This window comes from Polypterus senegalus, chromosome 9, assembly GCF_016835505.1.
Source record: "Polypterus senegalus isolate Bchr_013 chromosome 9, ASM1683550v1, whole genome shotgun sequence".
NCBI classification, from domain to species: domain Eukaryota; kingdom Metazoa; phylum Chordata; class Cladistia; order Polypteriformes; family Polypteridae; genus Polypterus; species Polypterus senegalus.
Genome location: NC_053162.1, coordinates 37,899,847 through 38,156,206, shown reverse-complemented (window position 1 = coordinate 38,156,206; position 256,360 = coordinate 37,899,847). Strand labels below are relative to the sequence as shown.

The window sequence follows — 256,360 nt, the reverse complement described above, 5'->3', positions numbered from 1 at the left end:
GCACTTGGACCCAGGACTACCGTCCACTAATATACTGTCTAGTTCCTTCAGATTTCACCCAGGTATAAGTCTTATTGTGGCCTTCCTGTTTGGATTTTTTTATATCCCCTGATTGATCTGGCTGAGAAAGGTGCCCTAGGATGCCCTATAATATCTTATGATGGGGCTATCATATGATCAGAAACACTTCTATCATGTAAGAAGTTTTGGTTGGCTGTCTTGTAATGTGAGCAGTCTCACAAGCAGATGTTATGATGTCATTAACTTTCCTTAAATTTGTACAGCAATCGCAATGGACATGGCACAGAGAGAATGCATTGTGAGGAGTGGGACCATGGAGGCCAGGTTAACCAAGGTCTGACAGCAAAACACATGCCAATATGACGTGTTTTCTTTATTATGCCATGACCAGCAGGAATGGGAGAAATTTTAGCAGGAACCTTAGGAAGAAGCCAAAATAAAAGCAACAACAGTAAATTACATAGATTATGTAAGTCCAATTCTCTTTGTAAAATAGGCTGACCATGTTGTCTATGCCATCTCTGCCATCCTCCTGTGCAGTCACCTCTTTTTCTTTCTTTGCAGTTTCAAAATACAATACAGCAAGAATCAGCAATGTCGATCTTTTTCTTTGTTGACATTTTGAGAAGCCTGTCACCATATTCTTTTTTGAATGGATAAAACTTTATTGCAAAATGTCAATGGGAAATTCTGTCTTCTGGGGCCATGTACATGTATAATCTGAGCACCCACGTTGTGGCATGTCAATTGGACTGAACATGCTTGTACAGTTTGAGCACATATATGACTGTCAACTCTATCATGCAGTGTGAATAGTCACTTGACCACAATTTCTAAAAATTGAGTAAAATCAGGCTTTACTTATTAGATTTCCTACTTAAACCGTTCACCACAGTATTCATGTAATTATTAAGAAAACACAAACGCATTAACAGACAAGGTACAATTGTCAAGTAACAAGCTGTTTTAGCATAGAAACAAATAAAGTGTCCTTGTAAAGGTCAATTTTTTAAACATTACTGGAAAAATTCTGCTCCTTATTTCTGCAGGAGGTCAGAGGAAAATAGCATATGGATGCAAACAATTTCTACAATTAAAGGAAGACATTTTAGCCCCCTAATCTTGTTTACTAGGTAGTTTTCCCTGGAACTGGAATATCTGTATCTCAGAGATACTTCAGTTCATTTATAGACCAGACTCAGATGAAACAGGAATAGACACATACAGCCGAAAACTTAGGGGCTTGTGGCTGCCAAGCTTCGGCTGTGTATAACATTAAATGGATCCTGGGTGTGTTCAGGATTAAGTAAATGTCTGGTTGCCTTTGACATCTTATAATAAGTTTTGTTAGTGTACATGCTAAAAATGTATGTGCACAATGGAGATGGCATGTCAAAAAAGTAGAGATTTGAAGGCAATTAGCTACCAGAAATAAACAAAGCAGATGACACACTGATAATAATTGCACTTTTTTGTCATGGGTCCGTTTATGTTCTTTTCTACATGTTCTTTAGCAATTAAGATGATTGGATAGAAAGGGATATATTCAACTATGTTTCTTGAGATTAATGTAAGCATGTCTTTCAGGTTTGGTTACTTTCTTTTTCTTTTGTTTTGTTCAATCATCATATACTGTAACATGCAAAAATAAGGAATTATGGTTTTTAATTGTTGCATAGTCTGTAGAAATGGTAACTAACATTGATTTAAAAGATTCATATAACGCTATCCTTGGTATTACCCTGTTTTACAAGTCTTACTTTTTTGCCAGGCAAAAAGAATCTAAAAATGACTTGTAACCTGCAAACGAGACCCCGTAGAAGAAGGGATGTTATAGCCATTGGCTTTGTTTTGAGAAGTATATACACTTAGTTCACCCCACTGACAGATGGAGACATCCTGGTTCCCAAATATTAAACTTCCTTTAAAATGTGCATAACAAATGACAGGTAAAGAAGGCTCTCAGTACTGTAAACTAATTTAGAGAGAGTAGGAACAGAACAGAAACCTGAGAGAATAGTAGCAGCACTATTTGGAGTCAGTACAAAGAGTACAGCTAGAACCACCAGTTATACAACTGGATTTGGGTATTAATACAATAAATGTAAGACTATTTTATGAGACTGTGGTGGGCTGGCGCTTTGCCCGGGGTTTGTTTCCTGCCTTGCACCCTGTGTTGGCTGGGATTGTCTCCAGGAGACCCCTGTGACCCTGTAGTTAGGATATAGCAGGTTGGATAATGGATCCAAGGAAAGTCAGAAGTGTAGCTAAAGACTGCTAAACAGGAATTTGTTACATCTTTTAACACAAAAACTAATCAGAATTGCAGATCAAAGCAAAACAAAAATGGTAACCATAATTGTTTACTTAATAAAGTTTTTCTTTTATGTTGCTCGTGTACAAGCCTCTCATGAGTCTTCTCTCAAATGGTCTTAAAGTTCAGATGCTTGCTTACTACAAGTATGTATGCTGTGATACTGAGAATTAAAGGTAAGCAAAAAACCAGAAGAACACCTTTCCAACTCAAACCCTTAAAAATGTAATTTAAATGTAGTAATTAAATGAAGATTTCGGAATTTCAAAGCTAACTTTACAAAATAAAAAATAAAAAACTTCAAAAAGGAAAGAAAGGAACAAAAGTACAAAAATTAAATAACAATAACTAAAATGACTGACTGACTAACTAAAATGGATCCAAATATCTAGAAATATCGAGAAAGATTTTAAAGGGTATATGGAAGCCAAAAACACTGTTGCAGATAAGTAACACGGTAGCAAAGGGGCTGTGGCAGCAGGTGTACTTATATAGCCTTAAGGTAGATGCAATCTTAATATCCATAGTACCTGAGGGAATTAATTATTTAAAAAGCCTGCTGAGGAAATGAGAAGTAAGAGATCAATGATAAATTAAAAATATAAAAACAAAGCACAAGGATGGGTGATGGCAAAAATAAATAAAACCAACAAAAATTAGAAATAAAAAAAGAAACAGCAGAAACTCAGACAATGTAACATGGCTGCCATTATATCATCGGTCAGGTGGTACATGAGCACATGTTTTTATTTTACTTTTTAATATTTATTCCAAACTAGCTGTCCCCTGCAGCTTCACCCATGTAGTAGTGAAACAGGGCAAACTTTAAAAATCCAAAAAAAACATAATTTCTGGTCAAGCGGAAGGTAGATACGCTGCATCGTCAAACATTGGCATTGTATCTGATCGCGTTCAGCACTGACAGGGGAACGTCCCCCACGTGGGGAGAAAAACACACATAGCTGGGATCTCTCTCTCAAAAATGTCAAACATTACTCTTCAACAATCTCTAGATGATTATGTCTGCTAAACAAACAGGTATTGTTAGCTAAACGGAGGCAAGGTATGCTCTAACATGAGGGGAGAGGGAGAGCGAGGCTGGCAGAGGCTGGCGTGTGGTCCCGCCCCCGCCTACCCACAACTCACAGCCAGTGTCTCTGATTCGTGCAGATAAATTGGTGCCACAACTGAATTGTAATACTTAGTGCAATGAGAAAGGTCGCAAAATCATTCAAAATGTTCAAGCGAATTATAGAAAAAAACTTCGTTAAGTGTCTGCCTGCTTATGAAGTGGTGTTCTTTATCTGATCTTGGTCTGTGCTCTTGTCGTTGCTGTTGTACATTTATTTGCCCACTCAAATTCCTCAACAGCATCCATTTTACAGTATATGGCCTACCATGAATAGTCATCATTGGAGCTAACCTTCTGCACATGTGGAAGTAGCTTTAGCTAGAGACTTTCAAACTACCTCTTGTTAGATTATACAGAACATCCATAGATTAAATTTTGGCAATTGTTATAAGATAATGCACACCCTAATACATAATATTGTTAGGAATATGTTGATATTTGTATAATTATTTGGTTTAAACCATTTTTCTTGTTTCTTGTGTTGTTTGTACTTTTATAATTTTTTTGTGACATCATCACAGTGTTGTTTTATTTGCTGTTTTTTTTGTAGCTACCATCATTTTGTGTGTGGATTTCATTTTCCCTAACCTATGTTAAAGTTACTACCCAATAAAAGCCAAAAAAGGAGAGGAACTGTCAAAAACCTTGGACACACAAACAAGACATTCAATCTACTCTATATATAAAATCCTAAAGCTAATGGTGCAATGGTGACGTTTTTATGTCACGTTTTTTGTCACACTTTAAATCAGCCTATTTTAAAACCTACATATATATGTTTGGTATCATTCTTTCCAGAATTTATCAAACTTTAATGTGATGTTGTTCGTTTTTCAGATTCTTAGTCTGTTATTAAATTATAAACTAAAAAATATCAAGAACTCACGTCTTGTGAGACAGTATTTTGTGCCAAAAGATTTAACCACGCTCAGTGCTGGAAATAAAACACAAAGAGTAGGATGGCTGCTGCGCAAGCTTTTAAATGTTCGAAGAGCCACGTGAGATGCAGATCATGCAGCATAGCAGCAGCAGCAAGTCAGCAGGAGGTAAAAAAACACTATTTGTTTCCCATTGTATCACCATTTAAGATAGATAGATAGATAGATAGATAGATAGATAGATAGATAGATAGATAGATAGATACTTTATCTATCTTAAATGGTGATACAATGGGAAATAAATATTAAGAGGGGATTTCGTAGGAGCGACCGCGTCTCCTTGGGGTGCGTTCAGCCCCCCTCTTCGTGGTAGAGACACGAAGTGGCTGATGAGCAAAGCGAGCAGAGGGGAATAAATAATATATTAATTAGTCAAAGAAAGAGTTAAGCAAAGAAATTCAAAAAAGAAACAAGAATTCCATAAGTTCAAAACTTAATAAAAAATCAAAGATTCAAACAATAAGAGTCAAAGAATACAAAATTTAGAAATAAAAAAGATTCTAGAAACAAAGGAATAAACAGCCAGGAGATCAAAGTCAAAATTGAATTATTATAAAGGATGAAATCCAAAAAGTAACCAAACCTGAAAGACAAATGTTTTAGAACTTCCCTCAGTAAAAAAAAAAAAAAAGCAAAACCAACTTTTCAAGGTACGATGGTTGTACTCAATAATCATTGCACTTTTATGGAAGGATTATTTTGATCATTTTTGGTCCTCTTCTGGGGTGCATATCTACAAACATGCACTCATTACCAAGGTTTTTACATAAAAAATATTTTTTTTATATTAGAATTAAATTCCTCTGCTTTGTTTTGATTTTGTAATTTTATTTTGATCCTTTTCCGATGCTGTTTTGTTTGTGGCAGGTATCAGTACTTTGTCTCCCTGGCACTAGGGACTGAAAACAAATTTGTGCCTGGTTAAAATGTCACTTGATGCAGCTCTCCGCTGTAAGAGTTTACAGATAAACTATTACATGTCTAATGTCTCAAAACAGAGAGTGTAAGAGATGTGAATGCTGGAGGGACCAGTAGAAACACAAGATAAAAAAGCAGAGTTCAAAACCAGAAATCAAGAATTGATTGTCAAAACTTGTAGCACAAAACCAAAATTCAAAGTCTTATTTCAAGCAGAGATCAATTGCCAAAATAAAAAAGAATCATACGTAATTGCCAGTAAGTTTATCCAGTCTCGAATAGTTTGAGGCTTATAAGAAGTGACCTTTGTATTTTCACTCTTGGTGATGTCATCTTATACTATCTTATACTAGAGCATGATGGGAGGATTACAGAGGCAACAGGCAACACAAGGCTCCCATTACCAAAACAAAATGCCCTTGAAAATAATGGTATTAAATTAACAACTAGAAAATGAAGTCCTGACACAATAAATAAATTAAAAAATTGATTATTTCGGTAAGAAAACCCCAGAATGATTTTTTCAGCTTAAGGAAAGCTCAAGACAAATAAATTAAAAACATTAATCACACCAATGTGGCTTTGTTTTAAAATAGTTATTCTTTCTTTGTACTTTTGGTTAAGTACAGTAAAGTCCGATATTTGCCTAATGTGTTGGTTTTGTTACCTGTGCTAAAGGTCTTTTCTCTTGATCAGCCTCATTAAAATCATTCTGCTCACTAAAAGCAGAGCAGGCATGGCAGAATCTTGATTAGTAAGCACAAGTACGAATTTCATTGTTATCTGTACACATGACAAACTATGACCCAGCAATACTATAAAAGACCCCAAATGAATTAACAAAAATAGGGGTCTAGGTTTTTGTCTTGGTTTTGGTGAAAAGTTGTTAGATGTACCTTTTATGTCTGAGATCTGAAACCCAAATAATTACTGCACCACTCCATTCTTTTACAAGTCTGTTTGGATCTGTTTCTGCCCAAAACAGATTTAATATACAACCACGATGGTGGCGAGTATAGACTCAGAGGCTCCTCCTGGTCCAAAAAATAGGTCCAGTGCGTTACATGTTTGTGCTGTGTATATTAACTAGAATCCCTGCTGTCACTATACACTGCTTTACATCAACAAATACTGCTCAGCTTACATTACGCCAGCATTAAGGGACCAGATGAGTAGCCTTAGCATTCTGCAAAGTGAGAACATGGCTTTGCAAGAATTGGAACTTTGAGGAAAGATCTGCTGCCTCCGGAAAACATGTGAACAAAAACAGAAGCAAGGTAAACAAGCTGGTGTCCACATCAGATTGGAGAAAAATCCAATCAGACTGGTATTCCCTATCTTGCTGTCAAATGTCTTCTCACTCACTAAATGAGAGACTGTTCCATTTTTATCTTCACCGATATGTGGCTACTTAATAACATTCCTGACACAGATATTCAGCTAGATGGACAGATCGTGCCACTGCTGTCTTTTGCTAGACTGTCTGATTGCAAAGTGCCATTCTTCTTACCTGCCATGGAAGAATCTACTCTACATATTGTGGAGGTTCAGCCCTGAACACAGACAGACAAACACCACATGTCCAAGAAACACACACATTTAATATTTTTTCAGTGTATACAGCACATCACAATGCCCTTCTCTACACACTCAGTCCCTTTTTTTCTCTTTCTTCTTCTCATCTATCGCCCTCACGCCTCCTCACACAAGCTCCGTCTTCTTCCTCCCATCTCTGGCTCCACTAGGAGAGTGAAGCAGCCTCTTTTATAACACCCCAGATGTGCTCCAGGTGCTTCACAATGATCTTCCGGCGGCACTCCCTGGTGTGGCGGAAGTGCCGCATGAGCACCCGGAAGCACTAATTTCTTCCAGCAGCACTTCCAGTTGTGGCAGATGTGATACAGTCCAGAGCTCCATTATTCTCCAGGCGGCCCCTGGCGGTGGCCATGGGCTACAACAGGGTTGAGCTTCTAAGCTTTGAACCCGTGGCCCTGATGCAGACCAGGGTGGCTACCCTCTCGTGGTCCAGGAGAGGTATTATCCCTCCTGATTCTTCCAGGTGTCCCAGTTAGGCAGGATACCCAGCTGTCTGTCACAATATATAAAAAAATAGCCGAATAGTGCAGAATTTTCATATGATATTTTCATGAAATGCTCATTTTTCTTTGAAACCGTATATCATATAGTATACAATGATACTCTCATATCAATGCAACAATACATCCACTCCACTAAGAACAGTAGTAATTCATTTGTGTGTTAGCAGTCAACAAATAAAACCTATGTAATGGTACACGCTTACAAATTGTAAAATGGCATAAACTTTCAACTGCCAACAAAATCGTGACTGGTGATCATGCAGGAGAAGTTGTAATCCTTCCACGTATTAAGTTAGATACTGGCAATACCTCAGCAAGTATATAACTTTCATCTTGCGTAGAAGAGAATTTCCAATAGTTTTAGCATTTGCTACAACTATAAATAAATCTCAGGACCAGAGTTTTGACCATCTTGGAATATACATTGCATATGTAGTGACTGATAGTTATACGTATTGTTATGAAGATGTTAATCAAAATTTGGTATTGAAATTCAAAGTGAGAAAGGTGTTAAAAATATTGTTTTGAAAAGAAATTTTGTAAAAAAATTTTTTGATTTTTTTTTTTTAATTTAACAAAAAGTACAATGCTATTAATGCTATAATTTATCTGGCCATTTAGATCCCTCTGTGAGTTAATCCTAAAGAACTGATGAGCATACTCTGCATAACTATTACAGAGCCACAAACTGTGGATCCCAGAGCTTTAATCATTGAGGAGATTTTAATCACTTTTTCCCCAGCTTTTACCAACATGTGAACTTTCCAGCAAGTGGTGAGAACAAACTGGACCTTGTGTTTACAAACGCTTACAAGGCCATACCTGCCCACACTTTGATTTTTCTGTTCTGCTATTGTCTGCATACAGAACTCTCCTTAAACACTCCAGACCTGTTCTCAAAGAGATCAGGATGTAGCCAGAGGGAGCTGTGTCAGCTCTGCAGACTGTTTTGATCACACAGACTATGCCATGTTTAAAGTTGTTGCCACCTATTGCTATCAGATAAACTTAGAGGACCATGCATCATCAGTCATTGGCTATATTAACAAGTGTAAAGGTGACGTGACTATCTCAATGAACATTGTTGAATTAGAAAATCAGAAACCATGGGTGACATTAGAGGTGCATACTAATACATAATGCTGCCTTTAGATCAGGTGGCAAGGTAGCCATCAGGACAGCAAGGGAAAACCTACTGTATTTTGGTACAGCAAAATGAGAGCATGGCAAGAAAATTCACTGCCACTTTTAGGACACCAGAGACACACGGCACATGTGGGCAGGGATTCTGGTTCGTCACAGACCATAAGACCATACCACTTCTGCGCAATAGTGATGCCTTCTTTTTTAGATATCTTAAATAACTTTTATTCATGGTTTGATGTATTGAATGATATACTGTACTTCCTAGAAAGTCCATCTCTCCTCATGTGGAATAACTACTGTGTTTGTCCACAGCTGATCTGAAAAGAACTTTGTTCACACAATGTAAACCCTCACAAAGCTGTTGGACCAGACAGCATACCTGGATGAGTGCTTGGAGAATGTATGAACCAACTGATGTATATCTTTACAGACATTTTCAACATTTTCCCGATTATGCAATCATCCCCAAGTGCTTCAAAACCGCCATCATCATATCAAAGAAGTCTTCTGTCTCTTGCCTCAATGCCTATTCACCTATAGAACTCACACAGCTCATCATGAAGTGCTTTGAGAGGCTAGTTTTGAGCCACGTAACATTATTCTGTCCAGTTTGCCTATCATACAAACTTTGCAACTTGAAGATTCCTTATTATCTACTCTTCATCTTGTCTTGACCCATTTGGACAAAAAAAATACTTCTGCTAGAATGCTGTTGATAAACTTGAGTTCAACATTCAATACCATTAGTGATGAACGAGCACCTAAGTGTTCGGGTGTTCGGTCCGAACACATCGCGATGTTCGTGTGCTCTACCGAGCACCCGAGTATAATGTAAGTCAATGGGAGACAACCAGGCACCCCCTGCTCTGAAGAGGGGAGGGTGCCTGGTCCATTGGAAAATGTCAGAAAGTGACAGAAACACCACCCAAATGGACCGGGAACAGCATGGGGACGATGTTTGGATGCATCATGGACTCCCAAGTTAACCCAAGGGAACCAGTTTGTCCGAGTTGTACGCCACTTTTACAGACTGACAAAAACACACCCAAAACCCCCCCAAAAAATCAATTTTATAGGAAAAACGATGCTCTAAAACATTATATGCCAGTGCCTGCAGGTGAGCTGACGCTCTAATACATTGTCGGGCAACTAATTTTCTGGGGGCGCCGCGAAAACTTTTGTAAAATATTTAAAACTGCTAGTGTTTTTGAAATTTTGGGTTGATTAAAAAGATAATGTTTAAAAAAAAATTATGTTGGAAAAACAGATAACGGAACACTTACGGAAATGAAGTCTTAGAAACGCGAGAGACTTCAAATGATTGACAAGGAAATGCGCGTCTGTCTTTCGAAAATTGATCCTCGCATCAATCTCATATGTGCTAAAAAACAATCTCAACGTTCACATTAATTAAATTTAAGATTTATCATTTCATTCCTTTATTAATAAAATGTCTTTCAAACTCAAAAAATTAACTGTTTTTATTGGTGATTGTCCATAGATTGTGTCGTCACAACTTTATTTATGGGCAGTCCCTCAGGTGCGACGTGAAAGAAAAGTTTTGAACATAATGCGCCGCAACTCAAAAAAGGTTGCCTTTCACTCCTTCACTCCTCTAAAACATGATATGGGAGTGCCTGCAGGTGAGCTGACGCTCTAAAACATGATATGCGAGTGCATGCTGTTTAGCACCCGATGACGTGTTCCAGCCAGCCAATCACTGTAATGCCAGCACCTGACATGGCTACTGGCATTAAAGTGAGGGCAGTACTTACCTGCCCCTTGATTGGCTGTCTCCAACCCGCGAAACGTGTGGGGCGGAGACTCAAGCATGGCACACGAGCACATGTGGTGCTCGTTCGAGTAGCGCCATGCTCCGAGCATAGCGATGCTCGAGCCGAACATATCTTTATTAATTAAAGAAAGAAACTTATCCTCTAACAAGACAAGTTAGATAACCTTTAGTCAGTAATCAAGCAGGAGAAAAGCTTGTCCATCTGTGTCTTATATTACTTTTCAGCTTATGCTTGAACAGGAGGCTTTCTTTCACGGCATGATCAGAATGGCCAGATAAACATAGGATACAGGTTCATTTTATTAACTACTAGCAGGAGTACCCGGCGTTGCCCAGGAATCTATAATCGGTGAATTTCCTAAATGAAAGAAACAGAACATAGAAATAGAACAAACAGTTTTCTAAATGACATTTTATTGTAAGTTCCTTCACTCTGGATTCTGTCTGCTGTGGCGTTTCAGACGCCCTTGAAATAGACTTTCTTTTGGCATCTGAAGTGGACCTTCCAATTCTACATCTTTTTTTCGGTGGCATGGGTATATTAGTGAAAAGTAGGACAATTATAATGTGTTACATGGTATTATGTACGGAATAAGCACCACAGTGAGATGAATTTACGTTATTTACAATACGTCAGAAAGTGAACAAATAGCACCAGTCAGTCAGAAAGAGCAACACTGAAATCGTACTGTGAGTCGGAAAGCGAGCAAATAGCACCACAAATACGGAAAGCCAGTGAGAAAGAGTAGCATTAAAACCGTACTGGGAAAAATGGCGGGGAGGAGTGCTCTGTTTGTAAGGAGTGTATGTGTTGAACCATGATACCATTTAACGGGTGTTGGCGATGGTAACTACAGAGAGAAGTGACAAACAACCGGTGCTGCATTTGGGGAAAATGGTGGGGGAAGGATGCTGTCTTTTTAAGGTGAGTCTCTGTTCAAACGTGCTTGCATATAACGGACGTTGGTGAATGAAATACTGCACTTTCAGTGCGTGTGGGAGTGTGACGTGCGGAAACACAGGTGTGTCAGCCGGTCACGCGCACTGGGTCATTCATGTTTTATATCCATACGGCAGTTCCCCTTCACCTGATCAAAGCAATCAGCCTTTTCATACTTGGACACTTGGGTAAAGAGCGATGCACAGAAACCAAAGCAGCTGCTAGATGGCGCCGCTATGAATGTCTGTTGCAACGTGCGGCCATCTTGTTGATGATAAGTACAGGGACGTGTGCCAAATGTTGTGTTGGTGAAAAGGTGCCCTGCACTTCACCACAAACATTTTTCCCAACCAAACATACCCCATGACCTTCTCGTGGTCACAAAGGAGCCCCATCCCCAGTTTGTTGGAAATCGGACGCCTGGTGCAGATTTGTATGCTGGACAAACAAACATACACACACACATACATACATCGACTCTGCTTTATATATTAAGACTAGCAAAATACCCGCGCTTTGCAGCCGAGAAGTAGTGTGTTAAAGAAGTTATGAAAAAAAGGTAACATTTTAAAAATAACGTAACGTGATTGTCAATGTAATTGTCGTAGACTTATTTTAGTATTGAGAATGATAAGTATGATTGTAAATGTTGTGTATGAGAAATACACATTTTTAGGATGTAAGGATCTCTTTTATAAACAATGCTTGCAGTTCTGCCCTCAGGCTGTATAATGTCTGCTGAGCTTACTCTTGAGCATGCAATGTACAGTTGGCCATGTGAGAAGCAATCCTGTGTCGAGTCAATGCCGACCTTTTTTAGAGTCTGGCCCTGTGAGACCCTTACTGGAAATTGGAGGCTTTTGAACTGGAATGGAAGCTCAGAGGGTATGAGAGGGATGCGAGGAATAAATACAGTCTTCTCTGAGCCTGTTTCAGTGAAGACAGTTGCCTCAATGAGGTTCTTGTGCAGAGATTTGATCTAAAGCCTGGTGCCATTACAAAGTTTTGGTGGTTGTAAGTTTCGTAGTAAAGCGGTGGAGTAAATGAAAAGGCAGGAGTCACCAGCAGGAAGACGTGAAGCAAGGCGAACAATAACAGGCTTGAAGCGGTGGAGTAAAGAAGAAGGGAGCAGTGAGCATGAACAGCTGAGGACAGTAAGGAAGCGAGTGAGGAGGCACATGAGCACGGGATGTTGTTAATGTATATAGGCAGGGAGTCAACCACGTGGTAGGTGTGTGGACAGCGGCCGTGTGGCAAAAAGAAGGGGGACAGGGGGTGGCACTTGTGAATGAAATAAATCCTCTTTTGATGGAAATAAGGAATGAAACCACCAAAAGGAGAGCTCAGTTCCTAAACTTCCTTATGGCGTAATGGTGAGAACCGCCAAAAAGAAGACGTTATTTCCAAAAGTTCATTACTGGGCACCTCACGAAATGAAACATACTTAACATTTGTAAGTACAGTGTAAAGGATGAGCATGGGAAAATTGGAAGTAGCAGAAATAGTAAGGAGGGGTTTCCCCTATCTATATATACAGTTTAGTGGGTACACCTGTTTCCCCCCCTTGGGTGTTGTAATAAGACATGAAACAAACCTAACTTTTATAAGTACACTGCAAGGAATGAGCACGCAAAATTTCAGCTTCCCACATATATGGAAAGTGGGAGAATTAGTGATGAGTCAGTGAGGGCTTTGCCTTTTATATGTGTAGATAGCAAAATCCCCGCGCTTTGCAGCGGAGAAGTTGTGTGTTAAAGAAGTTATGAAAAAGAAAAAGGAAACATTTTAAAAATAACATAACCAGCAGTAAAGCAAGGAAGACTCCGTAATAAGGATGATTGGGTGCTCGTAGAAGGGGTGCCTGCTAACCTAAAAGGGATATTCGGAGCTGATGGCTTTACTTGTCTGTTGTGGAGCGGTCGTCAGCTATGGATGGACACTAACGCTGAGTCACCCGGGTGAGACGGACTTCATTCTTCAATAAAGGAACTGTCGCCGAGCCGGTGAGACCGCTTCTTTACATGTAAATTAAGTAAACGTGTCCGCGGCGCACATCAGGATTGGTCGCTGGATTCACTGCAGACTTCCCAGGCCGTGTGATTATAAACTTTTAAAAGAAAGTTCAGATAAAGGACTGGGGAACGTGTGGGGATTGTGTGTGTCTGGGTGTCTAATTTATATGTGTATATAGTTGTAATATAGGTTAAGTACATGTGAATATATTTGCGCCGTTTATAAATAAGTGATTAGTGCTGCTGACGGATGGCCTTATATGGGCAGGCAGTGATGGGGGATGCAACTCCGCCTCACATAGCGACCGAGCTGCAGGCTATGACCGTATATATGTACGTAAGTAGTATTCAGTTTTGACCGTTGCATGTAGAATTTCGAAATGAAACCTGCTTAACTTTTGTAAGTAACCTGTAAGGAATGAGCCTGCCAAATTTCAGCTTTCTACCTACATGGGAAGTTGGAGAATTAGTGATGAGTGGGTGAGTGAGTGAGTGAGTGAGTGAGGGCTTTGCCTTTTATTAGTATAGATTGAACTTACATACAGTGTCAATCAATGCATACATTTACTCTGGTTGGCTCATTGGTTTACACCCAAATGATCTATAAAAATGAAAGTCTATTTTACTATATGATTATTATTCTTCTATCCTTTAGATTTAGTCACCACCCTAGAAATGTCTAAAATTATTCTCCACAATGATCAAGATGAAAGAGATGATTACTGACTTCAGGAAGGCCCATGCTGTACGTCTGTGGTGGAATTGATCAGAAGCACCAAATTCCTTGGTGGGCACTTGGCAGCTGACCTTGGCTGGGCAATTAACAACACCTCCACAGCCAAGAAGGTGCAGCAGCTTCTCCACTTGCTTTTTTGGCTTTGGAAGGCAAGCCTATCATCAAATTCCCAAAAACAAAAAACATTCTCACCACATTCTACAAGGGTACCATGTTTTGAGACTGCAGTGTCTCTGACCGCAAAGTCCTACAACGGATAGTGCATGCAACAGAAAAGGTCATTGGGAGCTCTGTACCCTCCATTAAAAACACCTATTCGCAAAGCCTAAGACATTGTGAAAGACTGCTCCCACCCCTCCCACAGTCTTCTTCTCCTGCTTCCATCTGGCAAAAGACACCATAGCATTCAAGCCATTTCTGTCAGGTTCTGCAACAGCTTCTACCACTTGGCTGTCCAGACTCTGTGCTGCCCCCCTCCATTCAGATCTGTTTCATGCCACTGTATACTTGTGTTCTTGTGCCACTGTACAACATAGTGTATGGATGGTATGACAATAAAGCTACTTGACTTAATTTTATTTTTCTACCAAATCATATGTCAGCATTCTTCCATTTTAACAGTTACAATATGAAGATGGCAAAATTATAATAATACAAAAAAAAACAGCGATAAATAACAAGTAACAGTAACTTTTGATACTAGATTTATTAACTGTTCCATGCTGGGTTGTGAATCATTTTGGTTGGTTGTGGTTGTTGGTTGTGGTTGTGCCCCTATGACTCATAAAATAAAAAAAGAATAAAAACAGCTCAACAATGGAGGGTACAACTACAAAAACAATAGGAGAAAGTCCAGACTGCACTGGTTTTTCTAACTTATTTCTGGGTGTCCCCTTACCTTGCTGCTGCATGTGACCTCCACAGCTTCACATTTGCAGTCCCACAATCCTTTTAGATCATTAACGCTGGTCTAGTCAAATTGTGGCCAGAATATGTGGATTTCTTTTTCTCTTGCTGTCATGGCAGTCCTGGATTACCTTGTATATTTTAATTGATCAAACTAATATATGAAAGTGACACTTGAGTGGCTGAGCTGCCCTTGGCTCTACTTTAAGCTGGCTATGATGGAACTTGCTGTGGTGCTGTTTAACATTGAGAATACTGCCTCTTAACAGGCCCCAGCTGTTAGCCCCATTTTATAGTATTTTTTTATGTAGTGACTTGTAAAATGCCTCAATATTTAAACATTTTGCATGGGCCAGAAATATTGTTTAAGTAGTATTAATAAAAGTTTGAAAACCGCACAAAATGTCATGGCAAGTACTTTACAAACACGCAGCGTGTCTTAGCCACAAGATTGTGTGATAACTAATCAATATTATATGTACTTGGAAAAACAAGCACTGCAGAATGCGTCTCCTACAATCAGTGGGCCTCTTGAAGTTGTGAGTTACTGAAATTAAATTGAGCAATCCACTGGCCAGAAACCCCCCTTTGAATTAGAGATAAGAGCATCAGCTAAACGTTAATTAAAAGGTTAATACCAGGCAATGAAATCAAATGGAGAATTAACATGTGAGAGCTGTTTGTCTTACCAGAAGGATAGCCGCATCCTTCTTATTAACATCAAAACCTGGGTTTGGAACATGCGGCTTTGATAGCAGCAGAAATATTTAAAACAAACCCCCAAGGCAGAGATAATGGATGCCATTCTGAGAACAAAATCACATTATCTGCTAACCTTTGCCAGTTAACATGAGCTTGTCGTTTTAAACGCAATGCAAATGTCCATGGCCCAATCAAAAGTGCATTTTGTAACAATTATCCTTTCTAGGGCCAGTGAGCTATTATACAACGAGGGGCTCAGACCAGCTTGCACTGCAAGGCTACTTGAAATATTTCCTGATGGGTACTGAAAGAAACATCCAGTTAAGTCTTTTAGTTTGCCAAAGCATGTAATTCTTATTGGCTGACTGAAATAATAGCAATGAAAAAGATGGAGAAAGTAATGTTTCTAATCTGTTAAACAGAGATGTGATGTTTCTGAATAGCAGGCAGCCATTTTCCAGTCTGCCTGACACTAGGGATATCCTCCACTGCTGGACAGTAGGACATTTTTTTAATTTTTGCTAAACTGATCAATAAAGTTATCACTAACATCCATTCTGGTTGTAGCAGATTAGCCTCTGTAGCATTTAATTTTTTGTGATTTTCAAGCATTGATTGGTTTCTGTTAGTAAAGTTAAAATTCCTGGTTATAATATTTGCTAGTTCTTGGATGATCAATGCTGATTCACTGATGGGATGACACTTGCAGACTCACAAATGTCTCCCAGGCTGCATTCAATTAACTAAAGAGTTATCTGCATCACTTAATCTGTGTATGGCGTGGCATAATGGTGTACTGCTTAGTGCTGCCGCTCTCAACTCCTAGAGCCACCTGGGTAGTTTGAATTATTATTACTAATTATTTGACTGATGCCTTTATCCAAGGCAACTTACAACATTTAAGATGATAATTGGTTACGTGTATCCACTGATCCCTCTCCCACTTGGACAGAGGCAGTGGTGCTGTAAGAATTACAGTTGGTACGGAAAGTATTCAGACCCCCTTCAATTTCTCACTCTTTGTTATATTGCAGCCATTTGCTAAAATCATTTAAATTAATTTTTTTCCTCATTAATGTACACACAGCACCCCATATTGAGAGACAAAAAAAGAATTTTTGAAATTGTTGCAGATTTATTAAAAAAGAAAAACTGAAATATCACATGGCCCTAAGTATTCAGACCCTTTGCTCAGTATTTAGTAGAAGCAGCCTTTTGAGCTAATACAGCCATGAGTCTTCTTGGGAAAGATGCAACAAGTTTTTCACACCTGGATTTGGGGATCCTCTGCCATTCCTCCTTGCAGATCCTCTCCAGTTCTGTCAGGTTGGATGGTAAATGTTGGTGGACAGCCATTTTTAGGTCTTTCCAGAGATGCTCAATTGGGTTTAAGTCAGGGCTCTGGCTGGGCCATTCAAGAACAGTCACAGAGTTGTTGCGAAGCCACTTCTCTCGTTATTTTAGCTGTGAGTCCTTCAGGTGTCTTTTAGCAAACAGCATGCGGGCTGTCATGTGTCTTGCCTCTCCTCAGTTTGTGGAGACAACCAGGCACTGCTCATCACTTGTCCAATACAGTCCCCACAGTGAAGCATGGCGGTGGGGGTGTTTTTCAGCTGCAGGGACAGGACGACTGGTTGCAATCGAGGGAAAGATGAATGCGGCCAACCAAGTACAGGGATATCCTGGACAAAAACCTTCTCCAGAGTGCTAAGGACCTCAGACTGGGCCGAAGGTTTACCTTCCAACAAGACAATGACCCTAAGCACACAGCTAAAATAACGAAGGAGTGGCTGCACAACAACTCTGTGACTGTTCTTGAATGGCCCAGCCAGAGCTCTGACTTAAACCCAATTGAGCATCTCTGGAGAGACCTAAAAATGGCTGTCCACCAACGTTTACCATCTAACCTGACAGAACTGGAGAGGATCTGCAAGGAGGAATGGCAGAGGATCCCCAAATCCAGGTGTGAAAAACTTGTTGCATCTTTCCCAAGAAGACTCATGGCTGTATTAGCTCAAAAGGGTGCTTCTACTAAATACTGAGCAAAGGGTCTGAATACTTAGGGCCATGTGATATTTCAGTTTTTCTTTTTTAATAAATCTGCAACAATTTCAAAAATTATTTTTTTTTGTCTCTCAATATGGGGTGCTGTGTGTACATTAATGAGGGAAAGAATTAATTTAAATGATTTTAGTAAATGGCTGCAATATAACAAAGAGTGAAAAATTGAAGGGGGTCTGAATGCTTTCCGTACCCACTGTATATTTCTGGCAGTGGCGTAGCATGGGTGTCAGCCGCCTGGGGCGGAGGAAAATTTCGACGCCCCCTTATTTAGGTATTTCAATTTAAAAGACTAAAATATACAGTAATTCTTTGCCGCCCCCTATAAGTGCCACCCGGGGTGGGCCGCCCCTGCTGCCCCCACTACGCTACGCCACTGGTTGCTGGACTTCTCTAGCGCCTTCAACACCATCCAACCTCTGCTCCTTAAAGACAAGCTGGCAGAGATGGGAGTAGATACATACCTGTTGGCTTGGATTGTGGACTATCTTACAGACAGACCTCTATCTATCTATCTATCTATCTATCTATCTATCTATCTATCTATCTATCTATCTATCTATCTATCTATCTATCTATCTATCTATCTATCTATCTATCTCAAATTGAAGCACAGGGAGGTGAAATGACTTGCTTTAGAACTGAAATTTGTACCCAAAACCTTAAAGGCTTGAAGTTCAAAGCCTTAACCATATTGCCACACTGCCTGCCTAAAGGTCGTGTTTGTCAGAAGTGAGATTTAAACCCATGCCTCAAGGGGAGAGTACGACCTGAACACAGCAACATAGACAGCTCAGCCATCCTGAAATGACACTGAAGAGGCCTGCCACTAATGAGTGTAGATCTCAACGTTCCTGCCTTGACTCTGATGTTGCTGGGATAGGTTCAAGCAGCCCTAAACTGGACTTAGTGGATTTTATAATGAATGCACATATTAATGTTATTTTGCATGTAACTAAAGCATGTATGCCAGATTGTTAAACAACGACCACATTCCTTGTTACCTCACATGCCTTCAGCATTTAGCTTTGAGCTAAATTTGTGACCTTTAATTTGGATTATTGTAGCTGCAGAAATGTCAGTCAGTCAATCATCGTCCAACACGCTATATCCTACACAGGGTCACGGGGGTCTGCTGGAGCCAATCCCAGCTAGCACAGGGCAGGAACAAACCCCGGGCAGGGCGCCAGCCCACCGCAGGGCACACACACATCCACACACCAAGCACACACTAGGGACAATTTAGGAACGCCAATTCACCTAACCTGCATGTCTTTGGACTGTGGGAGGAAATCCACGCAGACATGGGGAGAACATGCAAACTCCACGCAGGGAGGACCCAGGAAACAAACTCGGCTCTCCTTACTGCGAGGCAGCAGCGCTACCCACTGCGTCACAGTGCCACCCCTGCAGAAATGTGTGATGTATTTAATACAGTATATAAAATGAAATCTCACATAAAATGGGCTTTTTTGGGAGCAACTTTTAATTTAACCTTGCTTAAGTATACCCTTTGGTACAAACGCAATTAAAAATTCTTTGGAGAATTGATAAAGGACGTGATAAGTGGTACGATGAGAACATACGTCAAAAGAGAGAACATCTTTACTTAAGCATTGATTAAGGAAGCCGTATTGATAGTGCCCTGTCCTGGATGTCCTATTGATTATCAGTCTTACAGCTCCAAATATACCAGCTCTTGATGCTTTCTATTTTAATTTACATTTTTTTCTGGTTTTGTTGGGCACCTTGTCGTCTTGTTGCAAGCAAAAGTAAATCATTCAGCAGAGGTGTGTTTTTTTGAATTGCTGGGGGGTGTATGACATCCCTCAGCCAAAACATCCATCCATCTTTCTGATCTTCTTATCGACGGCAAAGTTGCAGGGCAGTTGGAACCAATTCCAGCAATCACAGTGCGCAAATCAGGAAAAACATCTAGACAGGATCAGATAGGGTGCCTGCTCATCAGATAGGGTGCCTGCTCATCGCAGGGTAAACACACAAACTCTCACGCAGACAAGGACCAGTTTAGCAACACCAGAGAACCTGGGATGTGAACCCAGGATGTGAACCCAGGTCTCTTCACTGCCAGGCAGACAGCAGTACTGCCCCGTGAAGCACCCAACCAAAACAATGGGGAGTAAACTAGCAAGAAAAACAGGGTTTAACAAAAATATTTACAACTGTAGATGACAGAAGCACAGGTACAGGTGATAACAACAAACACCAAGTGCCCCCAAAACCTGTGTTATGATCTGAGACATCTTCATTTTTTTCCTTTTTTTCTCTTGCTTTATTGTACAGTAGTTTCTTTCAGGCTTCAAATATGAAGCAATTTTGATAAATTGGCATCTTCTTTAAATTATTTATCTGAAATAGTGTTTTATTATTGTTATTATTTATTTTTTTTGTTGCAATATCACAATTTTTATTTTAGCTGTGTTGTCAAGATAGATTGCACCATTATTATGGGCTTAAATCCCAAATGAGCCAATGTACCATATAACTGATGCTACACTTTGTAACCCCACATTGCATTCAGTCCACTAATCTGAGTTCATGGATCTAATCTTAAATCGATTTTAGTGTGTGCTCGCAGTGGTTAACTTCTCTTGACAATCAGCTTACAGCAATTCCCATTTTTGAGCCCCATTAATGGTTTTGCGTCTAGTGACTGTGCATCTTTTGATTACTGATTTTTGGCAGATTCCCTTTTGACTTTGTTGGCACTTCTTTGTCTAGGTTTTGGGACCAGTATGCGTTTTGATGATTGACTTGTGGTAGTCCTTTCATCTTTATTGGCAGGTCTGTATCTAGGTTTTAATCTTAGATAAGATAACCAGTGTGTATATGTGTGTAAGTAAATGTCCTATTTTTTGGCAAATGTCAGCTACTAAAAATTGCCATCAAGCCACGATATAAAAGAAAGCACCTACTGGTTTGACATCGATTTATTTTCAGCTCTAAAAGAAACAAATGTGAGGCAGAAAACAATCAAAATGGAGGAATGAATTATGATATGATATGAAAAGGTAAGTTCTGAAGACAAACTGAAAATGAAGGATTGAGCAACACCAGTTGCAAAATGACAATGCAAGTGGACCGAGCTTGCTTCATTATTCTGCATTTTTTATGGAATGTCTTAGTTGGCTTAAGAAAAATGGACTCTAAATTACACAGACAGCTGTGTCCTTGGTATACTGAGGCAACACTTGATGTTTTGAACACAGATTTGAATTATTCAGGTTGTATATTTTCTTACACCTTTAACTAATATTTAATGCCTGGTTTCTCTGCAAATAAACATAAGTAATGTTTAAGTTAAAGTTTGAATATTTCCTCACTGAAACTTGCCTTGTTTATTGATATTATCTGCCCCGAGTGTACTTGTTTGAGTGATACGTAATTTGTTTAGCTCTTTAGCGATCTGACCATGTTGGATCAGGAGTGAGCCGTGTTAGTTCTGCTAGAATTGTGAACTCTCAATTTAGCATCCCGTGTTCTCATACAGCACCTCTGAGAGTTTCTGTTCAGGTGTATTTCTTGAAGACTGGCACTCACTGAAGGGGGACACTGGTGGCAACACAAACCCCTCCCCACAGATGTAACTACTAAGAGCCAGACTTTCTGTCCTTTCCAGAATACCTGTGGAGCTATGCTATACTGCCCTCTACTGGCTTGGGAAAGTGAGACCACATTAATAGGATTTCTGGCAATTAAATTAAAGTCTTGTGTGATCCAGCTTTTGACACTTGTTATACCCAATTTAAAAGTGTGAAATGGTATAAGCAAGGTGAACTGTTCTAGTTTGGAGAAATCAGTTGGTGTTTTAATGCCATCCTTTTGGGTCTCCTGTGACATATTTTATCAATCTAGTGCCATTGTAAAGTCATATATAAAGTCATATTGTGAATTTCCCCTTGGGATTAATAAAGTATCTATCTATCTATCTATCTATCTATCTATCTATCTATCTATCTATCTATCTATCTGTCTGTCTGTCTGTCTGTCTGTCTGTCTATCTATCTATATCCTTTTTCAAATCTGACATTTGTAAATGCACTTCTCTTGTTTTTTACATATGTTAAGTTTTTTTTCCTGAACATGTGGAGAGATACCCTGCTTTGGTTCAGATATTAGAACTCTGGTCAGACTTGTCTGCTCTTCCAACATTTAGCATACAAAGCCACTCAGCTAATATTTGAGGTCCTACCTTGAGGTTTACTGTTTGTTATACGCTGAAAGTCAGAACAATCTAAACATTTAACTTTAACTGCATATTATTAACTTTCCAATTACTATTTTCATTCACCTAAACCAGCACCATGGTATTAAACTTCATTGTTATGCTGATGACACACAGCTAAATCTATCCACTAAATGCACTTCTGTTTTTCCTCCAGACACTCTTATGGCATGTCTCCAAGACATAAAGTCATGGATGACTCTCAATTATCTCCAACTAAACAGCAATAAAACTGAGGTGCTCGTCATTGGTTCTAAATCCATACTTCCTAAGGTTAACCATTCTTTTATTTTAATTAACAATCTTAACACAAACATCTCTACTCAGGTGAAGAGCATGGGCACCATTCTAGACAGCACTCTCTTTTTCTTCCCATATAAGTAACATTTCTTGGACTGCCTTCTTCCATCTCCAAAACTTTTATAGACTTCATTCTGTTTTTACACAACACAGTACTGAAGTATTGGTTAATGCCCGAGTCACCTCACGTATAGATTACTGTAATGCTATTCTATCTGGCATCCCCTAATAACTTATCCATCGCTTACAACTTCTTCAAAATTCTGCTGCCAGGATCATAACCTGCTGTTGTAAATCCACTGAACATACTACACCTATTGTCTCTCAACTTCACTGGCTCCCTGTTCACTACAGAATACAATACTAAATACCGCTCTTAACATTGGAAGCTCTCCACAACCTCACTGATCTCCTACAGACTTGCACTCGTCTCACTCACTCAGATCCTCATCTGCAGCTTGACTTTCTGTACCACACATCAGACTCTGTGCTATGGGAGCTCGAGCGTCTCTCATAGTGTGCCTCAACTCAGGAATTCTCTTCCCTCTTATATACGTCAGCTCGATTAAATAACACATTTTAGAACTGCCCTCAAAACTTATCTTTTCAAACTGGCATATCAATTGTGAATTTTGCACAGTTATTGCCAGTTATCTTTGTTTGTTTGCTATTGCTTTTTGATTGATCATTCTCTTTGTTTTTATTTTACTAATGTTAATTTCATTATAAGGTGACCTTGAGTGTTAAGAAAGGTACCTATTACATAAAATGTATTATTATTATTATTGTTATTCTGGAATCTTTTAAGTGTTTGTGACAATCACCCAAAGAATTCAACCACAATGTTTATTTTTTGATTTAGGACTTCCTTGAATAATTTTAATATTTTAGCATGCTTCCACAAATTTTATTTTCCGCACGGACACTGCCATTTTTTAGAAATAGCGTTAATGGTTTCCATGGAGATGTTTCCCAGAATGCTCTGGGACAGCATAGCTCACAACATCATCTTTACAACCATATAAGTCACAAACATTTCCGCAGTATTCCAAGATCAGGTGAAAAATTGTGTTCATTAGATATTCTTTCTTTGGTGTATTTCTGATTATAGCAATCAAATTATTCTGGCCTTTTGGATTTAATGTTTTGATGACAGATAGGTTTTAGATAGTTAACAAACTTTAACACGGCTTTGTTTATGTCTCTTCTCTTGCTCCTTTCACTAAAAATACCTTGTTAAGGCAGTAGAATAGAGTTTATGGAGTTTAATCATAACTAGAGATTCAACAGAGGAAACAATTTAAAAAATTATAAATTTGCCCAGCTTATATGGCACATCAATGACTCTGTTATTCAACAAGCCATCCATTTTCTTAATATGGGATTAAACATCTAATTATGAAAGAACACTAAAGCGGGAAATACAAAGAAGTAGCACTCATGGTTCAAACCCTTCAAAGAGTTACTGTAATTATGAAATCCTACCATACAAAAAGAAATTCTCAACTCATGAGAGCATAGATATCAATAGAGAGAGAGAGTATAGATGACTGATGGGAAAGCCAGCAATGACAAAAAGGGTCAATATTTTGATAAGGCTGGGTTGCAGATTTGCACAAGAGACAGGAAGGTGAGATGGTTTCCATGGGAAAATCACTTTATTGTTGAACAGGCAGGAACAGGTTTAAGGCTTCATTCAAAATAGGAACTTTGACTTCAGCACACAAAATACGCGGGCAGTCGTCCTGCTTTAGTTCCTTTCTCCAGATTAGCAGAACACAAAGCCTTTTACTTCAAGCAGGTTCAGCGGCTGAGAAACATTGGTGGGGCAGTGGAGAGGAAAAGAAGAGAGGAAAGCAGAGTGAGCAAAAGGGCAGGTCAGAGTTCAGTTTTAAATGTTCTAAACATTGTGTGACAAGCACATTACACGGTAAGCATGCAGCTGAGCTGTTGAGGGCAATTAAGAGTGTGCATGTTTCCCATTGAAATGCTACTGTCTAAGAGTGAGTTTTCAAAGAGCAATTGTGTTCGTTTACCATTGGTTTACTGTTTAACAGAGCGTCAGCATGCAGCTGCTGGTGGCAGCTGGGAGGAATGCTCAGCAGACCACCTACTGAGTGAGCTGTCTTTGTACAGCTGCTGCCACCATCAGAGACGGCGAATAGGCAGCGACAGCGGTCACAATTTAAAAACTCATAAATATTTGCTTTCTTACTTTAATCCATGAATAAAATATACCCAGGCAGTGCCAGGTACTTTGGCTAGTGGACCTTTGAAGTAAGTTGATGATCTTTACTAGTATTGTGTATAAGCTGCAGGTGGTGTGGTGGTAGGGTGCTCATCAGAAACTTTCACATAATAGATTATAAATCTGTGCAAGCACACAAACATTGTACTTTCCACCCTTCTGCTGTAGACAATAATCACGTTTGAAAGCATCTAAGCTAAAAGGCCAGACCTCCAAAGCTTAAACTGACAAGTGGCAAAGTCAGAAGTGTGAAACAGTTGTACAGGCCTCTCCAGTCATCTGTCCCCTGCCAATCACATTCTCCAGAATAAGAAAGTGGGCTCAGAATGATGTTTGTTCTGTTGCTAAGTTGCAACAGTTGTGATGGTTTATTTACCCAGGATTTGAAATCAGCTGACCATCAGCCCATTTTGTGAACTTTCTTAATATGTCACTGGGTGGCAGGAGGCAGAGTTTATTCCAAAAGCAAGGGCCACAAGGCAAAAACTAACCATGACCTGGGTGCTTGTGTTTCACAAGATAGGTTCACTCAGACATTTACACTCATTCTTATTGGAGCAACGTAGAGTCCAAACATACATGTCTGATGGACGAGGGAGAAAACCTGAGGACCAGGAGGTGAATCAGAAGGAGCAGATGATTGCATCGCACATGTGAAGGTATAAAAGCCGTCACGTAATGATAAGCGTCATCTAAGATTTGTGGTTATTCAATTTCCTCTTGGGATAAAGTATCTATCATCTAAGATTTGTGGTTATTCAATTTCCTCTTGGGATTAATAAAGTATCTATCTATCTATCTATCTATCTATCTATCTATCTATCTATCTATCTATCTATCTATCTAAAGTGGCTATCTATCTATCTATCTATCTATCTATCTATCTATCTATTATATAGTGCCTTTCCTATCTATCTATCTATCTATCTATCTATCTATCTATCTATCTATCTATCTATCTATCTATCTATTCAAGAGTGTTGATGTTAATGTGAGTTAATGGTATTTTTAGTTTGGAAAGTTTTAGCTTTATGACTTTGAGCCTGCTAGCGTCCAGACCTTGATGGTAATTACTTTGACTTCCACTTTTGACTCTTTTCTGACTAGTTAGAGGTACCATGCATCTTCTCATCTGCTTAATAAATCAGTCCTTCTCAGTTCTCAGTGACACAACACAGAGGTGTTTCTGCTTTGAGGCGATTTTTATTACTTATCCAGGGTGCTAGGTGACTTTTTTCTTCTCGTAGTTTTTGAACACTTATGTATTGTGATTTTAAAAGCAACCAACATCCATCAATCTGTTTTTAAGAACACTTATTTGAATTTTAAATATGTATTGGGCTTGTCATATGTGCTACGTGAAGTTTAGTGTTGGAACTTTCACAGGCGTTCCCTAAACCGATGGCACGGCTGAACTTCAGGGTTTGGCAGGAAAGGTTAATTCGGCCGTTCTAGCTGCCCCCTAGTTTGGTGCTTGTGTGTACAGCACACTTCACCTCCCCAGTAAAAATGGTGAACATCTCCCATTTGATCCTCAATACCAGCGGTCTAAACGTAGACAAAACAGGTGAAAACATTCATTTGGACATTTTACCATAGTATTTGCTATTAAGCCTGACATTTTGTTTTTCTCATTCTTACATTTTTATATAACATTTTAGAAATAACTGTCCTTTAGTTTTTTTGCTTTCTTTTTGTAAGTGACTTTAGCTATGATTATTATAAAGTATTTTGAGCAACATTTCTTTGGAAAAAAAAATTCCTGGAAAGAGTAACCTCGAGTTACAGACTTTGCACTTTCACAAAATGTCGTCAATTTGTTTTAGCCCTCAGAATCCAGCTTGTGCAATGAGGCGTTTCAACTTGACAAACAGAAGAAAGCTCAATAGAAGCATTTTTACCCTGCAAGGTCCTGTTGGTACAAAATCTCATCAGGTCACCTTTTAAAAGGTTTTGAACACAAGACTAAGGTCACACATAGTTTTCAGCAAGGGACAGTATAGGCAGATATGGCGATTGCCACCATTACCAAACTCTGTACATGAAGCTGCTCCAGTGTTTCCATGTGTCAGCAGACTGCCACCCAACATCAGGCTGATTAGTTCAGAACATGATTGATACATCAGACTTGTCCTCTTAAAATGTCATTTCAGATCTGACATCCGTACTGCAGTTGAAACTACTGGCAGACAAAATGTCCAGATTGGTGATAGGACAGTGAGGGACAGGCACCATGCTGCTGACCCTTGAACATGGTGATGTTTACAGCAGGGGTGTCGAACTCCAGTCCTGGAGGGCCGCAGAGGCTGCAGGTTTTCCATTCTAACCATCTTCTTAATTAGTGACCAGTTTTTGATGCTAATTAACTTCTTTAGCCTTAGCTTTAATTAGCTTGACTCAGGCCCCTTAGTCGTTTTTTCCTTAATTAGCAGCCGGACAGTAATGAGACATAAAACAAGCAGGACATGACCAGCTCACCTGCACCCATCAAACAAAATCTGAAAATAAAGATGAAGGTCTCAGTAAGGTTGATCCCTCAGGTTACCAAAACATTTTAGGAGTTCTTAGAATAAAACAGAATATCAACAGTTTTGGAAATGCCTGCTGTGGCAAAAAGAGAGCAGCAACAAGCCATGGAATTGAATAACGGGTTTAATTAACAGCAAGAATCAGCTTCTCATTAAGGAACTGGTTGGAGTTTGAAGCCCCAATTTAGTTGGTCATTTGTTGGCTCGTTTGATGTCTCATTTCTGTTTGGCTGTCATTTAATGAAGAAAAGAATTAATTCAGAGGACTTAATCCTTAAAAACAGGGCTATTAAAATGGGGGGAAAAGAAGTTAATTAGCAGTGAAAACTGGACACTGATTAGGAAAAGGGTTTGAAAGAAAACCTGCGCCCAGTGCGGCCCTCCAGGCCTGGAGTTTGACACCCGTGCTTTAGATGTTTGTCCCAATAGCAAGATAATGCCAAGCCACACATACCCGTCCTGAGAAAAAAAATCTGGTGTGTACATTCTCTCCTGACCTTACTTTAACAGGTGTCTCAAGCGGCTGGGGGCCAGACCCAGCCAGGACACCTGGAAGGACCGGGAGGTGGTGTGTATGTCCTCCGGGCCACAAGGGCAAAACCACCCTGGATCTGGACAGGACCACGGGAGAGGAGCAAGGAGGCTCAAGTCCACTGGGGTCCGTGGCCACCGCCAGGGGGCGCCCCGAGCCGCAGAAAGGCCAGTAAATATTTACTTCCGCCACACCTGGGAAGATGAAGGATGATCCTTCCAGGGACACCCGGAATGCTTCCGGGTGCAAGGGCAGCACTTCCGCCACACCAGGAAGTGCTACTGGAAGAACATCGTCAAGCACCTGGAGCACATCCGGGTGCGGATAAAAGGGGCTGCCTCCCTACAATCAGAGAGCTAGAGTCGGGAGTGGGAGCAGGATGAAGCTCCCGTGAAGAGAGGAAAGGCGGCCCATGGACAGTGAGAGATAAACCCGGAGAACGGGTGGTTGGTGTTGGGAACACAGGGTGCTGTGTGGGACTGTGGTATTTGTGCTTAAATAAACGTGTGCCTTTTGAGAAAGATGTGGTCTCAGTCTGATGGTGTCTGGGCATATCTCACACAGGGTACCTTGGGAATGCCCAGTATCATAACATGTAACCCTAGGCCTGACAATGGCCACCCATGTTGTTTGATAACATCTCAACACTTCAGATTCAGAGGTTCATTAACTTTGGCCACCAGAGGTGTCAAGCGGTGGACTGCTGCACGTCTTATTATTAATGTTTACAGTTATTGTTTTCCAGTTGTTTTTGTTGTTCTTTAATTTTTTTTCTGCTATTTCCATTTGTTTCCTGTAATTTTAGCAATGAAGGCTGAAGTTTCAGTTCAATAGTGGAGTCAATCAGTATGTACTTAGGGTAATGGGAAATGTGTGCGGGCTTATTGAAGCAAGAGAACACTGGGGATGTGTTTTGTATTTTCTAAAGGATTTAATGTGACTTATTTTCAAAACACAGTGCCACAGTGTCTCTTCACTTTTTACACCTTTTGTAATATTTCAGTTTATGCTAAAATCATTTAAACAAATTCTTCCCTCATTTAGCAACACTCATTACACCAGAATGACAAAGCAAAAAGAGGTTTTTGAAATTTTTAAAAGTTTGTTAAAAATAACCCATTGATACAAGTATGCCCTTTGCTTATGACACTCGAAATTCAGCTCAGGTGCTTCCAGTTCTATTGTTGAGATTTTTCTGCACCATGTGCGGAGTTCACCTGTAGTCAGTTCAATCGATGGGCCATGACTAGAAAAGACTCACATCTGTGCATGTGTAGTAGAGCAAAAACCAAGCCATGAGCTTGAAGGACTTGTATGAAGAGCTTAGAGACAGGATTGTGATGAAGCATGAATCTGGGGAAGGGTAAATAAAATGTCTGCAGCATTGAAGGGTCTCAAAAGCACAGTGGCCTTCATAATTCCTAAATGGAAGAAGTATGGAACAGCCATGACTATTTGTAGGGCTGGCCACCTGGCTAACTGGAGCAACTGGGGGAGAAAGGGCTTGGCAAGCAAAATGACCAAAAATTTGCTCTGGCTGAGCTCTAGAGAACCTGTGCAGAGATGGGAGAAGGTTCAAGACAGACAACCATCACTTTAACACTCCACTAATCGGGCTTTATGGCAGAGTGGCCAGATGACACATGAAGCCTGCTTGAAGTTTACAAAAAGGTACCTAAAGGACACTCAAGACTGTATGAAACAAAATTCTTTGGAGTAAATGAAACCAAGATTGAACTGTTTGGCCTCAGTTCTAAACATCACGTCTGGAGGAAATCAAGCACCACTCATCACCTGCTCAATATCATTCCAGTAGTCATGCTGGTAGAAGCATCATGTTCTCTGTGATGGGGGCTGGACAATTAGACAGGGTCAAGGGAAAGCTGAGAGGAGCAAAGTACAGAGATATCTATAATGAAAACCTTCTACAGAGTGCTCTGGGCCAAAGGACGACCTTCCAATGACACCAACCATAAGACAACAATAGGACAGACTATGTGAGTGGCCATAAGTGGCCAATTCAGAGTCTAGACTTGAACCCAATCAAACATCTCAGGAGAGACATGAAAATAGCTGTCCACTGACTGTCTTAATCCAACCTGACAAGGCTGAGTGCATCTACAGAAAAAAATCCCCAGATTCAGGTGTGCTGAGTTTGTTGGGATGGACCAAAGAAGACTCTGGATCAGAATTCAATGAAGGCAGATTTTATTTTTAATAAATTTGTATAAAATCCTATTTTCACTTTGTCATTCTGGGGTATTGAGTGTTACTTGATGTGTAAAATCACTTCAATGATTTTAGTTCAAGGCTGCAGCTTAGCAAAATGTGAAAAACATGAAGGGGTCCGAATATCTTCTGAAGGCACAGTATGAAAAGAATTGTCATAGGTACTAAGTATGGGAAAGGGAACTATTTCTGAAATTTATTTTATCATTTGTATGTGTACTTCTAGTAATGGCAAGTTTTCAAACCAAATCTCTATAGAAGGAGATCTCTTTTGTATACAGGGCAAAAATCCTGTTTTCTGTTTCACACTCTAGCCACTTTTGTTAATTAAACGCATTCAGTTCATTTAAAATCCTGGTGTCTCTGCTGGCTATGATGGACAGTAAAACACCACGCACATTCTCATTATCTTGTGGTTTTTCTTGATTTGCTGTTTTATGCTCAGCCTGCAACATCTAACTTTTCTAAAAATGACATTGACTAAATAAGCAGGACGCCAGTACCTATACCTAAACTACTCTGATCAAGTCTGTTTTCTTGTGATTACATTTTCGTTCTTGAGAGACATACAGTAGCTGTTGAACATTCAGTAAATTATATGCAGAACATGCATTCGTTTAGCCATGGAGAGCCTACTACCATTGAATTTTTCCAAAAATACATTTTGTAAATGTTAGCATTGGCACCCTAAAGATGTTTCTAACTGGCAAATTCAGAAGTGAACAGTAGGAAGTCTGAATAGCAAACTCCTCTGTATCCATGAAAATTTCACATTGTTCTACTTCATCCACTTAGCAACTTTGAGCCGCTACATGTGTTCAGGTTCAAACATGATAAACCAGTTTTGTGTTAAACAATACATACAGCAGGGTCTATGACAAACTTTACAGCAGACATACAGTGGGATTATATTTTATTATTCATTTTCTTATATAGTGTACAGATTTCACTATTCAATACTTTTCATTCACCTTGACAGGACTGTTTTACATTTGTTGGTAACATCCTTATTTACACCACACAAAATGACAGAACAAAACAGTTAACAACATGAAAGACAAACTTTACACTGACATACCTTATAAACAATTTGATAAATACAAGGTTATATATAACAAGATACGTATAACATACATGTGCTGTCTTGAGTCTTAACTCATGATGAACATTTTAAAGGTGGTCCTGAGGTTAAAAAAGAGAGAAGAGCTTTAAATTTAAACTAATAAGCAGATTTGGGTCATTTTTCCCTGGGCAAAAAAGTGGGGACTTTTCCAATGACAATAGTTTGTACTTCTAATGGCAATGGCACTCTTAATGTGTACATAGCACCTGCAAGGTTTTTGATTTAAAGGCCCTTTTCATAGCAAGGTTGTAAGCTGCAGGTCAGTATGAGATCTGGTCATATTTAGGACTTGGTTTTTACAGGATATGCAGATTTATTTTATTTTTAAATGAACTAAATTTAGCCAAAGGTATATCATTCTTAAGATAATGTGATGAGCAGCTGAAATTTCTAAGACAGCAATCATAAACATTGTAGGATAGATTTTACAAAGTCAAATGATGTTATCTTTTGTGTGGCTGTATCTGTCTCTACCATCTAATGACGGATCAGACAAAATTCTTGTTTATTTTACTTGATCAATAGTAATAAATGAGACCACTGCAAGGTATATTTATATATTGCACCTAAGCAATAAAAAATTTTATGAATACAGAAAAATATGGTAAACCCTGTTCTGCATGGTGCTGGGACACCCTTGTGTTTACACCAACTTAGGAACATTTGTGAAGGAGATGGAAAACAGTTAATGCCTTTCTGGGTAACTGGAATCATATTTGGAAAGTGCAGACCCCTCAGTCAGATGCAGGACTTTTTCCTGTCTGGAGTGGAGTTTGAATATAAGAACCCAAACACATACCACCAATATATACATTAAATAAATAAATAAATAAATATATCTGAAATATGAACTCTCCTGGGTATATAGTACTTCTAAATATATTCAAAGTACTTGCAACTCGCTAATTTATTTAAGCTCCTGATCAAAAAATTAAGAATAACTAGCAAAGCATTGCATAGCAAACATCATTCTGCTTGAGAAACTGGACCACAATGATCATTTCAATGCATCTTACTCTTCTACTTTTTCTTTTTTTGTACAGTAGTAACGTGATGCTCCAGAGTGTTGGGCCTGCTCACTGTCTATGTGCAGTTCTCCCAGTGTCGCATGTGGTTTTTCAGGGAATGTCTTTTAGGCCAACTGGCAACTCTAAATTGGCCATATTTGCACAAATGTGCCTTGTGTGGATTAATGTCCACCTAAGCTTGGTTCCCTCATTGTGTTTAATGCTGAGATTGGTTCCAGCCCGAGTGAGTTCTTTAAAGTAATCACATAGGTAATTTTCTAAAACCTGCTAATTTTTATATAGCAGTACACAAGACAGGGGCCAACTACAAAAGTACCAGGTTCAAGTGCTGAATCAATCGTGGACAAAGTGCTGCCCCCAACACAAGGCACATAATGCACACAACCTAGTAAGTTAACTTAGCATCAATAAACTATATCTTTCAGACGTAAGGTCCATTATAATTGCAAGGAATAAACTCTACTAGACTGCGGTGGGTTGGCACCCTGCCCTTGATTGGTTCCTGCCTTGTGCCCTGTGTTGGCTGGGATTGGCTCCAGCAGATCCCACGTGACCCTGTGTTCGGATTCAGCGGGTTGGAAAATGGATGGATGGAAACTCTACTAGATTTTAACTTAAACTGGTGAGGTGGATCCTTTGTAGTATGCTTTCGAGTATATGCCAAAGTGACAAACAGAATACATACTGGGGTTTTTTTCAGCTCATTCTATTCCTTTGTCTAAACTGATTTGGAGGATAAAGGAAGTCTGTAGCCAGTTTTCCCGAAGAATTTGTTTAAGTATACTATTGTGAGTAGTTTGTTAATCTAATGAAAATGTAACCAAAACAATAATAAAAGTCTGAATTAGTGCAAGCTGCCCAAAATGCAGGTTGTTTATAGGAAATGAAATGATTTACTTCATGAGGCCGAAGTACATAATAAACAAGAGTACCTGCATCAAATATCTGAAATATTAAAATGTGTGTCTCAGTTGAAATGTTTAAAGTCTAAATATTCTTGATTGTAAAATAAATGAATCATTTTTCATGCTCTGACAGAGGTCAATAGAGGGCAAGATCTCTAGTAAAGAATCAAAATTCAAAAATAGCATATTCATAATTACTGACCTTGAAATAAATCTGACATTTTTAATCTTCTGGGAGTGGCTCTTAGTGGGATTTGACCACTAATGAAATCAAATATCAAAAATGTCATATTCATGAGCAGCAACCTTGAAATACCATAACACACCACATGTCACGTTACCAAACCCAATTTTATTTTATTTTTTAAGTTTTTTGAAAAGCTGTAACTTTGACCCAATGTATCTCATTAGATGGTGAACCCCTGGGGTTGTATGGTGTGACATGCACAACTTGAACTCCTTCTGATTAGTCTTAAGACACCTATTGGTTTAGTTTTTATCATAAGAGTGTAATTTCCTGCACAAAACATGCTTCAGAATGGCCTACAATTGAGGATGGTTTGGGTCTGCAGGGCCTAAAATGGGGAGGATGCACCCCAATAGGCTTGATGTATGCATAACTAGAAATCAAGACAAACTGAATGATCTATCATATGTGGAGGGTTTCTCATACCGGTGAGTTAGGAGGCGCTGGACAAAAAAGACGGAAGTGATTTTAAGGCGTCTGTAGGTAATTGTTTTGAGCGCAGTTAAAACTCCTCTGTCTTAATAAAAAGAACATTAGAAAAAAAAATGCAGGCTCTAGAAACAACAGTACAGTCTTTGATATCATTGATGTTACAGAATCATAGTTAAGGGATTGAGAAAATGTAATGATGATGCGTCTTTCAAAAATACAGACCATTTAAGAGAGACAGCAAGACACCATATGTCAGGCTCAAAAGCAAAACACTGAAGAAGAAAACATTTTTGAAGATATTTCAAGTGCTGTTAGGCAGACTGGATGCATTTTCATGATATAATTTTTTTTTGGTTTAAAATTCCCAAGACACAAGCCATTAAGTTTGACTGTCAAAGCTAAATTGCCCTTGAAGTTCCATCTTGTGTATGCTGTTTAAAAGAGAGTCTTTGGATCCCCATGATCCCCAGAATATAATGGGTGATGAATCTAACACTTGTACTAAAAGAATGTGAAATGAATTCACATTACATTGTCAAAACAGATAAGAAAATATTTAAGTCTTTAAATGGAAAAAGTCATGTATTCCAAGTCATGTAGCAAACATTTCCTCAAAAAGAAGTTTCTTCTTAATTGATGAGGGGTTATGATGGATTCCAAGGACAGCACTGAGTTAGAGTTTCACCTACTCCATGGTTCACTCCAAATTTCAAAGACACCAGTGTTCATTCTCCTATGGACAACCAGTGTTTTAACTGCAGACACAAGCAAAAAACAGAGAGCATAACAAGTTAGATTAGATGGGTCTGAATATGCTGTTATGGTTGCCTTACAGCAGGGATATGTTCATGTCAACACTTACACTAAAACATTTCAAAATATTCACAAAAAAAAGCTAACAAATAATAAAAGTGAAGGAAAATTCAAAAACAAATTATGCCCATGCTTTTTTGTAGATATATCATATTTGGCATTCAATTTAAACAAATATCTTTTCATCCCTGACCGCAATATTTATGGCTGTAGTATGCTTCTCCAGTTTTCTTACTTCTTCTTCTTCATTCAGCTACTCCCATTAGGGGTCACCACAGTGGATCATCTTCTTCCATATCTTGTTCTGTTACACATTTTCTTACATTTTTAGTTAACATCCAGTTCCAATAGTGTCTTGGAGTCAAGTCTTATATATTATACAGTATATATTATACTATGCATTTAATGGGAAGCTTTATGCACCAATAATTTAAAGAGTTTAAAATGAGGACACAATCAGATTAAAACTCACCTCAACCATGGGCTTAATGTATTTCCATGAAGTACAGTAACTTATGTTACTTTTTTATAAATAGTCAACAAAATGTGAGTTAGGTTTGTGTAATTTATAAAGTTCTAACACTATAAATGCTGGGTAGAGTATAAACAGATACAATTCTTATTTTAATTAGTTGGTTATTCTAAAATATATATTGTATAAGTATATTATTTTTAATATTTATGTTTTAAAGTTGGCCAGGCTTCATTTTTCCAATGCTTCATGTTCCTGTTCTTGACATTCACATCCCCTTTGTAGGTGCTTTCAGCAGTGGACCGGAGTTAGCATGGACATTCTGACCAGATTGCAGCTATGCAACAATCTGCAATGCACTGTGTGTTCTGACACTTTTCTCCATGGCCAACATTATGTTTCTCAGCAATTTGTGGAACAGTAAATCTTATCCAAGTGCATCAATGAGCCTCAGGCATCCATCACCTTATCATCGGTTCACTGGTTATCCTTCCTGGACCACAATTGGTAAGTGTAACCACTGCATACCCAGAACACCCCACAAGAGCTGCTGTTTTGGAGATGCCCTGACCCAGCCATCTAGTCATATGAAAAAGTTTGGGAACCCCTCTCAGCTTGCATAATAATTTACTCTACTTTCAACAAAAAAGATAACAGTGGTATGTCTTTCATTTCCTAGGAACATCTGAGTACTGGGGTGTTTTCCTAACAAAGATTTTTAGTGAAGCAGTAATTAGTTGTTTGAAATTAAATCAAATGTGAAAAACTGGATGTGCAAAAATTTAGGTACCCTTGTAATTGTGCTGATTTGAATGCATGTCACTGCTCAATACTGATTTCCTACAACACCAAATTGGTTGGATTAGCTCGTTAAGCCTTGAACTTCATAGACAGGTGTGTCCATTCATAAGAAAAGGTATTTAAGGTGGTCAATTGCAAGTTTTGCTTCCCTTTGACTTTCCTCTGAAGAGTGACAGCATGGGATCATCAAAGCAACTCTCAAAAGATCTGAAAACAAAGATTGTTCAGTATCATGGTTTAGGGGAAGGCTACAAAAAGCTATCTCAGAAGTTTAAACTGTCTGTTTCAACTGTAAGGAATGTAATCAGGAAATGGAAGGCCACAGGCACAGTTACTGTTAAACCCAGATCTGGCAAGCCAAGAAAAGTACAGGAGCGGCATATGCGTAGGATTGTGAGAATGGTTACAGACAACCTACAGATCACCTCCAAAGACTTGCAAGAACATCTTGCTGCAGATGGTGTATCTGTACATCATTCTACAATTCAGTGCAATTTGCACAAAGAACATAGGTATGGCAGGGTGATGAGAAAGAAGTCCTTTCTGCACTCATGCCATAAAATAGAGTTGTTTGTTGTATGCAAATGCTCATTTAGACCAGCCAGATTAATTTTGGAACAAAGTGCTTTGGACTGATGAGACAAAAATTGAGTTATTTGGTCATAACAAAAAGCGCTTTGCATGGCGGAAGAAGAACACCGCATTCCAAGAAAAACACCTTCTATCTACTGTCAAATTTGGTGGAGGTTCCATCATGCTGTGGGGCTGTGTGGCTAGTTCAGGGACTGGGGCCCTTGTTAAAGACGAGGGTCGGATTAATTCAACCCAGTATTAATAAATTCTTCAGGATAATGTTCGAGCATCAGTCACAAAGTTGAAGTTATGCAGGGGTTGGATATTCCAACAAGACAATGGCCCAAAACACAGTTCGAAATCTACAAAGGCATTCATGCAGAGAGAGAAGTACAATGGCCGTCACAGTCCCCTGACTTGAATATAATCGAAAATCTATGGGATGATTTGAAGTAGGCTGTCCATGCTCGGTAGTGAACTGAAGTGGAGAAATTTTGTATGGAAGAATGGTCAAAAATACCTCCATCCAGAATTCAGACACACATCAAAGGCTATAGGAGGCATCTAGAGGCTGTTATATTTGCAAAAAGAGGCTCAACTAAGTATTGATGTAATATCTCTGTTGGGGTGCCCAAATTTATGCACCTGTCTAATTTTGTTATGATGAATATTGCATATTTTCTTTTAATCCAATAAACTTAATGTCACTGCTGAAATACTACTGTTTCCATAAGGCATGTCATATATTAAAAGGAAGTTGCTACTTTGAAAGCTCAGTCAATGACAAACAAAAATCCAAAGAATTAAGAGGAGTTCCCAAACTTTTTTAAATGACTGTAGCCATGATAATTTGGCCATTGTCAAAGTCACTTACATCTTTACGCTTGCCCATTCCTGCTTTCAACACATCACCTTCAAGAACTGATTGTTAACTTGCTACCTAATATATCACTTGACAAGTGCCATTGTAACAAGATAACTGATGTTATTCACTTCACCTGTCAGTGTCTTTAATGTTTTGGCTAATCAGTGTATATTGGCTTAGGATTCAATAATAAATGCTGGCCAGTGAAATATGCAGATTCTCAAAAAAAAAGAGGAAAAAGTAAAGCACAAGTAATATGCTATTTTTAATGCATTACATTTTATAATAAGTAGCTATATAACATATTTCGTTACCTTTTTTTGCAAGCAATAAGTAATGCAACTAAGTTACTTTAAAAGTAATGTTCCCCAGTGCTGCTGGCACATGACAGGCTGTAATAGTTTGTCATACTTTGTAATACTTTGAGTGTGATCGCAGTAATGTTACTCAAACAAAGCAAGAACCTACTTTGTCAGTTTCGCCTTTATGTAAAGTGCTCTTATGGCAAAAACACCTTCCACATTAGCTCCAGAACTGTCAAGTAAACATCATTTATTGAGTTTCTAGCATTTCTGATTTGTGTAAACTTTCCTTTACCCAATATAATTTTTAAGCTTTTCTTCAATTCTTGTCATTTAAAGGAATACTACCACCAAAAGTGACATTTTTTAAAAATGTTACTTACATCATGTCATTTGTAGTGATGGCCAAGAAAAAGTTTTAATCTCCTGTTTTTATGAATTTTAAGAATGAGACAAAACAGTTTGGTCTATTGGAAGTTGCTATGAGCCTGGGATTCTGGTCTTAGTATGTATTTATGGTAAGAAGACTAACTTTTTAGTTTAGTGCTGTTGCAGTGTGCCTCAGAACTGTGGACTAGCAGCGGACTAAGACTAAGACTGAGTGCAGGTGATGTATGCTTCTTGGAGTTGGAGAAGGGGAACAAAGGTTTGTACTAACCTAGACCACCTTGTGAAAAGGTTTAATTAACTCAATGCGGTAGGTGACATTACAAAATAAATTTTACATGCATCAGATGGACTTTTATAAACATGAAAAAGCATGTTTATAAAAAAAAAAAGCAAAAAAATAAAAAGCACAAAGGGAGTGAAACCTTCTGAAATTCACAGTGATGTTTGCTCTATACATAAATGAAAATAGCATGACTCAATGAAAAGTTTATGTATTTGTAAAAAGAAGCTCCATCTGGTCAACTATAAACATTGTGCATACAAGGATTATGTTTTCCACTGTTGCTGAACATTTGTATATCAACTATGGATTTGCAGATGCCATGGGGCATGATGACTTTGGGGCACAGTAGTTTTCACAAGATTGTACAAACCAACATCCATCAGTGAATTTCAGCAGGTTTACTTCCCTCTGCCCAAAGAAATCTCACTATGGCACATTGTTCAACAATACTGAAATCTAACATCTTTGCATCCATGCTTATTTGGCCTTGGTTTAAATTAAACTAAAGGCAGAACACTGCGTTGTGCATGTTCAAAGTACTTGTAAGTCATCGCGAACATGTTGTGTTGCTACAGCTTCTATCTGTTGCAGTTATCATGTAATTTTTCAAATTGCCTTTACTTTTTGATTTACCTTTGTATATAGAAGACAACAACAAACAACACAAAACTTTAAACTATGAAAGCTTAGTAGTCAATTTCTCTCCTATAGAAAAAGACACATAACATAAGACACATAAGAATTCTATCTCTTAGCTTACTGACAAGTTTTATTGGCTAACTGAGCAGATTACAATATGCACACTTTTGAGGCAGTTCAGGCCCCTTCTTCAGGGAGAGCTTTAAGTTCTTCAAAGTACTACAATGTGTTAAACTGCTTGCCAGCTTATTTTATTTATTCATCAATACCTTTTAACCAATTTTGTTCTATTTTGGGGTCTTGTTCAGAAAGCGGACGCCACTTAATACGGTTTTCCCCTCGCCCAAACACTAACCTTAAGGTCAATAAAATAGGTCCCTGATGTTAAGTCACTATTTTAGGGCTAAAATGATAACAGAAATGTGAAACCTACTTATGTACCTAATCTTAATTATTGTGAAACAACCAAGTGGCGTCCGCTTCCTGAACAAGAGCCCTATTTGGTTATTAAAGAACTAAAGTATTGTTTGTGTAAAATGAAACAAAACAATTAGTTCAGTCTTTCCTCACAAATCATTCCCCACAGTCCGATTCATCAGTGTAGTAGCTTATCTCTGGTCTCTCTGTTGCACTGATATCTTTTTTGTAATTTGGTGTTCAAAACTGCACAAATTATTCAATTCTAATGTCCTTCCCATGAAACCAGGACAGAGTTTAAGATTATTTTTTCTCTTCAATGCTATGATTTCATATTATCCATCCATCCATTATCCAACTCGCTATATTCTAATTACAGGGTCACGGAGGTCTGCTGGAGCCAATCCCAGCCAACACAGGACGCAAGGCAGGAAACAAACCCTGGGCAGGGCGCCAGCCCACCACAGGATTTCATATTATGTTTTTATTTATGTTTTATATGTATTTATTTTAATCTACAAAAACCTTTAAGACAACTGAGTAGGTTTCAGTTTCAACTAATCTCTTGTTTTCTAGGAGGTGGTTCCATAGTTTTCTCTGTTAAGGTGAAAGGATAATTCTTTCCATGTAGATAGCCATAACAGAGCTTGGTCAAGAATAAAAATTTGCAAAGTGAAATGCCTGTGCCAACAAAGCAATTGTTATTTATTTGTATTATGGCAGTGGCTAAGAAAAATGACTGCTTATTTGTTAAGTGCATGTACTGTAAATCTCCTTTTGGTAAGGAGGATTTTTGACAACATATACTCAGATGAAATAAGCATTTTAAATGTGCCCTTTGCTTGAAGGAATAGGTTCTAGCTTCCCCATGACCCTGCTCAGAATAAACCGGGTTTAGAAGATTGATGAATGGAAGTATGTCATCAAGTTGCTTAGTAAATCATAATATGATTATTAGGTCATATTCGGAGTTTTTTATTTTAACTTATGTTTTGCTTCATTTTATCTTTATATTTTCTCAACTTTATTCACTGTTGAATTATATAAATAATAGCTAATCACAGCAACAATCAGAGCAGGAAGCAACGTAAAACAGAATACTACAACATCCTACATCACCCCTGATTAATAATATCATTCTTCTTTTGCTGACTGTCATGCCAGAAGAAAAGTAATGCCTTCTAAGGCTTCTCTTGACAAAAAAACAGCAACCATCTCTGGTGCTGTTTCCCTTAAAAGACTGTCCGATACGTCAAAGACAGCCAAAACTAAGAGAATGCATTTTCAACTATGAACAGGGTGAATGACACAAAGTAAAAGAAAACTAAGGAAGTAGGCTGGAACTCAAGCCAATTGAATTAAAGGTAACAATAGCTATCTACAGCAAGTTTTATTAGGATTCACAAGTAGAAGGTAGAAAATTTATAGACAAGCTACAGTCAAAGCCTCTGGAAAGTTGGCATACTGTGGAGCATGAGAAGAAATACGAATGCTGGGAAAATCAAGGTAAAGAAGAAGAGTGGGGTGGAGAATGTGATTTTAAACAAAAAAAAAAGAAATTCCATCTGAAGAGATGGTACACAATCTCAGTGGTGGAAATGCTTGAAGTGAAACTCACTGGTTTATCAGAATCAGTCTGTGAAAAAACAGTTTAAAAAATAACTGTCTCAGTTCTCTAGCAAACTGAAACACTGGTAGACTTTGTCTCAGAGTAAATAACCAGAGCCATTATAAGTGCAACATGAGACTCTTAATATATTACTGCCCATTGATTGATTGGTATACCTCCCAGAACTCATTGCTAACTCATTTTTGCTGTTTCAGAGGTAAGCTCTGGCTTTGTTTTGGAGACAGTTGTTACCAAAAATAAATAGATCAATAATAGATCAATATATTACATCTGTACACTTAGTGGGCATTGCTCTCTTTTCTTTTCTTTTGGGAAAAAATGCATAGACAAGGCATTCCAGAATGAATGTTAAGACTAATCTTACAAACCATTGCAAAAGAATAAATATGTAGCGAAACTGCTTAAATAAAGAATGTTAAAACAATTTGTATAATATCTGACAATCTTTTGTTTATAATTTAAGAAATGCTTCAGCGTGTTGTTTTTGTTTTTATTTTTATAGTCATGAAATATAACTGTATCGTTCTTCAGCTTCTAAATGCTTTAAGTCAAGTCTAAAACTAAAATGTTCCTAGAAAGTGTACACATGGTCTTAAACTATTTTCAAACAACACTTGCATACTTATCTTTTATTAGTTTAATAGAAATAAGCAAAATGTCTGTCTTTAGGCTTTTCTTAATGGTGACATGTTTCTGAACCAATGTTTATTTTATATAGCGCTACTCACAGATATGATATGGGATGCAAAAGTTTGGGCAACCTTATTAATAGTCATTATTTTCCCTGTATAAATCGTTGGTTGTTACGAAAAAAAATGTCAGTTAAATATATCATATAGGAGACACACACAGTGATATTTGAGAAGTGAAATTAAGTTTATTGGATTTACAGAAAGTGTGCAATAATTGTTCAAACAAAATCAGGCAGGTGCATAAATTTGGGCACCACAAAAAAGAAATGAAATCAATATTTAGTAGATCCGCCTTTTTCAGAAATTACAGCCTCTAAACGCTTCCTGTAGGTTCTAATGAGAGTCTGGATTGTGGTTGAAGGTATTTTGGACCATTCCTCTTTACAAAACATCTCTAGTTCATTCAGGTTTGATGGCTTCCGAGCATAGACAGCTCTCTTTAACTCACACCACAGATTTTCAATTATATTCAGGTCTGGGGACTGAGATGGCCATTCCAGAACGTTGTACTTGTTCCTCTGCATGAATGCCTTAGTGGATTTTGAGCAGTGTTTGGGTCGTTGTCTTGTTGAAAGATCCAGCCCCGGCACAGCTTCAGCTTTGTCACTGATTCCTGGACATTGGTCTCCAGAATCTGCTGATACTGAGTGGAATCCATGCGTCCCTCAACTTTGACAAGATTCCCAGTCCCTGCACTGGCCACACAGCCCACAGCATGATGGAACCACCACCATATTTTACTGTAGGTAGCAGGTGTTTTTCTTGGAATGCTGTGTTCTTTTTTCTCCATGCATAACGCCCTTGTTATGCCCAAATAACTCAATTTTAGTTTCATCAGTCCACAGCACCTTATTCCAAAATGAAGCTGGCTTGTCCAAATGTGCTTGAGCAGACCTCAAGCGGCTCTGTTTGTGCTGTGGGCGGAGAAAAGGCTTCCTCTGCATCACTCTCGCATACAGCATCTCCTTGTGTAAAGTCGCCGAATGGTTGAACGATGCACAGTGACTCCATCTGCTGCAAGATGATGTTGTAGGTCTTTGGTGCTGGTCTGTGGGTTGACTCTGACTGTTCTCACCATTCGCCGCTTCTGTCTATCCGAAATCTTTCTTGGTCTGCCACTTCGAGCCTTAACTTGAACTGAGCCTGTAGTCTTCCATTTCCTCAATATGTTCCTAACTGTGGAAACAGACAGCTTAAATCTCTGGGACAGCTTTCTGGATCCTTCCCCTAAACCATGATGGTGAACAATCTTTGTCTTCAGGTCATTTGAGAGTTGTTTTGTGACCCCCATGTTGCTACTCTTCAGAGAAAATTAAAGGAGGAGGGAAACTTACAATTGACCCCCTTAAATACTCTCTCATTATAGGATTCACCTGTGTATGTAGGTCAGGGGTCACTGAGCTTACCAAGCCAATTTGAGTTCCAATAATTAGTTCTAAAAGTTTTGGAATCAATAAAATGACAACGGTGCCCAAATTTATGCACCTGCCTGATTTTATTTGAACAATTATTGCACACTTTCTGTAAATCCAATAAACTTCATTTCACTTCTCAAATATCATTGTTTGTGTCTCCTATATGATATATTTAACGGACATTTTTTATCGTAACAACCAACGATTTATACAGGAAAATAATGACTATTAACAAGGTTGCCCAAACTTTTGCATCCCACTGTATACACCTTCAAAATTCACTTTACACAGCAAAAAGGATGTAACACCAAACATCTAGGGACATTACTAAAAAAAACAGTAAGCTATTTCAGAAGGCATCTCTATAAACAACTTCCACTTGTTGACATTAGCAAATGCTCTCGCTTGAACCCTTATTCTTCAACATGAGTAAAAGATGAGCAGTTCCTTAGAAAATTAATTTCTACTGTTCTTTTTAATTTTTAAGATTACAAATCATTATTTTAAAACCCACTGTTTGTACAGTCTGAGAACTCAGATATTATTTTAGTAGTAACACTACATGTACTGTATATACAGAATAATAATAAAAGCGGAGTGTTGGAAAGTAAGAAAGTAAAGAAATTTGACAAATGAAAGAAGATCACTCATTTCATCAAGTTCACAAATTGATAAATCATTTTGTCCTTCATAAAATACTTGATGTCTGAAGAAGGTAAAAAAGCCAGAAGTAGAGGAAACAGAAAATAATAGATGAAAATGATTAGAATATATGGGGAAAAAATACAAATCAAATCCCCCATTACTCTGTTATATGTAGGGCTGCGGTGATTTTTTTCTCTATTTTTTCAGTAGTAGGTTAGTACACATATATTAGGTCTTACACAGACTGACAACTGAGCAATACATTGGCATTTCTAACTAACCTTAAATTGTCTGATTTCTCCTTCTGCTACAAGATGATGCTCTTTTTCAGGAGTGATGCAGTAAGCCAGTCTCTGAAATGAGATTTGCAAATCTTTTAATTGAAATGTAAAATTAGTATTAAGATCTTTGGTTGTGGTAATATACAGTATACCACAATGCTATTAGCATAGCAGAATATTAAACAAATATAAATTTCAAAGTACAGTATAATTCTGCATAAAACTCTGAAGTATTAATCTTAACTATATTATGCCAGCTTGCAAATAAGCAGTTTTGCTCATAATATTATTGAACTCTGCTAATTATTTATACTTGTTAATATTGTAAACAACCACACTTACTTGTTTAAATGTTCCAGGAATGCACAGAAATTTGTAAATGGCATAAGCTGGAACAAAGATCATTGAAGACAATGCTATTCCCCATCCTACCAGGTTGGCCCATGTAGGATATATGTATTCCTCATATTCTAGCCTATTTGGATTCACAATGCTAGCAACTACAACAAACTGGAAAAGAAGAAAACACAAAACCAAGGTAAAAATATTTTAATAAATCTACATACCATGGGCAATACCAGATACCAGCAGAGTATGTACATTAATGAGAAAATTGTCGGTTCATTGAATTGTTATGACAAGTATGGTGGTGGTGGTGAGCTTGCCTGCTCACAGGTTTACATTTTATCCAATACATTTACTTTTAGGGTTACAGCTGAACTTTAATAAGTGAACTAAAATGTTTTCTTGTATTATAAAGTATACTGTAAGTCACTTCAGTATTAAAAGTGTTTTAATCTCAAGTTTAATTCAGTTGTGTGACTTTAATTATTGAAAATCAAATGCACATTTCATTTCTTAATGTTAACAATAACAAATACATAGGAAAATAAAAAGGCATACCTAACACTATATGTCATACTATAGAACTAAAGCCATATGTAAAAGTACCTTCTGTTAAAATAAAAGCTTCCTTTGTCTATAGGTCTCTTTTGTAACTGTTTAATAACGGAAATACGTGTTACTTCGCACTTGAAAATGTGCTAGTTTTACAAAGGTTAGTTATTGTTCTCCAGATAAGACAAGAGTAATACTTTCATCAGGTAATAAGTCAGAATGCAGCATGGCCCCTTTATATTACCATTTAGTTGTTTTTCTTTTTTTCCTACAGCTTCTTTTACAAAAAAATATTATTCAAACAAATGAACTATATAGTATAAAAATTGCATCCCTAATTGGTGTCATTTTTGTCCTTTTGAAAATGTATCATGAATAATTATATAAGTGGCAGGGTTTTTTATATCACCGATACCAGGCTACATTGCAATGTTTCAGCTAGACTTGACTGAAAAATGAAAGTGCCATAGTTGTTCTTATGTTAAAAATGCCAGATAAATATGTGATGTTATGCCATCTGACTGGCTAAATGTGATCATTAAGGTATCCTTCTTTGTACCTTTGCTAGACTGAACTACACCAGCAAAGGAGCTTCTTACTGCTTCTTACAGAACTCAGAGAACTGTTTAAATTCACCCATTAGTGAAATTTTACCATTTGCACATGCATCTGTTGTGAAATGTTGGTAAATTATTCCAGGCAATAAGGTATAAATGGATAAGCAAGTTAATATACAGTATTTCAGTAGACTGATATATGGCAGTAAAATCCAAGATTAGGGATTTGCCTAGACATTACTGACATGCAAGCAAAAACCATTCTTATTGGCCATACTGCCACAGGTTTATTCCAACCAGATCTTTAACACCACTTTCTAAAGCCTCACAATTCTGTCTTAATTTTTGTGTATGTCAAATCAGTTAATTACAACATTTAACAATACCTCACTGCTACTTCTCATACTTGCCTCAACTTTTACATCTGCTGAATTAATATTTTTTTCAGGTATGTCTCACGGACAGTAATTTGCAGTCAAATTTTGTTGTACTATCACTCACCTGTCTCTTGATTGTAAAGAATTAAGCTCCTCTAGACTGTATCAGAAACAAGACTAATACAAACATTTGTTTCTTGTGAAAAGTTACGTATTTTGCTGTTTAAGTAAACTGTAGTGGGTATTATTAATTAAACAAACAGGACTGGAAGATGGTTTTGTTCTAATTAATTATAAAAAGGTATTTATTTTCTATTAAGTGCTCTTCTCCATTGGTGATTTTTTATCCATCATTCCATTATCTAGCCCGCTATATCCTAACTACAGGGTCACGGGGGTCTGCTGGAGCCAATCCCAGCCAACACAAGGCACAAGGCAGAAACAAATCCCTGGGCCGGGCTCCAGCCCACCGCAGGTGATTTTTTATTTTTAATCTAAAAAATGATTAAACAAGTATTGATGTCTTGTTCACATAACCATATATGTTCTCTTTTATGCTTAAGGCTAACGTTCAGTGTAGTTTCAAGGAAGCTTATTGATTTCTTATTATGCAGCCCACTTAGCTTGTTGACAAATAGAGCTACAGCCCTCAGTCAAAAAATACTGAGATCCACTCATCTTAACAGCAATCTGAAAGTGTTATTACATATGACTTTAGACAGAACTACCACTCATTCATGACATTAGGTACAAGGGTCCATCTAAAAAGCACCCGAATGCATGAACTGGAAATGAATGTCAACTATTAATGAGTTGTTTGTACCTAACTTGGTGCGACTACCTAAAAAGTATTTTCTCTTTAAACAACAAGGCAATATGTTGAGTTTATCATGCCAGTAAAAAATATGATTCTCAACCTTTTGTATATGATAACAGATACACACTTTTAAACAATGTAATGATTATTTATTTGTTATTTTTATGAGTTTCTATTGTTAAAAATGAAATTAACAAATAAAAAGCTATACATGTAATACATACAATACATGTAAGAGAAAGCTTAATGTCTTAATGTAACACCAATCAAGCTCTCTGCTACCAATAAATATAGTACTTTAAAATACTCATCATTGAATTTGACACAAAACCTCAATAGAAAACATTTGATTTGATAGACCAAAAGAAATCAACAGAACATTTTATAATATGAGAAAATAAAAGTATATATATTTCTATATATTGCATACCAATAAAAACATTGGGCTCACAAACTTCCAACACAGCCTCCAGTAGAGTCCAGGTCTAAAACCCATCATGCGCTCAATGTCTTCACTGAATCGGTCCACTCCTGAATGACACATAAAAGAGATGAAATCACCATATACGAAGGTCCTGTAGTGTTATCCTCCTTGCTATTTACATATCTTTGAAGTATGTAATATGTCTTACTATTTAAAGCTAACTTAGAGGACTGTTTTTTCCAAAGTATTTGATCAGTAATAGGCCTATATGAATATCTTATCTGTTTATGTTTTATTGTACTTCCATATATTTTCATTTACTCTTAATGAGTTTAACAGCCTGTATATCTCTTTCCCTGTATATCTTCCTAGATTTATTTTAATCCAATGTACTTTATTCCATTATTTACACAACATTCTTGCATTACTGTGTATCAATTCAGCTAAAATGTTTTACACATAAAAGAAAAATAACTTAGTTTAAGAATCTGACTTTAAACAAAATTAATTATAAACAATCACAATAAAATAAAATAATATAACTTCATACACAGTGATGTCAACACTGTTACATTGTACATTGCACTGACCACAATATATCATTATGAAGACAATTATCCTTATTATAATATAACAAGCACATATTACTAAAAACAGATAAAACCATTTATTTGATTTTCTCCATAACTGGGGAAGCATACATTTGAAAATGCAGTTCAGTAATATATTTCATTGCAAATTACTTCAGGTAAACAAGATGTCATTAATGGCTACAGAGTCTTCTAATATCTGTTTCAAGAGAACACTTATTGACTTTATTATAATAAACATCCGTAATATTTTAATAGTTTATTATATAATACTTTATTATAATAAAAATTGACATCCGTGGCAGAGCAATGGGCGCTGAGCAGGCTCCTGTCAATCATGGAAAATCCGCTGCCTCCACTAAACAGTATCATCTCCAGACAGAGGAGCAGCTTCAGCGACAGACTGCTGTCACTGTCCTGCAATATGTAGTGAACAGACAGACTGAGGAGATCGTTCTTCCCCCACACTATGAGACTCTTCAATTCCACCCGAGGGGGTAAATGTTAACATTATACAAAGTTATTTTCTGTTATACCTGCATTTTTATTACTCTTTAATATTATTTTTTATCAGTATGCTGCTGCTTGAGTACAGTGATCCCTCGCTATATCACGCTTCGACTTTCACAGCTTTACTCTATCGCAGATTTTAAATGTAAGCATATCTAAATATATATCACAGATTTTTCGCTGGTTGGCGGATTTCTGCGGACAATGGATCTTTTAATTTATGGTACATGCTTCCTCAGTTGCTTTGCCCAGTTGATTTCATACAAGGGACGCTATTGGCAGATGGCTGAGAAGCTACCCAATCAAAGCGCGTATTACATATTAAATAAAGTTCCTCAATGATATACGATGTGCTTCCCGCACAGTGCTTCACATACTTGAAAGCCCGAACAGCACATATTGATTTTTGATTGTTTGCTTTTTCTCTCTCCCTCTCACTCTCTCTGACATTTTCTGCTTCTGACAGAGGGGGTTTGAGCAGAGGGGCTGTTTGGACACTGGCCTAGAGGATACAAACGCTCCTCTAAAAAATGCTGAAAGACTAGCTACAAATTGCTCCCTTCCTTGCAGCTGCTTTCTCCGGCGGTGCTTCGCATACTTAAAAGTCCGAAAAGCCCTATTGATTTTTGATTGTTTGCTTTTCGCTCTCTGTCTCTCTCTCTCTCTCGCCGACATTCTCTGCTCCTGATGCGCACTCCTTTGAAGAGGAAGATATGTTTGCATTCTTTTAATTGTGAGACGGAACTGTCATCTCTGTCTTGTCATGGAGCACAGTTTAAACTTTTGACTAAAGTGTGTTATTTCATGTCTAGAGGGCTCTAATAATGTTAAAAAACGTATTTAGAAGGTCGTAAACAGGTTTTCTATGCTCTAACTGCGAAAATATTCGATTTATAAATAAAGAATCCTACTTTGTGGAAATTCATTTATCACAGTAGAGTCTGGAACGGATTAACCACGATAAACGAGGGTTTACTGTATGTGAATTTCCCCTTGGGATTAATAAAGTATCTATCTTTATCTATATATCTAAATGATTAAGAAGTGCATGGTCCTTTGTAATTTCTAATTGGGGCTCTCAACTTTTTGTATTATTCAAAAATGTAATAGTCAAATTTAATAGTTTATTTTACACTACATACTACTGCTTATTCAAATGCTGTAATGCACTAATGAAATTACCCTTGCAGTCAATGTGTACATCTAGGTCCCACAATACAAAAGTATATATAGTATAAACTTAGCATCATCAGATAGTTTACAGATACGAGCAGGCAACTGCATCCCTGGACTTCATAAATGATTTGTCTTGTTCTGACACTGGTAGGGAACCGAACTGCCACAGTCTTTGGGAGAAAAAGCAATTGGACACCTAATACAGTGCGGCACAACTGAGATCACGGTTGTGTATCATCTGACCTCCGGAACTGCACAGTGAGAGTTGCATCTGGATTTTTTACATTACACACAATGAATTTAAAATGGCAATAGTATTCTGACAATGTTGTGTGCTGTGTTCCATCTTTTTTATGATGTTTCAAGGACACGCCGTAGCCGCAAAAGAAGTCCTAGCAGGGGCCTATGGTGGGTAGTAAGCCATATATCAGTTTCTGATGTCCTGGAAGAGCAATTAACAGGAGCACCACTCAGGAAAGAAAATGTCTTACACTTCTGAGTAACTGGGCAGCTGAGAGGCTACTGGTTCAGGGCAGGGTTAAGACCCACTGGAAATTAAGCCTTCAGGACAGAAATAGAGAGATTCATGCCAGTATAATAACAAAGGGAAGCTATACAGAGGTCCACTCATTATATGCCAGGCAGGGGCAGCAGCACAAAAGGAGAGAGAGCTGCAGTCTAAAGGGAAACATGCAATGTATTTCTATGAAAAGAAAGTACGGCGCCACCTATTAACAGTGATATCTGTCCCTTCACTAAAAAGATGAAAAGCCAGAGTGGGCAAAAACTCCATAACTCTACAGGGCACATAGTCCAAGAAGTGAGTGCATATAAATCAATTTAGTAAAGAAGGCAGCTGGAATGAAATAAATACGAAACACAGTAGATCATGGAGACTGCTTGCTACAAGAGAAAGTTCTAGATCGGCACACCTTGAGCACATGCATGTTTGTCTCTGGATCCAGAAGTGGGCGAGCCACCCCATTGTTTTTTTTTCCTGTGTATTGCTACTTTCCATTTTATGTACATGTTTCTTATTTTTTTGTTTAAGATGTGCTAGTTTTTGTTCTGGTTATGAAAGGCTTTCATGATTGTCCTCTCCTATCAGCATACTTTATGGCTCAATTGAATGAATGACTTATAAGGAACAAAAACAAATTAAGAAGTCATAAAAAACTGACAAAAACTATCTTGTAACACCCTTGTATACTCCATTTCTCCTTAATATTGCAATCTTACTTAAAACTACTAGACATGTCTGCCAAGTGCAGAATTTAAAAATGCACAAATTCTTAATATCATGTTTACAAGTGATAAACTGATTAACTGACACATTTGATGTTTACTCATTTTTCAATCAGTTTGACTTTGTGATTTTTTAATTAAATTAAAAAATGCAGGGATGAGCATAAACAGAGCTGTGCATATTGCATGTGTGTGGGATCCCACAGTAATTATTTATACTGCAAAACCCACTACAGCTCTTAGCCTTTGCTTGGGCAAATTCCAACTGGTATTAAATTAACTAGGATTACTTTTAAAAGCTGCTTTTAATATTGGTCCCTGTTTTAATTTGTCAACCTTTTATATGATATATTGTTTATACCAAAGATGAAACTAGACTTAATTTATTAATAATAATAATAATAATAATAATACTACATTGCAGTGCAGTTTTTAGATTTTACTTTTCATTTTATTTAGTAGAAAACCAGCTACTACCCCTTCTACTTTTTGGCATAGAGGTGGTGGTGCAAAAGCATACATCTGGTTTTTCCCTTTATTAAATTGAAGACAACTGAGGGGTTACTATACATCAGGGTTAGGAGGGTCACTGTCGACCACATGAAACATCTAAACAAAACATTCTGCCTAGAAGCAAGTTAGAAATGGTTATATAATCACAACAAATTAGTCTGCAAGTTGCCTCCAGCAAAACAAATTTTTCTCTTTGTCCCTGCTTTCAAATCACATGTTTGGCACCTTGGCAGGGTCAATATGAATTTAAGGATAAAAGGTGCATTACATTGTTTTAATGCCCCAATAAATGTGGCATAGAGCAGCTTTATGTCAGTATTTATACCCTTGTTTTTGCAAAGACAAAGGTATGATCATCTTTAAAACTGTAATGACCAACTTTGTCTTATTCACCTTATTTCAAATTAAAACAATATTCATCCGAACCCAGGAACAGTTGTGAAAGAGTGCCTCGGAAGTATTTCTGAAGCAAGATGGGTGTTAATTAAAGCTGAAATAAGAAAAGTTCTCACCCTAAATATTAGAGAGAAACATAAGTCATTGATCCTGCTTTATTGTATTTCAAATCTAGATAGTTTATGTTGCTTCTTAAAGGAAACTTAACCACACTTCCTACTTTGATACCTATCCTCTGACAAAATTTGAAGAATTTGTTGAGAACCTGGAAGAATTTACTTCAGTCATGGACAATGCGATCATAAACTGGGTGACCCATCTCACAGAATCCAATTCCCAGATGAAAAGATATTTTTGGCATTCACTATGTACTGCTTTACTGTTGAGAATCAAAATTGTAAGCTCTACTGTGTTATAAATGCACAGTTGGTGGCATATTTTGCTACAACCAAAGAGCAGGAACTGGGTTTCACTGTTGTCATACAGTTTGCTTTTTCACCTTAAGCTTTAGGGCAGATCCTGAAAGGCCACACTGACTACAGATATTTGTTTCAGCCATTTTCTTAATTAGATGCTTACTAGCAGCAGCACCAAACATTGCCCGGGTAAGTAAGCTTAAGAGAGCAATTACCTAACTGCTATAAACGGTCTTTCTTAAAGTGTACACTACTAGAGACAAAGTAAATGCATATATTTCAGGGCTTAAAATCTGGGAAAAAGCAACGATTGTTAGGAGGATTCATACTGGCCCAGTCCAAGCACCAGTTTTCTCCCCATAAATGTATTGTAGTGATGTTGTTGTTGGTAGAGAAAAGAAGACCTGAGTGTCTGAAATGTAAACAATGAACTCAAGAACTTTTTATGAAAGTGAGGTTTAAACAGGAGAGAAGTAAAGATTATACAGAAGAGAACAGATAAAAACAACTACAGCATACATTCAGTTGTCCACCTCTCTTTTGGTCATGTGGGATGCGTTAACTAAACTATACTATTATTTAAAATGATGCAGTCGCTATATGCTTGTGGTTGACGTGAGGAAACCACTACTGTGCTGTATTTCTCCCTTGTTCCCTGGCAACCAGACTTGAGCGCTGTTGCTAAACATGTCTTACTTGAGCTTTACCGAACCTTTCTTCTTTTACTTCACTACTCACACCATATATCATCTTGTCCACTGTTTGAAGTGAAACCATAAATTAGGTACTTTGTGTTGTTGATGTCTTGTTCTTTCTCGCAATACTTTAAAAATTTGATATGACATTTTAGTCTAGCAGCTCTCTTGGAGATCAGAGTGCTTTTCATTTAATATATGATGTTAGACAAAGGGGCTGCTTAAGGGGGCTCACTCTTGGAGATCAGATTGTGTTTATTTTAGTTCATAATATTGAAGAGTTGGGTGGGTGGGCTTTAGATCGGAGCATGTTGTCACTAGTAAATGATATTGAAAAGCCCCTCAGGCACTGATCCTCTCTCTTTTTCCCCATGTAGAACACTTCATCTTCTTCACTCACTCCACCCTATTGCTTGTGTTGCTCTTCAGCCAGCAGCCATCATTTGCAAACACAGTAAGCTCACTAACTCTGCAATCACTTCTCAGTACTGTGCTGAGAAAAGGACGTGTTTTGTTAGAATAGCCCTCTTGCTACAACATTATTACTTTTATTAGAAGTATAGTCAAATACAAAAACATGTGTTGGCTAATTTACTTTTTTTTGTTATAAATTCACCAAATATTTAAGATTTTATGGTATTTAATTTTTCTTTTCTCTCACTATTTGTGTGTGTGTGTGTGGGGGATGGAGGGGTTGGATTACCCCTAAATACTGCTACTGTATATCGAAATGTCCTTTCTTAGAAGATACCTGCTGACCTAGATATACCATCCTGCCAAATTTCAGCTTTTTAATAAAACAGGAAATAGTGTTTTTGTTGATGAGTGAGTGAATGAGTCAGTCAACTTTGTATTATGTAAATAAATTACCACTACAACAGACTATCTTAATTATAATTGACTTTCTTTTCATGTAAATGCCTCTATTTTAAAGGAAAAAAGTGAAGCTCTAAGAAACATTGATCTGTGTTGGTCCTCAAAATATATTGTTGATGCTCTCAGCAAAAAGAAAAAAACATCAACAATTTTGTGGCAAAAAAGCCATAAAATTAAGTAATGAGTCTCATTACAGCAAACATTGTTTTTCGATTGATTGTAGTGAAAATGGTGGGTTTCCTGGAAATGAGTCTGAGACCCCCTGGTTATCTGCGCATCTACTGGCTCACTTTGCAGCTCATTTTAGCTTGGCTTCTAGTTAGTAAAGTAAAAACAATTAAGGATTTTTGAATATTAGAAGGTACATCAATTAAAGTAAATGTAAAAGTCTGTTCCATTAGCAACAAGAGTTGGCTACTAATGAAGAAAGTGGCAATAATGAAAACCTGCAACATAGGGTCCTCCAGGGTATGAGTTTGACACCCCTGCTCAAGGGGCACAATGTGGACCATTAAAAAGGAGATAGGAGAATTCTGGATGCATCAGATACTGCTCTTGTTGCGGGTATGAACCAGGAGTTTGAGTAGCAGGACACAACCAGGACAGGTAACCAGAAATGGAGGAACTGCATAAGAACACTACAAGGGAAGAATGAGGACTACCCTCTACTTGCTACACCCACTTCAGAATCTGTAAAAGCAGAAGAATAGAAACCAAGAGAAGTTCACCTGTCTTCTAATCCAGCTGCACAAAACATAAAATGCATAGACATTTTTTTTCAAACACAAAATTAGAACATGAAATTTTGTACACAGCTACAGTCTAATGTTAACTCTTTTAAGAAAGGAAGCAATAAACAATTTTTGTTTGCCTGAGAGAAACAAGAGAACAAGAGTCAGAAACAAACTGTTGACAAGACATGACAGAAAGATATAGTACATACATTGTATCAATCTCTAAATAATACATAACCAAGAATCTTTAAACAGACTTATTTGTAAATTTTATGTTATTTCATGAAGGTTAACTAATTGGAACTTAAGTCATAAATAAAAATTCTATAAGCTTTAATCCTCCATTATTAGAAGAAATTAAACATCTCTGAAAAGACTAATACAAGTCTATTTTAAAATAGTTCAAATTATTTATCTTTAAACAATAGGTGCAGTATTCCATTATTTTATATACATAACAAAAAGAGCAACCAAACATAATTTAAACCCGTCTCCTCTATGTTTTAAATGTTAGGTGTGTCCTCAGGGTACAATAATCTAGCCAGTTACAGTCACAGTGCAAGCAAAGCCATGTTGCTGTCAGCACAAGAAACAACATTTGTGAAAGATGGGGCAGACAGCAAGTTTAAACAATGCCAGAAGCAAGAATACATTAACTATAAAGTTGTAAGGTCACATAAGCAAATTCATGTTCCAGGTCATAAGTAAGTTAACTTTATTAAGCAACAAAAACCAAGAGAAAAGCATTCTTTTTTAAAAATAGCACCTCAGTTTAGGGACCACCAATAAAGCCATGAAAGTTGCACCATTTATTTGGCATAGAGATTATCATTATGGTATCACTGTGGTTACAGTAAAGAGAATCATGCATATACTGTGTAGAAATCTGTTGAGAAGTGTAAGCAAAATCGTGAAAACAAGACAAGACATTTTTAAAGAGGCCTACATTAGTTGTGCTCTGAGGTTTCATACAGCTTGCTCTATAAAATGTATGTCACTTTTCTGATATTTTTAATAATAAAAGAACGCACTTAAGTAAATGATCAGGCTGTTAACTATGACAAATTTAAATTTGTGTATTGCATATTGTGCCATCTTACATTCCTTTTTTGTATGCATGCATGTATGCATGTGAAAGCCCTGGATAATAATAATAATAAGAAGAAGAATAATATCAAAATATTATTGGATATAAAAAAATAAAAATATATTTTCATTAATCTTGTCAAAATATATCTTTATGGGCAGTATTTGGAAATATGCTGTTTCAGCAGAAAGTTTTAATTAAAAGCATAATAAGAGATGTCAGCACATTTAATGAGCAAAGAGATGAGATACTCTATAAACTAATAAAGAAAAGCAGTGACTTAGTATGTGAAAAGATATACAGTAATAGCACCAGCTGTGCATCTTGCTGATTTTAAAGGATACAATTTATTAAGAGTTACATTTTATCTTGCAGCTGGGGATTTGAGAGTTACAGCTAATTATCAATTTAGTAGAATTGGCTAGATTCCTCTCTTTGGATTGTATATTTATATCTCCGATATTATGAATAGAAAAAAAACCTTTTTGTTAAACAATTATTTCTATATACTTTGAAAATATTCCTTGTCTGCCTTATCTTACACATCCATTGGGAAATCCTACCTAGTTATGAATTAAGGAAAACTTTATAGTAATTTTGAAATATATTTTGCTGTCCATAGACTATACAATCACTACATTAAAATAATAGACTGTTTTAATATGTTGTAATATTTAAAAATGTAACGTTCAAAGTAACAGTTTATTTGTTTACAATGTTTGCCTCTCTCTGTGAGTTAAAATCCCATTTATCATATACACAAACTAAAATATTGAAATCCAACAATTATAAATTGCCTTACTGTCTAATTATATTTGGTCCTGCTAGAGTATGTGTTTCTATCCATGATGTTATTTATTTTGACACTGTAGTAGCCATACGCACTCTCTCTCTCTTTCTTACATGAGCCCTGGGTCATCATGTTATTTCTGTCATATATACCTAAATTAATACTATTGTGATGGATAAACTGGTTAACAACAAAGAGCAGAAGCAGGGCTTACCAAGTGAAGCGAGCTGTGGCAGGGAAGACACAATTGCAGGAGAAAGTGCTTTGTGAGTGAGTATATTACTATATAAGAAGCTCTGGAATAATTGTTAGGGGCACATCATATGCAGATGAGAGGGACAGAGATGGTTGTGGCCTGAATGGGGGCATACAATATTCAGCAAGTAGGCTGAAGGTCAGCATACATTCAAAGGCAGAGGACACATTGTCATTGTGAGAGATTTAGATATGTAGAGGGAGTTCTATTCTTGTATCCCAGCTATGAAGGCAAAATAGTTCCATGCCTGTAAATGAACCTATGAAAAGATTTTAAAAGTCACCCCAAACCTAAAGGCTACAGGAGTTCTGAGTCAAATGAGTTGGAGCAAACAACTAACTGATGGAAGAAGAAAGACACAGAGAGAAAGACTTTAGGCTGATGGGGGCCTTGGGACCTGGAGGGCAAATGGTGCGCCAGACCATCAGACAGACAAGACTCTAAACATCTGAAAGTCCAGAGAGACATTGGGGCTTTTTGTACTTTATTTTGTACATTGTATCCTCCTATTGCTCATTCTTTTGTGTAGTGTATTTTTATTAAAATGTCATTTTTATACTTTGGCCTCTTTGACATTATTATGGTTGATAGATGTTTACTCATAAATAAAAACTTAAGGAAATGGCATCCATCCATCCATCCAGTATCCAACCCGCTGAATCCAAACACAGGGTCACGGGGGTCTGCTGGAACCAATCCCAGCCAACACAGGGCACAAGGCAGGAACCAATCCTGGGCAGGGTGCCAACCCAACGCAGAGGAAATGGCATGCAATAGTAAATTGATGGACATTTGAGAGGAAAAAAATATATGGCTAGAACATTTAATAACGACTATATGAGTCAAGGGCAGCACAGATGACTACTGAAGCTATCCCCAGTGAGATACAGTATTAGATGAATGGCTACCACAAGATGATAGAGCAGACTTGTAAAGAAAAATATGGCTTGCATATTAAAACAGGGCTATATTACTCCAGAAAGATCGTAGTGAGTAACAAGTAACTTTTTGATGCACATATGTAATGTAAAAGCTGCTTTTTCATGCTTTTTCTGAAACACCTCTTAAACAGCCACTTTACAAGTGAGCATTATGTACTACTTTGTTAACCCATACTCCAAAGTCACCTTAAAAAAGCATCATATTTTAGCTGAAAAGCAGTTTATAATTTCATTACAAGTTGCCACTCTAGTCCTCTGGCAGAATGAAAAAGAGTGAAAAATAATATGAGTAACAGAAGAACATGATAAATTAATAACATAATACGACAACAAGTATAAATAAGCACAAACTCAGACACGTATTGCATCTGAAACATGCAAAAGAAATGACAGACGCAAGTCATAATAGAAAATCACACTTCTAAAGAATAGACCGTTCTTCTTTTAGATGACAGCAGTGTCATTGTTTACTAACGCACTGAACAGCCTTTCCAACAGGGAGAAAAATAAAAGTGAGATGATATAAGGAGAATGGGCTTAAGTCACAGGCGCTCCCTGCATACAGGTTGCATGTTCTACCCATGCAAGTGTGGGTTTCGTCAAGTGTCCTGATTTCCTCCCATAGTTTGAAGACATGCAGGTTATGTGAATTGGCATTGTTAAATTGATCTGGTGTGTGTATATTCATCTTGCGATGGGCTTACACCCTCTCCAGGCATTATTCCTGCCTTGTGTCTGATGCATACTGGAATAGACTTGAGCTTCCCCACAACCCTTCTCTGGATAAGCTAGTTAAGAAAATAAATGGATGGATGTAGATGATATAATGAAGAAAATGAAGCTGTCCATCATAACCTAATTTACTTTTCAGACACACTGATACCACCTGGATCGCCTGGATGCAATTTGTAAATTGTTTGTGCATCCTTAAATGAAGTTAATAAATTCCGTTTAGTATTAAAACGATGTGGTGCACCTCGTAAGAACAGAGAAAACCCCAAATATAATGTAATGCAAATAAATTACAGTTTATGAAGACAGTGGAAGCATTTTTTCCACATTCAAGACCTATGCCTATACCTCGTTCCATCATGGTGCAGGTTGAGATGGGTCTGATTGCAGATTGCAGTACCTATGATGTCAGTCACGTAATACCCCCCAAATTACAGCACGCTTACAACATCAGTAACAAAACACCCTCTGATGTCAGTTCTGTTGTGCCAGATTTCTGACGTGCTGTATTGTTTTGTTCTTTGACTGCTGTTTGAGAGTTGTTTATAGGTGTCAATAAGTATACACAGAAGCAAACCTGTCCACCAATAAACGTGTCATTTCTTGCCTTAACTCACTGTCAGATTGGCTCAGATGAAGACATTATGAGTACCCATAAAAAGTCCTTAGTGACTGTAAATGTCCTATATGTTTAACATTTACAACAGGTGTAATAAGGTCCCATGAAGCTGGGTGTATGAATGGGTATCAGCTACAGTCTACTGGTTTATATTAAATAACGTGTAAGCAATTTGTTAATTGTCAGTGACACAGACAAATGATTCATTAGATGTTCTTCTGAATAGGTTTTCTTTATTTATTATTAATATAATATTTAGTTATTATTTGACTGATTAAAACATTTGAGATAAAATTGGTCACACTGTGTCAGTAAGAGGATTTCAACCCACAACCTCACCGCTTGCCATCATTAATTTACGAGTATCTCAAACCCCATCATAGCTAAGGTAGCATGTTAAATCATTTGTAATCTACATCCTTGTGAACTCACTCATTAATAATTAAGTGCTACTTAAATGGCCTTCCATTATTTATTGCAGAAATGCTTTTTCTGTCCAATATCAACAATTCATCTATAAAATGTAAAACTATAAATGCTTTAATGTATTTCAACATGTAAATTTCATAATGTAAAGTATAAATCTTAGTATTGTAAATGTTCAGAAAGCTGACATAATGTGAATTTAACACATTAAGTGTGGTGATCGCTGCCTATGCATACGGTCAGCAAAAGAGGAAGCCCGTTTAAGAAGCACTTAATGATTGATGAGTGGGTCGACAAGCACATAGATTTCAAACTATTTAGTGTGCTACTTCAATTGTGATGGGTTTTGAGAAACGTTTATAAATTGACGATCGTTCCTAGATGGAATTTACTCCATTCTTAGAATTACAATACTTTTGGAAAACTCAGCCCAGTTGTGGTAGATTTAAAGGGAATTTGAACTAATCATATGGAAAACACAGGCACATAGTTAGTGCATTGTTTAGGAAAACAAAATAGCAAAAGATTAAATTGGAGAAGTACACAATAGTATACACACCATGAAAATATATAAAAATTGATACAGTGTTAGACAACTAGTGAATGAAAAATATTCTGAAAATGTGCCACAAAAAATTAATAAATGGCCTGAGAAGATCTCTGGATGTTTACTATCATAAAAACTACTACTGGTCTAGTAATAATGACCTTATTTTGAAATAATTCATATCATGGCAAATCAAAATTTATATTTCATAATGTTTCTCACAATACTTATTTTTTTAACTGCTCTTAAATTTACATAATGACAATAAAAACAAATTCATAGAATTTTCAAATTCACAGAAAGTTCACTATGCAAATGCCTGATCTGCGCTCTCAGAAAAACACATTTATCTTTTTGCTGTTCATACAGGCCTGGCAAAACTGCCTAAAGACTTTATGCTTCTTCATTTGCTGGTTTGCTACATTACATCTACACATGATACAGCATATTTACTTTGTAAAGATTGCCTCTTATGCAGTATTTTACACATTTCTAGACATACATTACTTTTACAGTTTTCTGTGGGAATTATGTTTGTAAAATTTATGTGAAATGTATGTGAAATTATCTCTAAACCAGCATCCATTGATTCTCATCTGCCCTTATTTAAAAAAACAGTTTTAAGTAATAGCTGGCAACAAATTATGTTCACAGTGCTGGCTACTTCCTTGATGGCGTCTTTGTGTTTATGTCATTCATTCCTTCTTCATAAATCACTTTTTCAAACAAGGGATAAAACAGAAAGATATTCTCTGAAGTGTTTGTAACATTTTTCCTTTGTTACACAAGTCAAAATTACACAAAACATTCCAGGTATAACTATATGTTAAGCTCAACTCTGTAAAGTTGCTTTCAACACTCACAGATATTCAAAACCTCCTTCTAATTTACTTTTTAAATTGTGCCTTAACATCACAAGATTAGACAAGATGGTGTTGGTGAGTGTGGTTGCCATTCTAATGGCTCTGATCAGACTTTACTATGTATTATCTTTTGTTTTAATATTTTTCCCGCACTTTGGATTTTATGAGTTATGATTGCTAGACATAGGACATGAACATAGGATTGTGGGTCACATAGCTTTCTGACTCCATGTTTGCTGACTTGGCTTGGCCAAGTGTGACCCTTCAGAAAAACAGAGACTGAAACAGCAGACACCCTCGAAAAAAGCACAAAGGGAAACACTCCGTAGTATGCAACATGATGAGGGGTTGAGCACACCGACCACTGTTACCCAGTGTCCTATTAAGCAATGTCCAATCTTTGGTGAATAAGCTGGATGACATTGGGGCAAGGATAAAGTTCCCGCAAGATATTTGGGAATGCAACACCTTTTGTCTCTCAGAGACATGGCTGACTCTGATGGGAGTGGATCATGTGATTCGGACGGCTGAATCTCTCTTTATCATACGGACAGAACAGAGGATTCCAGCAAATTGAAAGGTGGAGGCGTATATCTCATGGTCAGCAACAACTGGTTCAACAGTAGGAATATAAGTGTTTTATTACACTACTGCTCGCCTGATCTGGAGCTCCTAACGATTATCAACACTGTCCAGATGGAACTATATGAGAAACTCGGCAGCCACCAGAATGAAAACCTGGATATTACCATCAATGTGGCTGGAAATTTCAGCAACGCTAGTCTGAAAAGGAAATGGTGAACATTATCAGCTTATACATTTTCTACCAGAGTGGACAGGGCATTGTGTCATTACTATACTCTATGTGAGGGCGATAAAGTATAAAGCCTTCAGGTAATTCCATCATGTTTCTATCTTTCTTATGCCCAAATACAAACAAAAGGTAAAGCGAGAAGCTCCATTTATTCGTGATGTTATGCACTGATGCAGTGTTGCTAACTGGGATATGTTCAGGCACAGCTCTAATATTGACAACAATGTGTGTACAAAAGCTATGTCTTCCTATATAGGATTTCTCATAAATGAAACAGCACCAAAAGTTGTTATCAGGACTTAACCAAAACCAGAAATCATGGGTAGATAAAACCATTTGTGATGCATCAATCATGAACAGTGCTGCGTATATCTCTGGGTAATTACAAAGCCATCTCGTACAATCTGAGGAGAGCCGTAAAAGGTGACGACACAGGGAGAAAGTGAAAGGGCAATCTGTACAGTCTAATTTTAGGCACATTTGGCACAATAGACAATAACAGACTATAAATCAACTACTCCCACCACAGTCTGTGCTGATGCCTCTCTGGCAGACATGGTTAATTACTTCTATACGAACATTGATGTGAATGCCACTAATGCGAGCCACAAATACAACTCATCTGCACTAGCATAACCACTTAGTAAGGAAACCGTTCACTTTGCCAGTGTACAACGTTAAGGAGAACTTTTAGAAAAGTGAACACCAGGAAGGCAGCAGATCCAGATAGTATTCCATAACATGCTTTTAAGATCTGTGCTGATTAGCTTGCACCAGTGTTCACGGTAATATGTAATCGCTCCTCAACTCAATCTGTCATACCAACATGCTTTAAAAAAATCAGATTTTGCTGTATTTAAGAAACCAAATCCAGCCTGTCTGAATGGCTAATGTCCTGTTTCACTAATGACTATAGCAAAGAATTTTATCAAGTGCTAGGTAAATATCACATATGCTCCTCTCTGATAAAACAACTGGATCCATTACACTGTTTCCATGTTGCACATCGCACCAGTAGATCCACAGTGAATGTCATCACCTTGATCCGTCAAACAGTACTGGCCCACCTGGACAACAAGAGAGGGATTTATGTGTGAATTCTAGTTATAGACTATAATTCTGCATTTAAAATAATAACCCCCTCTATGTTCATCACCAAACTTGTGAACCTTTGTCTAAGCACTTCACTGTCCAGCTGGATTTTTAACTTCCTGACAGGCAGACCCCAGGTGGTTCAAGTGGGTGGCCACACTTCATCATCATCCAGTTTCAACACAGGGGTTCCACAGGGCTGTGTTCTGAGTTCCGTCTACACATATGACTGCATAGCTGTACATGACTGTAACATCATTGTCACGTTTGCTGTGGTAAGACTGATCTCTAACAAAAAAGAACTGACTTACCTGGATGAAGTGGAGAGTCTGTCACACTAGTGTCAGGACAACAGCCTACTCTTGACTGCCAGCAAGGCAAAGAGGCTGATTGTAGACTTTAGGAGAAAACAGAAGAAGCGCTACCATCTTCTCTGTATTAACAACAATCAAGTGGAGAAGGCGGATAGTCTCAAATACCTCAGTGTGCACATCACAGAGGACTTAACCTGGTCCAAACACACTGGAACCTTGGTAAAGAAGGCACAACAATGTCTACCACCTCAGACAACTCAGGGATTTCAGACTGCCCTCCCAGTTACTAAAGAACTTCTATAAATTCACCATCAAAAGAATCTCTATTGTTAACACTCCTACCTGATGTCATTTAAGTAATTAAGTCATTTATTTATTTATTATTTATCACATATGTAAATTTCTATTAATGATTTTTGATATATATATTGCCACACATGTGAGCATGGGAGGCAGCTAAAGGGCTTGAGTAAGGACAGTTGCGAGTCATACCGAGTGCACTGACTCTTTTTCTCCCTTTCCTGTAGACCATTTACGGGAGATTCCACCTGGCCCTCTTGATGTCATTTTCGGAGCCTATGAAAGGAGACCTTTCCGGCACCGGCCCCTGTGATGTCACATCTGTGCTTGAACCAATGGCTGAAGACCTTCATGAGCCCAACCCCTTAGATCTCACTTCTTGACTTCCCCTTTAAAAGCCTCCACATTTTCCCTTTTCCTTCAGTTCTGTTTTGGGCTCGGTTTTGTGCACATCAGTGCTGTATCTACCTACCGACTTTGCAGCCAGGAAATCAATTATACAGGTGGCTGCCCCAAACCTTTCTATGACTCTGAGTCGAGTTTGTGACAATATCTAAAGTCATGTATAATTGTTGTACTTTTCTTCCTAAAGGCACAGTCAGTGAAGATGAGCAGCTAAGTACTTCACTTCAAATTGTACAGTATATATAATTTGTTTATGACAAATAAAATGTCATTGTACAAATGACTCCCATTGTATTTATCATATAGTGTATAGTCAATATTTTTCTAATACTTTCATGTAATATATGTGGAACATGGTTTTGGGCCTGAATCTACCCCAGCAGTAATGGGCAATCTTAAGTCATTTAAGCATGTAATAAACAAGTTATTTATAAAGCTGCAGCAATGTCAAATTTGAGCAGTTTTGGCAAACTATAACTACCTGACTTCAGTAATGCAGTCCTTGGGTTAAAAGAAGAATGCCTCTATTAATTCCAATTATGAATAGGTAATTATCAAGGATATATTTATGCTTATACAAGTACTAAATCAAATACTTACCATAGAACCACGATATGCCAATAGCTTCTATCAATACAGCAAATAAAATAGCTGTTCCTGCTGCAAAACGATCCAGGAGATTGAAAACATATATCCCACCCTATAATTAAAGAAAAATTGGACTTCATATATCTACCCAGACTATTAAATAGCAGGTTTGTATAACAATGAGTACATTTTAAATCAGTAAGACATACTGTACCACATTTCATTAATATCAGATGTAGACACCAATTACCATGGCTATGGCCATGTAGACAGCAGATATAGAAAATAATTTAATATGAAATAATTACTCAAAGATACTGAAAATATCCTTTAGGTCCAGCAGTAGTTCAGATGGCTTAATTATTCACATTAATAAATGCCTTCTAGATTCTAAAGACATTTCAAACTGTTAAGTTAATGTGATTTTTCCTAATTTTAGGAAATGTAATAAACAAGTTTTTATATACATTTATTTATTTTTATTACTCTTTTCCTAATTTTAAGAAAAATATCAATTTCAAATTTTGGTATAGTAGGCAGAAGGCTATGATTCTACCATTTGAGTAAGGTAAAAAAAAAAACATGTTATCAGTGCAGTGTAAGTTGGAGCAATACACATTAACTTGATATTGTTAAAATAAATGTTTTCTTTACAATTCTTTACATAGAAGGATGCTACATGTTACAAAAGTTCAAGTGCTACAATTCTGGCAAAAACAATGTTGAAGACTTCATTAATTAATATAAATAATACTATGCTGTCCCTTTTGTCAAGTTAAATGAGAATATTTCCTTTATTATTGCTCAGTATATCACTTGACAATACAGATGTAAGATGGATGCATTAAATAACTGATAATGGACGAGGAATATTATGTACACTTTGAATGCATAAATATAATTTATAATATAACAGGGAACCAAAATACCTACCATGTGAAAATAGAATCATTCTTGGCTTTAATAATTATTTCTAGTTTAATGAACATTGATGTCCAAGAAATTTACATGAAGCAATGTGGAACACTTCCCCCCCAAAATTACTGTATCTTATGACAACAATTAAGCTGTATTCCTTGGGCTATTATTTTGTTGAAAAAGATGCAAGAGTAACATAAGTAAGGAATGAACAAAACAATGTAAGAAATGTAGACTGAGTCAGTCAAATGGCTGACGCTTCTATCCAAGACGACTTACAACATTTGGTTACATTTCTTTATTCTTTTGCAATTGGAGCACGGGCAGGTGAGGTGACTTGATCACAATCACACAGTGTCAGTAGCAGGATTTCAACCCACAACCTTAGGGTTTGAAATCCAAAGCCTTAACTACTACACCACACATGCTGCATGCATCTACAATAGGTAAAGGTTATTTCCATGCTGAAATATTAATTGCCTAGCCTTCATCCAGTGTGGGGCTGAAAAAGAAATTACAGTTATGACCAAGCTACAAGGTGGGAGGTGGGTTCATCAAATCATAGCATTTTACGTAAAATGTATCCTATTAAACTAACACCAGCAAAATTTAAGTATGATCAAGATGAACTTTGCACATTTTGTGCTATTGGAAAATAAACCATTTTACATTTATTTGCTGCCTATATTTAAATACAATCTTTTTAGGTAAAAATTCAAATTACATGTCTGGGACTCTTATGATTAATGTTAACATTGAAAGAAGATGACTGCATATTGTGTTACGGAGGAATAAATTAAATTAAATTTTGTCACATACAAATTATACAAATATGTATGATGCGTAGTGAAAAGCTTCGGTTGCTCAATTTGACTGTGCCTTTAAGAAGATTATAAAGAACAATAACAATAATACATGACTTTATAAGAGCAAAAATCATTAATTGTGGATTTCTAAATTTGTGGTAAATAATATCTAAATAAATAACTTAGATAACTTCATGTAATAGGGCATCCTGTAGTTCTAGACACTTTCCTTTTTCAACATGCGGATGGATTGTTGGGAAAAGCTCCTCCTCAGTCTTTGAACTGGACTTTAGGCAGGAGTAGCATTTACTATAGCTATCCGCAGCACAGATAAGAAGCCATTGTTGGGATGGCAGGGGTCACAGATCATTTTCTTTTCCCTGATCAGACATCACTTGGTGTAGATGTCCTTGAAGTTATGGAGTGCACACTTAGTAGGGCATTCAATTGACCATACCACTTTCTGTAGAGGTTTGCGGTCCTGGGGCCTCATGTATAAAGCCGTGCGTAGAACTCACACAAAAAAATCCAGATGCAGGAATCTGTGCGTACTCCAACTTCCACGTTCTTCCGCTACATAAATCCCGATCAGCGGGAAAAGTAACGCTCGTGCACGCGCTTTATGTAACGCCCCAACTCCTCCCAGAATTACGCCTCTTTGAAAATGCAAATGAATATAAATCGCCCTTAAGCTCAGCCTTCTGTGAAAAGACAATGGAAAAAGCACGGGGGAAAATATAAGAATTTCAGCGAATACCAAGTGGAGGCAAAGGAAAAACATACTATTTGTTCAAATAAACCGTGGTATAATCAACAAAAGGAAGTTGATCAAATGACATAGCGTGTTGGAGAAACTTGAAAGCTCACGTTCACAAAATTGCACAGTGCCGGAAATAAAAAAGAAGTCACATATCAAAGTCGCGGTGAAAAGGTCAGTTGTAGCCCACTGTCTGAGTGTCATATGAAAGCTTATTAGGGTACAGAGAAAAAAGGCACACAGTGGGGAAAAAGCACGAAATGTCAACTTCAATCTCGGCATTTCCACTTTAATCACGTAGTTTATTTTGTCATTAAAGTAGATCATAAACTTCATCTTAAAATCGTTTAATTAACCAGTTTCTCAAATCACATCGTAATTAAAGTAGCACGTTAAATGCTTTGTTTTGTATTTGATCTTTTATGTGCTCTATGTGTGTGAATCATTACTTGCTTCTTAAACCAGCTCTCTTCATCCAACTGGACACAGAATCCATTACATTCGTGATATTACAGTTCTCTGAATAACTAAAATACTGAGATGTATACGTGATATCATGTTCATGATGATAGGAGTTAAAGCACGTTATTAAACATGTGTTTCACGGCGCAGTGACTGTGTGCGACCTTTGATGAAATAATTTATTGCAGCAGTACTCTGGGGCGGCTCTAGGCTTGTGGTGGCACTGGGCAGAGGAAGAATCGGTGGTTCCTTCACCCGCCAATGTCAGTAAGGTAGCTAATGCACGGTGGATGGCCACGTCCGTTGCAGACACTGCATAGCCGCCTCGTGCTCATGACACAAGCATTTAACTTTTACCGAAATTTGTTGCTACGTTTTTAGATGTGTTGTTATTTTCTCTTTCTGTTTTATATTCAATATATATTGGCATAGCCGCCACTGCAGTCCTTGCTTTTCTTTCCCCAAATACCCAATCCTCACACAATCAGCTCTGTAATAGACATTAAGCCATCTGTAAAACATTTAAGGAACATTGAACTATCTTTATAGTACATATTTAATTATTTTATCCTTCACGACACTCCCAGTGAAGAATATAGATTATTTAAATGCAGTTAAAGTTTTATCTGTATAATATAATAAACATATTTTCCTGCATTTCACCTTAAAATGATATCGTCATCATATGTAAATACGCGCTTTATAAAGTGGCCCAGGTTGTGCGATATTATAACTGTAGTGCAAGTTTACAGTGGGGTGATTGTACTTATAAGTACAAACAGTTCTACAAGGAGCAATTGATTGAGTGCGTTTATAGTTCTTGGGATGAAACTGTTTCTGAACCGCGAGGTCCGTACAAGAAAGACTTTGAAACGTTTTGCAGTGGCTGAGACAGCGTGTACTTGGAGCTGTATACCGATAATTCTCTTTCCGATCAACTGCTGCTGTGATTCACACTCAGATACAGTGATATAAATACTCAGAGTGGTGCAGTGAGAGTAATATGGAAAAAGATGATCCGCTGTGGAAACTCCTAATGGGAGCAGCTGAAAGAAGAAGGTGCAGTTACAGTAACAACGCTAAAGCAGTTATGGTATTTGGAATACTATGGCTATTCCCTGGACCATTATATTGTTACAAGTTAATTACAATCAGATGTGTTACACTAATAAACAATATGCGGTTAGTTTCAGTGTATTTATAAAGCCGCATCAGGAAAATAAGGTGTAACCACACAGGAACAGTAGCACTGCTTTGACGCTGGGTGCCGCCAGTCTGCAAAACCGAGCGGAGAACTTGCGGACGACAAGGTATGAGGTACCGTGGAAAAGTGCGTGGCTTTATGCCAAGTGTAGGTTTTATACATCGCGATTTGAACGTGGAAACGTTCTTACGCACCATTTCTGTGAGTACGCACCGTTTATACATGAGGCCCCTGGTGTGTGCTGTTTCCAAACTCAGCAGTAATGCTTCCTTGTCACTTGATGGTGAATTTATAGAAGTTCTGCAATAATTGGAAGGGCAGCCTGAAATCCCTGAGGTGCCTGAGGTGGTAAAGACATTGTTTTTATCTTCTTTACCAAGGTGTCAGTGTGTTTGGACCGGGGTAGGTCCTATATGATATGGACACGTAGGTATCTAAAACTGTCCTTCTGAGTGTTGTTAATACTGTGGGGGTGGTAGTGCCTCTTCTGTTTTCTCACAGAGTCCACAATCAGTTGCTTTCCCGTGCTGACATTTAGGAGTTGTCTTCTGCACAGACACAATGTGACATGCTCTACATTTCATCCAGATAAGCCTGCACAATTTTATTAGGGATAAAGCTTACCATAGCTGTGTTATCAGCAAATTTAACAATGATTTTACTGTTACATGCAGCCACGCTGTCATTTGTGTAGGGGAATACATCAGAGGGTTCACAGCACAGCCCTGTGAAGTGCGTTTTTTAGAGTAAGGGATGATGAAGTGTGGCCACCCACACAAAACAGCTTTGGTCTATCTCTCGGGAAGTTAAAAATCCAGTTGCACAAAGAAGTGCTCAGATGCAGGTCCCTGAGCTTGGTGAGGAGTAAAGAGGGGATTATTGTGTTAAATGAAGAACCATAGTTTATAAATTGCATCCACACAAAATTCTCTCTTGTTGTCCAGTTGGTCCAGTACTGTATGAAGGATCAAGGTGATGGCATTCTCTGTGGATGTACTTGAGCAGCATGTAATGGATAAAGAAAGTTTGGCAGAGAAGAGCATATATAATTCTTGACTAGCTTCTCAAAACACTTCATTATTATAGGCAACTGGACAATAGTTATTCAGGCAGGTTGTATGTCATTTCTTAGGTACAAGGATAGTGGTAGATCTTCTAAAGCATTTTGGTATGATAGGCTGGGTTAAGGAGAGATTAGATATTACCTTTGACACTGGTGCAAGCTGATCAGCACAGATCTTAAAACATATCCTGAAATGCCAGTTACCATACAGTAAACTAACAGAGATTCAGCAGGGCGAATTGTACGATCCAGTACCACTATAGTCAGCCATGTCTCTGTAAGAAAAAAAATGTTGCAGTCCCTTATGTCTCGTTGGACCTTTATCATTGCTCTGATGTCATCCAGCTTTTTCTCAAGTGACTGGATATTGGCTAATAGGACACTGGGCCTTGGGGGTCAGTGTGTTTGAGCCTATTACACACTCTATTGCATTTCCCTGTGTGTTTCTGTTGAGTGTACAGTGTAATAAAACACAAATTCCTGCTGTCGCTCCAGTTGTTATTGTTGACCATGAGACATACACCTCCACCCTTCAATTAGCTGGAATCCTCTGTTCTATCCATATGATAAACTCAGAGATTCAGCAAGCTGAATTACATGATCCAGTACCATCAGTGTCAGCCATGTCTCTGTGAGACAAAAGATGTGGCATTCCAAAATGTTTTGCTGAAACGTTATCCTTCCCCCCAGTGTCATCCAGTTTTTTCACCAGTGAATGGACATTATGTAAAAATTTTCAGTGTGCTCAATCCCTCAACCTATTGCATATTCCTGCAGTGTTTCCCTTTGTGTTTTTGGGGGTGTCTGCTGTTGTTGTTGCGGTTTTCCTGAAGAATCTCACTCGACCAGCCCAAGTCAGTGAATATGGAATCAGAAAACTAGTGAGTGACTTGTAATCCTATATTAATGAGTGTCTGGCAATCTTAACTCATGAAATCTCAAGAAGTGGATGTAAAAAAAAAAAGTAAATAAAATAACACATAATACAAAGTAAAAACACTGTTGGACTGAAGCTGGCAGAAAGTCAATCATACTCAGTGGTGCCATCTTGCAATATAACACATCTAAAGAAAATATACATTACTAGCAGAATACCCGCGCTTCGCAACAGAGAAGTAGTGTGTTAAAGAAGGTACGAAAAAGAAAAGGAAAAATTTTAAAAATAACGTAACATGATTGTTAATGTAATTGTTTTGTCATTGATATGAGTGTTGTTCTCATATCTATCTATATATATATATCTCTATCTATCTATCTATCTATATATATATATATATATAATATATATATAATATAAAATATATATATATAATATATATATATAATATATATATATAAAATATATATATAATATATATATATATAGATATATATATATATATATATAGCATAGCAAAATACCCGTGCTTGGCAGCGGAGAAGTAGTGTGTTAAAGAAGGAAAGAGAAAGAAAAGGAAACATTTTGAAAATAACGTAACATGATTGTCAATGTAATTGTTTTGTCACTGTTATGAGTGTCGCTGTGATATATATATATAGCAAAATACCGATGTCATGTGTTAAAGAAGTTATGAAAAACAAAAGGAATCATTTTAAAAATAATGTAACACGATTGTCAAAGTAATTGTTTTGTGTATTTGGTGGCAGCATCACAAAGTTATTTTCGTCTAGCTGCATCAGAAAATGTACCACACGCCTGACACGCCTCCTTTTTACTATTTTCTCACAGCTTGGATTGCTGCTGTCATATATACACACACACACAAACACACACACACACACACACACACACACACATACATACATACATACTGTATATATATATATATACATATATATATACACATACATATCTACATATCTATATACATATCTACATATACACATATATATATATATATATATATACATACATACCTATCTACATCATATATACACACACATACATACACACACACACAATTATATATATGTATGTATGTATGTGTGTGTGTGTGTGTGTGTGTATATATATATATATATATATATATAATCTAGATAGTGTGTGTGTATATATATATATATATACACATACATATATATATACACATACATATACTTGTGTGTATGTTTGTATGTGTCTATATGTGTGTGTATAGCTTTGGTCACTGAGTGCAAGGGAAAAATAATAAAATATAGTCTATAAGTTATTAAACAGTAAAACATTAAATTTTAAGAAGTACAGGTACATTGAGCACTACTGGAGTGGTTATGGTAAACTACATTTTAAAGACTGTGTAACACAACAGGTAAGTAACTAACAGCAGCTAAAATGTATATGGATCATCTCTCGGTAGTAGATCCCTTTTGAAAGGCGCTACACGACGGCTGTGGTATAGAAATTACATTTTCTATGTGAACGCTCAAATTTGTGCCTCTGGTAATGTGCCTTACCGCAATTAAAGAAAATTAGTTTTGTGTCCTCTGCAGTGTTAAGAGAGAAAGGCTTTGGTTTGGGATAAAAGGAAAAAGGTGTAAAGAAAGGAAAGTTGCCTTTTTCTTTTATATAGTATAGAGAGATGTGTTCGCTGACGCTATGATCGCCTTTTGGGACAGCATGTGGGTCTTGTGTAGACTGGTGAGACGCCCCGCCATTAATCGGCTGTGATGGCACTGTCAGTCCTCCACTCGTGCGCGTGTCTTCATAATCCGAGCTGAGGACCTCATAATCGATACGCAAAAGAAAGTGTGAATCGCCTTAATATTATTTTGCCGTGGTGTAGAAAAGGGGTCCCGTGGTTTGCACTTGTCTGGGCTATAGCGCAGGGGGAGGATGAAAAAAATTAAAAGTGCTCACTTTGACTTAAGGCAGAAGCGCAGTCAGCGCCTCAAAGGCCGGCACAGCTATGCACGCGCGCTGGCTGCTCGACTTTTGCTGGGCAGGAGACCCCTTTTGTACACACGTTCATGATATCAAAAGTCTCAGCTTTTGGAGGTAATTCATATATTATATATATAGCAAAATACCCCGCCGCAGCGGAGAAGTAGTGTGTTAAAGAAGTAATGAAAAGAAAAGGAAACATTTTAATAATAACGTAACATGATTGACATTGTCATGAGTGTTGCTGTCATATATATGCCTGCCTAAATAAGTCACCCTCGCTTGCTCTTACTTTTTACCGCTCATTTAATCATGGCTAGTGGCGGAAAAATTATAAAATGGAAGGAGGATGGCTTTACCAAAACAATTATTGATGGCTTAATCGATTATTCATAAAGCTTGAATTGGTGATCTGTTTTTCTGTGTTAACCTCATATTTTTCATACTTCTTCTCAAACTAAGGTGGTGCGAGGGTAAAATGAATCGGGATGCGCTTGATCAATGTAATCGTGTACCAGGAAATCATGCATTGACAAAAGCTCCCTTTGCTTGTAATGCAAAGTGTGATTAAATGCATTATTTTTAACGCTATGGAGCACATGCATCAAGCTTCTCAGCTGTGCTTGTGCTAAGAAAAGGAAAGATTTTAAAAATAACGTAACACGATTGTCAATGTAACCTTTTGTAAGTAGTGCCTGGAGGATTCAGTGTGGAGAAACTCTAGAGACAGCGTGTGTATTAACTTGTGGATTTTTCTGTGAGTATTTGGTGGCAGTGTGACGAAGTTGCTTCGAAGACGGCGTAGCGCAGAGCTCAGCTCAGAGCGAAATGAGGTAAATGGGAGGGAGATGATGACGTGACTCCCCAACCCGCCTTTAACTGTCAATCCCCACAAACACAGTCTCGAATTTGCATAAGCACACCCCTTCACCTACAATTTTAACTTAGTTACAAAGTGATCAAAACTCTCGCTTATATCCCGCGCCCTCTCATTAAACTTGTATCCCGCATTACCTGTGGGCATGTGAAACGCCAGTGGTAGCCTGTCTATGAACTTAATTTAAAGTTTAGGTTTACACCTTGCTTTCTTTCCGAGGTAGCAGCACTCATGAATATGGTAGTATATGTCACTCGCTCGCTTCTTATTGTTTCGCTGCCTTCTCAATTATATAATGCATGTTTTCTTAAGCGCTTTTGGAGGTCTTCCTGGTTTTCTACGCACTGCGCTGACAGTCAGTTCACGGATTACGTGGGAGGCGTGATGATGTCACACTAAACTCCCCCACGCCTTTCCAGCTCAACTCCATTACAGTTAATGGAGAAAAATACCTTCCAGTTATGACCATTAGGCATAGAATTTGGAAATGAAACCCGCCCAACTTTTGTAAGTAAGCTGTAAGGAACGAGCCTGCCAAATTTCAGCCTTCTACCTACACGGGAAGTTGGAGAATTAGTGATGAGTCAGTGAGTGAGTGAGTGAGTGAGTGAGTGAGGGCTTTGCCTTTTATTAGTATAGATTAATTTGGTATTATTGATTGCAAGATTTCATATAAACAAAGTAAAATGGGCTAACAGTCTTCCACTGTTTATTATGTTTAAAATTTAATTCAAGTAGTATTTAAATTCATTAAGTAAGCAGAAAAACAATAAAGCTAAGAGGACAATTGAAATATGTAAAAACATTATTTAATGTAACATGGATATCTCTGGCAGCTGATGGACTGTATTGTACATTATCTTACGATTATATGTTTTGAGTAACCAAAAAAAAGAAAACCGACCAATGTGGCAATGATAAAGGAATGTGAAATGGTCCATAGTAGCCTTAGTGATCTTGACAGCTTGAATATTCTCCTTGAAATCATCTATAAACTATCTTCCTGTTTCATCACTGCAGGTGCTAAAATGAGGTCTAGGTATTCCAACATTACTATCAGAATGGTGTAAGAGTGTCCTTTTCCTCTTATATAGACTTTAAAGCTGACCTGCTGATGCCTGTGTTGGTACTGTCTCCTGCACCAGAAGTCAGCTTCAGAATATGCATTAACCACTATTACAGATTCATCCCATCTCATAAGTTCACAATCGATGCATTTTCCACTAACATTATTTCTCAAAGTGAATCTCTTTATTTACTTCCCAGGATGTTCATTACTGACACACAAAGTTATCTTACAGTAAAAAATGTTTCCTTTGTCGCATGCAGCTGGGGGTGGAGCCTAGCCGGGACGCCCAGGAGGACCAGACCACGAGGGGGCAGCGCCCCTGTGCCTGAAGAACCCTGGACCTCAGCATTTCTGCCACACCAGGAAGTGCTGGAGACACCCGGAGGGCTTCAGGGTGTGCAGCTGGCACTTCCGCCATACAGGGGTGTGTCCGCGGAGGATTGCCGGGAAAGCAGCTCGAGCCCATCTGGGTTGCCATTTAAGGGGCCGCCTCCCTTCCGTCATCAGCAAGAGTTGGGTGGAAGTGGACGGAGCTCGAGAGTGGAGTGGAGGCGGCCAGAAGGAAAGGCATTTGGTGACTGTGAGGCCTGGACTTTGGGGGATTGGTGCTGGTGGCACTGGGACGTGCACTGAACTCATTTGTAAATATTTGTGTAAATAAACGTGTGTTGGGTGAACTAACAATGTCTGTCTGTCTGTTTCCGTGGCCAGTTCCACAACTTTTTTGACAATTTCTCAGACTCCACTGCCTCTGCAGTGATGAATCAGGGCTTTAAAACAAAGCAATCAGAATGTGTGTAAACTGAAAAGAGAGATCACAGTCAAGACAAGAACAGGCTCTACATTATTCACCAGAAGTAGAAAACTTGTATCTTGCTTATTCTCATCTTACAACAGATTATTATATACAATTTCTTCACTTATCTTTCCTCTGGAGCCTTTTATTCCTAACCCACACATGATCCAGTGGTTTTGTCCACAGCTCTCTCCCTCAGAGGTAGAGCCATTTTCCCAAGCAGGCACTTCCTGTTGTAACAGGAGTTAATGCATCAGTTCTAATTATGTCCCCAATACTACAGATACATTTGTAAAATTCACTATCACACATACCCTGCTTATATTGAAGACCTAAAAACTGGACTTTCTATTGAAAGTGTTCAGCTGTTTACACCTGTAATGCAGGGAAGATAGCTTGCTGATTTTTGAGAACATGTTTAAGCTGTAAAGATAAAAGGCCTAATTAAGCCTATGCTGAAAAATGTTACATTTCTTGATTACGGCCACAATGATTTTTTCATATGTGATTTCTCACTGAGTTTTAAAAGCACTTTTCAAATAAGACACGAGAAATGAAGCTGAAATTTAAATAACACATACATCTAGCACCGAATGACCGACTTACCTTTAATGTCTATCTTCATCTTTTCTAGTGGCTGCTTTTTGCACTCGTCTGATATTCCTTTCATCCTTTTGATTTTACTCTCCCCTCCCACACTTAACTTATATATCATGTATCCTTTTTCTTTGTAGGTGCATACCTAATGAAGGCATAGCTGAAGCATGGTACCTCTAACTTTTAAAAAAAATCAGTGTGATTGTTTTTTCCTTAACAAGTATAAAATCTATTGAAAATTTTTAAATCAAACCATACACTTGTACATTTTATTACTGCATCACCTAACAGCCACATCTGGATTAAAAATGTAGCACCCACAGAAAAATGTACACAGAAAAAATGAAATATTTCTTAAAAATAAAATGAATCAGTTTCACATCAGTAGATTTTTATAGAAAATTATTGTAAATCTTTAGTAATTTTCAGTAGTTTATTATTTTTAATGTAAAAACAATTACAATGGCTTAGTTGGCCGATGCATTTATATAAGGCAACTTACACCATTTATGATACAATTGGTTACATTTCTTTTAGTTTTCCAATTGGAACACAAACAGGTTAAGTGACTTGCTCATGGTCACAAAGAGTCAGTAGCTGGATTTGAACCCACAACTTCAAGGTTAAAAGTCCAAAGCCCCACTATACCACACTGCAATTACAATTTAAACAACTGAATAAAAAAAAAGTTTTTAATGTTAATGCATATCAATTTATTTAAAAAGTGGTGTTAAACAAGGGTATTATTTTTCTGATTATATAAAACAAAGGGCAGTTTCATCCCCTCTGAATAATGAGGTAGTTCACTGTTTTATTTATTAAATATATTTTGATTTTCAGTCCATGACTTTCTTTCTGTTTTACTGCATGGCACAAACTAATAATTACACCATCACTGACAGATGACCAATTTTACAATACAGGTAGTCCATTCACATACCTGGATATACTTAAACCACAAGAGAAAACCAAAATCATCAAGTAAAATGATCTTTTAAGTTGAACAAAGAACCTAAGTGTTTCAAGATTCTCATTAAAGTATGTACAGCACCACTTTAAAATTCTATAACCCTTAATATGTGAACATTTTAATGTATACACAGAATCTTGTCAGCTCCAAGGAAAGACAACTGCATCTTTTTTGTAATTGAAGGCAAGGATGCAGTCAACAAGCGGGGGTTTTGGTACAAATTCTTGCTGTCATGGGCAGCTGGGCACACACCAAGAATGGCATGATAGTATATCCACCACCGACTGTAAATTAGCATAATGGCAAGTGTATGTATTTTCCCAATCAGGATATTCCTTGAATTTTGTACAAGTACCCGAGGATAGAATTTAGATCCCCACAACCCTGAAACCCTAACCCTAACCAGATTTTGTAAAGGAATGTAGAAATTGATACGATATTGGCTCTAACATAGCATGACTAATATTCGCAGTGTGCAGAAGAGTGGTGAAGCAGCTACCAAGGAGACAAAGCTGTTTATCTTTTGAAATCCATTTATAATCAGGCCCATGAAAGTCTCTGCAATAATTCTTGGTGGTGAAAAATAAAGACATTATAAGCCGCCTGCTTTTCACTAGTAAAACCCTATAGCTGGTTAAGTATCATATGAGACGACTACCATTACAATGCATGGCTAAAAATGTCTCTCTCTTAGCGCAGATTGCTAAGATTATAATAGCAACAGCCAGCTCTTGATTAGGATCCAGTCTATCTTTTAGCAAACTTGTTTACATGCAAACACTAAGTCATACATAGACCATTTAGATTTGCTAATCAATCTGAAATGTACAGTACATCGCAGGGATTTGAGAAAAAAACGAGAGCTCCCAGAAAAACAAGAAAAAAATGCAGACAGTGTATAATTTATGAATTCAATGTGGAACCACATATAAATGCATCTTTCCATCCATTTTCTAATACACCTGTCTAGTTTACAGTCTCAGTGGACCAGTGGCTAACCTGGCAACATTAGGTGCAAGGTAGGAATCATTCCTGGAAGGGACATTAGACCAGCACAAAGTAGTGAAAAACCCATACGCACAAAGTGAAAATGTGAAAACTCCACATAGGCAGTGCCCAGGCTAAAATTTAAACCCATGACTCTAAAGCTGTGAAGTAGCAACACTGTCCACTGTCCTCGCACAATTAAGCATAGTAAAGTACTAATTCCATTCTTAGGTTAATGTTAATTAAATATTCAATATCTCTAACATGTGTATTTAACATAACTGACTAATCAGTTAATCATGAATTTATTTTCAGTTTTCGCCCTAAAGGTGGCTACTGATATAACATAAAACTGATATAAGTTTATTCACTAAAGTATCATGAATTAATAATATTAGGCACAGTGTAATAATTTTTCCTGTTGATATGTCATTAAGAAGACAGACACCTGTTTCTTGTAGCTACTAGATATTTGACAATTGACATTTATTACTATAAACATACTTTATGGTCCTTCCAAACCTCAATCTTTATCTGAAGAATAGTCTGGTACAGAAACACTTGATTACATTGCAGTACAGTAAATAAATAACTTCACATCTTGTATATCCACAAAAACTATTTCACCAAGCAATTACAGTACAATAATCTAACAGAATGTTAGATTGTTTCAAGCAATTCTACAGAAAGAGGAGGTTCCATAGGTTGCCCCATTGATCATGATAAAAACAAAACTTTGCAAATAAAATATTGTAAAATGATTTCAGGAAAATTATATGCCATGTTTCTACTCATCTGTGTTTTACAAGTGGTTGTATATTGGCAATGCTCTAGATAAAGATGTGTATGGGCTGCAAAATGATCTTATTTAATTAGTATTAAAAAGAATTGCAAAATTCCTACAGAGAGTAATGTACTGCTTATAAACATACAATAGTCTGCACATGAACTGAGGAGGAGGTAACAAGTAACAGACAGTAATTAACTGCAGATGTTTTAATTGTTTAAGATTGGCCACAAGTATAAGAAATATATCTTACTTTTAACCCTTTGACCGTTCTTTCACACGCAGGAATCATTATGTTTGATTGTATTAGCCTAGGAAAAGAACGTCCAACAAGTACAAACAGCGTAGCTTAACATTTTAAAAAGCATACATATCATTCTCAAGCTCATCTCATTTAATTCAGGGTCTCATGGGACCAGATCCTATCCTAGGAGTCATGCAGTAACAAGCCCTCAACTGTGCAGAAGCTCATCACATGGCTTACCGATGCATATAACCACACCGACATGGCGGCAATTTAGTATTTTCACTTAACCCAACTCCTTGCTACATTTTGGGTATACCCAGAGAAAAACGCATACCAACGTGGATAGAAGGTACAAACTCAATATACAGAGTGACCAGTGGAACCAGGACACAGATTTCACTGTTTCTTTTTTCAAAATCAGCAGACATTTTTTCACTTTCCATTCTTTGTCAGCTAGAGCTATTTTTAAATGATGAACTATTTACACAGGCATAGGTTCAAACAAAAATAAAAGTTACTCACACTTGTAATGCACAGCATAGCCACCAGGAAAGTTAATAAAGTTGTGGCAAAAGTGAACAGCTTCCGGTTTCTTTTCAATATTTGGAAGTCATCTGACAGTCCTGTGATGACAGCCTCCATGCCTCCCATCTACCAGGGGTAAGAAGGAAATGTATCAAAGACAGTACATTAATATATAAATTTTCTTTTCTGTTTACTTTAACATGAATGTAAAACTACAGTGTGCTCTTGCATTGTTTAATGGAAGCGTTTTAACACATTTAATAGGAGAATGTTCTGTCAAGTAATCACTACAAAGGTAATGATTCAAAATAGTTTCTGTTAGCACTGTCAGATAAAATTCCAAAATTCACATTCAAATTCAAGGTTCCATTACATGTCCATCATGTAAACGGAAGTGCTAATAACACTAACAGGCCTGATGGAGAAGCACCTCTTTATTTACTTTAAGGAAGGCATGGGCTCATTTACTGCTGACACTAAAGTTTATGTACTTCCTTTATGTTGTATTGTAAATTACTGTTCTAATATGGAGGAAAAGTTTGGACAAAAATAACTATATATGCAAATAAGTACATGTATTGTTAGAAGTTTCAATGAGTAAATACAAACACAATGATGAGTGAGCATAAGTAATTTTTATATTTCATGAAATATATTTTTTATTGCTTATTTCTTTATGTATTTATTTCTTCATTTATTTATTTCAATGACACTACATGCAACATGAAATACAGCTTTAAATGAAAACTGTCATTATCACCTTTGAATGTTGAGAAGGTGGACTCTAATGAGTACAGTTTTTTGGTTGATCAATCATTGATAGAAAGCACTTAAATCTTTAATTCTGGCCAACTTTTCTTGTACAGTACTTGTATCTGCCACAGATGCACACAATTCAAATATTAGTATACTTGCCTTAGAAATCCTGTGCCTGACGGGCATGTGAAACTCTGCAATATTTGATTGTTCCCCACTACTGACAATTCACCAAACAAAAAACAGTACTGGTTACAGCCCACCCTCTCAGTTTTGACAGGTAAAGATGACAGTTTTCATTTCAAGCTAAAACAAACAAATTACCATAAGTCATTAAATAAATACATAAAAAATAATCAACAAAAACATTTCATGACACATTTAATTATTTATGCTCATATAATCAGTGTGTATCTATCTATTTATTGTCACATTTCACAATATATTTATTTGTGTATTTATTAATTTAATTTTGTTTGAAATATTCCTTCATATGCTGAAATTATGCAGATATCCCACATATATGTAAGATTTCTGAACTCTTTATCTCACTCATCTAATTTTGGTCAATCCCAAGCCAGGTTTCATAAAGTATCATCAAGTTTCATCACTAAGTATAAGTCAGGAACTAAGGCTGGCTGTGATATCAGGAAATTCCAATACATAAACTGGAGAAACAAATTATTAAATTGAGCTTCACATTGTTTTTGGTTTGTGGAAAGGAACATAAGTTCTTGCAAGAAACATGTGGAAACAAGTGAAGAATAAAGAAACTACAATGATGCAAGGAAAGAATTTAATTAACAAGTATTAATCACATTACATTAAAATGCTAAGGTAGTAAGTTCTACTGCCTTTTTAATATATACTAGTCAACCCGCGGCGTACCATACGCCGCATAATCAGGCCGGTTTTTTAATGATTTTTAAGCACAGGGAGAAAATTAACATTTGAAAAATCGGTAATGTAATAAATCAGCAAGAAAAGCAACATTGTAACAATGCACGGAACGAACCAACACACAATCGTCCGTGACTGAAAACTGGCGGACCGCAATCGTGCCTTCTCTTGCCAGACAGAGGGATGGGGGTGCACGGCGCGGAGTGTGGAACGGGAGGAGAGGAGAAGGACGTCCATTCAGCTCCCTCCGTCATTCTAGTCTGCTGAATTCTCGTTCAGTATGTACTGCTCGCTCATGTGCCCACCTCCAACTCGTCACTTAAGTTGTTGGCTGCCTTTCTATATATAATCCACCAAGACACCTGACCACAGTAGTAGCGAGGTGGGAGGGGGGTGTGCACAAAGGGTAGGGACGCAACCAGTGGGAGCGTATGAGTCGCACTTAGTGGGAATTCCACGGTTTGCAGCCCAAATGGGGTTCAACGGCTTACCCACACCTCTCTGCGCCGGGTAGACACACGTTCAATCTCATGCATAATTATTTATTGAATGCTAAACACTTCTGGAAAGACACGGTTGTCTAAAACGGGTTGGTGTGAGAATACAACAGTAAGTGAATGAAAAGATGGAACTCTGGAGAGAGCAAAATACAACACAATAGTGAACCCGCAGCATAACAAACGCCGCATAATTATTTATTGATGGTTGAACACTTCTGGAAAGACACAGTTGTCTAAAAAGGGAGGGTTTGAGGATACAACAGAAAGTGAATGAAAAGATGGAACTCTGGAGAGAGCAACATATACTAATTGTCCGTGAGTGAAGAAGACGCATGTTTGTCGCGGATGCGAATTCCTGTATGTAGCGTGTAAAACAGTTTGCTATGGTGCACGCGGTCGTGCGTCGTAACCAAAAACTCAGTTTTTAAAGACTGCTTACTTCATTGTGTTTTAACCTCAGTTGTAAAGGATTGTTTTAAGGATCTCATAGGATACCCCTCGCAAACTGTTTTTCACGCTGCATATGGCGACTCACCTCCGCGAGAAACATGCCTCTATGAACAGTCAAGGTGGCTCGGAGGTACATGAGGCCTCTACGACAGATGAATATAAATGACGCCGTTCTTTCTGTGTCGTCGCGCTCAAGTTTGTGTTGGCGTGGCTCTGCGAGTTGTCGTTGTATCCAATGGTCTTGGAGTTGGTGGGCGTGGCTCCTCCCTGCGTGCGCCATAGGTATCTTGTCGGTGGCTTAGTGAATCCACGCCCCTTCCGGCATGCTTTCCATGGGTGTCTTGCCTTTTCATGGGTGTCTTGCCTTAGTGAATTATATATATATAGATAGATAGATTTTAACAGTGCCAAAAAAATGTGCCAGTACAAAGGATTTACTTACAGAGCTGTCTATCCCAAGTGTAAACAACATGATGAAAAAGACAACAGCCCAGAATGATGAACCAGGCAACTTAGAAATAGCTTCTGGATACACGATGAACACTAAGCCAGGCCCTAAAAATCATGGAACCCAAAAAAAAGAAAAATAACATCCATAAAATGTATTATTCACTTAGGAGGCAATACTTAATTTCACATGACGATGCCAAAATGCTTATAACACAACATATGAACTTTGCAATGTATGGTTATACAAGATTTGTGAACAGGATTACAGTATAGCATGTTACCTCAATATTTTTCCAGAGAAACCATCAGGCCAAGATTAGTAACAAAGCTGATATTTCAGGAAATCAGGTAACTAATAGTGATTTAGTGCAAAAGGTTGGCTGAGCCACTTTTTGTCAGAGACAGAATCTTCATAAACAATGTTATGCAGTCATATTAAAAATATATTATGCAATGCTAATCAACCAAATCTATAGTTAGAATATGAATGGTCTACAGAAAACACACATTTAGAGCACTTTTTTCTTATAGATCAGGGGTCCTCAATCACAGTCCTGAAGGGCCGCAGTAGCTGCAGGGTTTTGTTCTAACCCGGTTGCTTAATTAGAAAGCAATTCTTGATAATAATTTAATTTCATGGCTTGTTAGTGCTTTAACTCTGCTATATCAGGTAATTCTCATATCCTAGATTTTGTTCCCCTTTCTATGGATATTATCCAAATGATTTGATGGCTAAAATGGATGAGTAATTCTCTCTTTTGTCATTTGCATGTTATTGCTAATTAGGAGCAATACTAAAAACCAAGAATACAACTGTTTAAGACTAATATAAGCAATAATGGTTCAAAATCTTAACAAGCGAGACAACTAAAGTGAAGCAGAAGAGTTCCTTGAGCAATAAGTGCTTGTTATTAAGCTATTGGGTTGGAGCAAAAACCTGCAGCTAATGCGGCCCTCCAGGACCATGATTGAGGACCCCTGTTATAGATAATGACAAAGAAGGAGGTACTCATCATGGAACCATTAAAATAAGTATTCAAATAAGTGATAGAGACCCAATTTGGTAAAATATGTTCGTTGCCAAGAACCCACAAATGGTTTTTTAACTTTGTGGACTTAACACTTTCAATGATATCACCAATTTCAAAATGGGAATCTGACAGGGACCAGGTTGTAACACCTGGGAAAAGGTATGGATTGTGTGTGTTGGAGTTAAGGACAACTGACACAAAATATGGTACAAAATGAAGAGGGAGAGTCTGCAAGTTATTTTGGATGCAAGGGAGTATATAGAAAGCCATTTTAGCATTTAATGACACTTTTTGGAGAAAAAAATTCAAAGTGGCAATATCTGTTAACTTTATATTTCATACTAGCAAAATACCCGCGCTTCGCAGTGGCGAAGTACTGCCTTAAAATTTTTATTAAGAAGAAGGAGTAAACCTTTTTAAACTGAGGAAAAATATACCAATAATTATTTGTTAAGGATCTCTTTGTATACCACATTGTCAGTTCCGCCCTCCGGTTGTAATATGACCAAGCTGTGCGCTGAACTTACTCTTGAGCATGCAACGTACAATTGGCCATGTGAAAAGCAATCTTGCCTCAAATCTCACAGCTTGGATTGCTGCTGTCATAATTGGTTTCAGTTTCATGGTTTGTTTCAATTACGACAGTATTTGCAGGACTTGTTGTGTTGAAGTGAAATTCGCATCTGTCAAGCGTTGTAAGCATACAAACGGTTTCTTCGATAACTTCACATCCAGCTTTTGAGAGTTTAAACATTCATAAACATCAAAGTGTCCACTACTGAAATCGTCACCTGTTAATCTAAGATGTTTAAGAGGCATTGGCGGTTGTCGAAAGGTGTAAAATATTTGGCCATTTCGGTACACTTGAAAGCGACAACCGAACAATTCAACCGGCAGCCATCAACTGACATGCAGATGCATAGGTGAAGGGCTTAAGCATTTCACTCTTCTAGTGCTCCTGTGTAGAATAATTATCTCCTGTACCGTCATCAGTCCACACCTTGAACCTGTCCCAGTCATTCAATACATAAGACACAATGTTCCTCTGGATATCTAGAGTGAATCTGATATGGCAGTGCAATATATAACAAAGAGAATGGAAAATGTAGGTGCCATCTCCGGGCATGGAAACCACTCGGTAAGTGACAGTTCTTTGATCGATGGTGATCACCTCGATAGACATGTTAATGGGGGTACGGTTGGAATGATAAAGGAAATGGATACCTGAACAATGTAAAGTAAGTCTAAAATACCTACACAATAACTATAATCGTAATAAATGAACAATAAAACAGCAGAGAAGCCGTGGATTAAATAAAAAGTCTGTAGTTATCAGCAGGGAGACGTGAATCCCGTGGCGAAGCAAGGAAGGGAATGTAGAGACTGGAGCGACAGATGGCCTTATATAGGCAGGCAGCCAACAACGTGGGAAGCATTGGGATGGGGGACCCAACGCCACCTCACACGGTGACCGAGCTGCAGGCTATGGACGTATATATGTACGTAAGTAGGATTCAGTTAGTGTTGGAAACCCACGTAACAAATTTCTTGAAGATGGGCCCATAAGTAACAAAGACCGTTGAAAAGTTCAATATGGCGGCCCACAGTGGCATCATACCACCGATATAAGTACCAAATTTCAGCCTTCTACCTACACGGGAAGTTGGAGAATTAGTGACGTTGGAAATTTCAATATGGCGGCTGACAGTGGAGTCATACCACCAAAATAAGTACGTACATTGGTTTCGGTTAGCGCAGGGAAGCTGCCTACCAAATTTCGTGAAGATGGGGCCATGAATAAGAAAGTTCAACATGGCGGATGTTGTTGACCGTTACGCGTAGAATTTCGAAATGAAACCTGCTTAACTTTTGTAAGTAAGCTGTAAGGAATGATCCTGCCAAATTTCAGCCTTCTACCTACACGGAAAGTTGGAGAATTAGTGACGTTGGAAAGTTCAATATGGTGGCTGACAGTGGCGTCATACCACCAAAATAAGTACGTACATTGGTTTCGGTTAGCGCAGGGAAGCCGCCTACCAAATTTCGTGAAAATGGGGCCATGAATAAGAAAGTTCAACATGGCGGTTGTTGTTGACCGTTATGACCGTTACGCGTAGAATTTCGAAATGAAACCTGCTTAACTTTTGTAAGTAAGCTGTAAGGAATGAGCCTGCCAAATTTCCGCCTTCTACCTACACGGGAAGTTGGAGAATTAGTGACATTGGAAACTTCAATATGGCGGCAGACAGTGGCGTCATACCACCAAAATAAGTGTATATCGGTTTTGGTTAGCGCAGGGAAGCTACCTACCAAATTTCGTGACGATGGGGTCAGCCTTCTACCTACATGGGAAGTTGGAAAATTAGTGACGTTGGAAAGTTCAATATGGCGGCCGCCAGTGGCGTCGTACCATCGAAATAAGTACGTACATCGGTTTCGATTAGCGCAGGGAAGCCACCTACCAAATTTTGTGAAGATGGGGCTATAAATAAGAAAGTTCAACACGTTGTCGACGTTGTTGACCGTTATCAACCATTATGACCGTTACGTGTAGAATTTCGAAATGAAACCTGCTTAACTTTTGTAAGTAAGCTGTAAGGAATACGCCTGCCAAATTTCAGCCTTCTACCTACACGGGAAGTTGGAGAATTAGTGATGAGTGAGTGCTTTGCCTTTTATTAGTATAGACTAGACATTAAGCCCGTTACAATAACGGGCGCTAGAACAGTAGTGCATAAACATTAGTAGGAACAGTCTATATTAAATGGCAAGGGACCTTGTATGTAGCTGTAATATGTGTCACTGTATTGTGTGCCTTTAATTTTCTCTCTCAGTAATACTGGTTTGTATATCCGTAAAATGCCTGTAATTTTGTCAGACAGTAATACAGTGGAACCTTGGTGGAACCAAAGTAATTTCCCCCATAGGATTGTATGTAAATACAATTAATCCGTTCCAGACCGTATGAATTGTATGTAAATATATATATTTTTTATGATTTTAAGCACAAATATAGTTAATTATACCATTGAATGCACAGCGTAATAGTAAACTAAATGTAAAAACATTGAATAACACTAAGAAAACCTTGAACAACAGAGAAAACTAACACTGCAAGAGTTTTTGCTATAGCCTTACGACCCGCTCGCTAAAAACACCTTTTTTAATGAGTTTTAAGCACAGGGAAAAAAATTAACATTTTAAAAATCCGTAATCTAATAAACAACCAAGAAAAGTAACATTGCAACAATGCACACGTGCGCCTGTGTGCATGTGGTCGGGTGGGCATGCGTGTCTGTCTCTGTGGTGGGCCTGCGTGCATGTGTGTGTGTGTGTGTGTGTACGTGCATGCGTGTCTCTGTCGCGGGCCTACGTGCGTGTCTGTCTCTGTCGCGGGCCTGCGTGCGTGTGTGTGCGAGTGTGTGCGAGTGTGTGTGAGTGTGTTTCTCGCGCGGGCCTGCCTGCGTGCGTGCGTGCGTGCGTGCGTGCGTGCGTGTTTGCGTGCGTACGTGCCTGCGTGTGTGTCTGTCTGTCTCTCGGGTGGGCGGGCGTGCGTGTCTGTCTCTTGGGCGGGCCTGCGTGTCTGTCTGTCTCTCGTGCGCACACACCTCTGTGTGTGTCCCTCTCTCTCTCTGCACACACAGGGAATGCACAGGAAGAGACTGAACACGTGCCATGTGGCCCCGCGCATGCGCACTTCACCAGAAGACACACACACGGACACCTGGACGCACACAGAGGTTTTATTAAAGAGGATGATAATCACTTGCACATTTGTTAAGAGTTTTTGGAAATTTAATAGCATTTTTTCAATGTCCGATATCAATATTTTGCATATTGACATTGAGGGGGTCAAAATTTGATATCTAAAAATTAATACAAACATTTTAAAATTTGATATTGACTTCTTAATATTGGATATCATTACTTAGAAAATTGATATTGAGTAGTAATTAAAATCAGAATATTTGAATCATTCAACAGGTTTTAAGGTGCAGAGTTCATTATTCACATTTTTTATTTCAATACCAGGATACTCAAATTTAATATAAAGGTTTTTAATATTTGATGTCAAGTTTTGAAAAACTGATAAAGTTTTAAAATTTCTATCATGGTCTTAAAATTTGATATTGATAGTAATAATGTTGATATCAAAATTTAAAGTTTGATAGCAAAGGTTGCAACTTTGATTTTGGACAAAAACTTAGCATTCAGTTTACTCCATATATCCCTCCCCCTACCATTCTTATATGCAGCAGTACTACAGAAAATGTTTTCTCAATCTGGCATTCTTCTTTTTTCCCCAAAACAGGTATTTCATTCACAGGGGAATAAGCAAGAATGTTTTGGGGGGCTATATCAAAACTAGTTAACAACAATTTTAAGGAAGTTCCAACTTTAAATTATGTTCATGTTTAGTGCTAAGAACACTGATGCAATTTAAATTAGCTAAAAACAGTGGCTTGCTAGAATCAGAAAAAAAACAATGTCATAAAAACTTGAATGACTTCAGCTAAATAGCTTAGTTTTTGATATTTTACAGTGATCTGATCATATTTCATATAGTTGGGCATGCACAGCATTCCCAAAGTTATTCTGAGTGTCTGTATTCCAACAGAATTAGTGGTAGCATAAAAGTACTTATAAAAAAAAGTATTTATATTAAAAGCTGATGTACAACCAACTGCTGAAACACTACAAAGTAAAGTTGTTTTGAATGATATTCCCATGATTAACGTGAAATTCCAGTGTAAGATTTATTCTTTTTCCATGACAGGCTCCTTAACTACGTAAAGGTGATTTAGAATTTACATGACAGCATTGATTCTCAAGTTCTTTTCCAAAAACCTACTGTAAATACAGGTATTCACTCCAACCCATTCTGGTTTTAATTTAAGTTGCTCTGATTTTTTCTTATCTTACTCTATATTCAGAAAGACACTGCAGTGAGTACCAATTGACAGTTACAACAGATCACAGCAGACAGAAGTATAAATGTCAGTGAATGGTTGGTGTCAGTGAAAGAAACGCAGCTAATAAATATCAGCTTCATACACCAATTATGTGCTCAATAGCAAGCAACAGTTAAAATGATCAGACCATTAAATTAAATATGAAAAGAAAGTATCTACAGTATCTATCTATCTATCTATCTATCTATCTATCTATCTATCTATCTATCTATCTATCTATCTATCATAGCATGAACAACCCTTTTTAGGAATTCCTTGATAAAATAAAGTTAGAAATTTGGAAATAGTAGCAGGAGGACTTCAGTGAAAAGCATAAAGTGTCTGAAATGAAAACCTGCAGATTATGTTGTCAGAGTATAAGTAAATATGGCTGTGTGAATGATTACGCCCTGTAGTGTATTGGCACTTGCATCCATTCCTGCCTTTACCCAGTTTCTTCAGGATTAGCACAAGCTACACATGGCAGTAGGCTGAGTTGATCAGATGCAGAAAATAATCTGAAACTAAAGTGTTACTCCAAGTAAAAATTTGAGAATAACTGCATTAGTGTACATGCCATGAAACTGCAAAATTAACAGTCAGTTGAAAAAAACAAAAAATAAGAACAGATGTATCAACTTTAATTACCTTCAGTTGCTACCTTCTCAATTTCCACATGATATTCTTCAGCCATATAGCCAAGTACAGAGAAGATAGCAAATCCTGAGAAAAAGCTAGTCACACAGTTTGCGGTGCTGGTGAGGAGGGCATCTCTGTAACAAACATAAATAAATAAATGTGCATGCTTATGTTGTGATGCAACAGCTTTCATAGAAAATAAATCAACTAGTTGCAGGATGACAACCAGTGTCTAGGATCAAAGTATGTTTTGTATCAACGCACCATAGGATGCACTGATCTTAAGTGTAAAATACATCACTTTTTACAGTTTTAGAAACTCCAAAGCTAGTGTCAGTGAAAGAGCTATTAAAATAGTGGAGGTTCTTCTGGCTTCTGTAGTTATGAAAGCAGCAGTTCAGGCTCTACAATGAATGGCAAAGTCCAGTACTTAGGAAATGCAGAACCCCCATCAAAATATGACTACTGCCATTTTACGAGTTACTTTCTGTGGAAACATCCATGGTAAAATTATACCACAAATGTATATTGTAATACACTGATGAGAACAAGATCATGTCTGTTACTGAAAACAAATGCATTTTATTGTGTCCCAATCTCTTATTAATACATATTCGGTACGTGTGTCCCGATGAAGGTAATTCAAATAGAAATCCCAGTCAAACACTGTAAATTGAGTTTCTGAATATACACAACACATACTGTGCAAGTCTTCTAAGTTTCTGAAAAGTATTAATTATCTCTCTATAAAGAGCTGATTTCATTGCCTCAAGTAGAAAAAATGTCTCACGTTAGTGCAAGTTCCGCCACAACCTAAATGTTCTTAAATTTTCCTTCTCTCCTACGCAATCCTGCAGTTGATGCAGTCCCTACCACTTACAAAAACAGAGCTTGTGCAGTAGGTTTATGTAACTGAAATGTCAACACTCAGTGAAATTCTGCAATGTAGTACAGAACTAACTCTATCAATGCAACCTTTGCAGTGAGTTCATTAAGAGAACAGTTTTTTACAGAAAGCTCACAGTTGTTAGCCAGACTGTAACTGCAACTTAAAATACATTCAGAATGATATGGAAACAGAGAAAGTTTAAATTTATAGAACAGGAACATATCCAATATACATTAAACTTGTTAAAAATAAAGTAACTGGCATGAACATGGTCCAGTGTAGTAGTGAAGCTTTAAATAAATTGTGAAGAATATCTGAAGTTCTAATTTACTTCAACTATACTGTGTGGTTTCTAGCAAGCTTTTAAAACATTTTCAATGTCATTATTATCTCACACTCACAGAACTTATAACAAAAAATAAAAACTGAGAATTCAATAATATGCATGGGCTATCACAATGATGTACAGGTTAGCATTGTTGCTTCACAGTTTCAGAAGTCCAGATTCAAATTGTAGTGTGGACTAAGCCTGTAGGAAATAGGCACAATCGTTTCATGTCTGCATAGGTTTATCTCTGGATGCTAGCATATTCGTCTCACATCTCAGATGTATGTGTATTAGACTAAAAGGAAACACTAACACTTACTTGTGTAAGTAAGTATAAGTGTGCTTTTGAGTGTGCCCTATAATGGATGGGGGCTTCATCTAGATCTGTCTTACTGCTGATGCTACTAAGATGTTCCAGAATCACGCGTCACTAAAACAGATAAAAAGGTTTCAGGAATAAATAAATTAACTGAGATGTGTGGGTTTGATACTACAGTAAAGATGCACCAAAAATAAACTAATAAAGCAATCAAAGATATTGCACATGGCACCCTTCATAAGTCACTGTTACCTAATGAGCTTAATGTGCTTATATGGCTGCATCCTGAATTAAATACTATAAGGATACCTGTGTTAACAAAAGCTTTGAATAAATAAATACACTCTTTATAGCCTTTAAATAACAGGAATACTTCATTCCATTTAGTTAACTGTTAAATGTACCATCCTGGTATGACCTGCAGAAGGTAAAATGACAGAGAAGAGTTTGATACCATTTATGAAACAGCTAGCAGGGCCTATAAAGAGAGTTACATTAAAATATTACTTCCAGATGAGCAAGGCACATTTTACTTCTATTTTGAAGCTAAAAACTAAGTCTTTCATTAAGGCATCTAGTAAAGTAGGAGGGTTTAGGCTACAACTCTGTGAATATAAAGTACATTAAATCATTTACAAAAGGAAAATCTGGAAGGCATCTGTTCCAGCTAGCATTTTACCCTGAATATTAAAAAATGTAGATCAGTTAACCACTGTTTTCACTGACATTTTCATCCTCATTCCTGTGTGCTATATATGCACACAGATAAGTGGCCTAGGCCAGTTTATATAAAAGGGAAACTGGCAGTGTCTTAGCAGCACCAAAAAATACATAGGTACAAGAAACAAAAATTATATTAATGGTTATTTGTTTGATCAATCCATAAAAGAACACATTGCTTTGCTTATTTCAGGGCAAAAATGTGTTTCCTGTCATTGATGATGGCTGGAAGTGCATACTTCTCTACATTCTCTTTGATTCTGTCTGTCTGTGTTTGTACGGACGGTTTGAACATTTTCTCCACAATTGCAGCACCAATTTCCATATTGTCTGTAAGAGAGAGATATTACAATGCTAAGTGCTAGTAGGCTCCACTAGCTGAAGGTGATGGTGAAGTCAATACGCATTGTAGCTCCACCTTTGAAAGTAAGTCTGTCTATTTTTCATTGGACAGACGGCTATACAACGTAGGTTGGCTCATACATATGCTAATTTACTCCAAAGCTGTGGTAGATCACTATTCTGAATAGCTTTTGTCTTCTTATTCCAAAGATCCTTGATTAAGATGAAATCTGTAGACTGGGGAGTCTACCAAATAAAGATTAATTCAATGTCTTATTCCTGCAACCATTGTAGAACTCTTAGTCTGGCACAACTTAGTATTATTTTGCTGAAAACGTCTACTGACAGTATATTATGACACTGCTCTGTTTATGCAAATGGATATACTGTATGCCATGAAAAGTTATTCCATACTCTTAAACTGCCATACCAATCTAAACTGCTGCGTCCAATGAATTTCTAGGTTTGTATCATATTCTCATTCTTCATTCAGCATTATAAGAAGAACTATGGTTAATCAGCCCGGGCAATTTTTTTCCAGTCCTTCAGTCCCAATGTTTGTGTTTTTTAGCCTATGGACTTCAGCTACATCTCCATCTATTCTGATGACAAGAGTGGAAGTCTTGGGTTATCACCTGCTATACTCCCATCATTTCCAACATAAAACGAGTCGTGTGCTCTGAAAGATGTATCTAACACTAGTATTATACTCGGCTATTAGATGACTGACAGTATTACATCTGTTATTCTTTATTATTTATGTAATTGTTTTGTGGCTATTGTATTAACAGAAGTGACAATTGCTGATTGGATATTATTTGAGTTATGCTCCATTTTTGATACATCTGTGACAGCATGAACACCTCGGTAGGCTACTGTTCCTCATACACTCATAACAGTACATCTATATTTTCAAAGCTTTGTAAACTGCAAATAAAAGATTTGTCTATGTACTGTTTGTTTGTATAACATTGTCTTTACATATGATGCTGTTATTCAACAGTCAATCAAGTGGTAAAGATAGGTGGATCAGATAATGTGGCCAATGAGTTTAGTGTAGATGGTGTATTATATGTGCAGGAGACACTGAAAATTCTTGGAAAAGAAATTAAGATATGAAATTTTCATCTGGGAATTTGATATTTCTTATGCTTTTCCTCCTAGCAAGAGACATCATGAAAATGGCTACAGTTATTTGGACTGTCTGAAAAATTTTGTCTTTGCAGGTCTTTGCTGACATTTTATAAATATAAAAATAGTAATTTCAAATGTATTATGTATTTTCACAGAACTGACAAACAAGCTATAACAAGCACAGTAACTGCACTATGTGCTTTCTTAAAAGACACTAATATTTTAGTATTACATGTAAACTTTGATGTAGATGTTGGTTTTCCATCTACAATTATAACTTGGCTAGTTGCCATAGCAATGGCATGTGAAACCACAAAATTGTTTGTTCAGTATTCTTCAATGGTTTCCGTGATTTGACTTTAGCAAGCCACTTCTCCTTTTGTTATTGTAGAAACAGTGGCGCAGCGTAGTGCGGGCGGCAGGGGCGGTCTGCCCCGGGCGGCACTTTTAGGGAGCGGCAAAGAATTACTGTATATTTTAGTCTTTTAAACTGAAATACCTAAATAAGGGGGCGGCGAAATTTTCCTCCGCCCCGGGCGGCTGACACCCATGCTACGCCACTGTGTAGAAATATACTGTATAAACATGTATTGTGATAAGCTAAACAGTTCAAATAAAACTGTCAGGTAAAAATTGAATGCACTGATTCAATCCAGTGTAATAATTATTTTTACCAACAGCTAAAATTTTAACTCCAAACTACACTGTTACCTGGACAGTATACTCATAATTCCTCCACAAGTGGAAATGGAATGAGTAAAACTGCATGAAAACTAAATGTTTGTGAAGAACATGTTTTCCCTTTTATTTAGTTGTGTGATTTGTGATTTAATTAAGCTAAGCTAGAAAACTCTTTTTAGACAATGCATTCTAATATGGGGCCTTTGGGCAATCCTAGAAGATTCTGTTTTTTACAGACTAAGACCATACACAATTGCAGCATTTGCTAAAATGCTGCCTTGTAAACAACCTAATGAAAATTTAACAATATTATCTGTTCTAATTTAGACATACCATGTTACTTTATAAAAAGATAAGGAAAAATAAGAGACATAAACACAATAATATAGATTCTTGGAATAGAGACAAAAAAAAAGCTTAAAACATTCTCTAAGAAGTGCCTAAGGTGAAAGTGAATCTAATACTATTAAGACTTCAGCTAGGAGGCAATCCATCTCCATTTTCTTGCTTCATATTTCACTTGATCTGTATCTACCTCAAGGCAATACATAGCCAATGAGTCTTGACATACTAGGGAAAAAAGCATGAAAGGAGGTTTTCTTTCTTTTATAAATTAATGTATTAATTACAAAAATACAGTGAAAAATTAAAACAACAAATTCATTCATCAAGCAGGAAAGGACTGAAGCATACAGATTTGCCAGAAAGTTTTCAAAAATAATATCATTAGATATTATATGTATGCTGGTATATGTGATTAACTGTGATTAACTGTGAAAATGGAATACTATTTCAGAAATAACTAAACTGATTTAATCAAAACATTGCCTTTTATATGTTTACAGAAACAAATATTTATGAGGCAAAATTATTCCCTTATACTCAGAAAATATTTTTGATTTAGTAGGGTTAATTTCAAACACTTCATCATATATACTTCGTTACATTTTCCTTCATTTCATATACTTCCTTACATTTTCCAACATTACATTTATTACATTTTTTTTCAGAAAGAAAAAAACACTTAAAGAGAATTTTTAAAAATAAAACCTAATGCCTTTATTGTTTACTTTATGCACATAAATAAGCATGTTGTTGATAAGCACTGCATTAACCATAAATTTTAATACAACAGCCAGGTGCGAAATTTGTGTACTTTCATAACTTATATCTAGCAGCTGCACATAACAGCGTATATGTATTACACATACACCTCTTTGGATAGATAGGCAGATAGTGAACCAGATTTAACTGTTAACAATATATCATTGATTTGCCTGTCACAACACTGTAAAAAAAAAGTAGAAGTATAGATCAAAACCCTTAATACAACAACCCATAAATTTAATTTGCTTCAAAAGATTCACTATCTGACACAAATCACAACATAAACTGTCAGACAAATCTGAATAAAATCTTAATTTATATTATTTGGAAAACACCCTTACCTGTAACAGTTATTGTCAAACTTATTATAGCTGGCAAAGGCGATTAAAACTCCAAATCCAGCACCAAGTGAATAAAAGATTTGTGTTGCTGCATCGATCCAGACCTTAAAAGGCAGACACAGATTATTTTAAAAATTTGACAACTTTGTAGAAAAATATTCATACAAATTCTAAGGATCTAAACATTTATAAAAACTTTTAGATCTGTGGCTGGCATAGTGGCACAGTGGATAGCACTGCTGCCTCACAGATCCAACACACCTGGTCTGAACTCCACATGAAAATGATGGAATTTGTCTATGTGGAAGTTGCATGTTCTTCCTAAGTCTGTGTTGGTTTTCCTGTGATTAGTTTGAATGTCCTCCAACATTCCAAAGATATGTATTAGTTAATTCTTGATTCCAAACTTGTCCTGTGGGAATGTGGGCATTGTGTGTTTTCACATTGGAACTTCCGTATTCCTAACCTCCATATAAAAGGCAAGAGCAAGCTAGGTATTTTTTAATTTATAAAAAGCTTACTTTAGAATACAACTTCATGTAACAAATTACCATATACCATGATTATGAAAAAATAACTTTGACTTAGGAAATATCAAATTTTCTAATTATTCATGATCAATTAAAGGCTTTTTTACAGGAAGAAGATAATAACACCTAATAGAACAAGTGATAACTGAATAATTATTTTTCCTTACGTGGTTCATAAAAAGCAACAACTTTTTCACCTGCAGGTTAATTTAAATAAAATGAAGATGAACCCTTTATGAGTTTACTATGATGACTAATAATTTATAACAGCTAAAGTTTTAGCTTGTTTACAGAGCCCTATATCATCTAGCAATTTATCTATATAGTTAGATGCCATCTAAAAGAAACAGTTTCTACTTGCACTCTGTGCTATGGAATATGCCTGTATTTAGTCAATATAAACTGATAGGAAAACTTAAAACAATGAAAGACGGGAAACTGTGTGCTTGCTGGCTACATTGATCATGTACAGAGGGACTATGATAAACTTCTGGAATGATCCTTTCTACAACTGTTGGTATCCCATGATGCTTTCACATACAGTACAGTATAAAAGGAAGATATAGTAGGAAGTAATGGACAATGAGGTAAAAAGAACAAGTGCACACTGCTATTGGTAAATAGGAATTAAGCCACAACTTTGAATAATTTGAAAGTCAGATGAAATGCTTTTGTATTTGTTGTTTTAGAGGAGGTAATCATGGCTCTGACAATTGTAAGGATCACATAGAATTTGAGACTTTGGGGGACAGCCTGTTAAAAAAAAGGCAAATACACCCAAAGATTAAAAAAAAACAAACTAATATTCTCCCACCTCATATATACACATGCAGGTATTATGCATATACATATCCACGTATGCAGTCTCTGGGAAAGGAGTAGTTCCATTTCAATTATGTCACATTTTTCTATGATGCAATTGAAAAACCACTGAATGTATACAGAGGAAAGAATTTTTGTCACCATTCATTTAATCTTTTTTTTTAAATCTTGGATTGGATATACAGTACAGATAATGAACCACAGTTAATCGTCTACACATCCCTACTGAAAGTTTCCAATTATTAAAAAACAGTAACGGTGGACTGCACGATAACATGCAGTGAATACACTTGACTTGAGTATTCATAGTTTTCATACTCTTTCTCTGTACATTTAGTATTTGTTTTCTCAGAGGTTGATGCGCTTGCTGCTTCCTGAGCAGTTCTTCTTTTCTCCACCTTAGCCGCCTGCTTCTTCTCTTCTTTTGTCGGCATCTTTTCACGTTAAAACTGATTTAAGTCAGTGTTTGTGTTGCAATTACTTAGTATGTTTTCTTTAATTTTTCACTTAAGCTGACACTTAAGTCTTCAATCTGCCTCAAGAATGTTTTAAGATATGAAGAGGTAGGGGAAGTGACAGCGAACGTGGTAGGGACGAGAACAGTGCCCATACACGTGCGCTGTATGGCTGCCTTGCTGGCCGCTGCCAAGAGATGATTCTACAATAAAATAAAATAAAAATAAAAAGAGGAATAACCTTGGAGGTCAATCATCACCCCGGAAGCGGATAGTAGATATCACATAGTATGTGTACCAAATTTCAGGTCAATAGCTCAAACGGTTTGTGAGCAAAAGGTGATTTAAAATCTTGGACAGACAAATTGACAGCCATGGTAGAGTAATACTGTATATACAGTATAAAGATACTCTGGTTGCCCTATATAGTTCATGGAAGCATGTTGTGCTTTGACTGTTGCTGTAGTTGTGCTTGGATAAGTCTTCACTGTTATTCCAATATTCTTTAGAGAAGTGTTCAGTCTAGTCAAAATGCAAAGAATTTGTCTTTGCTCAGCACTCTTTAAGAAAGTCTACAGATATTATATAAGATTTAGATTCAAACTCTAAAATGGCCTTTCAGGACACTGATATTCCTTTTGTAAGTCATTTCTTGGTTGTGTTGTCCCTTCATTTTTTGCTGTGTTGAAAAGTGAAACTCATTTTTAAATTTAGATTTCTGGCAGAGGGCATTGGGACTTGCGTCAAAGTAACTTGATTATAGGTATTCATTTCCTGACTGCAGCTAAAGTGTAGTAGCCCTATCTGCCATTACCATGCTTGACAGCAAATACAGAACAGTGTTTTTTAGGTGATGACCTTTGCTGGCTTTGCACCAAACATATCTATGAATTAAGGCAAAAAAATCTGCCATGGTATGTTCAGACTGTAACACATTTCCTAAAATGGTTCTTTCTTGCAAAATGTGTATGTGTATCTGTATAAGAAGTGGCTTTTGACTTGACAACTAGCCGTAATGCTCAATCAAATGTTTATTATTTGCATGGAGGTGACTAGTTACATCCATAAATTCTTGTAGTTTTTTTAAAGATGTCATTGGCCTGTTGGTGGTATATGTGATTAATTTTCCTTGGTTATCAGTTTTGAATAAATGTACTGATTGATGTAATACTGTATCTTGAATGTGCCATATTTTTCCACTTCTTAATAAACAAACTTTACAATGTTATATGAGGCACCACTCACACTTTTATAATTGTCTTTATTTTTAACTATTTTTTTCCTAAAATGATCCATTTATTATTTACTGACACATGGTTGGTTGTGACATTTTACCAAAGGTGAAACATATTTTTGTCTGGTAAATCTGAAATGTAATAAGGATGTGTAGACTTGTGATATTCACTGTAAAAGGATATCCTCAAAAGTAGCAATTTCAAAACAAATGTTTATTACACATCTGTAAAAATTATTTGTTTATTGAAATACAACTCATTCCCAAGTTATAAAAGGAGATAACCTTTTGTCATTCATCACCATAGTGGCAAAGGCCAAAAAAAAGAAAGAAAAACAAAAGGTTGTTAATCTTTACAATGTAGAAAAAATTAAATCTACTCCTTAATCTTATTTACTTAATATAGAATTGAAATGCTCAAAACTATCAAACAGTATTTAACATACCAGGAACAGAATGTAATTGCATTTTGTCCCATACAGTGAGGAAGATGGTAAAGGAAACAAATAATCTAAGCATTACATAGAACTACATATTAATCATGGTCACCATGTCTCTATATCAATCAGATGGTACTTCCACCCCCAAAAACAATATGGAAGGGATGCCAGAAGAAATGCCTTACTAAAAACAATAAAAGGAGGTTGTGATTTCAATACAATCCTATGTGTTTGTTTGGAAATTCATACATTGTGCTTGATGTTAGAAGTGATACATATACAGTATAAGAGAAAATAAATAAACAGTTTTATAGATATTTTGTTGTCAATGCACTGGAGCCTAGTGCAATGAACACATTAACTCACTATTAAGAAAGTATACTTTTGGGTAGAAAAAAACAAAGAAAGAAACAACCAAAAAAAACGGTTGTTTCTGCTACAAAGCTGAAAGTTCATTGCAGGTGGATCTTCCAACATGAAAATGACCCAAAGTAACTCAAAACCACCTAACAAATCTTTACGTAAAAAACAACTCAGTATTTTGAAAATGCCACATTAATTTCAAGTCCTAAAACTTACAAAATTTGAGAGTTTAAAAATTAACAGCTCTAAATTTTTCACAGGCGAGAAATTCTAAAAATGTAAAATATAGTGGTATGCAGCTTAATGTTTTTCATCAGTTGGAAGTTGGAAAGCAGCATGAAGTGGAAAAATATGTCATAAACAGTCAACAAGATCAGAAGAAGATAAAGTAAAATTATCAGTTTTGTTTTCAAAATAAGTTGCATAAATCAACCAATACAATGTTTTATATAATAGTCCTATCTTTAGCTAATTGCTATTAAAATTATACTGCTGTCACATCATGTCCATAAGTATTTGGAGAGTGACACAATTTTCATAATTTTGGCTCTATACACCACCACAATGGAATTCATCCATACATCCATCCATTATCCAACTTACTATATCCTAACTACAGGGTCACGGGGGTCTGCTGGAGCCAATCCCAGCCAACACAGGGCACAAGGCAAGAAACAAACCCTGGGCAGGGTGCCAGCCCACCGCAGGTCCCTCATTATTTCATTAACTATTAAGCAGTTGGATTTGGAAGCTGTCACTGTGTCTTCTCAATAATAAGTCCAAAGGGCTGGCCATGCAAGTAGAAACAGTCCATAATTAGATTGAGAAAACAAACCTATCCGAGAGACAGCAGAAACACCAACAATAGTCAAATTAACCATCTGGTACATTCTTAAAGAGAAGGAATGCACTGGTAGTTCAGCAAAACCAGAAAGCTTGGACAACCATGGAAGACAAATATGCTATATGATTAAAACATTCATTCCTCGGTGAAGAAAACCCATTCACAACAAGTAGCCAAACCAAGAATATCCTCTGGGAGGTAGGCCTATCATTGCCAAAGTCTACAATCAAGAGAAGACATCACAAAATTAAATAGTGTTTACCACAAGGTGCAAACCATTGGTAATCTTTAAGCATAGGAAGGACAGATTAGACTTTGCCAGAAACTATTTTTAAAACACTAATCTAGTTTGTTTTGGACAAATGAAATTGAGATCAGTATGGACCAAAATGAGGGATAAAAAAAGAATATGGAGAAGAGAAGGAATATTTCATGATCTATAGCATATCACATCATCTGTGAAACATGTTGGATATAGTGTTATGACTTGGGCATGCATGACTGCTAATGGAAGTAGATCACTAGAGTTAACTGATTATATGACTGCTGGCAGAAGTTACAAAATGACTTCTTAAGTGCACAGGGCTAAACTGTTAGCTCAGATTCAGACAAATGCTGCAAAACAGATAGGATGGCACTTCACAGTACAGATGGACAATAAGCCCAAACATACTGTGACAGCAAACCAAATTCCTTTCAAAGACCAAGTCAATCAATTCACCTCAAACCAATTGTTCATGCATTTCACTTGCTGAAAACAAATCTGAAGGCAGAAAGTCCAATGAACATGCAGCACCTTAAGACAACTGTAGTAAAGGCCTGGCAAAGCATCAGTAAGATGGAAACCCAGCACTTGGAGAAGGCCATGGGTTACAGACTTCATGCAGTCACTGATGGCAAAAGATTTTCAACCAAGTATTGAAAATGATAGTTATATTATATGTCATATATGAATATGTTAGTTTGTCAAATTCTTTTGAACTACTGAAAATGGTGGGATCATGTATAAAAATGGCTGCCTTTTCTAAAGGGTTCAGACAATGTTTTTGTTAAACACCTTAAATTCAAACTGCAAGTCTACACTTCAATCATATTTTGATTGCTTCATTTCAAGTCCATTTTGGTGGCACACAGTGCCAAATTATGAAAATTGTATCACTGTCCAAATACTTTTGGACATACCGGTAAATGTAAATTGTCAAAGAGTGGCTTTGATTTTTGTGATATTAACAATTTGTATTTTCATACACTACTTGTAGACAAAACACAAATACACCATATATGATTCCATTTATAAATCATTAAGCATATCAATATAAACAAATATAAATATAACATACAGTTTTTCATTTCAATATTATGTTTTTACACTGATTTAAAGTGAACAATAAGAGATGAGACTATTGAATACAAATATATTCATCAATGAAAATCTCTTACTGTGACATTTTTGAGCTGATGAAAATTTACATGGAGGTAGGCTTTGATTCCATCAATAGCACCCGGAAGCGTAATTCCACGAATCAACAAAACAAGCAGGACAACATATGGCATTGTTGCTGTGATGTATACCACCTAGACAATTAAAAATCAAGCAATCCATGTGATTTACATTTGAAAAAACATTTATAGTTCATGCATCTCAGTAACAGAAGCTCAATGCTGGGCATCACAAACAAGTATTAGCTTGAGGTTTTTGTAGAATACCAAAGTATCACATTTTAAATGCTGAAATAATCTAGGACTTGTTACCATACCTTTCCTGAGGTTTTCACTCCCTTTGACAGGCTGAAGAAGAGAATGAAGAGCACCACCACTAGACACATAGACAACTTCCAGTTAGGGAGGCCCAGGTCATGAATACCATCACTTGCATGTCGGCCCAGTACATTTCGTCTGTATAAAATGGACAGTAATAAAAATAACATAATTATGAGCACTGGTAAATACAGACTTGCAGAAAACTAGACAAAACAAATTGTTAGCCCAAAAGAATAATTGTTTATCAAAATGCTGTGACCTAATGGACCCCATTTTCTAATGTGACTGACTTTTATATAAGTTTCTCAAAATCTAATGAACTAAACAAAATATTCACTAAGTGCTTAATATGTAAGGGAATGGTGAACTAAAAGAAGTCCATCATTTCAGTTCTCAAAAATTAAAACATGAAAAATGAAAAAGCAATGTAATAAAGCAATACTAGTAAAGTTTACCTACAAAACATTTACTGAAGGCTATTTTTCTCAAACGGATTTTGTTACTCTGTTTGCAACTCAAACTTTACAGAATAACTTTTTAAATATATTATTTTCATCTTTTTCCATTTATCTTATGTACTTTATAGAGTTGACTGATAAGTATTGTAAACCAAAAAAAGCAGCAAATGCAGCAGTAGCCAATGTAAAGAACGATGCGTGGATGTAGTTTTGCAGGATCATGGCGATTGACTTTTGATGACCTAAAAGAGGACCTGGCACACCATTTGACTGCTTAGGAAGGGTAGGCGGGACATCGCCTTTGCTGTTGTTAGGAGGTGCGATTAAGCATTAGCCTCAACTTGGATATTGTTTGGAAGTGGAAGGAACACTTTAACTTCTAAACAGGGTGAATAAAACTTCCTCGGATAGGATGTGAAAGCATGCTAGTAGGCACTGTAATATCCTCCATTGCATATGAGATCACTGTGGAGATGAAAGAGATTTGTGGTGGAAAGACAATACTATTGGAAGAGATCCATCCAGAAATACTGAAAGCACTGCATGGAGGTGTTTTGGCTAACACAACCATTCAGTGTTGCATAGCAGAAAGGGAAAGTGATAATAGGCTGGAGTTTTGATCTCTATTTACAAAAAGGGTAAGTGGGTTTGTTCCAATTACGAAATGACCACATTCCTCTTCCTCCTTGGGAAAGCTTATGCTTGTATACAGAAACAGAGATTCCATCTGATAGTTGAATTTTACATCTAAGAGAAGCAATATGAATTTAGTCCTGGCTGTGGCAGAGTGGACCACCAATGCTCTATATGTGTACAGATGCTGTACCTGAAGGATGATGTGAATCTGTCAATCCTATTTATGTTCAATTATTTGATCTGGAAAAACTTATGTCCATTTACTCCATGGTATCTGGTCTTTTTATCTACAGAGAGCTGTACAAGCATACTTGGTTTAAAGTCAAGTCCGTTCAATATGGTCTTATGCACTGCTACAATTCTTCAAAGGTTCTCTAATAATATTTTTATAAAAGCATGATTCACATGAACAGATCTTTTTGAGTACAACAGACTCTGTAAGTAAAAAAACTTTTGTGTCCTTTTTTATAGTACAAGACACCTCCAACACAGTAATGATTTCAGTAGGCCATGCATATCTTTTAGTTGAAGGTCATTAAAATTAATTAGAAGCAATGAATGACAAATTTGAATGTGACAACTGAAGCTGAACTACTGATATATATATACTGTACTGAACTACTGTGTATATATATATATATCATATACTGATATATATATATATATATATCAGTATATGATATATATATATATATCTATACTAATAAAAGGCAAAGCCCTCACTCACTCACTCACTCACTCACTCATCACTAATTCTCCAACTTCCCGTGTGGGTGGAAGGCTGAAATTTGGCAGGTTGATTCCTTACAGCTTCCTTACAAAAGTTGGGCAGGTTTTATATCGAAATTCTACGCGTAATGGTCATAACTGGAAGCAGTTTTTCTCCATTTACTGTAATGGAGATGAGCTTCAACGCCGTGGGGGAGTTTCGTGTGACATCATCACGCCTCCACGTAATCACGCAGTACATAGAAAACCAGGAAGACCTCAAAAAAGCGCTCAAGAAAACATGCATTATATAATTGAGAAGGCAGCGAAACAATAAGAAGCGAGTTCTGCTACTTGAAACAAAGCACGATGTAAACCTACACTTTAAATTAAGTTCATAGACAGGCTGCCGCTGGCGTTTGTAATTTAGTGCCTGCCCATAGAAGGCCGTCCGTAGCGGCAATCCAATAGCAAACTGCCACGGGTAAATATTCACGGGTGAAGGACTGTGCTTATGGAGAGGAAGATGAGATGGTCAGGGTGGTGTTTGACAAAACTCAGCGAAACTGCGAGAGAAAGTTTTAAGTGCCAGGACTAAGGTAACATTAAATAAAGCTATGGACATAGCACGAGATGGCACCAGCACAGCTGGGAACCTTCGATGCAAGTACACCGAGTGGCTCACGTGAACTGACGCAGTGCAAAGATAAAAGCAACAGTTCCAAAAGCGCTGAACAAAACCGAATTACACAGTTGAAAAGGCAGCAAAAAATATGAAGCGTCTGATAAGCATATTCATAAATGCAGCTACTGTGGAAACAAAGCACACGGTGGAAAAAGTCAATGTCCCGCTAAAGGAAGACAGTGTAAAAAACCCGTGCATGCAGTGTGTCAGGTCTCAGATAAAGAAGAAGACGAGCTGTTTATTGATGCAGTAATAAACGAATCGATGAATGAAACCTGTCATCTTTACAACGATTGACAAACACGGAATGTAACTTGAACACAACACATCGTACAAATACGAGCCTGATTGAAAGAAATAATGATAATCAAATCCTTGATGACAGCAACATTCAATAACACTCACAAAACAATTACTGTATATTGACAATCATGTTACGTTATTTTTAAAATGTTCCCTTTTCTTTTTCATAACTTCTACTTCTCCACTGCGATACGCGGGTATATATTTAAATGTATATATATACCCCTATCTACAGTACATACTCTCACATAGACAAGCCACATGCTGTGGCTCAATTGTAGAGTCTTCGCCTCTAATGCCGACATTCGAGGTTCGATTCCCGAGAGGGGATGCACTGAGTATGTACGCGCGCTACTGATTCATTTTACCTTCGCATCTCCTTGGTTTGGGACGTATGAAAAATATTAGGTTAACGCAGAATCATGTTACGTTATTTTTAAAATGTTTCCCTTTATTAGCACAAGCACAGCTGAGAAGCTTCGATGCATGTACTCCATAACGCGTTAAAAATAACGCATTTAATCACACTTTCAATTCCAAGCAAACGGAACTTTTGTCAATGCATCATTTCCTGGTACATCCATTACACTGATGCACACATCACAGCTACAAAAATGTTAGAGTCGGAATAAAGCGTGTTCCTACGACTGATCATTTCGACTTCCCGAAGCCTTGATAAAAGCATGGTTTTGTGCACAATGAAAAGCAAGCAAAATTAGATGCATTACAGAAAGCAGACTTTGTGGCTCTTACTGGGGATCATTGGACTTCCGTGACCGTTAGTAATTCTAATTACATCTAATTACAAAATGTTCAATGATCACACTGTTTTAGCCTAATGTACAAAATAATTTTGGCTAAGGTTACTCAGAGTTTAAAGATTAAGTTGGTCAAATTACCTTTTATGTTTCTGACTTATTTTTTTAAGAAGAAAAACTGCACTTTATGTTGAAATTTTGGTTATTATTATTTAAAGACAATACTATTCTGAAAATCTACTTAAAGTACTTAAACTACCACTTTATTTTTAAGTCTGCCCAATTTTAACCAGGGATGATATTTTTGTTTCTGTTTTGAATTCAAATGCAGTTTAAAGGCTTTTTTTCAGAAATTAAAACAGCTTCAGTTTACAATATTCATGTACATGTCTATTATTTGATTCTGTCGCCCACTAAAACACTTTTAAATTAAAAAAAAACATTTGCGATTTGGGGCAAATTTACGTGCGATTACATACGATTAATCAAGATTAATTCTTACACAGCCTCTAATTAATTGGATTAATTTTTTAATCGAGTCCCACCTAATATATATATATATGTGGATATATATATGTAGATTTGTATATATAAATGTGTATATACAGTATATATGTAGATATGTATATGTGTATATACAGTATGTATATATATGTATGTGTGTATATGTATATATATATAACTGTGTATATATATGTGTATAGATGTATATATATATATATATATATTTATATATATATGCCAGCAACACTCATGACAATGACAAAACAATTACATTGTCAATCATGTTACGTTATTATTAAAATGTTTCCTTTTCTTTTACTTCTCGCTGCCAATGCAGGTATTTTGCTATATATATATATATATATATATATATATATATATATATAGATATATACAGATATATATATATACAGATTTATATAAATATATATATACAGATATATAAATATATATATATACAGATATATATAAATATATATATATAAATAGATAGATATGACAACAACACTCAATATCAATGACAAAACAATTACATTAACAATCATCTTACGTTATTTTTAAAATGTTTGCTTTTCATTGTCATAACTTCTTTAACACACTACTTCTCATCTGCTGGTATTTTGTATATATATATATATATATATATATATATATATATATATATATATATATATATATATATATACAGTATATGAATAAACAATAGCAGATGTGCATTTTGGACTAATTTTGTACTCAGTTATATGGACACAGTATTTAAAAGTTAACTGAAAAAAACATATTTTTTTAAAGTTTTATTGTTTAAAAATTAAAATGTAAAAATCTGGCAGAGTATTGATGTGCAGTTTTTTAAAGCCAAGCCTTCAAGCTGAGGTTTGCATGCTTAGTTGTCACAACATTTTACTACAGGGAAAGATTTTTTTCCCCCCCAACAGAAAAGTGTTGCACTTAGTAATGTATCTGGAAGGTTTAGGGTAAATAACAGCCTCTTTCAGTGTTTACATAATTTATACATATTAGCTTATTTTGCTAAACGTTTAAACCACAATCCCTGTTACAATTAAGCAATGTGTAAGACACTTTTCTTTCTTTCTTTCTTTTTGCAAAGCCTTGCTGTCGCTTAATTAACACTACTCTCCACTCAATCAGTGGTGAAGGTCAAGGTCAGCTTTATATTTTAAAGTACACAGCATCAGTGAAAATGGATAAAAATTGTGCAAAGTGCAGAGAGATGGGAATGATACAACTTATAATATGTTGGAGCAGCACTGCACATGGTGGATTTTTCTTTTTTTCTTTGTGAAAGCAGCCATGTTTCTTCTATTATCCTTTGTAAATATACATGTTGTTAGATGAGTAGGTTTAGTGTATTTTACTGGGGAAACATTTAAGGGTACACCAGGGAAGGATTTGGGGGTATTTGGATTTGGTATTTCTTTTAGAAATGTTACATCTAAGAAATTTGAACTACAAGTTGTCATAAATCCTCCATAGCCAACAACTAACAGGACATCAGGTCAATGCCATTTTTTACCCTGGTTAAGCTCCTGTTAACAAATATACACTTCAAATGAATAACAAAGAACAACAAGGGTATTGTTGATGTTTAAGTTTTTGTGTTTCCACCATAAATACTTCAAGGTAATGGTTGTCTATGCTGCCAAAGCCAGCCTTCTTCTGGTGGCCAATTTAGAAATTATCGCTAGAATGAAAAGGCTTACTAGATTATGCCATGCAATTGATGTCCTAATGAGCTAACATATAATGATTTGCTGAAACCTTAATTGCTTCAAGTTTTCCTCTCCTTTTATTCTCCAAATAAGACACATCTGACTGTAGTCTGGGAGTCATCTTAAGCTAAACTGTCAACAGAAAATCTCACCATGTACCTCAGTCAGAAATTGCTGAGGGAACAAGTATGTAGCCGCTTCTCAGGATTTAATCATTGGAATGGAAGTTCACTTTGGTCATGTAGTAATATGGTGGATGGCTGCACAAAGAAGCAAATCTCTGTGTCACTAGGTGGTTTCTGGATTTTCATCAGTTCATATTCAATGTGATGAATAAGGGACTCTCCATAATAACGTTGATGCTTTCACTCTCTCTGTCTTGAGTCCATGACCTCATTTCTAGGTTGTGGCCCCAGGGTAGAGCTGAAGGGGATGTGGGAAGAAGTGGTCCGTATTAAATGTGCAAGTATAGTATTATTTTATGGAAAATAAATTTAAAGGCACACTGGTAAATGATTTTGAGGTTGCACAACCACTCCCAAGTCTTCCTTTCCTCCGAAAACCAGAGATAGAGAGGCACACTGAAGAAGACCAATGACTCCATCCCTAACTCCACACCTCTACCTCTTCTACTAAAACCAGGCAAAAGACTTGCTAAGCAGCACCTTTATTTTCCATCAAAAAATCATAACATATAGCTTACTAATAAATGGGGTTACCCAATGGTACCCCATTCCTTTATTTGATTTTGTTTTACAATACATATACTGAAACTCTTTGGAAGAAAAAACAAATATTTAGAAATGATTAGGAGAAATGGAAAAGATGACCTAGAGATGGAAGGAGTTTAATAGACGAAACTGAATCATGGCCATGGAAACTAACCAAAATCAAAAAAGAGTTATCAAAATCAAAGTTGCTGTCTGAAGATACATGGCAATTTCGTAATTCTAACTTTACTGTTCACCTCCTAACACACACAAAAATTAGTGTTTTGTTCTTTTGTCTTCGATCCAGTACTTTATGGTTGAGGCTATACACTGACATCTTTTATAAGTGTCTCATGTCTTCTGTGTCATGTGACTAGCAACTATACATATCAAAACACAAAATGGTGCTGCAAGAATAAATAAAATTAATAACAACTTGAAATAAATATACACAAATTCCCAAAATGACACAAATTGGATCAGAGATGTCTAAAACATGGATTCATCACCAATAATATCATGCATCATGTTATCAGCAAATAATAAAAAAAAAGTGCTGGAAATTCATGTTTGAGATTTGGGATTCTGCAAAAAAGTGTAAACTATACACATATGCCAAGCAAACTGACATTGGATTATTAAATATACATAAATGGTATAACAATAGAATGATTATTTAAATGAATGACATCAGAGAAGAGGGTGAACATTTTTTTAGCCTGCCTAAGGTTTAGTGGACTATATACAGGTAAAATCTCATTACAGCGAATACTTAAGTAATAAAATTTTCAAAATAACAAGTATTTTTTGTTGGGTCAAACAATCGTACAAAATTAACGAGTCGTAAACTTCAGTATAACAAACATTTTTCTGCCAAAAATGGCCACCAAAGATAATAATGCAATGAAAAAATTACTTAATGCTGTAACCACACTTTCACCAAGTATCGAGAACCCTGCAACAGACTGTCTCTTTCTTGTTAGACCAAAAAGAAAGTGACATTCTGTTGCAAAATTTTCAGTCTCGGGCAGTCTCAGCAAGAGTGTAGGTGCAACATATTACATCAGAGCCGAATTCTGATTTAGTGTTCCACCGAAAGTCCACGTGGAGTAGTTTTGTCATGTGTGGACACTGTGCTGTTCGAATTTTACAGAGCTTTTCAAAGTTTTCTTTGTGATGAACAAAAAAAGTGAGAAACGCTGTCAGTTTATGCTGAAAGAAAAATTAACAATCCGGGAAAAAGTTGATTCTGAAATGAAGAGAAATGGCATGGCGAAAGCATTCTGAATCACAAATAGGAGCACTTGAGCTTACGAGACAGGAGCCGTGACACAGACAATAGTCCTGCTTTAGCTCCCATCTTCAGATTACAAGAACTCCAGTGGCTCAGAATCACTACTGCAGCAACAGTCTAGAGAAGAGAGATGAGTAGAGTGTGAGGAAAAGTAGGTCAAAGACCAGTGTTAAATTTTCTAAACATCATACGACAAGCACATTACATGGTAAACTTGATCCTGCACAGGACAACCAATTATTTTACCCTTGGTTTAATGATTACCACAGGCAGTACAGCAGCTACAGAGCTGTCCTTGCGCCACTGCCATTAGTAATGGCAAATTGCCAGTGACTCCAGTCACAGTACAGGTATACATATTTTCCCTATATTCATTACAACAAAATTTCAGTATAATGAAGTATTTTTATGGTCCCGTGAATTTCATTACAACAGGATTCCATCTGTATTAGTTTGTAAATGTTTCTAACACATTCATCAATATGCTGCATTGGGCCCATAATCCTATTGGTTGGTTACATAAATCACATATTTATTGGTATCATTTAGCTAGTGGGAACTCTTGCAAGAAAATTTATGTATGTATGTATGTATATATATATATATATATATATATATATATATATATATATATATATATACTGTATATATATACTGTATATATGTATTATTTGACAGTAAACTATGTAACATTCTATGACCCGCTACTTGCAATTGAGAGGGCGTGGCGAATATTTGCCGACTGGCAGACCAACCACATTTGTTACCTGGTAGGTAACCACCCATAAAATCAGATCGGGTCTCAGATTACGAATGCTACGAATGTAATTACTCCAATCTCCAGGCTGTCAAATAAACGAACCACATGCTGTGGCACAGCATAAAGAGGCTTCGCCGCTGATGTCCGAGGTTCGATCCCCGCGAGGAGAGCAGTGGAGTGTGTACGCCTGATGAGCCCATATAAGGGCAAAACACGTGTCGCATACTCTTTGCATTATTTGACAGTAAACTATGTTATACACCTATTATAAAAAAAAATCTTGGGAGGGAGACTAGGGAGACAAGACGGGATCTTCTCGGAAGACAATCTGACATCCCGTTAGGGACACTTTAACGTCACGTGAGACAAGGCAGTGAGACAACATTTAAAACAAGTTCACAGACATCTAACCTAGCAGTTGTTGGAATGCTTTTGGCAGACAACGACAAGCAGAACGCGCAGCTCACCAGCAGCAGCAACAGCAAGCCAGCAGATGATCCGACAGCTTCTCCTTAGTGTGCGTTCAGCCCCCATCACCCCCCCCTTCACAATGCAAGTGGAATAGATGCAAAGTGGCAAAAGGACAGTTGCTGTACATGCTTTGAAATAATTGACACGCAGCGCGACAAGCAAAACACACAGCTCGCCAGCAAATGATCCCACCGATCCTCCTTAGCGTGCGTTAAGCCCACCCCCCCCTTCACAGCGCAAGCTGTGGCAAAAGCACAGCTGCTGTACAGGCTTTTAAATGATATACACGCAGTGCGACAAACAGAACATATATATATATATATATAAAATAGAATGTCTGTCAGTATGTATGTTCTCTATACAATACAACACCCTCTGTCCGATATGGACTACTTTGGAATGGAAAAGTGACACTGACAGTCCCAGTGTTTTTTTTTGTTTTTCCTGTGTGCTACAGTTTGCACACCGATGCCACCTGCTGGCTCAGAGCAAAAACATCCAAACAGACAGAAAGGCAAACCAGTAGACAAAATGACAAGAATTTAACATTACTAACCCAGGAAATGGCATATGCTACTTTGGTCTACTGTAATACAAAAACAAGTTTTGTGTATTTTTACAGGGGTGTTTTAGGTGAGGCTTGATTGAGAGTAGAAGTGCAGCACAACACAAGGGAAAAGCAAAAATTTGTTGTTTAATTCCTGCTTTGTCTGCTTTTCATTGTTATTTAAGCACTACAGACTGAACTAAGAGGACAAGTTAGACATGACAGTATTCATGGTTACAACCCAACAATGAGTTACTGCAATTCTGTAATCAAATCAGACCCAAAAAGAATAAATTCTTGACTCATGAGAACAGAGACACTGATGAAGGCAGTGTGGATGATGGATGGGTTAGATAGCAATAACAACTAGGTCACCATCTTTTTAGGCCTGCAGGTGGCAAAATTTTGCCTATAAATTGTATGTGCCTGAGATGGAATCAGAGATCAATATGGCTTGTAGAAAATAATAAAGCCCAGTATGGGAGATTTTTGAATGCAATATTCAAGGCATTTATTATAACAACAACAACAACAACATTTATTTATATAGCACATTTTCATACAAAAAAATGTAGCTCAAAGTGCTTTACAAAATGGAGAATAGAAAAATAGAAGACACAGTAAAAAATAAGTCAACATTAATTAACATAGAATAAGTAAGGTCCGATGGTCAGGGTGGACAGAAAAAACAAAAAAAAAAACTCCAGACAGCTGGAGAAAAAAAAAAAATCTGTAGGGATTCCAGACCATGAGACCGCCCAGTCCCCTCTGGGCAATTTAAGCACATTATAAGCACATTGTCTTGGAGCGAGATATGTTGTTTGGTATAGACATTTAGAGTAAAAAAAACCCCTCAAACCTTAAAAATAAAAGGAAAGGATAAAAAGTGTCAACAGGCAGTGCATATTTATTTATTATAAAAACATTGTTCAAATTCAGTATCTGGTTTTGATTATGCTTGTTTTTATCAGACAAAAAAAAAACAAAAAACAGATAGTAAACAATGTAGTGTAGTAAGCTTTTAAACTTGTATTCAAACCCATTAAGTGTACAGTTCTATTTGATTGTGACACAAAACTAAACTCCATAGTAGCTCTTTAACCATACCATAATTACTAACACTAAAACTGAAACTAACAGATACAAAAATAAAATAGAAATTTCTTTGTTAAATAAAAACTAAATTAAAACTAAGAATACAAAATGAATGAAAACTAAAACTAAACTGAAGTAGGGTCAGAAAAAGAATAAAAACTAATATAAAAAGGCAAAACTATAATAACCTTGATCAGAACCATTCTGATGACAAAATTATTGAAAAAAATGTCCATTTGTCACTTTACTGATAGCCAAGTGTCTTTGTTATTAACGAACAGTGCTCATTTAATGCAACTAAAGACTCTTACATTTTATGCGTCTCAAAGATCTTTTATGAGGTTCTGGTGATCATACATTTAGCTGCTAGATTTATTTTAAGCATATACAATATATTTCACCACCCACTATTGAAGGTCAAAATTCTTCCTTTTTAAATTTTTGCATTTTACAATTTTTTTCTGCAAATCTATATTTTAGATTATAAATTAAACAAATAATTATGGCTTTTAATCCTTTTCTTAATCTCTGATAGACTGTACCATACATGTACAATGTAAATTTTTTAAATTGAGTTTTCCTTTTCCCTGTAGGAGATACACACAAATGTTGAAAAATTGACTAATAAAGCAAATAATATGTTAAATCAATTTGGCCCCCATTCAAAATTAAATACAAACAGGAAGTACACTCAAAGGTATAGTCTGAAAGATAATATAAACAGTACTGAATAGCCAAATGTTTGCAGAAATTTAAAAAATCATTCAAAGAATGTGTGTTTGGGGGCCAGGGGATGTATTCGAGCTTTATAACATTTGCCATTAAAGTTTATATAAGAAAAGGTTTGGTTTGATTGCTCAGAGAAGTTGGTAATGTCAGGATTACAAGTCTAATAAAACTTAACATTATTAAAACACACCTTTTATTTAAAATGTCTGTAGCACATGCGAGTATCCAATTTTGTCCAGTATGAAATATTTAATAATATCACTAGCACACCAGTTTAATTCCCTTGACAATAAGACAACTGATAGAAATTAGTAGGTATGCCCAAGACTCAGCTGCAGGTCCTAATTTCATTTACTTAGAAACCTGATTACATATTCCACTTTACCCCATACAGCAAAGCAATAATGACAAGGAATGATGGCTACAGTTCTTCCACAGTTCAAAGCATTCTGAATATCCTCCTCAAATATTTGAGAGATACAATTCTGGAAACTTTAAGGATCATAGGAAGCCTAAACATTACATGCTGGGGACACATGTTTGCCAATCTTTCATAAGGGAAGAGAGCCAAGGGAACGTTTTTGTTTCATTTTTTAAATTCTCAAATTATTTTAGATGCATCTATCTATCTTTGCTTTAAGGCTATGCAAATTCCCCTGTTATGATCTCAATTATAAAGCTTCATCATTTTTGCCATGAGCTCCTGTATTGGCAGAGAAGATCAAATGTTACATTTTTCCATTAGACACTTTATAATCCTAATTTCTGCCAATATTTAAATGGAATGATCTTTTAAAAACAATTAGAACTGTAATTATGAGTGTAACTATAGTCACCCAGCTACCTTACTAAAGTACAGTTTTGTTACTGAATATAAAATGAAAATTTTTGTTTCTGCTATGAAACATAATATGCCATTGCACTTAAACCAGTCTTTACTATACAGGATATGATCATAATCAGAATGAATCCCTTTATTTATTTATGCTGATAAGGCTTGTAAATAGAATAAGATTAAAAATTAGGCAACAAGAAACATAAACAATGTCAATAAGGTATAAGAGAAGAGTAATGCAATCAATTTTAAATGCTCTTATTGACCTTAAATAAGCCTGAAGAGCAAAAAAATAAGTTAAAAACTTAATAAAACCGTAACAGATTATTACAAAAATTACCCAAAATGTGCAAGAAAAAAAAATTGAAAATGGTCAAGAAATAGTAAGGCCTTCAGCTAACTAATCACTACAAGGTTAAACATGCTATGTCTATGGATAGCCCCTTAAGTCCATAGAAACTAAACTCATTGTATAAAACAAGCAACAGCAAGAAGTACTTATAAAACCAGAGTGCCTCTAGACATTCTTCAGCCTTCAGGACCATGATGGAAGACAGCTTTTCAACACACAGTACAACAGTGAAGCATCTTGATCTTACCTTGATTCAAGGAAGACACTGAAATCTTTGCTGAAAACTGCAAATACAACATTATTCCAAATAAAAAAATGAAAGAATTCCAGTAATTACACATTTGGTTTGTGGAGCTTGTAGACTGTATATGAGACTGTGTTGATTTTTATTCAGGCACTTTCTAAAATTGCATGTGTTAGGCTAATTGGAGAAAAACTGTCTCTTTATGTGTGAATGTACCTGGTGACGCACTGGTGTTCCATCTAATATATGTATTCCACCTTACACCCAGTACCTCTTATGACAGATGCCAGCTATCCAGAGATCCTAAACAGGATTAAACCAGTTTGATATTGTATTAATGGAAATGTTACCTCTGTCTCATGTAACATAATGGAAATTAGGAAGACCCTTGTAAAATAAGTGTTATGGAAAATAAATAAAAGAAGTTAGGTTTGAGAAGCACATATTGTTTGATGAAGACAATAAAGACATAAAGACAATGTCCAGAAGCAATTAAGGAAAAAATGTATAGTAAAACTGAAAAAGAAAAAAAAAAATAACAGATGTTATGCTTCCAGCCACAGGGGATGTACAAACCAGTGTGTTTCTTTGTGCCAGTGCCAAGCCAGGATAAATGGGGAGGGTTACGTCAGGAAGGGCATCCTGTGTAAAATTTGGCAGATCATAATGCAGACAACAATATGGATTTCCATACCAGATCAGTCGAGGCCCGAGTTAACAACGGCCGCCACTAGTACTGATGTACAAGAGTGGAGGAAGATGCACACAGGTAGATTATATCCTATGCAGGAGAGTCAATCTGAAGGAGATTGAAGACTGCAAAGTGGTGGCAGGGGAAAGTGTAGTTAGACAGCATAGGATGGTGGTCTGTAGGATGACGATGGAGATCAAGAAGAGGAGGAGAGTGAGGGCAGAACCAAGGATCAAACAGTGGAAGTTGAAAAAGGAAGACTGCAAGGTTGAGTTCAAGGAAAAGGTAAGAAAGGCACTGGGTGGCAGTGAAGGGTTGCCAGATAGCTGGGCAACTACAGCAGAAGTAGTAAGGGTGACAGTAAGAAGGGTGCTTAGCGTGAAATCTGGACAGAAGAAGGAGGAAAAGGAAACCTGGTGGTGGAATGGGGAAGTACAGGAGAGTATACAGAGGAAAAGGTTGGCAAAGTGTAATAGTCAGAGAGATGCAGAAAGTACACAGGAGTACAAGGAGATAAGGCATAAGATAATGAGAGAGGTAGTGAAGCCTAAGAAAAGGTGTATGATGAGTTGTATGAGAGGCTGGACACTAAGGAGGGAGAATAGGACCTGTACCGATTGGCTAGACAGAGGGACCGAGCTGAGAAAGATGTGCAGCAGGTTAGGGTGTGTGAGAAATGGCCGGCTGTTAATCCCGGCCAACACCCCCATGCCGTCAGATGGAGTCCTTCCTGCAACACAGAGGTGCCCCGAGTTCCCACAGGGCACCATGGACATTGGAGTTTTACTTTACAGCCCTGCTGGATACCATGGGGGCCGCCAGGGGACAATGCAGGGAAGCACAATGATTTTTATTATAGCCTGGAAGTACTCCCTAGTCACGGAGACGGAAATAATGAAGAAAAAGGAGAGAGTTTCCATCTGACCCGGAAGTGCTATGAAATCGCATGGACTGAGGGACAGAAGCACTTCCGGGTCAAGGACTATAAAAGGACTGTGGGCAACCCAGCAGGGCGAGCTGGAGTTGGGAGGAAGTGTGATGGCGCTGCTGGGTGGAGAGGAGGATTGATTGAGTATTGTATTGATTTATTGTATTATTATTAATAATGTGGTGGTGGAGGTGCTTTGTGCACAATTGAAAAATTAAATTCATTTCTGGAACTTTAACCTGGTGTCTGGACGTGTTGTCTGCGGATTTCTCGGGGCAACAGCGACCCCTGCTGTCACAGGTGATAAAGGGTAAAGATGGAAAGACATTCACAAGTGAGGAGAGTGTGTTGAGCAGATGAAAAGAGTACTTCAAGAGGCTGATGAATGAAAGAACGAGAGACGGTTGGATGATGTTGCGACAGTGAATCAGGAAGTGCAACGGATTAGCAAGGAGGAAGTAAGGATAGCTATGAGGAGAATGAAGAATGGAAAAGCTGTTGGTTCAGATGACATACCTGTGGTAGCATGGAGGTGTTTAATGGAGATGGCAGTGAAGATTTTAACCAGATTGTTTAATGGAACCTTGGAAAGTGAGTGGATGCCAAAGGAGTGGAGAGGGAATTTACTGGTACTGATTTTTAAAATAAGGGGGATGTGCAGAGCTATAGTAACTACAGGGGGATAAAATTGATTAGCCACAGCATGAAGTTATGGGAAAGACTTGTGGAAGCTAGGTCAAGAAGGGAGGTGATGATTAGTGAGCAGCAGTCTGGTTTCATGCCAGGAAAGAACACCACAGATGTGATGTTTGCTCTGAGGGTGTTGATGGAGAAGTATAGAGAAGGCCAAAAGGAGTTGTATTGTGTTTTTGTAGACCTGGAGAAAGCATATTACAGGGTGCGGAAATCAGGTGAGGCAGAGATGTATGCAAAAGTTGTACAGGATATGTACAAGGGAAGTGTAACAGTGGCAAGGTCTGTTGTAGGAGTGACGGATGAATTCAACATGGAGGTGGGATTACATCAGGTATCGGCCTTGAGCCCTTTCTTATTTGCAATGGTGATGGACAGGTTGACAGATGAGATTAGACAGGAGTCCATATGAACTATGATGTTTGCTGCTGACATTATGATCTATAGCGAGAGTAGGGAGCAGGTTGCAGAGATCCTCGAGAGGTCGAGATATGCTCTAGAGAGGAGAGGGATGAAGGTCAGTAGGAACAAGACAGAATACATGTGTGTAAATGAGAGGGATGTCAGTGAAATCGTGAGGATGCAGTTAGTAGAGCTGGCAAATGAGGATGAGTGTAAATACTTGGGATCAGCAATACAGAGTAATGGGGACTGTTAAAGAGAGGTGAAAAAGAGAGTGCAAACAGGGTGGAGTGGGTAGAGAAGAGTGTCAGGAGTAATTTGTGACAGATGGGTATCAGCAAGAGTGAAAGGGAAGACCTACAAGACGGTAGTGAGACCAGCTATGTTATATGAGTTGGAGACGGTGGCACCAAAAAACTGGAGACAGAGCTGGAGGTGGCAGAGTTAAAAATGTTAAGGTTTGTATTCAGTGTGACAAGGATAGGCAGGATTAGAAATGAGTACATTAGAGGGTCAGGTCAGTTTGGATGTTTTGGAGAGAAAGTCAGAGTGGCGAGATTGCATTGGTTTGGACATGTGCAGAGGAGAGATGCTGAGTATATTAGGAAAAGGATTCTTCTGGGCAAGAGAAAAAGAGGAAGGCCTAAGAGAAGGTTTATGGATAAGGTGAGAGAGGACATGCAGGTGATGGGTATAATAGAGCAAGATGTAGAGGACAGGAGGATATGGAAAAAGGTGATCCGCTGGGCAACCCCTAACAGGAGCAGCTGAAAGAAGAAGATGCTCAATCTCTATAAATCACTAGGGAGAATACAGAAGGACAGAAAAAAGAAACCACATGCATGAAAAAAAAGCATAGAGACTCTTAAGTTCTAGAAGCTATGAGAAAAATATTTAAGTGTATACATTTCTTGCTATATGTAAATGTGTACAGGTCTCTGAGCTTCTGAAACAGAAGTGTCCTATCCAAGCATTACTTCGGTTAGGTCCATAATGACACAGCAAGTTGTAATATTAAAGTTTAATATTAACACTCCTCTGCGGTGGGTTGGCACCCTGCCCAGGATTGGTTCCTGCCTTGTGCCCTGTGTTGGCTGGGATTGGCTCCGGCAGACCCCCGTGACCCTGTATTCGGGTTCAGCGGGTTAGAAAATGGATGGATGGATGGATTAACACTCCTAAAAAAGGCACTTCTTTAAGTCTTAGTCTTAAATTGCAGTTTCACTGCAATAATTGGAAATGCTATATTTAAAAGAAAAAACAAACACAATCATCAAATTATAAAATATCTGCACATTATAAGTATATGCCCTAAATGAAGGATCAATGTTTTGTTCTACAAAATAATATTGTATAATTAGTAAAAACTGAGTGATAGACCAGATGTTTATAAAATAGTCTTATACACATGTCAAGCAGTTTACTGTGATTTAACAGTTTATTAGCCTGGGAGTAAAGATGATGTGCAAGTCTGCTGATATGGCATTGAATGATATGATATTATATACTGGATGATAGACAGACAAACAATATTCAGCAATTTACTGGACCCTAATCTCACCTGGTAAAATATCACTCCATGGAGGCCTCTTTATGGAATAAAACATTATCTGAACAAAACTTAGTCTCACCAAAAATGGTGAGTTCAAGCCTTATCAAATTACATTTTATTATTCCCTTAACATAATTACTTGCCCTGATTAGGACTTCTGCTACATAAAATACAGTTAATACAATTTCCCTTATTTGTTTTCTATGTCAATGTAATTTGAATTGAATACAGCAAAGTTATATACAAAAAGATAGAAATCAAAACCCATCTCAGTCTATATATACACATCTAACTCTGCATAAGTTTCATTCACACGTGAACAACTTTACTGTCCCGTAACAATCTTGAAAGTCCCTTTGGGGCAAGCCGTCAATCTCTGTTCACACTGTAGAAGCACAAAAACTCTTTGATGTGCAATTCCTTACTAGTCTCACATTTATAAGCTTCAAAAGCTTTTTTTAATATGCTTAACCAACCAGCGACTTAAGATATTATTTTCTGAAACAGTTTACAGAATGGAGAAATCTTAGCTGTAATAATAAGCACTCAAGTTACAAGTAGTAGAAAAGCTTTGAACTGCTATCTCTTACCACTTCTCATGCATTCACTCCACATTTCATTACCCTTTTTCTATTATAACCTTTGTTAAGAGATATAATCACCCAGTGCCCTTAAAGTTAAGTGTATTAGAAATGTAGTATGATAATAGCAAAACAGTTTTCTGTTTGTATTTGGAAAAATGGCATAAGCACATGTCACACTCAATTTTGGAGCAATTAGGAAAAGTTGTTTCCATTATTCACCCTAAAAAACAGAAAAAAGACAGTGTCACAGGTGGCTGGGTGCGGTCGGCAATCAGCCGCCTATTTGAGGATCCGCCGCCCTGCAATCAAGGCTGGAGTCGGGTGAGGAGGAAGATGAGGTCGTGGCAGAGGAGGCGAGGAGAGGCCCGAGTGATTTGTGTGTGGAGACAGTGGCTAGTGAGAGCCTGGACTTTGGGGAGACTGGGGGTTTGGTGGCGGTGCACTTGACATTTGTAAATATACTGTAAATAAACGTGTGGTGATGGCTGAAACGGTGTCCGCCTCTGTGTGTCCGGGCCACCCTATTTCACAACATATATAACATTCTGTTACTGATAGATGAAGTATGCAATTCATATTTCCCTAAGTACTTATACACACACATGCATCCACACAGCAAGCTTTCAGAAATTATATATTATTTATTATTTGCATTCTAAATATTTTAAAAGTTAGTTCTGAAGAATATTGCAAGAATACAAAAGTGTCAATTTGTTATAACCATTTTTTAATGCAAGAGGACACCACCAATCGTCTGCTTCACATGAATTAATACTATTCAACAAATGCTCCAAAATTTTGAATAAAAGGTTTTGTTCATAAACTTCTGAGACAGATAAATAAAGAATATAGCAAAACAAATAATAAAAAAAACAATAAACAAAGTATCACCTGGACTTGGCTACACAGTTTAGTGCTTGCTCAAATTAAAATATCAAGGAGCATTGTTTGCTTAAACTGGCATTTAATGTGTCTTCCTTAATTTTTCTTGTATGCTTCTTATTGGCCCCATCTCCTTTGTTGCCCCAAGTTATTGCCCTCTATTCTCCCAAAACCTTTAATTCTGTGTGAACAGTTCTAGTTCACTTTAATTTATTTCATAATTCCCCCAACACACGTGTTATGACTTGTTCTAATATCTCATGCACTTTCCTACACACTGTCAATGTAGAGTAGACTATTTTAAGACTTGCTTCTTTAATGATGTGGTAGTTCAACAACACTCTCATTTAATATACACATTTACTAATGACGGTGAAGTGATAGTGCAGCTGTCTTGCAGTAGGAGACCAGGGTTCATGTCCTGTGGAGTGGAGTTTGCATATTCTCCTTCTGTCTAAATGGGTTTTCCTCCTACAGTCCAAATACATGCAAATAATGTGGATTGACAGTACTAATCTGACCCTAGTGTGTCGTTGGGGTGTGTGTGTGTGTGTGTGTGTGTGTATATTAGCCCTATGATGGACTGGTACCTCGTCCAGGATTTGTTGAGCCCTGTGCTAGCTAGGATAGGCTCCAGCACCCGCCGTGTCCCTGTTTAAGACTAGACGGCTAGACAATGACTGACTGACTAACTAATGATGGCATCCAAGAAGGTATTATGCCAATTTGTTCAGGAAGTATATGTAAATGATTACCATTCTGTATTCTAATTTAATAATTAAACTACCAATGCCTCTTCTCCTTTTTTAACTATTTCTGCCATATTTTTATTACTTAGTCCAAACATTATGCTTTTTTCTAGATATGGTCCTTCTGTTTCTCAAGCTATTTTTTTTAAACAATGTAGTTAATAAAAAATTGGTACTCTTTACAGCTACAGTTATTTTAGTGAATCTGTGCTTGTGTTTGTTATCATCAAGATAATCAAACAATGTGTTGAGTGTGAAATGTTGAATTTGTAAGCTTGAATTGCAAACTTTGATACTGTGCCGACATGATTATTATAAAGTGCAAAATGTTTGTATGATCTTTTCATAGTTCTTTAACTAACACTGATCGATCAGGATTCAATTTATCTTCAATAATGTCGGTAATATACTGTAACAATCATTAGTACAGATATCAGAAGAGCTATCTTGAAGAGCCTCAGTGCAAAATAACCTTTCAAAAACATACTTTTAAAGCAGCTTCCTGCATTGATGTCTGCCACCATCGTTTATTTAAGTTCTTGTTACATCAGACAATTGTTACACTTTTGTCTGCAGCTTCATAAGTAACCCAACAGTGTGGGTTCTTTTCTCTCTATGAAAGTCAGAGAGATGGTTATTATTGTCACATAATTTTGTGCCCAAGATTTAAATAAAATTGTCTATTTTTATTTAATTTTAACTTGCCCTTTTAAAATTCTGAGATTGTAATTGTTTCTATGTGTCTTACTAACCTGCCAAACAACATTTACAAAAGGATGACCAAAGACAACCATTTTATTTGACACTATTTCTACCTTTTCTTTCACCATACAGTAGTCATTTTCATAAAATATTTACAAGAAAATGTGACCCTAAAAATGTTTATTCCACATGTTCGGATTGTCTCAGAAAAGTAAAACATACACTACTACAGATTTTTAATGTAGCAAAAGAAAAGCAAGAACAAGACCTTTTATTAAATGTCAAGCTTACTTAACAGAAGAATAGCTTTTAATTAGCAAATTCATTATAACAGAATCTACCAGCATTGTGAGTCCCCAGGACCTGGCTTGCATACAGTTGATCAAAAGCCTCTCAAAAACATAAAGTGAGCACAGTACTTACTCAAAGAATTCTGATGCTGCAGTATTATTAGCTTTGGGCAAGACAGTCCGATTGCTGACTGTTTTATTCAATGGCTCAGGAACTGTGCAATTAGCACTGTTCCAGCTGTTCCCACACATTTGCCAAGGTAGATCTTGTGTAAATGAGGAATACAAGTAGTAGAGTGACCAAGCAATGATGACATTGTAGTAGAAGCCTACGTACAGTGCTATAAGGATCACAGTGTAGCCCACACCTGCAGAAAGAAAGTGAAATTAAGTCTTCTCAGCAAGGACAAAAAACAAACATCTTTTAAATATCTAATATCCTTTAGATCTAGGTCTAGTGCTATGTTTTATTTTAGAACATTTTTATATATCTAAAATTCTTTATGTTCTCTTTTCTTGTTGTCTCAGTACCCATTTATAACTGTGACAAAGATATCAGGATAAATCTAAGTGAGTAAACAAATATCTCATGTCAGATCAAATTCTCTAGGTGATTATTCTTACTAAACCGTACGCAAATATTAGCATTTAACTTCACTCAATCTATGTTGTACAGTCACTCAGGGCTGTCTTAAAATATGGGCACTGGCCAGTGGCCCCAGGAACACAGGGGCCCACAATGTTTCTGATGCCTGTGTTTGTTTCTGTTTTGCTATCAAAACAGGGGCCCCAGGGAACTACTTTGCCTGGGGGGCTATGATACTTTTAAGATGGTCCTGAGTCACTATGTAGTAGTTGTGCCAGATTCTCCTTCAAATGTACAGTATTAGTAGGGAATTAATCAGATTACCATGGGAGTAAGGGACCAGGCCCTCTCAGATTTATACATAAATAGGTCAGAACATCAAGAAGTGGCAGAAAATTTTCATTTAGTGAAGATCACTGAAACTCTAAATTTAGCAACATTTTAGAATGGAATTACATTTATGGATGGATGCAAAAATGTCTACAGAAGCACGGGAAAGAAGCTAAAAATCTTTAAAATTTGTAATATCCTAGTTAGCCACAACAGCAGTCATTAAAGTATGCTGTGGATTCTATTTATATTGATCAAACCCCATTGGAGTAGCAGGGATAACAGATACCAGAAAGCAGGGCTTTGTGTAAGGGACAGGCAAAACAAAAGCTTTATTGTGACTCATTGGGATCTGGAGGAGTCTTTGGAGGTATCTACAGGCTAGAGGATTAAAAGAGACTCTCGGCTGTAAGGCTGTTTAACTTTGGAGTCAGAAGGATGAAAGACAATGGTACAACTGGAGGGTGGAAGAAAGGTCAGAATGGAGTTTTGAAGAAAACAGTTGGAGGTAGGAAGGAATTTCCCTAAACAAGCCCAGATAGACTCTAGGTTTATTTAGTGTGTTTTTTTTTTCCTTCTATAATTACCTAAACCCTGTATACTTTATTCTGCATTAACATATTATTTGTCCTCATATTTAGGTATTCTTGTAAGTCATTCTGGACTTGGGCACATTGAACCATCTCAAATAATTGTACCTTTTTCCTTGACTTAATAAAAATTTGATGGTCTTTACTTTTGATAGATCTATTGTTGAGAATAGCTCCTTCCCATGTTTTTCAGAATACACAATTTATTTGTTTATTCCAGTGTTAAGTGATTAGTGTATATAGTAGTTTACAGTATACATTTTCACAGCAAAAGTTATTAATTTATGATATTTTGACACATAATCTACCGACAAATAATTGCGTGCCGCAATGCAATGGGCATATATGTTCTGAAAGGACACGATACTTCCTTGCTATCAACAAAAAAATTGCATGCAGTAAAATATCAAAAATACACTTTGATATTCTAGATTACAACACAGCCCAATAAACAGCATTCTTTAGAAAAGTGATTGAAAAACAAAACTGTACTATTAATAATAAAAAAACAAAAGCACAATAAATATAAATCCTCCTTTAGAAATTACATGAAAATGACTTCTTAATTTCTAGGATCTTGCGAAAAATTGTAGCTCTTTATTTCTTTCAAGCGTACCTGTCTTCTATGTTGCTTTACTGTGAGGTTTTTGAAATTCACCACAATTCTACACTGAATTCAAAATGAGAGAGCAAGAATTTGATCTAGGAATAATAAAGTATGATCTTATAATTCCAGTTCTTAAATCCCTTTTACTGTCTTCCACTTACCTTTAGATTCATCCAGTACTTTTATGATCCTCTTGTTAAATTCAGTGTCAATGGATAGCAAGAAAGTATTCCTGCAGTGTTTGGCTCAAATCAGATAAGACACCAATCCTAGACAGAGCACCAGTACATTGCAAGACACAGTAATGTACAATCCCACACATACACTTATATGTTGCCAATTTTAGACATGGAAATTAATTTAGCATGTATGTACTACATACAGTGTTTTGAAGAGAGTATCTGCAGAAAAGCCGACATAGACACAGGAAAAACATGCAAACAATACACAAACACTGACATTTTAACCCAAAAGCCAATTTTAATAACATCCATTTGACATATAAAGTTGCAAATGGCTTAGAGACTGTCTCCACCCCGACTATTAATTAGCTAAACATATTTGCTTGTGTAATCCACAGCATAGAAGTCAAACTGTAAATGCAGGTCTGCTTCAAATTCCAAAGATAAATAAACCTACTGTAAAAGCTCACAGCCTTTAGCTATAGGGATCCTGTACTTTAGAAATGGTCTACCTACCAATACAAGAGAAGCCTTTTGGTCTCAGAATCCAAATCAATGCTGAACACTGATTGTTTCATTTTAGATTCTTAGAGGTCAACGTCTGTTCCAACAGCATCAAATACAAATCCTGCATGGGTTGCTAGTCTATCACTGGTCACTCATACAGAGTCAATAAGTAACAGAACATGCATATGTTTGAGATGTTAGAGGAACACTCGAGTGTCCAGAAAAAAACAAACATGCAGGCTTTAATAAATAAATTAACTCGGAAGACTTATGTCTTTACTCTCTGACAATGTCCTATAAAACTACCTTAAAGCAGATGATACTCTACATCACCACTCTTCCTAGGTAAAACTTTAATACTACCATTCGTTTTACAAAATGTATATAGGAGATCATTTCTACAATATCAATTGGACAATGAATGTTATTTGTACTTACTATAATGAAAGAATGTATTTAAGATCCTTTGAAGTTGTTTATTAGAAAGAATACAGTATGCAACATAAACTTATGATAGTGAAAAATAATGAGCATATTTTTCTAATACAATCTCACCTTTAAAAATTGGGCAGATTTTCCAAACAGTGGCAGCTCCTTCCCTGTTAAATTGGCCCAGTGCCAATTCCATATAAAACAGAGGTATCCCAGCAATGAACAGGAAAAAAGTGTAGGGGATCAAAAAGGCACCTGCAAGTACAAATTTTAAATAAATATTTTACTGAGGGAAAAAAGCTTCACCAGGTGCTGGCAGATTTGAAAAATTGTGGTTAGCAATAATAACAATCTCTATATATAATCTTCATTTGGATCTTGATCTTTGTTTGTCCGCGATTGAATTAGAAGAAGCACTAGATGGCAGTAGAGAGACAGCTAAAACACAGGCATTGCATTAAGAATCTCCTCCAGGCTTATACTACTGAAGACTGTAGTACTCCAGTCATACCTCAAAACACAGACATTCAAACTAAACAAATTGTTGTGCTTTAAATTAACTAAAGAGATCTTCATTTAGATCTTGATCTTTTTTAGTCCGCGAATTCCACGCATGCGTAGACCACCTTCCAGTTTAGTACATTATTGTTACTTACGGATGTCAACAATGTGCCGGAATAACGAAAGGGGTGGTGGACAGTGTTACGCTGGTTAGCTCCTGAAGCCTGGTTAGAGAATGAGATTGCCGAAGATAAAAGGTACGTGCCTATGTAACATATGAATGAAAGAAAGAAAGTGGGTAAAATGAATGACAACGTAACAGCACGTTTCGGAAATTATTATTGTTACGTTGTAGCCGGCGAGTGCTGCGCGTCTCACAGTTGTACCATGCCTTGCTCACATGTCAGTGAAGTGATTCCTACTTATGCTTTAAAAAGCCTGAATACCTATGTGTCCCCCTTTTATAACCACTGCTCCATGTGTATTGCCTTACTCTTTGGATTGCCACAAAGCAACCTGCAAGATTGGAGAAAGGTTGAGAAGACATCGTGAGAGGAAACGATAGCGTCGTGAAAACGAGACGGACTGAGAATGGACAGAAGCAGAAATGCTCCTACACCGCCACATAATTACTATTCGGACAGTGATTCCGAGTAGGCCGTTCCTATCGAATCAATGTCCAAGGGTTTTCTTTTTTAATTTTGTTTCCCTTATAAAAAATCATAATGCTGTGCGAGGAAGGGCCCAGTTCACGACTGGCAGCCACGTTTAAACAGGGAGCCCTTCACAGACAACTTTAACACGCGCAACATAGTTGGGCGCACATGGCTAGTGCAATATAACTTTTAATTTATGTATTTGCAGTAGGAATCCAACAAAGAATAAAAACGTCACAGCTTCATTAGCTACTGAAATATCCTTACCATATCTAATCTTATTTTACAATACCTTTAAAAAGTATTTACTAATTGAAAACAAATATATACAATGCGATCTAGATTAATTACAAATGTAAAACAAAAACTGACTGCATAAATGTTCACCCACTTCAATTAAGTATTTAGCTGATGCACCTTTGGCAGCGATTAAATCCTTGAGTCTGTGTGGAAAAGTCTCTATCATCTATGTGCATCTGGACACTGCAATTTTTCCCCTTCTTCTTTTATAAGGCACCTCAAGTCCAGGAGGGCATTAACATTGTTTTTAAAACTAGGAGTACCATGGACTATGCCAAATGGAGTTGTGTTTTTAAATCTTTAGTTATTTCACAAATGTGCAGACCAGGCTGTTCTTCCTTGACTTTCAGATCCAATCAGAAAATATGACTGACATGTTTCTTTGCTTTTTTATGTGAAAGATCCCCTGTTATTGCCACAAGCAACACACAAGGAACATTGGTACTTCGGTGTGAATTGTCACTGTCGCTACCCAATCTATGTGCCTCCCTGATTCATGTGTGCATTGCGTATTGAAAGCCTAACATTTTGTAAAGTGTTCATGCATGTGCTAAACAGATTGGGCAGCGGTGTAAATTGTGCAATGACGTAGCCTTTCATTACACATGCACGCACAGATCAGGCCAGCAACGGAGAAGAAACTCCACTTTAAGGCATGGCCTGATCTAAACTGTGCATGCCAATTCACAACTGACAATACGGTATATTAATTTTAGTTCCACATTAGTTAACCATAATGAGAATATTCACCTTGCAAAATAAACGAACCAGCCTTTGTGGCACAACGTCTGATGTTCTGCCTCAGGTGCTGATATCCAAGGTTTGAACCCCACAAGGGAAAGTATAGGTATGCACACCTGATGAGCCCCAATTAGGGCGTAACAAATGTCATGTACTTTTTCTATTATTTGGCAAGTACTGTGTGTGTGTATGTATATAATTTTTATTAAGCAGAGAGTGCATGCGCGAGACAAATCGAATGGGAACTCTTTTCACAAAATAAAAAAAAAATGGATCGGGTACGGTCATAATACACGCACATACGTGTGTGGCTTAGTTTGTACTTGTGCAGATCTGGAAGGCACTGCAGATCGGGTAGCGACAGTCACCTTTACCTTCCAGCTCACACTTGACTGCATTTGCATATCCTGTTTACCTCCATAGATCCTCTACTGCTGGATCTAGGTTACTGAACGATGTTTCGAAGATGTGAATTGCTGTCTGTCTTTAGCAGACAGCTATAAAATTATCAATGAGAACATGTCACACTTATAATTACTCACATTTTTTTTCTTTTTATCGCATGCTGTGAAACAAAGTTGGCACTCCATTTATTGCATCTAGGTTAAAGTTAGAATTATCAGCTCACTTGAAATGGCATTGAATTGTTTTTTACATAACACTGAAAACAAAGTATGCATCCAGCATGAATTCTATGTTGAAAAAGGAGAACATGCAAAGTGGGACAGTGGACAGAGTGATTGAAGTGCAAATGAAGAGATGCTTAGGATGGCAGTTCACTCACAAAGTTTTCAGGCACTGCAAAATGACAATTAATGCAAATGCACGATCAAATGGTGGTCTTTCTTTGTGAAAAATGATGATAAATGAGGCACCTTTTAAGATAATTTGGGCATATTTTAAGATTATAGCGCATGTTTTGAATTGCATACACATATGAGTGCACATATTGAATCAGGTACATGTGTTTGATGGCAGATGTATACATACGCCAAGAAAAGAGATCTGTACTTGCATACTTGTACATTGTTAGGTCTGTCGTTTCTGTGAAAACCCTGCAAGTGAGCTGCATTCACACACAGATCACTCCATCCACAATGTGCCATCTTGCATGTTCTTCTTTACCCATATAAAACTGATGCAGGCCATACACTTTGCATACTGACAGATCTGCTCGTATATTAAACACTTGGCTCACTTTGTGCAGAACCACATTACTGTGTTGTAAGTAAGGTCAGACATACTCCTTGATGAGCAATTGTTAAAATGTTGATGCCTTTTCATGCAGTGAAAAAGATCAAACAAACCAAACAAGTCTGGAATCAAATGTTTGCTGCAGATGTAAGTAACAAATATATACACTAGTAGATACTATTACCTTTCTGAAAAAAGATCACACTTGATTGCCAGGGTAATACAGAGTGACTCGTAATATGATCTGTGAGCCTCTCACAAGCCAGTGAATGACAGAGGACTGGTGATGCAAACAATATTATGCTTGGCCAATCAAGCTGCATGCCATTTACCAACATAATCCATGAAATGTGTAAGTGATTTTGTAATTTTATAAACTATTTACTATATACATGAAAAACACTGTTTACACTTAACATAACATTTTGAATAAATACTTAAGTGGTTTTATGCAAAAAGCTGTTCATGTCACAGCATCCCTCAGGTTTGTTTTCGCTCCCAGAAGCAGTGCAAAACTGGAGAATGTACACACAATAAAACAAAAAGAGAATTATGTTAAGAGTCTCCATTTATATTTTATTATAGCATTTTTTATTGTTATTCCAAAACAACAGTGAAGGGTGCTTGAGCTTATACCAGCAGCATAGGGATCACGGTAGGAATTAATCCTAGATGAGACACCAGTCCACTGCAGAGCACAGTCATTGACACTCCCACACAATCATTTGAAGTTGCCATTTACAGTAACTTAACATGTACGGCATATCTTTAAAATGCAAAACAAAACCCACATGGCCAGTGCGAGAATGTGCAGACACCATGCAGACTGTGACTAACAACAAATATATGACTATAAGTATTTATTTAAATACATAACCAACAATAAAACTATATTTATATACTTCAGATGTCATCAAACTAATGTGTAATTTTGCAAACAAACCTTTTCCAGTACAACACTGCAAAAAAACACTGCAGGTAACTCTGTAAAAACATGATCAAAAAGTACAAGTCTCTGAGTGGATATAAGAAAACATCCAAGTCAATAAAAATCTCTAAAAGTCCAGTTAATCAATGATTAAGTAATGGAACAAGTATGGCACAGCTGTAAACCTGCCTTAAACAGGTAGTCAACAATTGTGCAAGAAGACTAGTGAAGGAGGCCACGAAGAGACCTATGAAAACTCTCCAAGAACTACAAGTTGCATTGACTTTGGATAGACTGTGCATACGGTTTCTGGGGCGCTTCACAAGTAACACGTTTATGGGAGCTTGGCAAACAGAAAGACACTGTTTAAAGAAATGTGACATCTCTGCTAGAGTTTGCCACATGGGATACTCTGCAGTCAGCTGGAAGAAGGTTCTATGTTCTGATGTAACCAGAAATGAGCTTTGCAGTCATCAGAATAAATGGCATGTTTGGCATAAGCTACACAACACACATTTTCAAAAACACCCCATCCTCACAATGAACAATGGTGGTGGTAGCATCAAGCTGCTGGGATGCTTCTTTGCAGTACACCCTGGAAGGCAAATGAGGGAAGAGAATAAAATGAATGCAGCAAAATATACGGGAATCCTCGAGGAAAGCCTGATGAAACCTGCACCTTAGGAGGTTTGTTTTCTATCAAGACAGCAACCCTAAGCATAAAGCCAAAGCTACAGAGGAATGGCTTAAAAATAACAATACTAAATGTCCTGGAGTGGCAGAGTCAGATACCAGTTCAAAATCCAAATGAGAATCTGCAGCTCTACTTGAAAAAGGCTGTTCACTCACAATCCCCATGAAACATGACAGAAGTTGAGCAGTTTTGCAAAGAAGAATGCAGGAAACTACAGTGCTCAGATTTGCGCAGAAGATTCAAGGCTGTAATTGTTGCCACAGGTGCATCTACTAAATACTGACTTAACTTTGGGGGTGAATATTATAATCAGAAATTTTGTGTTTTATATCTGTAATTAATCTAGATCACTTTGCTGAAATCTGTTTTTACTTTGACAATAAAGAGTCTTTTTCTGTTGATTAATGCCAAATTAAATCCACTGTGATTCAATTTTTTATAACAATAACATGAAAGGTTCCAATGGATTAATATCTTTTATAGGAAGTACACACCACTGGTCAAAACTTTTGGAACATCTCAAGTTTTTCTTCAAATTTAACTAGTTGAAGTGCAATGAATGACCCAAAATGGTGAAAAGATAAGCAGTAAGCTGCTAGAGGTTTAAATTTAAAGTTTAGGTTAACAAAAAGTTAAAAAGGAAATATCAGAATATTACAAATGGACCTTCTTCAGTTCAGGAAACAACAAATAGGTTTGCAACCTACAGATGTTCTGTAGCATTTAAAATAAATTAATCCTAGCAAGGTGAAGCTAACAATTTGCACAGGTGTACCAACTTCTGTGGATTACTTAAAAACCCTCTGTCTGTATTAAAGCAGAGTTGGAACAGACCTTGTTACTACACATTCTGAAGTACTACTTTGACAATATTCCAGTGATAATGGCAGGAAAATGGCAATTAACAAATGAAATGAGCCAGAGCATTATTACATTTAGAAGTGTAGGCCTTTCATTTAGAGAAATTGCAAAAAAAAAATCAAAAGTGTCAGTGAATACGTTGTCCTACGCAATCCAAATAAAATTTCACCCATTGTATTTCAAGTGATTAAATTTGAAGAAAAACTGGAAAACTGTGGTGTTCTAAAACGTTTGACTGAGAGACTACATAAACACACTAAACATACACAGTTTCTTACAAATACAATTTTTATTACAACTGTATATGAATTGAGATATGGACACTTGATGGCTGAGAAAAGTAAAACATACAACTAATAAAATTAACCTCTGGTGGAGCCTATGGTTTTTTTTTATAAGTGTCACTATACTTGGACATTACTTTAAACATTTACACCAGGTCCCCCTTGTGGGCATTCTGCAATGTTATGAGCATATGCTGAAGGACACATCTTTAAAAAATGAACTGCAACAGCACTGTACTGTACACTTATCCATAATCTGGAAAAATGACTGAATTTAACACCTTCATCTCAAGAGTGTTTTATTTTAATATGACGGTTGATATGATTTTGTAAACTGATTGTCTGGACAATTTTGGGGACTGGTGATTACTATTGACTAAAGTTATGTTATTGAAAAGAATTTATCACTGTGTGCCTTCTTACTAAGTTAAATGTCAAAAAATATTTGAAATTTAAAAGCAAAACTTGTAATTGCAAAGGTACAAAACTGTCTATTTCTGCATACTTCTATAAGGACTGTCCATAGCATAGGAAAGGAAAGTTTGTGTATCAAATAACTTTTAAAATCATGTCTAATAGTATTATGCTGTGGACATTAGTCTAAGGGGTAAGAAAACAAAAATAAGATATTATCATGATGGTTCAAAAGAGAAAAAAAAAGTATGAACAGAGATACAGAGACACAACCTAAAGTCAGATCAAGCAGTGTTGTACTGTATGCTAGCAAGCACCTGATGACCAGGTGACACAAAAAGTTTGGTTACATGAAAGGTTAAGCAAGTTTGTGAAAACACATTTATGGGACAGATCTTGCAGATCTAGATGGCATAGAGCTTGACAAAAGAAACTAGCCCTTGACTTGCAGCATATTACTTCACTAAATGGGAAAGTTCTCAGATGATATGCAGGTTGATATGTATATATATATATATATATATGTATGTGTGTATGTATGTATGTGTATATATATATATATATGTATGTGTGTATGTATGTATGTGTGTATATATATATATATATATATATATTATATAAATTTTATGTCTGTCTGTATATTTGTCCGCTTTTCACAAGAGAACTACTAATTTGCTTGAACATTTCGGTTGATTTTGCAACCTCTCTCATCGCACTAAGTATCATAGTGCGCTTGCTGTACCAATTTATTTGCGTGAATCTGAGAGAGGCACATTGGGCTGAGGGGAGAAGGTCGGGGCCCTCCTCACTCTCGTGCCAGCCTGGGGCCATATCTTACATCCACTTTGCTAGCGAACGAGAGAACTACTTAACAGATTTTAATCTGGCTTTTTTCTAGAATTTGCTTGAACATTCCCGTTGATTTTGCGACTTCTCTCATCAAGCTGAGAATCATAGTTTGCTTGCAGGAGCGATATATTTGCGCTAATCACACACACACACACACATACATATATAATCATATACATACATATATATACACATTTATACACACACACACACACATACACACACACACACACACACACACACACACACACACACACACACACGCCCATATATACTTTTAAATTTATAACCATCTGGTGCAGTAGGCTTATTTCTGTTCAGGATGCAATCAGATAGCAAAAGAGATTAAAAAAAATGAGGTAAGAGCAGATCTCTTTATTATGCAAAAAATATCCTTAAGTTTAAGCTTTGAGGTGACGTAACACCACCCATTTTATCGTTGTGCTGCACTATGCATGCCACTTTGCCATGAATATATAAAAGGTAAATATTTACCAAATTTATCAACAAAAAAATTAATAATAATCTGTTCTGTTAAAGCAACTCTCTCATACAACATTGTATCAATTATTGCTGATTTTCACTGTCACTGTATTTGGCCTCTTCAATAGGGGAAAAAGGTTTCAACCATTACAAAACTGTATATACAGTTCACTCTACACAAAGCTCAAATGACTCTATGTTCTTCCTACAATCTGACTTATTTACCTCAACTACAAAGTACTTCTCACCTTCCATTTGCTTTTACAGGTTTAAACGAAATTATTGTAAAAGGTCACAAAATGACAGACAAGTGTAAAAAGAAAATGACCTCTTTGTGGAAAGTTATGCAGTTTCTTTCGTCTTTAGTCACAAGAATGTGGAACATAAGATTCTTTGGGGTACTAGACAAAGTTAGAGGCATAAGCTAAAGTCATGATATTATTTACATGAAAACTTTAAAGGGCTGGTCTATGTGGATGATAATTCACTATAATCCAATAAAATACAATTGCTACTCCAAAAATGTGTTCTTTCCTGCAATTTACAATTTTTGCACTTTCAGTTATGATTTTATGGAACCCCAGTACACTCTATAGTTTTTCCAAAACACATAAATTCTGAGGGCCTATTTTTGATTCTTACTTGAAAATAAAGAAGTGGTAAGACTTACAAAACAGTTTTGGGTTAAAACCACCACTATTTAGTGAACCACTGAACAATACTAATTTATTTAAGAGTGGTAATAAAATAACCTGGCTATAACACACATACATTTCAAAAGCATTAAGACAACAGTTTTCAAGTTATGCCTCTGCAAAAATTACTGCATTTGCAAACATACAGAATTTTTCCAAGATTTATAAAGCCATGATTGGGTAACAATTCACCTTTGAAATTTAGCAGAAAAACTACTGCAGTTATAATCTATTTTTTAAAAATATCACAAGTACAGAAACATTTGAGGTTCAAAAATATATGTATTAACAACAATCCACGTCTATCCATCCTGCTTATTCAGGGCAGTGTTGCAGAAAAGCTGGAGCCTATCCCAACAAGCATCAGGCACAAGGCAAGAACAATCCCTAAGTAGGGCACTGGTCCATCGCAGGGTGGATGCCCACACACACACATACAGAACACACACTACAACCAATTTAAACACTACTAGCTCACTTAACCCTTATGTCTTTGGAACATGAGAGGAAACCAGAGCAACTGGTGGAAACCCACGTAGACACAGGGAGAACATGAAAGGTCCACGAAGGGAGCACTCAGCCCATGAACCTCAGTCTTCTTGTTGTGAGGCAGGAATTACACAAACCTTACCTCCACCTGCCTTGGTTTCCCATTTGGCTAATATAAAACATTGGTTGTCTGAAAACTTTCTCAGACTAAATAGTGAAAGAAATTTAGTCTGTAATTATTTCATCTCCAGGTACTTTAAGGAAAATGTACAATTGTTCATTAGAAATTTGGGCATTACTACATCTCTATTTGCAAAGGTCAAAGATCTTGGTGTTATTTTAGAACACACGGTCCCCTTTGAATCATATATTTATAATATTACCAAGATAGCCTTTTTTCATCCTAAGCAGATTTCAAGGTTGCATACTTTTTTCAGATACTTCAGCACAGAACCTTGTCCATGTTTTTGTCCCCTCATGACTAGATTATTATAATGGTGCATTATGTGGTATCCCTGCGTAGAGCCTAAACAGTCTACAGCATGTCCAAAATTCAGAGGCAACAGTTATTAAATATTTAAAACCTTGGAAGCACATTACTCCTATACTTCAAAAATTACATTAGTTACCTATCCTTTTTCACATCCAATATAAATTTCTCCTCCTAGTTGGTCTGGCCCCAACTTATCTGTTTTCCCTACTGAAACCATATGTTCCATCACGCTCACTTCACTTTTCTGATTCTATGCTGTTAATCGTTCCACTGTGCAGAAGGTTTAGTATGGGTGATAGCGCTTTTAGTGCATCGGGCCCATAGCTATGGAAAGCCTTGCCTTTGCAGCTTCACATTTGTAACTTGCATCCTGTTTTTAAATCTAATCTTAGAAATTCTCTTTTTAATACAGTATTGCTTTTGTTGATTTTCTTAACTATGTATACATATTGAGCTTTTTAATATGTTTTACTGTTTTATTGTAATGTACAGTGTGCTTGGGAATTTTGAAATATCCAAATATATACATTTTGAAATTGTTATTAGCAGCACTACCACTACACCACCATGCCACCCCATTTTACACATTGATAAGCAAATTTATAACCTGTGCTTTGACATGTTATTTTGAAACGTTCATGGAAAACAACTAAAAGGGTTGCACCAGGTGATATATATGGCAGAACAGTGTGTTGGTTTGTTTGTCTGTTGGCCTGTAATGCAACAGTTTTGCTCTGCATTTTTGTTTTCCTACAGGACCCTCACAAAGATTTTTTCCTAGAATACCAGGGATCCATACTGAACTGTATTTTACTGTCCAAGAATTAGGTGCAGTTGAGACCAATCTTGAAAGCTGTTGCTTTTGTCAGACAGATTGTTATACATTCATCAGTGGCCATAGTAATGTATTCCCTTTGTTTAACAACTAAAAAAAAAACACAGTATGCCAAAATGCCTTTCAACAGTATTTACAAAAGTCATGCCATATTTTTTTACCCAAACTCAAATGCCACATGTGCATAATCTAAAGTTACATTCTCAATGTAATTTTATCCTAAGCAATTCCAGGTAAATGAAATACTCATATGCTCATAACCTTTAAAACCAAAGTGGCTGTGTTTTAAAGTTGGCTCTAGTTTTTTAATTTTTATTTTTTCATTACATAACTTCTCCAACATTTGGATACTTTGTTCTACTACTAATCCTAATGTATACAGATAGAAGTATTTTCTAATGAAACACCACTCATTATAGTTATTACATGAATTATATGGTTATTTAATACTCTCCATTTTCTTGCCATTATGGTTCTTTGTCTCTTCAATAGTCCATCTATATTTCTGTTCACTCATTTTCTAACCCACTTCAGTTCAAAGTTGAAGATTGTCTATTTCAGAAATACTGGATACAAGGCTGGACTGGGGACGAACCAACAGCTGTAACACATTAATGCATGCACTTAAACTCACTAATTCTTGGCAAATTTAAAGTCACTAAATAGCCTAATATACATGTTTCTGGGATGTGGGAGGATAACCAGAGAAACCAGAGAGAAATGCACATTGACAAAATGGAGTAGGTACATAATTGCAGGCAGACAGTATCCAAACCAGGCTTCAAACCCAAGACTCTGAACCACAAAGCAATACCATTAAACTCCTCAACACCTGTATAGAAAAACAAATTTTAGATGTTGACCTTTTCCTGCTAGAGTCTTAAGTACTTTGTGAGACACCATAAACTCATAACCCCTGAAATACATTCTAAATATTTTAACTACTATATTCTTTAATATCTTGTCTAGGTAACATTAATAAAAGTTGGTAATAGGCAATAACTGTTAACTCATCCTGTACTTTTTTTAACTTTGAGGTACTGATCACCATGAAATTGAACACATACAAAAAGGGCAGTTACATTTAGTATAATATTAAACAAGCTTTATTTTAAATGAATGTGAAGAAATTTAGAACAGTATAAAGAGTAAGAACCTACCACCACCATTCTTATAACAGAGAAAAGGAAATCTCCAAACATTTGCCAGATCCACTGCAAAGCCAACAACTGACAGGAGGAAATCAATCTTCTTTCCCCAGGTTTCCCTATCCTGGTCCTCCGAGGAGATGATGGGATACCGCTGTACCGGGTCAGAAGAGGGGCTTGGAGCAGAGATGAGTGAAGTGGTGTACTGAACTCCATTCTGCTCTTTTAATAAAATGAGTTCCACATCCTTCTTTTTCATATTAGTGTAGTGTCCAAAAGGTGGTACAGAAGACAGTTTACGATCTGTTATGACCTGCACATTCATTTTGTTGCTGGCAAAAAATCCAGCCTTGCTTCTCCTTGAGATAATTTTCCTCTTCCAAACAAAACCTACTTTATTTTTCAAGAGGTATCAGCGTCTGAAATTTTCATTAGCTGTGAAAAAGTATTAAAGTCAAGTTAATGGAAATCTCTTTTAACTTGTGCACAAACACAAAACCTGAAAAAAACTAAATATGTTATGTAATGCATATACAATGTAACAGTTATTTTCATTAAAATACCAGAGCAATCTTAACTTTCTCCTTATGACTGTGTCATTTTGTTCTTTTGGGTAATATGGTTTTCCTCCCACCTCCTAAAAAGTATGAGTATGGACATGTGTGAGTGGATCCTGTTGTGAACTGGCCGCCTAGCATGAATCCATGTGTCCAATGCTGCTGTGCATTACTCTGAAGCAGGTTCAATAATAAATGTATTAAAAAATGAGGTCAAAGATCAAAAAGGATGCCATAAAATTTCTTAAAAAAACAGCTAACAGCTATGACAGCCTTCTGAGCAGAGACCTTCATAATAAAAACTACCATAAAAAGAATTTCTTTAAATATGGATCATCAAAGAAATTACAAATCTTGAAGGAAGCATTTGACACAAACATCAGAAAGGAAGTATTACAGAGAAGGGGAATGTATAAAGGACAGTTGCAAGCAAAATGAGAAGCAATCTTTAAAGAAAAAATCTACCCAATGAGAACCGACAAAGAATCAGTGCCATATACAAAAGAATGCAAGGCACAGAGACAACTTAAAATGAAAACCTGCCCAATGCACAAAAACTCCCAGCTCTTGGGTACTGCTATTTAGAATGATTTTGTAATTACACAATTCATTTAAAACTATGTCAAGCTACTGTTCATCCACAACCTTTGAGGGTACTAAAACATTCACAAGGGTGCAAATTATTATACAATACGTTCAATGCACTCTTTTTATATGTTAAGGTAATGGTATTAATTACTTGAAAATGCACTTTTTGAAAGAAATCTTTTTTCAATCTTTCTAAGAATAGCTTTATAAAAAGTAGTCTAATCATTATAAAAACAAATGCTGAAGTCTAACCAAGAATACTGCATTTTCCTTTACTAACTGAAAATCTGAATGTAAAAAGAATAAAAAACAGGCTTATATAAAAAAAACGTGCCCTAGCCGAATCCTTAATAAGCCGTTCTCTATGAATGTCTAAATGTAATAATCTCCAAAATAATAACACATTTAAAGAATTAATCTGGCTCTTTTTGATTACTTTTATTCATGTATTCCACAGTGTACACATGCAAGTACTGTATGATCTATAATAAGAAAACAACAATGAGTAAATAGCTAGAAAAGATTTCTGTTAGAAAATATCATAAACCATCACACGGTTAAAATGGTTTCAACAATTGCTAAGCACTACAGAAGCAGACAAGCTGGAAACTACAACGAAAAGTAAAGCCAAGAGTAAAATCATGTAAAACAGAACATTTTGTAACAATTTAACCGTAATAAAAACAATTTCTGGGGTCAATCTACCTATTTGTACTTTAACGGCATTGTAAAATTGAGGATGCGCATTGGATACTCCACAAACATCCTCGCTTTTGTCGTATTTTACGCAGTTTACCCTTTAAAGTTCAGGTTACTTCAGTCACATTTACCTGGATGTATGAACAAGTGTTTCAGGGTGTGCAGGTGCCTGGTAGAGTGTCTTAAAAAGAGTGCATCCGAAAGAGCGCGCGTTTCTGCAGGTGCTCCCGGGACACCGAGAGACGCGCGTGCGCTGCGGCTCGTGCCCACTTTACGCATCCCCAGCGGATTTGCCAGTTAACTGGAAAACTCAAGGCTCGGGTGTCCACCAATTCTAGACTTGCTAATCCAGTGGTCGTAAATAACAAAACTGAAAGCACGAGCCAAATCCTCGTCGCTGAAGCGCGTCGGAGATGTCACAGACTCACAAACAGTATAGGTGCTTACTTATCAGGGACGCACTGGATAGTGTCCATGGCGAAGCGCAGATACAACCACTTCAACAGCGGATTTCCTTTCTCCTTCTGAGTGGCGGAAACTTTGAGGCGCCCTCCTTTAAGAAGCTGCGGGCTACGCGTACCCGGAGCCCTTTAAAGCGGCACCACGTGATTTATGGGCCATCCACGCCGCTCTTTCCACGCAAGAGACCAGTGTTGAGGCAAGCGCTTGTCAGGGACGCACGAATCTTTTTTTCTTGTTCTTTCTTTCTTTCTTTCTTTCTTTCTTTCTTTCTTTCTTTCTTTAGCATGTATTCTGGGATGATGTGGTTTTAAAGTCGTGTGGGTCATGTTCCTGGTTTCCCAAATACACCCAGCAAGTTTTGATCAAGAATAACGTTTTATTTGCTGTTCCGTTTACTGGACGTTTTCAGAAATTTGCTCACTGCTGTTTTTAAATGTGTATATCATTTTTTTGTCTACAGTGACCTTTCAGAACGTTTTCAGTTCCTCAAAATTTAAAGTAGTGTTTCGTTCATGTACAATTATTCGAAAATACGGCCGTTTAGTTTAACGAGTAATATGCGTATTGTAGCAACGGATGGCACTGACGTCCCAGGGTGCTCTGCTAAATTTAAACAGTTAATTATGATTTAATTTATGTTGTATTTTAAAATAGTTCTTGTGTTTACTGTTGGGATATAGCATTTGGTAAAGGAAGTGTTTTATTAAAGTTTAAAGGGAAGGTTGGGGTTTGCCTAAAACCACTAACCGATGCTGCCTGATGTATGAGTCCGGGTATCGGGAATAAAGAAGTGTGCAGTTTTGTAGAGATCGCTTTACTTGAATATACATCTCTACCAGTATGAAAAGAAAAAAGTCGTTTATTTTTATACATTGAGTGTGTTTATGTGTCACAATATAAATTAATTAGTTATATTCTGTGAACATACCAGTGCATACTAATCCATCCATCCATCCATTTTCAAACCCGCTGAATCCGAATACAGGGTCACGGGGGTCTGCTGGAGCCAATCCCAGCCAACACAGGGCACAAGGCAGGAACCAATCCTGGGCAGGGTGCCAACCCACCGCAGGACACACACAAACACACCCACACACCAAGCACACACTAGGGCCAATGTAGAATCGCCAGTCCACCTAACCTGCATGTCTTTGGATTGTGGGAGGAAACCGGAGTGCCCGGAGGAAACCCACGCTGAAACGGGGAGAACATGCAAACTCCACGCAGGGAGGACCCGGGAAGCGAGCCCGGGGTGCATACTAATAAATTCTGCAAATTAAGTAAATAAAATATGAATTTTAGAATATCTTTGCAGTATTGGCTGCTTATTTATATAATCAAATATTGTTACTGTCTCTCCCTATAGTGTAATGACGACTAGATATCTGTTAGTATACACTGAAATATCTGTGAAGTATATAACAAGTTTTAAGTGCAACTTTTATATTGTTTAAAAAACATTTCCAGAACTACATGAGATAATGATATGATTTTTGTTTGGTTTAGAACAGCCCATTGATAGAAAAACCTCAATGTAATGCATTGTCATATTGCTTTTAGCCTTTGAAGCACTGCAGAAACTCTTGGTATAGTCAAAGTGCAAAAGTCCTAATGTTGATGTAATTTCTAAATCTCTTTCCCTGTACATCAATAAACTCAACAATCTTCACATAGTAAATTTTTCTACTTACCATGTTTAGATTCAGGTTAGAGAAAAAAATTCTCCACTAAGTTTGCTATCTAATTATAGCCATAGCCATCTTCATAACAGAAAGACACTAGCAGCAGGACAAACAAGTTTTCTTTGCTCCTACCTTGTAACCAGTTTCAAATCAATACTGGCAGTGATCATTTAATTACTTTTTTAAATTGTACGTTTGGATTTAAACATTAGCTTTTTTGTTTTTCAAATAAATTTAAAATTCCAAAAAATCAAGCAAAAGTATTTTCATTGTCTTCTTCAACATAAAATTTACTATGCTACAAAAACAGGGGAAATGTAAGATTGAATGAACAGGCTGTATCTGTTACTGGTAGTTTTCTTATTTATACTGCATACGGTTTTTGGAATCACAACAAATCAGAAAATAATTTTGTCTCAACATTATAGACACAACACATTTCATTTAAAACATAACATTTTAATCTCATAAGGGGAAGGGAGAAAATATTAGGCAGAAAAGGTTTTTGGGATCTAACCGGTAGCCACGTTTAATGCAGGGTGATAAAAAAAACTGGCAAAATAAAAGATGCACTTGTGGGTGCCAAACTGACATACAGCCAATCAAAATAAATATTGATTGATTGTTCTGTCCTCTTCAAGTTGTGGTCTTCTAATCCAGTGGTTCTCAAATTTATTCCTGAAAGCCCCCTTAATGTTGCAGGTTTTCATTCCAAACAATTTCTCCTTTAACTGGATACCTACGCTAATTAAGGAAGATGTTACCTGATGTTTTGTATTTTTTTATATCAATTAAGAAAATAGAACTTGATAATTTTGTACTGAAGCAGAAATTTAGATGCAAACAAATTGTTTTTAGATTTGTTGTTTTCTTTTTAATTTGTTCTGGTTATTTATAATATTATTTACTAATAAGCACACAAATTAGTAACAGTAAATTAGCTGCCCATTAGCAGCGCCACTTGCCCTGGTGACTGCTATGCTTGTCATTACTTTTCAGTATTTACATATAATTAAGAGAGAGGCCTCCGCAGAATAAATTAATTAAAAAAGAAAATCGCAGAGTTAAACACCAAAATACAGGTATATGTCAAAAAATAGGCGTATTTCTTAATTTTGTATCAATGCAAAATCTAACACTAATGCACCTTTCTGAATGCAAAATTAGATACATAAAAAGAGAGAAGAGGTTGGGAGCATGCACTGATACAGCACAGACATCTGAGATCAAATAAATGTAGTATGGCTTTCTAAATGTGACGCTGTATGGAACAAAAATTTTAAGCCATAGGGGGACTTCAGGTCTGAACTTGAGAACCACTGCTGTAATGAACACACACTTCTGGTGTCTTGAAAATTTATATTTTGTGGTAGTAGAGGAAGTTAGTTACTTGTCATCTAGTGAGTCTCTGAACTGCTGTTATAAAAGGAGAGATTACGACAACATCCCCACCAAGCTCAGGAAGGTCTGCTTACCTTACAGGATTCCTGTAGTTGTCCCCCAAGCATCCATGGTTGACAATGTTTTAGCTCAATAACAAACTGTAGCAATCATACTGTAGTTCTATAGAATTTTATACACAAGGCAAGTTCAAGTTCACGTGTCCATAAACTCTCCACTTTTTCGTAGAGTTGCTTAAGTACACATTTTACAAAATTCAAAGTTGTTTTAATATTTTTGTGAACTTTCTGTTTCTAAACAGCCAAAAGACGCACATGGGACACCAGCCTGCAAGGTATAGAGGTCCATTTCATGGTCTAGTCTATTAAACTGGCAAAAATTAAGGCACTAGTAATAATTTCAATTACTATTATGTCATCTCTTTTAAATCATTATCAGACTTTTTAAAACAGCTCTCCCATGTGACAGAAATGATGTACAAAACCTATGAGACAAAACAGAATGTAGATTACCCTATTCTGCCATGGTAGTTATTGATGTTTTGCATCTGCATTTCAAAACACTTTATTGTTCTCTCCTGCAACCTGCCTCCATACAATAACTCTCTTTCCTGTCAGTGTGTTATACTGAGTTGAACTGATTATGGGGATAATGAATAACTAGCCACCACAGATTGAAAAACGTGTAATTTACTGTAAATCAAAACAGAGTATAAACTACTGTGCAGTGAAAGCAGGGCATTTAGATAATCCAAATGAAGTTACACAAAGTACTCTTATTTCTGGGAACAAAAAATATAAGTGACAACACTTATTTAAAAAATGATCCAAAAGACAGTGGAGCATACAGGGTGGCTTCTTTGGTTTATCCATTCATCTATTTTCTATACATGCTATACATAGATGGAATCACTGGGATTCAGTAGGTAGGAACTAGGTGTGGTCTGGCCATCACTGCACTTTGATATAGGTATCTCACTTTAATCTTTAAATACTTCTAGCAGCATGTTTCTGTAGTTCAAAAACCCACACAATTATTGGAAGAACATTGAAATTCAAAATAGAACTAACTCTGATATTGTAAAGTGTCAAGCATAGTGAAATAGCAACACTGCCCCCTCCGCTGCCTTGTTTCTAATACAAATTAGCAAATTTTGTTAAATTATTATTATATACATGGCTGATGACTTTATTCAAGGCAATTTATAAGAATAAAATCAATTACGTGTATTTAGAGATACGGAATGTTTCTTTTGCAGTTGCATCAAACACAGGCTTTTTGTTTGTTCAGGGTCATACAATGAGGCAGAGCATGGATTTGAACTAGCTGCTTTATGGCTTTAAGTTCAATGTGTTATTTTCAAATTTTTGATACATTGTACAGTATATGGGCTACACTTCTACATAATCAGTCCTTATCTTGGAAAGCCATAGCAGACCTTGAGTCATTTGTAAGTTGTTTCAAATATGTATGTCAATTGATAATGACAATAGAAGGTAAACAATTACATTTGTTGATGTTTCTTCCATGCCCAGAAGACTCAATTTCCCGTATGCTCTTGTTGGTTCAATGCTTGCCAAGACTGATGCAGTGCAGGCTATCTTCTAATAATAAAATCTCTAATTTTTAGGTAGTATACATCACTTTGGATGTACCCTTCAGAAACTACTTCTTTTGAACTCAGCTTAGCTCTGATTACAGCTTTACTCATGTGGTTCGCTAAGGTAAGAAAGGGGGTGGTTTAGCAAATATTTACTTGAGCCGATTAAAGTCTAAAGACATTGACTTTGGTACATTTGTGTCTTTTGAATATTTTGCCATTGCTATTCAAAGTGTGTCCCGCTCACTCATTTTGTCTATTTATAGACCTCCTAAATACAGTATAATATGTCCTTCATTGAGGAATTCTCAGAATTAGTATCTATAATAATAACTAACTTTGACAGGTTTCTAATTGTTGGTGATTTTAATTTACATGTTGATAATGAGTTTGACCTGTAAGCAAGAGATATCATGAATCACCTGCACTAGTTTTATTGTAACGAGCATGTCAACCAGCTCACACATATGTGGGAACACACACTGGATTTAGTCATTGCAAAATGATTAAAGTTTGAAATGAGGCAGGTCTTGAATATCGATATATCAGAACACTTTTTCATATTGTTTAAAGTAGGAATACTGATAACTACAACTAATGAGAAGTGTATTGTTAAAAAAAAAAAACGTTATTTTGATGCATCTGCAGCTTCAAAGTTTGATAATATTCTAAACAATCAATCCGTTTGTGGTGATTACCTCAACAACACTAACAATGTTAATAGCAAGGTGGAAAATGTTTATGCTAAGGTAATAGCTGCAGCTGACATAGTCACCCCTGAAAAGACAGTTAAGAAATCCTCTAGCACTATTATATCCTGGAAAACCCAAAGAGTGTCTGATTTAAAGAGAAACATGTTGGAAAGCTGAGTGTAAATGGAGAAAAACTAAATTGATAGTCCATTATGAAATACTGAAGGCTGAAATAAGTGAATATAACAATGTAGACCACCTTGAGTGGCAGTCCTGTTTCTCTAAAATTATAAATGATAATGTTGGCAATCCAAGTACTGTATTTTATTCACAAAGACTGAATGTTTTCTAAATCCAGCTCACTCAAAGGAATGCCTCCTAAAAACTTCTAGTGAAACTTGTGAGGCTTTCACTATATTTTTTTAAAAACACAAAATGAATGAGATTAAAAATAATATGATACATCCCCACCAAAGGTAATCTGATTGAACCCCAGTATTCCATTTTAAGCGAGTTAAATTATTTCACCGGAATAGATCTACCCTATCTACGCAGAATAATTTCTCAACTGAAATCATCCACTTGCGTCCTTGACCCAGCAGCACCAGCAGGCTTTTTCAAAGAAGTCCTTGTTGTGCTAATTGATAGTGTACTTGACATAGTGAACTTATCATTAGATATGGGGGTCTTTCCTGACTGTCTTAAGACTGCAGTTGTCAAACCCCTGCTAAAGAAAAATAATCTCAACTCTTTTGTTTTAGTCAATTTTAGAACAATATCCTACCTGACTTTTATAAGTAAAATTTTAGGAAAAGTAGTCATTACACAGCTAAATCCATCCATTCATTTTCTAACCCGCTGAATCCGAATACAGGGTCACGGGGGTCTGCTGGAGCCAATCCCAGCCAACACAGGGCACAAGGCAGGAACCAATCCTGGGCAGGGTGCCAACCCACCGCAGGTACACAGCTAAATGATTACTTGAATAAACATTCTATTCTTGACAAGTTTCAGTCAGGTTTTATAACAAATCACAGTACAGAAACTGTACTGGTTAAAGTAATAAAAGACTTGTGGGTTAATGCGGACAGAGGCCATATATCTGTTTTTGTTCTCTTTGACTTGAGTGCAGCTTTTGACACTGTTGATCATAATATTCTTATAAATCCCTTAGTCAATGGTTGGGCCCCTCCTACAACTTCTAAAATTGGTTTCAGTCTTACGTAACAGGTAGAAAATTCTATGTTAGTTGTGGTGATTATACCTCGGGGACCCATGATATTTTATTTGGTGTAACACAAGGATCAATTCTGAGTCCACTGCTCTTTTTGATCTATATGCTTCTATTAGGTCAGATTATCTCAAAGCACAAGGTGAGCTACCACAGCTATGCAGATGACACACAGGAGTATTTATCGAATAGCACCTGAAGACCCTGACGCTCTTGGCTGTCTGATCCTGTGTTTTACTTGTATTTCTGATTGAATGAACGATGACTTTTTCAAACTAAATAAGAAGAAAACAAAATGTATTTATTTATTCATACTGTTATATAATTTATTGGCAAAAATAGATATAGTGAGGCTATTAAAAATAAACTTGATCCCTTAGGTTTAAAAGTCAAGTCAGAGGTAAACAAATTAGGGGTAACTGTTGACTCTGACCTAAATTTTAAGTCAAATATTAATCAGATTACTAGGACTGCATTTTTTCATGTAAGGAATATAGCTAAAGTTATACCTCTCATAACTTCGCAAGATGCTGAAAAATTAGTTCACGCTTTTGTTTTCAGTCAACTAGATTACTGTAATGCTCTCCTAAAAGGACTAACTAAGAAGGACATCAGTCGGGTATAGTTAGTGCAGAATGCAGCAGCAAGAATCTTAACTAGAAAAAGAAAATCTGAGCACATTTCACCAGTTTTAGCATCGTTACCCGTCTCATTTAGAATTGACTTTAAAATACTACTAATGGTTTACAAATCCTTAAATAATCTCCCCCGTCCTATATTTAGGAATATTTGTCTCCTTACACTCCAAGTTGTAACTTCAGATCTTCAAATGAAGGTCTGTTTATAATTTCTTGAGCCACCACCACCTGATCAAGGTACCATGCTGCCCTCTGTGTTTATAGATTGAATGGCAGGTGTTCCAGATGTTCTCATGACTACAACCATTATACATTTCTTCCATGTGAACCCTGAAAACCATAAGGACTGATGTTAGCTAGAATGCCCAGTTGGGGCTGGGTGGCCTTTTGGCCATGGAACCCCTACAGATTTTATTTTTTTCTACAGCCTAACTGGAGTTTTTTTTTTTTTTCTGTCCTTCTGGCCATTCAACCTTACCTTTTTTTTGTTACATACTGTATAATATTATTGCCTAATCTTATTTGTTTATGTTTTATATTAACTTCCTTTTATTTTATTTTGTAAAGCTCTTTGTTCGTAAGAAAATGTGCTATATAAATAAAAATTGTTGTTATTGTTATTTGAGTACCACCCTCTGGTGTGGAAAAACTTAAAATGAACACCAATACCCTGCAAGAGTTATTCCTTGTATGGTCCATTTTTAAAAATGTGACACAAACATAGCTCTTTTCCTGAAACTTACCAGTTATTTCAGGAGCTGAAACTGACATGCAGGAACAGATTAAATCTGAATACACAGAAAACTGTTACACCTTCTGTGTATGTTTTTTTCTCTTTGGTACAGTACTCCTGATTTCCTTTCACATGGATGTTAGGTTAATTTATTACTCCTAAGTTTTTATAGTGAGTATGTATGTGCATGTATGTACCCTGTGATGAAGTGACATCCAATATGGCATTGGTTTTTGCTTTGAATCAAAAACAGCTGAGGAAGACTTTGACACCTTGTTACCCTAATTATGATATGCAAGTTCAGAAAATGGATGAATGAAAAATCCCTATCATAAAATTGTCACATGAAAACGGTTATTTCACTTATTTATTATTTTTTCTTTATATCTAATTGTTTGAATTTTATATGTTGCATTTGATGGCACAATGAATAGTGCTTTATACCTCTAGCCTCCAGAACTCTTTAGATATTATTTTTTTGCAGATGCTTTTTTACAACTTTCCCAGTGATGTGCTTGTTAGGTTTAAGTTCTGTAAGAAAGAGTGACAGAGTATGCAAAAATGTGGTGCAGCATATACAGTATTAATATTATATGCTTCACTTTGCAGTTCCCTTTTAAAAAATAAAAGGTTCAGAAAATGAATTTTATGTTGACATTTAACATGGTGTACTGCAAACAGAATTTGTTACAGTGCACTATTAATGTAAAATGAACTGCTTTTTTGATAGTGAGCAAGTAGATTTTGAAATATGCTAAGTAAAATAAGAAAACTATGAAACAGCAAATTGTTTTAACTGTGTACAGTATCATGTTTCTCTCTCTGTCACATTTCTTAGTTGAGGCGCTTTTAGATGTTTACACTGTTGCTCAGACCCCCTTTCCCTGCCAATTCTGACAATTTATTCAGTTGATTTATTATATTATATTGTTATGTTTCATACAATTTGAAGGCTACAGCTGTATTGTCAAATTTCTGCCTTTCTTTGCCCATTTTGTTATATACTGTACAGCTAAAAATATTTCTATATTATTTACATAATTTTCCTTTTCTGTACCCTAAGTAATTGTATACTATTATTACTTATCAGTCACAGATCTAATTGATAAAAACAACCATGTATTAGTAATATGCAAAGTTGTAGTCTTTTGTTTTTATCATTATTATTATTATTACCTTTATATTGGCTCTCATCCAACATTGAATCTTTACCGTATTCCTCCCGTCATTTCATATTAGGTTGAGGATAGTGTATCAGTAAATAGCATCCTTATCTAATCCTTTTCTTATCACACTGCTTCTTAATTCATGTGCAGGTTAGCAAATGGCAACCCAATTAACTTAATTTTTATCCATGTGGTCAGTATCTTCAACCAACTTATTCTGTTGATGGTGTTTTGAAAAATCACAGATCACAAAAATAATCAGTAATCGAATTTCAGGGTTCCTTTCATTTTATATCCTTATCGGTACTGTGTTTTATCTAATCACTAAGTGTCTCTGGGATTTCACAAATTGAACATAAAAATATGCATATATATATATATATATATATATATATATATATATATATATATATATATATATATATATATATATATACATACACACACACAATATATATATTTATATGTTATGTATCTGTAGGTTACCACTGCAAACACTTACTGTCCTAGATGTAATTATTATTAAGGTGCATATTTGTTTCTCTTTTTTGTTTCTATTAATGTTTACTGCTGTTATCTGGATGCTAATATTTTTGAGAGTGATTTTAACTTTTATGGCATGGTTCTAGCACATGCTACAAATGCATGAAAGGTTTATCATACAGGTAAAAACTCAGAAACCTGAATACTAAACCATATAAATGTGATAAGACCAGACCACATGTGCCCTCCTAAGGGAAAATAAAACATAACCCACAGAGGTGGCTAGGCAAGTTTATAGAAAGATAAAATAAGAATACAATTACCACTGGAATGCCTGACAGGAGAAATCTGTAGAAGGATACTGGAAAAGTTTAATTTGTTTATAATTTGTAAATTGCTTAGTCAATCTGTGTTTTAGTAAGTGTTTTTAATGTTTGTCAGTGTTTCACGCTATATTTTTACTTGCCTGACTATGTGCATTTTTGCAAGCCACCTGCTTCTGTAAAGGCATTCTCATTCTAAATGTGAGAGTTGGCAATAAGGATGTCCCATCACAATATATGGATGAACTCAAGAGACACAAGAATAATAAGTGGCAAAATAAATATTAAGTGGACAAAGTGTTTATGACAATGAGCTAACAAACATGACAAAACACATTTCAAAGGCTTACTTTCAAATAGGCAGGAAGGTTGTGCTCTGTCAGAAGCTTTTTGAAATACAGTAACCAAGAAAAATTGTATGCAAGGGCTGCAGTTTGAATTTGGCAGCAAATACTATATGATAGATATTTCTAACATGACCAGTATTAATCTCTTTCTTTGTTTACCTTCACACCCTTCTAACACCTCATATTTCATGTGTAGCGGAGCTCAGCTGTCCAACATAAGAACATAGAAAGTTTAGGACCATGTTTAACTACTTTATATGCTACATCAAATTCGTTCTGTTTGTTTTTTTCTTATACATTGCAATATATAGTAAGTAAACCATTAATCTACTGAATTACTTAAACTTGTGGTGGGCTGGCGCCCTGCCTGGGGATTTCCTGCCTTGCACCCTGTGTTGGCTGGGATTGGCTCCAGCAGACCCCTGTGACCCTGTAAGTTAGGATATGGCGGGTTGGATAATGGATGAATGGATTACTTAAACTTGTGGTGCACACTGATTATAATTCTGTTCACAAGTTTTCATTCTGGTTTATCATAGACATCTTTGTTCTGTAAACTTTTATAGGTGATAAGTCCATACTGGTAATAGCACTGTATTAAATTAAGCTGAATAGACTGATGAATGACATATACTGCTTTTTGATGTGGTGTTAAAATTATTATATATTTCTTAAATTTGTATTATTATTATATACTGTAGTAACTATTTCTGTTTGATTGGCATAGAACATTACAACAAAATACAGTAACAAAACCAAACTCTTCCCTTTAGGTGTTTTTTGTAGATGTTTACAACGAACACACAATGTTTAATATAAAAAGCTAAATAATTTGTTTTTGACTATATATATGCTTTTTTTACACATTAGCTGTGAAATAGTAACATAACATTTTGTGGTAGACATTTATTTTCACACATATATTTATTTGATGTATTTATTGATTAAAAAAGTTAAAGTCTATGGATTACTATGGGTTAATACAGTTAGTGTCATTCTGGGGTAGTAGATGGATGGATAGGTGAAACATTGATTATCATGCAAGTTAATTGGAGTGTTTGCTTTGGTGGTGGGCAAAATTTAACTCCATTCCTGGGGAGTGCATTCTTTGAAGCTGATCACAGTTAGTGAAGGGATTCAACTTCATTTGAGGGTAGGAAGTCTTTCTTGGAAAAAAAAGAGCTCTTTGTGCAGCTGCTTTAAGTGCCAGTGAATTATGCACAAAGTTTGTCAGTCAGGGAAACTGAATACCTCTGCTATTGCCTATAAGAGCATAGACAAACAAACCCTGTTTCTAGCTTTTTCTTTTTTCTATGCTAGTAGAGTTTCATAAGAATCAGTTGTGAAGGTAGAATGCAACAAACAATGAGAAAAGATTAGATTTACCTAGACTGAATCTGAAATTAAATATAAAAATAATAAATACAAGAAAAATTGTCAGACTGAAGCTTGGAGACTAAAAAGATGTGTTGATTTTGTTCAATAATATACTTGGCCACATACTCATACATTTTTAGAATTATCCAAAAGGGTGTAATGTAGAGAATCTTAAAAGAAAATACATATTTATAACAACACAGCCATAAAAAGAAAATAATGTGTAAAGATTTGACCCTCACGTTCTAATCAGTAATAGAATCTGATTACAGATATAACACAAGAGTGGGTGTCTTTCAGCATTAAATAGGAAATTTTATGGGACTTAGTAAGGCTGTAGAAATCAATATTAGTGGATCAGTAGATGACAGTCTGTAATATGACACAAACATGCAAAGCCCTCTATATGGAGGACTTTGCAAGATTCTTCAGGTGAATTGCTTAACTGTGGTTGTAACTACCTTGATAAGGATTTAGTGTTTTTTTTTTACATTCAAACTGCCTGCGCTGAATTTCCAGGGTAATTTAACATATGAATAAATTGAACAAAACTGAAAATGCTAATAAGGACTGCAGTTTTGAACATTGTCATAATTTAGACCATATGCATGTCTTGTTGAGCAGGGTATTTTTAGATAGGTATAGAAGGAAGTTTTCATCTTGCAAAAATGTTTTGTTTACTTCTGGCCATTAGGAAGCTTTTCAGATGTTACTGAGCTAATCACCATTAAAGAAATGATAATAAAACAATGATCTGGGGGCTTTATAGAATAAATTGGTTGGAAACATTTCATGGGATTATGTTAGTGTGTAGCCAAAGCTGCAATCATGACGAGTGTGTCTATTTATATGATTCCAAAGACTGCACCATGAGTTATTATATTTTTGAAGTCCCACATTAAAGTATGTTGTCATCTAGGACTCGATCTTTGGGAGCTGTTTTGAGATTACCATTAACAAAAGACTCTTTGCATATTTGTTGCTTAATATATCTTGAGAGAGTGTGATGGCCCTGTTGTTAACCAGACTTGTCAGCTAACATATAGTAAAAAGCAAGTATTGCTTCTGGTTGTAGGCTTATATTTCTGTTTGAGAGGTTAGTATGACAAGCCTGTTTTGCCTGGCTTTCCTCAGCCCACTAATTCATATAGCGTTGGAGTGACAAATTACAAGCAGAAAAGACAAACAAACTTTGAAGTGAAAGCTGAAAGGCCAGCCCTGTGAACTGTACAACCTGGTGTTGTTCTGTACTTACAGACTGCTTTGGTTGAATACCTTATTGTATGTATTATTTAATTCTATATGTTGGTTGTTAAAACCATGTTTTATTTCATTAGCTGCATTAACCTTTATGATGAATTCCTTATCTTTTCCATTCAGAGGCAGTTCTTTGCCTTTCTTTATTTTATTGCCTTTCATTTGGACTAATTATTCTCTCTTGTAATAGGTTTCTATACTCATACCATTAATAGACTGTCAGCCCCCTTCTTAATTTTACAATAGGCTGATTTTCTTTTTTTTCTTGGTTCACCTGTAGTCAGTTTGTATCTTTTATATCCAGAGATATTCAGCTTTATTTATTTGTGGTTACAGTTTTTTCTTTAATCTGTTCATGCATTTTCTGAGCAAGCTATTTGTTTTATTCCAAGTTAATGGGAAATCATAACCTATCTTTACAGCATCAGGTTTATGTTGTGCCAAGAATCAGTGAAGGATGGGCTATTTATCCATTGAAGGGCAGACATACATACACACACTTTTAGCGATGGGAAAAACATGCTCAATTTTTACATGCACACATTTAAAACTGTTTAGCATACTGTATATTAGCAAAAACATGGTGGTATGGTTTGCACTTCTGCTTCACAACTGCACGGAGAGAAATTTGTGTATAGGTTATTCATTTCATTGTGTATTTTCTTTCCTACAAGTACTCTGGTGTGCCTCCATCATCCTAAACATATATGTTTTAGGTTAATCGGCGAATATCAATGAATAGTGAACCATAAGTCAACCATAAGAATTCAAATATTTTATATATTTGTTATTAGAACATTTTTATACATTTGTACATTTATCTAACTGGAAAGAAAAGAGCAGGTAATGTATATAGGAGGGGAAGGAAGGAATAAACCCAGGGAAAAAAATAAAAGGAGTAGGTTAAGAGTACATAAGAAAAGGCTGCCATTAGAGATGAAGGGAAAGACTGGTCATTAAGACCTGGAAAAAAATGTGATACCTGTCTGAGAATGAGCTTAGCTTCACTTAGCTTAGTGTCTTTAAAGCCCTGAGAAAGAACACAGAGAGCTGAATGTGGCAGTGATCAAGGGTTGTGAAGTGATCTCTCCACAGGAGCCCTTTTCCCTAATCATCCCTTAATCACCTTCCTTCGACCATCTAACTCATACAAACTTCTCGTTTGTAGCTCACTTTTTCCACCATGCTCTTTGAGGTATAACAGGAACCGTTGTGTCACAACAATAACATTATATTTGGTCTGTCTGGTAAAATCAATATTAAACAATAAGACTGTTGACAGTCTAAAAATTTTATTTACTGTGTTTCTTGTGGGAAGTGTCTAACCATCTACTTACTTGGAACAGGGGAACAGCTACATTTTAGGGAGTACATCTGAGCCATTAAGATCAAAGTCATTACAAAGCTTATTGTAGAACACTTCACATCTCTTGATTACAACCAGACTAATCTCACTTAATTTGTTCCCTTCTTCGCCTTTCATATATGTTACATCAACAACAACAACATTTATTTATATAGCACATTTTCATACAAACAGTAGCTCAAAATGCTTTACATAATGAAGAAATAGAAAAATAAAAGACACAATAAGAAAACAAAATAAATCAACATTAATTAACATCAAATAAGAGTAAGGTTCAATGGCCAGGGGGGACAGAAAAAACAAAAAACTCCAGACGGCTGGAGAAAAAATAAAATCTGTAGGGATTCCAGACCATGAGACCGCCCAGTCCCCTCTGGGCATTCTACCTAACATAAGTGGAACAGTCCTCATTGGATTTAGGGTTCTCACGGATGGGCTTGATGAAGATGGTCACTTAGAATTCTGCCTTTTAATCCATCCATCATTGTTGGAGCATCATGAAGCTTTGAGTAGGTGGAGGTGGCGCAGGCCACCACCACAAAGAAACCGGAAAAAGAAACAGAAAAGAGAGTAGGGGTCAGTACAGATTTTAGAGCCACCATGAATAGTTATTATGAGGAAATTGAACATATAGAGTATCAGGATTAAGTTAAATTAAGTTAAATTGAAGTTATAGAAAGGCCATGTTAAAGTAATATGTTTTCAGCAGTGTTTTAAACTGCTCTACTGTATCAGCCTGGCGAATTCCTATTGGTAGGCTATTCCAGATTTTAGGTGCATAGCAGCAGAAGGCCGCCTCACCACTTCTTTTAAGTTTTGTTCTTGGAATTCTAAGGAGACACTCATTTGAGGATCTGAGGTTACGATTTGGAACATAAGGTGTCAGACATTCCGATATATAAGATGGGGCGCGATTATTTAAGGCTTTATAAACCATAAGAAGAATTTTAAAGTCAATCCTGAATGACACAGGTAACCAGTGTAGTGACATTAAAACTGGAGAAATGTGTTCGGATTTTCTTTTCCTAGTTAGGATTCTAGCAGCTGCATTCTGCACTAGTTGCAAACGATTTATGTCTTTTTTGGGTAGTCCTGAGAGGAGTGCGTTACAGTAATTTAGTCGACTGAAAACAAACGCGTGAACTAATTTCTCAGCATCTTTCAGTGATATAAGAGGTCTAACTTTACTTATGTTTCTTAAGTGAAAAAATGCTGTCCTAATGATCTGATTAATATGTGATTTAAAATTCAGATTACAGTCAACAATTACCCCTAAGCTTTTTACCTCCGTCTTGACTATTAATCCTAATGTATCCAGTTTATTTCTAATACCCTTATTGTATCCATTATTGCTAATCACTAAGATTTCAGTTTTTTCTTTATTTAACTTGAGAAAGTTACTATTCATCCATTCTGAGATACAAGAATTGGGGTCATCAGGTGCTATTGATAAGTACAGCTGTGTGTCATCAGCATAGCTGTGGTAGCTCACGTTGTGCCCTAAAATAATCTGACCTAACGGAAGAATGTAGATTGAGAATAACAGCGGACCCAGGATAGAGCCTTGTGGAACACCATATCGGATATCATGTGTCTTTGAGTTGTAATTCCCACAACTAACAAAAAATTTTCTCCCTGTCAGGTAGGATTCAAACCAATTTAAGACACTGGCAGAGAGGCCCACCCATTGACTAAGGCAATTTCTAAGAATGTTGTGATTAATGGTGTCAAATGTGGCACTCAGATCTAAGAGGATGAGAACAGATAAACGCCCTCTGTCTGCATTCACTCGCAAATCATTTACTACTTTAATGAGTGCAGTTTCTGTGCTGTGATTTGTTCTAAAACCCGACTGAAATTTATCAAGAATAGCATGTTTATTTAGGTGGTCATTTAACTGCATAATGACTGCCTTCTCCAGAACTTTACTTAAGAAAGGCAGGTTAGAGATGGGTCTAAAATTTTCAAGAGCCGAGGGGTCAAGATTATGTTTCTTAAGAAGGGATTTAACTACAGCAGTCTGAGGACAGTCTGGGAAGACCCCCGTATCTAATGACGAATTTACTATGTCCAGAACATTATCAATTAGCATGCCTGATACTTCTTTGAAAAACCAAATGTTCTTTCCTTTTCAGTTGCATACCCGATGAAGGCTATACAGCCGAAACTATGAATGTGACCTACAGTGTACTGACTCCCAGATCAACACCTGTGGCAATCTTGCATCCAGTGCTGCACTAGGTCCTCACAACACTGAACTGGATAAATGGGTTAGAAAATGGAAGGATGGATGAAAAAAGTATTTTAATTAGTGTCAGTTTTAATAAAAGAATAATTTTAAGTATAAAGATTTCAAGTTCAAAACTTAAGAGCCAAAATTTCAACAGATGAAGAGCTTGGCCATTAACAAGGTTGTTCCTAGGATATTGCTAATGATAGTACAGTATGTTCTGTATACAGGGAGAAGACTGAACAACTGTGTCATTTATTGGACAGAGTTTTGTAAACATTATTTAAATAGGCTTCTTAAAAAGCAGCTACTAGACTATCCATCAATATTGTTCAATATCAGAGTACTATTTTCAAAATTCTGTCTAGCATTTGGATATATTATGAGCAGCTAAGAGAGAAAAAAGTTTTAAAGTTAAAGGTTTGTGTCACATGTACAGAATACAGTGAAACTGTAATCACATATCTGAGCAATTTCACATTTGGAAACTTATCTCCATAGCTGCAAGTCAAGGTAAATTGTCATTTTTAAAGTGTCCTTTGCCATCTTTACTGTGTGTATTTAATTGATTGTTTTTTTAGGTAACATGTGTCCTTAGTGCTCTTGTTGGCTCTTTATTAATTGTCACCATTAATGGGGTGAACTCCATGGGCATTAAAGGCACAAATAAAGACAAATTACAAATTGAATTGTCTTTCTCAGTACAGAATCTGTGCAGAAAAGGCCAACTAATTATATAAGGAGTTCAGTTAAGCAGAAAACATTATATATATGCGAGTGACAGTTAACAATGAGTAGATTGATGCTCATTGTGGAGTAATATGGACTTCGGCAGTGCCAGATTTAGACATGACAAGACCCTAAGCTGTGAGAAGAGTCACCAGAGAATAAGATCGTGTAACAATTGAACTTGTCAAGAATGCTGACAAGATAGCATAGCATAACTTATATGGGGGTGGGGGATGTATTGTTTCAATAGAACTTCTAAAAATATTACAGGGTGGGATAAGTATTGTTCCATTACAAGTTTTGAAAATATTACTGTACCTTTTCTGTTTCAAGTCATTTATTATTAGGAAAATAATACTGCAGATTTATTCCCAGTACAAAGTCTTAGATAGTCTATAAGTATACAGTATTACGGTTTAAATTTGTTAAAAATGAGCAAGTGTACTAGTTAAGATGTTTTGTTCATACTAAGATAGTTTTGTAATAATACATTTAGCCTTGATGTTGTGATGATGATGACAGCATTTAGAGTTAACCTTAAGAGCCACCTGCCATTGGGTGTGTGTAGACCAATTAATGGGTGTCTCATGCTTGGTATCATTTGTTATAGAAAAACATTATTGGTGAGAATTGTTATGCAAACATGTGAGTATTATTGTACTTAACTCTTTGAACAGAAGGTGTGGCGGATGCAGACATAAAGTATATCTTAGTGAATAAATGATACAGGGGCATTTAACTGATGGGAACTTCTACATATAAAATGAAAGTAATTAACACATTTTTAAAAAGTGACATTTCAAGAGGCCCCTCAAACTGCTGATCAGTAGTTGTAACTTGTTTAACATTTCCTCTTCAGTATTCATTAGCATGAATTGTGCTAAAATGCATTAATTGCATATAGTAATATAGGATATGGGAGGACAAAGTTTATTATAACAGCACTGGGTTCAAAGCAGTTGATCAAAGGGCATTCTGCCTCACACTTGGCTAATTTAGAGTCACCAATCAATCCAAAAGAAAGACTGGGGAAGAACATGAAAACTCCACTAAGACAGTGACTGGACCAGGAACCCTGGACTCTGGAGAATAGGTATGCCACCAATCAGAGATTTTAGAACATCTCAGTTTTTCCTCAAACTGAATCAGTTGAAATGCAATGAAAGACCTAAAATAGTGAAAAGGTAAGCAGTACACTGCCAGAGCTTTAAATTTAGTGTTTAGGTTTTCAAAAGCTGCAAAAAAGAAAATATAAGAATATTACAAATGGGCCTTCAGGGAACAACTAACAGGTCACAACCTACAGATGTTCTAAAACTTTTGAAAAGTAAGTATACAAACCATAACATCACTACGTTGCCCAATGAATTTAAAAACAAGACATCTCAGAAAACCAAATAACATGGGCATTTCTGTATTGAAATAGTTAAGGAGCTGAGAAATATAAGCTTGTTTATTGAAAAAAGTAAAGTTTAAAACAGGAATTGATTGAAACAGTGAAATCACCCTGTGCTGCACTCCACAAAACGGACTGAGCTCCGCATGTATCAGAGGGGTCATTATACAGCTAGTAATGACTGTTTCTCCTGGCATTTTAGCCTTGTTGAAAGTGATTTTGTCTGATCTGTGGCATTTTAGCTTTGAAACTTTTATATGAATACAAGCTCTTATCTTTGTGTCAGCAAATGTGGTCCTTCAAACAGTGAGCAGCAATCATTCATTGCCATAAATCTTTTACTTGTCTGTGTGGGTAGCACCCTGATGCAATTAAATTTTTGCATATGTCAGGAAACAGAAATTCTGATCTTCAGGGATGGCCTTGACTTCATATTTGGTGGTCAGATCACGACTGTGCTTAACCTTAACCATACCTTATGCTGTAGCACTGATTGAAGTATAGCAGAGGAACAAACTGTATGACAACACCTTTTGCTATAATAAAATGTTCTGACTATGTTTTGTCGTTGTTTCCTATTGTGCTAGGCCTCAAAGTGTAATTTAGCACATTGTTCATTATTATACAACACAATACATCAGACTAGGAGGCTCTTTCACTATGTGCCACTGTATGTTTTCCTCATGTACAGCACTTTGTTGTGCCTCACTATGCTGAATTGAAGTGAATTTTATTACAGAGCATTTTCTTCTTGTCTGAAGTACATAATTCAGCATACCTTTATAATATGTTGCAGCTTACTTGACTTGTCTCAAATTACAATAAATTTCACAGCAGTGCTTAATGTTTTGATGTATCTCATAAATACAATACACTGGTTAACTGGATTAGAAAGTTTCCATTAATTGAAACCTTACAATTACATCTACCCATTCCTTTTCTGAACTCCCTTGATCCTACATAGGGTTGTGGGGAGCTGAAATCCATCAAGCAACAAGCAACAACCAACCCTGGATAGGGCACCATCCCTTTGCAGGACACACTCCGGCAAATACCAGTGTATGTGGGAAAATAAAGTCACATGGGTTAATTTTACCACATGACTAAGGTTAACTGGATAAATCTTTTGGAAGGCAGGAGGAAAACCAATCAGAGCTGAGGAGAAAATGTGGACTTCACCTAGATAATGACTATTCTTCTGAAACTATAAGGCAGTAATGTTAATGTGGTGCTCGTGTAAAATGCAGGTTTTATATTTGCAAAAGGAAGGAAACAAGTGTTCTTCATTATTTGGTGCTAAGTAACTCAACCTGGGTTAAGCTAATTTAATGAATAAGATGAGTGAGGGTGGGCCAGAACCTCACCAGCAACAAAATGGTGAGCTACAAGTAAAATACTAAAATGAGAATAGCTTGACAATTTACTAATCCCATTGAAACTGCAAGACCGTATGGGAACTAAAAGCAGGACTGAGGCAAAGTAGCAGGTGAATGTAGTGATCTGAAAAATCTTTCAATTAGCAGTTTATTTGATGCATTCCTTCATAATGAGCAGCAAGCTTTGCTTCAGATTTTTATTTTTGGAGACTTAGGTTCTATGGTAAGGAGAAGAGCCACTTAGTAACTGTGTTTTATTTAAATGTTTTTCTGTTCCAACACTGAAAGAAAGTGTCTATCCAACAGGTACTCTGCACCATTCAAACAGTCTCTGTAAATCATTTGGCAAGTAATTAATCTGCAATGTTATGGCCATTTTATCTTGAGTATCTGTATTGTTTAGTGAATCCCTGGGTCTTAGATGTGTTCTTCAAACGAAACCTTTACTTTATTTTACAAATATAACTACAAATTCCAGGGAACAGGTAGGGACGCGACCTTTATTTTAATATGGCCCATCCAATCATTCACTAAAAGGCCTATTGAGCATCTGGCAATTATGTTCAATTCGTCAGGTTTTAGAAAAGACACAATCTGATTACAGCCACAGATTGTTGGCAATTTGGGTCGACACATTTCCCCAGGCAGTTGGAGACCCTGACCTGATTGATTCTTTGCAACCTTATCAATGTTGATTACAAAAATTAATGCTGATGCCTAGCATTTTCCATACAGTTATCAAAACAAATAGAGCCAAGACAGTTAAAACCGTTACTCCCCCATTTGTATTCCCCAAATTCTCTTAAATAAAATGTATAAACATTGACAAAACATAAAGAGAGGATGGACAGATCTAAGTATAAGTAAGTGTTAAAGCTCCTTTAGTATTCTTATAGCACCAAATTCGATAAAACAGCAGATTCTCCAGTAGTCTTGAGTAAGAAAGTGTGTTGTCTCCCTCTTCTGTTAAGACAGTGCATTTCAAAACAGTTCCGAAGTGCGCTGTTTTAATATTTGTTATCTCTGCCCTTCACTTTTTCACTCCTCTTTCTAATATTTAATTTAAAACGGGTGGAAATAGTCCAGATTAGCAGGTGTTTCAATCGTTATTTGAAACTTATGGACACTTATCTAATACAGCCTGCTTATCTTTATTTAGGAAATACCAACTCACATGGTGATGATTACTTGCAGGGAGGTGATAGGGACTCCTTTAACACCAACACCAGGTAAAATTTACAGTAAAGCGAATTAGTTGTACAGACATTTTTTGTTTTATGTCTTGGCTGGTTCTTTACTACTTAATTTTTTATTTGTTTTTGTCCTTTCATGTTTTTTCTTTGAAACTTTTTCTGGTGTGCTGCATATACACACACAATAAATAATTGGATATGTACAATGATTAGAATATTAACATTAAATATTACTAGCAGAGCACTAATCAATAAAACCAAAAATCTGTAACAGGAGGAAAAAAACTGGTCAATGGAAATAAAAAAATTAAAAGGGAATTGATAATACTATCATTTTTTGAATAGTGATATTCTACTGCTTAGAAAACCGCTGTACAGTATGCTAATAATCTGCAGCCTACATTTTCTTTCCAGTGGTATTTTTAATTTCTGTAAGACTGGTTTGTTCCTTCCTAACATGTATATGCTCCTTCTTGATAATATATTATTCTCTTTGGGAATATCATGAAAATGATGGTGAGAATCATACCTGGAAGTATACTTTCCTTGAGTAAGACAGATGTATGCCTCCTCAGACATCACTGCATAAATGTAAACCAGTAGTTCAAATAAGTGTCTTTGGTTATTCCAAAAAGACAACAGACCTAACTTGCAGACTTTTATTTCTTTCCTCTCATTTATTTTTATCCTCTTCTGACACTTTTTGACCATATCTTCTTTAAACTTGATTATCTTATCTTAATTTTCTAGACTGAGATTTCTCATTCAAGAGTAATCAAAATCAAGTATAAAAACTACTTTATTACACTTAAACTGTATATTTAACAAGATGTGTGATGTAAATGTCACATTGCTTTGTTACCTGTTTGTTTGCTGGGGTAAGATTATCTTTAGTCAAGTATGTACCAAAAACTGAATTGAGAAAAAAAAATCCAGATGGAAGTCAAGAGGTGAAGCTTTGGTTCTATCTTCTCCTAACTTGGACCAAGCTTACATTATTTCTCTTGTGACTTGCTCCATTGTTTTGCTTGTCTGGAATATCTCCCCAAAAACTTTCTTCTGTCATCTAATACAGTGTTTCCCAACCTGGGTCCTAAGAGCACACTGTGGCTGAAGGTTTTTGTTCCAACCAGCTTCTGTTTTAATTGGCCTCATGGGCTAATTAAGTGAGGTTTTATTTCCCAAGTTCTGTGTTTTGGGAACAATATAGAAATTAGAAAGCTAAGTTTAGTAAAAAATATACTGTATATATAAATTAAAATATACCAAGCAGTTATATGGGAATAATGTATTTTTTTTTTCTTTTTAACAATATTTTCATCTTGATTTTCATTCGACTTTTCTAGGTGTTCTAATTGTTTAATTAATCCATTATTTACTCATTAGTGGGTCTGATACTAAAGTAGTTGCAGCCTTTGACTATTCAGTGTTTGCCAGCGTGTCTGCTCTGCTCATTTTTAATTGTCATTAATAAGATAAAGCGAAGGGGAAAAACTGCATAGATAAAGGGCAAAATATAATGAAATTAACAAAAGAGAATTAAGCATTCAAATCTACAGCAAAAGCAGAAATGTCTCATTAAATGTAAAAATCATGCTGCTGTGCTTCTCTGAATGTAGAATAAGAGAAGAGGGGAAACAACAGCTAATTAAATGAGATCAGCGTTATCAGGTGTTGTCCCTGGATAGGAATCTGGTTGGAACAAAAACCTGCAGCCACAGTGTGCCCCCAGGACCACTTAATATTTTTTATTATGCAACCTCACCTGTCAATCTCTGATGCCCAAATATTTATTACATGTGTACTGTATTACTATAGTTTAAACTTAAACATTTACCCACAAGAAATGCTTTTAAAAAATGTACTCAACTCCTATAGATACTGAATATGACACTAAGGTCAATTTCAATTTCGCGAATCACTGTTGACTTGTTCACATTTCAGCATTCCCCACAACAGCTGCAGTTCTGTTTGTTGCCTTATACTGATGTTTTGAAAACCCATCCTGCTTATGTTGGCTTTCTTCCTGGTTTAGGATTATTTTCAAATCCATGCTATTCAGTTACAAAAGGACTGCGGTAGAATACTGTATCTATAATGCTTACCACATACAGTCTGGTAGGGCAGCTAAGATCTTTTGATTACAGCAGTATCTCTATCTTAAAATGTTGATGTACTGGATTTTAAATGTTCTTTCGGCCCTAAACTAGCTCTTACCTATACAGCCATGAAAATGATACTCCTACACTCAAAACGGCACATTGTTTTCTTATTTGGGTTGATCTTTGCCATTTTACTTAAAGATATTACTTTTTTACAATCTAAATGTCTTGCATAATTTTATCTTGCAGAATTCTGTAATATGATGTGTTTTATAAATTGGATTGTGGCATCACTTACTATGAAACATAATGAATGTGAGTTATACAAAGACTTGCAATTACTGTTAATTACAAAGTGCAGCCTTGTCTAGTCGATTGAATATGGAGATAGGGATGGTGGAACAAATACAAAGGCATGAAACTTGTGCTGTTAGTAACATAATAAAAGCTACGCGATATACTGTGATTGCATTTGTAAAACTCTTTATTACATAAACATATACAAAATTGTTAAATAAAAATTTATATTCCAGCTTTTTGTAGAGGACAATGCATACAGACTGCACATAAATTCTGTCACATAGGCACATAAGTTGGCTCTAATGATAAAGTATTTCAAGTCACAATGTTTACATTTTAAACAGTGGTGTATTTATTACTTTAAAAACTGATTTCCTTACTCATACATTCTTTTGTGCATGCACTCATGCATTATTTGATTTGTAAAGTGCCCTGCAATGCTAATAGCTATTAAAGGCACTAAATAAAATACAACTTTCTTTTATTAATCAACAGAAGCAATCATATACAAACAAGGCAAATGATATTAGCATGCTCTCCTCTCCAGGAGGATTTGATGTGTACATTGCTTAGATTCCGTTAAGTTACTTTAAAAACTAACTGTAATAAATTCTGTGCGTTACGCTGTGCATTAGTTAGGGTATATCTAAAGCCACTATATCCATTCAATTAAAGTACCTTTCTGAGGGTGTGTAGTACTCAATGGGAGGTGCAATGGGTCAAATTCATCTCAACACACAGCATCTTTGAAAAAAGTTTTTTTATACGTGTAATGCATCATTATATCCTGAGAACAGTTATCCTATTTCAGGGGTGTGTGTATGTGTATATATACTGTGTACTGTGTTAAGAAGGTGGGCTACCATACCAGGTTTGGTTTAGGCTCCAAATAATAAATTATATATATATATATATATATATATATATATATATATATATATATATATATATTATTATTATTTGGCAGGTACTATATAGCCTGTCTATGATCTGCTTCTCGCAACTGAGAGGACATGGTGGATGTTTATTGACTGGCCAAATATCGGATTGTGATTCTGACCTATGCAATATTGCTATCTACACCCTGTGAAGTAATCAAACCAGGGGCTGAAGCCTCAGCTGCTGACGTCTGAGGTTTGATCCTCTCTCTCTCTCTCTCTATCTATATATATATAGTGTAATACACACACACACAAATTCAGAAAAGTACATCATACAGCATATAATAAATTTCTGTCATTTCTGCTTAATAAAACATTATACGGTTTTGTTCATGCTTTCCAAATTCTTTACTGGAGTTCCTTTGCTACTGTAACTACACAGTAAATTAAATGTCAAAAGACAAGTAATCAGTAGAGGGCAGCAGTGCTGCATTTCAATCAGATCTTTCCCTCATATTTTTAACTGTTTCTTTTATGTATTCTTATTGCTATTTTTATTCTAAATCTACATTAATCAAGCCCTATTTAGATTTTACTTTAATACTATGAAGTATGTTACATTCTAAATGCATACATTTCTATTTATAATTGGACTGGATATATATGGATTTGCTTTAGATTTTGGTGGCTGACTGAAATTAAAATATGCGCTTCTTGTAATTATCAAATATATATTACAAAAGTGATTTCCCAAATAAACTAATGTAAAGAGGTGAAGCAAAGAAAAGGAAATGAAAACCCTCCTAAACTGTCTTCTGATTTACTGAGTAACTCAGTTTAGCCTTTGCACAGTGCCCATGGAGACATCTTGAGGCATCTTCAAAGCCCAGTGTAGCAATGTGCTCTATGTGGGTCAGTATCTGCATAATGTATGCCACAGCTTGAAGCTCTTCAGTTTTACTAGTCAAACGAAATGAAATTCTCGATTTAAAAACAGAAAAAAATTGATAAAGTAGTTCTTTTCTAAGTCTCTAATTTAATTGGATGTTGCTTCTAGAATGCTGAAGGCTTTTAAAAATGTCAAAATTGACTTGAAGAAGGCTGTTTTCCCATTATGAAGAGGGAGAAAAACAGTATAAATGCTTGTGAAGATTATACAAACACACCCATTAACACTGAAGCTACATACATAAAATGTAACACGAAGAATTAGGATTCAGTCATCCTTCTTGTCTGAAGTACTGTCTTCATTAGCAATTTCAGGAGCAACTTTATTTTCTGCTAGTGTGATAACAGGTTCCTGTTCTGTTTGCAGTGCGTGGTAACGCTGAAGGTCAAGGTAGGTTGTGAATAGTTTGGCATACTGTGGGTGCTTCAGAGCAAAATCCTTAAATTCTTCTGTAAGATAAAAGCAAACAAAACTTAAATCAGAGCACAAATCTGTAAGCATATTTCCTGTTTCGACAGCAGTTGTCCTCTTGTAATGAGCAAGCAGAAGGTCATACAATCTTTGAAGGGGATTTTATTAGCTTTGTGTTTGCTAAAAGTGAAGATTTTGTTTAACTTCAGTTTCAGCTTTACTTGCTGTTGCAAGTGCATGAGAATTATCTGTGTTACTATATATCTGTCTTGATTCTTTTATCTTAGGTGATCAGTATGCATTATGTGTGTTTACATTTTTGTCAAAGATAGACTAGAGGCAGATAAAATAACATGTTCAGGGTCACAAAGCAACAGGCAGGAAATTAACTAGCAACTTATAGATTAAGGTTCACTGCCTGAGTAACTACACCACACTGCTTTATTTAGGCTGCTGCCGTAATCTAATCAAATCACATTTCTTCAGAAACATTTAACAATGCTGACCTGTAACGTATACTGTCTTAGCTTTAAACTAAAATATACTAATACAAAGACATATATTAAGCTGCTTCCATATATACCATGTTCACAGTTACTAAATGTACGAATACTTTATCTTGTCCCTTGGCAATGAGAGATAGGAAACTGAAGATCCATAGATCTTATATCTGCTGAAGAAACAGCCAAACAAGCAACTGCCTATAACGCCTTTACCCAGTAACGTGAAGAGGTGAAAAAAATCATTACTCCAAGAGCTTAATTCTATAATATAAAACACAAAGCTTGCAGGATAGATACATATGTTGGAATACAATAAATTACCTAATTATGTATGGCTTTTAAAAACTGGACAAGTGCATATATGTTTCTGTAAGGTCCAAACGTTGGTGATTTGCTAATAAAATCAGCAGATGCTGTCTCTATTATAAAAGAAAATCTTGAGACGAGACTATTGCCAAGAGACTTTTTCAAGTCTCACCCTCCTCTCAACCATTTTCAACCACGCCCACGGTCCTCTCACCTCTCATTCGTGTGAATGCTTTTATCAGACACAGCCCCTGAACGCTCAGCTCTTATAAATTTTTATGTCTTCCTCACTTTAAGTTCCCAATAAAAAAAGACTTATTATGTCCAAATCTTATTGAAGAATTTCATTCCGAAGGGTTATCAACAGAAGAAATGAGTACATGGGTAATCCCAGCACCGAGAAACAATGAAGTCAAATGAATTAACATGGCAAATTGGTTAAATGCGTATCAATAGACTATGCTGAAACAGTTGGTGGTAATGGTGCGGAAGATGAAAACATCAACTTACAATATCCCATAGAATATCTATAACCGTTAACACCGGCCAAATTACTGTTGAAAGAAGGATGTATCGTAATGTTATTGCGTAATTTACGTCTAAGTGATGGGCTATGCAATAGGACAAGATTAGTTGTATTCAAAATTGGTCAAACAATTTTGGCATGTAAAATTTTAACAGGTGACAAGAAAGGTAATGTAGTACATCTAGACATTAGACACCAAAGGAGACTTTGATATATATTTGTATTAAAATGTTTACAGTTTCCCGATAGAATAGCTTTTGCTATAACAATTACCAAATCACAGGGACAAAGAATTGAAAAAGTCAGTTTATTTATTAGAGAAAAAGAAACAATATTCACTCATGGGCAGTTAATACGTTGCATTGGCACGATGTACAGGGTAGGATTCAAAAGTAATGAGCCTCATTTTGTTCTGATGCGAACGTACCTCGCCGCGCACCCAACTTGCAAGCGACGGCGACGGTGAGTGTTGGCTTCACAACGCAACGGAGCTCCTACCGCTCTGAAAGCTCCTTTCGGCCTTGACGGGAACCCCTATGCTGTAGTGCGTTACACGGCGGAATGGAAAGTTCGTTAGAGCAACGGTACGCGATCAAGTTCTTCGGAGTGAAGGGGATCATCCACCACGAGTTTGTCCCGCAAGGACAGACCGTGAATGCTGCTTACTACTTGGAAGTCCTGAAAAGGCTGAAAAGAAGCATCGTGCGCAAGTGAAGGGACATCAAGGACAGCTGGAAGCTTCACCACGATAACGCGCCCAGCCACACCGCCTTCATCGTGAGCGCCTACCTGGCCCGGGTGAACGTTTCGGTGGTCCCCCAGCCTCCCTACAGTCCGGACGTGTCGCCTTCTGACTTCTTCTTGTTTCCGTGCTTAAAATCAGCGCTGAAAGGAAAACGCTTCGATTCGATCTAGGACATCCAAGCAAATGACAAGGCAGCCCTTGCAACCATCCCGGAACAGGCCTACGTGGATGCCTTCTAGTCATGGAAAAGCCTGCCTACGAAAGTGTATTGATGCAGGAGGTGCCTATTTTGAAGACTACTAATTAGTTGTACCGATTTGCTCAATAAATTTGTCTTTTTGAACAAAGGCTCATTACTTTTGAATCCTACCCTGTAAGTCTAAACATGGAAGCAAAATTCAATTCAATATTGACGAAAAGTTTTTACTGAAGTTTTACAGTAAAAGTGTAAGTTTCAAAAGTATTTGTGTGTTAATTTCAAAGCCAAACAGAACGAAAACCTATAACGCAACATGAAACATGATTTTCTTTCAATTTATTATATTTTATTATTTTTTACAATGGTTAATTAATTGCTGTAATGGAAATAGTTCTATTATGCATATGTAACAAATTGTACATCTGCTTCCTCATATACGAGTGACAGATGCGTGAAGTGGCTAGCACATAGCACCCACCCAGGGGTTGGTGAGCAAAGCGAGCAGGGGGCAGAGCTCCCTAGTACTTAAACAAAAATAGTTACCGTATGTTATTTTCCCTGACCCATCCACATCAATGTCTTGAAACAGTTTGGTAACATCCAAATCAGGAATCCCCAGAGAAGAGCGCAAAAGGGATGAGAATTCATCTTCTGTTATATGTTCATCATCATCTGTATCAAAGAGCTACACAAAAAACAGAAAAAGGTCTAAAATCAACCAGAAAAACAAATACCACATTTCAACAGATTTAATAAACTTATCATGATTAATACATTTTATAATGGTTTGACCTTTATTTTCACAGTACCTATCAGTTAATTTTATTACCAACGGAATTTCCAAGGCAATCCATTCAAGGCACATGCAAAATATCTGCATATATATCAGTCTACAATATAATATAACCAAAATATATTAATCCCTGAACTGCACCAGAAGCAATTTTATACACTTCAAATTAGAAACAACACAAAATCCTACTTACCTTAAAAGCCATATGAATTGTTTCTTCATTATTAACAGGTCTACAAAGAACAGTCAGTCCAATCACATACTCTCTAAAATCTATGGTACTATCTCCATTCTAAAGGATGAAAAAATGCAATCCATTTTTAATTAAAAAGATTTTTAAAAATCCACTAATTTTAGAATGACTTAATGTTAAGTGGTTACAAACAAAAATTCTTTTGATACATAAATAAATAGAATGTATTAAAAAAAATAAAAGAATTTGTTTAAACAGGTTTGAGTGGATTAAAACGGGAGTGTGCATTTCTTATTTGAAGTCTTTATAGTTTCATTTAGGTCTCATACTTTTAAGATTTTATTCAATCATCTTTTTATTATATATTTCAACTTTTCACTTTCCTATTTCCATAAGATGCAGTAATATTAACTTACTCTCAGTTTCAAAACCAGCAGTAAAGTACACTTTGCTGTAACATATATTCAGTCACTTTAATCAGCTCTTGCTCACATAACTGGCCTAAATAATAATAAAACACAGGAGATACAACACAAATAACACTTTTATGCCCAATAATTAGAATGCACACATAATTTAGGAAATAGCTGGTTACACTGAAAGATTTTAGAAAGTTTTACTGTATATACTACAATGATCATCAGCCTAATGCATCTCCGGAAAATTTTAAAATGTAAGGCTTTAACAATAGAAAATGAACAAATTAAATGCATAAAAACCTACATCCTGGTGAATATAAGGGAAGATATTTCCTTATAGTAATTTATATCTCTCTGATATAAGTTTTATCTGATATAGTATTATACTTAATTGAAGAGGTTTTATATCAGGTCACTCTCAAACCCACTTAATTCAAAACAGATTTGCAGGGGGATAAGATAAGTTAATTAGATAAGTTAATTTATTAAGACTACAGAAATATCACAACTCTTCAAAATAGCTTTAACACAAAAAATAACTCACCAGTAAAAGCTAACGGGACTGCAAATTCTATAAACAGTGCACTATACCTGCTGAACATGCTATAGTATGCCATCATTAGTTAATCTATAGAATGACTGACTGCAACTTGTTTCTATACAGACGTACAGTATATGGTAATGGGGTCTAGCAAAGGGATTCTGAGCAAAGTCAGCTTGTATACACAATATACTCTTTAACTATTGTGCCACACCCAAGCAAACAAAACACTAACCCTGTCAAAGAGGGCGAATAACTCTTGTAGGACTGGGCTGATGGGCAGTTTAAGGAATTTGGAAAATTCTTCAATCCCAATTCTTCCTCCTTTGGCTGAATTTGCAACATTGGCAAAACCTTCTAATTCTTTCTTGATATTATCCCATTTAAGACTGCAAAAAATGTAAGCAATTTATTAGTATTGAAAAAATGTCTTAGATTTTAAAATATGAATTTTTATTTCTAACATTCCTTGAGATATCTTGAAGTTCAAGCAAGCACATAATAGACTTTTTACTGGTGTCATTTTAAATGTTTTGAAAGCGTACAAAATGTTATATTAAAGGAAAGGCTTCAGGTATGGGTGCTGGTATATGGAATTCATTATGTTTGAAAGCATGTCATTTTGTATCAGTTTTTGGGGCATGTTCCAAAGCTGCCATTAGCAGTGAACTATAATCAATAAATTAATGGAAGAATCACCCATCATTCAAAATTTTTAATATTTTCAGACAATTTTTTGTTTATAAGTCCTATAATGTATTAAATACGAATGACAACAAATATGTTCCAGTCTTAAAAGTGCAAAAAATGTTCCTTCGTCTAAAGCAGGGTGTCGAACTCCAGGCCTGGAGGGCCGCAGTGGCTGCAGGTTTTCAATCTAAACCTTTTTCCTATCTGTGATCAGTTTTCACTGCTAATTCACTCCTTAATTTTAATAGCCCTGTTTTGGAGGATTCAGTCCTCTGAAATGATTTCTTTCTTCATTAAATGATAGCCAAACAGAAATGAGATGTGAAACGAGCCTACAGATGATCAGCTAAACTGGGATTTCCAACTCCAACCAATCTCTTAATGAGAAGCTGATTCCTGCTGTTAATTAAACCTGTTATTTGATTCCATGGCTTGCTGCTGCTCTCATTCTGCCACATTTCCAAAACTGTTGATTTTTCTGTTTTTTCTAAGAACACCATCAAAATGTTTTAGTGACCTGAGGGATCAACCTTACAGAGACCTTCACCTTTCTTTATTTTTAGATATTGTGTGATGGACACAGGTGAGCTCGCTTTGTGTCTCAATATTGTTTGGCTGCTAATTAAGGAAAAAAGAGACATCTAATGATTCAAGTTAATTAAAACTAAGGCAAAAGAAGTTAATTAGCTGCCAAAACTGGTCACTAATGAGGAAGATGGTTAGAATGAAATCCTGCAGCCACTGCGGCCCTCCAACAAGGTTTATTTTCCTAATGTGAACAATAAAAATGGAAGAGCCACCCTATTCCTGAGATCAATTTAGAGATGGCAGTTAAATCAAACTTCTTGGTTTTAAATGGTCAGAAGAGGCAAAGACAAAAAAATCTAATCATCCTTAACGTGTGATCTAATGATTTTAAATATTACTGAGTTACTGAACTCCAGAAATGACTGTACTCCATTGGGCTCTTAACCTGCAATTACTTCATCCTAGGTATAACGTTAATCTACATCCAGCCCGGCAAGCAGGTCCTCCAATTTACAGGGAAAACTTGGAGGTTGGTAGCAGGATTAGCACTCCAGCCACTGTTAATAAAAAATGGCAACGCACTATCAGCACATGCGCCTAACCTCTCTCTCTTTTAGTTTACTGAATTTAAAACCCAGTTTTAGCATCACAGATTTGCTTGTATATATTTATACCTGACTTTTTTCATACAAGACTTTTAAATATATACAAGTAAAATTAAACAAAGAATTATACAGTAGAAATTGAATGCCAACAAAAGACAGTTTACAGAGTTATATTGTGGTATTAATGGTATTTTTACTTGAGCTTCCTGCTGATTTTGGTGAACTCCACCAAACCTGCTTCCATTGGCAAAGTTAGCTCCCCTGCTGATATCATAAGTCTGCAGTCTTCATAAGTGTGATCGGTCACTGGTAATGCAAGAGACCTATAACATATAAAGTTTGTATTTTAATATACTATAAACTTTTTTTCAAGTGTGCATTAAAATATTACATTTAAAATATTACTACTGTATACAAATAAAAACCATGAAATTAAAATTTAAATACTTAAATACATTCAGACATTTCCACTAAGTATGTCAATGCCTGTGAATAAATACTCAATATGCTTAAGAAGGTTAAGTTGGTCGTAAGTACTACTAAGAAAGCAGGTAAATTAAAAAATTAAATTAGGAAGTTATTTATTGATAAAGATGACATCCTTACGTAGCCATTATGCTCCTGACTCTACTTGCAAAAAGGCTGGGGTCACTTTTCTCTTCTTCACTTGGAACGTGTGGTTGAAGAAACTGAAAAGAATCATATTTTCATTTCTGAATTGCCCCTTTCACATATGTTTGCTGTCTCATAAATCTACTAGAAAATTGCTGGGTTGTGAACAAAACATAGCCAAGTATCCCAAAGAGAATCAGTAAAATTCTCAGTAGTCTCATTTCACATATTTGTGAACAAAGAAAGAAAACTGCAGGTAAAATACAAATATCAGAACAATATGCTGATGTTCATAAGACACATGTAAGACACCCTGCATGACGATTAAATCTGAATAAACAAGTTTCAAAAAACAAACTACAGTTTCTGGATATTGACTTTAATGGAGAGGGGCTTTCCATATTTGAAAATCAGTCCAAACATGCATTTCTAAACCCAGTTAACCAACAGATGCAACTAGTCACCTCCCAATTTATACACTACATATGGCTTCAAACCAGCTCCAATAGAAAAGCGATAGTGAAGGAATTGGGATGAGTGCTGCTTTGTGCAACTTTTCAGAACAGCAACAACACATTACCATGCATTTTTGATTCCACCCTTTTTACTTCAAGTATCGATCTACATTTTATCAGTGTTCATTTTCTAGTATTGTTAATAGATTCGGTACACTTTGCAAATTTATAATTCAAATTAAATAAACTCTGCATTTGACCAGCTCCACTTACCAACAAATTTTTAAAGCACATTGCAAAAGCCCGCTTCCTGCCTGCGATAAAACTTCTAGGTGTGAATGCTTTCAGCCAAATAAACTGCCTGGTTGCTCTTTTACATGTGACCGTATGAATACTAGTAAATTTATGGGATGATTAACTATGGCATTTCTTGAGTCATATGCAAAAAATGGCTAATAACAGACTGCTGGACAAAAAAAAAACATAGTAGGTCTTAACTGAATGGCACACCAGTCCAAGTTTAAATAATACTTTTTTTCTACTGTATGTTATGATGTTTGCCAGGAGTGTGCAAGGCTAAAATAAAACAAGATTCTAAACAAGTCAAAAATGTTGCAAAGATAGTATGTAAAATTTTCTTACTTCAATCTCTACTTTGGTATATAGTTGACAGAGAGTCAGTAACAAAAGTGTTCTCCTGTGACAGAAAATAAATAATAAAACTATTAAATTTTGTAGGAAAATATTCAGTCCAATTATAAATGAAGCATTTAATTTATTTCTAAACATGATACAACCTACTTGACAAGATTATTTATAATATTCCAGTTGCTCCTAAACTATATGACCTGTCACAGTTACATATAAAAATAATTTTGAATTTTGAAGATTTACTTTTATTCCATTATTTTACATAAAGTAATATTGTAGTTATCACCTATTTAACTTATTTTGACAAGAATGCATAAGAAAATCATTTAGTAAATAACAAATATAAAACTTCTTGACATTGTATGTGACTCTCAATAAAAACACATTTGGACTCTATAATATATCCCTCTATACCATCTAGTTTCATTATATTGCATATTATGCATATGCATAAATCATAATGCTGCTATAAATTTTATTTGACAAATTTAGTTATTTTCAAGATTAATTTGACTGTGTAATATTAATTTCTAATGTTATTTGTGATAAATATATGACAAAGCTCAAGTGGTGTGAGCCGATTACAGGATGAACTTTCACACTCAAAAATCCAAATAGTCACGAGGGAAAGGCATTATTCCTTTGTCTCAAATGTTTCAGACTGATGAGTGTCAGGAAGGGTGTTCACATCCCAGAGGGGTGACTGTTGGCAAGGTTGCTGGCTTTACCAAAAAAACCTAATAATATACGCAAAAATAGATGGTTGCTGCATACACAGATACATAATTGATTTTGCATTTGGCTAATAACATACTGTAACATGCAGCACTACAACCTGTGAATAAAGTGGTAAAATGCATTCATTCATGTAAGCTGCCTGTACTGGCATTCATAATAAAGTGCCCAAGGATGCAAGGTGCTAAATGTTTGACAGCCTGCAAGCAAATCCGACTTTTTTATATTTAGTTCTGGTTTCACTGTAAATGCATGACTAAGTGCAGAGGTATAAGCAAATAATTTATTTTTCTTTTTCAGTTTTTATTGGACAAGTGGATTAAATAGGAAGTACTACAGGAAGCAAACAAAATGTGCTTATGTTGTTTGCACTGAAAGTCATCACAATTTACCAGTGAAGCGTAAAGTGTTCTTGGTAAAATAACAGTTTTAGATTTCCATCCGGGTCCAGAATCACCCCGTTATCTACCTGGGACACATCAGTTCGTACTGGACACCAGTCTACATTCTCTGTTACAAACAATCCTACATGGCAATCAGTGATGTGCTGCAATGGCAATGAAGGCATGCAGGTTTTTGAATAGTATTAATGGGGGGTCTGGGCAGTATGCAATTACAATGTGCAGGGCCTGTCATTTATCAAGAAAAAAGTTATCATGTAAATCCACCAGGTTCTGAAGAGCAGTAAAAAATCCTCCAAAGATGAGACACGGATGCTAAGGCATTGGTGACCTGTCCAGCAAAGTAAATACAATTATTTGCAGGCTAATTTGAACTAAATGGGCATGTTTAGTTTTTCTTAAGTATAAGAGAAGAATTCATCACCACAAAAATGATTAGTCATTTAATGAGATAGTTTCAGTATAAGATCAATAAGTTAATAATTAAATTATGCACTATGATTTTCTGTAATTCTGTTGTAGTTTAAAAATATGCAACAAATGGAATAAAAGGAACAAAATTAACTTTGTTATTAATTAGTAAAAACAATTACAGTGTTCATTTTGTTGCAAGAACAAAAAGCTACACCAACTTACGCTTTATAACCTTGCCATGTCCAGGTTACTGTATCCTGTATTTTAAAAAAAAAAAACAATTAGAATGCAGTAAATGCCATTAAGTTTGATTACATTATTTTAGTACGGCAAAGTTTCAGCAAAAATGTTTTCTGTTTTGTATGATATATTTTTATTCTGCACATTGCAAAGGAAGGACAGGCTGAAATCTGAAATACTAGCAGACAAAGGTCCCATTATATTGTAAGCACACATTTACTGGAAGTTCACAAAATCAGGTTTGTGAAAGACCTAATGCAATTCTAAACAAATAATAATACTAAAAAATCTGTAGTCTTCTGCTCCTTCAAAAGGACAATTATCCCTGTGCATAAGAAAACAAAAGTGGACTGTCAATTTACAGATTGGTGGTACCCTCTCTAATCATAATGAAATGCTCTGAGAGACAGTGCTAGGACACATGAAACAGAGTATACCAGACAGTCCTAATGAGTTACAATTTGTATATTGTCACAAATGGTCCAGAAAGAACATTGATTCACTTTTCACTTCAAGCCATCCTGGCATATCTGGTTAATAAAAACTACTTACAGATTACAGCTCAGTATTTAACACTGTTGTGCCATCACAACTGACCACCAAAATCCTCAATTTATGATAAGTACCACCCTCTGCAACTGGATTTTGGACTTTTAAACCAACAGATGTGTGGACTGGCAGCATGACATCCTCTATGCTGACCGTATATAACACGCTAGTGTGGCGAGCCTTCTTCTGCATTTTTTGGCCAGCTCCATCATTAAATTTACTGATGACACAACCATCATAGGCCTTATCAGCAATAATCATAACACAGGTTACAGAGAAGAGCTGACTTAATGAAGGTCAGGGAAACAATACCACCCTTAATGACCCTTAATAGCAGCAAAAAAGCTGATCGCAGAGTTTCTTTCTGTATTGGAGGGGATGCTGTGGAGAGGGTGAGCAGCTTTAAATTTTTTGAAGTGACCATCACTAAACTAAAGTGGGCACAACACATTTTCTCTGTTGTCAAGAAGATTCACTAAAACCTTTACTTAATGTTGGTGCAGCAGAAAGGAGGTAAATGGTCGGGAATGAGTGAGGCCCAGGAGGAGCTCATGGATGGCACTCACGGGGTTGGATCATGTCTGCTGAGCACTGAGGGAGGGAGTAGGCGCAACCAACCACTCCCGCTATAGGCTGAGGGATAGCAGTAGGAAAACGGAGCACGGCTCACAGGATGTCAATGGGGACAGGTAAGAAGGCTGACTGCCATAGTGGCTTGTGATTTTTTTTTTGTGTGAATTAAAAGTGTTTTAACTTATGGATTTTAACCTATTTATTGATTATTTCTTGTTGATTTTAACCTCCACAAAACACACTGTTATTTTTGAGGATTATTTGTTTATTACAAAGGCTGCCCTGTACTTTATTTTGTTTGGAACACTTGTTTATTGAAAATAAAAGCACAAAGCACTTTTTCTGCAACTACTCTTGCTGTGTGTTTGTGTCCTCACTGCCTAGTCTATCTTGGTTTACAATAAATATAGATTGTAAGCTGAAGGGCTGATCGCACCCTCAGAGGATACAGACGCCCCTGGGAAAACCCTTGAAATGACAGAATGAATACAATTCTTCCTGTCTCTACGACCTTCTTGTGTTTCTGTGCAAATCTGTGACCCAAGGGTCACTATATATCAGGCATGTGCAACCTACGGCCCGTGGGCCGAATCCGGCCCGCATACTGATTTTATACGGCCCGCGACGACTTTTCCAAATATCATTGAATCTGGCCCGTTAACCCTCTTGGTGATACCTGTTTGTTCTTGTGGTATTGTTGGATTATTTTTGATAGTATGATGCAACCAGTGCTTTCTGAAGTACTTTATATTGTGCTTCCCCCACTTTTACGGCACGCCCGGAACTGTCGCATGTTTAAAGTGTGCAAGAGCTCGTAGTCACGTAGTCGTTGACTCTGCTGCATCTCTCTGCTCTGCTGTCGTGCGTAGCATAGCGCAGTCTTTTCATGGTTTTTGCTAGTGCTGTACCTATCTGCATGTTGTTTCGAGTTTCACGCTATATCGGCCTACATTTCAATACTTTCAAATACTGTACTTGTGAATTTTTGATCAAACCCTAATTAAGATGGCTTCAACAAAGAAGAGAAAAGTGGACGCAGAGAGTCGTACATTTCAAGAGAAATGGACTGATGATTATTTTTTTATAATGCAGAAAGAAAAACCTCTTTGATATGCTTGGAAACTATTTCAGTTTTAAAGAAATACAATTTAAAAAGACACTACAATACAAAACACGCTAATTACAACAGTTACAAAGGTAAACTAAGAACAGACAAGATACAAAATTTGAAAAAATGTGTATCGGCACAGCAAATGTTATGACGCAAAAATACTGATGTAGCTGACAATATTGTTCGTGCAAGTTTTATTGTTAGCGGAAAAATTGCGAAGCACTCAAAACCATATTCTGAAGGCGAGTTTGTCAAGGAATGCCTTACTGCAGTCACGAAAGTTCTGTGTCCAGAGAAAAGCCATGAAATGGAAAAGATTGGACAATAACCCGAATCGACGAAATGGCCAGTGACATAAAATTAAGCATTAAAAATATTGCATCAAAATTTGAAGAATTTTCCATTGCTCTTGATGAGAGTACAGATTCCAACGATACTGCTCAATTGGCTATATTTATTCGCGGAGTTGACGCTAGCTTCAATTGTACGGAAGAATTGCTTGCTCTCCAACCAATGAAGAATACAACAAGGGGTGAAGACAATTTCCAGGAAGTAAAAACTGTTTTTAGTGAGAAAAGTTATGCGGAATATCCACCGATGGAGCTCCATCGATGATTGGACCAAATATTGGAGCTGTTGCCCAAATAAAAACCGAATTGTCAAGTAGCAAAATCAATACCGAAGATTTGTCGGTATTGCATTGCATTATACACCAGCAAAACTTATGTGCAAAATCAGTTAAATTTGCACATGTGATGGGCACAATAACTGCATGTATAAACTTCATTAAATCCAGGGCGCTAAATCACCGCCAATTTCAAGAATTTCTGGCTGACGTTCTTTCTGACCATGAAGATCTTACATTTTATTGTGAAGTGCGTTGGCTTAGCAAGGGAAAAATGTTGAAACGTTTTTATGATTTGAGAAATGAGCTATCTCTTTTCATGGGCGTGAAAGGAAAACCTATTCCTGAGCTAGAAAACAAACCCTGGCTGTGTGATCTTGCATTTCTTGTCGACCTAACAACACATCTAAATGAACTTAATGCTAAATTACAAACTCAGGGACAAATGATTCATGAGCTTTATGGACACGTAAAATCATTTCAAAATAAGCTTCGACTCTGGGGAAAGCCAATTAAAGGAAGGCAATACTTATCATTTTCCCACACTTTCGAACCACAAAGATTTTGATTGTGGAGAATTCAACACTAGGTTCCATGATTTTAAAAATCAAGAAGCAAACTTGCAAATTTTCTCTTTTCCGTTTGATGTTGATGTCGAACTAGCTCCACTTTCATTGCAAATGGAATTAATTTAACTACAAGAGAACCTTGTCCTGAAATCAAAATTCAATGATATTGAATTACTTGACTTTTATAAAAACTATTTCCAACATGACAAGTTTCCAAAGCTGATAGCTTTTGCTCAGAAAAGAATGACTCTATTTGGCAGCACCTATAAATGAGAGCAACATTTTTCAAGGATGAACTTCGTAACATCCAAAACCAGGACGCGAATTACTGATGAACACCTAGAAAACACGTTGCGAGTTTCAACATCCACAATATCTCCTAATATTGATAAGCTTGTGTCCACCATGCAATCTCAATCGTCGCATTAATAAACAGTTTTTATTAAATAATATATTAATAAATATTTGTTGTTTTTTTTTTGGCCTTCTTGCATTTTCGATTTTCAGAAATACATATATATCCTGAAGTACTCCGGCCCGCGTAATCTTTCTACTTTCTAATCCGGCCCATAGTCCTGTCAAGGTTGCACATGCCTGCTATATATATATATATATATATATATATATATATATATATATATATATATATATATATATATATATATATATATATATATACAGTTGTGCTTGAAAGTTTGTGAACCCATTAGCATTTTCTATATTTCTGCATAAATATGACCTAAAACATCATCAGAAGAGGACAGAAGGAAGGTAAAAAGAGTGGAACTGAGGGTAGGAACTTTGAATGTTGGCAGTATGACTGGTAAAGGGAGAAAGTTAGCCGATATCATGGACAGAAGGAAGGTTGATATATTGTGCATGCAAGAGACAAAATGGAAGGGGAGTAAGGCCAGGTGGATCGGAGGTGGATTCAAATTGTTCTATCATGGTGTGGATGGGATGAGAAATGGGGTAGGGGTTAATCTGAAGGAACGGTATGTCAACAGTGTTTTGGAGGTGAAAAGAGTGTCAGTAATGATTATGAAGCTGGAAATTGGAGGTGATGAACGTTGTTAGTGCATATGCCCCGCAATTTAGTGTGTTATGGATGAGAAAGAATAATTCTGGAGTGAGTTGGATGAAGTGATGGACAGTGTACAGATGGACAGAAAGTGGTGACTGAAGCGGACTTCAATGGACATGTTGGTGAAGGGAACAGAGAAGATGAGGAGGTTATGGGGAGGTTATGGTATGTCAAGGAGAGGAATGAAGAAGGTCAGATGATAGTGTATTTTGCAAAAAGGATTGGCATGGCTGTAGTGAATACATATTTTAAGAAGAGGGGGGAACATAGGGTGATGTACAAGAGTGAAGGAATTATATATTAAATATATAGATTATATACCTGTATAAAGACTACAAAGCGGTGGCAGGGAAAAGTGTAGTTAGAAAGCATAGGATTGTGATCTGCAGAATGACGTTGGAGATCAAGAAGAGAAGGAGAGTGAGGGCAGAGCCAAAGATCAAATGGTGGAAGTTGAAAAAGAAAGCCTGCAAGGTTGAGTTTAGGGAGGAGGTAAGACAGGCACTGGGCGGCAATGAAGAGTTACCAGAGAACTAGGCAACTACAACAGAAGTAGTAAGGGTGACAGCAAGAAGGGTGCTTGGTGTGACATCTGGACAGAGGAAGGAGGTAAAGGAAACCTGGTGGTGGAATGGTGAAGTACAGGAGAGTATACAGAGGAAAAGGGATAGTCAGAGAGATGCAGAAAGTAGACAAGAGTACAAGGAGATAAGGCGCAAGAAGAAGAGAGAGGTGGTGAAGGTTAAAGAAATGGCGTATGATGAGTTGTATGAGAGGTTGGACACTATGGAGGGAGAAGAGGACCTGTACCGATTGGCTAGACAGAGGGACCAAACTGGGAAAGATGTACAGCAGGTTAGGGTGATAAAGGATAAAGATGGAAACATATTCACAAGCGAGGGGAGTGTGTTGAGCAGATGAAAAGAATACTTCGAGAGGCTGATGATTGAAGAAAATGAGAGAGAGAGAGAGAAAGTTGGATGATGTGGATATAGTGAATCAGGAAGTGCAATGATTAGAAAGGAGAAAGTGAGGACAGCTATGAAGAGTAGAAAAACGAAAAGGCTGTTGGTCCACATGACATACCTGTGGAAACATGGAGGTGTTTACGAGAGATGTCAGTAGAGTTTTTAACCAGATTGTTTAATGAAATCTTGGAAAGTGAGAGGATGCCTAAGGAGTGGAGAAGTGTACTAGTACCGATTTTTTAGAAAAGGGGGATGTGCAGAGCTGTAGTAACTACAAAGGGGATAATATTGATGAGCCACAGAATTAAGTTATAGGAAAGAGTAGTGGAAGCTAGGTTAAGAAGGGAGGTGATGATTATTGAGCAGCAGTATGGTTTCATACCAAGAAAGAGCACAACAGATGCAATGTTTGCTCTGAGGGTGTTGATGGAGAAGTATAGAGAAGTCCAGAATGAGTTGCATTGCGTCCTTGTGCCTGGAGGAAGCATATGACAGGGGTGCATTGAGAGGAGTTGTGGTATTGTATGAGGAAGTCGGGAGTGACAGAGAAGTATGTAAGAGTTTTACAGGATATGTACAAGGCAAGTGTGACAGTGGCGAGGTCTACGGTAGGAGTGACGGATGGATTCAACATGGAGGTGGGATTACATCAGGGATTGGCTCTGAGCCCTTTCTTATTTGCAGTGGTGATGGACAGGTTGACAGATGAGATTAGACATAAGTCCCCTTGGACTATGATGTTTGTGGATGACATTGTGATCTGTAGCGAGAGTAGAGAGCAGGTTGAGGAGACCCTGGAGAGGTGGAGATATGCTCTAGAGAGGAGAGGATTGAAGGTCATTTGGAACAAGACAGAATACATGTGTGTGAATGAGTAGAGCTGGCGAAGGTGGATGAGTTTAAATGCTTGGGATCAACAGTACAAAGTAACTGCCATTGTGGAAAAGGGGTGAAAAAGAGAGTGCAGGCAAGGTGGAATAGGTAGAGAAGAGTGTCAGGAGTGATTTGTGACAGACAGTTATCAGCAATAGTGAAAGGGAAGATCTACAGGATGGTAGCGAGACCAGTTTTGTTATATGGGTTGGAGACGGTGGCACTGACCAGAAAGCAGGAGACAGAGCTGGAGGTGGCAGAGTTAAAGATGCTAAGATTTGCATTGGGTGTGACGAGGATGGACAGGATTAGAAATGAGTACATTAGAGGGTCAGCTCATGTTGGACGGTTGGGAGACAAAGTCAGAGAGACGAGATTGTGTTGGTTTGGACATGTGCAGAGAAAAGATGCTGAGTTTATTAGGAAAAGGATGTTAAAAGTAGAGCTGCCAGGCAAGAGGAAAGGAGGAAGAAGAAGGCCTAAGAGTAGGTTTATGGATGTGGTGAGAGAGGACATGCAGGTGACGGGAGTGACAAAGCAAGATGTAGAAGACAGGAAGATATGTAACAAAATGATCCGCTGTGGCAACCCCTAACAGGAGCAGCCGAAGGAAGAAGTATATACAAGACAAACTTGAAATAAACTTAGATAAGGGCCAACATTTGAAACCACAGATTCACACGGTGTTACAATGTTATCTTTTGTACTCATTTTATTTGTGGTCATGTGGAAAGCCTATGTTACTATCTATTTAATATATTTTGTTTGTTATTTTGATGGCTTATGGCAACATTTTGGATTCAAGACTGCTAAAATAGAATCAGCTACTGTTGACAACATAGAGTTTTTAAGTGAGAAATCTTCTGGTTTTTTGAAAAAATATTTTTTGGAAACTTCATCTTTAGCTTTTTTATTCTTCATGCGCATTAAAATATCAATAAAGTGACTGGTGGAAACATAGGTAATTTTCAATTACAGCATAGTGAAAAATAATCGATGTAAGGACTTTTCCTTAAAAATGTCTTGAATGTGCAAAATTAGAACACTAGAGCAATCTAGATGAGAACAAGCCAGTCAGCCCAACAAAGCTTGCCAGTCTTATCCCTATCCTATCCAATAGGTTGATCATTCATCACTGTTAACCTCTTAACAAGATGTTATATTAACTAGTGCCCTATCCAGGTTTGGTTCCTGCCATACACCTGATGCCACCAGGGCAGGCACTTGTTCCAATGTTCCTGAAGTGTAATAAGCAGGCACGCTAATGGAGGGATGGATAACATGTCAAAAATAATTAGCAATTATCGTATAACCTGGCTATACCTCTAAAAAGTAAAATGCAATTACAAGCTGCATCTTTAAAGTACTCTGTTAATGGCTTCATAACATTCCACATAACATAGATTATACATCAAATAAATACAAAGAGCCCAAGTAACATTGAGACTAAAGATAACACTATCAGAAATATGAAAAATGTATTCAATACAGTCAGGTTTCTTCTTCAGAGTTTAAAACTTGTCATCTTCATTTATGGATACTTACAACTGAGTTCGGATAACGGAGTACGACTGGCTGAACTGGAACTCCAGGAATGAAGGCACCTGTAAAAATGATTTTTTATACAAAATTATGAAAGACGCTATTAAACAACAAATCTAGGTTTGCTTTCTGATCGCTTAAGCTAATCCATACTATGCATTCCTCATAAAGTATTTGCAATAAAAAACATTCCACTGGCTTTAAACAAATTAAGTAAAAGAAATATCATCATAAGAATATTGTTTTCAGAGTTCTTATACTTTATTAAAAGATTTGGATAATTGCAATCCCTAAGTTATCCCTACGGACAGCATAACTGAAATGAATGAGTTAATGCACTGCCACAATTACTACAAATCCTGTTTTATTCTCTTAGTATCACATCCACATACAGTTCTGAGCAGTTGCTCCACACCTGTTGTGCAACCGAATAAAGCACATAGAATCAGACAGCCATGCAGCTGTTGAACATGACACAACAAAACCTTCTTAAAGGATTCAAAAGAGGGCTACATTACTGTTTAATAAGTCCTGTTCTCAACAAAGTCTGGTTAACAAATTTATTTTGAAGAAGTAGTGTCACACACGTGTGCATAGGAGGCAGCTGTAGGGCTTAGAGCAGAAGGATAATACATCTGCCCTTTCAGGGTGTACTGACGCTCTTTCTAAGTTCGCTGCAGGCCGCGATAAATGAATATCCAAGAAGTAGGAACCTTTATTTATAAATCGAATATTTTCGCAGTTAGAGCATAGAAAACCTGTTTACGACCTTCTAAATACGTTTTTTAACATTATTAGAGCCCTCTAGACATGAAATAACACCCTTTAGTCAAAAGTTTAAACTGTGTAAACTCCATGACAAGACAGAGATGACAGCTCCATCTCAATTAAAAGAATGCAAACATATCTTCCTCTTCAAAGGAGTGCGCGTCAGGAGCAGAGAATGTCAGAGAGACAGAGAGAGCGTGAGCAAGAAAAGCAAACAACCAAAAATCAATAGGGCTGTTTGGGCTTTTAAGTATGCGAGGCACCGCCGGACAAAGCAGCTACAAGGAAGACAGCAATGTGAAGGTAGTCTTTCAGCATTTTTTAGAGGAGCGTCTGTATCCTCTAGGCCAGTGTCCGAACAGCCCCTCTGCTCACACCCCCTCCGTCAGGAGCAGAGAATGTCAGAGAGAGAGAGAGAAAAAGCAAACAATCAAAAATCAATATGTGCTGTTTGGGCTTTCAAGTATGCGAAGCATATCGTATATCATTGAGGAGTTTTATTTAATATGTAATACGTGCTCTGATTGGGTAGCTTCTCAGCCATCTACCAATAGCGTCCCTTGTATAAAATCAACTGGGCAAAGCAACTGAGGAAGCATGTACCATAAATTAAAAGACCCATTGTCCACAGAAATCCGCGAACCAGCGAAAAATCCGTGATATATATTTAGATATGCTTACATTTAAAATCCGCGATAGAGTGAATCCGCGAAAGGCGAAGCTCGATATAGCGAGGGATCACTGTATTTAACATTAACTTGAAGAGAGGAATAAAAATGAAGTATGGCTAAAACAGAGATCTTTGGGTTGACACACAAATAGACAGCCTCTATTATATTTAAGGGGATAAACTACACAGGTCCTTGTAAATGAATAAAAGAACTTTAAAATTAGTTCTAGAATTTAAATGAATAAAAGAACTTTAAAATTAGTTCTAGAATTCACAGGAAGCACATACACTTTCTTAAGAAGGGAAGTGATATGCTCTCCTGTCTAATTATGTCAAAAATCACCATTTATAATCCTTGGAAGATATTCTGTAAAAAAAAAGGCATGCACCAGCCATTCTATATCTATAAATTAAAATGAAGACCTCACCCTAGCTATATTTTCTAAATGACAAAATGCTGTTTCAGTTACTTGAGAGACTGACTGCATTCCAACATGCTTATAATGTGATATACCGGTCATTTTAGGCCAACCATAAGCATTTCAAATTCATCATTAAGTTTTAAACAATTGCTTGCCATCTGCAATCTAATGTCAGAGATAACATTTTTCAAGTAACTGTAAGTTACTGAATAAGATACTGAATAGGTAGAACACAAAAGAGGCCCCATAAATGTAATTTGAGGCACACCATAACTAACTGTGTCTACAGAAGAACAACTACTGACAACAGAAATGGAATACCTTTCTTGAAGGTACAACCTAAACGATAATAGTTCTCTACCAGAGATACCTACCCATTCTTTACGATGGTCACATCGTCAAAAATATAAAAAGTTGAGCTAAGATCCAGGAGGGAAAAAAAAGAACATGGGATTCATTTCCATCTGTCTTTATACAAATACTGCGGTGGGCTGGTGCCCTGCCCCTGCCCGGGGTTTGTTTCCTGCCTTGTGCCCTCCTGTGTTGGTGGGATTGGCTCCAGCAGACCCCCATGACCCTGTTGCTAGGATATAGCGGGTTGGATAATGGATGGATGGATGGATACACAAATATAATTTGTTACTGTTACTAATGTTGCTTCCATACAATAATAATTTATTTTATTTATAGGCGCCTTTCAAGGTACACAAGGACAACATGCTCACCACAATAACCAGATAGGAACTTATCACACAAATTGTTTAAATTTATTAATCTGATCAACAACTTTGTATAAATTCTGGGCCAAAAAGGGACATGTAGAGATTGGGGGAAAGTCAATCAAACCTGTAATGGATGTAAAAATTATTCTGGATTTATCACAGCAGTTTTAAAATAGGTGGGGACTAGCCTATTTAACAATATACTATTTCAATATCACATTTAACAATTTCAGTGACCTTTTGCAATAGCCTTGTAGGCAAATCACGTACTGAAATTAAGACTTCCAAAGGCACCAGAAAGATGAGGCTGTAGAGGACTAGCAAGAATTTAGGGCAATTACTTTCAGCCGTGGAATGACCAAATGGGGGAGGCAGCTTGATGGCTGAGGTCTCCAGAACTCTAAACAAATTCTAATCATATTATGAGATGTCATCTACTGTTAAATTCTGTTACGTACTTCTAAAATTTGTATTTGTTTACTGTATTGAGGATCTGTTCTGTGTATTGTATTGCATTGACCCCTTCTTTTGACACCCACTGCACGCCCAACCTACCTGGAAAGGGGTCTCTCTTTGAACTGCCTTTCTCAAGGTTTCTTCCATTTTTTCCCTACATGGGTTTTTTTGGGAGTTTTTCCTTGTCTTCTTAGAGAGTCAAGGCTAGGGGGCTGTTGAGGGGCAGGGCCTGTTAAAGCCCATTGTGGCACTTCTTGTGTAATTTTGGGCTATACAAAAATAAACTGCATTGTATTGTATTGTACTTTGAATTAGAAGGTAAAAGATGAATGATTCTGTTTGAGGTAGGAGGGCTCCAACTGCTCTACACAAGCAAAGTAATAATACTTTTTATTTATATAGCCTTCCCATGCTCAAGGCACTTACAGAATATAAGAAAAAACGGCAGGGTATACAGTATATAGCATTGTGCAAACCAAATAAATAAATAAAGACGATTACGACAGTGAATTCAGAGAAAAAAAGAATAAAAAAAAAAGTAAAAGTAAGCAAAAGTAAAAAAAGTAGCAGGCCGGAAACCTTTTTTGAACGGGTACTGCTACCTCGTTGGCTGAAAAATGCCACAATGTATCACAGCATGGTTTCTTAACCTAAGGTCCGTAGATGGGTTTCAGGGGGTCCATGAGGGTCAGATAAAAATTAACATTTATATTCACTGTGGATTTAGAGTAGATGTAATAGTAGTATATAGTAAAGGTAGTAGAAAATGTAGTAGATCTGTTTTAATTTGCACAAGAGGATTTTATTTCATAATTATAATGGGTGGCCATTACCTTTTGCATAAAAAAAGGAGTGTTTTTTACATTGTTTACTTTAAAGTTTAATAATACTTTGTGTATGTTATACAGTATATGTATGAGACAATCAAATCTCGATAAATAAAATACATTATATTCATTGCATGCAAATTTGTGTTTATGTGAATATTTCTGGGGAATGGGGTCTATTGCTTTCATCAGATTCTTAAATTTAACATTCCAAAGTCTTTGCATTTATCTTTTAAAGTGGTCTGTGACTCAAGAAAGATTAAGAATCACTGCATTAGAGGTTCCGAGTTTTAAAATGCTTCCCTGAACTAATAAGTAAGAGTACATAAGGTTTCGAGGCATTATATGAACATGAGAAAAAGGTTTTTTCTGTGCTGTAAAGAAAAGAAGGTTATAGACATTACATTTCAGCTGTATATCCTTCATCAGGTATGTAACTGAAAAGGAAAGAGCAGGAAATATAAATAGGGGGAAGGAGAGAAAAAAGACAATGCGCATGAAATGAGAAAAGATGAGAACAGGTGAGAAAATCCTGCCATTAGAGAAGATAAAGGGAGTGATTAAAAAGTTAGTCTTATACATTAAACCTCTAGAAATATATGATTCCATACCGAGAATGAGCTAAGCTGCTGCTGTTTTTCTTAAAAAAGTGACTTTGAAGCCCTACAAAAAAACCACAAATCCTATTAAGATATACTACTATACCCAGAATTGAGAGGTAATTGGGCAAAGCTTCACTTGTCTAAAAGTATAAAGACCAAGATAAAACAGAAAGAGAGAGAGATAAGTCATAAGAGACTGGGTTTGTGATGGTCCGGTGGTGGGAAAGGTGAGAATTCACAACCAGAAAGCTGGTGTAACAAGGTCTAGCTGGAGTTCAGTACATGCTGTTATTTTTTTTTGATCTGTCCTTTGTTACTTTGCTCTTCCCTGCACTGCCATTAGAGTGTTTATAAGTAGTATGAAAATGTAGGTAAACTTGAAAGTGGCTTAATTCATGGTTTTCATGTGGCAAGATGACCCATGTAATGTGTCATGGCCCATGCTAGCTAAACATATGCAAAGGTGGGATACTGCTGGTGATTATCATGGCACAATTTCTATTATATCAGTTGTGAAAGATTTATGTGGCCCTCAAGAATCAGTGCTGTGAGTTGAACGTTTACACATTACTTGCATTAATGTTGTCCATTATTAACAAAAAGATGGTGCATGGATTATGCCTGGAGTGGTGCTGGACTTGAGCAGCCTTAAATGTGCTGTTCAGGTACTGGGTGATCACCAGTTATGAGGGGTACTACTAAACACTAAAGGAGCAGAACAATAAATGTATGACAATCTCCAGATTCATGAATAAAGAATATGCAGAAAACAGCACACCGGCAGACCAACAGGTGTCATGGTTAGAACTGACATTATTTACATTCGCTTGTTGCTGCTGCTGTTATTTATTAGGGACAGCTTCACCATTAAACAAGGAGTTATGTCACCATTATGTCAAGGAGTTCCCTTTACTTAGAATATTACCTTTCATAACAAGTCTGACAGCTACCACTTCCCAATAGGACAATGTATAACCATTCATAATCAGGGTGTGCCTCAATGATGTCAACTATACCTTCAGACTCATCTGTCTGATCTCTGATATGGCAGTTGTGTTAGACATTCGAGGATCCCGACTACTATAAAGTCAGTGCTGAACATCACTTTAATAGAGGAGTTTTAAAAGTCTTGGTTTTCTTGGAAACGGGCCACTTTTCAGTAACATCATAACTTGTGTATCATAAACCATGTGGGTTTAAGCTGATGTAGATGAGCCATTGGCTCAGTGGGTAGCGCTGCTGCCTCACAGTTAGGAGACCCGCGTCACTTCCCAGGTCCTCCCTGCGTGGAGTTTGCATTTACTCCCCGTGTCTGCGTGGGTTTCCTCCGGGTGCTCCGGTTTCCACCCACAGTCCAATGATCCTAAATGCATTGGCGATCCTAAATTGTCTCTAGTGTGGTTGGTGTGTGTGTGTGTGCCCTGCGGTGGGCTGGCACCCTGCCCAGGATTTGTTTCCTGCCTTGTGCCCTGTGTTGGCTGGGATTGGCTCCAGCAGACCCCCATGACCCTGTAGTTAGGATATGGTGGGTTGGATAATGGATGGATGTACATGGAGAAAGCTGTGTTTCATTTTGCTTTAAATAAAGAAAAACCGTCAAGGCGGAGGCACTGGAATGATACTAGTGAATCTATTAAACTGAGGTATTCTTCAAATTCAGACTCCTGATAAGATGATGAATTCAGGGTAATCAAAGTAGCTTCTTCGTGCAGTAACTGCCCAACTTTTTCTTGCACTCCTATCTGTTAAACACGTACATCGTTACAACTCTGAGCATGCACTTTGCTTGCCTTAGGAATCCTGTGACTCATAGCCATGTGCAAAGTTACAACTTCACATGTCTCCTCAACTGACAATTCACCAATCAAAAACCAGAACTCGCTAGAACCCACCTTCTCAGCTTTGACAGGTTAAAATGACAGTTTTATTCATGTTGTATGCAGTATTGTTGAAATAAATAAATGAAAAAATAAATAATTACATAAAGAAATAATCAACAAAAACATAGTTCATGATAGGTTTTGATTCATATGTTGTGACTCTCCACAATACATTTATTTATTTGCATAATTATTTATTTGCTTAATTAAATATTCCTCCATTGTTGACATGATGTACAATAAAAATAATATTTGTGGAAATTTTTTCTGAATTATTCTGGAGGCCACAGTTCTGTATTAGATGAGTGCAAGATTATAACACCTTTCAAAGAAACCTACTACCTGTCTGTCATACTTACTCCCAACTAATCTCTCTCTATATAAAAAAAATCCTGGAATGGAAAAGCAAGGCGACGATACGTGATCTTCTCGTAAGTTCTCCGAAGACATTTTAAGAGACCCGCGAGACAAAAAAGACTGGCCATGGAGTGTCTTGCAGGGACCATTAACATAACACTTGGTGTCAAGAGATTGTCCCAGCGCCGTCTCACGGGGACGTGGAACATAAGATTCTTGCAAGACACGGCCTTCTTATCAAATAAGAGCACGGACAGCCAGCAAAACATTCGGTCATGTAGAGTCACGTGGCACACACAGAGCCTGTGCTCTCAGCAAAGAAAAAAGTGCAGCATGGAGAAAAGAGACCCAAGGCATGATACACATGCAGAGAAAGGTACAGAATATGAAAGCAGTAAAATTCAAAAGTATTGTAGCGTCCCAGCCAAGCTGGAGCCTTTTTTGTTTTAAGTGACTGTTAGGTCCGATCGAGGGAGGGCAGAGTACAGCATTGAAGACTGATAGCTGGGTGCTGATTGATACGGTAAAGAGGAGGCGAGACCCGTGGGAGAAGGGGTTGGCGAGGGTGCTAGAAAGTTGTGTTTGGGGTTACACAGCCAGCGATTGTTAAAGTAGAACTTTTGTGACACTTTATTACGTCAGTCTCTACAGTATCAAATAAAAGATAGTACAGATCGCATTGACGCAAACAAAAGGAAATTAGTTTAAGTCAGAGAATTTCAACAACCGGGTTTAACTCACATGCATTTACTGGTTATTTTGCAAAAAAAATTAACTGCTGATGATGTGGATCATTTTGTCTGTGCTGAAATTCCAAACAGAGAAACCTGTCCTGAATTATGGTACAAAGTCATTAAAGTCTCACAGACCTCATTAAAAACATTCAGCATATTGGGACACGAAAGATTCCAAATATTGTTTTTACAGAAGTTCTGAAATAAAAGTGAAACTAATGAAATAGCAACAAATCAAAGAAAAAAAAAAATCGTACAAGTGTGTATCTGGAAAACCAAACATGGGGGTTGGCGAGCGAAGCGAGCAGGGGGCGAAGCCCCCTTTAAATTTAAAAATTCAGTTGCAGCAGTTATATAGCCAATACCTGTACTATACATTATTAATAATAAATATAATGTTTCATTTATTTTTTTCAAAGAAGCCATTATTTAAACATTGGGGGAAAGAAAAACAGGTGTGTACTCTGAAATGAAGCTGGCCCACACAAGATTATCTGCATCTAAGCACTAAAATCCTTAAAGCACTCAAACAATGCACTGAGACGCTTGTTGCCAACACTTGTCTAAATCAGTGATACCATATACAGACCAAATGTAAGCAGCTTAAAAAACGTACTCACCTGCTCTACAGACATATGTTTAATAGCTATGAGGAATGCTCAAAAGAATTTGGGGTAATATCTGTTTATAAGCAATGCAGCAATTTGTAGCTTGCAACAGTGAGCAATCTAGCAATCTAGATCTCATGTTTGCCTCCAGCCAGTCTAAAATTACATGACATTCCTCAGAAAGTTTATAACAATATTCATTATATTTAAATAAAAGAAAAGAAAAGAAAACAAGGGCAGCACAGTGGCGCAGTAGTAGCACTGCTGCCTCGCAGTTAGGAGACCCGGGTTCACTTCCCGGGTCCTCCCTGCGTGGAGTTTGAATGTTCTCCCCGTGTCTGTGTGGGTTTCCTTTAGGCGCTCCGGTTTCCTCCCACAGTCCAAAGACATGCAGGTTAGCTGGAATGGTGATTCTAAATTGGCCTTGGTGTGTGGGTGTGTTTGTGTGTGTCCTTTGGTGGGTTGGCACCCTGCCTGGGATTGGTTCCTGTGTTGGCTGGGATTGCCTCCAGCAGACCCCTGTGTTTGGATTCAGCGGGTTGGAAAATGGATGGATGGAAAACAATTAAGACATAAATTAATTGTGCATATAAGGTAACAGAATGCCTGCATTATTGGTAATGTAAATTCCAAAATATTTTGCAAATAACTTTTTAATCAAGGTCATGCATCATAAGTCTATGAATCTAATTTCTAAATCTGCATTATTTAGCACAGGGTTGTGCAGAATTGGAGCTTATTTTGGCCATATTGTTTGCCAAGCAAAAACCAGCTAGCCAAAATGACTTTAAATTGGGGATGCACTGATACCATTTTTCTCAGGCTGAGTACAACCACTGATACTTGGTTCTTAGTATTTGCCGATGGCAATATGACTGCAGTGAGACTGAAGGCTGGAAGATAGTTTTTATTTATTATGTTCAACTGTCAACTACCTTCAGCTAACAGTAGCACTTGTTGGCTGATTTATACTGAATTTCAAATTCTCTATGCACTCAAACTAATGTAATTAAAAGAAGAGAAGTAAGAAGCCTCAATTAAAACAGATATATTTGCCTGCAGTATACATAAGATCCTACAGACAACTTGTATACCGCTATCCTGATTAGCCACATCTCAGCTCTGAGAGAAGCATGTTCAGTGTGCAAATTTCTTAAAGTAAAAAAAGGAATGAAAATCATCACTGGATAGTTTTTTGTTTTGTTTTTTTTTGCTGAGTGTACAGGTTATTTTGTTTTGTATGAAAATTGGATAATTTATAGGATGAAGAGCATGTTAACCATCTACACTAACTTTTTAGTAAGGCAAATTTATGACTCCCAAGATTTAAAAAACCCAATTTATACACATTCAAGATAATGGACAAGAAAACGGGACTTAAGCAGGATTATTCAGCAGTTCTTCTTCATAGGTATAATAGATTGAGTTTTTTGTTTACAAAAATATGATTTCATCTTTAAATTCAGTCAGATGAAAAGGTAATAATACATTTTCAATATACTGCAGAATCACAATAGTCAACATTTTCAAACACTAATCATTTACAATATTATTTAATTATGAAAAGTAATCTAAATAAAGGAAGAACAAAGCAAGACTCCCAAAGATGAACAGTTTATAACAAAGGCAGATTATTTGTGCATCTCTCTACTCCATCTTGTGAATAAGAAAAACATGACAATTTCTTCAATATAATGCCGATGCTTCAATGATAGCATAATCCAATAGAGCAGAAATTGAATCAGTTGTTTGCAAACCAGTATAATTTCTTTCTGCCCTATAAATGAATTCATACCAATATTAAAATGCATACATACATATTAAATAAGCAGATTAAGTTATAGGAATAAGACTTCATTCTTCACATTTAGGTATTGTACAGATTTGAAAATATAATTAAAAGCAGTTTCTCTCATTTATTTTTTTTCCCAAAACTCCTTTTGAGTTTCGATTTTTCTTCCTAATGAAAAAGTGGACTAAATTATCTTGCTCATTTTAAAAAAATGTCAGAGAGGTGTGAGGGATTAGTCTGCAGAACACGACAAGGCCAACATATATATATATATATATATATATATATATATATATATATATTGTCACACACGCTACAGTAGGAGGTCATGGATTGATTCGATAGCACCTGGGAAACCATTAGCCGCCAGGGAATGGCGGGTATTAACTTTCTCCCTCTGCTTCCTCATAGAAAGAAAGACCTTCCTGCACCATAGGCCTGGATTGACCGCAGTGCGATACTTCCGCCCTTCCTCCGCCATCTTGCCCTGACGTCATCCTTCCCATCCTCCCTTGCGTCCTTCCCAGCATCCCTCCACTTCCGCTCCTCCCCAATAAAATGGCGACGCCAGGAGTCGGCGCGCTATGAACTGTTTTGTTTATTTTTGACCTGTTTTTTTTCTGTACAATATACGGGCCGGAAACCCCAACCCTTATTGCTGTCTCCTCGGTCCTTTACAAGTGGCGAGTCGGCAGGATAGAGAGATCCCGGAATGACGGAGGGACAGGACCTCAACACGGTGCTGCAGGAATGAATGACCAGCTCCAGGCGCTGCAGCTGCGCAAGCCGCCACCACCGGGAGCTGGAGGCCACGAGGCCAGGTTAGTGGAAGCCCAACGGGCGAGACCAGACCCGCCCAGGCAGCCGCCTCATCCTTTAGTCCGATGGGCCCTTCGAGGACGCCGATGCCTACCTGGGCATGTTTGAGAGGACGGCCACCCGGAACGAAAGTGGCAGCGGTCCAGTGGGCGCCCATCCTGGCGCCATACCTGAAGGACCAGCGCTGCGGCCTATTATGACCTCCTGAGGAGGAGGCCGCTAATTACGACCTCCTCAAGCCCAAATACTGGCCCGCACGGCATTAGCCCGGCCAGCAGGCGTCGAATGGCGGAACTGGGTCTTTGACCCTGAAAAGCCCGCCGCCCAGGCGCTCGAAGTTCTGGGGCAAGATGGGCCGCTGGCTACGGCCAGAGGGACCCGACGGGCGGAAAGTGGTCGAGCGGGTGGCCTGTGAAGGCCTGGTCAATGCGATGCCCAGTTCCCTCGCCCAGCAGGTCCGGGGACACGCCTATCAGAACATGTCGGGCCTCCTCGACGCCCTGGAGCGCCAGTTGGCGGTCCTCCGACTTGGGGGTCAGAAAGCCTGCTCGCTGGAACCGCAGGGACGGGCGGCCACCCCGAGCCCTCGACGCGCTGCAGAAGCGCCAGCCAGAGCCAGAGAGGCGGGTCCGCCGCGCTGTTTCAAGTGTGGCGAGACCGTCACCTGCTACCAAACTGCCCCATCACATCGCCCGGAGCCTATGGACTGCAGCTGGACATCGCCGGAGAGGTATTGTACCCGCCGCATCCCTTGGCGAGTCGAATCACGGGAGTGGTGTTGCTAAATGGGCACGCCGTGGTGGCTTTGTTTGATTCCGCAGCAACATTACCATTGTTGCTCGCCGCTTTGTCTTACCGCAACAGTGGTTAAAACAGCATTTGTTGGTCACCTGTGTGCATGGGGGACTAGGTCATATCGCTCGCCACTGCTATGTCACCTGGAAGGGGAACCAATCCAAATGACGGTCGCTGTGTTACCTGACCCCCCCTTCCCAGTGATTTTGGGACAAGACTGGTCTAAAAGAATCAGCGGTAAGCCATTCGCCGCTCCCGGGGCCTCGTTGGATCTTGTTATGAGGGGAAAAGGCACCCCTCCCGCGGCCTCCACGCCGTGCACAAGGGCAGGCCCTATGGGCGCTGGTGTCTCGGGGACCTTCCGTGGCTACGGACCTTGACCCGAAGATTCCGCCGGAGAAGGGACTAGCCAGGAACTCTTCCCGGCCCAGGCCCCAAGACCCCTCGCGCCTGGACCATCAATTTCGTCCACGCCGCCTCCTTTAAGAGGGAGCAGTGGAATGATGACTCCCCGCGCTTTGCCCGAATGCGTCGTTCTGCCTAACAGCTCAACAGCGGACGGATCCACACCACGGGAACCCTTCTTTGTCCTTGAGAATGATCTGTTGTACCGAGTGGCTACCCATGAGGCGAGGTGCGGAAGTTGTTGCTAATTCAGCTGTACCTTCCGGCGGGAGATATGCGAGCTGGCACATGCTCACCTCCTAGGCCCACCTCGGGCCAAAAACACTGGAGAGGATTAAGCCCGCTTTTACTGGCCTGGGATCAATGAGGAGGTCCGGCGGTTCTGTCAATCCTGTCCGAGTGCCAGACCCGCCAGATTCCTAGGAGGTGACCGTGCTCCTCTAGTCCCTATTCCCCTCGTGGACATCCCCTTTGAAAGGATAGGGGTCGATTTGGTGGGACCCCTGGAGCCCTCAACCCGTGGCCACAAGTATATCCTAGTCATGGTGGACTATGCCACCCGGTACCCAGAGGCGGTTCCCCGCGCCCGCTAATACTAAAAGCATCGCACGGGAACTGGTTAATTTGTTTTCACGCGTGGGCATACCCAAGGAGGTCCTCACGGACCAGGGTACGCCTTCACTTCGGATACGCTCAAGGAGGTAGCCAAATTACTGCAGATAAAGCACCTGAAAGCGCCAGTCTATCACCCGCAAACTGACGGGTTGGTCGAACGTTTAATCAGACGCTTAAGCAGATGCTCCGCAAGGTAGTCAGCGCGACGGCAGGAACTGGGACCAGCTCCTCCCGCCGTGCTTTTGCCTACCGGGAGGTACCCCAGGCCTCTACAGGCTTCTCCCCATTTGAATTACTATACGGGCGACAACCCCGGGAATCCTCGACATCCTAAAAGAAGGCTGGGAGGCCGAGGCTCTTCCCTCCTCTAACATTTTGGATGCGTGGCGCAGCAACTGCGCCGACCGACTCACAAAGATCAGGCCCCTCCTAAAAGAGCACGTGACTCGTGCGCAAGCAGCGCAGGCCGGTGTTACAACCGCAACTCCGTCCTCAGGGAGTTCCGCCGGGGACCGAAGTTATGGTGCTCGCCCGACCTCCCACTCGAAGCTGCTCGCCACTGGCAAGGGCCTTACGAGGTTAAGGAGAGAAAGGACTCGCCGACTATTTGGTGAAACAGCCCAATCGCCGATCGAAAGTGAGAGGATCTATCATGTCAACCTGTTAAAGCCCTGAGAGATAGAGAGGAGCCCCAGCTCCCATAGGTCACTCTCCCTTTCGCAAGCACAACTGCCCTTAACCTCGGCGAAGAGCTGACCCCAAGCAGCGGCAGGAGTTAGCCCAAACACTCCGAGCCATCCCGAGGTAGTGAGCGAGTCACCCGGCCGGACCGCTGATTGCACGATTAGTCACGGAGCCCGGGTAATCGTCCGGAGAGGCCCTACCAGACTCCGGAGGCAAAACGCGCAGAGGTCGAACTGGAGGTGAAACGTATGTTGGACATGGACATAATTGAAGAGAGCCATAGTCCCTGGTCCAGCCCTATTGTCCTCGTCTCCAAGCCAGACGGCTCCTGGAGGGTCTGTAATGACTTTAGACGCCTGAATCAGATCTCCAAGTTCGATGCCTACCCCATGCCCCGCATTGACGACCTCCTTGAGCGGCTGGGTGCGGCTCGTATCTGACTACCCTTGACATGACAAAAGGGTATTGGCAAATTCCTTTAACGGCATCCGCAAAGGAGAAAACGGCCTTTAGCACCCCTAGCGGGCACTGGCAGTACAAGGTCCTCCCATTTGGGCTGCACGGGGCCCGGCGACCTTCCAACGACTGGTAGACAGAGTGCTGAAGCCCCACCAGTCCTATAGTGCCGCCTACCTGGATGACGTTGTCATCTATTCCGCACCTGGGAGGAGCATCTACTGCAGGTCGCAGCTGTCCTCCGAACACTGGCTAAAGCCGCCTCCGCATAAACCCCGGAAGTGTTTTTGGATTAAAGGAGGCCAAATATTTAGGCTACCTCGTGGGACAAGGACAGGTGCGGCCACAGAGCTCCAAAGTTAAAGACATCTTAGAATGGCCCCGTCCGAATACCAAGAAACAGGTGCAGGCTTTCTTGGGGCTTGCGGGTTACTACCGCCGGTTTGTTCCCGTTTCTCCAAAGAGCAGCACCCTTGACTGACCTGACAAAAGGGCGCCCCTATACGTGGTGTGGACCGACAAAGCAGAACACGTTCAGTGACCTAAAGAAGGCCCTAACGCCGGCACCTGTGTTACGGACGCCCGATTTTGGGCTCCGCTTATTCTCCAGACCGACGCTTCGGACACAGGCCTGGGTGCCGTGCTGAGCCAAAGCGTCGATGGTGTCGAACACCCTGTGATGTACCTTAGCCGGAAACTGATGGACCGGGAGACCCGGTACGCGGCAGTGGAGAGGGAGGCCTTGGCCATTAAGTGGGCAGTGACCCACCTCCGTTACTACCTGCTGGGTCGCGAATTCGCTCTGGTGACTGATCACGCTGCACTTCAGTGGATGTCCCTGGACTTACAGCCGTATAAGTTCACTGTCACTTATCGGCGGGGCACCCTTCAGGCCAATGCCGATGCCCTCTCTCGTATTCACGACCTCTCGGTTAGGTCCGCCCGACCTGACGGTCCTGGGCTAAGGGGGATCGTGGTCACGCACGCGAGTAGGAGGCCGCGGATTGATTCGATAGCACCTGGGAAACCATTCGCCGCCAGGGAATGGCGGGGGTATTAACTTTCTCCCTCTGCTTCCCCGTAGAAAGAAAGACCTTCCTGCACCATAGGCCTGGATTGACCGCAGTGCGATACTTCCGCCCTTCCTCCGCCATCTTGCCCTGACGTCATCCTTCCCATCCTCCCTTGCGGTCCTTCCCAGCATCCCTCCACTTCCGGCTCCTCCCCAATAAAATGGCCGCGACGCCCGGAGTCGGCGTCGCGTTATGAACTGTTTTGTTTATTTCAAAGACCTGTTTTCTTTTTCTGTACAATATACGGGCCGGAAACCCCAACCCTTATTGCTGTCTCCTTGGTCCTTTACAATATATATATATATATATATATATATATATATATATATATATATATATATATATATTTTATAACAAACATTTTTTAATCTGGTTTGGCCATCTACTTTTTCTTAGGACAGTGACCAAGCATGTAAGCTTAATTGTTTAAGGTCACTTCTTATCAACATCATTGGGCACCTGGTTGTAAAGAATGTTTTTCTCCCTAAGGTATAGTTTTAGGAAGGAATTGTCTTAGCTTGCTGATATGGAAGAACACTTGGGCCACAGCTGCACCATGAAGAAGTATAATATATCTTTGAAATGTACTTACCTTGCTTAAAAGTAATTAGACAGGAACGATTTGTGCAGGTGCCTTCTGGAAAAATCAGCACCTTTTAGGAGGAAAGATGAATTAGCTATACAAGAAAACATTACAAGGACCAACTTATGTTTTAGATATTATGATTGCTCTTTTCTCCTACAATAACTACATAAAACAAGTTTTGCTTACTTTATTTAAAAAGAACTTACAGAAAAGGACACAATCAAAGCAAAATTATTATATACAAGTAACATGTTAGACACAAAGACAGTAGGTTTCATTTAGTACATAATCACCAAAATCATGACTATGGTGTTGCAGACAAGGGAATAAGTTCTCTTAGAAAGGTCCAATTCAATTAATTTAATAAACTGCTTATGTTGTCTTACATGAGGATTAAGCTAGAAGTCTGCACAGTGCAGTTTTTTTATCCCACTCCCTGACTCTAACCAGTAATCGCTATCATGCATCTGCCTTTACAAGCGGCTACACATATGCACAGCAATGCCTGTAATTAATCATTTAAAAACATAATTAAAAAAAAAACAAAAAAAAAAACGCCTCTATATCACAAATACACGTATGCCTTCTTTTTGTTTTTTTCTTGACCGTATGCACTTTTATAGTTAAACAGTATTGATTAAAAAATGATTATAATTTATCTATTTAGATTTCTAGAAGCAATCTTTTCCAGAGACTCATCTACACTGTGACTTCCTGCTGGCAACCACACGTGTAAGTGCTGCATCTGCTACTTTTAAATTTAGTCCTGCTCTGCAAAAACTTAAGTCACATTGCAGTAATGCAAATCTCTACCAATTATTCTTGTTTTTATTTAGGACATTTTACAACAAGCACCACATAAGTACATGCTAATGGCATAGTGGATTTTACTGCTGAATGGCCTATAGACAGTGAATTGTATGCTTTGCTAGATGAATTACTTACGTTCTCAAACAGTGCTACCCCTGGGTCTCTTCACCTTTCAAGTTCACTACTGACGCCTGGTTAAAGCAATGCAACTCCAACTAAAAAACATTCATCTGTCTATCCATCCATCCATTTTCTAACCCGCTGAATCCGAATACAGGGTCACGGGGGTCTGCTGGAGCCAATCCCAGCCAACACAGGGCACAAGGCAGGAACCAATCCCGGGCAGGGTGCCAACCCCACAATGTATTCCATTACAAGGTCATAGGAAGATTAAAACCTATTCTAGAACATTAGGCTTAAGATAGGAACCAGTTAATGTTAATTAAACGTGCTCATTCACTGTCACTCATATAGAGACTATTCAGAGAAGTCCAATTGTCTAAACTTTAGAAACACAATCTAATTTAAAAATAACTCCTCAGTGGATGGATAAAGAATTACATAGAATTAACAGAAGAACAAAAGATTTATAATTCATATTTGCCAAACTGCTACAATTGAGGGTGGATACTTTGTTGTTGTGCCCAGTAAACACTGAATGTACTTGCTGTGTTTTTCCTCCACTTTTGTGTACTCTTTGTGCATAATTGGTTCAAAATACCTATGCAGTTCTAGAGGACCAATTTAAATACTTTTAGCGTACAAGCGTGAGTTTTCAATCAGATACGGATTTTTTGTCAGTGCATTTCCTGTTGGGTAGCAATTTCAAAGTTAATATATGTAGATACACAACTGGTAAACCTGGCCTGTGCTAAACCCCCTGCTTCCCATTCTCTAGTTTAGACAGTCTTCATCTAATCTATGCATCTTTTCAATACATCAGTGAATTGCAAAACTAGGAATGCTGTAAATCCTTGTCTATGTAATTTGCTTTGAAGTGGATGATGTTAACTGAATCCAACACATCTCTGGCCAGGTGCTCCCTATTTATTTCTAGTACAAACACTGTCTCTATAATATAATGGCTTTATCTTACTTCACTATTGAATGTGAAAATAAACTTTAAATGCAGACTTGTTTACTTTGTCTTCTATTAGTTTCTACCTTGAATATTCTCAGGCTTAAACATAAATTTATTACCACTTTCTAGTAGCTTTTCTGTTTTTTTGATTTTATGTGCCCTTATTTCTTCCAACAATAAACAACTTCTTGGCCAGCAGGTTGTGCACGCACAGGTTATCAATTACAAGAACCTTTAGATGTTCTTAGGGCGGCACGGTGGCGCAGTGGGAAGTGCTGCTGCCTCGCAGTTAGGAGACCTGGGTTCGCTTCCCGGGTCCTCCCTGCGTGGAGTTTGCATGTTCTCCCTGTGTCTGTGTGGGTTTCCTCCCAAAGACCTGCAGGTTAGGTGCATTGGCGATTCTAAATTGTCCCTTGTATGTGCTTGGTGTGTGTGTGCACGCCTTGCCCAGGGTTTGTTTCCTGCCTTGCGCCCTGTGTTGGCTGGATTGGCTCCAGCAGACCCCCATGACCCTGTAGCTAGGATATAGCAGGTTGGATAAGGGATGGGTAGTTGTTCTCACTTGTAGAATAAATTATGTTCCTATGCAGAAGAAGTTATATATAAAAACACACCCTTCAGCTGGAAAGAGAGCTCAAAGTTCTGCATTGTCCCTTAGTAGGAAATGAAAATAACTTTCAGCAGCAAAAAAGTAAACTTGCACTTCAATGTAATAAGTCTCATTCAGCAATCAGCCATCTGTCTGTCATAAAAGTCACCAGTGCCACAGTCTAAACAAAGGCAACTGAGCTGAGAAAGCATTACAGATGGATCCATGAAAACAATAATATTTTAGTGTTTCTTTACTCGGGTAGTACCTTTGATCATACTAAAGGATACATCTTGTTCATGGGTGGGTTTTTTTACTGAAAGCAACAGTTTTTTGCGTCAATTTTTATTAATATTATCACTGTTAATTATTTTTTTTCAAGAAATGATAAAATTACATATGAACAATAGAGTTATTAGGTCAACAATGTCAGCTGTTATTGTGTGAAAATATACATGTGGTCAAAGCACCTGCTTAGCTCAACAATGAATACAGAAATTTCCTTCATTAAAGTACATGGGTTTTTTTTTTTATTTAAGTGATAGTATTGTACAAATGCAAAAAGTTTGAGTGTCCGATCTGATTTTAACTGCATTCCCCACACAGAACTTTTTAAACAGTACATTTTAAAAATAAGTATAAGCTTGTGCTTGCTATGGTTGTAATAATCACAAAGCTTTGGAGATGTCATATTTTTCTTGCTACAGAACTGCACAGATAATGCAATGCTTCTTTTTTTCTCTGAAGAGATTACCTTTATGAAAAGCAGAAAATGCAAAGTCAAAATCTCAGAAACAGCAGAATTCAAACTAAAGTAATCGGATGAGATAACATCTCTTTAATATGTGGAGGGAAGCGGTTCAGCTGCAAATTTTTATGTAACTTCGACCAATTGTCTGATAATATGTAGAGTACAGTCATGTAACACTATTCTTACAAGATGTTGCTCCATATTTATAATGCAACAGTATGTTTATGTTGTCCTCATAATGGTGTTTAAAAATGTGTATTTATGTGCTATTTGATGTGGTCAACGCTTTTGCTCTGCACTTGTGAGGCAAACTAGTTATAGAGTGTAAATTTTGTGAATTTCCCCTTGGGGATTAATAAAGTATCTATCTATCTATCTATCTATCTATCTATCTATCTATCTATCTATCTATCTATCTATCTATCTATCTATCTATCTATCTATCATAGTGCCTTACATATCTATCTATCTATTAATTTCTTACCCAACTAAAATTATAAGTACTGAAATATATATATTGTAACAAAAGGCGCCCTGATACAGAAGGACACAGAGGCACGTCTAAAACCCACAAGACTTTTATTTTTCTTCACCCGTGGGCACACGTTATCCTCGTGACCCACAGGCAATACACAGTCCACAAGCCCTAATTCTCCACTACACAGCAACAACCTTTCCTTTAACCACCACTCCTCCACAAGCGTAGTCCTCTTCCTCCCGACTCTGGTTCCTTGAGTGGTGGTGGCTGGCGGCCCTTTTTATAACCCACCCGGAAGTGTTCCAAGTGCTTGACCACCTGGTCCTAATTGCACCTCCGGGTGGGGCTGAACATTCATCCAGCCAGGCTGCTGAGTCCATGCAGCTCCCCCTAGCGGCCATCCGAGCCCCCAACCAGGCTGTGGAGGACTCCATCTCCCATGGAGCCCTGCGGGTGGTTGAGGAATCACCGTCAGCCAGGGAGGCTGCCACCAAGCGTCCCAGGGGAGGTATTGGACTGCCCATGGTCGCTCCTCCGGAACATAAGCAGCAGGGGCGTCCCTGCCGGGCATGGGACCCAGCTGTCCTTCACAATATATATAGGCATAGGCTGTGGACAATTCTAACTACCTTCAGGTTTATGTGGTCCAATTTAAATGAGGACAGTGAGATAAATTTATTCTAAGTACTTCTATTTTATCTTGCCAAAGTTAACTTTTAATAACCTATTTTCAGGTAATGCTTGCTCAATTTAATCTTACTGTTCAAACGAACCTAAGAGAAATACGCAAGAACAAGAATCCAGAGACGAAAGATAGTACATTAAGCTCAACTAAAACTCGTCAAGGATTGCTATCCACCACATTTTCCCATTGCCTCCCTTCTTTGTGCACTTGTGGAGAACGGTGGCTGTGACATGGACGATACCTGGCTGTGTGTGAACTTTTTGTTTTTATTTCCAAAAAGTTCAACCTGAATGAACGAGACAAACAAATATCTACAGGTTGTAAAAGGAACCAACAGCAAAGCATGCATTTTATTTTGTTTCAGGTTTTATTAAAAAAAAAAAAAGTACCTGATATCTGATGTTGCATGCTTTATTTGGGACACTTTGTTATATTTACCAAAGTTCTCTAATTAACATAGTATACATTTAAAATGCTTTTAACAGGGGATTGTTATTTTAATAATTGCTTGAGTAAATGACTGCAGTTTAGTTTCAGATTTTACTGGCATTTACAAAAGTCATGTAATAAATTTAATAAATAATAAAAATTAAAATAGTACTAAATTACTGTAAACAGAAAAGTGTTGACTTGATTCCAGGAGTCTACGCTCATTATTTCTGTCTACCTGTGCTATCCACCTTGGACAGGTTCAAATCAAATCGAGTAAACAGCATAGACATCATATTTTTTATTTGCTACACAGGCTGACCTTTTGGTCTGGTATAAAGATACGCACCCAATCCCTTTCCCTTGTCCTTGCACTGGCCTTTTTCTCTTTGTATAGAGCCACCCACTTTTGCCAGTTCCTCTCAGCATATCTCATCGACCTGACCTCTCTTACAGCTCAAGTGTTTTGCTGGGATAATGCAGCATTGGCCGCTACCCTATTTGCCTGATTTAACAACTCTAACCTAGTCATTTTGGGGTTTTGGTTTCCTGGTGTGTGTATTGATTTATCATTATTTTCACCCATCCATCGCCAGCAACACAAAGTTATTACCTATTAGCATTACAGCTATAAGCCTTGTTCACATGGCCTAAGTGGGTGCAAGAAAATTACTACCACACAGTTGCTGCCAGCGTATAATGTCAGACAAAAAAACAGGTCGATAAGACTAATTTTCTTATTTTTGGACCCTCATTTGGTATTTTTATTATCATTTTTTTGCCCTTCTACATTTTGTTTTTCTAACTCTAGCAACTGGACAGAAACACAGACATACGCACAGAAGTTACTCTCTGTTGGACATATTCAAGGTTAACGGTTGCAGTGCACCATCTGTTGGAGTATATTTTGTAATACATGTAGTAATAAAATTCATTGCATTTTTCATTACAATCATAAACATTGGCACTGCTTTTATGAATCCCATAACAAATGGTATATAACAGAAACATAGCAACTGAACAGACACACAGATACACAAACACTTGCCAGTTTATTAAGATGGATTTTATGATGTGGTAGTCAAATATTTAGAAATGAAACACTGGCCCTCTCAATTCTACTAATGGGTAGTAACAAATACAAGTTATATATATATAGATTGGTTTTATAGAAATATAAATATATATAAATATAAAAATATAATTTTCACTTTAGAGCACTTTTCAAGTCAGACCACCTCAGTAAATATGAAAAATAAAAAGGTGGTGAGTGATAATCTCATTAAGCTATCCATCATATTTACTGCTTTGAATGACAAAGCATGGTAAATTCACTGTTCTTCTCTAGGTTCAAAATTGTAACTTAAAGGAGGACAAAATAATCCCATGGTTGCCTTCAGGATAAAAAAAAACAAACTTTCAGTTTCTCTAATTTTAAGATATGAAGTTCTCTGTTTACTATAAAGGTACTTTTGTGGTATTCTACAAGCGGAAAACAAAGCAACAACAGTAGCACACTTCACTGAAAACAGACATATTTGAGCTACAAGTATAAGTATTCTGTCATTTTTTACCAGATCCACCACACAATGAAACTGCAGGCTAAAGCTACTTGCTGTTTTGTAACATACATCCTTAGATACCAAGGGTGCCTATAAAAAACCAAACTATTTTTGGCCCGGGTAAATGGAAGGTATAAAAAAAGAAATCTTACCTGTGACCATTTCCCAGCAGATGTAGCCCTTCTTTCAATCTCTAATATTGTGTTTTCCGGGAATCTGGATCTACACGAGAAACTAGCACAGGCTGCAGACACCGAAGAAATCCTAATATTTAAAACAAAAGAATAAATAAATACATGGTATTATCTTTTAGTACCACTATAAATATTTTTAGCACATAGATTGCTCTGAAAAAGAGCAGTGACAAATTCTTTTTTACATAGTCCCTCCCTAGAAGACGTAATACATCCACCCAACCATCTCATCAATCCTATTATTCCAACCCATGGTTGGTTCTTGCTTTGCCAGAATAGCTTTGGCTCCTGATGATTAAAATATCACATTTGACACAACAAAATGTGAAAAGTTGCATGGGAATAAGTACTAAGCAAGGTAGAGGTAGGTGCAGGTAGACTGAGGTGTAGCCGGGGACAACTGAAGATTTTGCCCCTCCTGTTTGCCAAAATGCAATGGGAAGGGAAAAATTTTTAAAAATGTATTGAAAATAATAGTATTTTAAGAAAAAAAAAATCATATTTTTTATTTTAAATAGAATTTAAATTTTTAAATATTTTAATTTTTTAAAGCACTTTTATGCATATATTTTTAAGGTTTAAGCTAAATTTATAAAGATAGAACGAAGTAAAATAATTAAGACAACAATGGTAGTTCGAAAATATACATTTGCAACAACTTAGACAATGATACACTAATACCTCATGTCAGTCGCACGATCTGTTTAATAACGTCAAAAATGTTTCTGGGTGGGAGTCAAGCATGTTAGAGTAGTAGGGGGATAAATTATTGTCTGTTGGGTATATAGAACTAATCGTGCTTGAAATCAGAAAGAGAAAAAAACATTGGAAAAAGATATCCTCATACTGATAGAGTGATGAGCTGAGTATGTGAATGTTTTTAAATTACTTTTTAGTGCATTTAAGAATGCAAAACATTTCATTCAAAAAGGTTGTAACATCAATTTGGCGCCCCCTGGATGCTGCACCCGGGAGCGGATGTCCCCCCTACGCCCCCTCCTAGCTACGCCACTGCAGGTAGATGGCCCTCAGGTTACAAATGGGTTCCATTCCTCCATGTTCATAACCTGATTTTGTGTGAAAATTGGAACTTGCAATGTAATGTCGATTAATGGCAATACTGGCAAAATGAACAATCCTTTTTAAATATTTTTCTTTAAAATAAGTTATAAACCTTTTTATAAAGTGTCAGTGAAACAGCATCACAGTACTTTAAATAATAAAACACAAAGCTTTTGTTATGAGCTGCCACATATAGAAAGCTCAGAATGAATGACTGACTTTTATTGATCTATTCCTTAAACAGCATTCGTTTAGGGCGAGCTTCCCATACCCTGCCTACATATTTAATTTTGGCAATGACCAATCCATGTAAATGATAGGTGGTGTATAATCTTTTGAGTTTAACATTTATACAGTAATATACAGTATATTTCAAATGACTTTATACATCAAATATTTTTTTGCTAAATTTCACCTTTCCTCTTTCACACAGAAACCTAAAAGCAGAAGAAAACTTTTTAATAAAAAAGTAGAATGACGACAGCAGCCGACACATTAAACTGAACATAAATAAATGCAATTAAATATATTTTGCTTCCTTAAAATGGTGGTTAAGAAAAACTTACTTCCAAACACGGGTGTTTGTAAATTTTCTGACCGAGACACTGTGGAGGGCAGGCCAGCAATGACACATACAATTCCATCAAAAAAACTAGAATGTGGTGCAACAGCAAGAATAGGAGCCTCTTTACTGCTTACTCTAGTGCCTTTTATGATGATCCGGAAACCCATGATGTAGAAAAAGATGCGACCTGCAACGCTAACTGCTACATAACTTAGGCACCTAAAAAGAAGAATATAAACACATATGTATTATACTTTCTGGCAGAAGAAACACCAGTGAGGCTAAGAAATCTTACAATGTTACATACAACTAAGCAGATTCAAAATTTCAAATGTGATTCCTATTTAGTCACAGTTCCTCCAACCCCCTAAACTAAGAATATTCCATTTTAACCACTTGTTCAATATTCTTTGGAAGGAATAACAGAAAATCATTAGTTTTGCTTTCTGAGATGCTGTTAATGTTCTTTTCCATCTATAAATTTCAAAATGGCAAAAGTAGTATGGTAAAATGAAAGCTTTTCCATTTGAATTTTATAAAGCATTCGTATAGTGGTGCCTTTGCACTGATGATAGGATTTTCTGGCTGTGGTTTCTATACTTTTCAAAAGTAAATCTTAAAACGCCAGACTAAGTAAAATATTTATTTGCAAAAACACTAGATCTGAACACACAGATTTACAAAAGCAGTACATTTTTAATCTTGTAACTTTAAATGTTATGCATCTACAGCTTTAAAGTGTCTTCTTATGGTGTGTTCAAGAAAGGTAACATATAAAACTCTATTTATTTAACAATAATATAGGGAAAAAGCAATTTGTAACTAGCAATTCCTTGATGTGCTATAAGTTGTATTTTTGCACTAGGCAATTTCTGCTGAATGAGATGCAAATTAATATCAACAAGAGATAAACATGTAGTATATGGTCACACGAATCCACTAAAGAAATACATGCTGTTACTCACAACAACTTACACAATGATAAGCCTGAAAATGGCAAACATGCACATGAATGCTAGACAGATTAGATCACTGAAATCCAGGCATACTGTAAATATAATAAACAGCCTAATGATTGTATTTATTTTCTTACATCATTTATACTCATTATAACGTTTCTTAATGCTATGCCCTGTAAAGTACAAGGACATCAAGTCTTTAAAATTTACCAGGTAAATGTAAGGTAAAATATGATGTAACAACTATATACACTGGAATAAAATGAACAACCTGTACAATTTCAGCACTAAAATATTAGCAAATTATTATCTTAAACCATTAGTCATATACAAAATTATCTAAATAAGCAGCACAAAAACTTCTAAATTTAATTTTGCAATACATTAAGAAAGTAAGAAAAAGCTAAAACAAAAATTGGTAATTCAGTCTTCTTTCAGCTGCTCTCGTTAGGGGTTGCCACAGCAGATCATCTTCTTCCATATTTTTCTGTCCTCTGCATCTTGTTCTGTTACACCCATCACCTGCATGTCCTCTCACACCACCTTCATAAACCTTCTCTTAGGCCTTCCTCTTTTCCTCTTGCCTGGCAGCTCTATCCTTAGCATCCTTCTCCCAATATACCCAGCATCTCTCCTCTGCACATGTCCAAACCAACACAATCTCGCCTCTCTGACTTTGTCTCCCAACCGTCCAACTTGAGCCGACCCTCAAATGTGCGCATTTCTAATCCTCGTCACACCCAATGCAAATCTTAGCATCTTTGACTTTGCCACCTCCAGCTCTGTCTCCTGCTTTCTGGTCAGTGCCACGTGTGGTGTGTAGCGCTGCTGCCTTGCAGTTAGGAAGACCTGGGTTTGCTTCCGGGTCCTCCCTGCGTGGAGTTTGCATGTTTTCCCCGTGTCTGCGTGGGTTTCCTCCCACAGTCCAAAGACATGCAGGTTAGGTGCATTGGCGATTCTAAATTGTCCCTAGTGTGTGCTTGGTGTGTGTGTGTGTGTGTGTGTCCTGCGGTGGGCTAGTGCCCTGCCCAGGGTTTGTTTCCTGCCTTGCGCCCTGTGTTGGCTGGGATTGGATCCAGCAGACCCCCGTGACCTTGTAGTTAGGATATAGCGGGTTGGATAATGGATGGATGGATGAATGGATTATAAATAAGGATTATCATAGCTGCAAATCTACCAAATGTTCATAAGATGTTTATCAAGAAGATACAAGTTTACAAGTAAAACAGACAAATTTTGCTGTTAAGCAAACAACCTTAACTAAGTGGTAATTTCAAATTCTTTTTTAACTCTTTTTTTTGTAACTGAAAATGTAAGATGCTGCACTTGACAAAAGCTTGCTGGTCATACAAACTTGGGCATATAGTATCCGTTTAAAGGACAAAATAAAAAGGTCTGAATTCATTAAAGCAGCTTTTCTTGCCTTATATCTAATCACACAGGATTACTCCTCTGATTTCATTTTCTCAGTTTATTATTTCACTTTCTTTAATGTAAAGCTTAATATTCCAACTTTTCTCTTGCTGCTAAAGTCAGCCTTACTGCTGTCTGTTTACAGGACGTTGGAGGCAAAAAAATGATGTGAACTAACTCAACTATTGTAATTCCTTACAACACCACTACAACTAAATTATCATAAAGCTTAAAAAGCAGATTTTGTTTTTGCTGATTGGGCAATTTACCGATCAAGACTTTTATAGTCAAAATTGGCAGATTCAAATCGGTGGCCAATCAATCACAGCATCTCTAATACACACAGTAAATATATAGTATATAAGTAAATATATATTATACAGACACATACAGATATATTATCTCTTCAATATATACTGAATATTTATATATTATACAAACACATATAAGGTGTTTCCTTTATTCTGAGCTCCTTCAATGTTATGAAAATATTACTTGTTAAAGCTTCTTTGTATAATGCATCAAAATGGTTTTTTGATATTGTTATTTAACTGATTTAGCTAATTGATGAATATGCATTTTTTCCTTTTCAGCGTTTTCCTTACTTGAGTCCAGTTTAGTTATTAATTACCCACCCACAAAATATCCTCAAGAACAAAGTGGCTGAGCAGTTTAAATTTTAGAAATTCTAAAGAACTTAAACTGAGCTTGATTTCCGTGCTTTAAGAATAACAATTGAAATCAGCATTCTCAGAAACTGACTGGCACAACTGTAGTGTTATCAGGTTGCAACACTGATGTTTGGCCTATGGTGTTTCGTATTTCAAAATAGAATATTATGGACCCTGCATGTAACTGACACACAATCCTACACATGAGGGATGAATTTAAAAAGGGACTGCGTTTTTGAAGCTCACTCATATATGTTTCTAGCAAATTAAGCCCGAATTCTTTTTAATTAGTTTGTAAATAAGAGATAACAATCACAAGTGTGTTCTACTGCTTATTTAATATGTCCCAAATGCTCGTTTGCTTGGGGAAGTGCACCAAAGGACAGCTTAATTTCAGCACCAAGTCTGCAAAAAAGGCCATAAGGAATGGAGAAGCAAATCAAGGTCTTAAATGTTAAATGTATAACCCATCCATCACACAACCCGCTATATCCTAACTACAGGGTCACGGGGGTTTGCTGGAGCCAATCCCACCCAACATAGGGCTCAAGGCAGGAAACAAACCCTGGGCAGGGCACCAGCCTACCGCAGGACACGCACACACCAAGCACACACTAGGGACAATTTAGGATCGCCAATGCACCTAACCTGCATGTCTTTGGACTTTGGAAAGAAACCCACACAGACACGGGGAGAACATGTAAACTCCACGCAAGGAGGACCCAGGAAGCGAACCCGGGTCTCCTTACTGTGAGGCAGCAGCGCTACCCACTGCGCCACCGTGACACCCTATGTATAACCAAGTGTCTGCAAAAATCTGCAGCTCATACCTTAGGTCATGTAGTGGCGTTTGAAATTTTATAGATAAGAAACACATAAAAGGACAGCAGAGGAGCACCCACATTTAGATTCTTAAAAAAAAAGAAAAAGAAAAAGGCATGTATACACAGCACAGATGTCTGCAAATATCTATAATTATGCGAATCATAATGTCATTATTCATATAAATGTGAAAAATCAAGTATTAAATTAAGTATAATACTTTAAATTTATGTTTTTACATAGCTGTGAATTTAAAATGTACTGTGGTAATATTGTCTTCCAAGATGTTGATAAACCAGCAAATCTATTGTGTGTTCCATTTTGGACAATGGCACAAGATTATATGTACTTACTATATTGACTGATCAGTCTACACTGGCGAAGTATGTGCCAGTCCAATATTGTATTGGTTTTAAAAATATACATGGTCACTTAAGAGAATGAACAAAAGCTAAAAAAATATTAATGAATCCCAACTAAGTGGTGGTAATGCCTTGCCACAAGTGAAGTTCTGTTTTGTTTCTATAATATTCGGATAAATTACATCCATCCATCCATTTTCTAACCCACTGAATCCGAATACAGGGTCACGGGGGTCTGCTGGAGCCAATCCCAGCCAACCCACACAGACACGGGGAGCACAAGGCAGGAACCAATCCTGGGCAGGGTGCCAACCCACTGCAGGACACACACAAACACACCCACACACCAAGCACACACTAGGGCCAATTTAGAATCGCCAATCCACCTAACCTGCATGTCTTTGGATTGTGGGAGGACATTAAAGATAAATTACATTAAAATCTGCACATTTCTATACATCTTATCCTGTTAAATTTGTAAAAATTATGGTTTTCATATTTTCCAGTTTCACAGAATTTCACAACACTACACAACTAAGAAGAATGTTTAGCTTGAGGACTGGCACCCGGTCTAGGTTTTGTTTCTTCTTCGCACCCAGGTACTGCTTCTTGGCAACCCTGCCTTGGATAAGCCAGTTAAGAAAATGAATGGAAGGATAACAGAAAATTGAAGAATTAAAAATTTCACTAAAATTAGTGAGAAAAGGAAATTGTGCATTTGCATTTCTGAACATGCTTTGTAATTCAGAATCTTTTGTGCACTTCAATCATAAAATTTATCTTTTATCACTATTGTCTGTATGTTTTATCTGTTTACTTTCTCATATACGAAGTATAGGGTAAGTATTATAATTGTCCAAAGATTCAAGATTTTGATGAAAACCCACAGAAGATGGTATGTGAGACTTTTAAAATGTAACGTGTCATTACATTGGGGAGTATGCAACGCTTGAATATAAACGCACCAGAAATGCATTAGTATGTTGGCATTTTGCTTAACCACGTCAAACCATTCATCAAACATTGAAGCACGCGCATCAATACTGTGGGATCCGCAAAACTGCGTCCGGATAAGTTGCCCAGCACATTTCGCCCCCGGTAATTTTTAATAAACCTTACCCAACACTGAAAATAAAAAAAGTTCACTCAGGTAGTGTTCTTATAAGACTCACAGATCAACATGTTCCACTGAAAATAGTATTTAATGATTGCCTACATAAAAGGTGAGTATTGTACTTAAAATTTAATCCTTGTTACGTGATATAGTATTGTACGACTGTAATGGATTTCACGTGTTTTTTTTTGCCAGCACTATGGCCGTTTCAAGACGTGCGTGGACACATTGTGAAACATTTTTAGTTTATGTCTTATGGTGTTGACTCTTTTAGTGTTCATACAAATATTTACACATTAAGTTTACTGAAAGTAAAAACAGTTGAAAGTCAGAGGACATTTCTTTTTTTGCTGAGTATATGTTTACAGAGCGTTTCATTTTGCTACAAAAATGTTTAAATTAGGTTTTGAGTGCTATGATTGATTATTCACTTTATTTTTTTCTAGAAACTTCAAACACTTCCAACACAAAATGTCTGAGTGTGGCTATTATAAGTTACTGGGGTGTGGGAGAAATATCATGGAGGAAATGTAGTGAGGGCGAAACGTGCTGGGGTGAAATGTGAGAGGCGAAATTTCCGTAAACCCCACAAAACAGTTCGCTGTCACACGCAGATATAGTAAACAGAGACTGACGTCACATTCCAACTTGATCACTGTAATAAGAATATAAGTTTAATGTCACTGTGCTCTGTACAGTAATCATTTTATAAATCCACTCACATGTACAGGCCAGGCCAAAGTTAGCACACAGGGGTTCTCAGCATTTAGAAGTGCTGGGCCAAGCATAGGACAAGATAGACAAAGACAGCTGGAGGAATGCACAGTCAGCCTAAAGACAGGTGTATACTATTTTGTCCTCTGTTAACAGTCAGCACAAAATCTTGTTTCCTTGTTTGGACTATTTACCTAAGTAAGGGCCTGCGTGTGGAGAAGACAGTATAAAAAGACTTGGGCAGCAGCCAAACAATTGACTTGAAGCTGACGGACGGATGGGTGATATCATCATCCGTTGTGAAAAGCCTTCCAGCAGCGACAAAAATGGTAGACTGTATAGATCAAGATCCCACCTTGGAATTGTCTTGCTATGGCTTCCCATATCTAATGCCACATAAGTTGTCATTAAAGAAAGCTAAGTTATTTTCTCTTATGTGATTTTTACCACCGTATCAGTATGGGAGGAATATCGCCTTTTAATATCATATCTATATAGTTTTCGGTTACTTAAAACGCTGCAATTACAAAAGAACTTATTCCAACTAGGGAGCTCCCTAAAAGGAACAATCACACTGCACTCCCACCCCAGTAACTTTTTGCTGGTACTGCAACTCACGCACCCGTTACATTAATTTCTGAGGATGTGCTCAGACGACACGTCAAATGAACACTGGGAACGTGTGGCAGCCATGATGCGTGCGTGTATGCGTTCTGAGCGGCCCTTACAATATACATTATTGTTTGTTATTCATGTTATGAATTATTATGTCATTATTGCCTTGATATTGCCATTAAGTTGTATAAGCAGTTAATGTTAATATCAAAACAGTAGTTATAGTAGTTTTATATGGTAAAATAACACAATAATAAAGTGATTTCATTCCACCTACAATTATTCTTTGAAAGAATGGCAGTAATGAAAATGTAGCCCTTCTCTGTGATCATAATAGCAATTACTAATATAATCAGTAAGTGACCAGCAAGAATTCAATAATCCAATTCAGCATGGAGGGGACTGGAGCCTATGCCAATACTACATGGAAAAAAGCAAAACCAAACCTGGCAAAAATGCCATTTGGACAAAGGGCACACTAGTGTACACATCTACACTCAGCCGATTTAAAATCATTTTACACACATTTTTGTCATTTGAAAAATTAGAATAACCAAAGTAAACCTAAGCAAAAATGGAATTGAACTTTTCAAATGAAGAAATGTTTTAATCACTTTTAATTCAGTTTCTGGGGATGGGGAACAGAAGCTGAGACAGATTTAGAGGTGTGTACCTCCTTCAGCTCAAAAAATCTAATTAATCTGGGTTAGGAAGAAACAATTACAACACAAATATATCTCAATTTTTGGAAATATAACTAGCAAGCCACTACTGCACTTAAAAGGCTGGGAATAAACTCACAATAAACACTTGTTGCCTTGACTGGAGAGAAAAGGGCACCAGGCATTGTATGTACAGGAACAGGATGCAGGTGTGCAGGTAAAGAGCTTACCATTCCTAAGCATTATAGCAAGTTCATCTTACTTCACAGTGGAATCTATCGTAAGGGCTAAAATACATTATCCAGTTGAACCACAAAGCAAATTAAGCACACTTCACGTTGTGAACATTTTCCATCCATCCATCCATTTTCCAACCCGCTGAATCCGAACACAGGGTCACGGGGGTCTGCTGGAGCCAATCCCAGCCAACACAGGGCACAAGGCAGGAACCAATCCCGGGCAGGGTGCCAACCCACCGCAGGTGAACATTTTTACTTTATTTTTTAATTTCTGTGCATTCTTGTTCATTAATATTTTTACTTAATTTATATATGTTATTTTCATTTCAGTGATGTGATTATTATCAATTCTTTTTCAGTTTGTGCTTCCATCTCACAGTACTTTCACTTGGCCATGTTGTGAATTTGTTTCAAAGCTGGCTGCTATCACTTGACTACCATCTATGTGATATGTAGGATCATCAAGTGACAACTATTTAAAACGGCACCACACCTTGCAATTCATGTAAGCTTTGGGATACATTTCTGTGCGTTTGTTCAAGTTTGTTTTGGTGAATTTGCTTTTGATTAGTTTGACTCCCAAGTTCTTCAGTCTGTTTTTGATTCTTTCTTGCATCTTGTGATTTATTCCACTGGCTCAGTTTGACTTTTAGGCTCCTAACCTCTGCTTGTTTGTTACACATGCATTGTTTCTCCTTGAAATTTTTTTTCTCAAAAAAAGAACACCTTTTGGTGCAAGCTTTTTAAATACAACACCTCTTATGATAGAAAATTGAGTGCAATGATCTTAAGAATCTCTGTCATGTATTACTAAACCACTAACTCACCATGAGGGACTGTAGATTTAGAGACAAGTTAGAACGTCCTCTCAGATATGCAACAAGAAATGAACAGAGAGAAAAAACACATAACATTATTCGGAGCATGTTAACTTTTATCATACTGCCTCATGTTCTAAAAAGAAATTTAAGTTGTGAAAAAAACAAATGCAAAATGAAGCGTTACAATAAGCAGATAAGGATTCACAAATACACCAGACTAAGGTACAGTAGCGCTAACAAGAGGGAAAAGAGACAGACTGAAAGCTTACTTTCAGAAAAAGACTGATCCTAATCTGATAAGCCTGATTATGTTGTGTTCTAGAGCACAACCAGCTGGTCCATTCTCAGCACAAACGTGCAAAACACAACAACAGCATGCTAAAAGAAATCCAGCAAAACATGGAGCATAAGCTAAAGAAAATGAACAGCTTCAATTTGTTTCTAAATTCTGTTAAATTGCTAGAGTATGTGAATTCCCCCTTGGGATTAATAAAGTTATCTATCTATCTGTCAAATTGATTTTAGCATAATTCTGTTTGGGGCAAGTTCCTGCATTACATAAATTGCTGCCAGTTTAGATTTTTCTTCTCTCTCCTGCTCTTTCTTTTTCTTTTTCACTCCTACCCAGATCAAAAATTATTTTTGTGGAACTTGTTTTAAAATATTGTTTTTAGAAAAATCAGGACTGTTATGTTTAAAAATATTGATTACAAATATTGAAATAATGCAGTATGTCCATATGCCTATCATATATTTCTGCACTGAAAACTACCAGACTTTGTAAATTTTGTCTTAACCTAAAATGTTGTGAAGCAGTACACACTGATTAACACACTATTCATACCTCTGTCTGCTCATCAGCTAGCTAACTATCTAGATAGTACATTATTTGTCCCAAAGGAGTATTTGGCTTTGTACAGAAAATTAAAAAAAAGTATTATAACAAATTAACACCAGAATTACTAAAAAAAAAAGCAACCTCCTGACTTGACTAAAATTAAACAGCAGTCACAGTCACAGTGAGGCATTATAAAGGTGTATTGATGGTGGTATAAAGGAGCCCCAGTTGCATTTCTTAACACACTTCTGCTGAATACTTTGTTGGGTAAAAGTCTTTAAAGTTAGTGTGTAACATTGTTCATAATGTCCATCAGTTTTGTCTTCATTCCCCTCTGCTACTACCTCCAAAGGGTCAAGTCAGTCAGTCAGTCATTTTCCAACCCACTATATCCTAACACAGGGTCACAGAGGTCTGCTGCAGCCAGCCCCAGCCAACACAGGGCAGAAGGCAGGAACAAATCCTGGGCCGGGCACTGGCCCACCGCAGGGTGCACACACTAGGGACAATTTAGGATCACCAATGCACCTAACCTGCATGTCTTTGGACTGTGGGAGGAAACCCAAGCAGACACGGGGAGAACATGCAAACTCCATGCAGAGAGGACCCGGGAAGCGAATCCAGGTCTCCTTACTGCAAGGCAGCAGCGCTATTACTGCGCCACCGTGCCACCCAAGGGTCATGGGTGCATTTCATAACTCACCCTGCCTTCTTAATTACCTTATTGATTCTTGAAGTGATATCACAGCATACCACAGCTACCATCGTAGAATTGTAAAATAGAGTATATCAATGATGTCACTGCACACCTCGAATGACAAAGTATTCTATTAAAAAAAAAAGTCTGCTCCGCTTTTTTGTTGAATCGTTCCTCTCTTACGAGACCAGTCCGGTCTATCATTGGCGATAGATCCACAAGTACCACCTCTCACATCCAGAGACTAGCTGGAGAGGCTGCTTGGTGTGGTGATAATCAATGACCAGTTCCATGGTTTTGGAGCTGTTATTCTGCCTCATACCCCTAGCAAACACACCACATTAGTGCAGAATCATCTAAGAATTTCTGTAAGTGACATGACCTGGTGTTGTATTTATAGTCCAAGGTGTACAAGGTGAAGAGAAAATGAGGCAGTCCTGTTGCTTGTTGTGCACCAGTATTGCTCACATCCATATCAGAGACACATTCCTCACAACCTATGGTCGGCCAGAGAGATAGTCCATTATGTAGGACAACCATAAGCCCCTCTGCTTTGATATCCTTGAGCTTTCCCTTAATAGGGATGGCTTGCATGGTACTGAAGGCACTGGAGAAATCAAAACATAATACTCAAAGTACTGCCAGCTTTGTCCAGTTGGGAATAAAACTTGTGGATCAGTTAAATATTGCATTTTTTTATTCCAGTCTTTGTCTAATTGGCTAACTTCAGTGGGTCCAAGGGTCCAAGTGGTCTTTTACAAGAGGACTGGTGTAATCCAGGAACAGCCACTCAGAAGTCTTCATATTGTAGGGCATAAGAGCCACAGGTCTGTAATCATCACTGGCCATATTAATTGAAGTGGTGTGAGTTGATGATGCTGTATGGATGGTGTTGGCGGGTGTTGGCGGGTGTGGTGGTGGTGGTAGGGACGGTAAATCTACATATTTTAAGAAAGCAATAATTGAAATTATGCTGAAAAATTAAAACCAGTCTTTAGATCTAACATGTGTCACCAGACAAATACAAAAAAAAACAAAAAAAAAACCAAAAAATACAAAATCACATTTTTCAGCATAAAGGAATGATTAAAGAAACAGTGAGGAGAGTAAAAGTGTTCTTTTGCATGAAAAAAGAAGCAAATCATGCACCACAGTTATTCACATACAGAATGGAACGGTTTAGCTTTGCTAAATACCACACTTAAGAGAGTGGAGATACTAGAGATGTAAAGTACAAGTCGCATACAATAATAAATCTACATAAAATCAACTCACCTCCTCCAGCCTTTCATGGGCTCAGCAGAAAGTTTTGTGGGTAGCCGTAGTGTAGCAAAGGCAGCAAATGGCCAGGCCAATAAAAGAAGCACAACCATGCATAGCACACGGACTGGAACCAGAACCAGACCAAGAAGCACAAGCTAAAATGGGATGAGGGAAGATGGGGATAAAAGAAGAATAAAAATTAAACAAATCAAATCAATTCACTGAAAGGTCACCGTACACTAACAAAGTGTTTTGTATTAAAAAGAAAACTGACATTTAAATAACGAGAAGGTATTTCCAGGTGCAATTCCAAGACTGTCCAAGAGTGACATAACCTCAAAATGAAAACTTGAATCACTTGATTATATTTTTGCCTTTCTGCAGCCTCTTCCTCCTGCTCTGTGGTCTAATAAACATGAGCATAAACCAGAATCGTGATGGTTTTGTTGCTTTACACCACAATAGCCCTAAAAGATTACTCAAAATGATGATAACTCATTTCAACCAGGTTGCCATAGAGTAGGAACTCCTTTTATTTTTGGAAGAATCATTTTATTTTTCAGATAAGGAGGACTGACATCAAATTGTTGGGGGTGTATAGTCTAAATGTTTGTAAAATATTATAGACAAATATTATGTTATATTATAAATAATAATTATAAATATATTTATACATACATATATACATACAAATTATGGGGTGCCAAACAGACAATTACAATGATTTTTGGAATATATAAAGTCAGCTTTGGAATATATAAAATTACTCCCGAATAAATAAAGTCATTCCTGAATATATAAAGTCAGCGTCAGAATATATAAAGTCATTCCTGAATATATAAATATAAAGTCAGATTATATTGATATTGATTGAAACGACTCAAGGCACATTTTTAGTAAACTCAATGAGTTCCTAATACAATGTAATGAAATAAGTTAACAAACCCTTCTTCAGAAAGATATAAAAAAAAAACACTGTTCAGTTGAAGCATTCAAAATGATGTATGTGCCTGGCTATCTTTTCCATCTTTTCACTTCAAATGGCTACCCAAAGACATTCATTAAACAATGCCTACAGAGGAGACACCAGAGAACCCAGCAAACAGTCGACTCAATCTGACTCCCACTTTATAGCATTCCTTGCGGTTCTTGCCCAGCAGTATACATAGGACAAACGTCAAAAAGAATTGCAACAATTATACAGGAGCATCAAAACGCCATCAGAAGGAAGGACTCATGATCACTAATTTATACGCACACAAATTCAACCGGACATACATTTATCTGGGACAATGTACAAGTAAGATTTAAGGCCAGTACTAAAAGTGCCAGAGAGCTGGCTGAATCTTGGCTATAAAATGAAAATGTCATTAACAGATGTTTGTACATGAACCACCAGCATATGCAAACTTAAGAAGAACAACATCCTCATGATAAATAAAACTTTATGACCAACACCCTCCTAACCCCACCTCATTACCCCCACCACACACACTCACTCACTCACTCACCTACCCATCCCCTTCACCTTATTTTCCTATATATTGCCTTTGATTCTTGTATGTCTAATCATTATCCTCTGATGACGGCTCCTGGCAGAAGCTGAAAGCTCAGGAATAAAAACTACTTTATGATATGTGATTAATTTTCTCCCTTAGTCGATCTCCAACTACAAATATGCAAATATGCAAACCGTATCACAGACCTTCGCTTCCATATATATATAGGTGGGCCATTTATATGGATACACCTTAATAAAATGGGAATGGTTTGTGATATTAACTTGCTGTTTGTGGCACATTAGTATATGTGAGGGGGGAAACTTTTCAAGATGGGTGGTGACCATGGTGGCCATTTTGAAATCGGCCATTTTGGATCCAACTTTTGTTTTTTCAATAGGAAGAGGGTCATGTGACACATCAAACTTATTGGGAATTTCACGAGAAAAACAATGGTGTGCTTGGTTTTAACGTAACTGTATTCTTTCATGAGTTATTTACAAGTTTCTCTTTGTTTACAGCCATTGACATGTCGCAGAGGTTAACACGTGAGGAGCGGATAGAAATTGTGTTGATGTCTGGTGAACGCAGTACCCGGGTCATTGCAGCAGATTTCAATGCAAGACACCCTACGAGACCACCCATCTCCCATGCTACAGTTAGCAAACTGCTTGCTAAGTTTCGTGAAACTGGTTCAGTGTTGGATTTGCCAAAATGTGAACGCATGAAAACTGTCACTAATGAAGAAACATCAGTGGCTGTCCTAGCTTCATTCAGCAAGAGCCCACAGCGTAGCACTCGCCGCATGTCACTGGAGAGTGGCATTAGTCGAACATCCCTTCATCGGATATTAGCTACTCACAAATGGCACCCTTACAACCTCCAGCTACTGCAGCATCTCAACGAGGATGACCCAGATCAGTGCACTGAATTTGCAGAATGGGCAAAACAAAAATGGAACAGGACCCTCAGTTTACGAGAACATTTTGTTCAGTGATGAGGCAAACTTTATGTGAATGGTGAAGTTAACAAACAAAACCACCGCTATTGGTCTTACACTAACCCACATTGGATAGATCCCTCCAAGACTGTTGGAACAAAAAATTGATGGTATGGTGTGGTATATGGGTACAAAGATAGTGGGGCCATTCTTCATCAATGGAAACCTCAAGGCCACTGGATATGCGAAATTGCTACATGATGATGTGTTTCCCTCTTTATGCACTGAAGCTGGCACGTTCCCTGAGTTTTTCCAGCAAGGTGGTGCACCACCACATTATGGGTGTCAGGTCCGAGCATTCCTAGATGAACAGTTTCCTGGAAAGTGGATTGGTCGTCGTGGGCCAGTTGAATGGCCCCCAAGGTCTGATCTGGTCAAGGTCTGACCCCCTTAGACTTTTATGTTTGGGGTCATCTTAAGGCAATTGTCTATGCTGTGAAGATACGAGATGTGCAGCACCTGAAACTACGGATACTGGAAGCCTGTGCTAGCATTTCTCCTGCGGTGTTGCTATCAGTGTGTGAAGAGTGGGAGAAGAGGGTTACATTGACAATCCAACACAATGGGCAGCACATTGAACACATTTTATAAGTGGTCAGAAACTTGTAAATAACTCATGAAAGAATAAAGTTACGTTAAAACCAAGCACACCATTGTTTTTCTTGTGAAATTCCCAATAAGTTTGATGTGTCACATCAAACAAAAGTTGGATCCAAAATGGCCGACTTCAAAATGGCCACCATGGTCACCACCCATCTTGAAAAGTTTCCCCCCTCACATATAGATATATACACACACACATATATTATATCGTCTGCATCTTTTCGCATTAAAACTGATGAAGTCAGTGTTTGTGTTGCAATTACTTAGTACGTTTTCTTTACTTTTTCACTTAAGCTTTTTTTTTAAGCAGATTTTATTTTTTTCTACAGCCGTCTGGATTTTTTTTTTGTTTTTTCTGTCCCCCCTGGCCATTGGACCTTAGTCTTATTCGATGTTAATTAATGCTGATTTATTTTGTTTTCTTATTGTGTCTTTTTTTTTCTATTCTTGATTATGTAAAGCACTTTGAGCTACTGTTTGTATGAAAATGTGCTATATAAATAAATGTTGTTGTTGTTGTTCATTCTACAATAAAATAAAAAAGGAATAACGTTGGAGATCAATCATCATCAGGTCAATAGGTCAAACGGTTTGTGAGCTACAGGTGATTTAAAATCCTGGACAGATAAACAGCCAGCCACGGTAGCGTATTATATATAAAGATATACATATACATATATACACCTATATATATATATATATATATATATATATATATATATATATATATATATATATATATATATATATATATATATACACACACACACACACATATATATATATATACACACACACACACACACATATATATATATATACACATATATATATACATATATTATATATATATTGTAAAGGACCGAGAGAGACAGTAGCAAGGGTTGGGGTTTTTCCGGCCCCGTATATTGTACAGATAAACAAAAACAGGTCAAAATCATAAACTAAACAGTTCATATCGCGCGCCGACTCCTGGCGTCGCGCCATTTTATTGGGGAGGAGCCGGAAGTGGAGGAATGTCGGGAAGGACCGCAAGGGAGGATGGGAAGGATGACGCCAGGGCAAGATGGCGGAGGAAGGGCGGAAGTATCGCGACTGCGGTCATCCATGCCTATGGTGCAGGGCGGTCTTTTTCCTATGAGGAAGCAGAGGGAGAAAGTTAATACCCCACCATTCCCTGGCGCGAGTGGTTTCCCAGGTGCTGTCGAATCAATCCGCGCCTCCTACTCGCGGCGCGTGACACGATCCCCCCCTTAGCCCAGGACCGTCAGGTCGGGCGGACCTAACCGAGAGGTCGTGAATACGAGAGAGGGCATCGGCATTGGCCTGAAGGGTGCCCCCCGATAAGTGACAGTGAACTTATACGGCTGTAAGTCCAGGAACCACCTGGTGACCCGCGGATTCGACTCTTTGTGCAGGGACATCCACTGAAGTGCAGCGTGATCAGTCACCAGAGCGAACTCGCGACCCAGCAGGTAGTACGGAGGTGGGTCACTGCCCACTTAATGGCCAAGGCCTCCCTCTCCACTGCGCGCACCGGTCTCCCGGTCCATCAGTTTCCGCTAAGGTACATCACAGGGTGCTCGACACCATCGGCGCTTTGGCTCAGCACGGCACCCAGGCCTGTGTCCGCGTCGGTCTGGAGAATAAACGGAGCCCAAAATCGGGCGTCCGTAACACAGGTGCCGGCGTTAGGGCCTTCTTTAGGTCACTGAACGCGTGTTCTGCTTTGTCGGTCCACACCACGTATAGGGGCGCCCTTTTGTCAGGTCAGTCAAGGGTGCTGCTCTTTCGGAGAAACGGGGAACAAACCGGCGGTAGTAACCCGCAAGCCCCAAGAAAGCCTGCACCTGTTTCTTGGTACTCGGACGGGGCCATTCTAAGATGTCTTTCACTTTGGAGCTCTGTGGCCGCACCTGTCCTTGTCCCACGAGGTAGCCTAAATATTTGGCCTCCTTTAATCCAAAAAAACACTTCCGGGGTTTATGCGGAGGCCGGCTTTAGCCAGTGTTCGGAGGACAGCTGCGACCTGCAGTAGATGCTCCTCCCAGGTGCCGGAATAGATGACAACGTCATCCAGGTAGGCGGCACTATAGGACTGGTGAGCGTCAGCACTCTATCTACCAGGCGTTGGAAGGTCGCCGGGCCCGTGCAGCCCAAATGGGAGGACCTTGTACTGCCAGTGCCCGCTAGGGGTGCTAAAGGCCGTTTTCTCCTTTGCGGATGCCGTTAAAGGAATTTGCCAATACCCTTTTGTCATGTCAAGGGTAGTCAGATATCGAGCCGCACTCCAGCCGCTCAAGGAGGTCGTCAATGCGGGCATGGGGTAGGCATCGAACTTGGAGATCTGATTCAGGCGTCTAAAGTCATTACAGAACCTCCAGGAGCCGTCTGGCTTGGAGACGAGGACAATAGGGCTGGACCAGGGACTATGGCTCTCTTCAATTATGTCCATGTCCAACATACGTTTCACCTCCAGTTCGACCTCTGCGCGTTTTGCCTCCGGGAGTCGGTAGGGCCTCTCCCGGACGATTACCCGGCTCCGTGACTATATCGTGCTCAATCAGCGGTCCGCCGGGTGACTCGCCACTACCTCGGGATGGCTCGGAGTGTTTGGGCTAACTCCTGCCGCTGCTTGGGGTCAGCTCTTCACCGAGGTTAAGGGCAGTTGTGCTTGTAAAAGGGAGAGTGACCTACGGGAGCTGGGAAGCTCCTCTCTATCTCTCCAGGGCTTTAACAGGTTGACATGATAGATCCTCTCACTCGCGGTCGCGGTTGGGCTGTTTTACCAAATAGTCGACGCAGTCCTTTCTCTCCTTAACCTCGTAAGGCCCTTGCCAGTGAGCGAGCAGCTTCGAGTGGGAGGTCGGGACGAGCACCATAACTCGGTCCCCCGGGCGGAACTCCCTGAGGACGGAGTTGCGGTTGTAACACCGGGCCTGCGCTGCTTGCGCACGAGTCACGTGCTCTTTTAGGAGGGGCCTGATCTTTGTGAGTCGGTCGCGCAGTTGCTCACGCATCTCAAAATATTAGAGGAGGGAAGAGCCTCGGCCTCCCAGCCTTCTTTTAGGATGTCGAGGATTCCCCGGGTTGTCGCCCGTATAGTAATTCAAAGGGGAGAAGCCCGTAGAGGCCTGGGGTACCTCCCGGTAGGCAAAAAGCACGAGCGGGAGGAGCTGGTCCCAGTTCCTGCCGTCGCGCTGACTACCTTGCGGAGCATCTGCTTAAGCGTCTGGTTAAATCGCTCACCAAGCCCGTCAGTTTGCGGGTGATAGACTGACGCTTTCAGGTGCTTTATCTGCAGTAATTTGGCCACCTCCTTGAACGTATCCAAGTGAAGGGCGTACCCTGGTCCGTGAGGACCTCCTTGGGTATGCCCAGCGGAAAACAAGTTAACCAGTTCCGTCGCGATGCTTTTAGTATTAGCGGAGCGCAGGGGAACCGCCTCTGGGTACCGGGTGGCATAGTCCACCATGACTAGGATATACTTGTGGCCACGGGTTGAGGGCTCCAGGGTCCCACCAAATCGACCCCTATCCTTTCAAAGGGGATGTCCACGAGGGGAATAGGGACTAGAGGAGCACGGTCCCTCCTAGGAATCTGGCGGGTCTGGCACCGGACAGGATTGACAGAACCGCCGGACCTCCTCATTGATCCCAGGCCAGTAAAAGCGGAGCTTAATCCTCTCCAGTGTTTTTTCGGCCCCGAGGTGGGCGCCTAGGAGGTGAGCATGTGCCAACTCGCATATCTCCCGCCGGAAGGTACGCGGAATTAGCAACAACTTCCGCACCTCGCCTCATGGGTAGCCACTCGGTACAACAGATCATTTTCAAGGACAAAGAAGGGTTCCTGCGGTGTGGATCCGTCCGCTGTCGAGCTGTTAGGCAGAACAATCGCGTTCCGGGCAAAGCGCAGGGAGTCATCATTCCACTGCTCACTCTTAAAGGAGGGCGGCCTGGACCGAAATTGATGGTCCAGGCCGCCGAGAGGGTCTTGGGGCCTGGGCCCGGGGAGAGTTCCCTGGCTAGTCCCTTCTCCGGCGGAATCTTCCGGGTCAAGGTCCGTAGCCACGGAAAGGTCCCCCGAGACACCAGCGCCCATAGGGCCTGCCCTTGTGCACGGCGTGGAGGCCGCGGGAGGGTTGCCTTTTCCCCTCATGACAAGATCCAACGAGGCCCCGGGACCGGCGAATGGCTTACCGCTGATTCTTTTCGACCAGTCTTGTCCCAGGATCACTGGGAAGGGGGGGTCAGGTAACACAGCGACCGCCATTTGGATTGGTTCCCCCTTCCAGGTAAGATAGCAGTGAGCGGAACGATATGACCTAGTCCCCCCATGTACACAGGTAACCAACAAATGTTGCTTTAACCACTGTTGCGGTAAGACGAAGCGGCGAGCAACAATGGTAATGTTGCTGCCGGAATCAAATAAAGCCACCACGGCGTGCCCATTTAGCAACACCACTCCCGATTGGACTCGCCAAGGGATGCGGCGGGGTACAATACCTCTCCGTTGATGTCCAGCTGCAGTCCATAGGCTCCGGGGCGATGTGATGGGGGCAGTTTGGCAGCAGGTGGCCGTCTCGCCACACTTGAAACAGCTGGCGGACCCGCCTCTCTTTGGCTCTGGCTGGCGCTTCTGCAGCGTCGAGGGGCTCGGGGTGGCCGCCCGTCCCTGCCGGTTCCCGCGAGCAGGCTTTTCTGACCCCCCAAGTCGGAGGACCGCCAACTGGCGCTCCAGGACGCCGAGGAGGCCCGACATGTTTGATAGGCGTGCCCCGACCTGCTGGGCGAGGGAACTGGGCATTGCATTGACCAGGCCTTCACAGGCCACCCGCTCGGCACTTTCCGCCCGCCGGGCTCTCTGGCCGTAGCCAGCGCCCATCTTGCCCCAGAACTCAACGCCTGGGCGCGAAGCGGCTTTTCGGGTCAAAGACCCAGTTCCGCCATTCGACGCCTGCTGGCCCGGCTAATGCCGTGGCGGGCCAATATTTCGGGCTTGAGGAGGTCAATTAGCGGCCTCCTCCTCAGGGAGGTCATAATAGGCCGCAGCTGGTCCCTTTAGGTATGGCGCCAAGATGGACGCCACTGACCGCTGCCACTCGTTCCGGGTGGCCGCCCTCTCAAACATGCCCAGGTAGGCATCGACGTCCTCGAAGGGCCCATCGGTACATAGGAGGAGGCGGCTGCCTGGGCGGGTCTGGTCTCGCCCCTGGGCTTCCACTAACCTGGCCTTCGTGGCCTCCAGCTCCCGGTTGGTAGCGGCTTGCGCTTGCTGCAGGGCCTGGAGCTGGGCGCTCATTCCCTGCAGCACGGTGTTCAGGTCCTGTCCCTCCGTCATTCCGGGATCTTTATCCTGCCGACTACGCCACTTGTAAAGGACCGAGAGACAGTAGCAAGGGTTGGGGTTTTCCGCCCCGTATATTGTACAGATAAACAAAAACAGGTCAAAATCATAAACTAAACAGTTCATATGCGCGCCGACTCCTGGCGCCGCGCCATTTTATTGGGGAGGAGCCGGAAGTGGAGGAATGTCGGGAAGGACCGCAAGGGAGGATGGGAAGGATGACGTCAGGGCAAGATGGCGGAGGAAGGGCGGAAGTATCGCACTGCGGTCATCCATGCCTATGGTGCAGGGCGGTCTTTTTCCTATGAGGAAGCAGAGGGAGAAAGTTAATACCCCACCATTCCCTGGCGCGAGTGGTTTCCCAGGTGCTGTCGAATCAATCCATGCCTCCTACTCAGCGTGCGTGACAATATATACATATATATACATATCTATATTTATATACATATATACACATATATATATATATATATATACACACACACACATAATGTGTGTATATATGTGTGTTTGACCCCCTTTTGCCTTCAGAACTGCCTTAATTCTACGTGGCATTGATTCAACAAGGTGCTGGAAGCATTCTTTAGAAATGTTGGCCCATATTGATAGGATAGCATCTTACAGTTGATGGAGATTTGTGGGATGCACATCCAGGGCACGAAGCTCCCGTTCCACCACATCCCAAAGATGCTCTATTGGGTTGAGATCTGGTGACTGTGGGGGCCATTTTAGTACAATGAACTCATTGTCATGTTCAAGAAACCAATTTGAAATGATTAGAGCTTTGTGACATGGTGCATTATCCTGCTGGAAGTAGCCATCAGAGGATGGGTACATGGTGGTCATGAAGGGATGGACATGGTCAGAAACAATGCTCAGGTAGCCCGTGGCATTTAAACGATGCCCAATTGGCACTAAGGGGCCTAAAGTGTGCCAAGAAAACATCCCCCACACCATCACACCACCACCAGCAACCTGCACAGTGGTAACAAGGCATGATGGATCCATGTTCTCATTCTGTTTACGCCAAATTCTGACTCTACCATTTGAATGTCTCAACAGAAATCGAGACTCATCAGACCAGGCAACATATTTCCAATCTGCAACTGTCCAATTTTGGTGAGCTCGTGCAAATTGCTCTTTTTCCTATTTGTAATGGAGATGCGTGGTACCCGGTGGGGTCTTCTGCTGTTGTAGCCCATCCGCCTCAAGGTTGTGTGTGTTGTGGCTTCACAAATGCTTTGCTGCATACCTCGGTTGTAACGAGCGGTTATTTCAGTCAAAGTTGCTCTTCTATCAGCTTGAATCAGTCGCCCATTCTCCTCTGACCTCTAGCATCAACAAGGCATTTTAAGCCCACAGGACTGCCGCATACTGGATGTTTTTCCCTTTTCACACCATTCTTTGTAAACCCTAGAAATGGTTGTGCGTGAAAATCCCAGTAACTGAGCAGATTGTGAAATACTCAGACCGGCCCGTCTGGCACCAACAACCATGCCACGCTCAAAATTGCTTAAATCACCGTTCTTTCCCATTCTGACATTCAGTTTGGAGTTCACGAGATTGTCTTGACCAGGACCACACCCCTAAATGCATTGAAGCAACTGCCATGTGATTGGTTGATTAGATAATTGCATTAATGAGAAATTAAACAGGTGTTCAATGTTCAATAATCCTTTAGGTGAGTGTATATACATATATACATATATATATATACACATATACACACATATATATACATACATATATTCATATATATATATATATATACATACATATATTCATATATATATATATATATTCATATATATATATATATATATATATATATATATATATATATATATATATATATATATATATATATATATATATATATATATATATATATATATATATATTCAGTGGTAGCGCTGCTGCCTCGCAGTTAGGAGACCCAGGTTCGCTTCCCGGGTCCTCCCTGCGTGGAGTTTGCATGTTCTCCCCGTGTCTGCGTGGGTTTCCACCGGGCACTCCGGTTTCCTCCCACAAGTTAAAGACATGCAGGTTAGGTGGATTGGCGATTCTAAATTGGCCCTAATGTGTGCTTGGTGTGTGGGTGTGTTTGTGTGTGTCCTGCGGTGGGTTGGCACCCTGCCCGGGATTGGTTCCTGCCTTGTGCCCTGTGTTGGCTGGGATTGGCTCCAGCGGACCCCCGTGACCCTGTGTTCGGATTCAGCGAGGGTTGGAAAATGGATGGATATATATACACACACATATACATATATTCATATATTTCAGTAGCACAGTCTTGGCCTAAAGTTTTGAGAATGACACAAATATTGGTTTTCACAAATTTTGCTGCTTTAGTGATTTTAGATCTTTTTATCAGATGTTTCTATGGTATACTGAAGTATATTTACAAGCATTTCATAAGTTTTAAAGGCTTTTATTGACAATTGCATTAAGTTTATGCAAACAGTCAATATTTGCAGTGTTTACCCTTCTTTTTCAAGACCTCTGCAATTCACGCTGGAATGCTGTCAGTCAACTTCTGGGCTAAATCCTGACTGATGGCAGCCCATTCTTGCATAATGAATTCTTGGAGTTTGTGGGTTTTTGTTTGTCCACCCATCTCTTGAGGATTGACTACAAGTTCTCAATGGGATTAAGGTCCGGGGAGTTTCCTGGCCATGGACCCAAAATTTTGATGTTTTGTTCCCCGAGCCTCTTGGTTATCACTTTTGCCTTATGGCACGGTGCTCCATCATTCTGGGAAAGTCATCACTGTTCTTGGGTGGTTAAGAGAAGTTGTTCTCAGAGGATGTTTTGGTCCCATTCTTTATTCATGGCTGTGTTCTTAGGCAAACTTGTGAGTGAGCCCAGCAGTCCCTTGGCTAAGAAGCAACCCCATACATCAATGGTATCAGGATGCTTTACTGTTGGCATGACACAGGACTGATGGTAGTGCTCACCTTTTTTCTCTGGATAGTCTTTTTTCCGGATGCCCCAAACAATTGGAAAGGGTATTCATCAGAGAAAATGACTTTACCATAGTATTCAGCAGTCCAATCCCTGTACCTTTTGCAGAATATCAGTCTGTTCTTGATGTTTTTCTTGGAGAGAAGTGGATTCTTTGCTGCCCTTCTTGACACCAGACCATCCTCCAAACGTTCAAACGATTGTAGAGAAGTCCAGAGGAGGAGTTTGATCTTTTCAGCTCATGCCACCAACGTTTAAAAGGAGATGTGACCAAAGTGTTATTACAGCTGTCATTTTAAAATCAGTTCTTCAACAAGAACACAGAACCCCAGATAGAAGCTAAGTGTCATTTTTTTCTCTTTTCTCAGAGAAAATAGATATGTGAAATAATTTACCAAGTAAGGTGGTAATTTGTAGAACTTTGGGGGCCTTCAAAACTCAGGTTAAGGATAATTTGCAAAAGATACTTGAATAGGGACTGACAACTTCAAGCTATGATGGGGTGAATGGCAGGCTCTGATGAAAACTGCTCCTTATGTTCTTATTTTTTTCTTTTAATTCTGCTGGATAACAATGTCATGAATATTTGACTGACGAGGCTCAATCAATCTTCCTGACACTAAGCATGCCAGCACAAGGGAAAGTAAAACAAACAAATGTACATTTCCAAGTAACAATAAAAAGTGCAGCACATAATATGTAACAAAGAAACAAACTGAAATACTGTATCTACATAAGTAAACATAAACTAATATTACATGGGAGTTGACGGACAGCCAGACGTGTGGAATAAAGATAAGGGGCAGAAGATACAGATTATCTTGTATAGTCCATTAAAATGAAAAAGATAAAAGCTTTTTTTTATAACACCATATGAATGTGACAATTGCCAGAGGCTTAAATCCATATATACAGTGAATCAGTAGATATACTAAGAATGAGGTAATACATTTTTGGCTCTTTTCAAGTGTGTTATTGTATTGTGAATTTCTGGTTAGTGAATTCAGGAATGTGCCCTGGAATTTCTTATTATAATATGCAACAGATTTGTACTTCAGTAACTTACTAATAATCATGCATTCTCAATTTTTTTTTAACATAGCTCTATCTGCCGTTGAAATTTATATTGGTTTTAACTGTGTACGTATAAACATTTCTCCAAGGTATCAACTTATAATGCGCCTGTTTCCTCAACCCTTTACAAGACACCTTAATGCTCCCTTGTGCCAAATTAAAAAATATTGCATGAGCTAATTTTCTACATCTTTCAAGAATTCTGCAAATTAAACTTTAAAATTGCTGCTTTGTTCAAAAGGTTTATATAAGTACAACAGTATAAAAGTATACATGCACATATACTGTATATATAATATATACACACATACTGTATATATACATACTATTGAACTTATATAGACACACACATATATATATATATATATATATATATATATATATATATAGAGAGAGAGAGAGAGAGAGAGAGATATAATAAAATATTCACTTAAGCTGGGCTTCTTTTAGACAAATCGATCATAAACTTCTCTTCAAACATACTACCAAGAAAATGCTTTTAAGACACTGCTGACTCCACAGAATCCTACCAAGAGATGGTCCGCTATTTTTCTTTTAAATGCATTGTCAAAACAAAGCATATGCTACCTTGCGACAGCCAAAGGACTCTGTCAGTACTGTATAATACACATTATGTACTGCCTTACTTCTTAAGAAGTTCCTGCCAAAAGCACAAAGTTTTACATGCTTGGAAAATCGTAGATCACACACTGATGTGCACGTCTCATCCTGTCGTTCACTGCTTAATTTCATTTCCTAGAGCCAAACGGAGTTTATGAAAACATATACTGCACACTTTCTATCATAAATAGCATGATGCGATTTAATTTGGTACTGCACTATACTTATACAATAATAGTAATTCATTACATGGCACCATTACATTTATATAGCGCTTTTCCCACTACTCAAAGCGCTTCACACCTGACTTCAAATTAACTGCTGTCAAGACTATTTTTCGCAACTTAACCAACGGCACAAATCAGAAAAACAACTTTGTTAAACCTCGTCACCTAACTAATTTCTGTACAATGCCAATTATTTCAATTTTAGTGGATTTTTGCAAGTTCCGACACTTAAAAATAAACATTTTGAGACATGTTTCGAAACAACTTGTGAAATATTTAGCTACTACTGTAAACTGTTAAAGTGAGGAAGTAGAAGGGAAGATCAAAACATCAAAAATGGTATTTTCTCTGCAGTTTACCTCTTATGACAAATAATGAAAAATGAACAGGACAATAATTTAAAATACCCGGATGCTCAGTATACTGAAGATTTTATGCAGATCTAAGCGCGGCAAGTCCTTCAGGAGCCGATCATACTGAAAGGTTTTAAGCGATGCCTTGAGGCGGTCGAATACTTGTATTCCTTCATGATCTCTAAATAGATCAATACTTTTCCCGACAGCAAAACTCACACGCGGGCGCACACATACACCCACCCACTCACGGTAAGCCCACTAAAGCGCCGAAGTAAAAACATAAGTTTCTACAAAGGAGAGTGATGTTCTTAGCTGCAAGCGCTGTCTTACTTTAAACGTCTCCCCCGCCGTCAGGTGCAGTTCGTGTAAAAAGGGATTCAGTACGGCCGGAAGAACCAAGGATTCCTGTCTTGGTAAAGCGAAAAGCCTTTGAGGTGGCATGCTGGATCTCTCTGCCTAAGCAAGAGGAACACCGAGTTTACTTGTACGCTGCTTCTGGTCTCGTAATTGCTACTTATTCCGCATGCCCTCACGTATACAGAACCAGTGAAACACAGATTTCCTTCCCGCCCCGCCTGTGCTTCATTTGGGGCATGCGCACAAAAAAAAAAAAACCCTGCCTGTGCCCGAGGGCGTATCTTTCATGTAATGACTTGAGAAGGTTAGAATGACTTGCCCTGTTCCTGCATAATCTATGATGACACGACCGCAGTGGCATCTTCAAAAATATAAAGATCGTAATGTTAATAAAGACATTCTCATTCAGACAAGCACTGGATTCAATCCCAGAACACTGTACTGGAGGCAGCAGTGCTAAATGACGCGTCACCGTGCAGCGCCTTAAATAATAATAAGTGAATAAAGCCCAACAGAGTGTAACTGCATACCGCAGTACCTATGAGGCCAGTCATGTAATGCCCCAACATCGCGAACACCTCAAAGTCAGTCACGTAACACCCACTGCATTAGACGATTAACATTAGGACCCCGTTACATTATGGTTAAGATTAGGATTGTATTTGGGGGTATCTGACTCAAAGGTCGTTTTGTGAGTGACGTTGTGAGGATTACCTGACCTATGTCATGCTTATTGCAGGCTGCACATTGACCCTTCTGGAATAAAGTAAAATAAAGTGAATGCTAACACAGTAGGTTAATTAAGATTCAGACTAATGCATGGACAATTAAGCTTAATACAAATAAACGTGCAAGTAAATATAGGTAGAAACAGTATGCTTCGTGAAAAAGACTTCCAATGAGAAGTCACGCAAAATGACACCTTTATTGACTAACTGAACAGATCACAATATGCAAGCTTTCCAAGTACAAGTTGCCTGAAGAAGGGACCTTGGCTGCCTTGAAAGTTTGCATATTGTATAATATATTCAGTTAACCAATAAAAAGTGTCATTTTGCTTGACTTTTCATTGCATCCATTATGGCTAACATATGGTACAACACGCTATTACTGAAAAGATTTCAAATTCTAGTCGCCTTCTATCAGTATACAAACATGATTATAAGAGCTGTTCGGTTGCTGTACTATATAGGCATCTTAGAAAACCCAGTGCTTACGCTCTGCATACTGTACTCAGTGGGAACATGTTTGCATCACTCCATAATACTCCTCAGCATACTATGAAAAGGATATTAACAGTACAGGGCTGGGACGTATGGTCAGGGGACCTCACATGTCATCATGAAAAGTAAAAAAACTAATAATGATAACATAAAATATAAGTGTCTGCTGCTCTGTGCTATAAATATATTTCCTGTATAATTTTTATAGTCAAAATCGATGAATTGGCACATTTCCTGTTCAAATACTGGTGAGAAGCGTGAGGTGCGGCAGCAATGAGCCTCACCTTACCTCACCTCGGACTGCCTAAGACACTGCTTTGATGCATGCTATTGACGTGTTCTATTTGCTGCCTCTCTGTATGTCACCAATGTAATGGTTGCAGACATGTTTATTATACACCCTGACTTTCCACAGTTTGGCTAATATCTTTAAGGAATGTGTGTGACATACCGGTATTTAGTCTTGCTGATCGGACATAAAACTGCAGTGAAAAGGCACAAGGTGAGGCAGACATTACCGTGCCGCACTGAAGGGGTACAGATGTGAGCCCAGCAGGTGCTCGTTGCTGCTGTTATTCTACACAGTCTGTAGGCGCCATTAAGTTAGCGATATCAGAAAGTCAACTGCACTGCAGTGCTCCGTTTATTTTTATTTTTTGTTCCGACTGACTGCCAAAATGGAAGATTAAGATTTTTTAAACTAAAATAAGGAGGACTTTTACAAGAAAGTGACAGAGATTTTCGTGGAGAAGGATAGGTGCATGTACTTCATTTACGAATAAAGGTAATACCACACACGGTTTTTAACTTTATAAATAAATGGGATCAGACTAAGAAAATAACCAATCCAATATTTAAAATCTAAATTTTGATCTTAAATAAAATATTGTTTTGGTTTTTGTTATCCTTTTGTTGAACAGTCTGCATTAAAATTGATTAAAGCATCAGAATTAAAAGCTTTTAAAACAACTAAATATTTCAATTAAGGTGAAAATTGAAATCCATTTTTTGTACACCACTCTAAACTTTCTTTTGCATTGAATAAGTATGAAATGTGGAATAAGCAACTGTAAATTTAGAACACATGGAGAGTGAGAAGGAAATGCATTATCTTCACTCTCTGTCACCGCTACGAATGTAACATTCTTTCTTATCCAAATATGTACCTAACCGATGTGTGTGTAGAGAATGCTGATGAGATATGAAACATAACCAGTAGTCAATGTGCATGCTGCTAACTGAATAGTAAATAAGCTACTCTTTTGGGTTCATATATTTGTTAATCTGACTCTGAAGGAGTCAGTGCCTCACCAGCCATGAACCTCACCGCACCTCGCTAGTACAGAAAATCCATTAGAATACTAAAAGAAAGGAATCATATGTATAAGTAAACAGACTGTAGTAAAATGAATGATTGCCAAAGTGAAATTATGATATAATAGGTAAAAAAGATACCAGCTCTAAAGTAATTTCTTTTTAAGAAGGAGGAAATGGACCTACAAATGGGAAGTGATTTATTGGGTGGCCATATTTTATTTTTCAAAAAGGAGTTGTTGGGGGTGGTGGTCTGTATCAGTATATATATTAAATTCAACATCTGTCTGTCTGTATGTCTGTCTGCTTTGCATGAGAGAACTACTTAACAGATTTAAATCTGTTTTTTTTCTATAATTTGCTTGAACATTCTGGTTGATTCTGCGACTTCTCTCATCATGCCAAGAATCATAATTCGCTTGCAGGAGCGATATATTTGCGCTAATCCAAGAGAGAGGCTGCAGGCCGAGGGGAGGAGGAAGCGTGATGTCAGAAGTGGGAAGCCAGGCAGGGCCCTCCTCACCGTCCTGTTTCACTACTACGTAGGAGACACAGGGGATGGCTAGTGCCTTATATGGGATAATTCGTATTTAGTGAGTGGTGTAATCTATTCTTGCATTTTGCCATGAGGTACTTTTTGCCTGCAATTGGTAATCAGTGCTGTGCAACAACAAAGTAGTTTATACTGCTGTATTTCTGAGGTGACAATGATAGATTGGCCATCTATCTATGAAGAACATTTCTTGTATTCTGTTTTGTGTATTGTATTTAACCCGTCTTTTGACACCCATGGCACACTCAACATATAGTACCCGGCCTCCCTCTGAATTGCCTTTGTTAAGATTTCATCAAGTTTTTTTTTTTCTTGTCTTCTTATGGAGCTATGGTTGGGAGCTATAAAAAAAAACAGGGCCTGTTAAAGTCCATTGAGGCATTCCTTGTGTGATTTTAGGCTATATAACAAATACATCTTTGTTGTTGTCTAAGGATATTAATTGATATACAATAAATAACTACAAAATAGTGAATCATTATTACTTTTATAACAAAAAATCATCCATTTAAATTTCTTAATAAACCTTTAAACAATTCCAATATCATTTTTTATTTTCTATAATGGCAAAAACAACCAAAAACATTCCCCCTTTTTCCTTAGTTTTGTTTTCCCCCTTTTAAAACAATGAAAGCTTTAGCATCTGATGAAATAAACAGTAGAATGTATAATTTAGGTAAAATCCTAATTGATTGTAACAACTTTAATGAAACATTTTGAGACAAAGTGAAAGAAGTTGATGCATTATCATTTCTTATCACCATAAAAATAGCCAGACATACTGTACATACACTCATAAAGGTGCCAAAGTGGTTTTTCATTGGGAAGCCATTAAGGAAATATTTTTGGTTCCTAAAAGAGCGATCTACATGAAGGTTCCTGGAATAATCTTTATTTATTTAAGTCTGTAACAGGTTCCCTAAATAAGTAATAACAGATTTATGAAATACCACTGGGTTCCTGATTTTAAAAGGACTCTTGCTGCATGCAATAACACAGGTTAAGTTTAGGATTCTTGATCTGTTAGTATTCTTCTAGGTAGTCCATTATGCATTAAAGATTACTGTTTTGTCCACATGTTAGTAACCTTTTAAAAGTAATTTCACATCAAAGAATCCTCCCCAGATTGAAATATCTCTTTGCCAAACAATGGTTCTAGAAAGCAACCAACCCAGTAAAGTACCATTAGAGAACCATTATTTTTATGTTTACAGTCAAATGACATTCTACTGACGTGTGACTGTTACCTTCAGCTGCAGTTACAGCTCCCTGTGTTTTATTGGGTCTCAAAAGACAGCCTGTGATGGCCTGTATTTGTTCAAAGCAGTTTCATTCTTTGTTGAGTGGACATTAGTGGACTTGGTAGTGACTTTATTTGTTACTGCTGAAAAAAAAGGAGAACCTGTCTAATATTGTGCACTGATCGGATGGTGATTTTTCATAAATTTCATAAACTGACAAGCATCACTTAAAAGGACTCATGGGTAAATGTTTAAGGATACTTTGATTTCATTACATTTCTGATTATTTTAGGATATTAAGTTTATTTAAGAGATATCAGTATATTTTATATGTTTATGATTTATGGAATTACTTTATTAAAAAAAGAAGACAATTATATAGTCTCCACCACTGGAAACTACCTTTGCCTTTGGTGGTTTAAATACCATGCTACCCATGACAAATTCCCAGTGTGGTGCACCTCAGAGTCAACTCTTTTATTTTGTTTAAGTGACACAGGTATGCACAGGTATAAAGCAGTTGTCATAGGAGTAAAGCCAAAGAGTAAGCAACAGACATAACGACATGCAAAGGTGAAGCTTTGCTGAGGAAACACAGTCTCTGTAAATTCCCACAATAATAAACATACAGCTTTCTAAGCACAAAAATATCTCAAGAATATATAAAGATAAATGAAATATGCAATCTTTACCCAGAAGAAAGAAATTCCTTGAACAACAGGAATCTCCAAAAGAAAATTAACATGGTTTAAAGAAATATCCAGAAGCAAATCCAAAAATGCGTTTGGCCAATGGTTAACAGTAGAGCAATACCTAACAGATTTGGGAAGTGACACCCAAAACCCTAGACACCAAGAAACAGTGAGTTTAAAGGAAACTCGTTCAGAGTGACAAACACCATAGGTCCAACTGCAAAGGTGCTGAAGACACAGTAACTATAACCAAAAAGTGTGGAATAAGGCCGCCAAACCTTTGTATGTAGGATACAAATCAACAAAGAAGTTCTGTATGGGTAAGTTCCTAACCCTAATAATGAAAAAAGAAAGAAATCAGTACTTGGTAAGAGTTAACTTTATTAAAATTTTAATATGGGAATCAAGGAGACTGTTAACAACTGATGAAAGACTAATGTCACTTCTAAGTTTTTAACAGATTGCTGAGAAATGTTTCATACTTCTTTCAAGACAAATATGAAAATGAAAGCCTGCCAATTGCTGAATGTTTCTGCAATGTTCCATCTCAATGTATATTACTACTATAGTGAGTCTTGCAGTCGGGCTTTGCCTTAATTGAATGCTCCTTTCAATATTCTGAAATTGTCAGACCACTCCTTTACATTAACATCCTCTACATTTTGTGCCCACCAGTTCTGGCTCATCTTTTATGTCCTCAACTTTTCTGTCTATATGACACTGATGATTCTACTCAAAGCATCTTGTTAGCTTCAGAAATTCACAGATGTTTGGTAATAAGGAGAATTTTTTGAATTTCCCCTTGGGATTAATAAAGTATCTGTCTATCTGTCTGTCTATCTATCTATCTAATATAAACAACTAGCCAACCGCTGCATAGCATATGCAGCACAATTATGTACTGATGGGTGAACACTTCCTGAAAGACACAGATGTCCAAACGGGTGGGTTTGAGGATCAAATGTTTTCGCTCTCGCCGAATTTTTGGTGGGCGGGGCTCTGTCGTGCATATCCCATGGTCTGTCTTGTGTGCCATGGTCGGCTGCTTAGTGAATTGTTGGTGGGCTCTGTCCAGCGTATCACATGGTCTGTCTTGCGTGCTGCTTCTTGCGCCCTGGTCGGCTGCTTAGTGAATTATATATTCTTGATTAATGAAAACATTCTTGGCAAATGCTTTGCTCGCTTGAATTGTTGGTGGGCGGGCTCTGTCGCGTATCCCATGGTCTGTCTTATGATGCCTTGCTTGCCATGGACTTAGTGAATTATATACAGTATATAGATAGATTTGAAGTCGGCATATTAGAATTTAGCATGTAGCTGGGATATTCTTTGTAACCTATCAGATAGCTTCTGCCTAGTTATAATGATTATTTTTATTTAGTAGACACATTTATCTAAGGCAAGTTACAAAGCAAGTTATAATTGCAGAATGAAGATGTAAGCATCAAAGCAACAGAGAACAAGATAAAAAGTAAGCACAAGGATGCAGAACTCCACACATACACCTGCAAGTTGACTAAGAAAAACATCAGAATCCTAAACTCTTTATGAGTACAACCACAGCAATCCTGTAGGAGAGAAGCTAAGCAGATCCAAAATATTTAATAAAAAGGTGCATTTTCAAAAGACTCGTAAACACAAGAAAATTGGGTGTAGTACTAAAAGATAAAGGGTGATCATTCCATGTTTTAGGAGCAGAACGGGGAAACATTGTGCAGTCCTGATACATACAGCAAAAGGAGACACAGTCAGCGGACAGGCAAGGGTGGAACGGGGATTTCTTGAAGGGACGTATGAAGAGACCAAGGATTGGAGATATTGAGCGCAAAACTATAGGTTACAACATGAGTTTCCAACTAGATCTTTGCAGCAAAAGGAAGCAAGAGCAGAAACCAAAGCAGAGAAATAGTTGGAGTGAAATGAGGAAACACCAGTTGAGAAGCTGAATTCTGTAGGAGAGGTATGATAGCAGCTGAAGAAAGTCCCACCAGGATAGAGTTGCAATAGTCCAAATGAGAAAGAGCCAGTGCCTGAACAAGGAGTTACATGGTATAATTAGGGAGGAAGGGTTGAATCCCTTGAATATTAGATAGATAGATAGATAGATAGATAGATAGATAGATAGATAGATAGATACTTTATTAATCCCAAGGGAAATTCACATAATCCAGCAGCAGTATACTGATACAAAGAAACAATATTAAATTAAATAGTAATAAAAATGATAAAAATTAAAATAAAAAAGAAAGTGGTAGGAGTGATCAGTGAAATAGAGAAAAATAGAGATAAAAAGGTAAAAAGATAAAGTCATATACGGAGCTGCTGGAAAATTTATGAAGAAAGAAACAACTTGGTCATTGAAGATATATGTTCCATAAATGAAAACGATGAGTCTAAAATCACACCAAGTTTTCTGTCCCGTCACTGATTGTTCAAGGGAAATATCTTTAGGGATGACTCTAAGAAACAAATTTGAGGAATGAGAATCAGGGCAAGTACAAGATATATGACTCTGAAAGTTTATGTTTAAGGTGATGATCACTCAGCCATGATGGGATGTCAGAGAGACAGCTGGAGGTCTGGGTTGAAACCTGTGGGTTGCAGGAAGGAAAAAGAAGGAAGATCTGTGTGTCATCAGCATAGAAATGGTAGAAGAAGCCTTGAGAAGAAATGATTAAAGATGAATTCTGGAATTTCTGAAACTGAGAACTTCACAGTTTATGTCATGACAGAGTCTAACTAGTGAAGAAGACAGAAGAGACCCAACAACACTGCAACAAAATTATTTATATCATGACATTAAATCTTGTTTTCCTTACTGTAAGAATTATTGACTTATCAAAAAATTTGTATTTACAATTATTTAGCTTACTTTAGTACAGAAGCCGAGAGAGGACGTGCAATAGTGTTAGTTTTTAAAATTGTTTCCTCAAGATAACAGACTAATTTTATCGAGATAAAATTATTACATTTTCTTGAGAAAACAAAGTTCGTTTTGAAATCTCGATAAAATTAGTCTGTTATCTTGAGGAGATAATTTACAAAAATAACAATATTGTACGTCTTCTCTCGGCTTCCATATTTAAGAAATCTTGTCAGGTAAATTTTGCCTAACCCATAAATAAAAGCAAAACAACTCCCATTTAATGTTTTTTGTCTAGTTTTTGTATATGCATTTTTTGCAGTGTATACAGTATAAATGAGGGAAGAATCGAGAAGAGTGAAGAGTAGTGAATGAAAAGTACTGAATGTGTGTTTTTGTTCAGTGCGCTTAAGTTAACCAGAGACCAAATGGATATTGAGGTTATGTAAGGAACAATCCACAAGCCCATAATAAGAAGTTCCAACATTAGAACAATAAAAACCAGTCCACAAAGTGTACTACTTCTTGTAGATGAACTATGTCTTGTAGTTGAACTAAAAAACACAGGCCTGAAAAAAAAATCAGAAAAGTGTTGGAAAATTTTTCAAAGCTGCTCCATATTTTAACCATATATGAGAACAATCAGTGCATCAGTCAACCTAAAGCTTTATAATGTTGTATCTAATGTTATATATAACCCATTTTCTAACCCTCAATACTGCTAGAGGTGGAAGCAAAGTCAGGAACCAACCCTGAACGTGCCACTCACAGATCCATATATAAACACTCAGCAGTCTATTATGGAATCTCTGTTTGAGCTGTTTTGAGTTTTTCTCTAGTTACTTTTGATTTTCTCCAAGATACCAAACATGTGCATGATTAGTGACTCCACATTGTCCAGTATGAGTGAGTGTTGGGGTGTTTGCATATATTTATCCCTGGCTGGATTGGTTTCCTATCCAGAGTTGGTTCCTGCTTTGTACCCAGTGCTGCAGCAGTGCTCTGTGACTCTCAACAGGCCAGAATTGGACTGGATGGGTTTATAAATTAGATGGAGGGATGATAGATTGCAAAATGTTGTTCCCAATATAATACAAACCGATAAAGATCCGGTACCTCCAAATTTTGTTTTCTTCATTGTCTTATGTTTCTGTATATAAGCACATATTATCTTACAGTACTTATAAATATTTTTTGTTCAATCAAATTAGCATGTTTTGGTTGTTCTCTCAAAACAAAGGTATAAGGCTCAGAGGTCCACCCCATAAAAACAGAGAAAAAGGCAAGGATCATTAACACAGGGATCTTGCCATAAGAAAACCTCATTATCAGGAAGCACTGTTGCTCTTCTCATATTAGCTAATGTAATCCTAAGTAACTTTCTACATAAAAATTGCAACACAAGATGATGTAATGGTTAACATTGCTTCCTTAACCCTGGGGTTCTTCAATTCACAGTTAAGATACTTTCAGTTCTCCTTTTGTTTGTGGATTTTCTTCCATATCACATCATACTCATAAGTTAACTGGAACATATGAATATATGTGTATATGTATTGTGAAGAAATAAGAAGACAAGAAAACAGATTAAGGGTTGGGGATATGTCCCCATATAATGTTGGTGGTCCAGGCAATCAATTGGGACTGATACTACATCAAACAGTTGACATCAAAACAATCTTCAACTGAGCTTTTGGATGTTTGCGGCAGGAAGTACAACAGACAGGAAATGGGGATGATGTGGAGAGTGAATGACGGAGGTGACGTCATCATCAGGGGCCAGAAATGAGGTCATTGAAGATGGACCGAAAGTGAAGCCAGTATGGGAGGATGGGAGCGTAATCAGATGGATGTGATGCGGAAGTGGTGCCATCTCCGGGGCTTGGGACGGTGCTTGCGTGGATGGAAATCCAAACGGTGCAGGTTTGTTAATCATCTGTTTTTCTGGTGAGGAAAGGAGAAAGGCATTAATACTTCATTTTAGATAGATAGATAGATACTTTATTAATCCCAAGGGGAAATTCACATACTCCAGCAGCAGCACATTGATAAAGAACAATATTAAATTAAAGAGTAATAACAATGAAGGTATAACAGACAGACAATAACTTTGTATAATGTTAACGTTTACCAACTCCCAGTGGAATTGAAGAGTTACATAGTCTGAGGGTCTTCTCAGACTGTCAGTGTCAGTGGAGCAGGACGGTGACAGCAGTCTGTCGCTGAAGCTGCTCCTCTGTCTGGAGGTGACACTGTTCAGTGGATGCAGTGGATTCTCCATGATTGACTGGAGCCTGCTCAGCGCCCGTCGCTCTGCCATGGATGTCAAACTGTCCAGCTCCGTGCCTACAATAGAGCCTGCCTTCCTCACCAGCTTGTCCAGGCGTGAGGCGTCCTTCATCTTTATGCTGCCTCCCCAGCACACCACCGTGTAGAAGAGGCGCGCCACAACCGTCTGATAGAACATCTGCAGCATCTTATTGCAGATGTTGAAGGACGCCAGCCTTCTAAGGAAGTATAGTCGGCTCTGTCCTTTCTTGTACAGAGCATCAGTATTGGTAGTCCAGTCCAATCATTATCCCCATCTTGCATTCTTTTGCGTTCTGTCGGGCCCGTTGGCTGCCCCCTAATCCCATGTGTTGACAGTATAAAAAAATGTGCCATGTATTGGAATGGTGTCAGACTGAGGGTTGACTCTTGCATTGCACCTGTTATATCTCCCTTTAGGTTCAGAGAATGAATGGCTCTTATGAAATACATTATTTATTGGGGAAAAGGGAAGATGGGAGGAAATATCAAACAAGTATTTTAAACTGAAGCTAAAGAGAAGTTTTTTACACTAAGTGATTCAGGTGTTCCAACTTTAAAGACTATGTATCAAGGAGAGCATTTGCAGACACTAATTCATTAATTGACTACCTGCTCTTACTCCTGAAGTTGCTCATTCATATTTATATACTGTAAATAGTGCAAATAATGGAAATATACTTCTACAGAATGTTGGTATTGCAGCAGGTAATGCTATTTCTTATAGCATTTGGATCCATCAGAGATAAAATCTGCTTTTAAATAAGCTAACAGACCACAGAATTATAACCAGTTTGGGACACAGTGTTAGTAATCCTGTATGGCATGGTCCTTACTATGGTAATGTTTAGAAAGCATCTCTAAAATTCATGAAAAGTAACATTTATGGCTTTTTTTGTGTGCTGTTTGCAAGTTCTTCTTGTGTTTGTTTTCTCTGTGAACTCAAGAGTACCCCCTTAAGTTGAAAGGTATACTTATGTTAACTGATAAATCTAGTTTACCTTGGTTTGAGTGAGTGCAGATGTGCTACAGAAAACTGTCCATCTGTTTGGGGTTGGTTTCTGTATTGCACAACATCTCAAAACCCAGAACTTTGACAGATGGATGTAAAAAAAGTCTTTTGATTTGATTTGCAACTTTGCACTGTCATGTTGATACAGTTCAATGCTAGACTACACAAAAAGAACACTGTTGTTATTGCTCCTAATCACTCCTTTTTTACAGAGACTAAATATTCAGGTTTTATTTATCATATACAGTATAATATTGCATCCATCCATTTTTTTACAGTATAATCATCATCTAGGGCAGAAGGGAGTAGAAAGCTATTCCAACAGTTGTAGATCCAATACAGGAACCAACCCTGGACAGGACGTCAGTCCATCTCAGGACTCATACACAATCACTGTTGTCACGTCAATTTAAAATCATGGAAACTGGCGCAGTAACCAAAGAAAAACCCAAACAATACTAGTAGTGTGTGCAAACTCCCCACATGCAGTGACCAGACCTAAGATTTAAAGCAAGCTTTCTGGGTTCTCTGTATGGTTTGGTAACAGCACTAACCACTGTGCCAAAATACTACCCCTTCCTATGTTTTCAGTACTTGGCATTTCTAATTTATGCTTGCTGTGTCAGTTAAATAAAAATGGAAAATCAAAATTAAAAATACTCAGAAAATAATCAGAAAATAACTGTATAGTGCACTGCAAAGTATGCGTTTAGTACAACATCTTTGAGGTAACTAGGTCACAGGTAATTGGGGTGCTTTAACTCTTTATGACATGTCCCCTTCAGGGATAAAATCTGCTGTTAAATAAGCTGATAGACCACAGAAATGTAACCAGTTTGAGGTGGAGTGTTAGGAATTTTGTATTATGGCATTTTCCTTATTACAGTAGAGTTTGAAAAGAATCTATATAATTCATGAAAAGTATGGTCTAATTTTACAGAAGACATTATAACCTTTTTTCCATTCATCATCCAACCCACTATATCCTAACTACAGGGTCACGGGGGTCTGCTGGAGCCAATCCTAGCCAACACTGGGCGCAAGGCAGGAAACAAACCCTGGGCAGGCGCCAGCCCACCACAGGACACACACACAGCAAACAAAGCACACACTAGGGACAATTTAGGATCGCCACTGCAGCTAACCTGCATGTCTTTGGACTGTGGGAGGAAACCCACGCAGACATGGGGAGAACATGCAAACTCCACTCAGGGAGGACCTGGGAAGCAAACCCGGGTCTCCTAACTGCGAGGCAGCAGTGCTACCCACTGCGCCACCTTGCCGCCTATAACCTATTTGTACTCTTTTATTTATTTTGCCATTGTGTTACCATAGTGGTCCCTCTAGCTAGGACACTATATGGCGCAGTAAAAATGAAAAAGTCTCTGCTCACTCCTCTTTAATTTTTCTGGATAGTCCAGCATAAATAACCAAATTTACTCTACAAAGTACTTGTATCTTGAGGTGCTGCACTTCCTACATGGTGTTTACTTTAGACTGGAGATATCTTGAAAACATTTAAAGATATCTCTAAATCTTTAAAGATATCTCTATATATTTCAAGATATCTTTAAATATTTCCAGATATCTTTAAATCATTTGAGATATCTCTTAATCATTTGAAGATATCTGTACATGATTTAAAAATCTCTTGGAATGATTTACAGATATCTTGAAATGCATCTCGAATTAAGGTATCTTTAATGCACTTCAAGATATCTTTAAATTATTTACACATATCTTCAAATGAGCACTTGCGTATTTAAAGATATCTTCAAATGATTTGCTGATATTTTTTAATGAATTACAGATATCTTTAAATGAGCGTTTGCGTATTGTCCCAGATGACTGGGGACCCTACCCATCCGGGACATCTGGACGGTCCCCGAGATGGACGATACCTCCCTTGGGCCACGAGAGAGCAGCCGACCGGGTCTACTTGGGGGCCACGGGAACGGAGCTGGGACGCTCATCCCTACGGGAGGACGTGGCCACCACCAGGGGGCGCCCGGACGGTTAGGGAATCCTGGATGGCAGCACTTCCACCACACCAGGAAGTGCTGCCGGAAGCAATCCCAGGGGCACCCGGAGTGCTTCCAGGTGCTCTCCTGACACTTCCACCACACCAGCAAGTGTCGTCAGGTGGAGCACCTGGGGCTCATCCGGGTCATGATAAAAGGGGCTGCCTCCCTCCAGTAGACGAGTCGGAGTTGGGAGGAAGGAGATGGAGCTTGTGAGGAGGGGAGTGGAGGTTAGAAGAAGGAGAAGAAGGAGAAAGAAAGAAAAAGAAAGAGAGTTGTTGGAAGGCATTGTGGTGCTTAGGAGAAATAAAGGAGTGTTTTGGACATTCTGCTGTCTGTCTGACTGTCTGTGTCCGGGGGTATGCTTTCCACAGTATTTAAAGATATATTTAAACGAATTACAGTTATCTTTAAATAGCTTCCTCTTTATTTAAAGATATCTTTAAAACAAATTACAGATATCTTTAAATCACTTCCTCTTTATTTAAAAGTTGTACTCATTATTCAAAAATCACATCACTTTATGGCAAGCCAAATTATCATTTAAAGATAACTCTGAATGATAATTTGGCTTGCCATAGGAGTTAGCATTGGTTTTCTCAGGAACTCCAGTTTCTTTCTTTAATACAAATGTCTGCTGCTAGGTCAAATTATATCTCACTCGAATCCTGTGTAGATGAGTTTTAAATATTCCATTCAGGATTAGTTTAGGCCTTTCATCCAAAGCTCCTGGTGTAGGTTCTAGCAGCCTGTAACATTTAAATGAAAAAAAAAAAAAGATATATAAATAGGTGAATGGGTTCTTGTTTCTGTACAGCAGTCATTATACATGAAATTGATGATCAAATTTTATTTTAATAGTTATGATTTACATCGTCTTTAATATATTAATTTTCAATATGTTTATTCCTACAATATCTAACATAGGAGCATGGTTGTACTACAGTTACTACCTCACATCTTCAGAGCCCAGAATTAAAAATTTTGCCCAAGCAGAGTTTGCGGCTGTTTGTATGAATTTTCCTCTCTGTATTTCTTGTATATTCCAAAAATGTGCGTGTTAGGTTATTTGGCACCTGTAAAGTAGAACAATTTGAAAAATTGTGTGTGTATGTGTATGTGTGAGTGTCCTCTTCAGTGGATTGTCATCTTGTCCAGGGCTGACTGCCACCCTGCTCCTGCGCTGGTTCCTACTGAACAGTGAGCTGAAAAAGAGGAGTTAGAAAAGGAATGGATAGGTGGATGGATGGATGTGACATATATTACTGAGACTATAAGGAAGATCCATCCATTCATCCATTATCTAACCCGCTATATCCTAACTACCAGGCCACGGGGGTCTGCTGGAGCCAATTCCAACCAACACAGGCGCAAGGCAGGAAACAAACCCGGCAGGGTGCCAGCCCACCGCAGAAAAGGAAGATCAATTTGAAAAGAACTTTGAAGTAGTCCAGAAAGTGACAAATTATACATTATTTTACCTGAAGGAAGAAGTTTGTGTGTAGACTTACTGTTGTTGTGGTGTGTGTGTTTGTTTTTAGAAGGCCTTTAATTTGATGTTCACAAGAGTCTAATAATCTTATTCCAGATAAACTGTACAGTATATGCAAGGCACACAAGCAGGCATCGCACATGGATACAGTTAACACTAATGACATCATTTGAACGGGATGTGCTCCACAGTGAGTATAATAATTTTTCTGCGATCTCCAGAATTGTTTTAATTGAAAGCACATCATCTGAGCTATACATCCCTAATAACTTAGTAATTAATATTACCTGAATAACTGAATGTTCAACTTCTTTACACACACAAGTCTTCAACCTGTTTTATTGTATTGAAAGGTCAAACACATTTGCAAAGGTTTGCGCACTAATTTAGGTAGTATGACAGTGTTTCTGTAATTAGTAGGGAAAATGGGAATGCATAAGGGAATAAAAGTGTCACAAATAGAACGTGGAAAAAAAAAAACAGCAAAATTATAACAAGTGTCACACACGTGCGCATGGGAGGCAGCTAAAGGGCTTGAGTGAAGGCAGTTCGGAGGCATGCCGGGTGTGGCAGAGTGCACTGACTCTTTTCTCCTTGCCTGTAGACCATCCCCGGGATTTCACCTGGATCTCCTGACATCACTTCGGGACGGAGCCAATGGAACTCGGCCACACCAGCTCCAGTCCCTCTGATGTCACCTCCGGCTACGAGCCAATGGTGGAAGACCACGCCAGATCCATACGACCTCACTTCCTGTCTCCCCCTTTAAAACCTGCCCCCTTTCCTTTGTTTCCTCAGTCTTGTTTTGGACTCGGTTGTATGCACTTCAGTGCTCTGTATTTTACAAGAAAACGACTTTGCAGCCAGGATACCACAATATACGGGTGGCTGCCCCAACTCTTTATCTGTCCATGTCTCGTTCTTGTGACAGTGGCGTAGTCGGCAGGATGGAGAAGTCCCAGAAGAGAAGGGGACAGGACCTGCAATATACCCAGGTGGGAGCGTACCGGGCCGAGTCTTCAGGCGGGGAGGGTGCCCCGTGGTCCGGCGTGACCCGGTGCGGGCTCCGCTCCCAGCACTCATAACTAGGCCATCTGGAGAGGCCAGGGAGTGTGCGGGTGGGGCTCACAGAATTGGGCTGCCCTGGAGGGGGGAGGCAAAAGGGACTCAGTATGCTCTCCTGGGGGAGAGTGCCTGCCTCCCTGCGAAACCAAAGCCCCATTTACCACCTAGGGGTGCCCCAGACTGGCAGGTGAATAAAATAAAAATGGAGGTTGGACCCTGAGCGCCCACCAACAGACAAGCCTGGTCCTTATGGGCAATGGTAGGGCATTGGCTACGCCATTTGAAAACACGCCTACCAAATAATAGAGCAGGTAGCTTGCTATCTGCTCCTGGAAGCGCTTCCCCGTGGCTTCACCCAGCCGGTTTGGGGCGAGCGGTTTAAGAACATGTCTGAGCTCATAGAGCTTATGGAGACGCAGAGGGCGGCCTCACACTCTGGGGAGCAGAACCGCCCTCATGTCAAACCCAGCCGGGTATGTTCCAAGACCTAGCCCCTCCCTGTACAATCCGAGCTCGATGGCGTCCATGGCGGCCGGGCGCAAACCGCTTGGGGGCAAGGAGGAATGCAGGTGGAGGGCGAGGAGGGGTTGGTGTGCTCTCGCTAATCCGTTGGCGGTCCCACATACTGGCGTGGTGATCGACAACGGACACAAGACCACAGGTTTGTTCGACTCCGCAGCAACATTTCCATTGTTGCCCGCCGCTTTGTGCAACCGCAACAGTGGCTAAAATTTAAGACCGGTATAACCTGTGTCCACGGAGACATCCGCTGGTACAGGTCCGCCGCTGTGTCATCAGTTACGGAGGGTCAGTTCAGAACTCACCGTAGCGGTCCTACCTGATCCTCCACACCCGGTGATACTAGGGCGGACTGGTCTAAAATCAAAAGCGGTGAGACACATACCACTCCCGGGTTAATTTGGGCCTCGTTATGGACGGAGATAACCCGCCTCAAGCTGCCTCCACGCCGTAATCAGCCGGCAGAGAGAGACAAGCGTCGCCCTGACTGACGTGGCAACTCCCGGCCGCCGCTGGCTAACACGCCATCCACCAACGACGCGGCGGAGCGGGAGAAACCACGCCCATTGAGGTCGACGCTGACCCTCTCCGTGTTGCGGTTCCAATTTAAAGAAACGCCGGCTTCTTTTAGAAGGGAGCAATGGAATGATGACTCCCTGAAGTTTGTAAAAAATGCAGTGGTCCTTGTCAATGGCCAGCGCACTAATCAGTCGATGCCACAGGGCCCCTACTTTGTGCTAGATAATGACCTCCTTTACCGTGTAGCAATGCATGACGGGCAGGAGACGAGGCTGCTGCTGGTGCCGCTGTACCTTCCGGCGGCAGGTCTGCGAGCTAGCACACGCCCACCTCCTAGGTGGCCACCTGGGCACCGAAAAAACTCTGGAGCGGATCAAGCCCGCTTCTACTGGCCAGGAATTAATGAGGAGGTTCGTCGCTTTTGCGCTTCCTGCCCGGAGTGTCAACTGCGACAAATTCCTAGGAGGGACCGTGCTCCTCTCGTTCCTATTCCACTGATTGACGTTCCTTCCACAGAATCGGGTCGACCTGGTGGGACCCTGGAGCCCTCAGCCCGAGGACACAAGTACATTTTAGTCCTCGTGGATTACGCTACACGATACCCGAAGCTGTTCCGCTGCGCCAGCTACCTCTAAAGCCATCGACGGGAATTACTAGGGTATTCGCGTGGGGATCCCCAAAGAAGTCTTGACAGACCAGGGGACCCCCTTCACCTCGGAAACGTTCAAGGAGACTGCCAGATTACTGAAAATAAAGCATTTAAAGACCTCGTGTATCATCCTCAAACCGACGGATTAGTAGAGAGGTTTAATCAAACTCTCAAGCAAATGCTGCGTAAGGTGGTCAGCGAGGATGGAAGGAACTGGGATCAGCTCCTCCCCTCGTCCTTTTGCCTATCGGAAGTCCCACAAGCCTCCACGGGTTCTCCCCTTTGAACTACTGTACGGGCGACAACCTCGGGCATATTAGATATTTTGAAAGAAGGCTGGGAAGAAGAGGCTCTTCCCTCCACAAACATACTGGAGTATATCGCGCAGTTACGCGATAGATTTGGAAAGATTCGGCCTGTCCTTAAAAGTCACATGGAGGAAGCTCAAGCAGCACAGGCCCGGTACTACAACCGCGGCACGTCTCTTCGGGAGTTCCGCCCGGGAGATCGGGTCATGGTCCTAGTGCCTACCTCCCACTCTAAATTGCTTGCCCACTGGCAGGGCCCCTACGGTTAAGGAGAGGAAGGGACTGGTCGACTATTTGGTGAGTCAACCCAATCGCCGGCCAAAGGAGCGGTTTATCATGTGAACATGCTGAAACCGTGGAAGGACAGGGACCCCGATCCCTCCTCCGCCAAGCCCCGCTCACTCTTCGCCACACACACGACCTTAACTTCGCACGGACTTAAGTCCCAGACAGCGGCAGGAGCTGGAAACAGTTATCCGGACCGCTCGGGAGGTAGTCAGTGAGAACCCGGAAGGACCTCTCTGATTGAGCACAACATCGTGACAGAGCCCGGGTTGTTGTCCGAGAACGCCCGATCGTCTTCCCGAGGCAAAAAAGGCTGAAGTGGAGCTTGAGATCAAGCGCATGCTGGAGCTAGGTGTGATTGAGGAAAGTTATAGTCCCTGGTCCAGCCCCATTGTGCTCGTCGGTAAGCCTGACGGAAGTTGGAGGTTCTGCAATGACTTCCGCCGGCTTAATCAAGTCTCCCAATTTGATGCTTATCCAATGCCACGTGGACGACCTCCTCGAGAGGCTTGGACAGGCTCAATACCTGACCACACTTGACATGACGAAAGGGTACTGGCAGGTTCCTTTAACGGACTCCGAAGGTAAAACGCGCTTAGTACCCCTAGCGGACACTGGCAGTATCGTGTCCTTCCATTTGGGTTACACGGGCTCCAGCAACCTTTCAGCGCCTGGTGGACAAAGTGCTTCGCCTCATAACTCATACAGTGCTGCCTACCTGGATGACGTGGTCATCTATTCCAGCACATGGAAGGAACACCTACAGCATGTCCAAGCGGTATTACGGACACTTGGTGAGGCCGGGCTCCGGATTAATCCCAGGAAATGCTTCTTGGATTAAGCGAGGCCAAATATTTAGGATACCTGGTGGGTCGGGTACCGTAAGGCCACAGTGCTCCAAAATTGATGCCATTCTGAAATGGCCCGTCCATGAACCAAGCGGCAGGTCCAAGCCTTTCGGCTTAGCGGGTACTACCGCCGGTTTGTACCTCGGTTTTCGGAGAGAGCGGCGCCCTTGACTGATTTAACAAAGAAGAGGGCCCCGAACATTGTGGCATGGACTGAAAAAACAGGCGCTGCATTTGGTGACTTAAAGCAGGCCCTTACGCCCACACCTGTTTTGATGGCACCTAACTTTTCTTTGCCTTTCATCCTCCAGACGGACGCTTCGGACACAGGCCTGGGCGCCGTGCTGAGCCAAAGCGTCGATGGTGTGGAGCACCCCATCATGTTCCTGAGCCGGAAACTGTTGGACCGGAGACCAGGTATGCTGCGGTGGAGAGGGAGGCTCTGGCGATTAAATGGGCGATTACTCAGCTGAGGTACTACCTGTTGGGCCGGGAATTCACCCTTGTCACGGACCATGCACCCCTACAGTGGATGGCCCTCCACAAGGAGTCGAATCCGCGGTCACCCGGTGGTTTCTTGACCTGCAGCCGCATAAGTTTTCGCCGCTCATCGCCGGGCGCTCCACGCCAACGCTGATGCCCTTTCTCGGGTTCACGACCTCTCGGTTAGGGTCGCCCGACCCGCCGGGTCTGGGCTAAGGGGGCCTTGTCACACACGCGCATGGGAGGCAGCTAAAGGGCTTGAGTGAAGGCAGTTCGAGGCATGCCGGGTGTGGCAGAGTGCACTGACTCTTTTCTCCTTTGCCTGTAGACCATCCCCGGGGGATTTCACCTGGATCTCCTGACATCACTTCCGGGACTGAGCCAATGGAACTCGGCCACACCAGCTCCAGTCCCTCTGATGTCACCTCCGCTCGAGCCAATGGTGGAAGACCACGTGCCAGATCCATACGACCTCACTTCCTGTCTCCCCTTTAAAACCTGCCCCCTTTCCTTTGTTTCCTCAGTCTTGTTTTGGACTCGGTTGTATGCACTTCAGTGCTCTGTATTTCTACAAGAAAAACGACTTTGCAGCCAGGATACCACAATATACGGGTGGCTGCCCCAACTCTTTATCTGTCCATGTCTCGTTCTTGTGACACAAGGTAAAGGTAATAAAAATGTAATGCACAGTAGTTTATTGAGTATGTATTTTCAGCATTATTAAGGAAAGCCCCTGATAAGGCTATACCTCCTGTGAAGTCTTGACAAATATAAAGGTTTGGGGACCGTCCCCGTATATTGCCCTCGGACAATATATAAGAAAGAAGAGATCAAAAGTCTTTGATTGCAAAGGTACATTTGATGATTTACTCAGATGAAAATGGTGGTTTTATACAGTAAGGATTATGGGAAACAGGAAATGGTTGGCAGGAAGTGACGTCAGACAGGAACCGGAACCAGCATCAGTAGGATGAGCCGGAAGTGATGTCATTGGTGATGGACGGAAGTGATGTCATTGGTGATGGACGGAAGTGACATTGCATCGGCCATTTTGTATACCCTGAAGTGGAGGTAATTAAATTCCTTCTGGCTTTCTGTGGAGAGAAGAGATTCTGGTAAGTACCACGTGACCACTCCATATCTCTCGATAGTTCACTAACCTTTAGGCTCTTTGACTGCCTCCTAATCGGACGTGTGTGACTCTCCTTCACATAAACTAATTATTATGGACCGATATGGGGTTTTGATAATACATCCAAATCATTGTAAATAAACATTTTACTGCTTTTGTAAAATATTATATTGTTTATTTTGCTTGTGCACTATATTTACTGCTGTGTGTATTTTACCTATTATTCGAAAATATTATAAACTGGAAGTGTGTTGATTTTTAGTTTTTTGCCAGTCATGACATGTGTTACAATTGTAGGCACTACAGAATGTACGTTTAAAAAGTTGTATATGATAATGGGATTGCATTTTAAAAATCATCTTCTTATATAATACGCTACCGTGGCTGTTCTTTTGTCTGTCCAGGATTTTAAATCACCTGTTGCTAGCAAACTGTTTCACCTATTGACTTGAAATTTGGTACACATATACTACGTGACGTCTACTACCCGGTATCAGGGTGATGATTTTTATAACTCTTTTTATTTTATTTTATTGTAGAATCAACTCTCAGCTGCGTGCAGCATTGCGGCCATGCACCGCATGCGTATAGGCGCCGTTTTCATTCCCTACCATCTTCGCTAATCATTCTTAAGTGAAGAATTAAATAAAACGTACTAAGTAATTACAACACAAAAACTAACTTAATCAGTTTTAATACGAAAAGATGCCGACGAAAAGAAGAGAGGCAGCGGGCCGCTAAAGCAGCAGGCACATCAACCTCTGAGCAAACGAATGCTAAACAGAGACAGAGAAAGAAGATGAAAACTAGGAATCCTCAAGTCAAGTGTGTTCACTGCACGTTATCGTGCAGTACTCCGTTACTGGTATACTATAATGTTTCAATTCTGAACCGGTCACGTTTAGTTCAGGATCAAGAGGAGTGGAATGCTTTCCAGTCAGCACCAGGCAGGAATCTGCCCTTGACAGAGTGCCAGTTCATCACAGGACATACAGTATGCACTTAGGAACACATCCACACCCACTAACACAAACACCAATTGTGAAACAAATAGCCTTGGCACACAGAAAAAATGTTTGGGTCAGCCACCCGTAGACTGCCCTGACCCAGGCTGTAAAAGGCAAAATGGGTTGCACAGACGTGTATAGAACTGAGTTCACCACAGAACTGAGGAAACGTAGGAAGCAGTCTGGGTTTTAAGGCAAGGAATCGGAAGTGATGTCAGGGTGGCTGGAACTTGAAGGGACGTCTTCATAGCCAGACCCGGAAGTGACATCACTGTGGCCTGACCCGGAAGTGATGTCATCGTGGCCGGAATCAGGGAGAATTTCCTGTGTTTGAGCTGCAGGGATAACAGAGAACCCCTTGGCCTGGTGTGGAATTACCTTCATTTGGTCCTTTTAGCGGCCTCCCATGTGCACGTGTGTGACACATTATAAGGTCATTACTTAATTTACAACACAGAGAAGGCCAGAGTACCTGAACACAACAAAAGCATGAAGATGTACGGAGAATGCACAAACTCCACACAAAAGTGGCACCCCAAATATATCTTTGGGAGCAGTAACAGAGGAACACTGTCAAGTAGGGTGCATGGCATGGCAGTGATTATCGACACTTCTTTATAGCTTCAGAGATCTGGGTTGAATTCTTGGCCTAGATGCTGTCTTTGATATGTTATCCACAAAGGAATTTGTCAAGTATTCCGATTTACTCCAGCATTCCAAGGACATGCAAGTTAGATTAATTAAAGACTTGATCCTGTATGTGAGGCTGAGTAAGTGTGCTCTGAAATGGATTGGACATGTGACTCTGTATTGGGAAAAGAAGTTTTTTTTTTTAATTAATTGACAAATCAATAAACAATTTTGAAAGGCATTAGAAAAAAATTAAAAAAAAAAGTTTCAAAATGCTGCTCACTCATTTGCAAATCCCTTTACATACATATGCAGTATAAGAAATTAGTGTACTGTATTTGAAAGTACAGCTAACAGCTGTACATCAAAGCAACACGCTTAGGCCGAAGTACAACTAATTCATGGTCTTAATACTCCTAAAATCAGCTTACTACATGTTAAAATTAAACAAGTACTGTGTGCTATTGTGTAATGCTGAATTTAACTTCAAATAAAGAAATACGACAAGGACTTGCTGTAAATATGTTTAGAGAATACCACCATTATCCAACACTGACCAATTATGAAATCCCATACTACTAAAAAAATTCACTAGAAGTATAAGAATGTGGAAAATTCTTATGAATTACCAGTTCTTAAAAGTTCGTTCTTCACTTGACACTTCCATCTTTACAATATTGATAAACAGATAGTAGACTTTTACAAATGTCCAAATTTTGGAAAGTCAAAGTGGAATGGATTCAAAAAGTATTTATACAATATAAATAACTATGTATAATATGCATTTTGCAAATAGGTGAATAATTTAATAGCAAAAAGATAAAGAAATATAATTAAAATTCATGTTTAAAAGTACGTTAATGTGTTATTAAACAAGTAGATAAATATATTTTACTTAATAAGATAATATTCTTAGATCTGCATAATCCAATTCAGGGTAGCTGACAGCCGAGCTTATCCCTGAACGGGGTGCCAGTCCATCACAGGATCTGCGATCACACAAGCCTACTCTTCCATACTGTGCACTCATCTGTGCCACACAGGACCTTCCAGAAGGACATGAGGTCTTTCCTTCTACAAATGTTGTTGGGCATCATTCCCACTGTTACATGTTCTTACTAGCATATTCCAGTTGCACTCATTCATTTGCTTGAACAACCAATTACATCATCAAGGTATTACTGGTGCTTTGTAGTGGCGTACATTTGTCATGGCTTTGCCATTATCTGACCTTGCCCATTTATAGGTTATGTATAGCTAGCAAATATGTTATATGTTGTTTATAAAAATTGTGTACTTGGGGGTCCACATCAATAACAGGTTGGGCTGGTCTTGTAACACAGAGGAACAAAATAAGAGCAGACTGTTTTTCATAGGAGACTGGGCTCCTTTTATGAGGGTAGTGACATCCTTCACATCTTCTACAACTCTGTGATGACTAGTGCAATTTATTTATTTTTTTGCTGTGGGGTGCTGTGATGGTAACATCATTTCAAGAGTGGCCCACAAGCTAACTTAAAGGGCAGGCTCATCTATGGGACACACTGTGGACCCCTCGGAGGTAGTAGCACAGGAACAAATTAAAACAAAACTGAGTGCCATTAAGAACAGTGGTGCACATCCTCTGGCACACTAATACGGAGTACTTTCAGTCAACGAATCAATTCTTTATACCAGCACTAAAACACCTGCACAATGCCTCACTGTGACTGCCAAATCAGAAGCTTTTTTTTTTTTTAATTTTCTTATTTTTAGACATTCTGGTGTATGGTTAGACCATAAAGTGTGCGTTTAGGCATTTTATTTATTTAATGAGCTTCTGTTAAAATCCAAATTTCCCCTGGGAACAAATAAAGTTTATTCCATCAATATGTTTAGGATAATATAATGTCTTGTTTCTGGCCTTTTCCAAAGATTGACTGAAAATGTTTGCTAGGGTCAGTGCACAATAGTTGGTAAATTGTACATTTTTATAGGGCATGTGTTAGAAATCGTCAACCTTAAATATATACATCTATTAATAATCAACCTGATCAACCAGGCGTGAGGAAGCTTGTCCATCCAATCTTTATTTCTCATCATGAAGAGGGAGGGATGCAGTCCATCACAAACTCCATGATAGCATCTTGTGATAGAATGGTCACAATGTAAAGACAGCCTTACTGGGTACATGATAGTCAGACAACTTCTTGAATCATCACCTAGAACCTTCTTGTTCTTTGTTGTTCACTTGACCTTTATCTGGTTTTCTGATATGCTTTAACAAGTGTCTGACATTTCTTAACCCTTTTATACTAATTAATGTATACGATAGATACTACAGTATATTTTAATGTGGAAAGTATACCAAAAAAACTTAATGCACAATAACTATTACACCCAAATAACTATGTGACCCCTAAGTCTCATTTTTATTCTAACAGCAACACCAAAGGTATAATCAAGATCAAAATTATGTTTCCCTAGATTGAAGGGGTGCTTGAGGGCTAGTCTCAAGCAGTGTCATATGATTAATGTGTAAATGCACCTTCTTTTACATGATGGCTGCCATGCATCATATGGTAGAGACCAAAAGCTCTAAAGTAGCAATGCTTACATGCATAATAAAAATAAAAGTTGATAACGTACTAGACGTGGACAGATGTGGGATACAGTCAATAACATGTTCATGACAGAGAATACCTTGTTTTTAGAGGTCTGCACAAATCACTTCTAGGTACCTGGTTTTTCCCCTCACAGTCCAAATACATTGTTAAGACTGTCTGATGACAGCACCTCAGTGGCATTACAGGTATGTGCATAAATGTGTCCTGCAGTGGTCCGAAACCCTGCTCCTTACATGCCAGGATTGTGCACTAGAAAACACTGGAGTGGATAGATGGATAGCATACAATGTTATACCATATACGTAAGTTTGACAGGAACTACATACCTGCAATGTCACATCTTGAAGGCAAACGGAGGATTTGCTGTAGACTCTCCCTCAGGCATACCAACCTCAGATAAAATCTAGGTATGATGGGTCAACTTTATTTCAAACGTTAGAAGTGTGATTGGTATGAGAGACAGTGGGAGGTGAAACTCGCCAGACACAGGACATTTACAAAAGTGTGGTTTTAAGTTGGATTTTCTTAATACAAAATATACATAAACTGAGAAGAAGCTAAAAAGAAATTACATAAATAGGTTAAAAATAGGCACAAAATTGTAAATGTATAAAATATAATGTTACCTTTTACAGTGGTACACATTATAGACACTGGGACCTTAACTGTAAACCTAAACTTGCTCATTTAAAACTGAAAGAAGCAATTAATATTCATGTAATTACATATATGTTTATTAATAATTAACTGGTTATGTTGTATGTGTAGTAATGCAAAACACTAGTCTTTAATTGATACAACAAAGACACAGGCCTATTATCCTGAGTTAGAATTTTGCCCAGGCTACTACCCATGTGTAATTTGCATATTCTTCCCATATACATTTCTCCTCTGGATGCCGTGGTTCTCCTCAATCCTCCCAAAGATTTATGCTTTACATTAAGTCCTAATTTTGAGTTGTCCCGCTGTGTTTGAGTGTTGGTCTGTACATAGCATAAGTTTGCCATGTAGTGGGCTAATGTTCTGTCAAAAGTTGGGTCTTAGTTTGCACCTAGTGGTACTAAGAAAGGTTTGATGGCTCTCTCACCCAACATAGGATGCAGCAATGTTAAAAAAAGGATTGGATTGCTGCAGTTTTTTTTTTTTGGCAGAATACAGTATAACATTCTTCTTACCCATTCATCTGGTGACTCTAAATCAGTGAGAGTGAGTATACAGTATATGTGTATACGAGTGAGCCCTTCAGCGGATCTAGTACTCTAAAGTTGCTGGGATAGGCTCAGGTTTGACCTCCAAACAAGCCTGAAGTGGTGTAAGGTTCAGTAAGTACATTGATTAACAAACATGTAACACTATCCAAACTCTTTTGGACCTTTGTTGGTTTGATAAGATTTCTGTTCTGGGTCAAGATGGCCTACACAATTAATTCCCATTATACTATATAAAGCAGCTAAAAAGGATTAATATATGCTGTTAAAGAGCTTCCAGGCAAAATATGAAGTCA

At 38.0% G+C, this 256,360-nt stretch overlaps 2 protein-coding genes and 1 long non-coding RNA gene across 4 annotated transcripts; 1 reads left to right on the top strand and 2 right to left on the bottom strand.

The window, feature by feature from the left end:
* The first annotated feature begins 24,957 nt into the window (after nucleotides 1–24,957).
* LOC120535227 lies at nucleotides 24,958–39,513 on the top strand. The gene is made up of 3 exons (XR_005634873.1): nucleotides 24,958–25,173; nucleotides 35,109–35,330; nucleotides 39,473–39,513. It is a non-coding gene; the product is annotated as an uncharacterized LOC120535227 (long non-coding RNA).
* Nucleotides 32,907–138,239, bottom strand: slc6a2 (solute carrier family 6 member 2). 2 transcript variants are annotated; one of them, XM_039762928.1, is made up of 15 exons: nucleotides 137,733–138,239; nucleotides 135,770–136,192; nucleotides 124,316–124,447; nucleotides 121,092–121,326; nucleotides 100,663–100,801; nucleotides 100,346–100,480; nucleotides 94,218–94,321; nucleotides 88,366–88,490; nucleotides 81,727–81,839; nucleotides 78,676–78,804; nucleotides 63,766–63,865; nucleotides 46,835–46,935; nucleotides 44,099–44,266; nucleotides 43,757–43,828; nucleotides 32,907–34,293 (listed from the first exon to the last, which is right to left on the bottom strand). In XM_039762928.1, exons 2-15 carry the CDS (start codon nucleotides 136,080–136,082, stop codon nucleotides 34,264–34,266), a joined length of 1,896 nt encoding a protein of 631 aa, XP_039618862.1. In that variant the 5' UTR covers nucleotides 136,083–136,192; nucleotides 137,733–138,239; the 3' UTR covers nucleotides 32,907–34,263. The 2 variants fall into 2 exon arrangements, with proteins under 2 accessions (XP_039618862.1, XP_039618861.1); XM_039762927.1 differs by having other exon boundaries at nucleotides 138,049–138,239.
* Nucleotides 138,240–161,851: 23,612 nt separating this feature from the next.
* Nucleotides 161,852–230,302, bottom strand: lpcat2 (lysophosphatidylcholine acyltransferase 2). The gene is given in 15 exon segments (XM_039762926.1): nucleotides 161,852–163,964; nucleotides 166,749–166,890; nucleotides 167,192–167,290; nucleotides 168,387–168,540; nucleotides 170,172–170,297; nucleotides 170,581–170,663; nucleotides 171,684–171,738; nucleotides 173,465–173,499; nucleotides 181,380–181,438; nucleotides 196,654–196,714; nucleotides 203,185–203,240; nucleotides 203,243–203,296; nucleotides 204,855–205,072; nucleotides 216,056–216,198; nucleotides 230,061–230,302. Coding segments are annotated over 15 exon segments (1,578 nt in total). The 5' UTR covers nucleotides 230,172–230,302; the 3' UTR covers nucleotides 161,852–163,782.
* Between the last annotated feature and the right edge of the window lie 26,058 nt (nucleotides 230,303–256,360).

Excerpts from the sequence above, each read along its gene's own strand:
- slc6a2 (XM_039762928.1), bottom strand. The coding sequence starts at position 136,082 with ATGAATGTGCAGGTCATAACAGATCGTAAACTGTCTTCTGTACCACCT. Across the intron at positions 43,829-44,098 it reads TTCCTGGAACATTTAAACAA|AGACTGGCTTACTGCATCAC; the intron begins GTAAGTGTGGTT and ends ATCTCATTTCAG. Across the intron at positions 34,294-43,756 it reads GAGAAATCAGACAATTTAAG|TTAAAACACTGGTTGTCCAT; the intron begins GTTAGTTAGAAA and ends TTGTGTCTGCAG.